General features: G+C 43.7%; 1 protein-coding gene and 1 long non-coding RNA gene across 2 annotated transcripts; one reads left to right on the top strand and one right to left on the bottom strand.

Moving 5' to 3' along the window:
• Positions 1–8,196: 8,196 nt before the first annotated feature.
• Positions 8,197–8,981, bottom strand: LOC126458232 (uncharacterized). The gene is made up of 3 exons (XR_007585602.1): positions 8,853–8,981; positions 8,584–8,694; positions 8,197–8,405 (listed from the first exon to the last, which is right to left on the bottom strand). It is a non-coding gene; the product is annotated as an uncharacterized LOC126458232 (long non-coding RNA).
• Positions 8,982–70,581: 61,600 nt separating this feature from the next.
• Positions 70,582–223,055, top strand: LOC126456504 (uncharacterized). Its single transcript, XM_050092253.1, has 12 exons — positions 70,582–70,679; positions 80,248–80,508; positions 80,623–81,697; positions 84,750–85,074; positions 164,252–164,342; positions 177,773–177,868; positions 180,897–181,043; positions 205,267–205,355; positions 205,732–205,862; positions 208,012–208,174; positions 209,490–209,559; positions 219,520–223,055. The coding sequence occupies exons 1-12, from the start codon at positions 70,582–70,584 to the stop codon at positions 220,097–220,099; spliced, it is 3,126 nt and encodes a 1,041-aa protein (XP_049948210.1). The 3' UTR covers positions 220,100–223,055.
• Positions 223,056–288,358: the final 65,303 nt, after the last annotated feature.

The following is a 288,358-nucleotide window of genomic DNA, read 5'->3' as shown; positions in this document are numbered from 1 at the left end:
TGCCGGCGTGAGACAGTTTAAAATACTATTCTTGAAATTGTGACGTTCTTAATGTTGTGAGCAACAGAGCAGCTGACCGTTACGTTGTTACAATGCAGTCTCTCTTACAGGTGCATTACTCGTGCGACAGTTAACGTTTTGGTGGGAGAAGCATTGTAAAAGAAGTGCGATGGCGTAGGGTGTAAAAAAAATCATCATTCTCTACCGTACTAAATGTTTTAAGTTTTTGGGTAAACATAGACATACGAGCGCAGTCATAATTATTCTGCTCTCGTCAGTCCTACCAAGCCTTCAGCGCAACCTCCAGAGTGTCTAATTTCCTGTTTCTCAGAGTATAGCATTTAACACAAAAACATGGTGCAGTCTGAGAACAACTCTGTGAATCTCATTACCTGCTAGCTAAACTAGGCCATTGTGTACAAGACAAAGCACAAACATTGTTATGAATAGTAAGCTTCCTTGAGATATTTGAGAGGGATATTAACTTTGAACATAATAGTAATCGATAAGCGTGCTGTAAGTACGTTTTGCGTTGACATCATGTAGTTCTTGGATCTCTTGTTTCACAGCTAAATGTACCCTTTCATATGTGAACTTTGCGTTAATCCTTTTTATTCACAGTTGTTTTGACTTGAGATGATATCAAATGCCGAAGATGGACGATAGGTGGCTGTCCAAATTGTCACTTATGTAACGAGATGCGGATCTAATGATCACTTATAAGTGGCGAAACCGCTAAAACATTCGAAGCCAATCCAGTGGTGAAAGTAAATAAAATAGTATTTTTCAAAATAGAGAGAGTGCTCCAATTTGACAATATCGTTTTTCATCGATTTGGGTACATCTGTTTACTAGTGACGGTTGGCTCAAAGAATGCACCTATTCCCCGGACAGATAAGTAAAACTGCTGGTTATGAGCTCCAACGTTCAAATGTACACAGTAACCTTTGCTTGCCATTTCGCGCAGTTGTTGTAAGAGTAAATTCATACAAAAATCGAGAATGCAACAGTGCTCGATACCATGCGTCCTGCGAGTGAAAATCTCTTTAGAAGATCACGGAGATCGGAGGAGCAGAAGTTTGGAAGCGGCGCCACGGGAGCGATGACAGCGGGTGCGGCGAGAAGCCGGCAGGGGTGCAGGCTACTAGCTGTAGGGGAGAAATATGGGGCGATAATGGAGACATGCCGCGACGGTAATGACAGGCCGGGGAGCGGCTGCGTTTTAGCGGCCAGCGTCCTTAAAGAGCGGAGCGTCCGCCACCCCACGCCGATTTTTATCGCCCCTGTCCGTCCCGGGGATTACCGAGTAGTTAATGATAGTGTAGTGGGTTTTAAAGGCAGCGTGTGTAATGTAGGGCCAGGATCGGGCACTAATGGTTTATGAGAGGATTACTCGTCGCGCAGCCGGGCTCGGGAGGGGGAGGGGTTTAGCGTAAACAGCTGGGTGCGCCGCTGTCTAGCTCGGCGCCTATTATCTGGCCCGCTGCTGCTGATGCTGATGCTGTAGCCGATTTTCGTTCGGCGCCGAGAGCGCAATTACTGGGCCACGCTATGCGCGCAGCCGCGGCCGTTTACGTAAAAAGGGCGGCCTTTGTGTTCCAGCTTGCTGTTCCACATTTTTGTCTACTTGTAATTAATTACGGGTTGCTTCTCCTCCTCCTCCTCTGTATTATGGCTGAAGTTCTTCTCATCGGCGGAAGTTCTGTTGAACTCGATCAAGTTTCTAGATGTTGAGTATCTGTTCATCTAGTACACAGTACGTCGGTGATAGTAGTGTACTTGAAATCCAGCCTGCACTTGCGCCGGCCGAAGTGGCCGTGCGGTTCTAGGCGCTACAGTCTGGAGCCGAGCGACCGCTACAGTCGCAGGTTCGAATCCTGCCTCGGGCATGGATGTGTGTGATGTCCTTAGGTTAGTTAAGTTTAAGTAGTTCTAAGTTCTAGGCGACTGATGACCTCAGAAGTTACGTCGCATAGTGCTCAGAGCCATTTGAACCTGCACTTGCAGCAGTGGGAAAAAGCGGAAACGTTTCGAGAAAATATCGTCCTATCTTGTGTGCAATAACGTCGCATACAAAATTAAATAGTTTTCATATGAAGCAGTACCATCTATCTTCCACTTGCAAAGTTTCGACTATAACAACTCCCTCTATTCAACTGTTATACGTCCCGCGTCCGGCCATCCTGATTTAGGTTTTCCGTGATTTCCCTAAATCACTCCAGGCAAATGCCGGGATGGTTCCTCTAAAAGGGCACGGCCGACATCCTTCCCTAATCCAATGAGACCGATGACCACGCTGTCTGGTCTCCTTCCCCAAACAACCAACCAACCAACCAACCAACTGTTATACGTGCAGCTCTCTTTTAAATATGGATTTTTTTATTAGTATCTGTTCTGTTCATGTGCTAGATATGCCATTGGCTGAAGGTGAAAAGTCCTCGAGCTAGTGTTGTCATACTGCCAAAGTTATGAACCTAAAAAATAATGCAGTGGTAGTTTTTTGAGTCTTATTTGTTCAAAATGCTAATGGAACCCAATTTTTGCTGTGTTCTGCACTAAAACGAAATCTATGAGGCCATATTAAACAGAACTGTCGTTATCCAAAGATAACTTTCTGAGAAAACTGAATTCAAACTTCGAAGGAACGTGGAAAAACGTATTATTAACGTAAAATAAGTCAATAACCAATTTATTACTTAGAATCTCATTTCATGCTCTTCACTTTCTTCTTTTATATTTTGCTTTATTGGGTAATTTAGACCCAACACCCCTTTTTTAATATTTACTTCAATAACCTTAAGCTTAGCATCACACAGCCAACTTATTGTTAAATAAACTGCACCAGCATTGGCAGAAATAGAAAATTCCTATTACAATATTTGCTTGACACACACACACACACACACACACACACACACACACACACACACACACACACACACACACACACACACACACACACACACAACGAGCCCTTTGTAGACAGAACATACATAGTTACAGCTTTGACCGCTATAGTGCAATAATTCTAAATTCAGATATGATAGAAACGCTTTTGTACAGTCCATTGTCTGGGACTGTTGATCTCAACAGTGTTAATCTGTAACCTCGTACAGTGTGTAATAGTGGTGGGCAGGAAATCGCGTATCTGTTAGAAATCACAGTGACTGAGAAGTCGCAATATCACAATAACAACTTTACAGAATCTAACTGCGATTTCAGTCACAGTTAGCAGTCGCAAGTAGTATTTCACATTCAAAGACATGAGCCATCTATTGCTCGAATTTAGCACTGCTTTCTGCGATTTCCGTGACAAGTCGCAACTAAGAGTCCCAAGTAGCAACTAAAAAGCGCAGTTAGCAGTGCCATCTGTTGAGCAAAGTTCATACTACGCTATTCCCTACCGAGAAACTGCGATTTCTGTGACAAATCGCAACTAAGAGTCGCAAGTAGCAACTAAAAAGCGCAGTTAACATTCTTTTCCTAGTGCCATCTGTTGACCGACATACGTACTTCGTTATGAGAGCCTTGTGCCTCACGAGATCGGTGTGCTGTGTGTGCATATGAAGGACTTATTTCATTAGTGGTACAAGTCCATTCTAACCTTCAATCCCCTCCCTCCTGCAATACCTGCAATCTCCCCCATCCCACCTACTCCCAAAAGTGTAAAGCCCGACCCCCTCCGACCACTCCTGAACTCACCGTCCCTGTCCGTCCTCTGGACGCCCCCACCCCTCCTGCCAATTCCCTTCGTCCCCCCCCCCCCACCGCTGAGGACAGCATCAGGTTCCTCACCATCGTCCTTCAGAATGTCCATCCCTTTCAGCGCCTCCACACCCTCCAACAGATCTCCCTCGCCGCCCGTTCCATTTTCCAACTCAAAATGTACGCCACCTACTCCAACAACCAGGCCCATTTCACCTTCTCCCGTCTTCACACCCTCGTCTAAAACACTGTCATGGCGCGACAGCAACGTATCCTTTTCAACAATATCTGCTCCCTTCCCGCCAACAAGAACCTCTTCCTGCACACCCTTGCCACCCACCGTGTGGATGCCTTCCTCCTCAATGAAACCTTCCTCCAACCCCACCACTCCATCCACACCTCACCCTATCTCCTCCACCGCTCCGATAATCCCCTCCCAATTGCGCGTGGCGGAGTTGCCATTGGTCACCACCGCCAGATCCCCGTTCGGCTCCAATCTCTCCTTCCTGACCCCGCCGAACACCTGATCCTTAGTCTCTTCTTCCCTGGCCTTACCATTACCTGCGCCACCAGCTATGTCCGCCCCAACGCCCCTATTCCTTTCGACTTCCTCTCCCACATCGACCGTACCTTCTCCTCCTACGTGATCGCCGCCGACCTCAGCATCCATAGTCGTTCCGCTGCCCAGTTACGGCGGTGGCATCGGTTCCTCTCCTCCCTTCAAGGCGACCTCATCCCCATCCCCCAGCACACCCGTCCCGAATCCAACTCCACTCCTGATGTTATCCTCTCCTCCCCCAACCTACTTGGCTGCATAACGGTGGGTGTCCTGGAGCCTATTGGTAGCGACCATCTCCCTGTCCTCCTCACCGTCTCAGACGGTCGTCGCCCCCGCCCCGACCCTCGTAATGACCCTCCCCTTAAGTACGTCAATGACTATTCCCGTGCCAACTGGAATGCCTACCGGGATACCCTTTCCACCCAGGTCGATAGCCACCCCTTCACCTACCACCACCCTGACGATGTCACCCATGCCGCCTCCTTTCTCCAGCAGACCTTGTCTGAGGCCGTGGAGGCCCACGTCCCTACTATCGCCGTCCACCCCCACCGTCCTACCTTACCCCCACAGGCCGTCCTCCTCCTCTGTGAATCCTGTCGTCTCTACCGTGCCTTCCTCCGCACGCGTGACCCGGACACACTACGACGCCACCGGCAACTCCAGCGACACATTCGTAATTTGCTCACGGCTAAGAAACGCCGGGACTAGCGACAGACATGCACCCGTTTAAATGCTACCCTACCAATCAACTCGTCCAAGTTCTGGTCGGCCTTCCGTCGCCTTACCGGAACTAAACCCTCCCCCTATTATCCTCTTCTCCATGATGATCACCCTTTCCCTGACACCCTTAGTAAGGCCAATCACTTTGCCTCCTACCTCTCTGGTGTATTTTCCATCCCCGATGATCCCCAGTTCGATTACTCCCTCTTCCCGGATATCCGCGATCGAACTGACACCTCTGTCCCTCCCCTCGCTCCTGGTTTCCAGTACTTGGACAACATTGCACACACGGAACTCAATGCCCCTATCACTACACAGGATCTCATTGATATACTTCGCACAAAACGCAATACCACTCCTGGTCACGATCGTGTCACCTACCGTCACCTTCGTGAAGCTCCTGTCTCTTTCCTCTCCACCCTGGCCAGGCTCTACAATGTAGTCCTGTCCAACGGTTACTACCCCGACCTGTGGAAAACCTCCTGTATCCTCATGTTCCTTAAACCTGGCAAACCGCCATCCGCCGTCTCCTCCTACCGTCCCATCAGCCTTACCTCGGTCTTCAGCAAGGTCCTGGAATCTATCCTCACGTGACGCATCCACCAGCATCTCCGCCAGCACCGTCTCCTTCCCGTTACCCAGTGTGGCTTTCGGCCGTCCTTCTCTTCCGACGACCTTCTCCTTCACCTCACTCATCTCCTTTCCGAACAGCTTAATTCCCGTCGCTCCGCTATCTTCCTCTCCCTGGACCTCGAACGTGCTTATGACCGCGTATGGCATTCCGGTCTCCTCTTCAAGCTCCAAATCTTCGCCCTTCCCATTAACTACGTCCATCTGATCGGCTCCTTTCTCTCCCGCCGTCCTTCCTATGTCACCATCCATAACACAGATTCCTACATCTTTTTCCCCTCTGCCGGTGTGCCACAAGGCTCCGTCCTCTCCCCCCTTCTGTACCTTTTGTACACGGCGGACATGCCGCCGCTGTCAGCCCCCGTCCACCTTCTCCAGTTTGCCGATGACACCGCCTTCCTTGCCCTTGCCCCCACCCTACAGCACTCCCAACACCTTCTCCAATCCCATCTTGACCGGTTCACCGCTTGGTGCAACCAGTGGTTGCTCAAGGTCAATCCCTCCAAAACCCAGGCGATCATTGTAGGCAAAACCACCCCTTCCTTCCGCCTCCTTGATTTCTATCTCACCATCTATGGCCGTCCTATCGCCCTCACTCTCACCCTTAAGTACCTTGGCGTCACCCTTGACCGTCGCCTCTCCTGGACTCCCCACCTCCGGACAATCCAAGCCAAGGCACGCTCCCGACTCAGTCTCCTCAAGCTCCTCTCCGGCCGTACAAGGGGTCTGGACCCCTCCACCATCCTCCACACCTATAAATCCCTCATCCGCCCTATCCTTTGTTATGCATGCCCATCCGGCTTGGATCTCTGCCCCCCCTACCTTTTATAAATCCCTCCAAATCCTTGAACGTCATGCTCTCCGCCTCGCCTATCGCATCCGTCTCCCCTCCCCCACACGGATCCTGTACGATCTCATCCCCTTCCCCCACCTCCTCCTTTTCCTTGGAAGTATACGGATCCTGTACACCTCCCGCAAACTCGATCCTCCTCACCCGCTCGTCTCCCCGATCCTCTCCCACCCCCGCCCGCTGCCGCGCCTGTATTCGCACGTCCCACCCGGTCTCCATCTCTCCACCCTCCTTACCCTCTCCCAAGGTGGCTTTCGCCAGCTCCCCCTTCCTGATGGTGCCCTCCTCCCCTCCATCTACCCCTCCTACCAACTTTGATCCTCCCGCCCTCCTCCTGTGCTTGCTCCTCTGGGCGCCCTTCTCTCCCTTTTCCCTCCCTCCTCCTTTTCTCCCCCCTCCTCCCCTGGGCCTCCCCTCCCCTGTCCCTCTCCTCCTGGCCCCGTCTCCTCAGCCATTGGCATCCTTTTTCTCCCCTCTCCCCCACCTCACCCCTGTTCCCCTCTTTGCAGGTCCCCGGACTCGCACATGCTAAGTGGACATTCGCGCTCCGGAGATCACCGCCATCAGTGTTTCGTGTGTGCCGTCATGTTTAGTGTTCAGTATTCACCGTCACACTCCATCGTTCACCAGTGCCATCGACATCTTCAGTGTTTGTGCCTCGTGTCAACAGTTTGTAGTGTGCATTGTCTTCGAGTGTGAACGGCTTCATGTTTTTTATGTTCATGTGTCTACTGTTTTTCTCCCGCCGTTTTGTTCCACCCCATGTGTCTTCTCTGTTTTATCATTGTAATATCTTTGGCTGAAGAGCGGCGTATTGTGCTGCTGCCAGCCTACCTGTTATACTGGTATTAAAATCACAATAAAGAAAAAAAAAAGTCAATTTTTGTTCATTTTGAGATACAGAGCGCTGAAAAATCTGCAGTTGAGATACCAGAAATATTCAAGCATATGGCTTCTTGCTAGAGATGAACCTTTATTTATGTTTGTTTGGATCATTAATTTTAGAAGCATTATAGACAGAAAAGTGGAGGTAATGGACTAGTACCACTATTGAAATAAGTCCTTCACATTATATGACGACATGCACATTCAGCATCAGTTATGGTTGGTCAAACACAGCTGTGACTCTGAAAGTGTTACATTAATAAGAAGCAACATTGCCTTTTTCTCCTGAAAATATCAAGTAATGTAACAAATGTGTTTGATTCTGCTTCCAATATGATAGTTTTGCTTAATACTCCACATGCCTACATGACTTTGCAATGTTAACACAGAGGAACTCAGACATCTGTATAAGTGTAGTGAAATGAAAACAGTATTATTAGGTCATATGAATGCCTCACTTTTGTTCAGACACAGTTCAAGACTCGGGATAAAAGTTTTACACCTGGTGTTCTACATGGCAACTTCACACACAAGAACTTTTTGCCGACGCTACCACCACCTACATAAGTAAGCTTTTCCTGTGTTACTTTCAAGTAATGCACTTAAGCTATTCCTGATTTAAATGGAAGATCTGTACTTCCCACTTTCATATCAACAGCCTCAAAATGCATATTGTAGACTTTGGGATACGTTACAGGCCAGTGTCACACCAAGATTGTCGAGAATGGGAGGGGGGAGGGCGGCATGTCACTCTCCAACTAGTGTTTACCAGTAAATAAGTGGCGGGAAATTACGGGTATAGGACGGCTTAAACATGTGGAAAATGAGATTTTGATTATTCACTCACTGTATTTAACATTTATTATTCCTTTAAAATCGCACAACAACTTCAATAAAACACAGTTTAATCACTCATCTGCACACTTATTTCACAATTATGTCACTTTTAAACTGCAAAATCTTCTAAGAGCTGTCTTGAATCTTCACGAGTGTCTCTCAACAGCCTTGATGTGGATAGATACGTACAGCAACCAGTAATCAGAGTCAGAACTGTGTCTGCAAAATCACAAGGATTATTAAACAATTTTTGCTGTCACTAATTACAAGCAATATAATTGACAGAGTAGATTGCTAAAATTTGCTGTAACGAAAGCCACTCAATGGGGTATATTTCACATTTGCAAGAACGATCTCACTGAAGTAATTAAGTCCATCGAAACACTTAGAAACTAACCTCTCGTCTGACGAAAACGGTCTAAAGACGCAGTGGCAATTTCTCCAGATCTGTTGACAATGATATTTTGAGTTATCACTTTACTGAGTGACTGAAATGTAGTTCGCGTACCTGTGAACATAACAATATGTTAGAATTCATTTTATAAACACGAACTATTACGCTACTGTATGGCTACTTACATATTAATTACATTATTAATATTTTCACAGTCGTTTCTTTAATACAAAATTAAAGCCAACGGAAGAACAAACGTAAAACATACTTACCAATGACAGGTTTGTTGAGATGCAATTTTCTGTGTGGACAGATGTAACTTTTTCATACGGTGGTAAGTCGCAGAAATCGCAGGAGTCACAGAAATCGCAGAAGTAGCAGAAGTCGCAGAAATCGCGGAATTAGCAGAAATAGCAGTGGCGGAGGGATACACGACCTAGGTTCCTTAACTGCGACTCTTAACTGCGACAAATCACAGTTAAGAATAACAGATACTGAAAAGTAGCATTCACAGAAATCACTGATATCGGAAAATCGCAGAGTAGCCCATCACTGGTGTGTAAACTTTCAGATGACAGACCTCTCCCTAGTCCTGAATCGGTAGAAGTCGGTAAACGTCGGGAGGCTTCGGTAGGCACGCAGTTTCAACTGCTGCCAACATTACATAGCTGACTGTGTTGTACATATATTCGACGGCAGTTTCATTGCAATCGGATGAATGGTTTATGAGCGCATAGTAGACAAACATACATACATTCATAGATTTTAATGTACATGACGATTTCAGTTTCGTTCACGAACAACATTTAAAGCGAGTCTTACTTCCAAGCCTTTCGTCTGCTTTCGTGTAAGCATGACGCGCAATTTGTAGTGTCAGCACTGCAACTGGTAGGCGTGTCCCCCTCCCCCCCCTGCTCCCCTCCCCTCGCCTCCTCTCCCCTCACTCCTCAGCCGTCTTACAATTAACACGCTGTACGTGACCATGTTCTGCTTGTTAACGCTCTTACGCAGCAAACGCAAATATACAGTACATTGACTGGTCCATTTAACAGACACGCCCCTGCAATTTCCGCACAGTTAGCGGATATCGAAACTAAGTTTTTACGAAATAATCGTTTGTAAGTGCAAGTATATGACCTTATGGTGTCTGTTCGTAATAATTAAATGAACGAAGAAATAGAACTAAACGCATATAATCACAGGAAATATCTGGAAGCAGGTGCAAAGAACAATGCAATGAAATTAAAACGCACTGGTCACATCATGATCAATTTAGTAATTGTTGTTAAGTTTCACGATGTGGTAAGTGGATACTGTACAAGAATACGCTTACGTAGCCACAATTCGTTACTCGTTTACTACGACCATTGACAATGAAGGGTCCACAAAAGAAAACCCCGGCACAGGAAATTGTTTGTTTGTCGCGTTTTTTTTTTTTTTTTTTTTTTTTTTTTTTTTTTTTTTTTTTTTAGTGTAGCGTCCGCGACCCGCTCTGGCCCGTCGGCGGTAAGAAGGAAAGCGGGGCATGGCGGGCAGATGTAATTATCGGGGACGTGCGCCGCGGGCTGTTTGTTCAGCGGCCTTGCGCAAGGCTGCTCCACCCCCGCGTTGTCATGGCAGCGGCAGGCGCAACATGGCCGCCCATCGCCATGGCGACCGCCCAGAGGGCTGCTGCGTCTTGCGCCACCGGCTCATCCTCTCCCTAATAAGCCCCAGCCTCTGCTAGTACTTGCCTTTCGACAAATACACTTACTATAACAACAGAATTCGAAATTGTAATAATTTCGGTATTAGTGTAGTTATTGCATTTCTGTTGCAACCCATAGGAAATTCACACAAAAGACTGGCTCCGACAATGGATTTACTACGTAGAGATTTCCATCTGTCCGATAAGCTGTAATATTAGTCCCATTTTCGGTTAGTTTTGTGCGACGTGCTGGGAGATGTAATAGGAACTTTGTGGGATTTCCAGCATTTAAAGAACTGTTTTATTCAGTGCACGAAAGTACTTGAGACACTGTACAAATTTAATTATTTAATGCATAGGGAATGATGTCGGGATCCAACACTGTCCCGGGCGGCTTTCGGAGGATTCGCGGTGTTTGCCTTTAGGTAATCAGAAACGGTAATGCGCTGTCCTAGCTGTCCGTACTAGGCAAACAGGAAGCCGTTAAATGGGGCAGGCGCCACGGCTGAGCACCTTCGGCCGGAGTAGGGTGGACACTCGCGCAGCAAGCTGGTGGGTACGTCACACGATTCCGTAGTGTGGCTTTTGTGTGGCCGCATTATGAAGTCAGGCGTTCTGTTTTTGTCATTACAGTAAATGTTATGTGTGAATTCTTAAATGAGAGTATTCACATCCCCTCGTCCTGCTGTATAATCCAAATCTAGCTTGCAAAGATAGCGGATTATGCCAAAGGGATACTAATATTTTGTACCCATGTGATTGGAACGAATGGAGATTTTTTTTTTTTTTTTTTTTTTTTGCTTTATCTTATGGGACCAAACTGCTGAGGTCATCGGTCCCTAAGCTTACACACTACTTAATCTAACTTAAACTAACTCACGCTAAGGACAACACACACCCATGCCCGAGAGAGGACTCCAGTCTCCGACGGGGGAAGCCGCGCAAACCGTGGCAGGACGCCCTAGACAGCGCGGCTAGAGATTTCTTTCTGGGGTCCGTTTATTGTAACGGAATATGCTAAAGGTGTGAGCGTGGTTTTAATCTTGGTACAGATTAGAAAAGTCAGTATCTTGGTCACATTATTTTTATTAAAATTAACTATTAGTTTTGACTTTGTCAGTTGACTAGGCGCCTACTTCGCGCTGCTAAATTTTTAGATCTGATTATGGCTGGAAAGTAGAAACCGACAATCAGTTCTAACCCTAGCAGTGCACCCACGACCTGTACACCAGGGCTACTGTGACCTTCGATTATTTGCTGGAGAAAATGCCTGAATGTAGAGTACTTTATAATGGAACTGGACCTTCATACACTAATAGCATTTTATTTCATCTCTGTCATGTCCCTTTTGAGTACATAGCATAAATGCATCCAAAATTCTAGATTAAGTGAAAACTTGTTATGGAAACTTTTCAATGATAAAACTTGAAAGTGTTCCAGATCTAAAGAATTTATTTGCGTTTAATTTGATGAAATGCACATATTACACAAAAATTTTGAGATTTTTAAAGTTATTCATGAATCTATTAATTAATTATTTCCGCACTCCTGGAATGTGGACTCATTGTTGCCAGCAATTGCCCAGCCTCTCCTATTAGGGATAACATTGTTCCGACAATGACTATTCTCGCTGTGGACTGTTATATTTTCTTTACTGCTGTGTGAAGAATCGGCAGACCATGCGTTTCGCCATTGTACATACAGGGTGTTTCAAAAATGACCGGTATATTTGAAACGGCAATAAAAACTAAACGAGCAGCGATAGAAATACACCGTTTGTTGCAATATGCTTGGGACAACAGTACATTTTCAGGCGGACAAACTTTCGAAATTACAGTAGTTACAATTTTCAACAACAGATGGCGCTGCAAGTGATGTGAAAGATGTAGAAGACAACGCAGTCTGTGGGTGCGCCATTCTGTACGTCGTCTTTCTGCTGTAAGCGTGTGCTGTTCACAACGTGCAAGTGTGCTGTAGACAACATGGTTTATTCCTTAGAACAGAGGATTTTTCTGGTGTTGGAATTCCACCGCCTAGAACACAGTGTTGTTGCAACAAGACGAAGTTTTCAACGGAGGTTTAATGTAACCAAAGGACCGAAAAGCGATACAATAAAGGATCTGTTTGAAAAATTTCAACGGACTGGGAACGTGACGGATGAACGTGCTGGAAAGGTAGGGCGACCGCGTACGGCAACCACAGAGGGCAACGCGCAGCTAGTGCAGCAGGTGATCCAACAGCGGCCTCGGCTTTCCGTTCGCCGTGTTGCAGCTGCGGTCCAAATGACGCTAACGTCCACGTATCGTCTCATGCGCCAGAGTTTACACCTCTATCCATACAAAATTCAAACGCGGCAACCCCTCAGCGCCGCTACCATTGCTGCACGAGAGACATTCGCTAACGATATAGTGCACAGGATTGATGACGGCGATATGCATGTGGGCAGCATTTGGTTTACTGACGAAGCTTATTTTTACCTGGACGGCTTCGCCCATAAACAGAAATGGCGCATATGGGGAACCGAAAAGCCCCATGTTGCAGTCCCATCGTCCCTGCATCCTCAAAAAGTACTGGTCTGGGCCGCCATTTCTTCCAAAGGAATCATTGGCCCATTTTTCAGATCCGAAACGATTATTGCATCACGCTATCAGGACATTCTTCGTGAATTTGTGGCGGTACAAACTGCCTTAGACGACACTGCGAACACCTCGTGGTTTATGCAAGATGGTGCCCGGCCACATCGCACGGCCGACGTCTTTAATTTCCTGAATGAATATTTCGATGATCGTGTGATTGCTTTGGGCTATCCGAAACATACAGGAGGCGGCATGGATTGGCCTCCCTATTCGCCAGACATGAACCCCTGTGACTTCTTTCTGTGGGGACATTTGAAAGACCAGGTGTACCGCCAGAATCCAGAAACAGTTGAAAAGCTGAAGCAGTACATCTCATCTGCATGTGAAGCCATTCCGCCAGACACGTTGTCAAAGGTTTCGGGTAATTTCATTCAGAGACTACGCCGTATTATTGCTACGCATGGTGGATACGTGGAAAATATCGTACTATAGAGGTTCCCAGACCGCAGCGCCATCTGTTGTTGACAATTGTAACTACTGTAATTTCGAAAGTTTGTCTGCCTGAAAATGTACTGTTGTCCCAAGCATTTTGCGACAAACGGTGTATTTCTATCGCTGTTCGTTTAGTTTTTATTGCCGTTTCAAATATACCGGTCATTTTTGAAACACCCTGTAACTGCTGCAAGGCATCAGTTTCAGAATCGCTTTCATTAGGGGAATCACGTACGCCATTTACGCAACTGAGCTCTTCTAACAATGCTCCCCGTTAGTAAAATGTCGATCCTAGGTGCCATTGTCATATAAATATATTTCACACTCAGACAGAACCGTAACACGATGTGTACTGTAGGGTCACAGAGACCCTTGTCCTCCTCGATAGCTGAGTGGTCAGCGTGACGGAATGCCATGCTAACGGGCCCGGGTTGGATTCCCAGCTGGGTCGGAGATTTTCTCCGCTCGGGGACTGCGTGTTGTGTTGTCTTCATAATCATCATCTCATCCCCATCGGCGCGTTACTCGCCGCAGTGGCGTCAACTAAAAAGACTTACATCAGGCGACCTGTCTACCCAACGGGAGGCCCTGCCATACGACATTTCATTTCACAGAGACCCTTCAAAAAATATTTCTGTCAAAGTAATTAAACAACAGTGTCCCACAAGTAAGAACTTGCGTCCTGTCCCAAGCCTCACGTACTGCAGAATTTACAATCATGGCAGTTGGCTCCGTATGTGCGATGGCTCATGCACAGTAACAAACATCTCCAGGGTCGGTCTGCTAGCTGACCAAGGTATTGACTTTTATAATCTAATCCGATGCAAAGATCACCGGTCTCCTCAGGAGGTAATTAACAAAGAGACTCATTTCGCGAACTTTGATTTCTCGCTAAATCGTGCAAGGAATATGTCAGGTGACAGCAGAAGGTATCAGAAATAGAGAAAAGGATTTTTCTATTGCGTCCTTTTCTTCGTTCTAACTCACAGTAATTTGTGCAGTCCCTTCCGCATTGTTGCATTGAAAAACGGCCTCCTTGTTTTGTAAAAAGGAAAAAAAACCTATTAGCCACTAGCGGTCGTACAGCGCACATGTCTAACAGTTCTCGGTACACCTTTCTCTAACCCCACAGTGAAGCAACAGTTTATGGGCCTGCGAGGGGCCGGCCGGAGTGGCCGAGCGGTTCTAGGCGCTTCAGTGTGGATCCGTGAGACCGCTACGGTCGCAGGTTCGAATCCTGCCTCGGGCATGGATGTGTGAGATGTCCTTAGGTTAGTTAGGTTTAAGAAGTTCCAAGTTCTAGGGGACTGATGACCTCAGCTGTTAAGTGCCATAGTGCTCAGAGCCATTTGAACCATTTTAGCTTGCGAGGACGCTCCGATTTTACTGAATTTTGCTGTGCAGTTCCCTCAGCGTCACCACCGCAGTCGACTGAGAGTTCGCACCACTATCAACACTGACTACACGTCCGTTATTAACCGCACTGTCATTCCCGCACCAGCCATACAGGCACTTGTGTGCTGAGATGGTTCCTGTAGAAAAGGACACAGCTGGCTTCCTTTCCCATTGTTCCCCAATCCGGTTAATCTCTAACGACCTTGCCGTTGACGAGACACTAAACCGTACTTGTTGAATCTAGGAGAGTAGCGTTTTTGAAATCTTTCTTACGCACTCTTGTTCGCTATTTTTAGACTGATGAACGTGGTTTATAGCAGACGTTGTGCTAATTTGTCAACACAGCTTCCCATTTACGAGGTAGAGTTTTTGCCATGCTAGTCTCTTCACTTGAATGTGACTTTTTAAAAAATGCGCCATGTACTTTTTTTATATGAAATAGCAGCACGGTCTGGGCTGTATTAGACTTGAGTAGCGATAGACGATGGGCTAGTGGAGGCAGCGGCGTTGTTTTGTGGTATCGAGCGCGCAGCCCGCGGACAGCGCTGCAAGGCAGAGGCGGCAGCCACGGCCCGGTAATTGTTGTGTCTGGCGCAGCTGACGGCGCGGGCGCGGCCCACCTGCCACCTGCTAGACTAGATAAACGCGCCCTCCAACGGCCTGCGCCGCCACGCCGAAAACAAACCAGCTTCCTGAGGGAGTTCACTGCTCATAAACTCCGTACGGTTCACGACATCCGATCGTTTGAATTTCTGGTAAAGTGGTAAAACATTGAGGGAGTGAAAAGATATGTTATGCCTAACCCGTGCATTCGGAGCTACATGTCCTTCCCGAATAAGTTGAAGCCTTTGCGGTTTACCATTCACAGAATCCAGGTAACCTAAACATAGACTGAGCGGTGAACGCCAAGTTTCTTATAATGTATGTTACTATGTGAATTGAAAACCATTGTGAAAGGATTGACAGTTGCTGTTAATCGTAGAAATTGTTTTGAGCGAGTGAAAGCCGATCTACGAGTAGACAACAAAATGCGCAGGAACGACACGCGTCAGCGTTGGAATGGTGCAGTAATGTCGTCCACACTTATCCCAGCCGACAGAGCGCCCCCCCCCCCCCCCCTTTTTTTCCAAACATCGCTGGTGTTAGGGTTTTGCCTACTCATACGTATTTTTATTGTGTAATTATTATAAAGCGCTGACGCATGCAACACATACAACACACGACTGCAGGCACATTTGAGCATTGAATTTATTTTGCACCTGTTAGCTGTTGTTAAGACAACTGCATAGTATCCGCAGGTTGCCAGATATCTTTCGTGTACCAACTACGCCGGCCGATGTGGCCGTGCGGTTCTAGGCGCTACAGTCTGGAGCCGGGCGACCGCTACGGTCGCAGGTTCGAATCCTGCCTCGGGCATGGATGTGTGTGATGTCCTTAGGTTAGTTAGGTTTAATTAGTTCTAAGTTCTAGGTGACTGATGGGCTCAGAAGTTAAGTCGCATAGTCCTCAGAACCATTTGAACCATTTGTACCAACTACGAGTATGTTCTCTACTTTGTCTTGCAACAGTGATGGCGGTTTCAGGCGCGCTGCACCCTTCCTACATAATTACTGAAATATCACCCCTTAGCGCAGATGTCTTGAGCACCTGCCATGATGTGCTCCCGATGTTGAGCTTTTCTGTGACAGTACAGCTCTGGCGATTAGTGAATTTTCTCAGTCTTCATGAATGCTAGCCCAGGCTTCCTTGCGAATTGAGTCAGGAGTATTGTACACTGCATAATCAAAGCTCACAAAAATATTAAGAAAATACAGATATCCGAATGTTCGAATATCGTAAGGCTATTTGTTACAGTACTTCTGTCCCACATTCGTCTCGAAAATTCGTTTCTAGACTTCCTGACGTGGCTGTAGGTTTGCGCGTTGTAGCTTCCCACAGTTGGTGCGCATGAAGTTGTCAGATTGTAGCTGGTGTTGGCCAGCAGAGTCGGTCTTGAGGCAGGCAGTTGCCTGGGTCACTGGAGGCGCCACGCGGCCTCCAGCTCGTTACGGTGACACGTGCGCCGTGGCGTCCACCGTCCTGTTAGCGTCGCCTTTTTTTTCCACTCTGCCGATTAGTTCCTGCCGTCGGCCTAAGAGATCCTTATGGCCACAGAAGGCCAGAGGGGGGAGCGCCACCCCGTTTCTTGCGCTCATCACCTAGACGAACAGCCTTGCGCGAGAACATAGGACCAAGTCTTCTGCTTTCACCGTAATTAGTGCTTTTATTGCGTAACTTGACGCAGTGCGTTGTACATTTCGTAAAAAATTGCTAATCCAGTAGTTACTTACATAATTATAGCCACACCATACATCGATCCATAGCAACGTCGCGGCAACATGTTCGCTGAGCGAGTATATAGTTAGTTTTGTGTGTTATTGTTATACCTGCAGCTAGAACCATTTCACTTAGACTGCCGGTTACAGGCATGTTCTAGGTTATTCCGTGCTTTATGGTCTGCAGCTAATTGCGTATGTTTACCCATGCGTGTTGTCTAACGTCTTCTACCCACCAAATGAGAAGTGAGTCGTTGTATAGCAGCACAAAATTGCAGAAAAAAATAGCGCTCCCATCGCCGCATCGAATGCTTTTGTTGGACTTGCTACTTGACAGTGCCAATGTCAAATATAGTACGAGCAGCCAGGATTTACAGCTGCGTACAGCAGAGGCGGGCCTATAATGTAGTCAATTTGACTGCTACCACTACGTCGGGGACATAAGCTTTGTACACCCAACATGCAAGCCGGATAACCAAACCTGTTGTTCCTTTTAACCGTGAACCCGATCTGGAGGACATCTGAAAATTATTCGCGTAAAAAAATGAACCACCAATTATTCCGTGGCTGGGAATCCGAAGTTCGAAATATCAAGCGTAAACGTCTCTGCTTTTATTGCCTTTGCTTTTAACTGTGTTTGAACACAGTACAGAATTGAAATACAGCGTCTAGGAATCACAGCTAGTCCGCCTCATGAGCTGCGCGGTCAGCACGTCGTTTGCTAACCGAAATGGCCCAGGCTCGATTGCCGGCCGGGTCGGAAATTTTCACCGCACGGGAACTGCGTATTGCGTTGTCCTCTCATTCGTATAGTCGTTACTGAAAAGAAAATAGCCTCAAATACACTGTCGTATCGTCTTTCCACTAAAGAGGTGGCTACATGGGCACGAACCGAAAGCCAATAAACTGAAATAAAACACACACACACACACACACACACAGCTCAGGGGCGGAATATATGTAAAAGTGACTGGTGCCGCAGTCTCGTCCGTTGTTTGTTGATAGCGGCGGGAGACCTCTCTCCGCGCTACAAGAAACAGCCGTTAGCTACGCATAGTGCGTGTGTTCGCTACATCTTCTCGCCTCACCCAGTGGAGCGTTGGCTTTCTGTTCTGCTCCATACAAACATAATTTTACGTCCGCAGCTCGTGGTCTTGCGGTAGCGTTCTCGCTTCCCACGCCCGGGTTCCCGGGTTTGATTCCCGGCGGGGTCAGGGATTTTCTCTGCCTCGTGATGACTGGGTGTTGTGTGATGTCCTTAGGTTAGTTAGGTTTAAGTAGTTCTAAGCTCTAGAGGACTGATGACCACAGATGTTAATTCCCATAGTGCTCAGAGCCATTTGAACCATTTTGAATCATAATTTTACGTTTACAACAATTAAGTTTTAACTACCGTAATTTCTGAAATAACTTTGACAACTGTGTCCTGATGGAATTTTTAGTTAATCAAGGCAATCAAATGTATCTCCGACTTTTAACCAAAGCACGAAGATGATTGGACGTCTCGATTTATAATCACGGTAGACACATAAATACACTTCGCTACTTTATCGGCCTACTTTAGTCGTAGTTTTTACGACTGGTTCCAGTCAGAGTCGTAGCAATATTGTAGACTTAAAAAGAACTGGTTTCAACGCACCGTATGACTGTCTCACGTAAATCAAACTATATTTCTACGAAGATTCAGCCGCCAGCTCTGAAGGGGCATATGAATTTAAAAGTTTCTGAAGGCAACATGAATTTCTTTTGAAATGAATAACAATTATTTTTTAACTCTGAAGGACTTTAACTTACAGACAAGATGTATCAATGCTGCTCAAAAATTTACGTAGCATTTTTCATTGGAAGTTACGATTAAGTTTTTCACTTACGTAGAAGTTGCTGATTCCACTTTTCGGATGAAATTACTCGTTTAGCAATCAACTAAGTGCAATGCGACCATTGTTTGCAATTAAAATAAAGTTAGCTTTGAAGGAGCAAATGTTTTATGGTTATCACACGACTGATAACGATTATCATAAAGTATAAGTTGGAAACAGGATGTGAAAAGTGTTTTGGGAGAATAAAGTACAGCTATTTTGAAAACGATTGCACCATTTGAATCAAAATTACTGACAGCAAATCTTCACAATTTTAATTTGATTACAATTACGTATATGTTCTTACCGTCTGTGCTGAAGGAGTTCTAATGCTGTAGATGTATTTTGGCAAGCAACCAAATTGCTGAATCAGCCTATTTATTTCAGACGAGGGCTATAATGGATGTAACAGAAGATCTGTGTAACGATGCATTGCGAAATGAAATCATTAGCGACGAATCAGGTGACGAAGGTGGAGAAGGGGCGTCGAACTGTATAGTGAACACGACACGGAAAGCGACGAAGGTAGGGATGACTGTGATAGATATCAGAACAATAAGAAATATTTTCTTGGTAAGGATAAGCGTACTAAATGGATGAAAGACATACCTACTCCTCGTATCAGAAGGAGGTCACGTAATATTGTGTCACATATTCCTGATGTTAGGGGAATGGCAAAGAATAAAAGGACAGATGCTGAATTATGGCGGCTGTTTTTCACGGATGAAATAATGGATGAAGCAGTGATACATACTAACCAGTGTATCGAATCCGCTAAGTCGAAATACCCTTCGTCTCAGACCTTCATTCATGAGACAGATAAAGGTGAAACTGAAGCATTTCTTTGTCTGTTGTATTTGGGTGGAATCTACAAGGTGGTAGGGTTAATTTAGAAGAACTCTGGGACAGAGATGGAACAGGATTGGAATTATTCTACTCTACAATGACCCAACAGAGGTTCAGGTTTCTGGCACAGTGTCTGAGATTTGACGACAAGTCAACGAGGTCCGAAGGGCGAAAAGAGTATAAATTGGCTCCTATACGAAATATATTTGATTTGTTTACCAAAAACTGCATAGCACACTATTCTCTTGGAGAATGTGTCACTGTAGATGAAATGCTTGTCAAATTTGGAAGGACGAAGTAGTTTTCGAATGTACATTCCTTCCAAACCTGACAAATATGGAATACAAGTATTCAGTATAGCCGATGCAAGGACAGCCTATACGTCAAATTTGGAAGTTTGTTTAGGTGAGCAGCTGATGTCAAAAGGTTGTGTAATCATTTTTACAAAACATCAAAGAACATAACGATGGATAACTGGTTTACGAGCTATGAACTGCCCGTGTCACTTCTGAAAGACCGTAAATGAACACTTTGCCGTCCGCACGTCTCGTACAAATGTATTCGCTTGGCGCCGGCAGCGCCAATTCGGATTACTTGGCTTGTCGCCGGCCGTTCTTGACGTTATCTTTAGATTGTAAATTGTTAAGTTTTACTAATCTCATCTTTAGTTCTCATACGCTGTCAACCCTCTTCCCCTACTTTCATGAAATGTTGAAGGTATACACCAAATAAATATAAAATTTGTTTGTTTCATATATTTATTTGCATTGTGTTTCGTACTTAAGTGTTTCTCTTTCATATGATACGCAGCAAAACAGTCTCCAAGATGGAACGCAACTCTACAAGACTTACACATTAAGTTTGTTCTTTTTTTGTTTCTGGAACATACATGGCAGTTTCTTCATTTTCGTTTATTCGTTTCGGAAATAAGTATTAGTTGGTGTTGGTTTATGTGACCGGAAAGTCTGTCAACCGGAACATGATGAGACGTACGCGATGTAGTAGCAACCTCCTCCAAGTTTTACTCAGAAGCAGGTACATGGTCTTTTATCCGCGAATCAGACACTTTCAATAAAAAATCGTGAATTCGGAGACCTTTGTGTTCTGTGTTGAAATATTGACATGCACGGAATGCATTAAATAATGCGCAATGATATAGGTACATGCAAATCTTTTTTTTACCGATTTATCGTTTTTATTGGTCTGCCCGATCCACTCCGTTCATGTATTTGTTGTAGTCTAATACTCTTTCAGGTTTTTTAATTGTGTAATTGGTTTTTCTACATTTTCTGTGACTGACAGTCAAAGTGGCATTATGTATTGTAGAGATCATTCTTATCGTTTTAGTTTTCGAAGTTCTCCACACTTGTGCGAGTACTTCACCTTTCCGTCGCTGACAAGCTTCAAACACATTGACTTTTGCGCGCTTTAATTTTTCAGGAAGTCGTCTATTTTGTCCTATCGTTCCACGAACTCGAATTTTATTTTCATGTAACTTCTTGCAAGTTCTGCACTGTTATAATAATTATCCATATAGAGGTGATGCCTCTTCCCATAAGAAGGTGTAAATAGTTCCATCACTGTTTTTGCTAAAGGCTGTCCAAAGCCGGAATATATCTTGAATGAGGATATGTATCCCGTATTCGAATCACACAGCATCCGAAAGAATATGCCATATTTCGTAATTTTCGACGGATTGTAAATTTTAAAATTTAACGGTCCACGCCACGGTATCATTCCTTCATCAGTTGAGATGTTTTGACTTAGATTAAAGATTTCTTTAAACTTTTTGGAAAAAATAATCGATCAAAAATTGCACTTTGTAAAGCCGGTCGGCATTATTCGGTTTATTGTTGTTGTCGTAAAAATTGAAAAATGATAATATTTGTCTGAAGCGGTTGCGGGACATCGTTTTGGGAAATATCGGTGTGTCTATCAACGGATTCGTTGACCAATAATCATCGAACCTTGTTTTTTTTACAGTTCCCATAAGGATAGCAAACTGAAACCATTTTCTAAGTTCGGGTCCCGTAAGGTCGACAAATTTGGCATTTTTTAAAATCCAGTTTCCTTCTGTTGCAATATTGACTGTAGTACTCGTTTGTTTCGTTGCTAATTTATATTCGAATAGATCGTTCCCAATATATAATTCTGCGATATCCTCGACGCTCTGTGTGTCTTTGGGAAATATGTTTGGACCCGGAGATACTTCAGATTTATTGTTGGTCCTCGACAAATCAAAACCTGACCACTGTGCACTGGCTTCTTCGTCTGATTCATGCGAATCAGTTGGCAACCGTAGCGTTCGCCGAATTCTTCTTGGACGTATTTCACTATCTTCTGACGATTCTGCTTCACTTTCATTTTTTTTATTTACAGTGTCTTCTTCCCCATCGGCCAAGCCGTCCGAAACGTCAGCAAGACGTCAGTGTATTCATCGTAAATAATCGTATCGTCTCTTTCGGTTGCCACGATGAAAGGGCACAAGTACTTATAAAACAAAAAATAACTTGTTGACGTGTGTAACTTATTGTTACCTAAACAAAACACCAACAGAATCCAAAAGATACTAAAGTGCTGTCGCCGGCCACTGCACTAAAGTGCTGTCGCCGGCCACTGCGGTGTCTGTGGTGGTGTTGGTGGTTAGTGTTTAACGTCCCGTCGACAACGAGGTCATTAGAGACGGAGCGCAAGCTCGGGTTAGGGAAGGATTGGGAAGGAAATCGGCCGTGCCCTTTCAAAGGAACCATCCCGGCATTTGCCTGAAACGATTTAGGGAAATCACGGAAAACCTAAATCAGGATGGCTGGAGACGGGATTGAACCGTCGTCCTCCCGAATGCGAGTCCAGTGTGCTAACCACTGCGCCACCTCGCTCGGTGTCTGTGGTGTCGCCGGGCGGCGTAGTGTTAATACTTTTGGGAACAATAAGGAAGAACAACGTGGAAATTCCCCCAGAATTCGCGAGCACAAGAGGTAGAAATGCTTTTACAAGTACCTTTGGCTTTCAGAAGGTGTGCACATTAGTGAGTTATGTACCCCAAAAAAAAAAAAAAAAAAAAAAAAACGGTGCCTACTTCTAATGAGTACTATGCAGCATGACAACAAAATAGATGCAACAACTGGGGAAGAAATGAAGCCGGAGATGATAACTCTGCATAATACTACTAAGGGTGAGGTAGATTTAGTAGTTCAGACGTGTGCCACCTATGATGTACCAAGAACAACTAGGAAATGGCCGTTGGCCTTATTCTTTTGCTTACTGAATGTAGCAGGCATAAATAGTCTCATCATCTTCAGAGTTAACAACCAGGGGGAGGTGACGGGGAGAGACTTGCTGAAATCGCTTGGAAAGGTTCTTGTCAGAGGCCAATTACTACACAGGGCTGGCAGTAAGTATATCAACCGACCTCTCAAAAGATCTGTCAACGGCGGTGCTATGGGTATGCAGATAGCAAAACACAATATACTTGCTACTAATGCTCTAAGTTTGTGTGTCTCAAAAAACACTTAAGTTTAATTTGTAAAGACTGCATGTAGTGGCCTGGTGTGGTGAAACGGCATATGGAAATAGTACGTTCAAAAGACACTGTGGAGACTCTCCGTTTACTTACAACCTCTTGGTACATGTTTTCTACTCATCAGCTCATACCTGAGTTTGGTTTTCGTAGCTTTCATTGTTCTACTTCGTGTGCTATGACACACGACAGTCACATTGTGTAATCATTTTTGTCCTTTACGGTATGTAAATGTTAGAATCATTGTCTAGTTTGCTTGCGTAGCAATGAAGGACAACAGTTTACTCAAACCCAAAGCAAAACGTGTTTGTTTACTTCATCTAGACAACATACGTGACTGTGAAGCCCTTTTGTGCTCCCTATCCTTAACAAATCAGACTGATACGCAGGTCGGGCCTGTGAGACCCCTCGTAGCAACTTTGGTACAAACGAACACAGTAGCAACGCAGGGTTAACAAGAGACTTTGCCTGGTGCAGTGCTATCGACCCACCTGCTACTGTCCCTACCGCTGTGCGGTGCTTGCTCTTTTCCACAGAGCGTGGTTTCGTCTCGCAGTCCCCTTACGTTCATGTTATTCTGATCCACTTGTCGCCACTATATGGCTACAAGCTTATGGCTGCTAATGCAACACTTCACGGTGGCTTCTTCTTACTTTTGCTAAAAGACTGGGTAGCGAGACTACAAGTTATACGCATCCAGGTATAATGAGAGGAGCTATGATGTAGCAAATTTGAAACTGACATCTGCCAAACCAGTTGTTCCAAACATTAGCTTGTGACGGAAGTGCGTTGGTAAAAAATGCCAGGTTGCTTCACTTATGGACATAATAATCGTTCTGACGATAATCTGCAGTGCAAAGAAGTCACATTTCGTTTGTAAGAGGACGCGTTCAAGTGATATTTTATTCTGTATACATGAATTTTGGTTGCAATATTTACTTTACTGTAGTAATTTTATTTCCGTTATTTGACTTTAGGTTTACTATTAATCCAACGCGAAAAAGCTCTCTGGGTGAAAGACGTGAAGGGGAAAGACTGAAACCGACCAAACGTAGAAAAATATACTAAAGCGCCAAAGAAAATGGTATAGGCATGTGTATTCAAATACAGAGATGTGTAAACAGGCAGAATAAGGCGCTGCGGTCGGCAACGCCTATATAACACAAGGGCCTGGCGCAGTAGTTGGATCGGTTACTGCTGCTACAATGGCAGGCTATCAAAATTTAAGTGAGTTTGAACGTGTGTCATAGTCGATGCACGATCTATGGGACACAACATCTCCGAGGTAGCTTTGAAGTAGGGATTTTCCCGTACGACCATTTCACAAATGGGTCGTATCGGGAATCGGGTAAAATATCACATTTCCGACATCACTGCGGCCGGAGAAATATCCTGCAAGAACGGGACCAACGACGGCTGAAGAGAATCGTTCGGCGTGACAGAAGTGCAACCCTTCCGCAAATTCCTGCAGATTTCAATGCTGGGCCATCAACAAGTATCAGCGTGCGAACCATTCAACGAAACATCATCGATATAGGCTTTCGGAGCCGAAGGTCCACTCGTGTACCCTTGATGATTGCGCAACACAAAGCTTTTCGTCTTGCCTGGGCCCGTCAACACCGACATTCGACTGTTGATGGCTAGAAACATGTTCCCAGGTCGGACGAGTCTCGTTCAAATTGTATCGAGTGGATGGACGTATACGGGTATGGAAACCACCTCATGAATCCATGGATCCCACATGTCGCCAGGGGACTGTTCAAGCTGGTGAAGGCTCTGTAATGGTGTGAGTCGTATGCAGTTGGAGTGATATGGGACCCCTGATACGTCTAAATACGACTGTGTCAGGTGACACGTACATAAACATCCTGCCTGACCACCTGCATCCATTCATGTTCCTTGTGCATTCCGACGGACTTTGGCGATTCCAACGCGACACGCCTCACGTCCAGAATTGCTTCAGAGAAGTTCCAGGAACAATCTTCTGAGATTAAACGCTTCCGCTGGCCACCAAACTCCCCAGACATGAACATTATTGGGCATATCTGGGATGTCTTGGTACGTGCTGTTCAGGAAGAACTCCACCCCTCGTACTCTTACGGATTTATGGACAACCCTGCGGGATTATTGGTGCCAGTTTCCTCCAGCACTACGTCAGACATTAGTCGAGTCCATGCCACGTCGTCGGCACGTCTGCTCGCGGGAGCCGTATACGATATTAGGCAGGTGTGCCAGTTTCTTTGGCTCTTCAGTGTATGTTCTCAGCATTTTTGCGAAAAAGACAGAGAGCGAACGTCAGTTTCGTTCAAAATATGGTTCAAATGGCTCTGAGCACTATGGGACTTAACTGCTGAGGTCATCAGTCCCCTAGAACTTAGAACTACCTAAACCTAACTAATGTAAGGACATCACACACATCCATGCCCGAGGCAGGATTCGAACCTGTGACCGTAGCGGTCGCGCGGTGCCAGACTGTAGCGCCTATAACCGCTCGGCCACTGCGGCCGGCTCAGTTTCGTCAGTCTGTATTAAGAAAAAGCTGGATTATGTAAGCAGCTTTTTTATATCACATACTTCCCTTGTTGCGTATTCGAAGTGTACAACAAAAAAAGAAAATTACGTCAATGAGGTTAAAATGCGTCGTATAACTGGATCAAATATCCATGTAAGATGAAAAAATCGTCGTAAAATGCCTCCCTGACACTGTGTTAACGAAATCACAGTAAAATTTACTGCTTAATACAACTGTTGTGTGTACATGAGATAGCATCAAGCAATCGTAAAAAATAATCTGTTATGGTTTTGGGGCATCTAACATGGCGGCGCCGGCTTCAAAGCCATATACAACCCAAGTGTTTGGCGCCACCTCACCTTCTTGTACCTCCTTGGTGATAAGTTGTGCTGCTAGTTGGCACAGCAAACCGCGAAACCTACTGGAGGCGATGTCCCCCTAGTCACAAGGACAAAGAGTTGATTTTTGCCCCGTCTAAGCTGCGATAAATGGAGAGGGGATACTAGCTCCGTTAATAGGAACGGGACAAGAAATGAGCAATGGTCTCATGGAAGGATCCACCCTATTACCACAGAAATCATAATAAAAAATGGACCGAAGGACATCTGAACTCGGTCTCTTACGTTGCTCATTGCCCAGCCAACAGGTAATGATTCAGGACGGTATCGTCGGTGGTGAATAGTCACATGTGTTGGAGAGGGGTCTTCGGCACGTGAGCATTCATCCCTCAGAGCCTGATGTTGGAATTTGCCAACAGATTATGTGTTATAAATGTTTTTCGTGTAGCAGCCAGTTAGACTTAAGTTTCGAAAAAAGAAAAACGATTCACCCTACCACATTCGAATTGCGTAAGATGATTTACACGAACGCTCGCTGATGACACCTAGTGCACGAGAACAGCAGATATCGGTAGTACTAAGTACACCCGGGATGTGCATGGCTTGTGCGCTTATCAGACCAACTTCTGCAAGTTGTTGGGGCTCTTTGTTCGTGGGTTAGCTGCCGGTATCTTGCGGAATCCGAATTGCGAAGTGTCGCCACTATCGTCACAGTGAAAGGTAGATATTCCTGAAATTCGTTGGACGTTTACTTCACTCTTTGTGATATTTGTTGTGTGGAATGCAGTACTTATATTAACACCAGAGACTCCTACAACAAGGGACATTTGCAGTTTTTGCGGCTAGTCTTCGAAACAAATTTTCATATTTTCATCGGCAATTATTTCCTTTCCTGAAAACATTTATTTCGAGATATTCATCGAATTTATAATATTGTTGTGTGTGCTAAGAGTAATTTGCGAAAATGTAATATTCCGTCGTTCCTTAATTGCTTCACAATTCATGGAGGTATGTTCCGTCTTTTCAACGAAGTGAAAGGCAGTTTGCTTTTCGCCATTCGCGTTTCGCCTGTTTTATTTATGAAGCATCTTCAGTGACCTGACCTACATATTTGTTTGTATATATGTAATAAATGCATTTTGTAGTAGTTACAGCTATGTTAATATGTTTCGTTTTCTCGTGTCACACTCTTTTATTTTTCATGTTAGAAACTACTTTCGCAGAACAAGTTTCGTGACGCTACATTATCGTTTATATTTCTGCGGCTGCAATAACCGCCAGATATCACAGGCTGTTTCTGTTGAGACATTCAGGAAAACACGAGATAAAAAGAGAACAAGAAACTTGGGTGTTGCCTTTCTGTGGTACAGTGTCGGGAAAGCTTAGCCACCTCCTGAAGAGACACAACATCTAATCAGTGTTCAGGTCCTCAGCAAAAATATAACACCTGTTGAGGCCTGTGAAGGACGATTTGGGGCGTAGAACGCCTGGAGTGTACAAGATACCCTGTTAGTGTGGCTGCTACTTCGGCCAAACAGTACGCACTGCGGAGCAACGCTGGACGGAACACTGAGAGGTGCTTACTCCTGTAAAATCAACCGTGGCAATCCGCGCTGTAGAAAATCGGCACCGAATTCTATTCGACGAAACATCTGCCCTTATGAAGCCAAATGAAAATATTTGTAAGGACGGCGGTTTGCAGCTCGGCACAGCCAGGACCCGGCCGTCGCGTGGCTGAAGCGGGCGCGACGGACGTGGGACGAAAACATTACCACAGTTGCGGAGCAAGTGATGTCACAGCCAGCAGCGCAGCTACGGCCATAGACCGTAGATAACAGAGACTGCGCATGACGTCGTTTTACTGAAACCAACATCTAAGTCACCTGACTCGGGGCACGAAGCCGATTATGTCATCACGCATTTATATCCACAATTTATGACAGGTTTGCTAAAGATCAAATATGCTTTTTATTAGATGCAGAGGTAAATACCTTCACATATCCTCAGAGTAGATAGTTGTTTTGTATCCTACAGAATAGGCCAAGTGACGAAAATCTCAGTTGTGTAAGTTGCAGAAGTATTTCCATAAGTTGAAAGTATGGATATTGATCCTTGGGTGTAAAACTTGGTGACTGACTAAGATTTTGAGGCGGCATATCGTTTATATCTAGCTCACTACACCAGTATAATCAACGTTTTGTGATATATTACACTTCCTATCTTAATATCGTTTCGAAATGTTTTGGATTAAGTAAAAGTCAGAAAACATACGTGCTTATTTTGTATAACTGCCTGACATTATGCACATGAACGGATTTCCTTTCTTACTGAAGCTTACTAAAGCATTTCACACATATTCTTGTGGAATCGTTAGAAAGCTAATGTTGCGTTGGAAATTATTTTGCCTTCCACTTCCGTGGAAGCGGCGCACTACAAGAAATCACAGTGAAAACAAAAAGCATTCACTAAAGAACAGTCGTTCTGTCGCTTGTTAGAAGAACTATCAATACGTTTCAACTTAACCACACGTAAAAACGATAACCACTGCTTTATCGTCAGAAATTTCGGGGAAACTAGGTTACCTGTACTACTACAAAGTATTAAAGTTCGGTGAATTGTCAAAATCAGTGCTTGTGATTTCGGCTATAAATGAGCGAAACTGTAACTGTCAGCTCCAATTCACACAGCGCTTAATGACAGGAACTAGTCTTTCTGCCCAGAGTCACGTGACTTAGATGTTCAAGCGTTAACACGGCAGAGATAAGGACATGCGCGATTTATGTTATATACGGTCTATAGCCACGGCGACACTGCGGGCATTTACCACTGGACAATGGCTGAGTAGAGTTGGGTCGAAAGGTCGTGGGACTGTAACCACCTGACGCGGCCGGAAGCCCGAAAAGATTTTATTGCTTTCCAATGTTGTTAGTTAAGGAAAACACGCACACGAAGAGTAACGCACTCACACATAACATAACATAACAAAACAAAAACACACACACAACAAATATCGAACCACACAAACAGAAACAAACAAAAGACGAAAGTTAGGACACAGTGACAGTGGCAACACTACACACCGTACACACACAAACGTTGAACACACAATGAAAAGTGCAAGTGAAGTTTTGTAATAAATGTGGGCGAGAAAACGCTGAAAACCGACCATCTTGGAGTTTGGAGACATTGTGAACACAACTGCAGGATGCAGACATGAACTAACAACATTGGAAATCGTAAATAATAACACCAAGCGATAATTTAACCTCAGAGAACTTGGGCAGCAAAAGTTGTTTCTAACGTCAAAAACAAGATGGTGGCATGAGAAAACGTATCAGCATCCGAGATGTGATCAAAAAGTAACAAGATGTTCTGTTCTCTTAAAGAATCTTTATTTAATCATCAACATTGTCCACTTCAGTGTAATCCCGCACAGGTATAATACACTTGTGCCAGCGCTTTGTCCAATTTTGGAAGCACTTCTGGAACTCACATTTCGTTGTGATGTTCACCCTTTCGTGATTCCGTTCAGTCTCCGGAATGGAAAGAAGTTGCAGGGAACCATGTCCGGCGAATACGTAGCTGGGGCAACGTAACTGTTTTGTTTTCTGCCAAATAATCACGAACAAGCACGGTTGCACTATCGTGATGCAGTTTACACAATTAGTTTTGCCGCAATTCTGGTCGTTTTCTTCGGATTGCTTCAAGCGAACGGCGTATAACTTCAGGTAGTGTTCCTTATTGATCGTACGACCACAAGGAAGGAACTCACGATGCACTATCCCATTGTAATCGAAGAAACAATAAGAAGAACCTCCACATACGATGGAACTTGTCGATTTTTTTTTCGGTCTTGGCTCTCCGGGGCCGGCCGGGGGTGGCCGAGCGGTTCTAGGCGCTACAGTCTGGAACCGCACGACCGCCACGGTCGCAGGTTCGTATCCTGCCTCGGGCATGGATGTGTGTGATGTCCCTAGGGTAGTTAGGTTTAAGTAGTTCTAAGTCTAGGGGACTGATGACCTCAGATGTCAAGTCCCATAGTGCTTAGAGCAATTTTTTGCTACGTAATGCATTTACACAAATATGTATTACAGGCCACTGAAAATGCTTGTACCTCTATGAAATTTGTTTTCCCTGAAAATGATCGCAGTAACACCAGCGGTATGCATTAAAGCTGATGACTGAAGGAGGTGTTTGCGATGAATCTGACAAGGGGTGATGTGCAGGAGTCTTTGTGGGGCGGTCAATTTGTCAAAAGTGGCAGACGCGTTGCGGCGGCCGATGGCGTGGCAGGTAGGCCGGCGGAAGCCTTAGCGGCCGGCCTGCGCGCGCCCTAATAAAATCAGGGGCTTCCCCTAGCCGCCGCTCATTTGCCGTGTGTCCTTTGTGCTGTCCTTCCCCCCCCCCCCCCCCCCCCCCCCCCAACACATATCCCACTGCAAGCGGGCCCAATTTAAGAAATCAGTGCAGCCAGTCATCAGGCGACTACCAACTCCGCACACGTTTCAGCTGCTCTGAACTACGCACTGGAAGTAAACGCATTTTGAAAAGTGAAGTTAGCGGCGAAGTGCCGAGTGTTGTGCAGAGACATTGCCCACAACTTCTACGAAAATATTAAGTTACACAATGTTTCTCTTGCACTGGAATTCGTAGATGTGCTTCCATAAAGATAGGCAGAGCTGGAAACGGGTGGACGCCTAGTAAGCATCTTTCGACAATACTTCTCAGTGAATCCCATTGCCGTATCATTTTCTCACTCAATTATTTGTATAACGAAAGCTTTCCATAAAGCGTAGTCTATCCTTCAACTAAACGGAACGAGGCCAAAGACCAGATTTATTTGATTACTGATGTTGTTCTTCAACAGTACACTAGATTTTTGTCTGCTGATGTGCATTAGTTTGCATTTAGTAACGCTTTTAAGTAGTTGACAGTCAGTGAATCATTCGCTGATCTTCCACATTTCATAATCAGCTGTAGCGTGGGTTTCACAGTTTTGTTTGCTCTAGAAAAAAGAAAAAAAAATGGCTCTGAGCACTATGTGACTTAACACCTGAGGTCATCAGTCCCCCAGAACTTAGAACTACTTAAACCTAAATAACCTAAGGACATCACACACATCCATGCCCGAGGCAGGATTCGAACCTGCGACCGTAGCGGTCACGCGGTTCCAGACTGAAGCGCGTAGAACTGCTCGGCCACACTGGCCGGCGTTTGCTCTAGAGCCGCAACAAAACGCGCTGGAGGCATAGTGGTGTAAATTCCTGATTTGCACGGCTGTGGGGCTGAACTCGAGTAAAAATACCAAACAAAATAAAAGTTACGTGAAAGTACAGTAAATCGAGGTTTTATTTGAGCGCTATGATTATTCAGCCTAGTAGTTGAGGAAAGAATGAGGTAAAGAGTTAAGCTACCGGTTTTAGCCACGGTATGACCCATTAATGTAACTGTTTGATTGTAAAATTAATTTTCTTTTTTGTTCCAATAGTCGTTGTGAGATGCGGTTGTGTTTTCTAGACCCTCTACCACACACCCTCTCATAACAGATGCAGCATAGATGAGCTTAATGTTCTGCCGAAGTTGGTGTCACAATGTCCAGATTGTAAGTAAAACCTGAGCATTGCTCCGTGATATTGACAACATACATGTAGGTTTTCCATCCCGTTACACCAAAATAGAATACTCTTATGTGATTCTTGCTCCGCCTCCTTTTTTGGAAAAACATCTCACTAGTTTGTTAACCATCAGCAGCCTTCCAAAGCAATGCTCATTATTAGATGAAATTTCTGTTTCTAAAGCCCCCGATGTGCTGAAGCTGAAGGACGATGTGAAATGCTAGTTATGTGTAGAAAAGAAGCGTGACCCGATACCGGGATAACACATTTGCATGCTCTATCGAAATTGTTGTTTCAAAATTCATAAAATGCGGTTCTGCTTTTCAGAATTTATAAACTGCGGTTCTGCCAAAGATCAGTCTGTTTCCATCTGGTGTGTTTCACTCATTACCTGATCACCTGCAACACTGAGGGAAGTGCGACAAGTGAGCGCTCCAGTAGTGTACCAGGTACCCTATCTTCGTAGAATTACACCGAGTAATGCGGCGCGACATTCACGGCGTCAAGGCTGTTTCAATTGCACAAACGCTAAATATGCCATTCACTTCATGTTATGTTTCGAGAATCTCGGCAGCAAAATCAGTATAAACAGGTTTTACTGATTAAACCGTTTACGTACTGAAACCTTTTCTGCGTAGAAGTACACTGCACCCGTATTTTTGAGAGTCGAATACGTATATGAAAGCATTCCATGTTCCTTTCTTTTTCGACTTGTGTACGTATAAAACATCAGCGAGAGTGTACTACCGCTTCCAAAGAAACTGTTATTCACAAATCCGTTTAAGGATCGCCTTATTCCAAAACGACATCTGTTTTCAGGTGTGCGTCAAGTTGTATACAAAGTAGTTTCTGCTGGCATTATCTTAGTAAGTTCTTTTACAAACATTGTTATCCAGAAACGCGTATCTTTTCCTTCAGTAAGTGTTTGCGCAAAGGAACGACGGCTTTCGGTGTTGACATTCAAGTTTTCAATTACGGGATTAGCTTTCGAAGCTTGGTTGTGCGCACCGTGAGTCATCTAGCGGCAGCCTTGCGAGCTAAGCGCACAGCGCCTGTGCTGGGCGGTCGTTGGCGGAACTAGATCGTCGGGCGAGGCAGCAACTGAACTGACGTAATCAATCATACCCGAAAGCCTTTTTGTGGCAGTGCATATGTAAATGCGATTAATTCCTACGCTCTATGAGTATCACAAGTATCAATGTACTGTGTGTGTAGAGGGTTTGGAAACAGCACCAATCCCCTGCTCAGATATGCTGTGAACACATGCAGTTTTTTCAAACCGATTGCGTAAAACTCGAAATGTACACCCTAGACAGAGTAAAATTGTAACGAAGCAACAGCAACTGTTATAATTAATTGACTCACATACAAATTTAAATAGTGGCTAATACAGGCCAACAGTTAATTGAATCGTTTGAAGCTTTGTTCGTGTTCGTGCTCCACAGTATTTATTTATGTATATATTAATGATGCAACAGTTTGTTTTTCGGTTCATGGTTATAACAAACGGCGTGAACTGCAATGTGTAGTTCTTTTTTTGCTGTCACCACTGATATAGAGCAGCTAATTAATTCTTTTCGGCGTTAATTGTCATCGTATGACTGCACGAACCAAACAAAAATGTTCACTATCCGACGTTTTCTGGCATTTGCATCAAATTTCAGACAGCGAACTGAGTGCAGCAAATCATTTTATACCCAGAATTTGTACCAGAATTATTTTGTAAACAGTTGTCTTGTAGGAAGTACGGTTGACCAGTACCTTTTCTCTTAGCTTAACGTTTCCACTGAATTTTATTGACTAATATTTAAGACTGGGTCAGTTACAGTCAATGCTTTTGATGGCTACAACATTGTGTTATTTTATTATCTTATACGTACTTTTCCGAAAAGTTTTTTTTAATTTCTGCACATCGTAGTCATCAGTATACATCCTATTCCTTGCCACTAGAACCGGTATCTTCTCCATTTCATGCTGTTCTATTTATTTTTGGATAATTTCGACATTTTATTTTCATTTCCTGTAAACAAATATGGCGATAATGAGCATCTTTGTCTTACCCATTTTCTAATGTTACCTTTACGATACTCTGTTCAAATGGTTCAAATGGCTCTGAGCCCGATGGGACTTAACTTCTGAGGTCATCAGTCCCCTAGAACTTAGAACTACGTAAACCTAACTAAGCAAAGGACATCACACACATCCATGCCCGAGGCAGGATTCGAACCTGCGACCGTAGCGGTCGCGCGGTTCCAGACTAGCGCCTAGAACCGCTTGGCCACTCCGGCCGGTCGATACTCTGTGTCGATCTGTATCCTCAGATTTTGATTTCGATAAACGTTATTTTTACTCTATGTCTTATCTTCAAAGATCTTGAACAGTTTTTTCCGGCTAATATTGTCAGATGCTTTTTCTAGACCACTAAAGGCTACGTAGTTATCATTATGTAATTCCAGTCTTCTTTCTAGCAAGTCCTTGAATAATTTGATGGCTTCTTTTGCCCGTATTTTGATATAAAGCCAAAATGACCCTTTCTTTAAGTCCTAATTCTCTTCCACATTTTATTCTTTATTATGGATTTCAGTATTTTGTTATACCTGAAATAAGGCGTACCATTCTGTAATTGGAGCAACCTGTTGCATCTTCTTTTTTTACGCATGAGTATCGTCTTGCTTTCTATAAAATCGTTTGAAAGAGACCCTTAATCATGACAACAGTTTTTAATTTTAAAAATTACGTCTTTCATTTTTTTCTCCTCAGTTTTGCCAGAGCTCAACTGCACTTGAACATGGAACTTCCTTTCGTGTAAGTGCTTTCGGTGGCGCTTTAATTCCATCTGAATAGTTGGAAGGGCATACTTCATCTGCTTGCAGTTTTTCTCTTTCTTCGATGCAATCTTCTGAAATATCTTTGGCTGTGTAAAGTACTTCAAAATTTCCCTTCTAGCTGTTGACTACTTCATCTGCATTCGGTTTTTCTGGTGATGTTGCCCTGAATTGTAATTTCAACATTTTCCAGGAGGCCATAGTTCCATTTAGTAAGTACATATTAAACATTATTTTTTAACTGTGAGTACTTGCTTAACGCCACTCGATTCAGCACTCAGCACAGACAACGGTGTTGGGTTGTGAATAGTTGGGTGAGGGTACTGTGCTGAAAATGAAATACTTTTAGTTAGTGCAATCTTCCGCGCATTCTCTATATCAATTGTGATCTGTACCACTGCTTTTTCTGTTGTTTTACAATTTTTAATGATTACGCTTGGGATACTGCAGTCTCCGTCTCATCTTGTAGATGCTCCAACCATTATCTTGTACTTCACAATTTATGTACTGTTTGCTAAATAAGAGAAATGCTTGTCAGGGGTGATGCTGTGGGTGCTGTTTTAGTCTCGGACACCACGACAGCAAATTGTGGTTTCAGTAATACGCGATTTGTAGCGTTGCTGTAAGACTGCGTGCCGAGGCTGATCAGTGGAACACATATACGGATTCGATGGAGAGGTTGCCTCAAAGTTGTTTGTAAACTTTTGAAATCCGGAGCTATGACAGTGTGGTGGTAAGATTTTAAGAACGAATGCTTGATGATGGCTACGCGGCAAGTTACTTGAATCAGTCAATTACGTCCCACTTCGGGGGCTAGGCGCACTATAGAAACATTTTTTAAATGTTTTTATTTTTTATGCACACTATCAAACAATCGCGGACCATGTTATATTACGAGAATAATAACGTAATACGATGCATAGTTTCATTAATAATGAGGGGACATACAAGTTAATTTAAAATTACTGACACCGGGTGCTATTTGGAGGAGACGACAGTGATAAGAATTGGCCTTACTCCCGTCTAAAATGGTTTACGAAATTGTGGGGAAAACAGTTCAGGATTGCAGGACTAGTTTAGCAAACCACAACGAAAACAATAGTTGTAAATTCCATTTGCTTTAGTCCTTACGTAATTTCAGCTTGGACTTGAATGCGACTTTTTGAAGCTGTAGACGACATAATTGTGTTGAGAGTCAGCGACTGTATTGAAATTTATGATAATTCCCATTTATTGTTCCGTTTCAGTTGCACATTTTTAATTAGATTACATGTTTCTATCTCTATGGATCATCTTCAGATCTAACAAGTGTTCTGACATGTGGTTTTGAGTAGACAAGACGGGTAGCTGACACAACTACTTAGATCTGAAGATGATTAAAAGTGACCGAAACCGTTAAAATAATTAAAAATCTGCAACCGAGACGGAACAGTAAATGACAATTATCTGAAACTATTAGAAGCGTTGGAAGGCCACCGTCACTGTGCCCCGCGTGGTATTTAGTCCCTGACGACTGTGGGATTGCGAATCAGTGCCTGTGTGGCATTCGAGATTCTCCTACAGGGATGTGCACGGTCTTACGTTGGTTCAGCGAATTCAGACATCAAAGAAGTTACCATGAAGGAGAAAGGCAACTCAGGCACCCGGTATCAGCCGATACCAGAGAAAACGCATTCCGTGTTCGCAGAATCATGGAAGAGCATGCCCACAGCACCTTCGCTATGCTCTTGGATTATATCAGGCGGCACCTGCACAAGCTCACGAGTGACATTCCATGTCAGGAGTCGGGCTACTCCATCGCATAACTCACCAACATTTTGCGTTCTGTTACCAGTGCTTGAATGGAATAATTGATAATGGCTTGAAAAGAGATTATAAGATGAACATTGACAAAAGTAAAGCAATGATAATGGAATGTACTCAAATTAAATCAGGCGGTGCTGAGGGAACCAGACTAGGAAAGGGAGACACTAAAAGCATTCGACGAGTTTTCTACTTGTACAGCAAAATAACTGACCATGGCAGAAGTAGAAGTGATATATATGCAGCCCGACAATAGAAAGAAAAGCGTTTTTGAAAAAGAGAATTTTTTTGACATCGATTATAACTTCCAAGAGCTCAAGCGTCTTCCGTATTATAAGTATTTGTGTGCAGCGTAGTTTTGTACGGAAGTGAAACGTGGCCTGTAAAGAGTTCACACAAGAAGAGGATAGAAGCTTTTGAAATGTGCTGCTACTGAAGACTGCTGAAGATTATTGGGTAGATCGAATAACTAATGAGAAGGTACTGAGTCGGATTGTGGAAGAAAGAAATTTATGGCACAACTTGAGTAAAAGAAGGGATCGGCTCATGCGACACATTCTGAGGCATGTTAGTTTGGTAGCGGAGGTAAGTTCAAATGGCTCTGAGCACTACGGGACTTAACTTCTGAGGCTATCAATCCCCTAGACTTAGAACTGCTTAAACGTAACTAACCTAAGGACATCACACACATCCATGCCCGAGGCAGGATTCGAACCTGCGACCGTAGCGGTCGCGCGGTTCCAGACTGTAGCGCCTAGAACTGCTCGGCCACTCTGGCCGGCGCGGAGGTTAGTGTCCGAAGGTAAGAATTGCAGAGGGACAGCAGGAGATGGGTACAGTAAGCAGCTTCAAATGAATGTAGTTTGGAGTAGTTATTCGAAGATGAGGCTTGCACGGGATAGACTAGCGAGGAGAGCTTAATACAACCTATTGTCGGACTGAAGACAACAATTACTTGAGTGGTTATAGGGGTAGGTAACAATTGATATTCGACCTCACAACTGGTGACGAGCCGTGGGTTGTTACGCTGCGTTATGTCTTTGTGAGCTTCTCGGAGAATTCTGGAGAAGCTACAGCTGCCTGGGATTTTGTTGCAGTACGGCTGTACGTTTGCTTCTGTTGGCCCAAAGCGGAGGCAACAGCTTCACAGGTCGATCACAATATGGGGAAGTATTGTAGAATAAACTACGTTCACGCTTAAAACTATCTTCAGCATTACGTTGCTGTGAATTTTCTCTTAATTATGCCCTTATACGCCCATAACATCACGCCGTCGCTACCAGCGGGCAGTGGTTAAGACACAGAAGCGTGGTGTATCGTATTCTCGTCCAGCCTTAAGCCATCAGTCTCATAAATGCAGGTGGTGAGCCGGACATGTGGCACAGTGTGGCAGTAGATTAGCTTAGATCTGGACGTTGCTACCCCGTTAGCAAAATGCGAGGCTTCCGTATGCTAAGAGGAACATTTCTTCTGCAACCCAGATTCGAATCAGCTGAAGGTGCGATCCGAAGGCGACGGGGCGTCCGTGGCAACAGAAGCTGAACGCCAGTATCCGTGCGCCTGTCGCCACAGCCGCCGCCTTGGGACCGCTCGCTTTCTCCGGCCGGTGACCCAGCTTTTTAATATTTATTGTTTACTTGCACGATGGCGCCGTAGCACCCTTTATCGGCTTTGAGACGGTACGAATTAGGGTTGCGGAGGAAATGTTCCTCACCGGAATTTGACCGTCAAGAGACGGAATAGAACTGACGCGCGTTACAGAACATGATCTTCAGGATTCTGGGTTGATCCACAGTTATTCCGTGACACTTTCGAACTTTTAAGTGACGCTCGTAAATATATGTACCACTGGTCTTAAATACTGTTTGTTAGTTTATTTACAACAGATAGTATTAATGTATTCACGATCGTTTCCATGATAAGTATGAACATAATTTTCATGTTTCTAGAGCGTTGTGCTTGAAATATCGGCGAAGAAGTGAGCAATGACATGAATATTTACACATGTCGTTCGAGTCACTCGTCTTCAGAGCTTATTTTGTGTTCAGATAGAATATGTCACCTGCATATTTTCTCTTCTGATGTAAACGACGATAAATTCAATGCACAGTTGCATTTCGTACAGTATAAAGTAAAAAACCAGTACGGGAGTCTTTTGTAAGCATATTTACAATTAATTGCCGTCCGTGTCGTACACGTAAGCAAATAGACTGGCGTGAATTCAGTTGCTCGTTGTATCGAGTTTTACGTATTATTTGCTATAAGATTCTGCTAATCATGAATTAACATTTCAGGTAGTATTGTTTTTCAGATTATCTCTAAAATGCCAAATGATGTGCTAATATAAATTATTTCCTCTGACCGTGAAGATGTAGCGTCATTACTGAAAATATACAGGACGAAACCAGTTCATGCACACATTTAAATGCAATGGGAATACTATTTACTCATTTTCAGTTGGTTTTTATAGTTAGAGGGATCATGTTGACACTAGTGAGTATTACGTTGAGGTCTACAAGAATGACTTCACGGAGATGCCGTAGTTTCGTGGCTGACGAGGTTCTGGCGGATCGAGTAATGAACCGCTGCCAAGAGGTTATAGAAAGGCGTGCAGAAGATCCAGAATTTAGAGGAGAGACTGATGCAGATGATGTGACTACTGCCTTTGCAGTGACTGATTGTAGGTTGGGTAACCGCCTAGTACATATGCGGCAGGTAGAGTGGACTGTTTTCCTGTGGCCGAAGAAGCATTTCATAAAAGCCGTGAGCCGGCCGCGGTGGCCTTGCGGTTCTAGGCGCTTCAGTCTGGAACCGCGGGGCTGCTACGGTCGCAGGTTCGAATGCTGCCTCGGGCATGGATGTATGTGATGTCCTTAGGTTAGTTACGTTTAAGTAGTTCTAAGTTCTAGGTGACTGATGACCTAAGATGTTAAGTCCCATAGTGCTCAGAGCCATAAAAGTCGTGAAATACTGCAGTAGATGCAAATGTGCATTTGTATACATAGACGGTCCTTTGCTAACTAGCTACCTCCTGGAGGGTACATATTTACTAACAGAAATTGACATTGCTTGCTGAGATTTTTCAGACTTTTTCAGCACAGATTTTGTGCTCCTGATTCACTGATGTGAATATTTACCACCCCGTAACACATGTCTGACTTAAAAATACATAATAAATTCAACAGTTTTATTGGTTATTGTTCCCAATGATTACATACTAACATTCCTTTCATTGTTACGCGGGATAAAAACATTATAACGGGTAAATGGTGTTCTTTTTATGTAAATTGAAGGGGGAGAAAAGGGAAGGAACTTATGATATCAGCTGCATCAGGAATTAATGCGGAATCAGCGGCGACGAGTGAAAATGCGTGTCCGGCCGGGACCAGAACCCGGGATCTCCTGCTTACTAGGCAGTAGGGTTAACATCTGCGCCACCCGCACACGGTGTTTGTCGCATATACGAGGACTACCTCGACACGCTGCCCGGCCACTACTATCCGCAGTCCCCGTCCATGTCCCCCAAGCTCGCTAATTTTTAGGTTCCCGCTGGAGGTCGAACGTAAATGTGCACCCGCAGTGGAGGTTGTGAATTCATTGCCCTTCGAGGAGAATAATTTATGTGTGAATACGTCGTGTCTGTTATTTCGGACCACGCATTCATATATAAGGTGTTCTTTTTGGTCCGCAGCTCGTGGTCGTGCGGTAGCGTTCTCGCTTCCCACGCCCGGGTTCGATTCCCGGCGGGGTCAGGGATTTTCTCTGCCTCGTGATGATTGGGTGTTGTGTGATGGCCTTAGGTTAGTTAGGTTTAAGTAGTTCTAAGTTCTAGGGGACTGATGACCATAGATGTTAAGTCCCATACTGCTCAGAGCCATTTGAACCATTTGTTCTTTTTGTCCGGTGGGGGGATGTTAAACTCGGTCATTGACAGGAAGCGAGTTGCGCGCCAGCAGCTGGTTCCACCCTCTGCCTTCGCCGCAAACAATACAAACATTGTGCTTCATTGCACTTGAACTCGTGAAAGATCGTCTAGCTTACGAATGTAGACTGACAGCACTACCTTCACCCATACCGAGTATTAAGTGTCGATGTGCTTGAGGAAGAAATCCCAAATCAGTGGAGCTTCACGGCAGAGTCTGTTTGTTAAGTGGCGGAAGTAATTTCTTACTGGTAACGTAAGATCAGGTCGTCAGTGCGTCGTGTAAATTGAGAGTTACTGTAGCAATTCCTCCTGCACGAGACACAAACGATTTATTTTTCTTGTACGCGCACATTTTCAGCATATAACGTGCTGTTTCAGAGTTGGTACCGTCTACCAGAACTTTCAGGAAAAAATATTATAAACCTACTGAAGACAGCACGTAATGAGTCAAAACATGTATGATTGGGAAAAGAATAAATCAGTTGTGTCTTACATGGAACGGAATTACCTACTACTTTTTCCCATTTTTCCTTGCAATCTCAGCCGGCCGAAGTGGCCGCGCGGTTCTGGCGCTGCAGTCTGGAACCACGAGACCGCTACGGTCGCAGGTTCGAATCCTGCCTCGGGCATGGATGTGTGTGACGTCCTTAGGTTAGTTAGGTTTAACTAGTTCTAAGTTCTAGGGGACTAATGACCTCAGCAGTTGAGTCCCATAGTGCTCAGAGCCATTTGAACCATTTTGAACCTTGCAAGCTCAGGACTGCGATATCCAATAAATGACTTAATGGTGGCGAATTAGGCATTCAATACTTGGCAAAGGGTAGAAACTGAGGAGAAAGAATGGCTCATTTTATCTTAAGTAAGGTGCTATTTTTTTTATCCATGCCTTTGTGTGGAAATTTGAGAGTAATGAATATGTTAAATTTTAGAAACATTTTAAAACGCAGCTGCGGAATGATTGAGCGCTTTTGTGTGTGCGTGTGTGTGTGTGTGTGTGTGTGTGGGGGGGGGGGGGGAATAAAAGGCTTGCTTGCCGCAGTAAGGTGCTCCATGTGCCTCAGAGGTACAGATACCCGTACTGTAAGTGCATTGGCAAATGAGGGTATCTGTGGAGAGGCGAAACAAACCCACGGCACCTGAAGAGGGACAGTAGCTGCAAGGATGGTATTGTTGTGCTGGTACTGCGAACGGCTGAAAGCAAGGGGAAACTGCAGCCGTTATATTTCTACGCGACGTGCTGCTGTAGTGCATGTGCATCGAATAAGTGGTCAGGTTGAAGACCACAACAGCAAATGAAACTGAAACGTAAGATGCTTGCCCAGTCGAGGGACAATCCGCCATCGTTAAATTCTGATGCCCCGTTCAGTCAGTCTAAAGTTTCCATTCGACGTAGTTTTCCGTGCTTTAGACTCGCAGCTTCTGCAGAGAAAAATCTCGGTTTGGGTGCTGGTGACGGGGAGGCGTGCGACGCCGACTGGTGGCGTGGCAGCTGCGCGCCCCCTACCCGCACACTAATGAAGGCGCGCTCGTTTTGTCTCGCGCCAGCTCATTTCCTATCGATTTGCAAGCGGCCTGCCTTATCCGCGACCCATATCTCTTTTGTGCGCCGCCTCTTTGGCAGCCGCCCGCTGCTGCCGCTGCTGCTCCCCCGGGCAATCCAATCACTTAGCAGCCCCGCGTCTGTCCTTCTGTCGTGCCCAGCGAAGCAGCCTACGCGGCGCGGCGTCACCCTTAAACACTGCCTGCGGCCGCCCGTCCCCGTCCAGGGTTGCCGGAATACCTACGATCTTCTCGTTACTTACCCATACGTTTGCGCCGTTTCTTCGTCGAGGTTGCTGATTGATCTTTCCTTTGATTTTTTTTTTTTTTTTAAATTTCCATTACTTGCACATTGCAGTCAGTCATCCGACTCCCAGTTTCATCGTTTCCGTATTATGTAGTAACATTTTAAAATAGAAACCCGTTGGAGGTGCTGTCGTCCAGTGCTTCTGAACTTCGTCCATATTTGAGTTTATCCAGTTTGTCGTTAGTATTCGTAGTCGTGCTTCGAAGAAAGTATTTTCTCAGGACGGCCAGTGAATAACTCTAAATTCAACCTGTTGAGAAGTGACGCCTGACCTGTTGTGTGTTTTTTTTTTTTTTTTTTTTTTTTTTTTTTTTTTTTTTTTTTTTTTTTTTGCTGAAATGTTTATAGGACACGTGAGTAGAGTTCGGGCTTAGAATTATCTCTTCAGGGAATTAGATTATGAAAAGGCAGGTCAATACGCGGTACGGTGGTGTTTAAAAAGTTTTATTACCTTGTTTACAATTTTTAGCTGCTAAAGCATAGTGTAGCGAGGCCTTTGGTCTCAACTTGCAGTACAGCGTCGACCACCGACAATCCAGAAAGCTGCGCTAGCCTGCAGAATAGACTTTAAATTCCACCAGGGAAAGTTTCTTCTCATCCCCCTCAGCCAGAACAGCCGTTACTTATAGCACGCTCCATAACTGTAGTACAGTCCGGTCTTTGGTCGCGACCTCCGCTACTGAACGACTGCTACAACGCTTATTGGGGGGGGGGGGGGGGGTTCTAGTGAGGCGGTAAAAATAAAACCGTCTCCATTTGTGTTGACGCAGTCACAGCGTCATGCCATTCGTCTGTAGATGTTTTTGGAAGGTGGATACAGTTATCGTCCCAGCCCCATTTGGGTGGTCGAACTGGGATTGTGTTCAGGTGCTACAAATGCCTAGAGGAAGAGGAGTTTCGATCGTAGCTGGCAAACAAGTGGTGTATTGCGTGGTGTTTCGGAGTCGTGACGGACGTACCTAAAGCCATAACAAGATGTTCAAATGGTTCTGAGCACTATGGGACTGAACATCTGTGGTCATCAGTCCCCTAGAACTTAGAACTACTTAAACCTAACTAACCTAAGGACATCACACACATCCATGCCCTAGGCAGGATTCGAACCTGCGACCGTAGCGGTCACGCGGTTTCAGACTGAAGCGCCTATAACCGCACGGCCACACCGGCCGGCGTAACAAGATGTAATATTAATGAACTTCTGTGTCGTTTCAGGTAGAGTGAAAAACATTCAGATTTCAAACGTGGATAAAACCATATTCACAGGGTAATGTGTTACGTATTTAATAATTAAAGCAAGGCTTGGTTTCTTGAAGTACTGGTATATGAAAATTACTAAAATATTTTACTGCGAATTGTTAGGTATTGTTTATTTTTTGAGCGCTTAACTTAAACTTTATGACGGAAAGAAAAGGAAAATGATGCACTTGATTGGTGAAAAATTTCTGTTGGGAGAACGTACTAACTTAGATTTAATTTATTTAATGATAAACTACTAATATATATATATATATATATATATATATATATATATATATATATATATATATAGTTTGATCGTCGGTGATCCAAGGATAAGTCAGCTGGCAAGAGCTATTAAGGTGTTTCAAGAACAGCAGCAAACCTGCACAGTGAGGGTAGAAATACGACTTGATTTTTTCCTCGAAGTGCTTCGAATTTTTGATAGACACATGGTTTGCTTGTAGTTTGTGGTCCCTGCAGTTACAGACGATTCATTTTATCGACTTATAACTGATAGGCATATGTAGTATTGTCCAATGATTTAGTAACTATGATTAATGAAGAATTCAAAAACATCCGTCGGTGAACACTGTACCAGGAATGAATTTTCATTCTGCTGCAGTGTGTGCGCGTATCTGATACTTTCCTGGCAGATTAAAACTGTGTGCCGGACTGGATCTCAAGATGTTTGTCTAGCAGTCGAGACGAGTAGCCAACGAATTGTAAATTAATGTATTATTGCGATCAAGGCTATTAAAACTTTTTAAGAAAATGTCAGATCTCTTATCTCCGGTACCTGATGATGCCAGGTCTTGCAAACATATAATATTAGTCAATCTAGTATGTATATACAACCCTGTTGTTCACATTTGTGGCGTCGAGGTCCTCTGATCTAATACCTTACATTTCTGTTTTTAGATCGGGTGAGAAACGAAGGCTACAAAGTAGTAACAAAATCAGTAGACGAATTTGTCTCCTATATTATTGCTGTTACTACAAACGAGTGCGTAGAGATCCAAAGGAGCAATGCTGTGTGTGTCAGAGACAATACTGAAATTATCCAATATGGGCGGAATTCGTCCAACAGTGTCGTGGGAATAATGATTTAACTCCTATTTACGTTTTTTGTTTATAGTCAGCGCTGCCGCGTTCGTAATGATGCCACGTAGATAACTGATGTGATATTATGAGAATCTTTTGAAGCTTAATTTCTCTGGATAAAGATGTTCAGCAATCTTTAATACATTTATGTTGATAAGACAATCGTCTCAAACTAAGAAGTAGCTGGAACTCTAGTGTTAATGTTCTAAAATGTCATTATTAATACCCTGAAATGAAACGTTTTACCTAATTTCATTGTGATAATCTAACACTGATACCGGAACGACAACAAGTAGACTATTTACCGGCAGAAGTAGACTGATTCGTATTTACCGGTCTCGGAGCGCTTGTCAAAGTGTCTGGTTTTCGGTACCTCGCTTGTTGAATGCAACAGACTGCATGTGTTCCGCCGTTTCAAAGTCGAGTAGGACAACAACCTCCGCTGAATTATGACCCGTTGTTGGGGCCTCGTTACTTGAAGTTCAGATAGCCTCATAGCACAATCAATAACGAAAGGGGCGCGCGGCGCGCACGGACCGCCTCAACTGCTCTCTACGCGGCAACACAGTGTCTGGAAGACAGCCACGTCTGTCTCGTCAAACGGTGATGCACTTGTGTTTGTCGATGGCTCATGTCTGGAATTTCCGGTACTTGCAGCGTTATAGGGTTGCGTCCCGTAATGCTTCATTCAGTTACTCGGAAGACATGGCTCCGAATAGTCAGAAGCTTTTGCAGAGCAAGGAAGCAGAGTAGAAGAGAGAGAACACCCCAGAGCAAGCTATGTCTGTCGGAAAAAGCGTCTGTCGTAAGTTCACTTAAGTTTCGAAACGATATGTAACACCACAGCATTCTTTCCTTCGGGAAAACAAATAGCGCGTGCAATAAATTCTTTATAAGCTAAATTGCGGATACAGTTTAGGTACTGCTTGCCGTTTAGGGCTTCCTTCGCTGTCTGACCAAAGTAAAGATTACAGGGCACAGAGTGAGACATTGGTTGTCGTTAGCTTAACAAAGTCGATGTACGTTGCCTTATGACGCAAGCAGCAGTTAACCGTTTTAAGAGGGAATTAATTTCTAGATCCCATAGTGATGTGATAAGTGTTGGTCTGATTCTTAAATGCATAGTGATTAAGCCAATGTCTGCAATTTTTTGTTACTATTTATAGTTTTATCAATATTTTATGTAAGACATGTATGTCACACTGTACTCTAGGTGTAATAAATATTAGCATTTTATGAGGAAAAGGAGGAGGGACTTTATAGAATGAGCAGTAATATTGTGTCAGTACGGTAGAATTATTCCAGACCTCTGTGAAATCTTTCGTAGGAAGAATGGGTATGTAGTGGCGCTTTGCAGTGGACTGCAGCTTCTACACTGCCCTTTTGTGTTCTGTGGAAGATGCTTTTCTATCGCTTGTAGCGGTACTGCGTCAGGACCTCAACTTTGTACTGGTTCGTTTTTTGTGAGAATAACTTGCAGTTCCCTTCTTTTCATCTATTTCTTCTAACTGAAAGCTTTCTTACAAGAGTAACGGAGAAAGATACTGTGTCGCATTGACCATGTTTGCTACAGTTTTAAGTTATATATGAGACTTCGTGGCCTCATACGTCACATAATAGCAACGACACGTCTAAAAAAAGTGCCTGTTTTTACTATACATTCTCGCGAGGAGGAAACAAGATACATAGTTCATAAAAACACAAACTCCGAAGAAAATAAAGACTTCGTTTCAGATAACTTCCTTTAGGCCCCAAATAGTTGGTAACTTAAGAAAGGATCGCAGCAGCACACAAAGTGGGACATTTGTGTCCACGAGCACTGGTAAACAACTATGTTGGTAGGCCACTCGTTATGACAGGATTCAGGACACCATTTACTCAACCGTGGAATCAGTCTAATTACCTGAACAGTTTTCTAGAGAAAGGTTAATTTTATTCGGATGTTAAATGGTAGCTTTTCTGTACACAGTGTAGATATTTTACAATGCAGCTATAGCACATCCCTTTCAAGGCCTTGTTATTTATTGTTGCGAATGTCTAATTAGGCCTGCCGTTATTTAGTAATGACTGCTAAGTTTAATTAATTGTACCTACAACAAGTGGGGTCGAAGTGACTTTGGACAAAGCTGTTTAACTGAGTGGTGTTACATTGTTATTCGCTTGACTATAGAAACATTTAGAAACAATTCCCCTGAAAAATTTGCATAAATTGTTACAAAATCTTTTCATTAATAACGGTTAGTCCAGAAATGCACGTGGAAAAATTGCAGTACATAAATCTTAGATTGCGAGGCTGCGTGATTTCATTGTAGTAAAAACTGTTATAAAGTCAATTACAATCGAAATATGCGTGTCAGAATAGTCACACACTTCACTTCTTCTAAAAACTTCTTCCAAAAACTTGCGAGACTGATTGTATTCCTGGCGTGAAACAACGTCAGCACTTAACTACGGTGTCAGGTTGAACTAACACTGTAAACAACCAGTCAGGAGTGACAGTGTTAACCAGTGGACATGTGTCAATGGAACAACGAACTGCACATCTCTAAATTAAATGTTCTAGGCATTCTCCAGAATGTTTTGAAGAAGAGAAAAAACCGCTATTATTTTCTATGTACGTGAATTACCTACGGACAGGGTGGGCAGCGGTTGTTTGCTAATGTTGCTGTGCTGTACAGGAAGGTGTTGCCAGACAAAATTTGCCGGCCGAAGTGGCCGTGCGGTGAAAGGCGCTGCAGTCTGGAACCGCAAGACCGCTACGGTCGCAGGTTCGAATCCTGCCTCGGGCATGGATGTTTGTGATGTCCTCAGGTTAGTTAGGTTTAACTAGTTCTAAGTTCTAGGGGACTAATGACATCAGCAGTTGAGTCCCATAGTGCTCAGAGCCATTTGAACCAGACAAAATTTGTGGTTGATGTTATTAATGACAACAAAATCTAAATGTAGAAACATGTGCGTTAATGCAGATGAATAGGAAAAACAAACCCATAGTGGTCGAGTGCAGCATTGTAGTGCCCTTCTTGCCACGGTCAAGTTGTTTTAATATCTGGGCTTAACTTTGTAAACCGATATGAAATGGAACGAGCGAGTGAGGATTGTGGTAGGGAAGGCGAATGGTCTGCTTAGGTTTATTCGGAAAATTTGGGGAAAGTGTGGTTCATCTGTAGAGGAGATGGCATATAGGACGCTAGTCGGACATACTTCTTGAGTAGTGCACCAGTGTTTGGGATCTGCACCGCGTCGGATTAAAGGAAGACATCGAAGAAATTCAGAGGCGGGCTGCTAGCTTCGAGCTACACGCAAGTATTACAAAGATGCTTCGGGAAATCAAACGGGAATCCCTGGAGGAAAGGCGACGTTGCTTTCGAGGAACACAATTGAGAAAATTTTGAGAACCATGATTTGAAGCTGACTACAAAAAGATTCTACTGATACCAACATCCATTTCGCGTAAGGCCGACAAGAATAAGATACGAGAAACTAGGATTCAAAGAGGCACACAGTCCGTAGTTTTCCCCTTGCTCTATTTTCGGGTGAACAGTAAAGGAAATGACTAGTAGTGTGGTACGTGGTACCCACAGCCGCGCACCGTAAAGTGGCTTGCGAAGTATATATGTAGATGCAAAGTCTGTCCCGCAAACCTCGACTACCGAACAAAAACAGAGACACATGAACGTCTGCCGCGACGTGATTGGAATTTCAGTTCAACGCGGAAAATTCTTTTCTGCAAAAAAATCATGTGAGGGGACTTGATTTTGTCAATACTAACCTACTACAAACCGACGAAGTTCCAAAATTCACACGAAGGCTCAATGCTTTGACGACATGGTTCACATTCAAGTTATTGTGACTCGCGTGTTGAACAACATCCCAAAGGAGGACTTTTCGATAGTATTGCACGGTTGTATGAACATTCTATTTGTTGTCCTCAAGTGGGCAGAAAACTTTGTAGAGTACCCGAAGCATTGTTTATTAATCCAGTCTCGAAAATTTTTGGACTGGCGGAGCATAAGACTATCGCGAATCGTCATCAAAGTGACGATTAATGTCTATGCAGTCAGAAGCAGTATTCTTGTCAAAAGAATTAGGAAGTAAAACACATGAATTAAACTCACTCTATTGTCATACAAATGAATTTATACTTTTAGCTGTACTGGAATGCGCAGATGTAGGTATTTTTTGATTATTGTCTCTGTAGTGCTGAAAGCGTGATGACAATGTTTATCTGTTAGCGTAACTCATAAATAATGTCCCTGAACAAGGTGCTTGGTCCGGTAACTGCGCAACATGAATCCTAGAGAGCTTTTCACACCTGTGAAAAGGAGCAACCTCTGCCCCAAGAAACTGTCGTGGGGAAGGCCAGCCTTCTGCTGCACGTCTTGCCAGTGGTCTACAACGGTGATTCCTCCTTTTTACATTAGATGTCAGTACCGGTAAGTGGTGGTGCAGGTGGTAGGTCCTAAGTGTCACAGAATAAGCTTAGACATTTGAAACATAACGCCATCATAATATTAGTCGATTTGTAATTGCATCATAAAGTTATTATCGATTGAATTTGTCAGCTTACTAGCGCAATTCTCTTTATCTTCGGGAAGTTTTCCTTTACTGCTTCAGCATGAAGAAATCTGCGACTGAGGCTCATAAAATGCTGGGTAACACCTATGATGGGACAAAGATTATTGAAAGAATCTGCAGAAAATAATTTCAACTGACCTGGCTGACACACACTTTCGATCGTATGAACAAGTGCAAAATTGGATCGATTCCTGGATCTCCTGAAAAGAACCTCAGTTCTTCCGCTGCCGGATTCGTATGCTGCCCGAAAATGGGAGGAAGTAGAGACCAGCGATGGACAATACTTTGACTCGTAATTTTTTTGTAAGTTTTTCACAATAAAGCCTCGAACTTCGAGAAAAATGAAAGCTGTAGAACTAATAGATAGGTTTCATATCTGATGACCACGCTGGCCACGAAATTAGTGTGACACCGTCGCCTTGAAGTGCGTCATCCACCGAATGAGGTGTTTTGGAACTGTCATTGCTATATACAAGATTGAATCGCCAGTGTTCGCGAAATCAGAAAGCCACAGGATCACGCCCTTATATCTGCTATCCAAAGGGATGTGTCAGGCGCCGTACTGCTCCGTGGCTAGTCAGATTCCAGCCATCCGTCGTTTATTAATATTGATGCTCATTTAACGCTGTCGTACGATCTAGGAGTAGCTAGTAGAGGTCTCATGAACGAGTGATTCTGCAAATCTTGTTTTGATGCGAGAATATTTGATAAGCGACGCAATCTGTTCTATGCTTGGAAGAAAACTGTAATTACAAAATTCTTCATTCATTGTATGCAGAATTAATATCGAATGAAGAAGAAAGATTAGGGTTTAAAGTCCCGCCGACGACGCGTTCATTAGAAACGGAACATGAGCTCGAACTGTGGGAGGAAATGGACCGTGTTCTTTCCAAAGGAACGACATTTGTCTCAAGTGATTTAGGAAAACCACGGAATACCTTGTAAGCTACCACCGCGGTTTACAATACATCTGCTGTGCTGCCGCCACGGCGGAGTTAATCTGGCAGATACGTCGCACAAGAAGTTGCTGTTTGGCTACAGCACTTATATGTGCCGTATTCTGAGCTGGCGTCGGCCTTGTTGATCCGACACAAGCATCAGTCTGTTTCTTTCTCGTTGTCTGTCGCAGATGTAGTGCTTATTGGCTGTATTAAGTCTTTACATAGGACATAAACTACTTGTGTGGATCAGGGGCAATCATCTAAAAATAAAGAAGGGATATCATTTAATATAATTTTTTGGGGGCAACCAACTGAACTATCTCCCGAACTCCCGCAATTTATAGACAGTTCATTCTCACCTACAAACTTCTTATATACTGATCTTCTAAAAACCAGGCCTGGCAAAGCGTGGCTCGTGGGCCTTTCCCCTCCAACGAATGTATCCTCCTCCAACTCGACTGTTGCGGTGTCGTTACAGCCACCACTGCCAGTTGCAGCGAAAAATTCAATCATTGTGGATCGTAAGCCTTACTCCCTATAAGCAAAGGTCAAAAGGCATAAAATGCTAAAACTTAAATTTGTACGTGGTTATTTGTCTCTCACTATTGTACTTACATTAATAACACTCGTTTTAAGTGTTTAGGTAAACTTTATTTAAATTAGTTTTGACAAATTCTGCAATATTGATTATAATTTGCGCTATAGCGAAAGGAAGTTGATGTTCCAACGAGACATCGGTCACTGCATTATGCTGACCAGATTTAATATACTTCATTGAAGAATACGTTCTTTTGCAAATGTGTGTTGACCTGAAAAAAAGATCTTTGTTTTAAGAATGAAGTCTACGAAATTTGGGTCTTGATCTTGTGACATGACTTCAAAAATTGCTGCACCTCCTTTTGTTGTGGATAGCTTTAACGGATCAATCAGTAAACTGCACACTACGTTTTGAAGATAATTTCTAAGACTAGTTTTGGCTTGTTAAAGAAAATTATGTCCGACTCTAGAGATTTAAAATCTTGAAAACGACTGTGAAACTAATTGGAGAGTTCATCAATAATGGAAGGTCAAATGTGTGCGAATTTCTAAGGGACCAAACTGCTGAGGTCATCGGTCCCTAGACTTCCACACTACTTAAACTAACTTAACTAACTTACGCTAAGAACAACACACACACACACACACACACACACACACACACACACACACACACACACACACACACCAATGCCCGAGGGAGGACTCGAACCTCTGACGGGAGTGGCCGCGCAGTCAGTGACATGGCGCCTCTAACCGCGTAACCGCGCGGCCACTCTGCGCAGCAAAAATGGAAATAAATCTTGAAAATTTCATTTCCACGTATTCTTCTTCCAATTCACAGCAACTCGGGATATGACACAAATTTTCCTTGTATAGTTGCAATTAAAGAAAAAAAAATCAGAAATATTGCTTTCCTTTCCTTATGTTTTACTTCTTTATTCAGAGACCTAAAAAATTCTTTTCTAAGCGGAAATAGAGAAAGATAGAGAGAGGGAGAGAGAAACATTTTCGTGCACTCAGCCTGTGAATTTCGGAATAAAGAAGTTGTTGTTGTGGTCTTCAGTCCTGAGACTGGTTTGATGCAGCTCTCCATGCTAATCTATCCTGTGCAAGCTCTTTCATCTCCCAGTACCTACTGCAACCTACATCCTTCTGAATCTGCTTAGTGTAACAATCTCTTGGTCTCCCTCTACGATTTTTACCTTCCACGCTGCCCTCAAATGCTAAATTTGTGATCCCTTGATGCCTCAGGACATGTCCTACCAACCGATCCCTTCTTCTAGTCAAGTTGTGCCACAAACTCCTCTTCTCCCCAATCCTATTCAATACCTCCTCATTAGTTACGTGATCTACCCACCTAATCTTCAACATTCTTCTGTAGCACCACATTTCGAAAGCTTCTCTTCTCTTGTTGTCCAAACTATTTATTGTCCATACATGGCTACACTCCATACAAATACTTTCAGGAACGACTTCCTGACATTTAAATCTATACTCGATGTTAACAAATTTCTCTTCTTCAGAAACGCTTTCCTTGCCATTGCCAGTCTACATTTCATATCCTCTCTACTTCGACCATCATCAGTTATTTTTCTCCCCAAATAGCGAAACTCATTTACTACTTTAAGTGTCTCATTTCCTAATCTAATTCCCTCAGCATCACCCGACTTAATTCGACTACATTCCATTATCCTCGTTTTGCTTTTGTTGATGTTCATCTTATACCCTCCTTTCAAGACACTGTCCATTCCGTTCAACTGCTCTTCCAAGTCCTTCGCTGTCTCTGACAGAATTACAGTGTCATTGGCGAACCTCAAAGTTTTTATTTCTTCTCCCTGGATTTGAATACCTAATCCAAATTTTTCTTTTGTTTCCTTTACTGCTTGCTCAATATACAAATTGAATAACATCGGGGAGAGGCTACAACCATGTCTCACTCCCTTCCCAACCACTGCTTCCCTTTCATGCCCCTCGACTCTTATAACTGCCATTTGGTTTCTGTACAAATTATAAATAGCCTTTCGCTCCCTGTATTTTACCCCTGCCACCTTTAGAATTTGGAAGAGAGTATCCCAGTCAGCATTGTCAAAAGCTTTCTCTAAGTCTACAAATGCTAGATACGTAGGTTTGCCTTTCCTTAATCTTTCTTTTAAGATAAGTCGTAAGGTCAGTATTGCCTCACGTGTTCCAACATTTCTGCGGAATCCAAACTGATCTTCCCCGAGGTCGGCTTCTACCAGTTTTCCCATTCGTCTGTAAATAATTCGCGTTAGTATTTTGCAGCTGTGACTTATTAAACTGATAGTTCGGTAATTTTCACATCTATCAACACCTGCTTTCTTTGGGATTGGAATTATTATATTCTTCTTGAAGTCTGAGGGTATTTCGCCTGTCTCGTACATCTTGCTCACCAGATGGTAGAGTTTTGTCATGACTGGCTCTCTCAAGGCCATCAGTAGTTCTAATGGAATGTTGTCTACTCCCGGGGCCTTTTTTCGACTCAGGTCTTTCAGTGCTCTATCAAACTCTTCACGCAGTATCGTATCTCACATTTCATCTTCATCTACATCCTCTTCCATTTCCATAATATCGTCCTCAAATACATCGCCCTTGTATAGACCCTCTATATACTCCTTCCACCTTTTTGCTTTCCCCTTTTTGCTTAGAACTGGGTTTCCATCTGAGCTCTTGATATTCATACAAGTGGTTCTCTTTTCTCCAAAGGTCTCTTTAATTTTCCTGTAGGCAGTATCTATCTTACCCCTAGTGAAATAAACCTCTACTCCTTACATTTGTCCTCTAGCCATGCCTGCTTAGCCATTTTGCACTTCCTGTCGATCTCATTTTTGAGACGTTTGTATTCCTTTTTGCCTGCTTCATTTACTGCATTTTTATATTTTCTCCTTTCATCAATTAAATTCAATATTTCTTCTGTTACCCAAGGATTTCTAATAGCCCTCGTCTTTTTACCTACTTGACCCTCTGTTGCCTTCACTACTTCATCCCTCAGAGCTACCCATTCGTCTTCTACTGTATATCTTTCCCCCATTCCTGTCAATTGTTCCCTTATGCTGTCCCTGAAACTCTGTACAACCTCTGGTTTAGTCAGTTTGTAACGCCGGAAATGCATATCCTCCTATTTCCATCTATTGTACTATTATTTTTTTTCCTTGTTTTGTTACCTCAAGATATGACATTTCTGTCTCTTTATATATTGTAATTGTTTTACTGTTTGTATATATATATTTATGCACTCATGTCGATGTATAATTGGTTTGTTTCGTAAATATTATTTGTATTTTTACGCTGGGTCTTGCCTAGGGAAAACTGCTATCGAACGATTACATCGATGGGTCGTGTGAAGAATCAAAGTGTGTAGGATCTTTGGTAGTGTTAACTCTGCCGCGTGGAGCGCGGGCAGAGAGAGTCTGGCTGGAGTAGCGAGTGGAGCAGGTGTGTTGTGTGACGCTCCCGCGAGTTGCCGCGCTTTCGGGGTTTGGCAGCATGTAATTGCCCTCGACTCGCGATGATAGTTTCTGACATGGTGTCGCGGACGGGAAGCATTAGCTGGCGCACATCAAGAGCCCGTTTCGTCTGGTGACCGTGTCGAGAAGAAGGCGCGCCAACATCCAGCTTCTGCAACAGCGACGGCCGACAATGAGTGACTGTCGCCACCTCCTCGATCGACGGCTTCAAACCTTCAATCAACCAACAAGGAAGACTAAAAGCACGTAAAGTTTCAGAACTGTATGGCAGACCTCAGCTTTTCAAATTGTTCCGTTTGCCTCGCAAAATTACAGCAACTTAGCATGAACCTTTGTTGCTCATTGTCCCAATTGCATTGCCAAGCCGGGTCCCTTCCTTTTCCGAAATGAGCCCGAGGGTCGTTGAAATTCAAACGCCAGCATCATTCGATTTCACTGCTTTAATTTCAAAGTTCAGCTGGCTACAATATTTAGATTGCACAAGCACAAATTAAGTGTGCGAGTTTTGTTACCGTATTTTACTTACCTGTGACTGCAGCTCAGCTTGGTACGTACTAAATTTTACTATTGTTAATTGTTCAGAATCATTTAATTCAAGTTCAAAGTTAATTCTCTTATTTCTAAATTGCGTAGATTCAAGTAGCTTTTGAAATGATTGTTGAGGTAGTCCAAGACTAACCTTATTTTACTGAATGTCGATGTGCTTCAGAAAGAAAGCTCACTATTAACTTCAGTCACTAAATTAACTTTCGATTTTCCAGTTTTATTAATTCTTTTGCTAAATTAAGTCAGAGTGTAGCGAAATTTATTACTTCTGACAAACTTTCAGTTTTCACACTACACGTGTCAACCTTCAGTTGCCACGCTTCTAGTGCTAATTATATGTGTAATTACCTTTCTTTTTCAGTTACTATAGTAATTGTCCTTAGGACTGGCGACCGTAATTTCCCCCAAATCTCAAATATCTAATTACCGCTAGTTAATTGTTAACGTAACGGCCGCACATTTACTTTCTTCATTAACTTTACCCCTTTTCAAAATTAATTTCCACCAGTTTCATTTGCATTTTTCCTTTCATTTAGATGTAACCCTTTCCTCCCTCTTTACCGACAGATTAACTTCGGTGACGATTGCTTTTCCCAAATTTCCATTAGGTACACGCGGTTTAATTTTTCACTGTCATTAAGGTCGATAAGTGAGGGGGAGGTTACAAGTTTATCCAGGTGCCATCTCCTTAAATTCCCACCGTTTTGCAGTTTCTTCAGTTTTAATCTACAGTTCATAACCAATAGATTGTGGTCAGAGTCCACATCTGCCCCTGGAAATGTCTTACAATTTAAAACCTGGTTCCTAAATCTCTGTCTTACCATTATATAATCTATCTGATACCTTCTAGTATCTCGAGGATTCTTCCATGTGTACAACCTTCTTTTATGATTCTTGAACCATGTGTTAGCTATGATTAAGTTATGCTGTGTGCAAAATTCTAACAGACGGCTTCCTCTTTCATTTCTTAGCCCCAATCCACATTCACCTACTATGTTTCCTTCTCTCCCTTTTCCTACTGTCGAATTCCAGTCACCCATGACTATTAAATTTTCGTCTCCCTTCACTACCTGAATAATTTCTTTTATCTCATCATACATTTCTTCAATTTCTTCGTCATCTGCAGAGCTAGTTGGCATATAACTTGTACTACTGTAGTAGGCATGGGCTTTGTGTCTATCTTGGCCACTATAATACGTTCACTATGCTGTTTGTAGTAGCTTACCCGCACTCCAATTTTTTTATTCATTATTAAACCTACTCCTGCATTACCAGTACTTGATTTTGTATTTATAACCCTGTATTCGCCTGACCAAAAGTCTTGTTCCTCCTGCCACCGAACTTCACTAATTCCCACTATATCTAACTTTAACCTATCCATTTCCCTTTTTAAATTTTCTAACCTACCTGCTCCGATCCGTAGAATGCCAGTTTTCTTTCTCCTGATAACGACGTCCTCTTGAGTAGTCCCCGCCCGGAGATCCGAATGGGGGACTATTTTACCTCCGGAATATTTTACCCAAGCGGACGCCATCATCATTTAACCATACAGTAAAGCTGCATGGCCTCGGGAAAACTTACGGCTGTAGTTTCCTCTTGCTTTCAGCCGTTCGCAGTACCACAACGGCAAGGCCGTTTTGGTTAGTGTTACAAGGCCAGATCAGTCAATCATCCAGACTGTTGCCCCTGCAACTACTGAAAAGGCTGCTGCCCCTCTTCAGGAACCACACGTTTGTCTGGCCTCTCAACAAATACCCCTCCGTTGCGGTTGCACCTACGATACGGCTATCTGTATCGTTGAGGCACGCAAGCCTCCCCGCCAACGGCAAGGTCCATGGTTCATGGGGAGAGGAATAAAGAAGTATATATATATATATATATATATATATCCGCGAAATACAGTAATAAAGAAGTATATCACTGTATTTCGCGTCAACTTCTTCCAAAAATTGTTTAAATTGTCGATGAGATGTTTGTGGAATGCCTGCGCATATCAGATTCGCAATTTTCTTTAAGTCCTTCATTGCGGACAGGCCGGCCGCGGTGGCCGTGCGGTTCTAGGCGCTCCAGTCCGGAGCCGCGCTGCTGCTACGGTCGCAGGTTCGAATCCTGCCTCGGGCATGGGTGTGTGTGATGTCCTTAGGTTAGTTAGGTTTAAGTAGTTCTAAGTTCTAGGGGACTGATGACCACAGCAGTTGAGTCCCATATTGCTCAGAGCCGTTTGAACCATTGCGGACACGTTTTGAAACTTTTCCCACGTATCGATTCCTGATGAGTAATGCTATTAAAAGTCAAACAGTTTTCTTAATTGAGCTGCGAAGCTCAAATTGAAATGGTTCAAATGGCTCTGAGCACTATGGGACTCAACATGTGAGAACTTAGAGCTACTCAAACCTAACTAACCTAAGGACATCACACACAGCCATGCCCGAGGCAGGATTCGACCCTGCGACTGTAGCAGTCGCGCGGTTCTGGATTGAAGCGCCTAGAACCGGTCGGCCAGCGCGGCCGGCCAGCCACGAAGCCATTTTTGCTACCGATCATAGCGTGTGCACCATCAGCAGTAATTACAGAAAATTTTTTTAAACCATCAGTTATAATAAACACACGTTTTAACTGCATTAAAAATATCCAAACGTGTTGTTCGGAGCAACGGATCTAAAGCGAGAAACTGTTCATGTACAGAAAAGTCGACCATTATTGCACGAATAAAAATTAGTAGTTGGCTAAGATCTTTTGCATCAGTCTTCTCGTCCACATACAAAGAATAACAACGCCAGTTTGCAATTAATTTGTTTACGCTAGCGGCATCACCATAACCAATTGCTTGTGCTATTTTTATTGCACATTCTTTGAAGAGTTCACGCTACTGAACCATTTCTAACATCTTGCTAATTTTAAGTATACTTCGTACGATGCAGTTAAACTCTTTTCTTTAAAATCTGATGTTTCGGGTAACTCTCATCTCTCTCTCTTTCTTTTTTAACTTAACCACTAAAGCACATTGTTCGTCATTGAGTAACGGCCGTGTGTTGCTTCAGGGAGTTAAGAGAAATGTCGAGCAAGACTACTACCTTTGGTTTGACTTTGACATTTACTACGTATTAAGAATTGGGGTTTTGTTGGAGATTGTGTACAAAAAAAGTACTTAGTCCCTCACTCCTCACTGAAAACATGGTTTTCGGTATTTTCACTTTTTAACAGTCTTCAGAATAGTAATAGAAAATTAGCCGCAATAATAAACAAAATGAGATCCTGAACAGTAGTGCAACATCAAGGAGAGTAAATCTGAATAAAATAACGAGAGCAAGCGGACTAACAGAAAAGCGATGCCTCTTCGAAATCGGACAGCGAGTAAAGGTGCGAGAGTCTATGCGTTGAGGAAATAGTCAAAGAGACGGTGATAAACAACCGAACCATTGGCTGCGGGGAGCCCGTTGAAGGAGGAAGCGCCCACTGGAAGGGAATGGCCACGCTTTCGATAAAAATGGTTCTGAGCACGATGGGACTTAACTTCTGAGGTCATCAGTCCCCTAGAACTTAGAACTACTTAAACCTAACTAACCTAAGGACATCACACACATCCGTGCCCGAGGCAGGATTCGAACCTGCGACCACAGCGGTCGCGCGGTTCCAGACTGTAGCGCCTAGAACCGTTCGCGGCGGCCACGCTTTGCCAGGCCTCTAATAAACATACCGAATCACACGAGGCACAGTCCCAACGTGGCCCGAGCGTCGACTGGAACCTAAACAAAACAGAACGAAACATTTTTATTTTATTTCTTTATTTTCTTAGTTTTGGTTTCACGGCCACACAAGGAACCATAGTTTATACATATCAGTAACAACTGTTAGTTTTCAGTATTATCTATGTACAAATTTAAATCCTTTTATGGCAAAAGAGATATATTTTTTTAAAAATTGGTATGTATACTTTATGGTTTTTAATGTACAAAATTTAAATTAATGTCTGTTACAACAAAAGGTGTATTAGTTTCAGCTAAACAGTCTGTGCACGTGCTCTTCACTTCAAGTGTCCGATTTGTGGCCTGGCTAACTGGGATCCGTCGTCCAGACAGTGCAGTTCTTGGTTTCCGCTCCGCGCCCTCGGAGTGGCCGCGCTCTCGCACGCAGTGATCCCGTGCTGCCGGTCTCCTCCTCCTCCCCACCGCACTCGCAGGACCTAGATTTTGATTCTGACGCGGCTGATCGTATGGACATTCCCAATTCCTTGACAGCTGTGTGGATGAGTTTATACACCCTAACGCCCGCTTTTCCCAAAGCATTGGGGGGCCTTTGTATTCCACAGCACTCAGTAGGTTTAGTGTCCGATGTGTCCTGTCTGTCTTTTCGAGACTTCTCAATATTATGTGGTTCATGTCTTCGCGCGCTTCCTCCTTCAACGGACGCACAGAATGGAGACAAGCTGCCATTGTAGCTGTTGCAAACCAATCCTTGGATTGACCACTACAGAAGAAGGCATGTCTTCTTCATCTTCTCCACAAGTACAAGGAGGGTGGTCGATCGGTCCAGGCGAATTGTTTTTTAAAATGATCACGAATCAATTTCATCCGTGCAATGTATCTATAAAATCCTCTATCCCACGAATGACACGCAGCATGGCCCAATTAGACCGGAGCGTCAACTGGTACCGCAGCGTGCAAAATTCAAGTGCTATACGTTCCGAAGACCCGAAGACTTAGTGGCGGGTTCGCTTTCTTCCGAATTGTCAAAACGTCGGCAATCGTGTTACGAAATATCAGTATATTTGCAATTAGAATTAGTGACGACATAGCACGAATGTTAAAGACATTTATCCGCCGGTCGTTGTATGCAACCATTGGTTACTAAAATATTTGGCGTCGCAACGGTGTGCAGTTCCCGTCGCTGGTTTTCAACTGCAGCACTGCTCGCGTACCGTGCTGAGAACTTTTTTAGAGTACACATCGAAAACTAACTTGACATTGATTAAAATGATCAAATTAAGTAAAACAACCCCCGCGTTATGATGGGAACGGTCATATCCTAAATGTAGGTGACCAGAAGGGGAACCGAACTTTTAATTCCTCCTGAATACGCGTCCCCTGTCTTAATCACTGCGCCCCCTCGGCTGGTCAGATAGAACGATCGTAAGCAGTAACACACCCGTAGATTTTCTCTTCGCCGTCTCTTCCGTAAACCACGAATACGACTGTCGCAATGTCGTCTCATTCTGTTTATTCGGTAGCCTGCTGAGAGAGAGTTACGACAAATAAGAGTCACGTTTTCCTTTAGGATATGTAAAGTCGATGTTGTGCGACATTAGTTGTAGAGCTGAGGCAATATTTCCTCAAATGCTTGGGTAATTGAATTTGGCCGTGTCACGGCGTATTTCGGTACAGCAGTTGAGGTGGTTTCCTGAAAGCGGCGACAGCTCTGAGCGCTCGCAGCCGGTGGAGACGCGGGCTGGCGGGTCATGTGATTGCACGTACGCGCGCCTCTCAGTAATTGGCGATCTCATTCGATTATGCGCGTCCCGGCCTGGCGCGGCGTGCGCGGGAATTCGTTAGGCCGCGCCGCCGGCCCTCCTTTGCCGATCTGGCCTCGTTAAGCCGTCGCTCTGCTCTGCTCTTTTAGCCCGCCTTACCCGCGCAGGGGCCTTTTCGAGGGTCCTTTGTTTTGGACCGTCGTGCGGAGTGTCTGCATGGAGATTGTGTGTGGTGACTGGCGTTTCCTCCGCGGAAAACGTTGTTCAGCGCCTCGGCACAGCATTTGCTGCATTGTTCTAATGTGTTACGAATCACAGTGATCGTCATAAAGGAAGGCAGTTCGTTCGTTGGTACTGCTATCAGCTGGTGACTACTGAGTATTGTTTTGAGGGTTTCCTTTTCGAGGGTCTCCTTTTCGAATCGTGGCTGCCACAGATGACGAATGACTCAGTGAAATCGTTCGTAAAGGACGATACACTGACACATAATTACAACAATCTTTTACATTTAACTACCGCACCGGAAAGAATAACTTCAACACATCATGAATCAAAAAAGTTTCGGGACTGGGTTAATAAAAAATAGATAAAAATTAAGATGATGGTTTTAATATTTCAAGTGTGCTACATAGTTCATCCCACCTCCTGTCTTGTCACAGTGCCACTCCATACCCCCTTTGGCATAACGCACAGAACCAATGCAACCGTGTGAAAAGTACTTCTTTAGAGAGTTGTTTAACACGAGCATCACATTGGCGTGAATGTCGCTTAGATCAGCAAAGCGTTGAAACTTTGTCAGTTTCTTCACGTTATCTTTGTAGTAGGTTCGTGTTGATAACACCAATTCTCGTCACCCGCGATGAATTTTTCCAGAAAATAATTGTCAGTGTTCTGTAATTCAGCGAAGTCACAAGTGCCCAAGCGTCATTGTTTTAGTTCGGAAGTCTAGGTGTACGGGACCAACTTCGCAGACTCTTTTCTCTTCCTCAAAACGTTCAGGGGAGACTCTCGAACGCTTGATTTATAGATGCTATTCTACTGCAATTTGTGACGCATCAGTGTTGACACATTACGTCCGCACGTCGACTACTTAACAATGCCTTCTCACAACTGACTGGTTGAACGCACGTATGCTGTTTATAGTTGTTAGTTCGAGCTGCCGCTGTAGTTATGGTGTTCACGGCACTTTAGGCGCCACGAAATAAATCAGCCTCGCAAGTTTTTGGGCGGACGGTGTGTATCGTTTTTGTATAAGTGTGTGAACGACATATATTTTTTGTATATTGAGAAATGTAGTTTGTCTGCGTCATGTATTTTCATGATGTTAGTTACTGAATTTGTAGGAGAAGTCGATGAGCGGCTTTTGTATCGGTAAACGACTGCTATTGCAAAAACCATGAAAACAATCTCAAATACTGCGGACATGTTTATGTCAGAACCTACGGTTAGTATCACCTTCTGAAATGAACCTCTGCTTTGCGATTGTAGGCCTATAGTGGCCGTCTCAGGGCATAAATTTTGTGTGGAAAAGCTAGTGGAAAGTGATGGGAGACTCGAAAAGACCTAAAATATTATAAGTAAATTGTCACAGATGTGCGTATTGAGATACGTTGTATATTTGTGGGACGTTACTGAGCTCTGTCGCTGCTGACATTGTGAGATATTTATCGACTAGCTTCTACATTGTCGTGTGATGGTAGGTCGAGTGAGAACATATGTAATAGGAAAGAAAAGAATGAGAAGAAAGGGGGGGGGGGGGTAGAGAGAGAGAGAGACCGACCATTTGCGCCTATTGTGTATGTCGCCCGTAGTGCACAGCTGTAAAGCACGTGGCACATACCACAGGGGTTATGGCATTGCTAGTGTTTCAGTCGTGATTCATCAGCTGGCTGGTTACGTTTACCAAACTTAGCGCTTCATTTCAAAGAAGTATCACGTACCGAATTTAGTTTTGATCGTCACTGTAACACTTTGGTGTCGCAGCGAGTGAATGAACGTAAGAACACTACAGGCAGTATTTGCAGAAACTGTACGACGGTATTGTGACCTAAGAGGACAGACGAATATTATTGTTTTGTTGCATTCCCGATCTACTGGTATTAACCGTTTCAAGTTGAATAAAGAGATAGTATGGCATTATTGGCCGGAAGAATCCCTCTGTGGTGGTTCGGCCGCCTGGTGCAAGTCTTTCTATTTGATGCCACTTCGACGACGTTATCGTCGATGAAGATGAGATGAAATGATTAAAACAAAAGCACCCAGTCCCCGAGCGAACAAAACCTTGGATTCGGCCGGAAATGGAAACCAGAAACCAGTGATCTAGACGCAGCGACGCTGTCCACTAGACCATGAGCTGCGAGCTGTGAAGCGGTTAAAATACGTCACCGTCGTCCAGCTGATATGATGGACCTTTCTTTACTCCTAGATGAGCGGGCACAAGTCGTTCACATATCTCGTCGTTGATCCGTATAATTAGCCACAAATATTAAGTTAGCTTCCGTTTATCGCCACATGCAGATGCACTTCTAATTTCCCACAAATCGCGGTACGGTCATCTTGACTTAAGATTACAGATGATTTCCTGATACATACTACGTGGAGTCAATGTTATTCTCAAGAAGATCACGGTCATCCTATAATGAATGTAGTAAGCTATGGCTCCAAACGGTACATCGACTTGGTTTTCTTTCGAAGATTACCTACATGACGGAGCGAAACAGTGGCCCAGATGCTGTGCGATAGGTTCATATTACTAATAGCGGAAAATTGCTCCTATCTGAGCACAAAAAAGGCGAATATGTTCCTCTTTAAAAGACTCTTGACAGAAAAGTGGGGAATCAGCTGCCTGAATCCTCATTCCGCGTGCCTAACAAAAAATTTGGCACAACATATCAGCGCTCTTTTAACGCAGGAGACTGTAAATCCTTTTACGCAGTCTCTCTTTGTAGTGAAGACTTCATACTCAGCATCCCCCTCTCAGTGCCGCTGTCGATGTACGTCTCTCCACCACTGTCTCCTCTTACCCTCGTCTGTCTCTCACACTGTCTCTGTCTTCATCCCTTTTTTCTCGTTCTTTCTTACCACTGTCTCTTTTTCTGCCATTTTCATTGCCTGTCTGCCCCACTGCCGTTATCTTTGGGCCATTCTTCGTCCCTCTCCTTGCCACTGTCTCTGCCATTGCCAATGTCTCTTTCTTTCTCACTTAAAGTCTGCTGTCTTTCTCTTCAACCACCGCTGTTTCCTATCCTCACATGTTCTTTTGGAGGGTTCGCTCGGGGTTTTGATCCGTAGATCGGGAATCTTTAACACGTGGGTAATCTCTTTCACTGCCACTTTTCCTCTCCCACCACCATTGTCTCCTCTCTTTCTTTCCTACTGGCTCTCTCTCCTCTCTTTTCCATGGTGACTGTCTCTCTAGTACTTCTTTCAACACAAAATGCGCGAGTATGTCCGCATGCCAAAATTTTTGGTGAGAAAGGCGGAATGAGGATTGAGTAGCTGGTTCCCCTCTTCTCTGTCAGAGTCTTTTAAGGAGGAACATATTCGCCATTTCTGTGCTCCGAAAGGAGCCTTTCTCCGCTGGTTCCCTTCTTTTCCTTGCTGTAGAAGGGTGTGCTGCAAAATGTTAAACGAATTCTGTAGGTCAGTAGAGCTTTGACAGTTTGTTTATACGCTCTTTGACACATTTATATTCTTTGATACGTATAAATAGCAAATAAGTCTGTATAATGTAACATGAAGACAGAATAGGAGTTCTTTTCGTCCAAATGGGAACACAGAATGGGAGTTCTTTTCGTCCAAATGGGAATCTCCGTTCGTTTCGTCCAAATACAAAAAACTAAGTCCGACGTTAGATTCAAAAAGATTTTAAAATCACCGCTTGAGTGACAAAAATGAGATGTTTTAAAGCAGTACCACAAATGTGTGGTGTAAAGTGCCACATCCGAAGATAGATGCTTCCTCCAGTTTAAAGTCAGTGCAGAACTTACATTCAATGCAAGTTCATTTTACACTTCTTCGCATAAAAATGCGTAACATTTTTAAGTTACACTGACATATACCAAAAAATACGGTTTTTGATTGCAAGTACAACGAATTTTGTGTGATAGAATAATAAGTGTTTGTGAGTTGCTTACGTTGCCAGGTGTCACCATCAGTGTCATCAGGTTCAAGACAGCCCGTATAGGCGTGAAATGCCATTGATCAGAGACAGCGCGTTATGAAGTTTTATTGGTGAAAAGGTGCTGACTAAAACATTGTTTGATGGCCTCAGAACCCTTACGTGTGTTCACTACTTGAGTTAAAACTACATTTACGCCTCAGACCAGAGATTATGTGCATATTTTATGTGACAGATAATGATATAGAAAAAAACTTTGAAGGTGCTCCGACATCATCATCTTAAGAATATATGGTAAAAATGTCGACGATCTGCCGTCAATAGAAGGTATAGTAAGTAGCCAACCCCACAGTTAGCACTTTTGGTAGTCAAAAATCATGGTTTTTCGGGGTTTTCTCAGAAACTGCCCATGAACAAATGGTGCTTTCATGCGCCGCCGAAGGCCCACCCAAGAACACACCTAATGTGGAAGAACCAACAGCTTTGCTCAATTTGCGTGGACTGGAGGAAACCTGTAATGTTTAAATTTTGACCTGTACTGTAAGATAGCTGCAGTATGGCCGTAGTCCCGATAGGTGTATGAATGGTCGCTAGGCCAATGGCTGTTCCAAACACTTGACCATTTGTCTTTTTGGTCGACAGAACCCGAGATATGACTGCCCTGAAAAATCGCACTTTCGGGCGCGGCTTTTTGGAAGATATTGGTACCGTGCACTGTCGTGCATGGACCTATTGACTCTTGACAGTCCCACCTGTTAACATGCTTTACTCAGAGTACTTCCCTATTGAAAGGTCTAAGGCTTTTTGAGTAGAACTTGAGAAATAGTAGTTTAGTTCGTGTACTTCACGCTTTCTGTTCCACCTGAAACGTTTCCTTTCTTTTTTAATGTACATCTTGTTTGCAATTTAGTATATTTGTTTGTGAATTATTTTGAACACGCATCAGTATAGTGCTATGACGCCTGATCTTGTTGTGAATTATTCTTGGTACATTACGGCAGAAAATTATTGTACATATTCAAGGCGGAATATTGAAATTTGCCAGAATATCAGTGACTGTGAGTGCGAGAATGCCTTTTTATCAGTTTAACAGTTGGACTTGCTGAATTTAAAGGTACGACACTGTACTTTAATCTACATTCATAAACTTTATATAATTTAATTTTTGTCTAATGAAAACTTTGCCTATACTCATATTTCATGACCCGAGTAAGAAAGTGAGGTGTATAATCTCTTCTAACAGAACAGCTACTCAGAATGAGTACAACAACACATTACTCGATCCCGATACATCTTGCATAACGATAATATTCGTAAAATTACATAGATTTTGTCTCACACGAAGGCGCATCCGCAATCTTTTTTTTTTCCCACACAACATCGACAATTGGAAACAAATGATAAAGTATTCACCTTTTCAAAAGTCGAGTAACCTCAAGAGCAGATTCGTTACATTTCGAATTATCATCACTACTGCTTGGAAGAAAATGTACCTTCGTAGTGAAGCCACAAAACACGAAGGAAATACTATCGTGTAACCTACTGGCTGGATTTATCCACCTACCACCAATGGTGTTAAATGTCTACTAATATTAAATGGGAACGTGAAGGTACACCATTGGAAACGTGATTTGCTTATGAAGGAAAAATAAAAATTTGGACCTGCTAAAAATTACTTCTTTGTGTCACTAATCTCCGCTGCTCGTTGTACCTGTTGTATTGTATTTCAGGCAGCAATTCATCAAACACAAAGCTTTTTGAATGACGTTTTGATGTCCAAAGGTGAGAAGAATGAAAATGTTCCTACGAAGATGACCGTTCGTTTAGTAATATAGCTTTAAGAATATGTGTATGGAAAAGATGCGCGAGGAGACGCTGAATGAAATTGCATATACACTGAGGTGACAGCGATATGCACATATGCAACTTATGCACATATGCAACATATGCACATATGCAACACTACAGGAAATAACCGTAGAAATCAATGTGGGCTGTACGACGAAAGGATGGGACAGTGCGTCGCAATTTGATGCTAATGGTCTATGGCAGCAGACGACTGACGCACATATACAGATGTCGCTAGTATTGCGTATACAAGGTATAAAAGGGCATTGCATTGGCGGAACTTTCATTTGTACTGAGATGATTGATGTGTAACGGTGATTATGGCCACACCAGGTGAATTAACAGACTCTGGACGCGGAATGGTGGCTGAAACTAAACACTGGGACAGTCCATTTTTGAAATCATTCAGTATTCCGAGATCCACATTATAAAGAGTACGCCGAGAATTTCAGGCGCTAACTCTCCCAAAGAACAACGCACTGGCCGAGGACCTTCATTTAACGACCGAGAGCAGCGGCATTTGCGTAGAGTTGTCAGTGCTAACAGACAAGCAACACTACAGGAAATAACCGTAGAAATCAATGTGGGCTGTACGACGAAAGGATGGGACAGTGCGTCGCAATTTGACGCTAATGGTCTATGGCAGCAGACGACTGACGCCTTTGCTAACAGCACATCACCACCTGCAGTGCGTCCCCTGGTCTCGTGGCCATATCGGTTGGGCCCTAGACGACTGGAAAACCGTTGCCTGGTCAGATGAGTCCCGATTTCGTTTAGTAAGAATTGATGTAGGGTTCGAGTGTGGCCCAGACCCCACTAAGTCACGGACCCAAGTTGACAACAAGGCACTGTGCAAGCTGATGGTGGCTCCATAATGGTGTGGGTTGTGTGTACGTGGAATGGACTGGGTCCTCTGGTTATGTTCGGCTGCTTGGAGGCCATTTGACCCAAACAACGATGGAATTCTTGTGGATGACAATGCGCCATTTTTGCAGATGACAATGCGCCATTTTACCGAGCCACAGTTACTGTTCGCGATTGGATCGAAGAACATTCTGGACAGTTAGAGCGAATGATCTGGCCATCCAGATGGCCCGACACGAATCCAATCGAACATTTATGGGTTATAATCGAGAGGTCACTCCGTGTACTATATCCTGCAGAGGCGACACTTTTTCAATTACGGACGGCCGTAGAAGTGGCATGGTTCAATATTTCTGCGTGGGACTTCGAACAAGATGTTTATTTTTGTCACCTCAGTGTAGTTCATAAAGGAAGTTTTATCATGTATGGAATCAACTTCGAACTGCAAAGGAAGAAGATGCCATCTCCACACCAGGGTGCATGCAGTGTCTTCCCTTGTCTGTGATTTCAGTTTTTATCTCCTCCCAAAATCGGCGTAACGCTTCCTTCGATAACGCCACAGCTTTCCCATACTCCTTAAAACTACTCGTGACTACCTCCCTTCTTCCTTGTTATTAGTTAACAAGAGCATTCCTGATTTGGACGAGAGACCCTTTCTACGTTATGCACCGGTCCGTCCTAGGTAGCGTGTGCCACCAGGGAGTAATGTGTTACGTACATGTTGACCATTGTGGGAGCTCCATTCCGCATCTGTGCGCCCTGCAGTCGTAAGCGCAATCGAAGCGCCACGTCTGGTGAGAGGGCGGGTGCCGACTGCAGCAAGCGGCAGGTGGTGGGTGTGGCCAGACCGCTGCAGAACGCTCTCTCTCTCTCTCTCTCTCTCTCTCATACAACATTCTATAGGAAGCTTTATCTGTCTGGATACGAAAGCGGACTGTAAAAATATGATATATGATTTGTTGTGAAATATGGAAGCAGTAAGAAAGCCGATATCATTGCTAAGATGTACATTTCCTTTTTGCAGCTCCACTAATCTCGTGCTGGTATGACTGGTAGCAATAGTCTGTTATGTTTATAAACTGGTACACACTATGGTGCTCGTGTAATTCGTCTTTTAGGGGCCTGAATTGTCGAATCCCGATTCGTAATCATATTTTCCCCTCTCCTCTGTATGCCAATACCGCCGACATTTCTGAACCAGTCTATGGACATGCACCTCGTCCGCTCCCAAATATACACAAATTTGAACGATAAAATGAAAAGGCGTATCCTTACAGAACCTAGATATGTATGAGATTAGAGCACTGCAAAAGTGCCATGACGGAGGGAGGAGTTAAGTATCCTGCAGGCGTTAAGCAGGAGACTGTCTTTTATCCGAAGGAATATCGAATGGAGCGCCATTATTCCGGAATCATATCTGTACGAGTCGAGGAGCAATGCAGAGTTGGCACGTTGCTCTACGGGAAACATGGTATTGGGGGCGATTTTCCATTAGCCTCTTATCGTTCTTGGCTCATAATGATTTTACAATATATGTATTGTCGATGTGGACAGAATTATAAAGAGAGGGAGAAGTAAATATGGTACTGGAACAACCATACTGTGCCAAAAAGCACTGGTGTTGCCCACCGATATGTTCCGTCTTTGGTGTGGTCGTTGTGTGATACCTCCACTTAGTCAACTTCTGTGACGAGCTTCGGCAAATGACCTAATAGATGAGACTGCCACATTTTCAAATCTGAACGCCCACCATGATTATCATGAAGATTGTTTTTAACCGTCTAAATTCAAACAAGCTTACGTCGTGTCTACGGGGCTATGCAGAACAAGCAGCACATATGTAGACCAGGTAACAGAATGGTATGCAGGTTAAAATCGTGCGTCAGATGCTCTCTACTTGCGCCCTGTTTTCCATGTTCAGTATATCCATGTGAGAACATGCACCCATTGAGTTATCCTCTTAAGATTCGTCTCATATAGTGTGTCATTTTGCAGCTTGCCAGAGAAGACAGAGCAGGGACGTTCAGATACAGCTTGAAATAAAGTGACTGTTACTCTGTTATTCCCTATTCCTACAAGGCAGAAGGTAGAGCCGTTGATTTTTTTCCAAATGTGTGATTGCGGCTGGAAGTTCACTAAAATACGTCTTAATACGCACTAAATTACTCTGGAGACTTTTCTTACTTCAACCACTAACCGCATTAGGAATACTTGCTGATGTGTTTTTGTCTGTCACGTCCAGCATCTTCTTCATATCTTCTAAATGAACACTGTGATTATAGAGCTGCTTCAGTTCATCTTCTCCACCTGGTGACGATTGGCTCTAGGGGTCAACAAGTATCCTGCATCGTATCAATAAAAAATTTCCCTCTTGATGGCGCCTTCACGACCATTTTCTTCGCAGAGGAAATTAAATAAGACATTTACTCATACTTTGGAAAATTCACTCTAATTTCCTCTTTCTTCGCAGAGGTAATTAGGCATTTACTTTGGAAAATTCGCCCTAATTTCCTCTGCCACCCGCTGAAGAGCATGTGCTTAAGTCCATATGAGCTGCCATTTGATAAAAAGCCTACCACACTTTAGCAGCTTTAATCGTGTATGATCACCAAATGTTTTTCCTCATTCTCTTTTGCAGGCAACAAAACACGTAAATGCATCACGAACAATCCTAGCAGTCGTTGAATGGTTTGTATCTTCCAGTACCATGGAGGCAATGAGATGTGGGTGTTCCTGGTTTAGATTCTATCATTTTCCCCGCGACGACGTTGGCAATGAATCTCTTTAGTCCGTCTTAATTCAGATGGTTGCGGGACTTCGGCTGCTTGTATACAATGTTGAATCAAACATCTTCAGCCGTTTAAATTTCCAGTTGTTATTTTATTTGAGCAACCAGTTTCAGCGCTACATTACGCCATCTTCAAAGCCCCTTCACCGACGTGTTGGAAGAATCCTACCTTTGGTCCAGTCAAAATACGGGCCAGCATTCAGTGACTGGCATCCGTAGATTTCTTCTTAACACAACGATCCCTTCGACCTTCACTTGCCGACTGTTGAGGATCTGCTGAAGTGTAGGTAGTAGACAAAAAATTGAAACGTTTGTTGATAGACTCAGTGGAAGGAATTTTACTGGTCAAGTACAAATTCAAGGGTGTGAAGAATTTTATAGCTATGTTCTTCAAAATAACAATTCAGTTATTTCCTAAGTAGTAAATCCTGTTGAAAAAGGAAACACCACTGGGAAAGAATGAAAATCACATGAGGGTAATTGCATTGTGTTATACAATTAAATACCGTTGTTTAATGTTACAGCAGATTTTCAGTGTGTTATTTACCGCTCATTCTATAGTAAATTATCATGCCTTTTTTTAAGAAATACGCTTCTTTTTGTGAAACACTGTCCTACTTTTGATAATTTTGGAAGTGGTAACGCCGAATGCACTGCTACGCTTACATAATATGAGAACGGGTCGCAAGGCTGGTTTTACCCGCGAAGAAACGGGCTCTTCGTGTTCGTAGCAGTGAACGTGACGAGTCGTCGAGCTTAGCCAAGACTGATACGTTACGAACCTCCACATGTACCTGGTTTGGTAAAAACGATTCAGTGTGTGAACGCGTCTTTCACAGTTTCCTTTTTTCCTCAAAGTGAATCGACGTCCGTCTGTCTTTGCGCAACGAGGTATTAATGGCTCGCGCCTGAGCGGAGCCGTTCTGCCGGCTCAGAATGGCCGCCTTATCTGCTGGGACGGCGCGCTTTGGCGGGTTCTCATCAGGACGCGTTGCTGCGCCCTTTGTGCCCCCGCGCACGCCGCCGGCCGAGCGGTAAATGCACTCTACACAGATACTTCTGCGCCGGGAAAGGTTTTTCGTTCAGATCAGCCATCGCAGATTTTGCCCCCGTCTCGGGTGAGTAATTTGTGGGTCATGAGTTCTTTAATGAGCGAGCTAGCCTTTAACGAACAGACGGCGCGATTAGCGGGCGTCCTTGGCCGCAGGAGACAAAGCCCGCGGTAATTAGGAGCTCTAACGTACAGCACGCACACGCATAGGCCGCGCGCCGCTTTTTGCGTCCGACGCTGGGAGGGGGCTCCCAACGATCCCGTGTCGGCTGTCAGTCTGAGTCAAGTACCGTGTCGCAGTTTCACGCTCGTCTGCGACACTCATTGACAGCTGGGCGCCTCTCAGGTACGAGCTTTTATAGCCCGTGCTGCCTTCCCTGGAACTTTGCAAAATAACGGACAACCTTCTCCTAATGGGTAATAGTCTTTCCCGTGGAAGACCGTGGCATACATTTTGTGAGTTAACGAACACTTTGCTCTCATTTAAGTATATGGCCGAAAGAGTCAGCCTTCAGGGATTGTGAAACGAATCCTGTCATCCAGGACCGCGTGCTACAAAGGGCGCAGATTCACCACGAGATGGGGAAACTCACAGGCGTCTATTGTCTGTGGAGGCCTAAGCGCTGTAGTGTGCAGGTGAGAGACGAGAACCAACGTCATAGGGAAACCCAGGGAACCAGAGCACTGTTAAATATGACGGACTTACGATCGGCCATGAAGGGAAACATTTATGAAACCTATTTAGTTCTGTAGTAATTCAGGGAATCTAGCCACAGTAATTTTAATTTGCTATCCTCCATAAATTTTCATGGTGATCCCAATAAAACTTGAATATTGATCATATCTATAATAGTTTAGGATTTACTGTTAGAATGAAATTAAGAAGTTTTGTAACAAAGACCTGAATGCTAAAATCTGAACGCTTTGGTCGATCTTAACGATCGACATATCATATAGAAGCGCATCATTAAAATGACAAACGTTGTAAATATCAACTCTGTAACTTCATTTGTTTAAAAGATATAGTAAATTTAAATTATCAGTATTTACAGTTAAGCAGCAGATCATAATTTCCTCCACACAAAACACATTGAACGATGACAGCATGACACCCTATTGAATCATTAGGTAATAGAATATTTGTTGTAAAGTTTAGTGCATAATAGTTACTTTGTTCTTTATTTATTTATCAGAAAGCACGTTGGTGCAAGGCTACTAGCTGTGGCATTCAAAGCTAAGAAGAAAATTGTATTGGTTTTATGTAAAAGAATTTAACGTTTATTATGTAATGGATATTATTGTTAATTTATTTATAACGTGACAGTGGTCAAGCTTTGATTATTTAAATATGTTAAAATGTGAAATAATGTAGAATAAGCTGTAGCCAATCAGATGGACGGCTTCAGGAAAGGGAACTTCCCTACTCAGTTCAGCAAGGATATTCGGCGCGCGGGAGTCGCGGCCGGGGTCAAGCAGAGGGAGTGCCGGTGCAGACGCGAAAGCGGACAGTTCGGCTGGAGACACCAAAGTTCGGATTGAGACGCGAAAGCGGACAGTCAATCTTTATGCAGCTAGGAAGTGAAACGACTTAGAAAATTTCGCGTTGTGTGGTATCGCGGGACTTTGTCTCTTAGCGGTGAGCAGCCGCCGCCTGGTGTGAACTTTTCGCGAAGATAACGAGGTGGAATATTAGACTTGTATTTCGCGATGAGATTGTGATTGATAGAACTGTGTCAAGTAGATATGCGCTCGAGTGTAACACTAACTCTAAATGCGACCACTTTCGCTATTAGTTTGCTTTCTGAATAAACATTATTCCAGCCAAATCGCAACTGCGTGGCCTACATCATCTATGGGTCGTTAATCTCGTTGTTCCCGATATTATTATTACTGTTATTATATGTTATATTAACTTTGTATTTCGCAAACTTGCCACGTTTCTCACCTTAATGAGAGGTGGTAACTACCTTTTTTAATCCATGTTTCTAAAATGAAGTGTGTATTTATACACCTGCCCTCAGCAAAAGACAAAATATTTTCCTGGTGTTGGTTACTCAGAACTTTTCGACTCGTATGTACCCTTCTCTGTGGGCACCGATTTCTTTTTCTGTGAAGATATCGTACGATTAGAGTAGCAACAGACATTAGTTGCTGGTCAAAAGTAGTATATATGCCACAAGTTTTGGTTTTTCAATTTTTCTTACCGTAATGCACCTCATCTGCGACTTAACGTAAAGGTTATAAGGTGCTGAAAGCGTTGCATTTGTATCGTAAACTTCTGTCTGTCTTGGTGTGTGTGTGTGTGTGTGTGTGTGTGTGTGTGTGTGTGTGTGTGAGAGAGAGAGAGAGAGAGAGAGAGAGAGAGAGAGAGAGAGAATCACACTTTAAAAATACAGAAATAATTTTACCAGCTGTTAGGCCTGTTCACATCAAAATGTCATAGACCTATTTTATGTTTTCAAGCAGAGTAACTTTATTCCTCAAAGTCTGACACCTCCTTAATAATAACCTAACCTGGTGGTTGCAATACCATTTCAAACACACCTAGCACCCTCCCTCCCCCCCCCCCCCCCCTCCCTCTTCCTCACGCCCCACCAACAAATTGAAAACGCTCGACTTCCAGGTCATTCTCCACATTTTCCTGTAATCTGAGCGTCGTAAAATCATTTCTGAGACGTATGGAAGGGCGGTCCAACAGCGTCCAGCACAAATGCCGAAAGCTTACTATGGAAAACGGCACTTTCAGTCGAACTTCTGGTGCTTAGATCTTATTGACACTTAAAAAAACTGTATGAAAAACAAGCTTACAGACTTCAGTTTCGTCGGGAAATGGTACAGTATCGTGCCGTCCTACTGCGTCTGTCGATTTTTAATGTCTGAGCCGTTGGGACTGTCTTTTCACTATACAGAGCGCTGTTTGCTGAATGGTCCATAGTATTTGATAGCGGGTTGAACCTGTGTCTTCATATAGTGAGAAAAAATATCGCTTGTATTGTTCATAGCCCACTGGGTGCTGTGCTGTGGGATAACATTTCTATTTTTCTTGTGAGACATTCGGCTACCACTTTCAGTACTCTTCATAAGCTGCGACTAAGCGCATAGTCATTATTCACGATTTTCTTCACTGCTGACAGGTGTCGTCAGAGCGCGTATCATCTTAAGTAAATGAAGTCCTTCGGTGATCTCATTGCCAGTTAGTGCACCCTTTCAAGCCACTTGCAACGCACAGCTCTTCAGACGTTTGCCACTTTCACTGGCTAGAAATTGCACTACATTTAGCTACTACGCCGTGAGAACTGATTCAAACACGATTTTCGGACGCCGCATTTGCTATGTTCCTGATGATGTAGGTTGTTCTACCTCGGATGGTACTTCTAACAGTCTTTAATCTTAGTTAGAAAGTTTCTGAACCATGTAGGAAAACGGCATGCATTAAGTGGCCAGCAGAGTCGTTAATGACAGCGCAGTTTTCGCGCGTCGCCATTAGGACTGATGTGGTACCCTTCCGGAACTCAGCTAGTTAATGCCATTCACTACTGAAACTATCTTGCAGAGATTTCAGTTACTAACTGTAACCTATTGCTCTCCGTAGAATTTATTCGCACATCTCTCCACATCGTCATTCCTCATAAGTTGTATGCGAACTAAATGTCGAAATTATTGTTCTCGCACTATTGGCCAAAATTCTTAATGTGAGCTACATCATTCCAGTTTAATTAGGTTCCTGGTTTCACTTCATCCCGTAAAGGCCACAACAAGAATAATCTTCAGAACGGTAACTGGAACAAGGTCTTAATCCCACCCAGCTCCGAGATGTTCTCACTACAGCGGAACAATTGCTTCTTCTTAAATGTTTAGCGATGCTGCTAACAGGAATTAAGATTTCTTCCTTTTTCTGTCGAGAACAGTGTGGCAAGCTACCTTTGTTGTCGGTGTTTTTACACATTATACTGCAGGGCTTCCCAACCTGTGGTCCGCGGACCCCTTAGGGGTCCGCCGGCTCTTTCTAGGGGGTCCACGGTCGCCCTTCACCAAATCGTGTCAAATAATGAGTAAAAGTATTGAATAAAAATGTGAAAATCAAATTCATCACTTTTTTTTTCTTGTGAAAAACATGTGTACTTTTACTTCAGGTCGTATCTCCAAGCAGTCTTTGCGGTTCCTAAGTGAGAACGTACACACAGTTTCGTGCCGGAGAATGCGGCTTCTCTGATGGACTGTTTAGCAACAATACGGGGGTCGTTTGTGCGTCGGCTCACGGCGCTAGATGCGCTGAAACCTTTTACGCATGCGCGGAGCGAGCTTTGTCGACCAATCACAGCGCTCGCTGGCACGTATGCGGCCCCAGCCATCATTAAATGTTAAACTTGCCTTGTCAGTGCACTACTTGTTTCATAAGTCGATTTTTGACCAGTTTATTACTTCTAACATGGACCGGTGGCTGAAGTCAGGATCATTGAAGAAGGCTGCAGTTTCTCCATCGCCTTCACAACAAGGGAAGTTTCCAGTTGAAATGAATGAGGAGGGAGGACGATCAAAGGAAGACTTCACATACATTTGAACATTTTTCTTCGGATTTCACGAACACCATCCCCCCCCCCCCCCCCCCCCCCCCCACACACACACACACGACTGTTACGAAATATGCATGCTCCTTACATAACAGTAGCTAAATAGTGGAAGTGAACAGACCATAAGCGACAGCTTGTCAACAGCGAACAGTTTGGACGTGACGTTGATTGTTCTTGGAGGAAGACAGGTCCATCGTATGAAATTTCAGTTACCAAGTAATTTTAATCAGGCTATAGTGTGTTGAATAAAGGGAGTAAATCCACTAGTAAGTGTCTGGATACAGTGAGAATTCCAATTGGATCGTTAATTTCAGGTTGTTTTCATTCATCTCTAAACCAAAGACTATTGATACTTCGGGGGGAAGGGGGTGGGGTCATTGGGAACATGGCACCTGCATTAAGAAGCTTTCAGTTCCTATGGGTTTCGCTCTGAAATTTGAAGTTACTGTGCTCTTGACTGACTAGGGGTCCGCCATGGATTATCGACTGAAGAAGGGGTCCGTCAGCTGAAAAGGTTGGGAAGCCCTGCATTATATTAAAGGAATATACAGTAGCACGTTATATGTCGTCGAAATGTATACTGTACCATTGAAATACTTGTTAGAAAATATTTCACACGATTCTCAGATTATTTGCAACGCAAGAGAAGGTGTACTGGTAGTAAGAAAGCGATGCAGCTTGAGAAAAGATCTTTCTTGATAGCCAAGGAGCATTTAGTTTCAAAAAAATGCTGTCGTTAGGAGGGCGCAAGTTTCTATTATTCCATTAGATCTAGACTCTGTATACTTCTATCAGTTCGTGTGTGTGTGTGTGTGTGTGTGTGTGTGTGTGTGTGTGTGAATACAGCATAACTCTGTACCTAGTTTATCGACTTGACAAAGAATGTTGTATAATAAACATTGGAGTGGTTTCACGCTGCTTTTGATTTTATTTGCTTTAATAACTATTATACTTAACTGTTCTGATTCGAATGGGTTATGTATTTATTAGGTGTTGTAGGCCTCAGAGAACCATTCCGAAGTATTTACTTTCGACGCAGTGTCTGTGAAACAAAGATTTGTTTGAACTTCCCAGACAGATCGTAAATGAGTCAGTGACCATGAACATTATGTTCCCGACAATGACGAAGCATTAGAGACTGAGCAGAAAATCGGATGTGGTACGGTACAGGAGTGCTGATAACCTCGCGGTTGCGCGCCCGCGAATTCCTTCCACGGTTGATGCAAGACATTCACCTGAAGCGATTTTAGTGAAATTACAGAAAACTTAAAGCTAAACGACCGGTCGCCGGATTTCCCTTTTTTTCCCGAATGCTCCCGATGTGTACCGACAAAGTCAGCCATCGGTACCTCAGATTCGCACTTCAGAAAGTCACAGCTGCTTGTCCACATTGAAATCCTTTGCGTAGAGCTTGGAAAAGTGACAAAGAAACTGCCGACATCAAATGAGTAACATATAGTTTTGCAGCTGGACAGTCTTTTACAGGTTACTTGCAGGAAAACTTTGGTTCCGTATAGAAGTGCCTCACTTTGTTTTATTTTAACAGAAAAATAGTTTCAGTGCAAACTTTCTAAGATAGAAAGCAAAGGCAAATAAATGCGGCACCTGACACAAACCAGCTTAACAGCTTATCCATCCAAGCTGCTCACAAATGTAACACACAGAAGAATGGGAAAGAAAATGGACGATCTGTTTGACTTTAGGAAAGATAAACACACCAGATAGAATGTTTGGACGCTGCACTTAATAATGGAGGACTCGACCAAAATAAGACACTTGATAAGGATATATAGACTTACAAAATGAGTTAGACAACATAAAATGGTGCAGCATGTTTGAAATCCTCAGTGGAATATGTGTAAACTACAGGGGAAGGCGGATAAAATACGTATAACATACACAATAACCAAGAGGGGACAGTAGATGTTGTTGTCTGCTGTGAAAGTAAAGAAAAATTACAGGGCTTCTTGATAGAATGGAGTCTTCCGAGCGCAGAATATGGTTTGAGACGCAGAATACGGTTTGAGACTAGAACAAAGAAAGAAGAAAGTGATGAGGAATAAGTGGAATCAGAATCGTGATCGAAGTTGGGGAGCGCATAGTAGACGAAGTGAAGGAGTTCTCTATCTTGGAAGCAAAATAACGCATGACTGACGAAGCAGAGTAGCACAGGCACTGAGGTCATTACTCGTTAAAAGAAGTATACTAGCTTTAATTGAGGAAGAAGATCCTGAAAATTTTCGTCTGTAGCACAACATTCTACTAAATTGAGTTATGGGCTGTGTGAACATTGGAAAATAAGAGAATTGAAGAGTTTATGATGTGGTGTCACAGAAAGATGCTGGAACTGAAGTGTAGAGATACCATAAGAAATGAAGAATCGGTGGGGAAAGGGTTGAGTCGAAAATAACTACTGGAGAGGGAGGGGGGGGGGGAGAGAGAGAGAGAGAGAGAGAGAGAGAGAGAGAGAGAGAGAGTAATAGGAAGTTTGTTTAGGCATCAGGGAATAACTTCCATGTTAGTTGAGGGGAGCCGTGGAGGGTACGGGAAGACAGAGCTTGCAGTCCATCCAATAAATAATAATCGAGGAAGTTGGGTATTGTGATACTGTTCGATGAAGAGGTTGGCGTAGTAGAGGAAGTCATGGGGAGAAAGGGGACATAAAACCAATCAGGAAATTGATGGGCAAAGGAAAAGTGTGTCACAACGGGAATTACAAGCACTCTTCTGCGAAGGCGAGTCCAGTATCTCAACCAGGGTGTCATGTAGCTCTGTCAGTGTTCGTCGAATTATACTTCGAGAAAAAAGTACTTAATGCATTCGTGTGCCCACCTTATTGTGATGCTGCAACTATAAAAATGTAAACAAATGTGGGGAGTGTAACATTCAAAACGTAGTTTTATCGCAGTCGAACGGCGAATACAAACTCTAAGAGAGCTTTTGGATACAAAAGTGTTTTAAGAATAATTTTCTGTCATTGATGGAGAAATCGGACACCATCGCATAAATGTCTCTTCCCATTTTGAAGACGACAACACCGTATAATATCGTTATTAGCTTGCAGTTTCGAGGAGCTGGAGCACATATATCAGGGAGGTTAAGAAAAATAAACGATGGATAAATTGTTACTGTCAAATGTGTTGGTACCGTCGAGCACATACGGCCGAGCTGCAGATGTGGACCTATCGCCCCAAACTAGCGCTACGGTCGCAGGTTCGAATCCTGCCTCGGACATGGATGTGTGTGATGTCCTTAGGTTAGTTAGGTTTAAGTAGTTCTAAGTTCTAGGGGACTGATGACCACAGATGTTAAGTCCCATAGTGCTCAGAGCCATTTTTGAACCCAAACTAGCGCCGGAGGCGTACCCGAATTTGGCAGTGGAAGGATACGTGGACATGTGTGGGCATACGTAGAGAAGGAGAGCGCAATAAATGGACGGTTGCATCCCGTCCACATTAGTTTCTGTGCGTTTTCAGAAGTTTTGTAGAGTAAGAGCCCTGTTCAGTCGAAGTGGTAGTAGTTTTAATGAATGTTGTAATTTCTATAGTGATGGCTTCTGATTAGGTAATTAAGAGTTGGTGATTCGTAGTAGTAGAGACCCACCTCACTATATATTTATATATGTGTATGTGAGGGGAAAAGTAAGGGAATTTTATAATTTCAAAAATAATCACTATATCTATTAATACATTTATCCCCCTGTGAGATAAACACGGCCAATGCCTTAATGCAAAAATGTTTGCTGTTGCCTGCGGAACCATACTTCGGGCACATCTCTTCGTCCGAAGCTAATGGGCGAGCCCACATATTGCCACTACGCTGCAGACGTTCCACTGGAAAGCCCTTGCACATTCTCTGTAGAGTTTCGATTTCACCCCACGCTGTTTCCACATTCTTGGCGTCCTGAAAAAAAGACATTCGTGGCCATCGATTTGCTTCGGACAAAGAGGTGCTCGTCTGGTACAATCATGGTTCCGTAGGGAACCACATACCTTTTCCCGTGAAGGCACTGACTGCATTGTTTCACAGGTCGATAAATGTATTAACTGTTATGGCGATTACTTTTGATAAAATAGCTTACTCACTTTGTTCATATCAGTCTCTCTTTTTTTTTTTCTTCATTTGACTGCCAGTTATAGGGTTGAGAGTAACCACCGCATTAAGATCAGTAAAGAATTAGTGTTAGTGTTAAACGTCCCATTTGTGGCTCGCAGTTAATGGACGCTCTGTTGGAACGCCACACTGCTAGTCAGTTTTTTGTGGTGCCCAGCACAGGCTACCGCGTCAGACAAAATAAAAGTCGCGCGCTGTTCGCCTTATCGGCCGCGCGCTGTCCCGATGCGCCGATTTATTCCCGCCGCGGTCGCCTACGCGGGTCAGTTTTTCTCGCGAGGCGCCGCTGTCGCCGGCGGGCCGCATCTGGCGGGCTTCCTGGCGGCGGCCGGCGCCGCCACCGCCACAGCCGCCGCCGCCAGCGCCGCCCCCCACCCGCGCCTCCCTCCGCCACCGCTGCCGCAGCCAGCCCTCTCGCTCCCACTTCAAACACGCGACGCCGCTATCTGTCTCTCTCTGGCGCGGCGCGGCGGCACAGGGGCTTTCTCTTTGTGCCGTGCCGCATCGGTTACATCAAAGGCCTTTACGCGCACACACACAGAGGCGCGCTGGCGCGGCGCCGCGCACACAGGCGCAGCGCTCACACACACGCCGGCGGTACATAAAACCCGAGGCACACATACAGAGGCGCGCCGCCGCTTTGATCCGGCCCGACTTCTCTTTTCGCTTTGTACGTCTGTGCATTGCGCCCCGGCCCCGGCACGGCCCGGGCGCGCCGGCTGCCTGGCTGGCTGGCGGGTTTTAGTAGTATGCAGAGAGAGCGAGCTCAGTTGTGGAGCGGCCGCTGCGCTCGCCGGTCGCTGCTGCCGCTGCAGCCGCTGCCGCCGCCATGGCGGACGCCGACAAGCCGCGAGTGTCGCCCGCTAGCGCTGCTGCCGCCGACGCCGCGCCGGGCCACGACGTGGGCGAGGCGGACGTGGAGCGCGCGCTTTTCCGCTGGCTGGAACGCTACCGCAGGCGGCACGCCGCGGCCGCGGGCTCTGCCCCGGTGGGCGTGGCCGAGCTGCGCCGCAAGGCGCTCGCCCTGGCTCGCCGCCTGGGCGCTCCGACTGCGCTCGCCGCACAGCTCACGCGCGCCTGGGTGCGCCGCTGGCAGGCCCGCTACGGCGTCGCCGATGCCGACGCAGAGCCGGAGCCCGAGCCCGAACCCGAATCGGAGCAGCACCCCCAGCCGGAGCCACAGCTAGGGACCGAACCCGATCCCGATCTCGACCGCGATCTGGAGGGTGCTACCAGCGCTAGCTCGCCCCCGTCCTTTCCCGATACCGATGCGGCCTCCAATATCGTCGACCGGGACGCGTGTGTCCGGCCGCCACCTCCGCCGCTCCTGTTGGACTACACCGACGAACAGGTGTACGTGGCAGTCGCGCTGGAAATGCGAGTGGGCTCCCTGCCCGACCGAGCTCTCTGGACGTCGGGAGCGGCGGGAGACCGCGTGTGGGTTCTGGGGGCCTCTGATCGCACGGGACGCCATCGGACGCGGTTGCTGGTGATCGGGCGCCACTGGCGGCCGCCCTGCCTCGCGCACGTCAACATGCTCAGCCAGCCCGTCGTCTACGCCGGCGGCGGCTCGGGGGTCCTCACGCCGGACCTGTTCGCGTGGTGGTTCCGGCGAGAGTTCTGCCCCGCCGCCTCGGCCGTCCACGGCGCGAGGGGCGCCGTCCTGGTTCCGGGCAGCGCCGTGGCCGCACTCGTGCGCGCCTCGGGCGAGCTGAGCTCGGACGACGGCAGCGTCCGCCTGCTGGCGCCTGGCGGCCCGGCCGTCGACACGGCCGCCGTATCCGTGGAGCTGCGCGCGCGCTACGCCCAGTCGCTGCTCTACTGCATGACGGCGGATGCCGGCGACGCCGAGGCGGCCGAGCACTGGCTGCGCCGCTGGACGCTGCTCGACGCGTTCCCGCTGCTGCACCGCGCCTGGCTGTCCGTGCGCGGCGACGCCTTCCAGCGCTGCTGGATGGCGGCCGGCGCCGCACCTCCGGAGCCCGACCGCCTGCTGCTGCTGGAGCTGCAGTGGGCGGCGCACGACCGAGGACTCGAGGTCGCCGACGCGGACCTCGCCGCCTGGGCTCGAGCCGAGGACCTGGACGCTGAAGACCGCGAGCCCGAGCCGGCCGTCAAGGCGGAGCCGCCGGATGATGCCGAGGACGCAGGAGGGAACTTGCGGTCCGCCCCTGCGACTGCGGCGGCGCCAGCCTCGGCCCCGACGGCGGCCGAGGCGGCGAGCGCGCTGACCACGGCGCTGCGCTGGATGGAGAGCCAGCCGCTGGAGCCGGCCAGCCTGCTGCTCGTCAGGGACGTGCTGCTCGTCGCCCGCCAGGCACGTTGTGCGCATGCGCGGACGCGCCGCCGCGCCGGTCGTCGGCCGGGACCATTCACGGCCCGCGCCGCGCCCACTGCGCCCCCGCGCTCGATACTCGGAGGGCGCTGCTCATTCAGGGCAACTAGCCGTTACTTAGCTGCGCCCTACGAGCTCTTTGTCGGGTTTGAGTTGTCGGTGCCTGCGGAAAAAAGGTCGGTGCACCTGCCGGATACAGACGGTTTGCTGTTTCGAAATGGGAAATTCCGCAGCATGTGCGCCGCAACTCCCGCTAACAGTTGCCGTGCTAGGAAGCCGAGAGCCCTGTGAAATCCTCTATTTTCACTTGCTCGTGTCTGTAAACAAGTTGTCCATCAGCGAAATCGCACTTGTGCCCTTATATTACCAACTGCTACAAGTCAAATCTTCTGACACACATGTCATACATAATTGTTCCCTCTGCTTGTTTTAAGCAGTTTGTGTCTTCAGCTGAAGACTTCCCGTAGATTTAGGTAGTGAACAGATCCTACAAATTATTCCTGTATCTTAAATGTTGCGTTCTATTTTCTCCGTTCTTATTTTTCTTTGCGGTATACTATATATGTATAAATATTTGGGCTTTGCATATTACCGCCACCTATTGGGTTCTTGAGACTTTCGCAAGATTTAGATGCAATATGTTCACTTTCGGTATGTTCCCGCATTGTTTGACAATATATTTTCGTGTTATTCGTTCATATCCAGTAAAAGGGTTCCGCTCCTTTTACAATAAAACAAAACACTTAGCCTTTCATGATTTCAAACAGTGTGTGCACTACATCTAATATTCATTTGTTTCTTTGTGTACTGCAGTCAGCGGAGTGGTTATTTACAGGCATTCTGGGGCTGTAGTTTTCTGTCAAATGAGACTGATTGTGTATATATCTATCGAAGCAGCGTTTCCGACATTTGAGATAAGCTTTCCTTTCGGGCAACGAATATTTCAATATAATAAAATAAGTCGATACTTTAGTTTTTGAACTGATTGCGCCTGCCACCTTTGAAGCACCTACTGTGAAACATTAGAATACAGAGATATAATATCTTACAGATGTGCGATTGATGCCTTACTCGATTTATTTTCATAATTCGCAACAAATCTACAGCTTTTCTCAAGTCCTAATTCATATAAGTTCTGTCATGTAAGTTCAGTACACCGTGTCTAACCTGCATTAGGAAAAGTGTTCCCAGTTAGACTGTGCGTTTCTTTTTGGGTGACCACAATTCCAAACTGCACTATTTCAACATCTCCATACATGTATACAATGCAGAATCCATTTCCTGGTTGTTGTGGAGGATCTGGAGTCTGTCTGCTTCATTATTTACAATCAAACTGAAACCAGTTTTTCAGCTTTGTGCGTGACATCATGTGAAGTTGCTATCAAACGAATTGCGTGTCGCTATTTAAATTTTAATTATTTGATTTATTAATATATATGACGTGCATAAAGCAGCGATCATACAAAGTGGGAGTCATAAACGTCATATTTCTCTATTTTTTCTGGATTTTCATGCTTAACTTACAGTTAAAAAACTGAACGTATATACTGGCTACAAAGTTGATTTGAATGTGCGTGTTTTTTTTAATTACATTGTGGAAGTTACACCTACAGAAATTTAGGCAACTACAGCATACGCAGATATAACAAAGAAAGAAAAAAATGGTACTTGAAGTACAGTATATCGTTACTAATTTGAATAAGATACGAGAAAGGAAGGAAAACAGAATAATAGTGTAGAAGAGACCTTGCCCTTCCTTACTCATTTCGCCGTTGGTGGAGTGGAGTGGAGTGGAAGTCTCCTGTTCCTCTCAATGGGACCTTGCCAACCGCCTTTTCGTTCGTAAGTTAATCCCAGTCTTTTGTCTTACGACTTTTCGAAGTTGTGAGTATTGTTCTTCTAAGCTCTAACGTACTTAGGCGTAGTATTTATTTTAAGATGTAAATATTGAACCGCAATCTGAAAATGTCGTGATCCTACAAAATTTGAGACATTAGTTACAATTTGGCTTCGGCATTAACACACATTTGAAACGTGTTTGAAGCGAGCCCTAAGATCCAACGCCACAACTAACTACAGTGAAGTATTAAAGATACATAGATTCGAACAAACTGATCTGATAGAGAACGTCACAGATTCAGGTTACCTGCCCCGCCGGTTGTGAGACTGCCGTAGCAGGACATTAGGTCACCTCGCACGTCGGCAGATAGCTTTTCTTGTTAGAGTAGTGACTTCTCGACATCTAATTCTAGAAAGCAAGTACTGAAAGCGATATACCCAGTCACAATTAATGGATTCCCGCATGTCATGTATCGCATATAGTTAGACTCGTGAAATTTCGTAATACCTACATCCACATGCAGACTCCTAAGAGCACCGGACAGTGTACGGCAAGAGGATAGTGTGGAAAGCTGATTGACATTTCTTTCTGTTCAACTCAAAACAGTAGGCAGGGAAGGCTTGTATGCCTCTGTATGAGCTAAGCTGTTTTCCCATTAACTTGTTTACACAAGTTGGGCGAGTAGATTCTTGACCGAACAAGGTGACAAAGTGTTGGAAAGGAAGGACAGTGGTAGAAATTGTTAGACGGCTACGGAGATTTAGCATTTGCTTTATTTCGCTAATCACTTGTCGGTACGGTTCTTTTGAAAGGGGACGGTCGACTTCCTTCCCCATCCTCATTCATTCCGATTCTGAGGACCTCGTCGCCGACGGAACGCTAAAAACCGACCGAGCTAATAACTGTCTGTCACTAAACTTTAGTAGCGTTACGAGAAAAGATCGCAAACGAGTACCACTCGGGACTGGACAGTAGAAGCGTTCTGTACGCGGTCTTCTTTGTAGATACATTACATTATGGCAGAATTGTGCCGTCGCCTTGTAGTCTGCCACTTAATCGTCACTAGAAGTAGCCTTATTGCTCTTATAGATGTTCAGTCAACGCGAGTGAGCGAAGTAGCACAGCGTCAATAAGTTTGAGAAGGAATGTAATGTTTTTGGTTTGGTAACGAGAACCTGTTTGCTTGTGTTGCAGGCGAGCAAGATGGGCCTGGCGCCGACGCACCCGGGCGCCACGCTGCCCTTCTTCTGCCATAACGGGGAGCACCTGACGCAGCCGCCCCCGGCCCACATGGGCATCCCGCCGTACCAGCTGGACGGGAAGGGGGCGGGCGCCATGGGTGAGTACTGGCGGGGGCTCGGGCTGGGCTTGGGGCTGGGACTCCGCGGGAGCGCCGCGGGGGCGCCGCCCGCCGCCTCCACCGCCGCCCCCGCCGCCCCCGCGCCAGCGCCCGCGCCCGCTCCCGCGCAGCTCAGTCCCGGCGACTGGAAGAAGCTGGCGCCGCTCTTGGCCGCATCAGGTTAGCCCGCGCAGGCTCACCGCCGGCCGGCCGAGCACCGGGCTCGCCTACCTGCCGCCGCCGCCGCCACCGCCGCCCGCTCCTGCCAGCCTCTCTCTCTCTCTCTCTCTCTCTCTCTCTCTCTCTCCTGCCATCTTATTTTCCACGACCTTTTCCTGGTAACACTACTGTTGTACCAGATGGACAGAAATTTCCACATTTATCAGTTATACCCTCTGTTGTAGTCATTGGATGTCTTATCAGCATTATCGAACAGTAAAATGTTTGGCCACAGAAACTCGTCTTTCCTTTTCATTTCAGAAAGATAGTGAGACTTTGGTACCAACATGGGTCTCCAACTTCCTTCGTAATCCGACGCTGTTGCGTAGCCCAACGAGGTTACGACCCCAGCGTTGTGACATCGATTCGCAACAACATTTTTGTTTCATTTGGTTCTCCCAGTCTGTTTATTTCTTGCCTCTGTGAGTTCCTCTAGTCATGAGACGACTGAGCTGTTAAGTCCGTCGTCATAATTACATATCGGAACTGACCAGTTTCGCCCAAACTGTTTGTGACCTGCTCGGGCCCCTGTCACGCAGCCTACACGGGCGCAGGCAGGAGCGGCGGCAGGCGGCGGCGCCAGCGGGCGGGGGTGCCCGGCCCGTGTTGCACAGACCACGCCACACGCTCACTCTACACAGGACACGGCGCCCTGGCACTGTCTCACTCACGCACACACCGACGCCTTCACTCGATGACCGTGCGTCTGCGCTCAGTTTGTCTATAGTGGCTCTATAAGCGAAATGATGGAAATTTGTTCGAATGCCCTCTTCTTATTTGTAACCTACGGTTATTATAATGACGATACGAGACCATCCATTTTTAATTCTGATCCTCCTCAAACATTTTTTTTTTACATAGCAGTGCTGTAGTCTTTTTTAAAAGACAGCGATTTTAATACTAATCTGACATACTTGTTTTTGGCCAACCGAGAAACGGTACAAATACCGAGTGAAATGGCGGTTTCATCTGCGATAGAAGCTTCTTTTCTTTGGGTGTTAACGTACTTGCGTTTTACCATAGCGCAAATCATTCTTGATTTGAAACGATAAAGGTACAGCAGTAACAGAAAATTCATACCAGTAAGCCTGGAAGTGGTATAGATGCATGAACGTCCATTGTCAGTGAAATCAAAGTACACTGACGTGCCAAAGAAACTGATACAGGCATGCTTATTCAAATACAGGGATATCTAAACAGGCAGAATACGGCGCTGCGGTCGCCAGCGCCTATATAAGATAACAAGTGTCTGGCTACAATGGCAGGTTATCAAGATTTAATTGAGTCTGAACGTCGTGTTATAGTCGGCGCACGAGCGATGGGACACAGCATCTCCGAGGTAACGATGAAGTGGGGATTTTCCCGTACGAGCATTTCACGAGTGTACCGTGAATATCAGTAAAACATCAAATTTCCGATGTCGCTGTGGTCCAAAAAGTTCCTGCAAGAACGGGACCAACGACGACTGAAGAGAATCGTTCAACCTGACAGAAGTGCAGCCCTTCCGCAAATTGCTGCAGATTTCAATGCTGTGCCATAACCAAGCGTCAGCATGCGAACCATTCAACGGAACATCATCGATATGAGCTTTGGGAGCCGAAGGCACACTCATGTACCCTTGATGACTGCAAGACACAAAGCTTTACGCCTCGTCTGGGCACGTCAACACCGACATTGGACTGCTGATGACTGGAAACGTGTTGCCTGGCCAGACGAGTCGCGTTTCAAATAGTATCGAGCAGATGGACGTGTACGGGTATGGAGACAACTTTATGAATCCATGCACCCTGCATGTCAGCAGCGGACTGTTCAAGCTGGTGGAGGCTGGGTAATTCCAGCAGGACAATGCGACACCCCACACGTCCAGAATTGCCTCAGAGAGGCTCCAGGAACACACTTCCGCTGGCCACCAAACTCCCCAGACATTAACATTATTGAGCATATCTGGGATGCCCTGCAACGCGCTGTTCAGAAAAGACCTTCACCCCCTCGTACTCCTATGGATTTATGGACAGTCATGCAGGATTCATGGTGTCAGTTCTCTCCAGCATTACTTCAGACATAATCGAGGCCATGCCACGTCGTGTTGCGGCACTTCTGCACGCTCGCGGGGCCTCTACACGATATTAGGCAGGATACCAGTTTCTTTGGCTCTTCAGTGTAATTGAGTAATTGCATTTATGGGGCAGATTCTTTTGGTGACCAGTGATTAACGCGTAAACTAAACTTCCCAAGGCAGAATCAGTCGTCAGAGACTTCGATTCTGTACACTGGGCATTGTGGACATCCAAAACCATCATTGACATAACAACGCAGATTCCAGACTAAATATCATTGTCTTCAATGTAGGAGAATCGCAGTTCCATTGTCTGACCACTTCGGAGCTCGGAATATAACATCTACGCGGAAGGCACAAAAAAGATGAAAAATTTGTAAAAACTGTTTAATGGCGAGCGAAGAGACAAGTGCTAATCTCAAGAGACATGAATGTGCCTTGTGCTAAAAGGCAACTGGCGTTGATCCCCTATCACAGACACACACGGACACGAGCACAAGCAAGCAACACGTAGTAATTGGGGTTGGTGGTGGTGGTGGTGACGCGAGCTGCAAGCGGTGGTGCGGTGGGGGCGGTGCACAGTAGTTAGTTTCACAGTAGATGCCATAGCTCTGTGTTGCCTGTGCCGCAGCGTGCTGCCTTCTCTTTCAGGTGTCGGCGTGCCCAGAGGCCTACAGCTTAAACTTTGTGCTTAATCTGCATGTACTCTTCTTTTTCAGATTCTACACGTGTGGAATGTTAAGGTTTTACCATTTGTATTTATAGATATCCAATTATTTTCGCTTAAATCATTAGGCTATTGACACATTGTTTCCTGAACCATCGTACGTTTGTACCAGTGCCTCTCATAGAATATCTTCGTTGATACATAATTCAACGGTGGGGCTGTAGAAATCAGTTCCATACGGTAACCTGAGCGGTACGTTAATCTTTTGTTATCTAAACGCAAAATGCGCTGTTCCAGGAGGTATCTAAAAAGGTACTTTACAATTGCATTATATTACTGTACCATAACAGAGTATCGTATACAAACGGCTTGAGAGTTGTGTGTTCATTAACTCCTCTTTTATGTCAGTATGTGATCCTTTACTGCATTTACGTTTCCAGCTCCAACTACACTCACCACAAGGTGTCTGCAATGGCGGTTGGTGTTTGACAAACAACTGACCTTACATCTAATGACGTAGGAGGCCTATCCGGTGTTGTGGCAATATTTTGACCAACGCATTTCCACAGCCGTCTTGTGGTGCTCCACCTTGTCCTGAAACCACAGACAGTTGCTGTTCAGCCAATTGTGGTGTGTTGGCTTCAGTATGTAAGGATGATTGATAAAATCATAATTTTTTTCTGAAACAAAGAATGGACCAGCAACGCCTTGAGACTATGAGGAGTGTTATATTTGTTTACTGTGCTGGACCCGAGAAAAATTTCGCAAAGTGCCACGGTGGTTAGGAAATCACAATTGTCATTGAATCGCTCAGTCACTTTCACAGTTAATTATCATCGTAAATTGTGGCATGTCATCGTGCTTCAGTTCTTGCAACAACTGCATTCGAAATGGTTACAACTATGTTGAATTTCCAGGGTGCACGTTCGTCATACGAACTTGGAGAAAGTCAGTCCGTTAAGACACTCGCCTGCTGAACGCCGGAAAGCCATCCATATGCGCTGTGTATGAGCTTCACTTGCTTGGAATGATACTCCACTTACTCACTACTTGCCTGCGTGGATCTGCTGCACCATCGCCGTATTTTATTTATTTATATTTTTCCTGTGGCATACCCATAACATATATGTGCGTTCTCTTCCACCTGAATCTCAATTTGGCTATCCTGATATCGTGTGAGGGACTAAATCCAAATTACTGAGCACTTGTAGTTTTTGAGTAGTGTTCTGGTTTACCGTGTTATCAGCTGCATTGCGTGGAGATGCCGTTTATTACATTTATTACTTTCAATTTCGGAAGAAAATGATTGTGTTTTAGATCACCTCAAAAACGATCTGACGATAAAAATGTTATCGCCAGGCGAAGACCTCCATTACTAGAAGCAACGGCGGTTGTGTAAATTACCGCGCTTGTAGCATTAGGAACTCGCGCCTACCGCGCTTGTAGCATTAGGAACTCGCGCCTAGGCGTCTTAAAATGAGCAACGTACAAACGATAAGGAGGTGTCTCCCGCATTATGTAAATTGTTTGAAACGTCGCTCGTTTAGTTCAACAAACAGACCATAGATTGGCGATGTATTAACTGAACTATCTTAACGGTAACCCGTGGTGTTCTCCACACAAAAACTTGCTGAAGTTTAACGTTAGTCTGAAGCGTTGAGTATAAAAACAGAGACTAATTCCGGAAAACTAATTATGTTTCACGACAAATCCAGCAATTAACGGAAAGGAACAGCTCTTGCCCTCCTCCTACAAATGAAGCATTGCACACATGGTCGTAAGTGGAAACTGCGGAAACTGGGCCTTACACGCCTTTACCTCTCAGGTACAGATTTATATTGACGATGTCCTTGAGTTCGTGCGAATATTCCCTTAGAAGGACCGATCAGTATCCACAAATGCTGTAGTGAGAGATTCGGAATTTGCCAGACCCTTTACATGTTATGATATAGGCAATCTTCGTCCGTTAAAGCTCATAGTTGTTCTTGTGGTCTCTAGTCCGAAGACTGGTTCGATGCACCTCTCCACATTACTCTGTCCTCCGGGTAACTACTAGAACCTAAATCATTCTGAATCTGCTTAACTGTATTCATCTCTTGGTCTCCCTCTACGATTTCTCTCTCTCTCCCCCCCCCCCCCCCCCCCAATTCTTCCCTCCAGTACTAAATTGGTGATCTCTTGATGTCTCAGAATGTGTCCTACCAACCGATCCCTTCTTTTATTCAAGTTGTGCCATAGATTCCTCTTCTCCCCAATTATATTCAGTACCTCCTCATTAGTTACGTGAGCTACCCAGCTAATCTTCAGAATTCTTCTGTACCTCCACATTTCAAAAGCTTCTATTCTCTTCTTGTCTAAACTCGTTATCATCCATGTATCACTTCCATACATGGCTACAATACAGACAAATACCTTCGGAAGAGAAAAAAAATTGGAAATTTGTGGTGAGGTGTTATGGGATCAAACTATTGAGGTGTCGGTCCCTAAGCTTACACACTACTTAATCTAACTTACGCTAAAGACGGCACACACACCCATGCCCGAGGAAGGACTCGAACTTCCTACGGAGAGAGCGGCGCGGACCGCGAAAAGACGCCTGATACCGTGCGGCTACCCCCCCCCCCCCCCCAAACCACGGCTTCGGAAGAGACCCCTGGCACTTAAAACTATAACCGATGTTAACAAATTTCTCCGCTTCAGAAACGCTTTTCTTGCCATTGGGAATCTACATTTTGTCCTCTTCCTCGGCCATCATCAGCTATTTTACTGTCCAAATAGCAAAACTACTCTACTACTTTTAGGCTCTTGGTTCCTTATCTAATTCCCGCAGCATCACTTGATTTAATTCGACTACATTCCATTCATTATCCTTGTTTTGGTTCTGTTGATGTTCATCTTATCTCTTTCTCTCAAAACGCTGTCCATTCCGCTCAACTGCTTTTCCAAGCCCTCCGCTGTCGCAGACAGAACTACAGTGTCATCGACAAACCTTGAAGATTTTCTTTTACCTGAACTTGACTCCAAATTTTTCTTTGGTTTCCTTACTGCTTGTTTAATGTACAGATTGAATAAGATCGGGGATAGGCTATAACTTTTTCCACCCCCTTTTCAGTTACTGCTTCCTTTTGATGCCTCTCGACTCTTATAATTGCGATCTGCTTTTTGTACAAGTTGTAAGCAGCCTTTCGCTCCCATATTTTACCTCTGCTTCCTTCAGAATTCAGTATTCTAGTCAACACTGTCAAAAGCTTCCTCCAAGTCTACAAACGTCGTAAACGTAGGTTTCCCCTTCCTCAACCTATCCTCTAAGAGAAGTCGTAGGATCAAAATTGCCTCGCGCGTTCCTACATTTCTCCGGAATCCAAACTGATTTTCTACGAGGTCGGCTTCTGCAAGTTTTTCCATTCTTATTGTGTAAAGAATTCGTGTTAGTATTTTGCAACAATGACTTATTAAACTGATAATTTGGTAATATTCAGACCTTTCAACACCTGCTTTCTTTAGAATTGGAATTATCACATCCTCTTTTCCGCCTGTCTCACATCTCAATGGTTTTGTCATGCCTGGCTCTCCCAATATTTATCAGTAGTTCTGACGGACGTAGGTCTTTCAGTGTTCTGTCAGATTTTTCTCGCGTTTGTCTCCCGTCTTATCTTGATGTACGTCCTCCTCCCTTTCTGTAATATTGTCTTCAACTTCATGTCTCTTGTACACACTAGCTCTTGATGTTCATACACCTGCTTCTCTTTTGTCCAAAGGCCTCTTTAATCTATCTGTATTTCTGCTAGTGAAATATGATCCAAAATCCTTACATTCTTCCTCTAGTCATGCTCCTTGCTTAGCCTTTTGCACTTACAGCCAATCGCATTTATTAGACGTTTCTATTCTCTTTCGCCTGCTTCAATTGCTGCATTTCTATATTTTGTCCTTTCTTCAATTAAAGCTCCTTAGCGTGCAAAAAAGGTGAAAGAATCTAGATCGAAGTATAGCCGGATACGTACCTAGAGGAGGTGGCATGACATGGCGGCCACTAACGTCTTACGAATAAACAGGTGCAAAATGTGTTATCTTTTCGCAGTGAAGTTTCGTGTTTGGCAAGTGTTAATCTTCCGTCGGCAGCAGGGGTAGTCCATGAGCCGATTCGGATTGCTGTTAACATCCTGGAATAGGAGACTGTAGTTCTCGGTGTGTGATATCTCGCTAATTTCAGAATCATTTTGTGAAAAGTAAAGGATATCCCGTAAAGAAAGCAACTTTTGCAGTACCCTCAATTTCTGTTGTAGTGAGTTAGTGGCACTGAACGTTGCACGATTTTTTTTTTCTTTTTCTTTTTAACAGAACGCCCCAGTGTGTTGCCATAGTGGAATATGGTGGATGTTACGCGGAGACTCTTCGTAAATTCAAGGAAATGTTTAGTCAACGTACTGCATCAGATAAGTCGACTGTGGTGAGACTGAGTGCTAAATTTGAGAAAACTGGTTCAGTTGTGACGTTAAACCGCGAGGTGATCCTCCTGTTCTCGTTCTGCGGAAAACATCGCCATCGTGAGTGATAACATTGCTGTTAAGTCCTGTGAAATCTATTCGCCGATGTTCACAATAGTTGGATATTCCCAAAATAAGCATGCAACGAATTCTGAAGGAAGATCGGCACATTTTTGGCCTGTAACACCCACCTGAAGCGAGAACTGAAGCCAAACGATTACGAAAAGCCGCGAGCATTTGCCCGTTGGATGCTTGCGAAACAAAGAACAGACAGCAGTGTCATCAAGAAAATAATGTGCACTGACGAGACCATAGGTGTCGGTAGTCTGGGTACAGGCTTTTTAGCCATTACAGAATTCTCACATATTTCTGCCAATGATTATCTCTGACGCTGCGGAACTCAACGGAAAATATTGTGACTTTAGCAGTCACTGTACAGTCTGAAATGGTGTCCTCAATCTTTTCCGTGTCTCTTACTCATACAGCCCTTATCGACCTGCTGATTACCTAGTGCGCGGATTCCGACGCCAATTTCCTATACGACGTAAACATGGCAGTTGAATACGCACCCGTCATCCAATTCCCACACGGATGCCATCTACATCTACGTGGATACTCTGCAAATCACACTCAAGTGCCTCGCAGTGAATTTATCGAACCACCTCCACCATAATTCTCTATTATTCCACTCTCGAACAGCGCGGAAAAAAAAAAAAAAAACGAACACCTATATCTTTCCGTGCGGGCTCTGATTTCCCTTATTTTGTTGTGATCGTTTCTCGCTATGTAGGTAGGCCTCAAAAAAATATTTTCGCACTCGGAGGAGAAGGTTGGTAATCGAAATTTCGTGAGAAGTTTCCGTCGCAACAAAAAACACCTTTGTTTTAATGATGTCCGCCCCGAAACCTGTATCACTCTATCCGCTATTTCTCAACAATACAAAACGTGCTACTCTTCTTTGAACTTCCTATATGTATTCCGTTAATCCCGTCTGGTAAGGATCTCGCACCTCGGAACAGTACTCCGAGAGAGAACGGACAAGAATAGTGTAAGCTGTCAATTACACCGGTCAATTTGAGGGTAGTTTTGGGAGATTTCCCACATCATCCAGTCAAATGCTGGTACCGGGTCAAACGTTTCCCAATCACCCCAAAAAATGTAGCTTTCAAACACATTTGATTCAACAACAGTTACGCCAGTCAACATCGAAAGTAAAAGCATAAAAGTAATGCAATAAAACCATTAACGTCATTAGATGTGAAGTTTCGTAACCAAACAAAATCTTATAGATGTCATAAATGTTGAGTAAGTGATTTTTTAAGTTCATTCCTTGTTTCTACTCTTTTTAGAACAGTGAAGTGGCATTTTTGTTGATTATTCCTAATGATATCTAACACGATTTTCTCAATCGTTCTGAATATTTGTATTTCAAATTTTTAATTTTAGATTCATCCTAACGTTATTGGAACATAATAGATTTTTGTGAATATTTTCTATCTATATTTCGTAACTCATTGATTACCTGGTATTAAACATAATGATATCATTTCAGATTGTTGAATAAATAGGTAGCGTCCATATTCACGTTAATAATATCAAAAGATTGAGATACTATTAAAATATCCGTATCTTCCAGGTATCAAAGTAATCTACATTAAAAGCCCTAACAAGAAACCCCTTGAGTGCGAGGTCGTAAGTTCAATCTTTAGTAAGGCCAATTGAAGGTTTTGTATTAACAATTACGATAGGAAAACTATTAGCTGATAATGACTCATCATGTGCTTTGGGAGGGCAATGAATATCCAGGAGGTGCATAGATCAACATTCCTAGGTGATGTATGTATTACACTTCACAAAATGGACATCGTCGACACTCAAGAAATGTTCAAAACAAACCATTAACTTGCACCAGGAACACCGTTTGAAAAATTGCGCGCCACAGTGATGAAAAAGGTTCGTGCCATCAGGATCGAAGACGAACTCATTGGGAGTTACAAACCATGCAGGACGATCAGCTAGGTAAATAGTCTTAAAGAATGCATATAAAATAATATTGGTGTAACGGGGTGATGGGAGCTGGTGGTACGTGATTGCACACAACCGAATGCAAAACAGTCTGTCGTGGAGCTTATCGTGAAACTGGCTATCCTTGAAGGCGTAGCTGCAGATTGTCCTATAATATGTTATAGAGGCACTGAAAAAACAAACATCCAGCGGCCGAATTTGTCCAGTGATTCCAGGTGGTGTGAATTGCAATGTTACAAACTTTTCAGGAGGTATAGTTGGCACTAAAGGAGTATAATTTTTAAACGCAGACAAGTAATGAAGCAAGAGAAAGTTATTTTGACCAGCTGTTTGTTAAATGCAGTGCTCACACAACAGTTGTAGTTCTCTTACGCCCATTTTTCCACTTTTGCTTGCCGTGACGTAAATATTCCCTAATGCCCTTACAAGATGACGCAGACGAGAAAGAATAGTAGGAGCAGAGCACCTCCAACTTCTCGCAGCACAATAAATAACTTTTCAGCCAATTTACCATCAAGATTAACAGTCGGCATAATTGTGTGTGAGTGCGTTAAGGCACTGGTGTTAGCTGACCGTGTTACAACTCTCTTGGTACCTCTAATTTCCAGGGTTCCTTTCATATGCTTTCATGCGCTTTGTTTGAAATTTCGTTACTTTACGACTTCCAGTTCTGTAGCACTATTCGAAGTTATGCAACCATCCACTGCTTCCCTTGAAATCACTGTAATCTATGTCGCGCACAACTTGATGCGATATGTATAACGTAGTAGGACACTATCATGCACGTCCTGTAAAATGTATGGAGCATCCTTGAAACGCGCAAACATCAGTTTTTGTAACAAGTGCCCCCTGTCCTCCGTTGAGTATCAGTAGTTTTTTTTGTGCACTGGACGATCATATTACTGCTGACTTATCCACTTATCCAAAATCTCTCTGCCCCCCCCCCTCTCTCTCTCTCTCTCTCTCTCTCTCTCTCTCTCTCTCTCTCTCTTTTAGTTCCCATTACTTGGACAACTGTTGTCCTTCACTACGTTTTACTGAACACGGGAATTGTGGCTCACTTTCCGACAAGAATGATGGACTACATGGCTCGGCACATGTTTCAGTATCACTTTTACTTGTTAAGCATGTATATTCATTATTGTACACCTCATGCACATTATCCGCACAGTCTAGCCCATACGACGCCACACATTCCAGTGACCCATCTTGCTGAAACGCTAATATTTTGTTCTGCCACTTCTTTCTGACTCTGCAATGTTTGCTATGTTCATCGTTGGTATTGCTCTGGTTTTTATCAACACCACCAGCACTGTAGCGAGTTCCTCGTCATCTAAGCAGTTGAACTACGCTCCATAGCCACATGCTGTGCTCACCATTGTATACCTCCAGTACCGTCCCCTGTCGCTGTTAGCAGTCAATATTGTGGTTGCGTGGTAGACAATTGTGGGGCGTCGAATGCCTTCAACATAATTGGCCCTTTGTGACCTCGCACTCAAGGGTTTCCTTGCAAGTGGATGTATATCAGTCGTTTGAGATACATTTAGTTTTGTGCATTTCCTGTCCAATTAGTGCTTGGGGTGCGACCCTTTTTTAGACTCAGCGAATCAGTTATATCTAAAATACCAATTTTAGAATCTTGGGTAAAATTTCTGCCAATGGGCGAGGCTCACTTTCTGTTGACTGGCTTCTTTAACAAGGAAAATTGGAGAAGTTGGGTCACAGAAAACCGTCGAGTAATTGTGGGTAAGTTGTTACGTCCTCGACAGTGACAGCAAAGTGTGACGTTTGGGCTGGGGGAGTAACTGTGCCATGCTTTTTCAAAGATGGTGCCGGAAATGCAGTGGACAACAAATTCTAACGCAATATGTTGCGAGAGTTTTTATGGTCTGAAGTAGACCGTGTGAATGTTGAAGAGGTTTTGTTTCAACAACATGCTACAACTTTCCGAATCGATTCAACCCAGTATATCGTTCCAAATAGATTCCAGTTGCCGGCCGCTGTGGCCGAGCGGTTCTAGGCGTCTCAGTCCGGAACCGCGCTGCTGCTACGGTCGTAGGTTCGATTTCTGCCTCGGGGCACGGATGTGTGTGAAGTCCTTAGGTTAGTTAGGTTTAAGTAGTTATAAGTCTAGGGGACTGATGACCTCAGAAGTTAAGTCCCATAGTGCTTAGAGCCATTTGAACCATTTTTCGCTTCCAGTTCACTCTGCACGAGAGTTGTTTCTTTCAAATGCTTCAACACGTTTGCAAAGAAGCTTTTACGTTTTCTAAGAGTGATTTCTTTGTGTCGCAGATGTGGCCCCATTTTTAAAGGTCACGCCATGTAAAATAACGAAAAACATTTAGGAAATATTGGTAACAAAATGCATTTTGATTTTGTTTTGTTTCTTTCTCACTAACATAAATGGAAGTAATGTTTCCGTCAGCTGGAATACCATCCTTTCAAATGTATGACATTTGGTTTCATTCATCATTAATCATGGAAAGGTCCATTATTTCGCTATTCGTATGTATTATTAAGAGCTGTCCGAAACACGGATTCCCATTCCGTTATCAGCATCTGTCTTCGCATAATTATCGCTTTTCACGGTCACATAGTTTCCAGCCGAAAATGAACGTGGGCTGGTACCACAGGCCAGCCGAAATTCATCCGCTTTCCGCTGATGAGTTGTCGGCGGTGCCATCGGGGACGGAGCAGGCGTCGGGGAACAAATTGAATTCCGGGACTGTGATGACACAGCCGGGGGATCAATTAATAACCTGCGATTGGCATAATGACATTTCATGCGGCGAGGGCCAAGGGAAGGGAAATGGCAGAGGAACGGTTAACCAGCGGAGCGAGCCGCAGTCGTTTGCCCGCGTCGGCCTAATGTAACGGGCAACGGCGCCGTCACAAACGTTAGAACGCCGCGCCACCAGAGCACAAACGTCGGGTCACGTCGGAGGAAGGTCCGCTCAAATTCCATTATTTCAGGTGGTCGGCCGGCGGCCCACGGAGGCGGGCATCGCGTGAAATTACGATATGCGCACGGTAGGCCGGTCAAAGCGCGTCGTTTATACGTTTAAACGCTGTTAATAACTTCGTTTGAACGTAAATAAAATGACTTGCCGCGTGTGCGAAATGCGTGCCGGTGCACCGGCTCTCCATTACTCGCCGGCGAGCGCCGCCGCTTGCCGGGCAGAGAGTATTTGTCCAGATTTGGCACACGCGGATGCGATTGTAATTCCGGAGGCTGCGAATTAAAAGTGGCCCGCGCCCGCGCGACGCGCCGCTGCGTCACAGCCAGGCGCGCAATATCGGCGCGTTTTGTGCGCCGATCCCATCTGTGATGCGCTGATTGCCGGCCTCACACCACGCCGGCGCGGGCCCACTTCATTTCTCTGGCGAGGCGTCCGCCCCGGAAAAAATCGTCCGTTTGCCGCTACTGCAGCTGCCGCCGCCGCCGTATCGAGTGTTAATACGCGGGCCGCCGAGTGGCGCGTAATTTTCCGCCACTTCGCAGCCGGTCAATCGCTTTAATGATGCTCTCACACGTTCTTCGCGGTCTGCACTGTGTGTCCGCGCTGCTGGCAAATTAGCGCGCCTCTGCGTTCAAAGCGTTATTGTTTACGGCTGGTGGTGGCGCGTGCCCGCCGATTTGCCGCGGCTTTGCGAGGACGTGCGGAAATAAACGCTAATTAAACATACTGGTCGCTGCGGCTGCACTTTCGGACCGACCTGCACTAAAAGACCGGACGCGCGCTGTGCAGTCGCCGGATGCGACCTTTAACACGAAGAGTGTCTGATGAGCGTGTGATAGGGATCGGTACTGTTTGCAGCTGTAGGGGTCGGTACTGTTTGCAGCTGTGGAACGGAGAATTGACGGGAATATTGGCGCGAATCCAAAAAGCATTGTAGAAACTTTGCCGAAAGGCAGCCAACCCGAAGAGTAATCATGTGTATCGTAATTCGTCTAAGTAGAACAGAAAGTTCGCTATCATTTTCATACAATTCCGGTGGCTAATTGCGACGTGATGAAAGCTGGCGCCAATTCTTGGGGTCGAAATGACATGGAAGTAATGCGCACGTTCTGATGTGGGAACAGAAGCGTCTTTCTGGCCAAAGTGTACTGCTGTAATTATCAGGATGTGTTGCACTCTGCGAAGGGTATGACTTTCTTGATGGTTTTTCAAGAGTCTTTCATATATTACGTGGTTTTAAAAATTTAATAATTAAATAAAAAATGCATCGAAATAAAAAAATTCCTTTTTATTTTCATATACATATAGTATCATTTAAGTGCGGAAAATTATATCTGGCGTATGTCCACCTCCACTGTCTCGGCAGGCAGTTACTCGGTCTATGAAATTCGTGATGACCCTTTCACAGATATCTCTGTTGATGTCGTTGATGACACGTTGACTTTCTTCCATAAGTTGGAGAAATGTTTGTGGTTTGTTCTTGTACTTCTTGGACTTCACATAACCCATTTGAAAGAAGTCACATGGAGTAAGCTCACAAGATCTTGGAGGCCATTCCAAGTCGCCACGAAGTGAGATCACGGACTGAGGAAATTTTTCCTGGAGAAGGGTTACTTTCTCGGGGGATGTCCCGCTGAAACCACACATTGACTTTAACCCACTTCGCCCGGAGCAGGCCAAAAGTTCTGTCTGACCATTTCACGATAACGCTCGCCGTTAACTGTTATTGCATTATCGTCGACATCTTCAAAAAAGAAGGGGCCGATCACACCACCTGCCCATAATCCACACAAAGTTATGGTTCGCCGCGAATGCATTTGGATCACCTTAGGGTTTTCTTGAACCGAAATACGGTAGTTTTGTCAGTTAACGAACCCAGACACATGAAAATGTGCCTCGTAACTGAAGATTATTCTTTTTGCGAAATTGTTGTTCTCATCTTGTTTTGTGAGAATCCACTCGGCGGAATATCTCCATTTCAGATGATCTTAGGATTTACGACATTACGTCAACTGAATCTTGTTAAGTGCATGTAAAGATTATTTTTCAGAATTATTTCCAAAGAGTCTGTTTAAATTCCCAGTTGTTGGGAACGATGTTGAGGAACTTCTGAGGCCTCACAGCCACACTATCCTGCACCATTGAGCAGCGTTTTGTTCTGTACGAACCGTTCTGTTTAGTCCGGGCAATTTTGTGGTTGCAAGGGACCCGGTTCCTCGAATTTCTTTACAAACTGCAGAACCGTTGATGTTGTAGGAGCATTATTACGTCCTTAGATCCCGCGAAGTCTACGAACAGTCTCTGCATACCACTCTCCGGTTCTGTAGAGAGTTTTGGCAATGGTAATACGTTCCTCCACTGTGAACTGCTCCATGGCAACTGAGATCCTCAAGTACACAAAGAATGACTGATCAAGTAATCGGAATGACAATCAATGTTAAAAGTAATAAATACAGTGCTGCTGTCGTATACGTCGCTTTGTTGATCAATAAGCTAATAACTACGTTGCAGTGAGAAGTAATACTTCACGTCATAATATTTGATCATTCACCCGTTCTGTCTCGGCTTATTGTTGTGTCGCAATATATATACCTATCAGAACCGATCATTTTGAAATGTACAGTCGAAGCGATGTAAACAAAAAATGCTGAATCCATACTTTTAAAACGCTCATAAAAGTTTTAAAATAACGTGTTAAGAACTCTAAATTTTAAACACAACACCTGGTGGAAGGTCAAACTACCGGAAGCTCTTTTTTGTACAAATCAAGCGCTGTTTATACAGATTGATTATAATTAAAACTTTCAAACCGCTGTAGAAGTAACACCACTTGTCAGAATGACATCAAATTGCAATGGAATATTATCGGAGAAAGGGAAAAACTTATGGCGGAAGAAAAATAAATAGTTACAAAATGTAACAATAGATGGCTCTGTAAGCATCATAATTTGGTAGTGGTCGACTACAAATGACAAGTGAATCACACAACGATGCCTAACGTGTACGTTTGACGTTAAATAAACTGTACTACTCAGTGTGCATGGGTGTACAGGTGTGATAACTGTTAGTTACGTAAGCCTATCCACTATGGCAAGGTCGTATCACATCGGATGGGAAAAATCGGTTTTTAGTTGTCCTGAGGCCAAAAACCGTATAAAAAGCATCAATCAAAATCAAATTGAATTATTAATTTCCATGTAATTGGCACAAAACTTGTTTTATGCAACAAACAACAAATCGAGAAACAGCATGTTCCACTACTGATCGAATCCGGGATCACGTTCAGAATTTGTTGCGCAACGCGTGCCTTCAATACAGCTAAGTTTGCAGTCAGAACACTGGGCACATCTTTCAGATAGCCCCACAGCCAGAAGTCACTCGGATTACGATCAGGTGATCGGGACGACCAGGCTGTAGGGAAATGGCGGCTGATGGTTCTAGCATTTCCGAAATGGCGCTTCAGCAGCTGCTTAACTGAATTTACAATGTGCGGAGGTGCGCGATCTTGCGTAAAAATGATCCCATCCGCAAATCCACGCTGTGGGAGAGTAGGAATGACGTGGTTGCGCAAAAGGCACTCATAGTGCTGACCAATGACGGTACAGGTAACAGGACCGGAAGCACCTGTCATTCGAAAAAATATGGCCCTATGATAAATGATGCTGTAAAGCCGCACCACACAGTGACCTTTTCAGGATGAAGTGGTACTGGCTGATTTTCGTATGGATTTTCCGTTGCCCATATTCGACAATTTTGTATATTGACATATCCTGTCAGTTGGAAGTGTGGTTTGTCTGTCCATAAAATCTTCCACGGCCAATCCACTTCCATGCGAGCAAGAAATTCTAAAACAAAGGTCTCTCTTGCTGGCAGGTAAACAGGAAGCAACTCGCGCACACGGGTAATTTTGGATGGATAGCAAAGAAGGATGTTTCGTACGCACCGTGCTCAAGGATATTTCCAATGTTCGGGCAATTCTCCGTGCTCTACACGTTTGCACACCACCACTCGTCTCCTCGTGCATTACTGTGGCGCCGGCCGGAGTGGCCGAGCGGTTCTAGGCGCTACAGTCTGGTACCGCGCGACCGCTACGGTCGCAGGTTGGAATCCTGCCTCGGGCATGGATGTGTGTGATGTCCTTAGGTTAGTTAGGTTTAAGTAGCTCTAAGTTCTAGGGGACTGATGACCTCAGATGTTAAGTCCCATAGTGCTCAGAGCCATTTGAACCATTACTGTGGCCACTACTTCCACTGACGTCGAATCAATTCGTTTCCTCTATCTACAAGGTTGCTCACCAAAAGAACCCGTCTTTTCGAATTTCCGAATCATTTTCTCCAGACCGACAGCAGTCATCGGACCAATGCCTTTTTTCAGACCCTTCAGTGTCCGGAACTTCTGCAGAGCGACGTGTGCACAGTCATCATTCTTGTAATACAGCTTTACAAGCAGAGCCCGATCCTGCATTGAGACAGTCATAGAGAACGTCAAAGACGCGGAAGGAGGAATAGCCGGGTACCCGGCGTGTTTCTGCCAACCCAGTGGGTCATGCGCATGACGGAAGTTTTCATTTACGTATTCTGACACATACAGCGCCGTCTTTTGATCAATGTTCACATTATTTTTTTCTTCTATTATACGTTTTCCCCCTTTTCCGATAGTATTCCGTTACTATTTGACGTCATTCTGACCAGTGGTGTTATTTCTACAGCGTTTTGGAAGTTGAACTTTAATTATAATCACCCTGTGTATTAATAGAAACAATTAACCACGACTTCGTGCCTGTTCCTCAATAATTTTTAGTATTTTTTTAATGCCCTCAGCTGTTACATTCAGACGGCGAGGCTGACATTTAAATCTTTCACATGCCGGCGAAAGCTGGAGAGATAAGTTCAGAGCTTTCTCTGTTTGATCGAGGCTAAACTCTGCCCGAGGCTCGCATGAAATTGTTATGGGCATATGGAATGCGTCGGTATTCATTGAAATTCGGTGACACAGGGCATTAGTGTTTCTTTCCTATTTTGAATTTCAGAAAAATGTTCGACAGTGGTGACACGAATACACGTTTCGCATGGCGCAGTTGAAATGAGTCGAGCAACCACGTCCGCGCCGTGGTTGCACCGTTTACACATTGTACACGCACGTGCCGAAGTATCTCCTGATGCAGTGTGTTGTCGGTGCGGCCATTACTTATTTTTAATTATTATTTCGCCCTTTTCTGCATCAAAACAGAGAACATCGGCATTTTATTCTTCTTGCAGTTGTAAGTGTAATTAGTCTGTCAGTTCACAAAGTGTCCTTGCTGCCGCAAATTGTGACATGGCTTTAAATAAATATGCAGCTGACAGTTCCGATGGACGTCGTTAGATTACCAGACCTGAATAGCTTAGAACTGCTGTTTTTCTTGGTTCACGGGAAAATCGCACGACTCAGGTGTCTCGAAAGGTGTCTAATTCAATTTGCACAACTGCAGGTAGATATCGTTCACATCTGACTCCAGAAATTTATGCTCCAATATCGTTTTTGACGTTATTGTTGTTGTTTTCAGTCTGAAGACAGGGGTGATGCAGTTGTCCACCTCATATACACTGAACAAGTCTCTTCCTCTCTGCATAAATACTGCAACTGTTTGAACGTGCATACTGTGGTCAAGCTTTCGTCTCGCGTTACAGTTTTTACCCGCACTCCCCCTCCACCACCAAATTAACAATTCCTTGATGTCTCAGGATGCGCCCTACCTACCAGTCTCTTCTTTTAATTTAATTCTGTCATAAACCTCGTTTCTATTCCATTCTTCTTCATCTGTTCCTCGACCACACATCTGATCTTAACATCCTTTTGCAGCACCGCATTTCATAAACTTATCTTCTTGTCGTGTGTGTACCGTTCTGTTCCTCACGTTTCACTTCCGTATAAGGCCACACTTAGGGTAAATGCGGCCACTTTCCAGGTAAGAGAGCATAATATGTGCTGAAATTAACTTTTTACGACGATCTGGTCGCACATTCGCGATTGGCGACCACCGTAGTAGCGCGCATGCATCAAGGTTGCTTTACGGATTAGCTGCTGCTGACACTGCGTAGTCGTAGTGAATATGAACAGTAGCCCTCAGAGATACATCGGTCAACGCTGGTTTGCGTGGAAAGTAGACTTCAAGAAGATTTAGGAAACACTGATACTTCGTTCAGCTAATAAATGTTAATGTGAACAAGTGCGACGCAAAATAAACTTCGTGGCAGTTTAGAACTGTGTGCAGCTCTAGGACTACAACTTGAAGCTTCGCTTTTCTCGGGCGGAGTTATTACCGACTGAGCCATACAGACGCGATTCACTATGCGCCTCCACAGATTCAATTCAGTCAGTGCCTCGTTGCGCCAAATAGTTACGCGTCCATCACTGTAGAGTGACACATTCATTGTAGAAATGCGACATTGTACACAGAAATGTACAGAACACTCTCAGTTCGTTTGAGCATAGCGTCAGCGAAAAACAAACCAGAATGAGCGGCTTTGGACAAAGGCCTCGGAGTGGATGCTGAAACCGATATGAACTGCAAAGACCATAGAAACTTTACTGTGAGGAGGACGTGTGCCACACTGATTGATTCGGCCAGTTGTGGAGAGAAAGTACACTGTGCAACACAAAGGGTTGCTTTTCCGAAACCCCATAATTGTCTCCCATTGTGATGCGGAATTTCATAATATTGCTCAAAGCTGCCTACCATCTTCGTCTGTAATGGTGAAAAAGGCCTTGCGCCCTGCCATATCGCGCTCGGGTTGCCGACGCTTCAAACAGCAGGGTGTCGACACGTGCGAAAATAAGGTCAGAACTCGGAAATTCGTGTAATGTGTAAGGTGAGGTAATGATGTCACCTTGGCACCAGATTTCACTGCAATCCTGTCCATCGTCACCATTGACGTTTTACACAATGGGAAGGTTGTCACACCCTCTTTTTCCACATTTCACTCTTCTCTTGACGCCTCTGCGATGGAGGTTAGGACCGCGACGCCGAGCGTCGAAATCACTCGGTTTTCTTATGAGTAGCTGAGTAAAATACTTCATGTACGCTGCCGCTCAGTATCGCTACAAAAAAGACCTCAGGGGGTGGCATAAAAATCGTCAATGAAAACACCCCTTCCTATGGGTCACTGGTTCCCACACATTTTGCGGTCCGTTGAGCGGTGGGCAACAGGACGACGTTTGTCACAATCTTTGACACCGCTGACATCCGCCCCCGACGGTTCAATCCTTCTCTAGGAACAATGTGAGCTTGGAACCCCCATTGAGCGTGGTCGCACTCCCCTGCAGTGTGGCGCGATTGCAATTTTTGTCCTGGAATACACGATGGAACCACTAGGGACCGATGAAATCCTCTCGACGAAATTTGAACACATACGAAGTGGCAGAGGATGCTTATACTTTGTTAACCCTCCTATAGCGTGATCGCGCGGGGGGGGGGGGGGGGGCACTGACATGCGTTAGTAATATGGTAAAGGGTCCCTCCCAATGGGGCATCACCCTGGGCGCCACCTGCGCACCTTAGCTGGGCACTTTAAAAATTTTCCAGTACAGAGGCAGCCAGTCACTGATTACTAGACATTCTTTTCGACACCGATTAGATTTCGCATGTGGCTAGCAGGCGCTAGTCAGCGACGTACTGCCACTCAGGTCATGGATGTCGAAATGGATGTCTCCGTACAGGTATCTTTCTAAAGTGGTCAACAAAGGTGCACTGGTGGCACCGAGAGTGTAACCGGAGGTCTCTGAGGAACCCTTTCCCGTTTTATTTACGCGTGTGTCAATGTTGCACCCTGTTGTAAATACACCACAGGAGGGATGTAAGGACGTAAACACCCTTTGTACTGCTTCGAGTCACGTTCAGATCGCGTCGAATGGTTTTGAACGGTCCCTGTTGGTTTCAACCTCTATACCGGAGCAAAAATTGCAGCCGCACTAAACTCCTAAGATGTTCGATCACGTTTAGTGTGATGGCAGCCTCACCGTGTCCTTACAGAAGGGGTGGAAGCGTTTGCGGGTTGTCGCGGTGTCAAAGATCGTCAAGAAAGTCCTCCTGTTGCTCGTCGCACTGCGAACTGTCGTTTCGACCGCAAAATGTGTGGGAATCAACACTCAAAGGGCAGAGTTGTTTCATTGACGCCCTGATGCCATCCACTGGGGCCTTTTCGTGTCGATTCTGAGCGGCAATATGTCTGAAACGTTTTCCTCGGCCACCCATAAGGAAACCCCGTGGTTTCAACGCTGGGCGTTGTCGTTCTGACCTCCATTGCAGAGGCATCCAAAGATGGCTTGAAGTGTGAGTAAGAGGGATTGTGACGACCTTCTCATCGTGTGACTCGTCCACCGTGGCGTTGGGCAGCATTACGGTGAAATTTTCTGATAAAGTGACATCGGTAACCAACCTGATGCCGGGACCACACCGGCCCACCGCGCGAAACCGAGGAAAGAGGTGTGGACGCCAGACCGCGTCGCTCTGCGCAACAACAAAGTCCGTACATCAGAAGAAATGGTGCGTTCGTGAGCGCTGTATTTGGACAGCGTTCCTCGCTTTCCATTTCAGTGAAGCGCGCGCGCTTACACTAGAACATTGCTGCGTACGTACGAACACTCTCCTCCATTCTGTGCTGTTCTACGCTGCTGTACGTCACGCGGCCCGTGCGGCGTGACCACGGCTTTGGACCTCACGTGGACTTCTGAGCTGTGGCCTTTTTCCGCACGTGTCGACACCTTACTGTTCGAAGCCCGAGGGTGTCGTCGCAGGGCGCCACGCAGTGGCACCATTACAGAGGGAGGTTGTGGGCATCATTGAACCAAATTTCGAACTTACGCCCTGCAACGGGAGATGATTACTGAAGATTCGAAAAAGTGGCCCTTTAATTGTTTTGCTCGTAGTAGTAATTTTGCTCGTAGTAGTAATCTTCATTAATAGAATGAGAACAACAATAATTATATAATTATACTTCTGACAGGTCGAATCCATTTAGCTGAAAATTTTAAGTTTTCCGCCATTTGCCCTTTACGTGACCCCTCCCCCCTCCCCTCACACACACACACACACACACACACACACACACACACACACACACACACACACACACACACACCAAAACTTAAAAGAGACCGCAGAGCACAACGTAAGGATGCAGAGGAATTGTACATGCGGGTTCCCTGGATTGTGTTATATGATGCCGAAAACACAGTAACATTCACCTAAAACTCTCCTGCTTCCCTGCAGACTGGAAAAGTAACAAAGCATCTCTATCCCCATACATGACAGTAATCATTCCGGATCACAAAACTACTTCTAAATTTCTCAACAAAGTCACATACACCGTATCCTTGATATAAAGAAATTGTAGCACTTGTGTTGCTCACATTTAGATGTACTGGTCAGAGTAAGAGATTTTTCAGCGAAGGTCAGAGTTCAAAACCGACAGAACCAACTTAAACAGTGGCCTCTTATGGACTAAATTTCTTCGTCTACGTAATGTACGTAAACCTCACCCCAAAGCAAGAGGACTGTAATGGTACCACCATATTTCAGAGGAGCAGTACGTTGTCAAGAAGCTGTAACACGAGCTGGATGAAATGTGACGTAGTTCCTGGAAAATAAAATAATAAAAAGATCCAGATGGTATTAAACAATGATGTTCTCCGCTATTGGAAGTAATATATTAAGGCTTTAGATTTGGCGAAAACCTTCAAGTGCAGTTTTAGGAGGCATGGAGGAAAGTTATCAACTTTTACAGTTTTATCTCTTACTACTACGACGAGAACTGCCTATCCACTCACACCTTAGGCCCTGAAAGAAATCATCTACCTTGTGTTATTTCTTGATCTGAAGCCAAAAACATACAAAATATATGCTGAAGCTGATACAAATACTGTAGCTCACATACTAACCACAGTAGCCAACCGTAGGTTGGCTATGTAAAAAACGCTAACGACTGTATCAGGTGTGGAAATCACGCTTCACAATATTCGTCCAAGACGAACAAGTAAAATTTCTCAGCGATTATGAGAGAGCCAATTCAGTCCTTTACACAAAAAATTTTCAAGTGTCTGTCGTCCCAGAGGAGAAGAGAAAGAACCAGGCATGTCTCCAGTAAATCTGTAACAGTAGATGGTTCAATTCATGGATTCCAGCATCTAAGTAGAGCTGATCCTAAACTGCACTTCAAAATTATCGCAGCCAACTTCATCATGGCCTACTGTCCTGTCATGCGAAACTAGGGAATGATGAATGGTGAGACACCAGGAAAAATATCCTGCATATCAAGTTTTTCCTATGTGGAAACAGCACCAGAACTTCATCAATAAGTATATGTCTAAACGGTAAATGTCTGACTATGAATGTTGAAATGTTGTACATTTCTACTTAGAGAATTTATAATCAGTTAACTCTTATAGACATTAACGTCTCCATCTAATAGTGATAGCTTCATCAGAAGAAAGGTATCAGTCTACACAGACTTTTCAGTTTTTTGCGCTTTATTTCTACCGGCGAAGCAAGGTGTAAGAAGCAGACTTGCATGGATGAAGAGAATATTCCTCGCCAAAAGAAATCTCAAGTCTACTGGCATCAAACACATGCATTAATTTGACAAAGAAATTTATGAGAATTTACTCCCTGAGAAGAGCCTTGTGTGGAAGTCAACATAGGCTAAGGGAAAGTGATGTGAGAGCTATTCATAAGTTAGCCTGTGATTAGATATTTAAAAAAGAAAAAGATATATAACAAATTTTATATGCAATCTGTACTTACGCGTTAACGTTACATTAGCGTGTAGTTGTCACGCAAATTCTGAATAACTTGTTTATCTCTTCACCAAAGAATGTTGTCACCTGGTAGCTGAGCCTGTTGTTGACAGCATCCTTGAACTCTTCGTTGGTCGTGAAGTGCTGATTAGCCAGCCAGGCCTTCGTCTTGCGCAAGAGTTGAAAGTCACTTGATACCAAGTCCAGGCTTTTGGGAGATGTTGAAAACTGTTGCAGCTGAAAAGTCTTCGTTCGATTCGAAGTATGGGGCCGAACATCGTCGCGAACGAGAATGACTCCTTCGGTAATCATCCCACGAAGTAATTTTTTATGTATTTATTGACCTTCGGATTTTCGTAAGTCTCGCAGTGAACCTTTGATGCCACAGTGAACTTACCCTTTCCTTTCATGAAATATTTTGTCAACATTCGTCTGCGATCTCAAAAAACAGTACCCATCATTTTGCAGTTTGGCAGCACCTGCTTGAGCTTTTTGAGGTTATTGGGAAAATGACTGTGCATCCACTGTATGGACTGGTCCTCAGTTTCAGAGTTCACATCCTGTTCTCATGACTAGTCCCCAGTCACGATTCCTTTCAGAAGTCCCCACGCCGTCTTCATGGTAGTGCTGATGGAATGTCAAGGCGACGCACTCGCAGCTCGACTCGCTGCGGCTCACTTCGTTACCGTCGCTCGCCTACGCCACTAGCCGCAAGATATGGCTGGACACAAGGGAAGCAAGCTGGCAGCCGCGCTGTAGCTACTCATCGACGCGATGGGGAGCAACCGCGACCGCAAACGACAGCCGAAGCGTACACAGAAGAAGGTGCAGTGCTACAAGTGCCAGCAAATGGGGCACGCTGCGAGCGTTAGCAAGAACGCTGTCGCGAGCTTGAGCGCACGGCACTCGAAATTACCCTAAGCCACGAGGGGTGGCCTGTATATGGGCGAACTTCGGCGTCTCACACGCCGCAAACTCACGTAGCTGCGGCTACCTCAAAGAGTTCCGCCGCGACATGCCCTGCGGCGGTGTCTGGCGCCAAGACGCCCCCCCCCCTCTCCCCTCAGCCCCCACTCTGGCGAGGGGTACGAGCCGCGCGGCCTCGAAGCCGTCACTGGTGACGCCATGGCCGGCTTCCAAACCGCCTTTGCAGCCGAAAGGGCTGCACTCAAGGATGAGCTCGCAGGTGTCCATCGCCAGCTCCAGCAGCCGCGCGAGGAGCCCGGTGGGGGTGGATGCCGCCACGCAGACGACCATTGGCTCGCCCCCTGCAGAAATGCAGGAGGTGTTGCACCTGGAGATGGACGTCGAGACGCCTGCTCTGCATCCCGCTGTGGAGACAGACACAAGAGCCGAGGAAGAGACACCGACCGCTTCCTCCCACGACGAGGAAGAGGCATCAGAGGAGGAAGAGCTGCCCCTGTGCCTGCCGCTCTCAGATGAGCGCAGTGTGCAGCTCTTCCTCAAGAAGACTGCGGCGTCCATAAGGGATGGGTCGCACCCACACCGGGACAACCCATGTCCTTTCACGCCACCGGACAAACCCCAAGCCTCCCCTTTCCTACCACCCGTGTGACCTTCGCCACACCCGTGGCCTGTTGCACGCGGTGGTGTCTCGGAAGGAGCTGCGCCTGATTAACGCTCACCCTGCCTTCACCCCCCACGACTGGGAGCATGTCCACCAAGTCGCGGAGAAGTGGCGCTCTGACAGAAGACAGCGTGCCACTGAAGACCTCGCAGCCGTAAGCTACTTCCAAATCCACAGATGTAGCCCGATGACGATTCCCACGAGAGGCTATCACTACCACCAGAGAGGGCAACGGAGGAACAGCAGCTACGCAGCTTAGCCTCCTTCGACACCAGACTCGATGGACAGTGCGTGAACTAAAGAGACCGTGAGAATGTCAAGGCGGAACCCATTCTTCCAGATTTGTAAACATCGATTAGACATTTTGATACGCATCGTGCACAAACCTTATGCTGTCTTAACGTCTGTGATAATGTTATGGCAGGAGACTCAATAACAACGTGCATTTCATTCGCGTGCTGCTTAAACACTGACAAACGTAACAGCGGCTGAGTCTCCAACCACGTAAGCGTCACGAAGCTAAAAGCGCTTTTTTACTTTTAATAGTCAGTTGGAGGTCTATTTATGAATAGCCGTCGTAGCATCGAAGCATTTGGAAATACTGATAAGAAAGACTTGGCACGTCGCCTTAAAACTGATGAGTTTCTGGAGAAGTAACCAAATCTAGTTGTTCTCTCCACGTGAAAAACCCCTTATAAAACACATTGAAAGTCACTGACACGTTGTAATGAAATGGGCCTCCAGTCAATCAGAACTACTGATACAAATTTAACAAATGAACGCTCGCCAGATTCAGCGTTAATCCAGCAGTAAATCATCAGTGAAATACGCCTCAGTAAGCCGCAGCCAAGAGTTTAGGGCCCGCCCGGCGCTAACTTTTCGTCAGTTGCGAGGCACCACACGCAGGGACGATTAATCGTAAATACCGCACTTCGTCACGGACCACCGCACTCCAAACCACTTGGGAGCTTAAACGTCGCTTCAGCACTGAGGCATATCAACACCAGGCGGCGTACCGAGCAAGACAGACCCCAACCTTGCAGCCTTAATCTGATTCCTGGGAGGAGGACGTCAGTATCGGCTTCTTCTGGACGTGCCATACACTTTCATTTGGTTCAAATACATCTTCGTTGCCTTATCTCAGTGATTTTCACCTACAAAGTGACTGGCGTAAGGAGCTTCAAAATTTTTGTAGGAACCCACGAAACGCGGCGAAATCTTTTCTCCAGTTTTACTCTGGGTACGGAAATTTTTAACAGAAACCAGATCCCCAACCTTGAATGAGGCAAAGCAAGGCGCCTTCCCCGTCTTTATCTCCCAGCGTCTTACGTAAGGCATCGGGGAGTAAACTTATGTTAACGAAAGGGAGCAGTATGCAGAAACTATTGGGGGAAGAAAGAGAGTGCAATATTTATATAAGATAATCGAGGACGTTGACGTTGCATATTCCTAGATTTCCGAAAAGTGTTTGACTGCAGACTGTCATCGATGGTACGAGCATACAAACTGGGTTCCCAGGTATGTTAGTGGCTTGAAGACTTCTTGACTAACAAAACCCAATAAGTTGCCCTCGACGACGAGTGTTCATCACTGAAAGACTATCGGCAGGAGTGCCCCAGGGAAGGGTGGTAGGGCCGCTATTTTTCTCTGTGTACATTAATGATCGGACGGAGAGGGTGATCAGCAATCTGCAGCTGTTTGCTGATGCTGTTGTGTACCGGCAAGTGTCGTCGTTGAGTGACTGTAGGAGGATACAAGATGACTAAGACGAAATTTCTAGTTGAATTGTTAAATGGTAGCCAGCTGTAATGTAGAAAAACGTAAGTTAAAGCAGACGAATAGAAAATGTTCGAATACAGTGTTAGCACTGTGCTGCTTGACATAGTCACGTAGATAGGCGGGACGTTCCAAAGCGATGTGAAATGAAACGAGCATGTAAGAGTTGTAGAAGGAAAGATGAGTGATCGATTTCGGTTTATCGGGACAATTTTAGGAAAGTGTTGTTCATCTGTAAAGGAGACCGCGTGCAGAACACTAGCGCGACCAGTTCTTGAGTGCTACTCGAGTGTTTGGGATCCCCACGTGGTTGGTTTAAAGGAAGACATCGAGACAATTCAGAGGCGGGCTGCTAGACGTATATGTATTGTAAGATGAAGAAGTTGGCACAGGAATGGAAGTCGTGGCGGGTCTCAACAACCTCGTCGGGAAACTGGTGACAGAAGTTGGCGACTGACCCCATCGTCTTTGCCAGGTGGTGCATGCGATGCGCTCGGACGCACTGGGTGTTGTATCTGAAGCCCGACTGGTTGCAGAGCGTGCAGCGAATGCGAATATAAGTATTGCACGACTGGATCAATTGGGAAAATTTTTTATAGAAGAATGGCTGAATTCAAGCTCTATATTCTGTCAGTCATCTAGGGAATGTTTCAGAATATCTAGGGAAATTGAATACCACTTTAGTTATTCAGTTATCGGTATCATCAGTAATAGACAGTTATATCTCTGTACACTAAATGTAACCGAGAGGGCGGATCACACCGTTATTTAGCAAATAAATAAAAATCTATTTTGCGTTTGTGCGGTCAACTCACAAGACAGCGGTGCGCGCACATTGCGGACGACAGTCCAGCGGAAAACTGCAGCGGCGCGAGCCAGAGCGAACCGTCCTCCGGATGTAAGTGACGCGGCCGGACGAGCAGCCAGCAACAGCAGAAGACGCGCTGGCGGCTAATCTTGCCGACGACAGCGCCATTACGCAACATGGCCGCTAATTTCCAGGACGCGCGCCGGCGCGCCCAGCTCCGGAAATTAAGGATTAATTATGTATGCGGCGGCAGCGCGCCTTGACAGCCGCAATTAGCCCCCGGGCTAGGCGGCGATTTCCGGACCGCGGCTTAGCGCCGCCGCCTCCAGACTGGCGCCTTTTCTTGCCGTCTGCGCCTGCGTCTGCGTCTGGCAGATGGCCAACTCTGTTGTCTGCCCTCTGTGGCGGGGAACTGTCCGGAGAGGACTTTTTCTTTGGGTGCTCGACCGGCAGTGAGGTGCCGGCTCCTGTGAATAATTACGATTCCCATTTATCAAAAACAGCACAAGTACAGCACACTGCTAACACGTTTTCAAAACAGTCGGGTAACCTGATCTCGAAAATGAGGAAAGTAACGGCAGCTGGTCATATCACGAATTCCTGCTGAGCGTGGTAGGGCACTGGATATCACACTAGTTTTATAATCGCGAGGAACAGAGTTCAAATTTCCGCTCGGCCATCCAGATAAAGATTTCACCAAATCGATTAGGGCGAATGGCGGAATGGTTCCTTTGGAAAGGAGGCGGCTCGTTTGTTTCCTTGTCATAGCCCTATAAGAGCCAGAGTCAGTTTCCGCCGGCCACTGTGGATGAGCGGTTCTAGGCGCTTCAGTCCGGAACCCTGCGGCTGGTACGGTCGCAGGTTCGAATCCTGCCTCGGGCATGGATGTGTGTGATGTCCTTGGGTTGGTTAGGTTTAAGTACTTCTAAGTCTAGGGGACTGATGACCTCAGATGTTAAGTTCCATAGTACTCAGAGCCATTTTCTCTACAGTTCTTCTGTAGTTAATGTAAATCGATTCCGAATGATTCACTTAAACAAAAAAACCGATTACTCCAGCGTTGTCGTTCGAACCCCAGTTACTAGCCCATTTCTGGCATCCACATCGTTAGATTGTGAAACCGAATGAATTAGCGTACGATTGGTGTAAAGAAAGGAATTATTTCTTTTCATTTCAATGCCCTCTTATATGCTATGTAATTTAGTTGTTGACCAAAATTTGTGAAGCAGAATTTCTCCTTCATTAGATTCGCATTCGGGAGGAATGAGATTGAAAGCTCCACTGGCTGTCCAGATTTAAGTTTTCCGTTGTTTCCCAAAATCCAATATTGCGGTTGTCGATATTGTTCTTTGACAAAGCGACGATCCATTTCATACCTCATACTCGTCTGCTCCGCGCTTGTGCTCTGTACTTAATTATATCGTCGTTGACGGGAGTTAAAACCCAATATTCTTTGTGTTGTTACCAGTACTACTCGACTTGTCATGTGGCACACTGTCGGTAAAGTATTGCTCGGATCGTCTTCGTAATTATATCTACCGAGACGATTCCGCCGAAGTGTTACAAGGAATGCGCAAAAAACAGTAATAAAACACCTTTTGATTTCGTCCATCTTGAATAACAAACGAGTATAGAATTGACATATTAGTCGTCTGCTCAAGTAGTTCATTTAAATTGCAAATCGCAATTGGGAAGAAATGTATACCTACAAGTGTAAGCTCGGTTATCAAAGTGTCGGTGCAGCGTCAGAATAAAGACGGCGGTTGCGACGTGTGTCCAGCCGGCGGAATAAGCGGCGGCAGGTGCGCGCCGCCAGTTTTGTCGTCGCGCCGGGATAATAAGCCGTAAACTGTGGGCCGCGATCGGGACAAGCCGCGGGAACCTGTTGCTCGTCCCAATTCATTAGCATGGGAATCCGGTAGTCGGGACGCCGCCGTAACTCGGCGCTCATTAGCGGCTGCGGGCTGGGCAGGCTCCGCAATAACTCAGCGTCGCCGGCGATGTTTGGACGTCGCGCCGCCTCGCCACGATTTACTGCGGCTGCTCGGCCGAGTCTGCGGTCTCTTCCTCACACACTCTCCCTTTTGTTAGGCTCAGTCTCTCTGCGCTCCAGGTTACTCTCTACAATTATAGTGCGCAGTGCGCAGCGGAGAGAATTCTCGCTAGCACTACCTTTTTGCCCCCTTCCCTTTTCTGTTCGACAATGGTACGTGGGAAGAACTCTATTTCGACGTTTTTCGTCGTGGTCGTTTCGCGAGACGTGTGCGGAAGGAAGTAATATACTGCCCGACTTTTCTTGGAGCTCTCGCAGTTTCAACAATTAACTTCTCCGTGATACAAGTTCGACGCCGGCCGCGGTGGCCGAGGCGCTTCAGTCCGGAACCGCGCGACTGCTACGGTCGCAGGTTCGAATCCTGCCTCGGGCATGGATGTGTGTAATGTCCTTAGGTTAGTTAGGTTTAAGTAGTACTAAGTTCTAGGGGACTGATGACCTCAGATGTTAAGTCCCATAGTGCTCATAGCCTTTTTTTTTTTTTTTTGAAATGTTATTTCCCTGTGCTCACTTCATCGTTATTATTTCTTCAAACGACTAATTTTTCTATTCTTTCTTGCATCATGTTTAACTCTTTACATCTGTTAAATTTTTAATTTTCTGCAAAAAAAAAAAAAATTAGTCAGTTCAAGCGGTAAATTCTTCAGTCTGCCTCAATTTATATATTCCTTTGACAGACAGCTTTGCTATTAAAAAAAATTAAAAAAAGAAAATGAAAGATTCCACGTGAGACTGAAGGTCTTAATGTTTCGTCCTTCAGCGAGGACCTTGTGCCCAGCACGTCAGTTTCCCATCTACTAATGTCTTAATGTCTGTTCTGGAAACGGTTACTGCTGCATCTTAAAGCGAACCTCCGGTGACACAAAAGAGGCTGGTATTGTATCATTTCGTGGCGAGGGTCATCGAACAGGTGTTGTGTCGTTACCTATCTGTTTTGTGGGGTAGTGTTGACAGCTAGCTGTTACTTGTTTAGTCTACTGGGAAAGACGATAATGCATAATGGAGGCGCCAGTGTAACGACATTTCATGATTCGAGATTCGGTCAATCCTTTTAGAAGGAATACTCTGTGCAAGTGTACTTTTTTACCGTGCTGGAGAGGGTGGCATTATAGGATAGCAACAAAAGCTGCTAACACATAACTCGATTAGAGAGAAAAAGAATGGAAGCTGACTACTCGGTACTGAAATGTAGGAAAGGGCCCAGGGTGGCATATGCCGAGGACCTGGTGAGAAAGGAATTCTCCTACTGTGGGAAAGTGGGCCAGTGTGAAGCTCTTCACTTCTACCGGAAGGTTGCTTAAGAGTTTGTTTCCAAGAGTAATCGTAACTATCAGTGCGATTCATTGCCGGTCGACGCTAGGCCCCGTCTGAACCAACCGCCGCTTCGAACAAAAAAGCCGACGCCTGGGAGATGCCTCAAAGCCGGTCGACGCCACATGCTGACAGTGAAATGCAGTGGAGTACGTACGAAAACGTCTGCCTGCCTTTGACCTGTTTGTAGCAAAGTAATAACTAAGATCCAGGAAAGTGGCCCTGGGATGATTATTAATACAGTGTACCTATTATTGTTTTGTTTATAATCTCAGTGTGTTATAAAAATACATGAATTATTTCAGAGTGATAACTGCTGTCTATTTATGATTCAAAACAGAAACGTTTGTGAAAATAAAAGCATTTATACTGTTCTTTAATTGTATTCCGTTTATTCTGTATCAATTGCAAATGGCGCAGTCAAGTGCAGTTTTTATAGTTAATGAGCGTACGAGTAATTAATACAGATTACCACCTCAAAGTGTAATGAATCAGTCACTACATAAATTAGCTTGTCAAAGCGCTTTACCGAAAGCAGCAGTTCAGTATATATCTACGAAAGCAGTGGCGGTGCTCTTTAAGGCGAACTTTATGGTGCCCCAATATAAAAAATGGTTCAAATGGCTCTGAGCACTATGGGACTCAACTGCTGAGGTCATTAGTCCCCTAGAACTTAGAACTAGTTAAACCTAACTAACCTAAGGACATCACAAACATCCATGCCCGAGGCAGGATTCGAACCTGCGACCGTAGCGGTCTTGCGGTTCCAGACTGCAGCGCCTTTAACCGCACGGCCACTTCAGCCGGCTGCCCCAATATAACCACGAATAATCTATGAAATATATCGGATAGTTTTAGTTTACCTAAAACTATCCGCGATGTACGCTGATTATCACTGCGCTTCTTCTAGTCTTCAAACCACTTTTGAGCAGCCTTCGTGAAGGAAAGATCGTTGGTGGTGGTCAGTGACGTCTCTGTTGCGAAGACGTCTTTGCCATTGTGGTAACAATCCAGTAGTGGGAATGTTGCCCTTTCGTGAAACAGAACGTGATAGAAAACAGCAAAAGCCGCACGGAGGGCCGAGCGGTGGTGGCGAAAACCGCAGCTCTCGCTGTCGGGCCGCGAGCTCGGTCTCGGCGCCAGCACGATGACCCTCGACGAGCGAAAGCGCGCGCTGCCGATGCTCGAATGTCCTCGTTCGTTGTACTCGTACAGCGGGCCGTATAACACGCGGGTAATGAATGGGCATTGGGAACGCACAGAAATGAGGGGAAAAAAATGTGACCGCGGCGGCGGCGGCGGCGCTGTTCCCTTCACGGCGGAGCTTCTCGTTTAATTAGAGCGTGGTGTGCGCGCCCGTGGCCGGCACACTTGGCGCGGCGCGTCGCGTCGCGGGCCGCGTTAATTAGGGCTCGCGCCCGCTAATGAACTGGCGTTAGCCTCTTGAGGGGCGGCGCCCGGCGATCGCGACGCCGCTGCCGCCACCGCTCCTCGGCGCTCCAATTAAATTTCGGCGCCTCGTTGCGCCGCGGCCGCTGCTGCTGCCGGCCACTCGACGACCCTCCCTCCCTCCCATCCTCGCGTCGTCCTCCCCCACCGCCTCGTGACGTCACCCCTCCCCTCCCCTCCCGTAATTAGTAATAATCCGCGCAATTAGGCGCCGCGTCGCCGGCCTGACCGCTCGTCCCCGTCGGCGCTCGCGATCATTAATATTTTTTTTTTTTCGCCGTCCGTGTCGCGCCTTAATTCGCGCCGCCACCACCGCGGAATTAATTAGCGATTCTCGGAGGAGCGCGAAAGGGCGCACTCTGTCGCCACTGCGATGCTCCGGGCTACTGGGGCGCGAGCACTGCCGCCGCCGGCAGCAGCTGCCGCACCTGTCCTTCGCCTGCCGACCCCTCGAGTGGCCGGGCCGCATTGTGCCGCTGCTTCCGTGCAGCTTTTTCCGTATTCGCGCTCGGAATCGTATCGGGGGAATTGCCACTCCTAATCGCCTCACTTCTCCCTCGAGGAATATCTTTTCTCTGTCGCTACTGAGTTAGTACTAATCGGATCAGAAAGCCTCGCAGCCAGACGAAAATTAGCTTCATTTGTACCATTCAGTGGGCATTTTCAAGAGTTTAAAGTGTCGTCCTCGTAGCAGACAGTAATCGTTTCGAAAGTTAAAAATAACGCTTTGAGGCACTATTTATTTCTCCGTAGTCTTGGCTTGCACAGACTTTTCACTACCGTGTTGGGTAATACTGAGAAGCAGAAATTCACTGCGCTTCAGTACGTGGCCGCGCTCCTGGAATTTACTATGTCCAACGCGAACACACCCAGTGTAACAGAGACTAACTGAAGCACTTCGAACGTCTCTGTAGATAGGGTATACACACATCAAAAAAAGTTTTACATCACCTCGGTTCCGAGAGTTCCAGGACCTGTACAGAAAATTGGAATAGAGGTCAACATAAACATCATTTCCGCCCTTTTTATTGCTCATCGTAACCCCACATTGCATCTTGTACCACCATACAGCGAGACCTTCAGAGGTGGTGGTCCAGATACCTGTACTCACCGTTTCCTCTAATACTCTGTAGCACGTTCTCTTGCACGGATCCATGTCTGTATTCGTCGTGGCATATTATCCACAAGTTCATCAAGGCACTGTTGGTCCAGTGTGTCCCACTCCACAACGGCGATTCCGCGTAGATGCCTCAGAGCGTTTGTGGATGACGTCGTCCATAAACAGTCCTTTTCAATCTATCCCAGGCATGTACGATAGGGTTCATGTCTGGAGAATACCCTGGCCACTCTAGTCGAGCGATGTCGTTATCCTGAAGGAAGTCATTCACAAGATGGGGGCGCGAACTGTCGTCCATGAAGACGAATGCCTCGCCAATATGTTGCCGATATGGTTGCACTACCGGTCGGAGGATGGCATTCACTTATCGCACAGCCGTTACGGCGCCTTCCATGACCACCACCGGCGTACGTCGGTCCCACATAATGCCACCACAAAATAGCAGGGAACCTCCACTTTGCTGCGCTCGCTGGACAGTGTGTTTAAGGCGTTCAGCCTGACCTGGTTGCCTCCAAACACGTCTCCGACGATTGTCTGGTTGAAGGCATATGCGACACTCATCGATGAAGAGAACGTGATGCCAATCCTGAGCGGTCCATTCGGCATGTTGTTGGACCCATCTGTACCGCGCTGCATGGTGTCGTGGTTGCAAAGATGGGCTTCGCCATGGACGTCGGGAGGGAAGTTGCGTATTATGCAGCCTATTGCGCACAGTTTGAGTCATAACACAACGTCCTGTGGCTGCACGAAAAGCATCATTCAACATGGTGGCGTTGCTGTCAGGGTTCCTCCGCGCCGTAATCCGTAGGTAGCGGTCATTCACTGCAGTAGTAGCCCTTGGGCGGCCTGAGCAAGGCATGTTATCGACAGTTCATGTCTCGCTGTATCTCCTCCATGTCCGCACAACATCGCTTTGATTCACTCCGAAACGCCGGGACACTTCCCTTGTTGAGAGCCCTTCCTGGCCCAACTTAACACTGCGGACGCGATCGAACCGTGGTATTGACCGTCTAGACATCGTTGAACTACGGACAACACGAGCCGTGTACCTGCTTCCTGGTGGAATGAATGGAACTGACCCCCCTCCGTCTAATAGGCGCTGCTCATGCATGGTTGGTTACGTCTTTGGGCGGGTTTAGTGACATCTCTGAACAGTCAAAGGGAATGTGTCTGTGATACAATATCCACAGTCAACGTCTGTCTTCAGGAGTTCTGGGAACGGGGTTGATGCAAAACTTTTTTTGATGTGTGTATATGCAGCTTCGAGGCGCACAATGAGCGTTCCCAGAAAGCTTAGGTGTCCGCTAACGGTGCGAGTCAGAGTTCCCGGCTGCGTCCAGTGACAGTTTTAAACTTGTTAGTCCTAAGCTGAATACAACTTTCTCATCCGTAGCTACTTCAAAATGTTTTTTCTTGTATTACGGAGCAATAGTGAGTGGCTCTCTATCGAAGGCTACAGTGGCAGGTTCTTGTATGTTTACCAGTTTTTCAATTTGGTAGACCAATCCTCCCGCAGTCTCAAGTTACATCGTATCCTTTTGTGAGGGACTACATGTTTTTCTCAGGCGTATTGAACCCCGTGCGACCACATCATTACCATTTCACTTGTTGGGTGAACGATATTGAGAAATAGTTATGTCGACTCTTGGTCTGCAAAAACTTTAAAGTGCTTCGAAGGTCGCTTTTGAGAAGTATTCTGATTAAGGGGCTGCCATTTTAACATCTGTGGCTCGCGGAGTAGCTTTGCGTCGCAGCGTTCAACTTTGCGTTGCGCGAGATCACTCTTTCCATCTGCCTTCGGAATTATCATCGACACTCCTGTAAAGAACACGGTGGCTTACTGACTGTGTGCAGTCTCATAATGTGCTATTCAGGAAATGAAATTGAATTTGTATCTCCTGTAGACGTAATTTTCTTGAAACCATTCGCTTCTGATAATCCGTCCTCAGTGTCACAGTAACTGGCTGTGTTTGGATACCCTGCTCACCAAATCTGCCAAGTCATTCGTGTAGCAGGTGCTTGGGTAGCTTATTAAGGACACCGTTCTCAAGTTCACTCTAGATTGTGAACGAATTACGGCATATGATTAACAGTTTCCCTGCAAGGCGACCCAGTCAGACGTAAGACTGTAGGTTTGGTATTTGTCGATAGAACTTGGGATTGCCCGAGCCTTTTCCTGTCTTTCCTTATTAGCCGCTGGATTGTCACTTGCCAATGTGGATGAATCAGTATCTCGGCTATTCATTCATCACGCATTTCATCAACAATATTGAAATCACAGCCCAGTATTTAAGAAAAAGGATAAAAAATACGCCGACTGAGAAAACGGTATTTGGACGATCCATATTTGACACTAAGATTACTCGAGCTATGCATGTGAGATACTACTTACAATACCATCTTCTTTGAACAAAATATTGTGTTTGTTGTGGACAGCATCATGAGTCGAGTCGCTGTTCTGTTTGTCGCCTAATACGATATCAGCCCCACTTTCTCTCTCTCTCGTTTGTAGCTCGTGGTCTAGTGGCGAGCGTTGCTGCCTATGGATGGTGGGGTCCCGGGTTCGATTCCCGGCCGGGTTGGGGATTTTTCTCTGCCCTGGGACTGGATGTTTGTGTTATCCTCATCATTTCATCATCATCATCATATGTACCAGTGGCTAGATTGGGTTAGGTAAAAAACTGGACTGTGTAAAAGTGGGACTTTGTACGGGCGCTGGTGACCGCGCAGTTGAGCGCCCCATAGATCAAACATCATGATCATCATCATTTCTGTCTCTCTCTCGTCCTTTTCAACGGACTCTCCATGGGTCCCTGTGTTCGTTTCTGGCAGGTGTATCCTAATGATATTTATACACGCAGTAAAACCGGCAGGAGAGTTTTCTCTGTTCAACAAGGCATTGCAGCTGAGGCAAATGTGGTTGCTCCCCAATTACTGTTAAAACAGATTCCCCCATCTTTATTAAAGGAAAACACTTGTCTCTGGCAATAAAAATCGCAGATAAATTTATTAAGAACACAGACCCATGAACGGAACGCTACGGCGACTTGGGCAACGCAGTGTTACAGTTAGAGCCGAACAAGTGTGATGGTGAGGCACTGGGATCGCCTTTGAGAAGGCGGCCTTCAAAACCCAATTCGGCCATACAGATTTAGGTTATTCATGGTTTTCGTGAAGCGAGTTGCGGCATTGGACCTGGGGGGGGGGGGGGGGGGGAGTACAGATCTCCGTTGTGTCATCCAGAAGTTGGTTTTCGGTGCTTCCGTTAAACAGAGATGGCTCCTGTGAAAGGAACACGGAAAATTTCAGTGTCTTCTTTGTGTTATCCGGTCTCGTAGCCCGTCGCAAATGATCTCCTCATCGATGGGACGAGAAACAGAACTTCCTTCTTTTTCGTCATTCGACGATGAATTTCTAGGACGAAATTAACCTAGTTGCAGTACACCCACGAACTGCAGTAGTTTTGCCGAAGTCGACGAGATAATGGAAGAAGCAAAATAGAGAGCCGATGACAGTAACGTCGGTACTGTGCGGTCGAAACAGCCTTTCGGAGAACCTGTGTTGCGAGGTCAGTAGGCTTAGTTGAGGGGTCATCGGCCCAGACGTGCGGCGTGCCATCGGCTGTGGGACAGGTAGCGGGCGTCGGGTGTCGAGTGCCGAGCCGCCCGCCGTCCCAGCTAGTTACCGGCTCAGCACAAAAGAGCGCGCGGGTCGTTATTGCCGGCGCGGGATTGCGAATTTGGCTGTGAGCTAAGGCAGCGGCACGCGCTGTACACGGCACAAAACGCCACATTGTTCCCGCCGCCAGTAGCCGCGACGGGCCGCTTTTCTCTTTCTCTCTCTCCCCACTACTATTTTCTTTCATGTTTTAATCTCAAGGAGAACACTAAACGGTTGTCGCCGGCTCGGTTACCTGTGACAATGGCGGACGCGTATAGGGCCCGCCGCCATTGTGCGAGCACCGCGCTTTTTAAATGTGATCTGCCCATTGTGCGCGTGTTCGCCGTGTCAAAATAGCGACGCGCGGAATCTTTCAATTTCACCGTTGTTAAAAGGGGAGAGAGGGAGGGGGAATAATACAAAAAAAAAAACAAGAAAGGCGAGTGCCGTGGAGGAGGGCCGGGAGGGGGAGGAGGGCGTTGGCGGCGAGAGTGGGTGGGACGAAGAGAGGGGCAGAGAGATAAGAGGAAAGCGACAGAGACAAAACCGTGAGCGCGCGCCGGCGCTTTTTTTCCTCTCTTTTTTTAAAGCTAGGCCGAGGAGAGGGCCGCTCGTGTATTGTATATGTATTAAAAAATGCTGCAACGTGCCGTGCCGTCTCTGGCAGCGCCCGCGGTTTTGCAGAAAGTAATTAGTAGAAGGCCGTGGGCTCTCGATCAATTATCGCAGGCAGCAGCAGCGGCTGCCGGTAGATTACGTCCCGCGGGCAGCTTCGCGCACAAAAAGGAGCGCAGCCAGGCGGGCCGGCAGGCAGCTATGTCGTTAATATTTTACAGCGGCCGCGAAATTACGAGTACAGCGCTGCTGGCCGCGGGCGCACGCGCGCCACGGCACCACAATTGCGAGGATAATTTAGCCGCGTTTTGCCGCTCCGTGTTTGCGAATTAATGACAAGTCTTGTAGCTCAGACGACAAGGGGGGGGGGCCTCTTTTTTTATGTGTGTATATATATATATATATATATATATATATATATATATATATATATATATATATACACAGTGTATATACGGTATACAGACCTTCCGCTGGCGACGCCGGCCGCCTCGTGTCGCGTCTCGGAGGAGAAAGGCCCGCTCGGCGGAGTGTTGTAGCAGTTTGCGGCAGCGGCGCCCGCGTTCGCCGGCCAACTGCTTTGTTTGTGTTCGCCGCGCAGAAAGGCAGAGCCGAGAGGACGGGCGCTCCCCGCGGGTCATCCCGCCATCCACCCGCCCCCTCGTCCCATCCAGTCTCCTTTTTCCCAGTTTTTTTTTCTTTTTTAGTCTTCCCAACTACGAGACACGGCTTCAGACCGAAAGTTTAAATTGCGAATGCTCCTTAAATTTTTCTCTGTTCGGTGTGTGTCGTTTAGAGAAGCACGGAATGTGCAAATAACACTTCCCACCGCAGCATGTAAAGTCTCCTTCATTAAGAGTTTTCGTCGCAGACAATTATTCTCTTTTTCTTTGAGGCTGGGTAACCCACAAGTCTTATTTTTCAGATTATGAGTCAGGTCGGCAATGTTTCATGTTTTGTGGTCTTATTTTTCCCTTTCCGGTGGTGTTGACGCAACCTTTAGAAATTTCGTGAATCTATTTTAATTTTCCAGTCATAAAAGCAGCGCCTCGTAACCTAACTACAGTATGCGAATTAGTTCGCAGCCAAGTATCCGACCTTTGGGAAGTTGGAACAGGATCAGCGTTGGTCAGGTCTAATCCTACGCAGAAAACACACACACACACACACACACACACACACACACACACACACACACACACACACGCTTGCGTATGTTTTAGCACGTACGCTCACTTTCTTTCTCTATGTCTCAGGTGACACATTATTCCTTGGTATTGTCTGCAGATAATCTGAGTTGTTGGTTTTCGGAGTTGAGCTTAAACTATGCCTCTTATGTACTACAACCCTCAAAGACATTCAATAAGAAAGGTAAAATATAAAGCAGTTATCGATCCTCAGATTGACCAGTGTGTAATATTCAGTGCATTTGTTACTCCAGTGGTAATATCGTGGTTGTTCGTGACTTACCGATCACTGATGTATAGGGCGTAATACTTACTTGCAATTTCGCGGTTGCATACCACAGCTAAAAATTTAAAAAAAGAATCAGTTTCCAAGAAATTTCGCCAAAACGTTGGCTTCATTTTAAATTAAAAGAAGCATCCTGCTTCCTCTTCGAGACCAAAAAGATCTACATTATGCAACTGCAGTTCTCGACCAATGTACCCTGGCCCATCGTCAGGTGGGGCGAAAAAAACCGTACCAGTGTCTTCCCTAAACAACCATACCAGACCCCAGACTGTGTCCTCTCCGACAAAAAAGTTGAAAAAGACAATGTCCGCAGCCGAAGCACGCCAAATCGGCTACGTGGTTGGGTGATGTTAAAACAACATATGGTACACCCCACTCGCCAGGATTTGCTGTGGCGACAGCACACAAAATGGCCCTTAGAAAACCTGTAAGTATTCGTGCTGATACTTCTCTTGTGACTTTCGTCAGTTACCATTTTCATTCATTCACGGCAATCACAACAGAAATAATAATACTCACTCCTTCCAGAAATATCCACTTCTTAACGTTTTCGGTTGAGTTGTACCACAAATACCGCTACGTGACATTGCACTGCTCGGTAGCTCCAACCGTCAGGCTCGCATAGCAGCGGTCTTGGGATAAGCAAGGTACGTCTAACTGCAGTGCTCGGCCGTGTGCAGTGCTGTACGAGGCGTGGTCTGTTTGTAGCGCCTTCTCAAGCACGGGACGTTACTGAAATATGAGAAATTGTTAGTATGGATTATTTTATGCAACTAGATTTTCAGACGTCTGAAAACCGCGACTACCCAGATCAAATACGTAAACTTGGATTGCATGTCCGAACATCCGATCCATAAAAGCGTACGCCAACTATGGACTGTATGGAGTAAGAAAACGTTCTGCGCCTTGTTGGCGTGCGATGAACTCTTTAAGATTTTTCAGGAATATGTAAGTGTTTTGCTTATGCCTACATGAGCTTCAGTGAGACCATATCTCTAGAGAATAGTGTTTCTTGTCTCGGTGTTCTATCCATATCATGATGGACTGGTCCACGCAGAAATCTGACGTAAAGCGAACTGAAAATTTATAAACATACGAAAGATCAAAAGTTTCACATCGATAGTTGCACTGGATAAGCTCTCTGCGAAAAACTAGACACCTGCTGTCCAGATGTGGAGGCTGTCAGAGAGTGAACTAAACTTAACTTACACGACATGTGAGCAACCTCCGCCTGAAGACTCTATTGCGTTTCTTGATATTCTTGGTCTCACTGTACACTTGGTATCTGAATAGGATTGCCACTACAGCAAGAGCCAGCACAGATGTCGCCAGCTCCCAGTGTAGAATGAGTTAGTTTCCGTGAGACACGACGCAGCTGATAGCAGTATAGTTGCAGAGAACTTGTGAGAGCAGGTGGTGCCGGTGCCACCGGGCTGAGACACACAAAGCGCTAGGACAGCCAGCTGCCTAGTGAGCGGGCCCGCGCTACCCGCTTAATTATGTAATGTGCAAACACTGCCGCCTCTCTTCCCAAGCTTTGCATTCCGCCGCTTTTTTCCTCGCTCCTTTTTCAATGCGAATCCCGCATTTTATTTCAATTTCAGCTCGGCGGCAGTGTAAACACGCATTTCCCTCTAGATAATTTGGCTCGTATATTCATTTACTTGTTACTGCGGCACGCCATTCCACTTCCCCCGCCTCGCCCTGCTGCAGTCCTCGCCGCATTTTTTATCAGCCTATGGTGCTGCTTCTTGCGGGCGCCAGCGCAGAACCGCTTGTCTGCTGAAGTGACGTGCACGTAAAACAATTTCAACGGGAATTATCTTTTTACGGGGCGCAGCTCTGCTCCCGGTGACGACTGCTAATTTTTTCGTTTTTGCTGGGTGCAGGAGGTGGTGAAGGGTTGCGGTGCGCACTCCGGGTTGCGTTGCAGGTCGCGTGCCACTCGAGGAAATAAACCAGCGATTTTCCACGAGGCGAGCGCTGTGCGCCTCCGCTGGGCCGGAAAGGAATCGGCCGCCCCACACCGAGTTAGCCACTGCCTCCTGACACGGTCGCCATTTCCGGACGCTCGTCGCAGCCATCACTGACTGCAGTTGTAAATCTTTAAGCTCACCTCGTTCAAATTAACTAACCTTTCAGTCAGTAACAAATACTTTGGTTCTTCGTGTAGAGCTGGCCGTTGTGGCCGAGCGGTTCTAGGCGCTTCCGTCCGGAACCGCGCTGCTGCTGCGGTCGCAGGTTCGAATCCTGCCTCGGGCATGGATGTGTGTGATGTCCTTAGGTTAGTCAGGTTTAAGTAGTTCTAAGTCTAGGGGACTGATCACCCCTGATGTTAAGTCCCATAGTGCTTAGAGCCATTTGCACCATTCTTCGTGTAGTGTAATGCATTACAAGAATCGCAGTCACTTTACATTAGTGAATGATGTTTCGTAAGAGCAGAGCTTACAGTGCGAGAGGCAAACGGGGAGTAGCTGTCATGTTTAGAGATGGTGAAGGCTGAATTTTAATACTGATCGGTACAGAGCCATGTCTTCGATGGAATAATTGTTTGTTAACGTACTAAATGTTCCTAAATGCGTGAAAGAAGTAGAGGAGATAGGACCGTACTGTTCCCTTGAGGAAGCGGTCATTAGAGACGGAGTAAAAGCTCGAATTGGAGCTGGATATCTAAGATGGCCTTGGTTAAGGATCCAGTATTCGCCTTGATTCAGGAACACCACACAAAACTTAAACGCGAATGAGCGGACGGGAACTGAACCCCGTTTTTTTCCGAATACAAGACCAGTATTCTTCGACCGACAGTCTAGGAACAGTTGCAACTTGTAATACGGTGGAGCTTTCGATTTGACTAAATTCCATATACTATACGATACCAGTTTTTTGGAGGACACGTTCGAGTTGCTTTATGAATGAAGACTTGTTAAGAATGTTTGGTAATGCAGCAGAAAACTTAGCATTAGTTAGCTCATAGCTCGAGTTCCATACAGTTTTTGTTTCATGATGAAGCAGCGCAATAACTTACATGTAGCGATGATTTTTTGAAATGAAGACCCGCTTAGTAATTTGGTAAGTTACTTGACAGGCGTATTGAAGTGCAACTAAGGCGAAGAATTTTTTCTTTTGTGTTTACGGAAAGCATACTTCTAGCCTGCTGTTGCATATTGGTATAGACAAATGGTTCAAATGGCTCTAAGCAGTAAGGGACTTAACATCTGAGGTCATCATTCCCCTAGACTTAGAGCTATATAAACTTAACTAACCTGAGGATATCACACACATCCATGCCCGAGGCAGGATTCGAACCTGCGACCGTAGCAGCAGCGCGGTTCCGGACTGAAGCGCCTAGAACCGCTCAGCCATAAATATAGAGACAACTCAAGAGCATTTGAACGAAAAAGCTATGGGCCTGGAAGAGAGGCTAGGGGTTGGGGAATGAGATGTACCTATGGATTATAGCATCTTATGCTAGGAAAATAGGTAGTTAAAATGACAGGTTAGGACTTGTGGAGAGCATAACAGAGGACATGAAGCCCAAAATAATAATGAAAGGAAGATTATAGAACAGCCGAAGAAAGGGTGGACCAAGAGCGAGATGGATTAACAATATACCTTATCAAATTGGTGGCCCAATGGTGGAGAAGAAAAGCACAAAAGTATGGGCGCAGATTACTGAGGATCCCAAGGTGCCCAACGAAAATAATAAGTAACTTGTAATTTACAGCCAGCCGTTCTCACAGACTGAGTGTTCATTTTCCATGCGACCTAATGGGAAAGAAAACAGTGGAGTTACCTTCAGATGAAGCGACTTTAAAATCGCCGTCCAGCTATCCTGCTTTAGGTTTCCCGTGTTTTCCCGTTGACACTTCATGCAAATGCCAATTTGGTTCCGTAACAAGAATCAGCTAATTCTTTCTCCCATGCGTGTCTCAACTGGCCTAATACTGTATTTAATGATGCACAGAAGTATTTTTCTCTTGACTTTCTCTCTTCGATTCTTTCCGGAACGTTAAACCCAGTTTGTTCCTTCCTGCTTCCGAAAACGAAGCATTATTGTTCTGTAACTGCTTGGGTGAAAAGAGGTGTTAGTTAAAATGAAGTGATTCGGGCTTATTTAAGGGTTAACTTCACATTGACTGTATTCTCATCGCCAATTTATGGCTTCGATCGATCATTTGTTAGTGACTATCACGGGCCGGTCTAGCCTTGCCAGTTCTGCAACAGCACACCCTAAATATATTCTGAATAGTAAAGAGAATTTCGTTATTTGACCGTTCTCACTGTGTTCGTATGTAGGGAGGATAGTCGGGTGGACGGCGGTTCAGCCGGCCTATGTGACCGAGCGGCTCTAGGCGCTTCAGTCCGGAACCGCGCGACTGCTACGGTCGCAGGTTCGAATCCTGCCTCTGGCATGGATGTGTGTGATGTGCTTAGGTTAGTTAGATTTAAGTAGTTCTAAGTTCTAGGGGACTGATGACCTCCGATGTTAAGTCCCATAAGTCCCATAGTGTTCAGAGCCATTTGAACCATTTTTGAACGGCAGTTTAAAAGCCTGGTCGATAATCGTGATTTCGTTTTTCCTAGGTTTTCCTAAATGGATTAAGGTGAATGCCAAAATGATTCTTTTAAAAACAGTTTGGTCAGTTTCCTTCCTCATCACTCCCCAGTTAGAGCTTCAGCTCCGTCTGTAATGACATCGACGTCGAAGGAACTCGTAATCTTCCTTTCTTCTTTCCTTTCGTATGTCGAGGTTCATTTTGAGGTCGCAGTGAATGGCCGGAAAGAAATGCTGACCGGTCGTTACAGCGCGCCAGAGTGGCTACACTCGCATGGCGCTGCCAAATTCGAGTCAAGTGCGTGTGCACGAGTTGGGGACTGGGAACGGGGCTGTTCGCGACCAGCTTCTCGCGAGAGCTTTCCGAGGGAAAAAATGGAATAGAAGAGGAACTGTGGAGAGGCTGAGAGAAGGCCGCGCCGTCGCACCGGCCGAGTTGTCGAGGAGGGAAGCAGAGCGGAACTGTGGCTGGCGGCCGGCTCTCTTCATCGTCTTGCGCACCAGCATTGAGGGCCAGCGCGTGTATATAAGGGCGGCCCCACAATGCCACTTGTGGAACCGGCTAGGCCAGGGCCAAGGAAGTGAAGTGGAGCGAGCAGAGTTTAATTGGGGAGGGCAGGCGGCGGCCGCCGCGACGTCGACGGCGACGACGACCGCAGCGGCAGTGTCAGCGGCGAAGCCCGGTTAGCGCAATGCTCCGGCGCTCCAAAAATGCTGGCGGACACGCTTGGCCGCGGAAATCTTTTGGCCGGGAGGAAGGAAGCGGGTGAGGCCGCGGAGAAAGAGAGGACGAGAGAGAGGCCGAGGAGCGAGCCGGCGGAGGCAGCGGCAGGAAAGGGCGCCGGCCCTCGCGGAAGGGCGCCTAATTGAACCCGAATGCGGCGCATCACATTCGCTGGAAGCGGCCCGGAAGGAGCCCGCCGCCCAAGAGATGAGCAGCGCGGACCTCACGCTAATGGGCGGGCCGCCGACAATACGCGCAGCCGAGCACGCCGGCGCGGCTGACTTGTCAATCCCGGCCCCCTACTCCGGCCAATGAATATCGTATCGGCGGAGCAGCAGGACGCATGTTATCGGAAGAGTGAGTGGGCGCGCGCCGTATTACGCTGCCGCTGCCGGCGCAATATCTCCCCCTGCGATCTGCCCTGCCCATCTGATACCGTACCGTACCTATCGCTCTGTAGTCGCTCTAAATATAACGGCGCTCGCTCGGCTGCGTGGCCACAAATCCGCCTCACGGCCGACTTTAAATTGTAAATATTGCAGTGGAGAACCCACCGGCAGAAGCACGTCGCCGATCGAGAGTTGAGATTCCACAAAATCCGTGTACCGGACTTCATTGATTAATAACTTTCCGACTGGCCATTCCCACCCGCTTCAGCTAAATAGTTCCCTGCACTCGAGGAGTCATCGAATTTACTGTATACTTGTATGTAACAAACGCAGGTCTAGTAGAAACGCTTTCCAAGAATTTTCGAGAAATATGAGGTCAATATTTTACGAGTCTGTCGAATACCTTACGAGAAAGCCAGCCGTCGAGCAGCGGCGGTGGCGCAACCGACTAACGCGGCGAGCCACGAATTGTGTTACATCTTTTCTCCTGATCCTTCTCCAAACACTAGTATCGGTACAACGAATCGTGTTTCTTCGGACAGGAACATTAATAATAATGACAACATTGTGGTAATCTGGGGAGGTATAATCGAGGTATTATAAGGTAACGTGGTGAACGTTTATACGAGTATCGCAGTGAAATCATATATCACTCTACATGCTTCGAATAATGAACACCGTACTTATGACACGCGCATGGATGTGTCGATAAATAAACGGTAATTTCGTCACGATCGTCACGATCACGTTGGTTATACCACACCACGAGTATACTACAGTGATTGTCGTTGTTAGTATCGTGGAACATTGCGGAAAAAACTACGACGAGAAACGAACGCGCAGTACACTACGGATAGACATCTAGTCTGCCACCTTATTCGGTTGCTCTGTCGCCGCTTTTCGGAGGCTGGCTGGCTTTCTCGTGTGGTGTTCGTCAGGCTTCTGAGCCTCGATTTCGCAGAAGCGCTTCGGAATCGCAGAATCGCATTGTACTAGAGCAGCATGCGTTGCATTTAAATATGTCCTACAGTCGTACGAAAGATGAGCAACTCTGCGACCCATTGCGTGCATGCTTCGCTTGTCAGTGTATCACTACACCCAGCGTCATCAATTACTAGTGTCCGCCTCCGGTAGCTGAGTGCAGTCTGCCTTCGCTGGTGCTACGGCACGGACATCTGTTTACGTCCCTGCCGGGGAAGTTCGCGCTCGCGCAGTTGTTTACCACATCGGCGTACTCGCGCGTTTAGAAGACTCGATATAGAATGGCACATGCATACCGAAAGTCGACTCTCAAGATTAGTTTTTCGAATGAATATGCGAGACCGAAAGCCTACGAAATCGAAAGGTTCCTACGAGACGAAATTTTGCTTGACTACAACGAACTTATTGGAATACACGTCTCCATAGTGAGCAGTGTCATTTACGTCAAACTGATTAACGTTGCAGTATGTGACAGAATCATCCGAGATACTAAACATGGACTCAAATTTCGTCACTCAGATGGACATGTTGGAGAAGTAACTATTGATCACGCAGGACTGAGCTTACGAAACACACGTATTTTCGAACTTCCCTTCGAGGTTCCGTCTGACTTGGTCATTGACGCCCTACGCCCATATGGAAGAGTGCTCAGCCACGTTAAGGAAAAATGATCCAACTTCACGACTTACCCCGTTCTCAGTGGGGTGCGTCAAATCAGAATAGAACTGACACAACATGTACCCTCGTACTTGTTCATCGGCGGATGTAGAGCTATAGTCATCTACGATGGACAACCCAAAACATAGAGGGCCACGTCCGTTCCGAATGTATGCAGCGGAGGATAGTGCAAGTTCCAAACGGCGAACCCGTGCCTCCGTCCACGTTGACGCCGCTGACAGTAACGTATGCGGACGCGTTTCGAACAGATCACATCCCAAAGACTGACCAGCTACAGAATCCTGACAGTTTACGGCAACCGACTGCAGCAGAGGCCGCCTCCAGTGACGAAACGACGCACACCTCTGCCGCTCCGGCGCCGACGACGCACTTAACCGAGCGGAAAGGATCGGTAGGAGGTATGGAAATTGATCCTGCTGTTGTGCCGACAGCTGCTTTCGTCCCTGAGCACCGGGAGTCACTTCCACACTCGGATACAGAGGCGCACACGCGCAAACAACGATCGCCGAAACGCCACAAGAAACGACGGCTAGCCCCGTCGGATAACTGCTTACTGCAGTCCACGTCAGACGGGCTTGGGTGTGACGTCAGTACAGTGCATTCGGATGCGCAACGGGAGGATCTACCTCCCACGCAGCAGTACGACGCGAATGATGCTAGACAGGGGTTGAATACAGACACACCGGACGGAAAGCCGACGGAAGGAGTCCCTCCACCCATTGGAGCAACGTCACCGCCTGCGGTCAGCCAGGCTGGAGAAACACGACGGGAGCGGGACCTCCAGCACAGGAACTGGGCCGACGAATCCGATACTGAGCCACAGACCGACGACGCACCCGCAATGGCGAGTGCTGCGTCCACCGGATGTTAACCACGCAGAAGATGCAGACTGCCGCACAGACTGCATGTCGCCGAGCAGCAGCACACAAATAACGTAAGCGTTCATGTGCTCTTTACGCACTGAGGAGGCATATCGAACAGGCTCTATTAATATTAATACGATCCGAACGCCTGTCAAATTGCAATTATTACGAGACATGTTGCATGCTTCAGACGTCGACATCGTGCTTCTGCAGGAAGTATGTGTTGAGAGCTTCCCCGACCTCTATGAGTACGATACATACATTACACCTACTACCGACGGCGGCAGCGGAACAGCGATACTTCTACGTAGCGGCATAGTAGCCAAGGACGTGGTGTACCTGCAGTCACCGCGAGGACTGGCGCTCACAGTGCTGGAACAAACAAAGTTTGTGACTGTATTGAGGATTTAGTGATAGAGAAGACGCAAAATTCTATCTTGAATGGAGAGTCATTCACAGAAGTAGAAATAAACTCAGGCGTGGCCAAGGTAAGTTTGCTGGGATCCTTTTTGTTACTGCTAACATTTACGCACCATCGGGATCCGATTTTACGCAGAGGAGATTGCAACACTATTCTTAGGTCGATATGAACATGTCTTATTTGGAGGCGACTTCAACTGCGTGCTCGCACCAAGAGATCAACACCCACGTTATACTTCATGCCCGGAGCTGCGGCAACTCATACAGGACAGGGATCTTATTGATACATGGGAGACGATACATGGCGACAGACGTGGATATACCTACATCACGAGTCACTCTGCAAGTCGTCTCGATCGCCTTTACGTAACACGTCGTCTCGTACCTGCGATCCTCGATGCGGAATTGTGGCCTGTCGCCTTTTCAGATCACATAGCATATATATGCACGGTCTCCCTGAGTCGTCAACAAGTGTGGAGGAGTCGCAGTGTTTGGAAACTCAATACAGCACACCTCAGGGAACCTGAGTGCAGACGCTTAATCGAAGACACTTGGATCATGTGTGAACGACGCCTCCCGACATATCCGACGACGTTGCAGTGGTGGGTGGAATGCGTTAAGCCTGCATTGCGCCGAGCGTTAATTGCATACGGAAGAGAGCAGATGATGTGGAGGCGACACACGACGGAATTTTATTTCACGATGCTCCGCGAACTTTCTGTACAAGCACCTTCACAGGAGCGTCGTGCCGGTATAAAACGAGCACAGGCCCAAATAATTTCCATAACCCGCCGCCGTCTGGAGGGTGTCGCAATCCGTGCAAGGGCCTTTGAACGAGTCCGTGGAGAATCACCGTCGATGTATCACGTTATCAGAGAAAAACAACGTAGCCGCAGAACCTTAATACAGACGGTCGTACTGCCAGATGGTCGCCGTATGACAACGCACAAAGACATTGCCAACGCTTTTGTGGAACACTACGGTCATCTCTATGAAGAAGCGCAACACGATCAGGCAGCCTTTTTATGAGGTCCGACGAACGCTCTCCGCGTGTCTCGACGAGACGGCCAACCGGGAGTTAACAAGTGAAGACGTAATGGAAGCGATTGATAAGGGAGCGTCGCACAAATCGCCGGGGCCCGACGGGTTTCCGTTAGAGTTTTATCGTACATTTAAAGATCTCATGACTCCACGATGGACTGCCATGTACTGCGAATTGATGTCTCCCAATGTGCCTCTTCCACCCTCCTTCGTGGAAGGAATGATCATGCCCATCCACAAACCATCCGGCGGCACAGGGATACAGGCCTACCGGCCACTGACCCTTCTTAATTGCGACTACAAGATCTACACCAGGATACTTGCAGCACGCTTTAAACGCGTAATCCGCCAAGTGATATCACTCGACCAAACCCAGCTAGGAGGAGATAGCAATATACAAACGGCACTCAGCGACTACCGCGATGTTATCGCACTGGCATCAACATGTCGTCTCCGGGGTGCATTGGTATCGATAGACTTCGATCGCGCATTTGACAGGCTGAGCCATGCTTATCTCACGGAAGTGATGACGCAAATGAAGTTTCCGGAAAGTTTTGTCACCGTCGTCATGCGACTACTCCACGGAGCCGCATCCAAAGTGCTCATCAATGGACGCTTAGTGGGGCCCATCATCATCTCATGTTCGGTCAGACAAGGGTGCCCGCTGTCAACGATATTGTATGCCATCGCTTTCGAGCCGCTGCTCTGCGGGCTCCGCAATCGACTCCAAGGAATGACCATAAGGCACAACGGCAAGTTTATATGCAGAACATACGCGGATGACATAGTGTTTTTAGCACGGTCAGGCGACGAGTCAAGAGCGGCCCTGCATTGGATTAATTTGTATTGTATGGCTACGGGAAGTCGCCTGAACATGGCAAAGTCGGGAGCGATGAACATCGGGAGAGGACTCCCGACAGGAAGTGTAGCACCATTACAGCCGATCAACACGATGAAATGCCTAGGAATTCTCTTCACTACAGACGTTCGACGCACGGCGGCACTGAGCTACAGACATCTTCTGCAAACAATTCGTGCGAGTGTCCGTAGTCACAGGTTAAGGGCACTGGATATGATACAACGGGTCACCTTTGCCAACACTTATCTAGCTTCTCGCGTCCCCCACCTGGCACAAGTTCTTCCTATGCCGGTGGTGTTGGCCCGCCGAATCCTGGCGGCACTAGGATATTTTGTGAGCACAGGTCTGCTTTTTAAGGTCGGATACGAAACCCTCACCCTTCCTCGTAGTCGTGGAGGTCTTGGACTAGTCCACGTACGCGACCGAGCAGTGGCTATTTATGTAACCACAATGATAAAGATGTGGACACGACACCAGTCAAGTCTGACGGGCACCTTGATAGACGAACTCGCTTCACCTTCACGTTCGGCTCCGATAGCGGTGTCTCACATCTCTCCATCGCTAGCCCATATGCGAACCTTTTTTGTGGAACACAGTTTTTTACATATGGAACTACCGACTACCAGGACGGCAACGGCACGTGATATATATAACATCTTGACTCGACGACGGCCGAATAATGCCGTAGAGCGCCGCCAACCAACAGTTACGTGGTCAGTGGTCTGGCGTACAGTGCACCACCCACACATTGATACGGGAACGCGCGCAGTGTGGTATCAGGTGGTAAATGGGAAATACGTGACTCGTTCCAGGTTGCATACAATTCATATGGCGGACGAGCCAGTGTGTCCGCAGTGCCATGTTATAGATACAGAGGAGCATCGCCTGATATGCGGACCTTCGGCGGACGTATGGTGTTTGGTCAAAAAAATTATCGCCTTCCTCCTTCGGGTGGGGCCGCAAACAATAGAACCACGCATACTACTTCTCCCAGATAGGACATATTATCCCCGAACAAAGACAAACGCGGTGACTTGGATTCGAGGTTTAACTGTGCGTTATCTTTTCCGAGACGGCAGTAAGAATGTGCTCGACTTTTGGGCCATACTACAAGTACATCACTCACAGCTTATGAGACATCCGAGATATCGAACATATTACGCTAATTTTTTAGGGAGTGCCTCGCTTGATCCCCCACCCAGTTGGGGTGTCCCGGGTAGGAGAATGTAATTCTTACCTATAAGTATTAGAACAAGAAAGGACCAGGACAGTGGAGAGGATCCACCACCACACGTGAAGACGTACCCGACACCAATGCGAGGTATAAAGGGATTAGCGAGGTACGCGCCCAATGCGGAACGTGGTCCGTTATTGTTTTGTACTGACAGAAACAGGATATTTTTTCATTATTATGTAAAAAGAAAGTCAATTTATTTACGTTTCCCAGAAATGTTTTATTTTATACACGTCATCGTCTTACATATTTTAAAAAATGCAAGGAGCAGTTTATGTTTGTTATTATTACACCATTATGTAAGAAAAGTCTACTTATTTACGTTTCCCAGAAATATTTTACTTTATAAAGGTCATCGTCTATATATATATATATATATATATATATATATATATATATATGTTAAAAGCGGTTTATGTTTGTTATTGTTACACGATTATGTAAACAAAAAAAATTGTCGGCAGAGCACTTGCCCGCAAAAAAAAGAAAGTGGTCAGCGCGACGGAATTAAAAAAAAGTGTATGGCTGCTAAAAAATTAAAAAAAATTGGATACAGCGTCTGCCACGAAAGCAGGAGATCCCGGGTTCGAGTCCCGGTCGGGGCACACATTAAAAAAAAAAAAAGTGGTCAGCGCGACAGACTGTCAATCCTAAGGGCCCGGGTTCGATTCCCGACTGGGTCGGAGATTTTCTCCGCCCAGGGACTGGGTGTTGTGTTGTCCTAATCATCATCATTTCATCCCCATCGACGCGCAAGTCGCCGAAGTGGCGTCAAATCAAAAGACTTGCACCAGGTAAGCGGTCTACGCGACGGGAGGCCCTCGTCACATGCCATTATTATTATTATCAATTACTAGTTGCATATGTTCCACTCTCTCTCTCTCTCTCTCTCTTTTTATGCACAGTTTTTATCCTCTGCGGCTCCCTCTGGTACCACGGATTTTACATCTTGGTGTCTTAACCGTATACGCTCTTATCCTGTACTAGTCGGTGTATTCCACAAACTCTTGTCCTCGTTGATTCCGCGACCAGTATCCGAATGTCGTATCAGTCCATTTCGTCTTCAGCATCCTTCTGTAACACCACATTTCAAAAGTTTCGATTTTCTTCTTTCTCGATTCAGTACTATGATTTTTGATCCAAAGATGTTTCCTGTTTTTTCGTCGAATATGAAAACCACGGCATAATTCGCGTTTTGCTTTAGTAAAAAGTGGCATGTATTTCAGTTAAAGCAGAGATGAGGTCAAGTTACTGCACAGTCCCTTCCAGTCAAAAAAATGGTTCAAATTGCTCTGAGCACTATGCGACTTAACTTCTGAGGTCATCAGTCGCCTAGAACTTAGAACTAATTAAACATAACTAACCTAAGGACATCACACACATCCATGCCCGAGGCAGGATTCGAACCTGCGACCGTAGCGGTCGCTCGGCTCCAGACTGTAGCGCCTAGAACCGCACGGCCACTCCGACCGGCCCCCTTCCAGTCATTCATTGCAGTGACAGTAAGTAAAGAATAAGTAAATTCCATAAAGGGTCCAAGGAAGTTAACTGGCTAAACGCGTGTTGTGGCTAAACGTGTCCTTCGCAGACTCCGGCCACACTTCGAGGGGGTAGTCGGCACCATTAGCTCCATGTCTGTTCTGCTGTGCGCACGTAGTTGTAGCCGTTAAGTTCCCTACTTGCAAAATAGTCACATGAACGAAAACAAAGTTGCGTACACTTACCCTTGTTTCTCTTCTTCTAGCGTATGGCACGATATGACACCCTTACCAGGTAGGATTGACAGACGACTTCGCAAAAGTCAACGAAGGGCAGTTCGTTTTGTTTTATCGCGAAGTAGGTAAGAGTGTGTCGTATGTCACCTAATCTGATTTAAATGGGAATGTTATAGTGGATGGTTTCGCTTAATCCACATTGTTTTCTAAGGTAGAGTCGAGAGTATACACGGTACCTTGTTTCCATTTCTCAGGACTCTAAGATAACTATGTCTTTTTGTTAAAATAAACATTGTAGTTCTATCAGTGATGCAGTACTTTTATTCATGCCGCCCTCCTTACTGGCATCGTTTGAGGGATGTCTCGTGGCAGAGCTAGTTTATGTGTCTGTCTGTTTCACAGCAGTTTTATTCTCCAGGAAGCAACATTACGTCCCGTCGACAGCGAGGTCATTAGAGACGGAGTTCAAGCTCGGATTACGAAAGGACGAGGAAGGAAGTCGGCTGTGCCCTTTTCGAAGGATCCGTCGCAGCATTTGCCTGGGTCGATTTAGGGAAATTACGGAAAACGAGCTAGCCGGACGGGGATTTCAACTGTCGTCCTTCAGAATGCGAGTCCGGTGTGCTGACCACTGCGTCATCTCGTCAGTAGGCTACCGGTGTTCTGCCTCGACCCTGTACGCAAGGCATCGCTACCTTTCAGACCATTAACACTTAACGTTTTCTATTTCCATAATTGCTATACTTTCAAAACCCACTGCCCAGTATTCTGCAGTGAACCAGATCTGCTTGCTGACGGCCAGAGCAGTGCAATGTGTGCTGTTTATTGAAAGTTGGTAAAAAATTATTACAAGAGAAATGCAGTAATTAATTATCCAATTTCCAAGTGACGACCTGCTAGTTGCTATCATCTAATAGAACACACAGCGTCCTGAACAGTAAAACAGCAAAGTGGACAGAAATACAAACAGAACGCTGAACGATACAAGTAATTTAATAAGATCTTATTTATTCTAATGCTGATGTGACTTCTATGTGGATTTAGGTAAACACAGAACTTTAAGATACCTCGAGATGCAGGAGAAGCTAAGCTTTTTCCCTTAAAGAGACAACACTAGAATTCTGTACTTGAAATTTTTCATTTGAAAATTCGAAGTAATTTGTTCGTAAGAAGAAAGGCGTGTTGTTGGTGATGAATTGCCTAACTGATTCAACCCTTTTTCTCAACAACGTTGGCAGTATCTCCACTTATCTTCGAATGATGATAGTGCTTTTGTAGATGATTAAGCAAATAAAGGCAAGGAAATTATGAATCTCAGTTGTGGCACATAGCCTGTTTCCATCGAATAACAAGAGTCAGCATCCGTCGGTCGCATCAGCATTTAAAACTTTTTATGCATGCTAAAGAGTTAAAGAGGTAATATATTCTGAGGACAGAATTAGTGATCAACTGTTAAACTCTGCTACATCTAATAAACACGAAGGCATCTGAAGTGGAACCAACGTACGAAATGCATTACTTGAGTGGAAAAATGAGTGGTTGAAATTTATTGGAAACCATCTCTGAAAATGTAGTACAGTTGCAAGAGAGAGCGCGTGCGAGACCAGTGAGACAAAGTGAGTAACACTCGATTGTTCTTTACTGCCACCAGTTTGGATAATAAGCGTAGATGTGTAAGACAGGTTCAATCAGTTCCAAAGTGTCACTGGGGGTGTGGTATTTGGGAGATCCGAGGAATGCGCCGTTTTTTGTTTTTGTTTTTTTCGTTTTTTTCGTCAAATACTGTTGAGTGAGAGGTGAGCATTAAAAGATAGATATTCCGTAGCTTATGTCGCGCTAGGATCATAAGAAAATGATAGAGACATACAGGCGCAGAGTAGTAAGAGAACCGTACTACATTTTCCCCCGCTCCATTGAGAGGGGGTCGAACAAGTCCCGCCATTTATTCTGCTAGGGAATTCGGCATTCAGATATACACTCCAGTGTGCTGAGAATGCCAGTTTCAGGCGCTCCTTCTCACCAAGAACAATGCATTGGCCGACGGCCTCCATTTAACAACCGAAAGCAGCAGCGTTTGCGTAGTGTTGTCAGTGCTAGCAGACAAGCAACACTGCGTGAAATAACCGCACAAATGAGTTTGGGATGTACAACGAACGTATCCTTTAAGACAGTACTGCGAAATTGGGCCGTATGGGCTATGGCAGCAGACGACTGACGCCAGTGCTTTTGTTAACAGCACGACATCGCCTGCGGCGCCTCTCCTGGACTCGTGACCATATCGGTTGGTCCTAGACGCTGGCAAACCGTGGCCTTGTCAGATGAGTGCATGTCCTGCACCGCCAACAGTTTCGCAGTTATGGACGGCTATAGAAGGGACTTTCAACGACTTCTTGAGTCCATACCACGTCAAGCTGTTGCATTACGCCGTATGAAATGAAGTCCGACAAATTAGGATGTATGCCATGACATTTGTTAGCTCAGTGTATAAGAGCACTCAGGTAAGACTCTTGTGGAAGTGGGCAATGGGAAATAGCTAGGTCGGTAGAAATCGAATACCGTTGAGCGGTACTGATTCCTTTTGGGGCACTATTGACTTCAGCTAGTAGGGGATTGTTTCAGGCTCTGGTAGACATACAGATTCAGCCATAATTAACTCTGCGTGTCACTCCCGTTTTCGCAGACGCAGTCGCACTACTAGCAAAAGTTGGCAGCGGTGATGAATCAGTCAGTACCGGTCCATGAATTTCTATCGATTCATTTAGTTTCATTAACAACGCCGTCGAGAGTTGTCTTAGAGTGCTGCAGTACCTTGCTAGCCAATAAGAAAGGGAGAGAGATAGAGAGGGGGGGGGGGGGGAGTGAGTGAGTTTTGGAGGTGTGAGGTGGAGAGAACGAAGCTTGAAATCGTCGCAGTCTGATCACGGATGGGGAAAGTTCAGCGAAATTTCAATAAACGAATTATTTCGCAGTGACGAGAAAAATGGTTGAATTTTCCGAAGCGTTACCTATTTCCGGCGTGTCCTGTGAGGTACGGGCGGGTGCCCGGAGGCTGCGAGCGCAGCGCAGTGCAGTGTAGTGCGGACGCGAGTCCCCGGCTGCCCTTTCCCGCGTACACACACGCAGAGACGCGACGTGCCGTAATGAGCGCGTGTGAAACGAAGGTGTCGATGCGGGCGCGGGCTATCTGTTAATTGCCGGGCGTGCTTGGCGGGCGTCCGTGTGGCCGCGACTCTTTTGATCAGGGCGGAGACGGCCGGACGCGCCGCCAGCACCTGATGAGGCCAATCAGGGCACAAAGCGGCGCGTAACGAGCCGGCGGGGCGGCAGGGCGGCGGGCACGCGCCGCCCACCGCCGCCTCTCCGCGCCTGTCTCGGCCTCCGCCCCTGCCCTGCCCTGCCCCGCCTCAGGACGTGCCGTACCTCAGGTGGGTCGCCGCCCATGCTGCTGGCGACCTGCATCCTCAAGTCGTCACCCAAAGCCTTTGGACTCTGTGTTTACCTCGCACGTAAACCCACGACACTCCGGAGGGTTCCTTTCCTCCGTGTGGTCGCGAAGGATGCGTCCGCGGCCGCGATCCACTTCCTGCAGGCTAGATGCGTCACCAGTGAGTTCGCTCCGCGACGTGCTATGCCGCCGTGGGTGGCGGGCGTTAATCGATGCTCCCGGATTAATTTCATACAATCCTGTGCTTGTGCTGTGCCTTCTTCGAGGTAACGGCCACTTGCTGCCAGCTAGGGCCTGTTCTTAAATAACCCCAACACCAGGCGGAGTTAAATCCTACTCTGCCGGTATTCTGATATGTTCGCTTACTACGTTGAAATATTGCAGATTTGCAGGGCCCTGAGAGGGAAGCTTAACCAGTTACTCGCATTCCACATAATTTTGAACTGTGTAGTGCTCTGATTTTGTACCCACAAAATTCTATGTGGCCGATCACTGAATCAGAACATAGAAGAGGGTGTGCCATCTCCACTCTCTCACCTCACCCTCTTTCATGGAAGGAAAGTATGTAAGTAAGTGTTCGTAGATACAAGAATAAAAACCTCCCTAACACTTCGGTTTCCTGGAACAACACAGCTTATTCACTCTCATTCAACCTCGACGAACCCATTCTTTGCGACTGTAGCCATTCTCAGATGGTTACCAACGTTTTGTGCTTTCAGAGGCCTGCCGATACACACTTCCTCCTAACACTCAGACCTCGAATCCACCACTAGAACCGCCGATTCGCTTTCATCGCTTCTCCACGTCCCGTCAGATGCCCAAGGAAAGCTCCACAACGAACGTCTACCGAAATCTCTGCTCGACTTGCCTGTATCTTCTTCTTCTGAATGGCGCTAAGGAAAAGTTAAATATTTTTGCTTTTCAGCCAATGCGCGCCCCAGACTCAGTTTCACTGACATTTGTATACGTCGCAGTCATTCTCATTGGAAGTTCCTCGTCTTTCACAATAGCAACCCATTGTAGGGTTAACAGTCCCATTGGTCATTAGAAAAAGAACCTCATCACGCTTAGGGTTTGGAAACATAAGGAAGCGTCCCATTCACATGTTACCGAAAAAACGTGGTCTATAAACCAAGCTGATGTCCATGCTCGTTTACACGGAAATTCCTCTCCAGACTGGCTGTCTTTCGTATCGCCCGTAAATTACGCGTACTCCCATAAGGCTAGCTACAACTAGTCGTCTGAGGAACTTAGACGATTGCGCGTGATATTTCTGCTCGTAATATACTTACCGTCTGTGATTCATGTTGCACATTTTTTGGTAAATGATCGCGCTGCAAAAGGTTAATATAGCTACCCCAAGTTTTTTGATAGTGAAAGTGAACATTGCAGCCAATCATTATGTAGCAACAACAAGTGGAATATGCTGTGAACGTGGAAATTAAACCGTGCAACCTAGACAGTGTGTCTGCTTTAAAAGCTTTCTTCTGAATTCAGCTTCGCTTTAATGTCTCTCTTTCCCAACCACTCCAATACACAACTTCCCAGCCTCTCCATGCTAGTGTGAAACAGTTGTGATGCCACAAAGATCGTGGGTAGAACTTAGTAGCGTTTTTGGTTTGCATGTTCGTATTCCGGTTGCTGTGGATTTACTTATCGATTGTTACTTTTTATTTGTAGTACACATTTGAGTTTACATATTATCATTTTGGCATTTGGAGATAATAAGTGGAGCTGTGGTTACTAGAAAATTGGGTGCCAAGCGGAGAAATCGGAAATTCTTCTGTCTGAGATGAGTAGAGGGGAGACAACAACGGAGGCAGCCAGAAACATTTGCGCCCTGTATGGGGATAATACGATTGGACAGAGAACGGCACGAAAGTGGTTTTCTCGCTTTGAGGAGGACTGTTTTGACATTAGTGGACTCTCCACGCTGAGAAAGACCTTCGGGGTTTGATGATCGTTTCAACACATTACTCCACAATGATGCACGTAAGTGTACTCGAGGACTTGGAAATGTGATGAACTACGATGATTCCAAAGTTGTGCGACATTTGCGAGCAGTGGGGAAGGTTCTAAAATCGAGTGTATGGGTACTGCATGTGGTCTAAGTCAGAAACACAAAAATCAGCGAGTGGACATACGTATATCTTTGCTTGTTCGTCATCAGTTGGCTCGTGAATAACACCGACCATTCCTGCCCTGTGTCGTTGCTGATGACAATAAATGGTGTCTTCACGCTAACATAAAGAAAGGAATGGAAAGGTTGAGTCCAAACAAAGCAGAAACACCCCGTATAAAGACCTGCGCGCATCCACGAACGGCAATGTCGTGCATCTTGTGGAACAGCGGCGGTTTTGTGTACTACGAATTGTTTTATCGTCAACAACTGAGACGTCTTGCTGACCCAGTCCAAGAAAACTACCAGGAAAACAGCTTGAAGTAATGCTATCCCACGATAACACCCACCCCCCATTCTGCTAGACTGACGGAAAACACTATACAGGAGTTGTGTTGGGAAGTCCTTCCGTACCCACCTTATTCACCTGATTTGCGCTCTCAGATTTTCAGCTTTTCCACCGTCTATCGAACAACCTTCAAGGAATTTCCATTCCAGATGAAAATACGCTTCGAACATGGCTCTTCGAGTTCTTCGTCTCAAAACCATGTGACATCTGCAGGCGCGCAATCGAAAAGTTAGCGTAGCGTTGGCAGACTGTTGTAAATAGTGAAGATAATACATTATTGATTGCTAAAGTCTCCGTTATGTGTTGTGTTTGTTAAACGTCTGGAAATACGCTACGAACTCATGCATCACCCACCATACAAAAATGACCAAATGGTAAATACGTTATATAATGTCAGCATAGTCAGCCAATCTGAAGGAAATAAGAGACATAAGTTATCGATAACTGTCCAAAATTTATCCCAAATGTTCATGCCTAGTACCGCATTATTTTGAATCGGCTCTGTGACTTCATCCAGAGACGTCGCAGTGGATAAGATATCCTGATGAAGATGAATTCCCGCAATCACATGAGACGAAGGCACGTTTCATCTACAAGATGACAGGAAATTCCTTCTCATATAGTTTCCCCGTACCAGTTCGGCCTCGACATTAATGACGTCACTATAAGGCGGAGATAAATCCTAAACTGCTGGTATTCTGAAATGTTCGCCTACCACGTTGAAATATTGTAGATTTGCTTACTAGAAAAGAGGCTAAACTATTAAAAAAAAAAAAAAAGTTGTGATGCCAGCGGGTAGCTGCCAGTCTACAGGAACAAAGAAGTATTCGAAATTCGTTTGTCCCGTGGGTAGTGTGACAGAGGAGACAATGAGGGAGGGGTGCACTCAGCAGGCTGCCCTGTGCCGCTCGGTCCCCTGGTTAATTCCATTTTTTCCCCGGGCAGCGCAGCCTTAACACGGCGCTGCCGTGATTGGCTAATGCGGCCCGCCATGGCAGGGGGAGGGGTAGGGGGAGGTGGAGCGGGTGCTCGCGTGAAAGCGCGGCTCTTCACTGCAAACCGAATTATCGCCACACCTGCTATTATGACCCTGTCGATACCGGCCAACCTTCTCATTTTTGCGAGCGCCGCCGCTACTATAGCGCGTGGTCTCCTTTGCACGTCAGCGTAACGTAAAGAGATGACACGTGACACTGCTCCAGATCAGAGTATTGGTCAGTTTATGGAGCGTGTTGGCCTACCCATAGTAGTACCCCAGCCCCAACGATACAATTCGCGTGACAATTCATTACGGCATAAGTGCCTCGTAGCTGTCCTCCAGCATCCACCGGACTCGGGTCTGCCTTCTGAACACTACTTCTTATTCTTTTATGTTTCTCTCGTGACGCAAGAGATTCCCGACGCACACGTTTCTAGCCATCGATAGACGTGCTCCTGTTGATACCAAAAGATGTCTTCACTACCAGGTTCCACAAGTTTGATAAAGTTTGACGCAAATGGGTTATGGCCATGGAGTGTATGTTTCATGAATGAAGACATTTTGTTCGAATCTGAAATGTTCTTGGTCTCACGACACGAAGAATTCCGTCAGAAACTACTGTGTAGACAAACCGCCACAGATCACGTATTATTTGGTTTATTACTCGTACTAGTTCCAGTCTACAGTGGAGAGCATCTTCGCATCTGCAGATATTCATCGCCGTCGTGGCAGCAAGTTAAGAGTTCAGAGCTGCGCTCAGCACGATTGTCAGAAGATGTTTACATTAATTTTGCTACTACGTGACCATGTAATCCGGTCCGGCAGAGTTTACCATTGGTGTGTGCTGCGTCAGACGGTTAATGAACTCTCATCAGTGGCCGTGCGGTTCTAGGCGCTTCAGTTTGGAACCGCGTGACCACTACGGTCGCAGGTTCTAATCCTGCCTCGGGCATGGATGTGTGTGATGTCCTTAGGTTAGTTAGGTTTAAGTAGTTCTAAGTTCTAGGGGACTGATGACCACAGATGTTCAGTCCCATAGTGCTCAGAGCCATTTGAACCATTTGAAAAAGTATCCCAATGTTGGACTGATGGGACTACGAAGAAAACATCGACGGTCGTCGAGGTTCTGGTGGATCTGCCCTGATCACATGAAGGAAGAAATGCTATATTGTGCACCAAGAACATCGGAACCCTTCAGATCTTTACTCGCCATCCGGGCACAAGTAGTGGACACACTACAACAGACGGTCCCATCTCGCGGCATTGATCTGAGTTGGGCTATTGAATCCCTATCCGATGAATATGCTGCAATTAACACCACAAGACAGACCTTTGAAGTGGTGCTGCACTTAGGAATTATTTGCCGCATGATTTTCAGAAATGAATCTCGGTTCTGAACTACCAAGTATGACGGCCATCGTCTGCGAGTAAGGCGACACGCAGCTAGAGGGCATATTCTTCCAATGTTTTGGTGAGGAACACCTAACGTCATGGTATGGATGGCCGTCGCGTATGACTTCACGCGTATGAATCAGGAAGTACATCACAGATATGCTTCATCCTTACACATGTCATGTGTATCGTGACTCACTATCCTGATACCATCTTTCAACAGGACAACTCTCGTTCTCACGACACGTTTGTCTATGAACTGCCTCTGTGATGTTGATGTACCATCTTAACCAGCAAAAGACTCAAGTCTGCCCCCAACAGAACTTGTACAGGACTAGCTCGTGTGTGAACTTTATCCTAGTGTCAATATCTAGGATATCGAGGACCAGTTACAGCAGCTGTACTTCAGTTTACTTCAAGAAAGTACACAACCGCTGTATGACGCCCTTCACAGTCAGGTCAGTACGTGCGTTCAGGCCCAACGATGTGTAACATCGTAGTGGCGAAGAACCAGCGGAGTTCCCCAACTGTCAGTTTCAGTGTCTGTGTAAATATACAGCGTTTATCAAAAAGAACCATCCGATTTTTTAAAAAAATCGTAACGCTTATGTTGTTTGAGATAGGTGCGAGAACAACGTACTGCTGGAAAGAGCTGACTCTCGAGTTTGGAATCGGGACAACAGAAAACGTTTTGTGTTCTACGTTTTGCGCCATGCGGGTCAGTAGTTGTTCAGCGTGACTTTCGTGCTAGGTATGGTGTGGATTCTCCTACAGCACAGAGCGTAAACGATGGCATGAACAATTCCGAGAAACAGGTTGTTTGTGTGAACGCAAATCGCTGGGCCGTCCCCGCGTTGCTGACACAGACGTCGAACGCCTCCCCCAGTTCCACAAGGACTCCATAGAATCAGTTTGCCGTGCAGTTCGACAGCTCAGCATGCTCCCGATGTCCGTCTGGCGTGTGTTGCATCGCCGTTTTCACATGAAACCATAGGAAGTTCAGCTACTGCAAGCTCTTCGTGAAGGTGACATACAGCAACGCGTGGAGTTCCGTAATTTCGTTCTTGGCAAGATGGAGGATGACAGTTTTCTTCCGCGCTTAGTATTTAGTGACGAGGCAACATTCCATTTAAACGGAAATGTGAACCGTCGTAATGTGAGAACATAGGGTGCAGAACAACCACATGATTGTACAACATGAGAAGGATTCTCCAAAATTTAAAGTGTTTTGTGCAGTTTCACGGGAAAAGGTGTGTGGTCCATTTTTCTTTGCCGAGAGCACTGTTGCAGGAAGCACATATCTCGATATGCTTGAGAACTTTCTTTTTCCCACAGTTGGCGACTGATTCGAACGACTTCATTTACGAACAGGATGGGGCGCCGCCGCACTGGCATCTGGAAGTGCGTTAATTTTAAATCAGAGGATTGCTGAACGATGGATCGTTCGTACTGGACCAAATGATTCAGCCTTACGTTACTGGCCTCCACGGTCACCTGACTGTATGTGATTATTTCTTGTGGGGGTTTGTAAAAGACTCTGTTTGTTTATGTGCCTCCGTTACCAACAACAATGAATGAACTAAAACATCACATAACAGCAGCTGTGGAAGCTGTAACTCAAGACATGCCCACTGCAGTGCTGGAACAGTTTGAATACCGCATTGACATACGCCGTACATGGCATATTGAACACCTTTAAGAAGGTATGGAAAAATAACTTTTCGAGTTTGCCATTCATCAAAAAACAAAATTCATTGTTTATGTTTATTAGTTTCAGAAATATAGACGTGCCATATCGACTGATTCTTTTTGATACTTTCTGTATTTTAGAACTCGTAACGAAACCGCAATGCGCTGAGTGTGATTTCACTTCCACGTCTCCTTCGAGGTGCTTAACGTTGTTTTTGGCGTTGAGTGTGTAAGATATTGGAGAGATGTCCCCATCCTTTACTCTGCGATATTTGTCGGAGACAGAGATGGGGGCCCAGCAGTGCAGTAACCGGATGCTGCACGGGAGGGCAGCCGGTGCTCAGGTGACGCGTAGGGTACGGAAGGGAAGGGAAGGGACGGCCAGGCTAGGGTAGGGAAGGCGGTGGCGCGGCGCTTCATTGGGGATGCAGATTGCAGCGGCCCTTTGAGCCCGCATTGTTAGAGCAGCTGTCCACGTGACGCTGGACCGGCCGCGGCCGGCTACCGGGAGTGTAACGATCCGCCGCCGCCGCTGCTCCCGGGGAATGCAGCGGCCGGTCGATTCTAAGGCCGCGGCCGGCGGCTCTCCCTGCGTAATGACCGCCTCTCCCGATACGTGCGGGGCTTCCTTTCTTTGTCCACTGCGAGGTCTGCAGGGGGCGGGTATTAGCTCGATTGCACACCAGTAGGGAATGAATTGGTCGTGGCAGTCGCTAGGGAAGCAGTATGAAATCTGTATGGGGCTAACGTGCGGAGATTTAAATACGGAGAGTTTCCACCGCGAGCTCGATATCTTATCTGCTGCGACCCACAGTTGGATTGAAATTTGCTTATTTAGTCCACTAGAGCGTGGAGTGTGAACGGTTCGATTGCCACCGAAGCCGAGATACGGAGCGACCAAGAAATAAATAAATAAAATAAAATGCTCTATTTTCTTTACTCGAGAAATATTAGCAACTATTTCCAACCAAGAACTTTCGGCCTCGTTTTGTCTCCAGCACTCTCGACGCTCCGTAAATTTCCCCTTCCAAACCATTCGGCTAGGGCAGCGTTGGTAGCGGCAGACATGACACGAAACGCGATATCTTACGCCGCAGGAACCCACCATGTTACTGATTTCTGTCATTTACATTTGAGCTTTGTTTGGTTTCCATAAATAGCGTTACTCAGATGACGAAGGCTTTCGTTCCACATCCTTCCCAATCCGAACGTCCCCATTGACTACGTCGTTGACGGGACGTTGTATCCCAGTCGCGCTTTACGAAGCTAAATTTTCTTAATTTTGGACTTTCTCCTTGCAAACGTGACTATTTTACCGCCTCGGCGCCCCACGTTATGTTTGGTGAGGTCATACTCATTTGTCAGCCAGAAGACGCTGAATTGTGGTGAGCCATCAGCCCCTTTCCCTCGTTGGTTAACGGCACCGCAACTTGTCTTGTTACGTGGTAGTTGTAAGTGACGTCTCTAAAATGTGCCTCTTCAGTATTTATGTCTTCGTAACAGAAAATACTTCAATATCTTCTCAGTCAGTGCTCGCTATCGCATTTGATTGTATGTCATCAAAATCAGCAAGTACGGTTTTTAAGATACTTGTATACGATGCGCAAGTTACACAGTATCGACTGTCCGAGGTGGCAAGTTCTCCATTTCATTCGTTCGTTTAACGCTGTGCGGCCGCCGAAAGCGTAAAGAAAGCACTCGAAGTTACTGTAAAAATAGTTATTCCGTCACTTTGCGACGCCCTTCACCGGATCGACACTTAATAAAATATTCTTATGGCGCTGCTTCCTAGATCTACCTCTGACGCGTGCTGGTTTGCTAAACCTCTTTCGAGAGTCGAGTTTAAGTACTTTTGCGATAGAATCCGGGCTGTTTGCCCACGCAGATTCCGTCGCAGTCAGCCTCTTCGTTTAGTTTGTTTTATAAACTAGATATAACTTGCAGAATGTATTTTTTTACTTCGTAGCAACGTGTGCCCTGTTTTAAGACTTCCTAGCATATTTCCGGAACGGCAGTGTAACCCGGAACTTGGTTGTCAGTTCTAATGTCCAATGAGCACGACTCGCCGTTAATTCTCCAGCACCCTAACTTTACAGAAGCTCTCCTGCATTCTTCGCAGGATTTGCACTCCTGGAAGAAATAATATGTGGGTGGGGAAGAAAGGATATCGCGAGAGAGTGGCTTAAACACACTCCACTATCTCGCTTGCATAGGTGTCAGCTGTTTTCTGCTGTCCAGCCGAAACAAACGCGGCAAATGGGCGTGATGGCACCAATTTCTTGGAGGTATCTGAAGGAGTGAAAGTTTCCTGTTGTGACAGAAGCCTAACATGACTAGTGGCAGTTAACTGTCGTATTAACTGCATGCCTAATAATAAGAAGGAATGAAGGACACCACAGCATAAATTTTGGCAGAACTTGGGTTGTGTTCCTCTCCGCCCAACCGAGAAGTGTGACGTAGTCAAAATGCCATGTGGCACTGAGCTCCAGAAATCCCAAAACGCCGCAGAATTCCGGTTCTAAATTGCAAGTCCTCTTCCGTAGTCTGCCACATTCAGCCGCAGATAATTAGATTTTCTAAGTACGACACAGCGCCGCCTTCTTTACAAAACCGCGCTGTCGACAGGTAGAAAGGGCTGCAAAATAAGGATGAGTCCTTCAACGTGCCATTATTTCCGAGCTGCGTAGCGGCAACTGGCAAACAAAAAGAATCGCAGAGTAGTTAGTCCAGGGCGAAGGTACTGGGCGGTGGTCTTTTGCAGATTAACTGCTGACGCCGCGGTACAGCCCAAATGTGCCGAGTCCATTCTGCATCTCCAACCCTTCCATCCTTTTCTTGTCCCTTTCTTTCTCTTTTTTTCTCTCCCTTTTTTTTATGAAAAACGAGAATCGCGCGCGTCTCAATGGGTGACCTCGATTTACGTCCGCTGCGTGGAGGCGCATTCTCTTTTAAGGCCGCTTCGCCAGGACATTATTACTCGGCAGCAGGCGGGGCAGCCACGCGGACGCGTGCCGACACTACAGGCGGCTGCTGCTGCGGCGGCGTTTGATTACATTTCTTTTTCTGCGCCGTCCGCGCGCCTGCACGGTAATTAAAATGAGGCGGGATGCGACGGCGACGGCCGCTCGAGGAGCCGAGGTGCGGCGGCGACAACTGGAGTCCTTTCAGGCGCGCTGCTCCTTTTTAATTCTCCGCGCAGCTAGCAGGCGGCGGGCGGCTGTGAATGGCCGCGGCCGGTATTTTTAGCCGGCTCCGCGAGGGGCTCTGATTAGTTGGCCGCGCCGGTGTGAATGTGCCCCCGCCGCCGCCTGCGCCTTTCTCTGCCCAGCTGCCCGAGCGAGCGAGGGAGCTGTCGCGCTGGACTCGCATTCGGGAGGACGGAGGTTCAGATACTCGCGCGGCCGTCCAAATCTGTGTTTTCCCATATTTTCCCAAACAGAACTTGTGCTCCGTATTAAAGCCCTTTCGTGAGACATTTTGCCAACGTCCAGAGCCTCCAGACAAGTAGACGACATTTACTTCCGTTGAGCCCCTTGACAACACTGTCACGATTCTGAAGAATGCTGCCGACTGAACGTGTGGAAGCACGGTGAACAAGGCACGATACTGAAAGACAAAAATGGTTCAAATGGCTCTGAGCACTATGGGACTCAACTGCTGAGGTCATTAGTCCCCTAGAACTTAGAACTAGTTAAACCTAACTAACCTAAGGACATCACAAACATCCATGCCCGAGGCAGGATTCGAACCTGCGACCGTAGCGGTCTTGCGGTTCCAGACTGCAGCACCTTTAACCGCACGGCCACTTCGGCCGGCTACTGAAAGACAAACCAAGTTGTTCTACATATATACCCATCGGAGTCAAGAAGCGGAAAATAAACGTTTTATTAGTGCGTCATAGTAAAAAAAATCAACATTTTGCAGAAAGATCGCTTTCAACAAACGTCTGCTACAACAGTGTCCAGTTCTACAGCTAGCTGCTCCATTGCAAGTCGTACCTCACGACCTTAAACCCTCATCTCCCTTAATTCCTTCTTCTGAAGTAAATACCGTGTTATACTCAGTAATTGGAACTTTGTTGATGATGATACCTGTTCGCAGCAATACACTTCCATAGAATTTTGCATGCAGACTGCTTGTACAATGTGCCTTTTCAGAAAAACTGCCCTTCTAAGCCTCAGTGCCGATAGTTACATCTTTCTCCGGATTACAATAAAGTTGTCCTTGTCCGTCGGTGGCTGATTTCACACCTTATTTTGTCATACGTTTAGGCTACTCATCGTACCACGCCTGCCCTACGCTCCGCCGACTATGGAAGTATAGGGTGTCCTAAGACGAATGGCCAGTAGTCGGGAATATGACAAGAACGAACATTCGAAGCAAAAAACTTCATATCAGCGTAAGCCCTGTGGCGAATGGTTTCCGAGATAGAACACCTTTAATCAATATTCTTATTTATAGTGTTGTTCAGTACAATGTCAGGTATACAATGTGTAACAGTTAGTAAACATTATAACATGCTTTCTACAAAGTATCAGTTGAAAATTAAGCATTTTTAACACTTTCACTCTTAAGCATTATCGTATACATCTTATTGCAGCTGTTTTACCGTTCACAAAAAATGTCCGAAAATCCCATCGTCAACTTCAATAAATTTGTTCACTCTTGGGAGAACATTGTTGCCTCTGAACGTTCCCTAATAAGGGCAGCGGCGTTCATGATGCGACCAAGCAATTCATCTCGCGTATTCACCTTTCATTAGCACACCTCAGTCTGGTATAAGGCCTGGCGATCTTGGTGGCGAGTTAATTCTACTGCCTAGACCAATCCAGCAGTTAGGGTAAGTGCGGTTGAGATGTTCACTTACACGTCTGTTAAAATCTGGAGGGCCTTCGTCGTGCTCTAAGTACAATGCTTTCTGCATGACCAAAGGAACGTCCTCAAGGTGTTCAACAAACGATTTTTCCAAAAACGCAAGTGATGTTGACCCGTCATTCGCACCAAACATTGATTGAAAACCGAATTTTGAAAATGGTTTCTGCCGTAGCATGTGGATTTCCTACGACATCGAAGATTGTTGGATGTGTTGTTGATTCCATTCCGTATAAATGTAGCTTCATCAGTGAATAGTATTACTGGAAGCAAACGACGATTGTTATTTAACCAGTAACAGAATTTCAAGTCCTGTGGCATTGTTGCCAATGTGAAGATTGTGGACACGCTGTATGTGAAATGGGTACAAGATTTCAGCATGTGTTCATGGGACGTTGATACGTGCAGAAAATCGTTGTGTACTAGTAGTACACTGCACCATTTCAACGATGTTTCGTTGTTCCTGTACAGCTTGCTAAACTACACATTCAGAAGTAACATGGGAACTTCCACTTTTTTTTCGAACAGGAATTCGAGCTGTCGGAAAGGACCTGTGGTATTCTTTGACAACAACAGGGGCAGTGCCATCATAGAAACTGTAAACATGTCACAGACAGCCAAGAATTCGCCACTTGAGCAGCGCTGTAGCGCGCATGCCTTACGGGGACCACACCCTGCCTATCTAACCCATGTTAATTAAGGCAAGTATTTGACCTATTGCCGGCCAGAGTGGCCGAGCGGTTCTAGGCGCTACATTCTGGACCTGCGACCACCACGGTCGCAGGTTCGAATCCTGCCTAGGGCATGGATGTGTGTGATGTCCTTAGGTTAGTTAGATTTAAGTAGTTCTAAGTTCTAGGGGACTGATGACCTCAGAAGTTAAGTCCCATAGTGCTCAGAGCCATTTGAGCCATTTGACCTGTTTCTGAAAAAAACTATTTGGTGCAGGACCTTAATATTTTTACTGTATGTTACACTATGCTAATAGTCAACTGTACTAAAATCTACTGCATCCATTTTATAGTTTTTAAGAAATACTTGTTTAAATTTATTAACAAAAAATATTAAGTTTTTTCTGCAGAAAATATTTTTTTGTGAACTTCCTAATGGGGAATATTAATGAGTGTAGTACCAGAGGTGGCTTTTTATGTTATGCAGAGTCTCTGAAAATTTCATTCATTTATAATAGTTTCTGATATAATGGGGCATATGTACTGAAAATTTTAGTTTGCAGGAAATTGACTTTAAAGAAAAAACTTTTGGAATTTGTTACTTACAGTTAATTAAAACTGTCCTGCTGCATATGATGGCCCTTCTTTGGCCTCTAGCAGCTCTTCCAGCTTATTTTTCACCTATCTGGATGTTTGTCTTGCTTTCTTGGCCATATTAGATGCAGACCTGTCTGCATCGGCTATCATTTTACCGCATTGTTGCAGCCCGGTGATCATATTTTCACCAGGATTAATTCCCAGCTTTTTCAGTACCCACCACTTCCCAATATTACCACAATTGAATGTAATAACAGCATCATGAACTCCTAGTTTCATTGTATGCATGCCTACAAATACAGTTTTAGGAAGGCGGTTCCAAATTATGCTGTTGAAACATTCATTTTGGTTCTGTGTCTGCTCATCCAGACATTTCCTTAGAAGGTCAGGATGAGCCAAGTCTCTCAAAACAGGTGTAATTGCTGTAATAACAGGAGCAGGAAGAGAATGCTGGTGAGAATAAGATTCTCATGTTGCCTGAGCCCTATTGTATTTGCACCACGAATTTTCTCCTGCTGGACACAATCCATGACATGGCTTATCATCACTAGAGGTCTTATGGAAGAATATGGCCCAAACATCTCTCTTCATTGCCTCCAGATTTTTTTTATTTCTCCTAATTGCCTGCCCTTAGTATACCTGCAAGTTTTCTATTTCAGTTAAACAGGGTAACACTGTTGACGCCACGATTCTGCCGAACTGACAAGGGAACCTCCCCATCGCACCCCTCTCAGATTTAGTTATAAGTTGACCCAGTGGATAGGCCTTGATAAACTGAACACAGATCAATCGAGAAAACAGGAAGAAATTGTGTGGAACTATGAAAAAAATAAGCAAAATATACAAACTGAGTAGTCCATGTGCATGATATGCAACATCAATGAGGACGTGTGCTCAGGAGCGTCGTGCTCCCGTGGTTAACGTAAGGAGCTGCGGAACGAGAGGTCCTTGGTTCAAGTCTTTCCTCGAGTGAAAAATCTAATTTCTTTATTTTCGCAAAATTATGATCTGTCCGTTCGTTCATTGACGTCTCTGTTCACTGTAATAAGTTTAGTGTCTGTTTTTTGCGACGCACCGCAAAACCGTGCGATTAGTAGACGAAAGGACCTGTCTCTCCAATGGGAACCGAAAACATTTGATCGCAAGGTCATAGGTCAACCGATTCCTCCACAGGAAAACACGTCTGATATATTCTATACGACACTGGTGACGGCATGTGCGTCACATGACAGGAATATGTTGTCGACCCACCTAACTTGTACACTTGGCGAATGGGTAAAAAATTCTTCTGCCTTGCCCGATTTAGGTTTTCTTGTGGATGTGATAATCACTCCCAAAAAAGTGATGAAAACATAAGTGTTTGTCACATAAAGTGCAACAAATGAATGCAACAGTTTCACAGTCGCACAGTTTTCCCTGTGCTCTGTCAAAACATATGTTTTTAACGTTTTCATACAACGTCCCCATACTACGGCGCAGTTACCTCGCATCGGACGGACAGATAATAATTGTCTGAAAATAAAAAATTAAACTTTTAACTCGAGGGAGACTTGAACCCAGGACCTCTTGTTCCGCAGCTCCTCACGCTAACCAGGGGACCACGACGCTCCTGGTCTTGCATGCTCCTTGATGCTGCCTATCTTGCACATGGACTACTCAGTTTGCATATTTTGCTTATTTTTTTCATAGTTCCACGCAACTTCTCCCTGTTTTCTCGATTGATCTGTGTTCAGTTTTTCAAGGCCTATCCACTGTGCCAACTTATAACTAAATCTGAGGGGGGTGCGATGGGGAGGTTCCCTTGTGAGGAATCTCTTGCCGACCGAAAAATGCCGCATCGCAGTATCAGATGAAATGTCGCGTTGTACCGAGTACTTCCGAGAAGTACCGAACGAAGCACGTACGCAGCCCACATCTCGTGCTCGCGTGCAGTTTGGCATGTCGTTGCTGACCGTGACATACACCATATCTGCATAGGCCATTCATTATTAGCGTAGGTATGTGGCACTTAGCGAGCGCATATAGAAACACTGTTAACTGGTACTTCTCTCTGACACGCTCAGTCGCACTACTTCGCTCACAACACATCATGGAGATCTGCACATTCAGCGGGCTAGTTTAGTGGTAGAAAGACCTTCCGAAGAAAGAGGTCAAAAGTAGCGAGGTAGGTTGGGCTGGAATAAAAAGTCAGAAGGGTGGGTAACACATATGTGCACGTCAGTAGCCCAGAATTAAATGTACATTAAATGTGTCTTATGTCCATATGGTGTTACTTGCTTGAAATGAGTGTTTATGTATATCCCTGAATATTGTCCATTCCCTCTGGGACACCCTGTATAAGAGACTAAATAGTGATAGAAAATTAGAACAGAACAGTCTGAACAGACTATTGGACAGGTTGGTCAGAGCATCCTGTATAAAAGAATAAATAAAGGAATGTTTGAATAGTGAAAGAAAATTAGGTCTGAAGAAACTATTGGACAGGTTGGTGAGATAAGTTTTGAAGCAGTTTGATAGGAAAGGCTAGAGAAGACACTAATTAGAAAGTGGGCAAGCTGTATTGAGAGTAGTGGGTGTAGAACTGCAGCAGATTTCCAGACACGAAGATGTTCGTGCAGTTAGAAAGAAAAGAGGAACAGAGTCAAATTTGTGGGAAACTAAAGTTCCTTGGAATATTGAAACTTCCTGTATTGCATAAATAGCTGGGTACTACCTTTAGAAAGACACTAACGTCTCAAATACGAGCTGTTCAGAAACAAGAGTCGAGTCTTTCGTGATTTTTTGCGGGATCGTAAAACAGTTTTCTGGTGAATGCACAATACTTCTTTCATAGAGCAGGGCAGAAATGAACGTGGTTTCTTTCGTTTACCGGATCGGGTCTGCCTCTGTGGAGCAGTTTACACGTAGCGAACAAGTTACTTAACTTTCCGCCGGCCGCTGTGACCGAGCAGTTCTAGGCGCTTCAGTCTGGAACCGCGCGACCGCTACGGTCGCAGGTTCGAATCCTGCCTCGGGTATGGATGTGTGTGATGTCCTTAGGTTAGTTAGGTTTAAGTAGTTCTAAGTCTATGGGACTGATGACCTCAGATGTTAAGTCCCATAGTGCTCAGAGCCAGTTAACTTTCCTTCTTCCGCACATGAGTGCTGCTCAAGCATACACAACGGATATGTATGAAAAGAAAGCGTGCCGCTAGCGCTTGTATGGTGGACGAATAATATTTGAGAAACAGAGACAAGAAGGGGAAGGGGTGTTATGGTAGCACCGATTTGCTGCCAAACTCAGCTTTTCCGATATTGTTCACGGAACTCTGGAAGATAATTCTTTTTATAGTTCGACATTACTGTGGCGTCCACCAATTTACGCCAGTGACGCGCCCCTAACTTGTCGAGTTGACTACAGTTTAGTGCTTGGGGCGCCTCACCAGTACGTTCATTTCACGGCGTGTAACTGGAGCTAAGTACATTGCAGCCGTACTTCTGGAGCTGTGTGTTCTCACGACTTCATGTTGCTGCGTTCTCTCTCTTTGTGCTCCGCAGTTGCACGTCGGCCACTTGTCGTTGCCAGCGCGGGGCGCCAGTCTTTTGGTGGAAGCCGGCGGGTTTAAAATATTCGTCAGTGTGCGAGAGGGCGGCCAGCCGCCGAGTGATTAGGAGCGGGCGGAGACGGGCTCGTTAAGCCGGAAGAATGCCGGCTCAGCTGGCCTATCGATCAGCCATTGTCACCACGGCGAACGACCGCGGCCACGTGACCGTCACATTATTACACGGCGCGGCGCATTGAGTGCCTCGCGGGGGACACACTTGAGGCCTTGCAGCCGGCAGCAGGCGCTGCCCCCCTGTGCGTGCGCGCGTGCGTGCTCGTGTGTGTGTGTGTGTGTGTGTGTGTGTGTGTGTGTGCGTGTGCGTGCGTGCGGCGGCGGCGGTCGCTGCGGCCGCATTAATAATCCAGGCGGCGCGCCTCCTAATGATGCGGTGGACTCGTGTTTGTTCTGCAACTGTGTGGCTGGCCGCTGGCGCTGTGTGCGGCCTCCGCCCTGCCGCCGCACCGTCACAGACACGCGCTGCGCGCCGGGGACAAGGCAGCGCCAGCGCCGATCTGTGCCCTCGCCGCATTTCCCAGAGTGTTGGCGGCTGATATGCACATCGCTGCGCTGTGTTGCGCCGTTGTGTTCCAGGTGGGACTGGTTTCCAATCACTTTCGTTCGAGGAGTTTTAATCGCGGTGAATGGTGGCGTTTCGCGCTAAACCCGAGTTTCACCGTCCTGTCTTACAGACACGTTTGACTCCACATATTCGTATTTAATCTGGAAACTATAAGTTTTTGTTGGAACTGCGAATTACCTACACCGTGACCAGTTACTAGATTTCAGCACAATTAATCGCGACGCGTTTTAGGACATTTTGATTGACCATCGGGTGACACTGTTGGGGAAACTATCACTCGGCGGTGGAGTAACGCATTATTCGCAAAGCGCCATAAATATGAACATTAAGATCTAGTGACTTGCTGCGAAGTCTATCCTTATTTGTAGTTTCACTCGTGTGGAAACGTTATATCTGACGACTCCGAGCTGACTTTCAACAGTATTATGTTGTGTAGGTACTCCAGTCAGTCTTGCTACTTAGTTCCTTATCCCATTATCACAAGCAGGACATTGTAGTAAGTCATCGATTCTCTACAGTTACTCATTTGATACATCGTTTGATGCAAGGGAAAGAAACTGTCCAAGCTATTTCCAGAAAAGCACCCCTGCGACGCTTTGATGTATTCACATACTACACTGATTTTTGTGCACGTTGCTCGTATCGCTCCCCCGACTTAGTTATTGGAAGTCCGTAGTAGCAGTCGTCACAAAATACGGCTTGCTTCATTCTTATGCCTTGTTCTCTCCACCTCCACTTCATCACGTAGCAGAGCCAATAAAAAAGGATGATTTCCGCAGAATAATCTATCTTGAAGCAGACAGTTTAACGTGATGTTTCGCTCTCAGTTCCTAATGGTTCAAATGGTTCAAATGGCTCTGAGCACTATGGGACTTAACATCTGTGGTCATCAGTCCCCTAGAACTTAGAACTACTTAAACCTAACCAACCTAAGGACATCACACACATCCATGCCCGAGGCAGGATTCGAACCTGCGACCGTAGCAGTCGCGCGGTTCCGGACTGCGCGCCTAGAACCGCTAGACCACCGCGGCCGGCTCTCAGTTCCTAATACCTTCTCGTTTACCCTCTGTGCATGTGTAGGAGTGCTAATAATGTGATTCCACAGTAGGCTCGGTTTCTTTGTTACTGAACCATTAAGCTCCCATTTGTAGCGCCGATCGATTGCATTCGTCGTTAGATCTACAATAATTAAATGCGTCTCTATTCTCAAAAGTTCCTAAGATAAGCTCTTACATGTGTCCGCGGTTTTACCGCTAATTTTCGTAAGTAATCCTGTAACACATATGAACTTATAATTCATTGTTTGATTCCGTTGTCCGTTTATGGCTGGTTGGTTGATTTCGAGGTGGGGACCAAACAGCGAGATCACCGGTCCCGTCGGATTAGGGAAGGATGGGGAAGGAAATCGGCCGTGCCCTTTCAAAGGAACCATCCCGGGATTTGCCTGAAGCGATTTGAGGAAATCACGGAAAACATTAACCAGGATGGCCGGACGCTGGTTTGAACCGTCGTCCTTCCGGATGCGTTTCCAGTGTGCTAACCACTGCGCCACCTCGCTCAATAGCCCATGTATAAGTTGCGTGTCTCACATAAAGGCACTCAGGCGGTTTTGGATGCAACATGGAATATAAACGTTATATCTGTGCATTGGTTCTACGTTATGCTAATCTTTTCTTTCGTGGTGAGAGGCTTTGTGTGTCTGTCCAGTTTCGCTAAGAAAAAATGATATAGTTGAGATTTTGAACGTTTGATATAGCAGAACAGCCTATAGTTTTTTTAGCATGACCAGCACCCGTTCTCTCGCAAAAAGGGACTACTGTTGGATATCTGCTGAAAAACAATTTGTACACTTTTACCGCCCTTGTTACGGATAATTTCATTACATGCAGAAATGTTATATGATTTTTTTAATGTGAACTCCGATTACTGTGGAATAGTATTGAACAATATACGCTCATATATAGCCAGTACAATTGTCGGGATAATGGTGTACTCTGCTAAAAACGTATTTTAAAGGTTCATTCGCGTTAACATAGAATTTCTAAACTTGACCCGATTTTTCAATCTCGTTTGGAGCCTCATTACGCGTGCAGTTAGTTACGGCGCAGCAAATGCATTTCATTTGCACACCGTGTGTATGTGTAGCGCCCGGCGCTTTACTGAAATGAAAAAACCGTCGCAGTGATTTTCCGCGATGTACACATGGGTTCGGGCATGCCTCTGGTGAGCAAATGGTCGAAAATGGCTCTGAGCACTATGGGACAAACATCTATGGTCATCAGTCCCCTAGAACTTAGAACTACTTAAACCTAACTAACCTAAGGACATCACACAACACCCAGTCATTACGAGGCAGAGAAAATCCCCGACCCCGAAATTCCGCAAATGGTCGGTCAGTGGTGTTATGTCTGCAGCCATTACAGTTCACTGTCCCTTCCAATCTGTTCCGTCTGCCGACGAAGTTCGGGTAATGAGGAGGGTGGGTGTGTCTTTGGCTGCATATGCGTGCTTTATTCAGAGTGCGCCCTCTTCACCGGCAGAGCACTCCAGCCGGAATTCCCCGCTGTGAATCACCACGTGGCCCTGCCTCCCTTCCGCAGCCCCGCCCGGTTTCACGGTGATTAAATTTATATACTGGCAGGCGGCAGGGACGGCGTCCAAATGATCGCGTCTCAGACGTGAATACTCTCAAGCAAGAGCCGGTTGGCCGAAATAGGCTCTCCAGTATCGCGTACTTTTGTTACCGTGTATCAGCGGAAGAGTTTACTCTGTACCACCTCTTCTTCTCCTGCTGCCACGCAGAATGTTTTAATATATTCCGATTAATAATTTTGTTTCAGTACTTGCAATAATACCATTGTTCATGCGTTAATTACAAGGGGAACCTAGTGCAGCCTTTAAAAGCAAAGCCGTCCTCACCGTCAAGGTCAGTTTGAATATCGCAGTACTTATTAACCCTGAGTGCATAGGATGCCATGAGTTCTTCCCTTACTTTCGCCTGCGAGACGGATATTCAAGCAGTACAACGTGGCCTGGTTACGGGCCAGGACAAAGTTTGAACGACATGGCATAAAACGCCAAACCTTATATTGGTTTCAACGTACGGATCATCACAATGTTCGCCTGAAGAGACGTAATAGCCTGCCTCACTGCATGTATCGCAGCGCTCCACTCTCTACAGCGAAGTAAAAAGTCGAAGTCATATGGCAGGCACAATGCTTTGCGATGCCGGCTTGACAACACAGCGGAAGCCGTCAGTGCCAGGTTCCCACTGGTATATTACTGGCGGTAGCATTGCCATTAGCCAACTAATTTAAATAATTCTGTAGGAGAACCACAAGAAAACATCTACATCGTGACTACCCCACCGCGATTTAAAATCGTATACGCCCCCCCCCCCCCTCCTTCCCCTAATGTGTTTCCGGTCTCTCACAAGGGAACCTCCCCATCGCACCCCCCTCAGATTTAGTTATAAGTTGGCACAGTGGATAGGCCTTGATAAACTGAACACAGATCAATTGAGAAAACAGGAAGAAGTTGTGTGGAACTGTGAAAAAATAAGCAAAATATACAAACTGAGTAGTTCATGGCAAGATAGGCAACATCAAGGACACAGGAAACGCAGGAGCGCCGTGGTCTCGTGGTAACGTGACTAGCTGCGGAACGAAAGGTCCTTCGTTCAAATCTTCCATCGAGTGAAAAGTTTAATTTTTTATTTTCAGTTTATGTGACAAACTCTTATGTTTTCATCACTTTTTGGGAGTGATTATCACATTCACAAGTAAACCTAAATCGGGCAAGGTAGAAGAATCTTTTTACCCATTCGCCAAGTGTACAAGTTAGGTGGGTCGACAACATATTCCTGTCATGTGACGCACATCCCGTCACCAGTGTCGTATAGAATATATCAGATGTGTTTTCCTGTGGAGGAATCGGTTGACCTATGACCTTGCGATCAAATCTTGTCGGTTCCCATTGGAGAGGCACGTCCTTTCGTCTACTAATCGCACGGTTTTGCGATGCGGTCGCAAAACACAGACACTAAACTTATTACAGTGAACAGAGACGTCAATGAACGAACGGACAGATAATAACTATGCAAAAATAAAGAAAGTAAAATTTTCACTCGAGGGAAGACTTGAACCAAGGACCTCTCCTTCTGCAGCTGCTCACGCTACCACGAGACCACGGCAGTGTCCATGATGTTGCCTATGTCGCCCATGAACTACTCAGTTTGTATATTTTGCTTATTTTTTCACAGTTACACACAACTTCTTCCTGTTTTCTCAATTCATCTGTGTTCAGTTTATCAAGGCCTATCCACTGTGCCAACTTATAACTAAATCTGAGGGGGGTGCGATGGGGAGGTTCCCTTGTCAGTAGCTACTGCGCCTCCTCGCTCTGTTAACGTAACAATTTGTCATATTGCAAGATGGTTTTACAAAACATGGTGTGCAGAACAGTATAAATATTAGTTTGATTCTAGATGCAGATTAGGTCGAGCGATAATGTTGCCTACAAAGTTATACCACCTTGCGATAGGAATTTCGTAGTCTGGGTTAGTTTGTTGCTTAACTCAACGGCTGTACAGTTTTTTATGATGAAGTGTAATGATCATTTCTGCATGTACGAATAGCATTTGGTGGCATACTGCGTTATGTCTCATTTCTGGGACTGCATTTGGACATTTATTTGCGCCACTGTCTACGACAAGGTCGGTTCTGGGAGAAGTAGACCTTCGGCTTAGAGCTGAGGACGAGGCTTTCCATAATCCTCCTAAATGGATGGTGTTCAGAGCCGACTGGGTTGATTTTAAAGGCAAGTACTTTTCACACTATGGCCGATGTTTCCAACAACTGTTCCAGGAAAAGTAATTAAAGTCCTGCCATAAGGCAGCACTGTAAGCAGAAGCAGGAAATGGCCAATGTGAATGCTTACGTTCTGTTCCTGATTCTCACTGGCTGAAAGGCCTACGTGTTAAATAATTTGATGGTGGGGTTTGGAGCTCGCGAAATCGAGCAGTCGGCCTGCAGCACTCGTGGAGTTGAGGTGGGATATCGTGAGCCCTCAAACGGATTTTGTGGTCTGAAGTGTTAACATTTCGGAAGTGTGGAGTTGGTGATCTTTCCTGACCAACGAAGTTACTTTTTGGGCCAGAAAACTTACAAACCTTTCGGAAGTGCGTTCCCTTGCGCGGGCGTGGAATTCTGTTTGGGCACTTTCTTGTTTTTCTCGGCGAGTTTTGCGAATTAGTGAGTGGGCTTCTTCGGTGAAAAGAGAGGCCGCAGAGTAGAGCGTGGTGCCATTAGCTAGCTGGAGGCGGTGACGGAATTGGCTAGGTTTAATTCGTGCCAGTGAATTTCATTGTCTGTCTAACGGCTTCCAGAAAAAAAAAGTTTTACTGTATTTCATGTAATTATTGACCGAATTGAAATATTTAAAATGCTGTCATAACCTACTCATTAAAATGTGTAATCTCGTGTTAAACGCTTAACATAGTAAGACCAGTATTACAGTTAGGAACTGAGTGCATCTCTCGATGCATCGTAACACAAGGCGTGCAAATTATCCAGACTATATTAATTCAATATTTGAGAATGAGAGCACTTCGTGACTTCGAACAAACTTTACACATAAATTCAAACTTTTACGAAACTTTCTCTCGCTGACCCACGTCCCCCCCCACCCCCTCCCCATCCCTCCAAAAAAACTGTTTTTACTGATTGCGTTCGCAACACATTTTGCTGATACTACTCACATGTACCACTGAGTGAAACTGCAAAATTGTACGATGCGTAGTTCAGGAGACATGACGTCACAAACATTGAGAGGCGTGGAAAACTAGCGTTTGCTTAAAACGGAGCGCAAATTATGCAGTATAAATTCATCCAGTGTTTCATAATGAGAGCACTTTAAACATAATCGCAAGCCTTCTCTAAACTTTTCCTTGCTTACTTGCCTAGCGTCAAATATTCAACACATTAACTCATTTGCAAAGTAATCAGCCGTTTGTAGTGTTTTATACGTGCCGCTCCATTATTTAAAAGAATCAGGGGTGGCTGTAGGGGGGGAGGATATTGCTTCATACTGATTTGAGGTATGTAGCAATGAGAGAATTTATGTGGGTCCGCCAATAAACATTTCCAATTAAATCCTTCGAACAGTACGTCCAGATATTTCGTTTCGTACGCCGCAGGTGATCAAGACTGAGTGGATTGTGGCCGCGGCCGCGAGGGTGATTTCGTGCGACGCTACGGGGGCCCCTGGTTCTTCCGGAAATTGAAAGGCCCAGGCCCGCAAGTCCACACGCGTCGTTCAAATTTTTCGCTAGAACCACATCTCACGTTTGAAGAGCGCTCGGACGTTGTTATTAAGACGTAGCAATATAGTTGTTGTGTTTAAGAAAGATGGCAGACTGCGAGCAGCGAGAAGACTTCTCCTAGAGCTTTGCCTTGTTATGTACGTGTTCTGGAGTTGCTGCAGCAAATGTTGGGGACGCTTCGTAGCCGTGGCGGCGGCGGTGAGCGGCAGTCTGCTGATGGCTGATGCTGACCCAGCGCGTGTGCTGTGTTTTGTTGCAGGCCTGACGCGGCCGCCCATGTACCCGTTCTCCACCGGCCAGTACCCCTACCCCATGCTCAGCCCGGAAATGTCGCAGGTTGCAGCCTCATGGTGAGTAACAAAAGAGAACGCTACGCCAAGACTCATGGAGAAATGCGAGATATTGTCCATAACAAAGTGAGAGAACCGAATAATATCCCCCTTTTTTGTACGTATTACAAGTGTTCCCTTATATGTGTCGCCCTCCCCCCCCCCCTCCTCTACTGATTCTGCAGATATCAAATCGACCAATAAACATGTTCTTCCCACGTTCGGCGCAGTATGTCCTTATCAGTCTATTCAAGAGCACTCTTGATGCGAGCCGACAGTTCTGGTAGGTTTTTTGGTTGGGGAGGCGTAAACACTGAATCTTTCACATGATGTCAAACAAAGAATGTCGCTTGAGGTTAGATCGGCAGAGCGTGTAGGTCATAACATGACTTACTGATCATCAACCCCACGACGACCTATCCATCGGTTTTCAGTTCTCTATTTAAGAATTCACGAACATCATCGTGCAAGTGGGGTAGAAGCTCACACCATCGGTCTCCAGTTATGGCATACGTCAGTTTTCAATCGCGTCCAGATATACGTGTCCTGTAACAGTCTCTTCGTAGAAGAGAAAGGGACACTAAACTTTAAACTGTCATATTGCGCAGAACATCTCAACTTTTGTAGAGTCTCGAATGTGCTGCACGATGTCGGAGGAATTCTCTTCTCTCAGATTTGCACATTGTGCCTTTACAGTGGGCCATTGACAAAAAATATGTTACTTCATCACAGAAAATGAGTTTATCGCAAAACTCATCTCCTTTACACAAGCTGTTGCAACCGTGCCGAAAATTCAAAGCGTCTGATTCCATCACTGGGAGTCAGTGCTTGTAGCAATTGCAAGCAGTAATACCTCAGTTCGGTTGTGGCATGTTCAGCTCTCTGCTTGCTCTGTTCGTCAACTTCTGCTGGCTACGTGCGAAAGTCACCCGCAGCCGGTCAACCGTTTCTTCACTCACTGCAAGCCGACCCATTGATTTCCCCTTGCAGAGGCATGCTGAAGCTTTAAACTGCGCTTGCCATCGCCGAACGGAGTTGGCAGTTGGTGGATCATCGTTAAAATTCGTTCTTGACTATCGTCACACTATTACGGCAGACTGATGTAAATGCATTACAAGCACAACATACACTTTCTCAGCGCTTGCTGCCGCCATTCGAAGACAATCGTGCGACCAATATGTTCCCACCATCGCACTGTATATCTTATGTTCCCACCATCGTACTGTATATCTTGTGTAGGGGTCATGAGAACAACATGAGAGAGATTAGGGCAAATAAGGAGGCGTACAGACAGTCACATTTTCCGGAAAGAAAATACGGAATATTGGTGCGATGCACATCCGTCGTGCTCTGTTCCGTGGCTCGCTTATTATGCAGGGTCTCAAGTAGTATATTTTTAGGTTTGTCAGTACGTCCAAGTATGTGTGGCAGGAACAAGCCATTAATGCTTATTTTCCGCTGGACAGTAGGTCAAGTGTTCGAAGTGTGGACCCAAAACGGTTAGTCTATACTGACAGGCGTAGTCCACATGGTGCAGTTACGACCGTACAGAAAACATTGGGTCGTAAACTTCCTGACGTGTTTGCGGGAAGACTGTTCGACACAGAGAAAAGCAACCAACACACTGACGTTTGTTTGTGTTGAGGTACCACATTTATATGTAGATGTAGATGGAACGAGAAAAAAAGGTGTAGGGCGTTGTGCAAGCAGTTTTACATGTCTTATGTGCCAGATATTTTACGACGTTAGCCAAACGTAATTGTTTCTATATTTACATAAGCAGAGAGGACACTGTAATAAATGTGTACGGTATGTGGAAAGTCAGTTGGACTTTCAGCAGCTGGCCTGTTGCCAGTGCATGTTCCAGGGCTAAACCCTATGTGATAATGTAATGATGTGTTGCTTCTTTGTCTTATTTTTGTTGTAAAGTTGTTGAGCGACGTATTGAAAGTAGGCGAAGCCTTTTTTTTACTTCTGAAACGGTAGCTGCTAGTGGATAACTTAGGATGGAAAACCACCTCTCTTCGTCTTACATTTCCCCACCCTTATAGTCGAACAGCGCATCGTTTTCTTGTGTTCCCTTCTCCTCTTTAATTTTCATTTGTTTTCGTGTTTCCCACCTGCTGAACGCTTTATAGCTATCTCGTGAGAATCGCAGATCGAATACAGCCTTGCCGGACCAGCTTTTGTCCTCACATTGCGAACATTTGACGTAGTATTTCGTCTCTTAAGTTGATGTGACCGTCGCCGAAACGGAAGGGGTCGCACAGAGCATGTGGATGGAACAAATGTCTCAAGGTTTTGCTGTATGTATTCTTAAAAAAAATAATAATAAGTATTGTGCTACTCTTCAAACCGGAACCGGGTGGGGGTGTTAGGATAGAGCTTGAAGATCAGACGTAATTGGCATACGAACAATTGGGACAAGAACTGCGAAATGAGTAGGGCGGGCCTTGAGCGTTATGGATGTAAGGAAATATGAAAATCGGGGCTCGGGATAGAGTTGCAAATATTTTAAAGTTACCCATCTTTACCACAGGTCAGCTCGTTGGATGGAAAAAGGGCTTCAGTGATTTTCACTTGGCTTTATTGCGCAGTTTTCTTGCAGCACGGCTTCATGTAAGCGGTGAATAGCGATTTGTTCTCTGGCTCAACTATGAAACTCGACTTACGTACAGTTTATGGAGGTTGAATGGAAAGCACTTGAAACGCCATCAGATGATGCATACTTTACTTTTATTTGCTAGGGATATGTAGCTAGGATCTGCGCAGCGTGTGTGTATTTAGTTGGTGATTGAAAAGTCCCAGATCTGCTAGTTTAGAGATTCGAGAAGCAGTTTCCATATCATCTCTTCAATATATTTTAGCTCTCTAGGCATCTCGTATGCAATCTTAGCGCACTTAATAAAAGTGAAACGTACATTGAATGAATTGAAAGGATTGTATGGAAAAATTAGCCGGGATGTTCGGCCGCGTGGTGAAAGTCTTGCTATTGACGCCACTGCGGCAAGTTGCGCGTCTTTGTGACGAAAACACCCAGTCCCCAAGCCAAGGTAGTCTCAGACTTGGCTGTGAATGAGACCACGGACACCACGATGTAGAGGCAGCGCGCTATCTAGTAGACCACGAGCTGCGGACAGTCCGTACCGTTACCCTGAAACAGTTTCACAGAATCCATCCGAAGATGAAGTCATGGTATTTTCTAATCACTTATGGGCGCGGATACTCTTCATAAGAGGGAAGTTGGACATATGTTATAGCCGCTGTTTGAGAAGTTCGTAAGCTTTTTTAATTATTGTATAAGATAGTGAAAGAAACAATGGGGCTTCGGGCATCACTGCAGTGGCCGCCGGGAGCAAGTATAGAAACCGTTTACGAGGCTTGATTTCTGAACCTGAAGAGCGGTGGTGACAAAAAGTTTGGGCTGAATACATCCTGTTTTACCGTGCAGGGAAGAAGCAATAGCTCAGCCGTGCTGAGCGTATTTCAAGGCTCAGGTGTTAGGGTCTATTCACAGGAATGCTCCTCATAATGTTTTGTTTCTGTAATACCTGCGCCAAAGGAAATCATACGACAGCTAAAGTACTTTTCCTGGCTGGAAAATTGCTTGAAACTAGGAGTAGTGGTGGGCTCTGAAGCAGTACGGGCAGCACTAGACTCCGACTCGTTCTGTACTGCTTCAGTTGGAGTAGACTTTCTAGCTCTCGAGATCATTCCGCGTCCCTCCTACATTAACTACAACAAAGGCTTTCCAGAAGGATGCTCTCAAATGTGATTCGGGCTAATCGCTGTCATCTCATTTTAAGGGAGGACGTCTTCCGTAGGTCTTCCCCGTTCTGTTCCCACCCCCCGGAGAATTAAATGAGGTTTAAGAGCGGAGAGGGGAGCCTGCGGGTTGGTTGCGCGCATCCCGCCTTATTAGGTAGGCATCGGCTTTAGCACGGTTAACTGCGGGCACAGGCCCATGACGGAAGCTGCGTAATTGTGACGGGAAATGGCCGGGAAACGGCGCCGCAGCGGGTCCCATCGGAACGCCGTCAAATTGCGCGGCCCGCCATTGTGACGCAAGCTCCAGGCCTGGCCTGTAGGTAGGTCGCGCCACCTCGCCACTTAGCTGCCGCGGCCCACGTGCCAACAGCCAGCCTGCTGGCCACCCCAGCCACACCGTGACAAGCCGCAAGCAGAAGGCGCGTACGCCCTACGTGCTCCTCCTTTTACAATGTTTTGAGCGAAGGGGGCTCACTTCCTATAAGTACAGACACAACGACTAATTTAGAGGAGCCAGACTGGCCAGCTGGAAGTAATCGAAGCACTGTGTCCAGAAAGACAAGTTGGTGTTGAGAGGGATGTAAGGCAGCAGACAAGGTTCCAACTTATCACCAGTGTTATTCCATCATAGGCCAAAGAAGCAATGGAGGACGTACAAGAAAATGTTCGGAAGAGGGGTGAAAGTGCAAGGGGAACAAACGGATGCGGATCCTGAAAACCGCCAACTACCTTCTTTCTGGCATTCGAAAATAGCAAAGGAATGGGCAGCACGCTTTGCACGTAATATGGTGTAAGAATGGACGTAGCAGAGACGAAAGTGATTAGTAACAGCGGAAAAGGGGAATAACGGGAAAGTAGTGGAAGAAGTGAAAGAATTGGAATGGGGAATAAATTCCTAAAAATGCAGCTCCGCATTGTATAAAAGATTGTTTCATACATGATAATTGCAGTCTGTCGCTATAATATGGAAACATGGAGGACTGCAAATAAGGAAAGAACTGCAATCATTTGAAAACTATTGCTATCAGAGAATGTTAGAAATTAAGTGGTCAGGTAAAGTAGGAATTGCTACAGCAGCCAGCAGAAATAGAACATGTTCAGGAAGGAGCAATGGTAGCGGCAGACAGAGACTATAATGCGTAAAACAGATTACAGAGTAACAGTTACATAAGCCCCAAAACGTTAGCATAAAGTAGCTAAAGATGGAGAACAGCTTTGGTCTCTGAAGTGTCGTATATGTAGAAACCATGAAGGTACCTAACAACAGAATACGAATCATATAAATGATCATTCTTCCAACAGCAAGTAAAACGCAAAGTACCCTTTGCCATGCACTTCACCATGATTTGCAGAGTGCACTTGTAAATAGGAGTGAACTCGTATGTCCTCCTCACTTACTAATACCAAGGCTGTGGTATCATTTAAAACACACTTTCTCCCAACGGTACTCTGTGGAGTGGAAGTAATTCGCAATCAGAGAGGACCTGAGTAGTTAAAATTATATCTATAGTATATTGTTCAATGTACTACAGTTCAATATACACACATCAAAAAAAGTTTTGCATCACCTCAGTTCCGAAGAGTTCCAGAACCTGTACAGAAAATTGGAACAGAGATCAACATAAAAAACATCACAATGAAATGAATACCCTTAACTGCATACAGGCGTTGATATAAGTCAACGGGGACAGTTGAAAATGTGTGCCATGACCGGGACTCGAACTCGGGATCGCCTGCTTACATGGCAGACGGTCTGTCCATCTTTTTTATTTTTATTTTGTTATTTTTCCAGCCAGGAATTTATTTATTTTTGTAAATTACCGATCTATGCTTCAGACCACCAATTTTTTGAGATAGTACTTTTATTAAATGAATAAGAAAGGTCCATGACCTTTTAGAAAACGAGTGAAAAAAATTTGAAAGCAAGTGGATGTGAACCTTTTACCTTTCTCTTCGTAGTTCACAGCGCTGTTTCTTTGTTTTGTTGTTGTTTTCATTATTATTATTATTATTATTAGGAAAGAGGCGTCTTTCAGTTACGACAAGCAAAATTAGAGTTTACATCCTAGTTAATGATAGATGATAGAGAAAGAAAAATGTAAGCAAATCCTGCACGTCATTCCATGTGTATGGCCCATCTGCGTACAGATTCCATGTTCCAAGTTGATAAACATTTCGCAGCGTGTGGAACTCCATGACGGCGGTCATCCTCTGCCCGGTACTCCCCAACTGTGAGGGGGGTTATCGAAGACACTGCGCAAATAGTTCGCAAATAGTTCTCGGTATCGGGGTGTACGCTCAAGTGTGCTATGACTGTCGTGGAGAAATTGCCAGTAATCAAGTACCATCTTCTCATCATTTCGAAAGAGGCAGTATATGGACATGCCTTTAAACCATGTGAGCGCGTGAGTCTTCGCAGGCGGGAAATAAGTATCCTCCGGACAAAGGAGGAGCCTTGGCTCGATTATGCGAGGCACGATACGTAGGTAGCAGGCGAGGATCTTCTGCACTAGCAGCCATACCTCTAACGCCGATCCACATGTTAATTGGTGTTCGTCAGTATCCACGAGGTGGCAATGTGGGCAAAGGGGGAATCTGTTATCCCAATAGCATGCAGCCTTTGTCTGTTGCAACTTTCCCATTCACAACCTGGTACCAAGTGGCTCGTACCCGCGTGGGGAGGAACGGCTTCTGGACCGCTCTCCACACTGCAGGCCATAGGGTCGTCGGGCTTTTCCTCTCAATCACATTGCGAGGGGTGGACCTTAGCAGCAAACTGTAAATGTCTCTCACCTTGGGAGTGCGATTGTTGGGAAGGTCTGGGTGCACGTAACTATACTCACGAATAAATGCCGAGAGAGTGAGGGAGTAATGTGCGCAATCGTGACAGGTGGCAGAAGAGACGCCGGCAGCAATTCCTCTAACAGATGTCCCGTAAGGGAAGCATCTTGATGGGTCCACAATTTCATCATTGTGCACAAGTATAACGCTGTAGCTCTCGTTCGGAGTCCCAGTCCGCCATCACGCGGAGGGAGGGAGAGTGTTTCGTAGCGGACTTTGAATAGGAGTCCGGCGGTAAGGTAATATACAAACGCTGCGTGCAGTCTGTGTGCCATCGCTGCAGATATTGGTAGAACCTGAGCCATGTGGATCATCTTAGTCGCCCCGTGAAGGTTGAGGTATTCCACACGGTGTAGGAGGTCCATCCGTCGAAGTAGGTTCCGGCGAACTTCCGTGCGTATCGCCTGGCGTAATCGTTTATAGTTCATGGCAGCTGTTCAGCGCACACTCTGTTTAAATGTTATGCCCAAGAACTCGATCATGTTGACTAGTGGGAGTGGGGCTAAAGCGCCCTCCTGTAGACCTCTCCCAACAGGCATCGCTGACGACTTGGCCACATTCATGAGGCTGCCCGCTGCCAACCCGTATCGATTGATCCATTGAATCACCGAGCATACCTCATCACCAGATCGTACAAGTAAAGAGGAGGTCATCAGCATATATCCTGCAGTGAAAGGTGTGATCCCTCAATGACATGCCCAAGAGCCTGTTTTTCAACCCTTGGACAAGTGGTTCGCGTGCGATAGCGTAAAGGATCATGGAGAGTGGGCATCCTTGGCGAACTGACCGTTGGATCGGCAAGGGACCCGCAATCCTTCCATTCACCAGTACACGGGATGTAGCTCTGCGGAAAAGGCGCTGAAAGACGTCGAGAAAGTCAGGCGGGAAGCCCATGCGGGCCATAACTGACAGAAGGAACGTGTGGTGAACTCTGTCGAAGGCGTAGTCGAAATCAATGGAGATTAGAGCAGCTCGAAGGCGACAGGACGTGGCGATGACTATTAAATCCCTGCATTCGCTGGTTGCCGTTTGCACGTTGGTCACTGCGCCGTGTGTCGTTTGCTCCACGGATAGGAGTAGGGGCAGAACCTTCTTTATGCGGCGGGCAAGTAGTGGGGCGAAGATTTTATAGTCAGAGTTTAGCATTGTAATTGGCCTGTAGTCCTCGACCTTCCGACCTCTGGAAGGCTTGTGTATCGGTATGAGGAGACCTTCCACGAATCCAGGTGGCACGTGGGAACCAGGGGTCATCAGTTCTTGGTACATGGTGATCCATCGGGCATCATTAGATCGCGGAAAGTTCGATAAAACTCGAGCGGCAGTCCGTCTGGCCCGGGCGTCTTGTTGAGTGCTCCCTTGTTAAGCGCGTCCTCGATGTCGTCCTCTGTAAGTCCAGCTAAGCGACGCCGCTGCTGCCTTGCCGAGGGTGTGCGACACGTGCTGCTGTATCTCGTAATCATCCGCTTCCTCTGTGTTCACCTCTTCGTAAAACCAGTGATAAGTGATCTGCAAAGGCTTCCGCAACCGCCGCCTGAGTCATTACGACCCTACCATCCGGAAAAATGAGGTCCATGATCAGCTGCTGTCGGCGTCGGCGGCTGTCGAGCACGATGTGATGCATAGACGGGTTTTTTCCTCCCGCTCGGTCTTGACGTCGCGACCACACGACGACCCCCTCCAAGCCTAATAGACAATATTTTATCTTTAATTCGGCGGCTTTCCATTTGTCGATCTGGTGACGGTGGTTGGATGGCGAGTTCGCGGAGCATTGTGTAATAAAAGTCCAATGTGTGATGATGCCACACTGCGATATCTTTTCCATATTGTGTTAGCACACGCCGAAACGTTTTGCACATTCCATCCACTATGCTATAGTCGAAGGATATCGGGGAAGATGACGTTCGCAATCCATCCATGTGCTGGCGATAATCTGACGGCATTCAGCGTCTTTAAGGTGTGCCACATTCAGCTTTCAGGGTCCACGGCTGCGCCATATCCGCTGCTGCTGTAGAGTGACCGTGGATATGAAAGCGCTATGATAGGAGAAGGCAAGCGGCCAAAGTTCGGCGTCCAACACTACCGGCGCTAGAGCTCGCGAGACACAAATGCGGTCTAGGCGACTGGCTGAGTGACTAATAAGGTATGTGGGTCCGGGACGGTCACCATGCATTTTCTCCCAAGTGTCGGTGAGAAGCAGATCTCGAACCATTAGCCGAAGTTCTTGACAAGTCGAGAAATGTGGGACTTGGTCTTTGGGGTGGAGCACACAATTAAAGTCGCCGCCGACGATATATTGTTCGAAGCGACTAATAAAGATGGGGGCGATATCCTCCGAGTAGAATTGCAATCGCTCGCGGCGTTGTTCAGTTCCTGATAGTGTAAATGTTAATATTGATGATGCGCGAGCCCAGCGCTGTCATCGCCAGACCCCTGCCTGACGGAAGGTAAGTCACTTCGTCGATGACAATTCCGTCGTGCACTAGTATTGCCGTATCGCTGCCATTTCGGTCCGCCGGTGGCACATGTCACATAACCGTAGAAGAAGGGGAGGGCCGCTAATACACTTCTTGCAACAGGGCAATGTCAACATTCGGAGAACGAAGCATCTCACGCAGCAACTGGATCAAAAAATGGTTCAAATGGCTCTGAGCAGTATGGGACTTGACATCTGAGGTCATCAGTTCCCTAGAACTTAGAACTACATAAACCTAACAAACCTAAGGACATCACACACATCCATGCCCGAGGCAGGATTCGAACCTGCGACCGTAGCAGTCCCGTGGTTCCAGACTGAAGCGCGTAGAACCGCTCGGCCACCGCGGCCGGTGCAACTGGATCTTCACTGCCGTTCTGATCGTATTGAGGTTAATCGTGGCGTTACGATACGCTTGTTGCCGAACCGCAGGTGCTAAGTTATCCATTGAAATTGGAATTGTCTATGGAGCTTCCGATTGTATTGGCACCTCCGAATTCCCCCAAAACTCACCTGCAGTCGTTTCTAGAGAGCCAGTGCCAATGGCTTCGGCCCTGTTGGCGCAACTAGCATGGTGCCGTCGTCGTCGTTGTCATCCGCCCACGCCAGGGAACTCAGAGCAAGATCAGCTTCCCTAGCTTTCTCAGGACACGGCATGGGTGTTTGCACTCCAGAAGGTGGTGGGCAGCATCTGTCCTGCATATCGGCATCCGATTGCGCCACTGTGGATATGTGTCCTCAGTTCCGTTCGGTGTTGCCACACTGCAGCAAATGGCGGCCGCCTCAGTGGTAGCGTCGTCATTGAAGGTGGAGTCGTCGTCCTCTGGAGGCTGTGTCGCATCCGGTTCGGAAGTTGCTCTACGCCTCCGCTTCCGTCGCTTCGGAGAGCGTTGCTTCCTGGTTTGTCCTTCTGTGTCAGACGATGGCAACGACTCACGACGTTCCGGCACAAAGGCCGCCGTAGTCACCAAGGAGCGAGTCTACTGCCATGCTATCGTCATGTATCGCGTCATCCGTTGACGGGGCACGCCGTTGGAGTTCAATCCGTATCTTATAGAACGGATGTGTCGTCTTCGCCCTGTATTGGAGAATGGAGCTGCGACCTAACAGTGGATATCGGCTGTCGTGGTGAAGTGGTATCGGTCGTGAGGGCTGCTGCGTAAGTCACAGGAATCAGCGTTGGCTGCGATGGCGGGTTCGTGTCAGCCGGCGGCAGTTGAGTGATTCGACGTTGGATACATTCGGATCTGGGGTGTCCCTCCTTCCCACAACCAGACCTAGTCTTCGGTTGCCCGTCGTAGATGACGATGGCACGGCAACCATCAATATTTAGATATGAAGGTACATGTCTTTTAAGTTCTATTCGGACCTGGCGGACTCCGTTCAGTACAGGATATGTCTGGAATTGTGTCCATTTTTCCGCAATATGACTATGCATCGTGCCGTAGGGGCACAGCGCTGCCATAACGTCCTCCTCCGGTAGTTCTAATGGAAGTTCGAAAAGGCTGATCGTGCGAAGTCCCATGCCAGAATAATCGACATGCACAGTCCCCACATTGCCATCAGCACGGCGGAAACGGAGGCCCTGTTTCGTCTCCCGAAGGATCCGTTCACATGTTGCGTCGTTGATGATCTTGACATATAGGATGCTACTCACAATGGACAAGTGAATGCCAAGAACGTCGGTCGCTGGGATTTTTACCTCTTCTCTTAGAAATCGTTCGACTTCAAGTGCTTTAGGCCGTGCAAATTCACTGCGGAACCTAAATTTGAGCGTCGATTTTCTGTATTGGTGCGCCATGGTGATCTATATGCTGAGTACGGCACGCGCGAAACGATGTAAACAACACGAGCGCTCGCCCCGCGGCAGCAACCCCACGTCCTCACCGCAGCACTGCCAAAGGCCAACTGATCCATCTGAGCCACCGAGGACACAGAGGATAGGCCAACTGATCCATCTGAGCCACCGAGGACACAGAGGATAGTCCAACTGCAGGGACTTATCTCTGGCACGCCTCCCGTGAGACCTACACTCGCAACTTATTGTCCCGCACTATATTCATAGTGCCCCTGTCCATCATACTCATTACTCGCGGCTTTACCGCCGAGTTCCGTAAGAGTGCGGGCACTGTTTGTGCATCTGCACAGAAGAAGATGGTTATATATATAGATAGTATCTGTTCTTTCGGACATGTCCAAAAGAATATAATTTTTTGTACTTCTCGATCTTTAACGCCAATGAACTAAATCAGCCACTGCCTACAGATACGCGTTCCACAAACCGCATACATTGCGTGGTAGCAGCAGGCAATGTTGCTTTTGCGATATTCCTCGCGGGATAAACATGTTTTTAGATGCTAGTCTCGTTTATTTGGAAACTTTTCGCAAAGTTTCTTGGGAATGTAGAGAGGGAAGGGAACTTACTGCATCTTCTGGACATAGTGTGCTTACTGCTTCCCAAAAATAGTCAGACACTCTGTAAGTTGTCTTTGGATAAACGTTTGCAAATTTAGCGAAGAAGGGGAGAACATTGGGATTCGTCAGCTGATTATTAACTCTTGTTGTTGGGCTAAAAATGATTTGCCTATCGTCTTTTTCATGACTACTGGACTAGAAGCAGCAAGTTAAATGGCGACTGAATCAGGGATACTGCGAAGGTATTTACGTTAATGTCGTAACTGGCTAATATATTTTTTTTAAAGCGTATTCCGTGGTGGGAACCATTTTTACTTACGGACAAAATAATGCGTCAATACATATTTTATTTTTTAAAAGTGTAAAATAATAATTATAGGCTGTGTATGGCACGTTCGTTCAAGCGGTTGTAACAACGCTGTTGAGCTACAAAATGTGGGTACGAAAATGTGTCTTCCTTAGCTCAAGTACATGAGAGTTGGCTTTTCATGTTAGCCGCTAGAGCTGAATATATTTTTAGATAAACTTGCAAAACAAATTGTAAACGGAATTGAAGAATTATAAAGAAAGAGTGTCAATGATAATGGAATAGAGATATGCGTTCAACGTCGATTTGTGCCGCATTTCATAGTGAGTTGTGTGAAAGTGGAACCGGATACATCTTGTAAAACTGAAACGATCAGAAATGAGACCCTTCTTGAAGCAAGGCTGAAATGGTTTGGTTGTCTCAAAAGAATATCGCAATAACGAATAGCTAGATGGCGAATTGAGAAAGAACTTGAACGCGATGGATTGATCAGAGAAAATAATAATGTAGCCGGACGAGATTACGATATTCAGACTATCGTGGAAGAAGACATCAACCTGCATAGACATATGTGGAGAGCTCTCATTCATCGCGTTCAGGAAACTTAGAGCTGGTTCAAAAAGACGATGTTGATTCAGAATTAAATCTGGACGAGAAAGTAGCATTTTGTTAATGGTCTACGAAAGGAACCGCATCTTTCCGTATGCCACGGAACATGGCATGCAGGCACATGAACGCTCGGTACGTTGTTGTTGTCTGCACTCATCACGGACGTTTCATTTGTGTGTAGTCGCGACAGATCCATATTATTTGTGAATGTTGTTTTAGCACAGCTTTGTCAATCGAAACATAACTTTCTCGTTTCTGCCCTTTCACTGAGGTGGTGAATGATGGCGAAGATTATCGGCTGGTGCTCCTTGCCGCGCGCACGTGAATGGTACCTCGTAAGAATGTTCCCTAGTGTCGCTCGAGTGTGCGGGGCCAGCAGAAGCGGCGGAGGGTCAGCGGGTGTCGGGGTAAACACGAGGGCCGCGCCTTCCGCGCCATTACGCGCTGACCGCCCCGTATCGCCACGCCGGCCGCCGTCCCCCCCCCCCCTCCGCCTCCCCCGTCCGCCCCCGCACCGCACCACTCCCAATCGGCTTACGCGGATCATCCATCCGCCCCTACCCCCTCACGGCTGAGGGCCGTCTCCACTTCCCGTTACTGCTCCTCTCGGGCGACTTTTTTTTCGCTCTCTACCCACTCTTTTTTTTTTTTTTACCCACCCTGTCGTATTTCAGTGAATCAGGGGGAGGCAGGACGAAAATGGAATTGAGAACGGCGATGATTGTGGCAGGTTGGCAAACTGCGGGGTTCCGGTTTTAATCAAGGGGAAAGGCGCTCACGTGGCTCGCCCTGCCTGATTCTCCTTACAGTGGCTGTTGGTATTGCGTTCTCCCCCGTAAGGCGGAAAATCCGACGCGATCCTTTTAAGAATTGTGCCGCTCCTCGTGCGCTGCTGGGCGGGCGCGCCCGAGGCCGCTGTCGCTGTCCCGAGACGGCGGGGGCGGCGCGCGGGATTATTTTTAATTTGGCCGCTGTCGCGCCACACTGACGTCGTTTGGAACTCCCTCTGACGCTCACACTTTTGTTTTATGTCGACAGGCACACGCCGAGCATGTACCCGATCTCAACGGCGGGCGCGGGATTCCGAAGTCCCTACCCGACGTCTCTACCCATCACTAGTACAAGTTTATCTAGGTAAGTACTGGCGACCGGCTGCTGAGCTTGCGCCCACTTCTCCGATCGTGTTCTGAAGCGCCTGATCAGATCAACATTGTTAGTGTGTTCTCTGTGTCAGTATGTGCAAAATAGATGTGTCACTGTTGGGGCCGTGTTCAGTAGCCCAGTAATTTCATGCATTTAGTAACAAGTTGGAATAAAGTTGAGATATTCGTCTTTTGTTTATACACCGCTTAATTTCACTTCGATGCTTCGCACGCTTAATAAACATGTATAATTAAAATTCAGACACATAATCATTAGTCGTAGCTGCAGAATTAAGATGAGAAGTTCTGGGAAAGTTTTTTTCTTCTAAAAATTTACCTCTCTTTTATTCCTAAATTTTTTCGCCGTAACCGGGAAATAAGAATGCCAGTGAAAGGCAGATTTACAAACTAGAAACAAGTCACTGGATAACAACGCGAAACCTCTGTATGTGACCGTCCGTAAACATCTTAGCGTCTTCCGAAAGTGATGGGACGAATATTAGTGAGGCAAACAGAATAACTGATAAAATATGTCAACAAGTAAGTCGCACATCTGGCGTCCCAAGGTGCATCGAGCCAGAGCGCTGTCAAACTGACGGGTGGTGGCTCCTGCCAACATTTTACATCCCTAACAGCTATCCGTCAGGTTGTTACATTACAAAGACTGTTTTTCTATCTTATTGTGCAATACCTATCAACCAACATACATGGAATATCTTACCATTTCAGTGCGTGGAATAGTAAACTGTAAATTGAAACAAAGCACTTTAATTTATGTTGAAAGTAATCACGGGTGTCAGTAATACTCTTTTAGTAAGCGTTATAAAGCTGCCAGATATCATCAGTGAATGCATCTTTTGGAAACGACCAGAAGTACATACATGATGCTTTTCAGGATGTCCCTCGAAATGTATGCAGAAAATTGTACAGTTCAGTTTTGGTGGGTGCCTGCCCTACTCCATGGAGAATTGGTGGAACCAGCATCCATCCCCTGCAATGGAAGTTTACGAACGTCGGGCGTGTGTTGTTTGGTGTAAACGAGTCGTTGATAAGTGTGTTCTACACGGGATAAGAATCAAATGGCGGATACGGTATTCAGCGCCTACCTTAGTGCTGCAGCGCCCGTGCTTAGAAATGGCGCTTAAATGGAGCAAAAAACGCGCCGCGTAGGTACTGCTCTATTCACAGAAAATTTTAGTTACAATTGAGTGGGCATATTGAGAAACCTCACATGCCCATGACAAAACTGAGTTAGCTGTGATTTTGCACTTTGAAACATACAGGCCGATCATGTACAAAAGATAAAGGCTTTCTCAAAACTAAGTTGTCATTAGTGTTCTAAACGAAGAGAATAATCGATATGTGCCCGTGAGTGACAAGAAAATGCGGGAGGTAAGGCGACTTCTATCATTCTAGCAAAGAAGAAATCATCCATAACTTCTCTACTGACATAAACAATTGGCTACCATGTGTTAAAGAATGAACAGTATGTGGAATATAATTCCAAAGAGAATTGAGAATTGGCATATTTTGTGTGATTTTTGTCCGTATTAGTAATAAAGTACGAGTTAAGTAATGCTTGTTCATTACAAAATATAGAGGAAGCCCATATGTTCACTTATTAAATTTTAATTTGACGTCAAGAAAACGTATCACAATTGCCTTCCCTGTACATTAATTTTAACGAAAAATGAAAATAAAATGGGAGTTTCGGCATAATTTTAAGGCCTGTTTTTTTAATCTCATGAAAAGTTCAGTTTTTGTAACGTATGGGGTTTCTCAATATTCCTATTCAGTTATTGAGTGTGTTGGAAGAAGACGTTTTTCGTGTCATTTGTAGGGGTTGTGGTTCAGTGCGTTGTACTAGATTTCGACGTCTGTTAGAATTTAGAAGCTGCTCGATGTGAACTCTTAACCTTTTAAGCTTCCGTCGATGTATAAACAGTTGGAACAGGTGACAGGAAAGCGGCGGATGTTTCGACAAGTAATTGAAGGGTCCTGCGGAGGAAGGAATTAACCACTAATTTCGCAAGGATTAGTGTGATCACTTATCTCTACGTGCACCACATGCTGGCAACAAGTAGTTTTATTTCTACCGCCAGGAAGAATTGTCTAATATACAAGGTGACAATTATTGAACTATATGAAATAAAATCGTCATAACTTCTGAACGGTTTGCGTTAGGACGTTCAAATTGCACTGTTGACCGCGGGGGCATGATGAGAATTAGTATGCGCATTTACGGTTTGGTTTTGCAAGTTTAGCAACGGAGCCCACCTTCATTTGAATGGGTTCAACAATAAGCAAAATTGACGCATTCATGGGATTGAGAATAGGCATTTCGCTATCGAGGGGTCCCTGTGACTGTGTGGTAGGCAATGGCCAGTCACGGTATAATCGGTACTATATTCCTGACTACCGAACGGTACGTGAAGGTTTTGGAAGATGATTTCATCCTCATTATCCAAAATGACCCTGATTTCGACAAGATGTGATTCACGCAAGACGGAACCCGACCCCATCGAAGCATGAGATTGTTTGATGTCCTGGAGGAGCACTCTGGGGACGACATTCTGGCTCTGGTGTACCCAGAGACCACTGTCATGGACCCCGATTGGCCTCCATATTCTTCGGATCTGAACATATGCGACTCCTTTGTGTGGGGCTAATTGGAAGGACAAGGCGTACAGAAATAACCCCAAAACCATTGCTGAGCTGAAACCAGCCATTCAGGAGGTCTTTGAAAGTATCTTTGTTCCAGTATTTCAGCAAAATTTCGCTATTCCTCTGCGCAACATCATCGCCAATGATGGCAGGCACATCGAACACGTCATAACCTAAATCCGAATATCTGTAGTGACGTTTACATGTTGAACGCCGTAGTCTGTAATTAATTTATGTTTGTTTTGTGTAGTTCAGTAGTTGTCACCCTGTGTAAGCGTTTTTGTCTTGCTGCACTATGTTGTTGTCTCTGAACTACACCAGTGTGTCTGTACAGTGGGCTTGTCTCTGTGTTGCAGCGACTTCTACAGGTTCTCGCCGACGGGCCTGCTGCCGGCGCACCCCGGCCTCAGCCCCCACTCGCACCCGCACTCGCTCGCGTCGCACCCCGCCATCGTCACGCCGGGGCCCAAGCAGGAGCTCGCCGCCGCCGACCACAACCACCGGTGCGTACCACACAACCGCATTCCTGTCTCTGGCAATCACGCGAAACTACACACAAAATAGAATATACGAGGGTCGTTCAATAAGTAATGGCCCACATGTTTTTAAAAAGCCATTACTGTACATGGACAAACGTCCTTGTTGGTGCTGCACATTTGATGTTTGTTCTGCGCGCCTGTGAAGTTTCGAACCGTTCTGTCAGATGGCAGTTCAGCGACAAAATGGCGTCTACAAACGACTCAAGTTACAGCAGCGTGTTATTGAATTCTTGTGTGCAGAAAAAGAAACCGTGATGAACATCCATAGACGTTTGTGTGCAGTGTACGGCGATGCTGCAGTTTATAGGAGTACAGTTGGTCGATGGGTAAACAAAGTTACAGCCTCAGGAAATGCAGAAACAGAGCTCCACTATCAGCCAGTATCGGGACGTCCCGGCACAGCCACTGCTCCAGACATGCTGAATCGTGCGAATGCCATTTTTCGTACCGACCGGCGCATCACAACTCGACAATTGGCTCTATAGCTGTCGGTCAGCATAGGAAGTGCGACTGCAGTGGTCGAGACTCTTGGATATTCAAAGAGGTGCTCACGATGGGTTCCACAGCGGACCACAAGATTCAAAGAAAGGCCATTTCTCTGAATTGTTGGAGCGTTTTGACACCGACGGAGAGGCCTTTCTGCCACGGATCGTTACGGGGGACGAAAGCTGGGTGCACCATTTTGCACCGGAAACATAAAGGCAGTCCCTGGAGTAGCATCATCCTCATTCACCACAAAAGAAGAAATTCGAGACAACCCCCTCTGCCGGAAAAGTCATGGTGACAGTCTTCTGGAATTGTCATGGCGTCGTTCTCGTGGATGTGATGCCGAGAGGGTGAACCATCAATTCAGAGGCATACGCGAAGACTCCGAATAAACTCAATAACCGTTTCCGACGTGTTCGACCGGACAAGAATCCAGCAGAAATCTTGCTCCAACACGATAATGCGCGCTCACACACAAGTCTGAGAACCCGGGAACACATCGCCAAATTGGGTTGGACATCGTTGCGTCATCCACCGTACAGTCCAGACCTGCCACCCTCGGACTTACATTTCTTTGGATCGCTTAAAGATACTGTACGGGGAACACACTTTGACGTTGACGAGAGTATCAGTTATGCCGTGAAAGCATGGCTACGCCTACAAGGACAAGAGCTTTTACCAGCAGGGAATATCTGCTCTTCCATAACGTTGGCATACGGTCATAGAACGTGATGGAGACTACGTAGAAAAATAGGACATGGACAAGACATGTTGACGTATATTGTCACCAGATTCTGACTCTTAACAATAAACATCGTTCTGAGAAAAAAATATGTGGGCCATTTCTTGTTGAACGACCCGTGTAAAACTTTTATATTTCGTTTCTTTATACTGCGGTACTGGTCGGAATATAAGCCGCAGCTAAATACAAGTTGCGCCATTAGTTTTGACACAGACACGTGTATGTACAACAGCTTTTCATACTACGGTCATCTTTGTCATGTAATATAGATAACTTACACAGAAATTCCAGCCTTCGCTGTATACTTCACTACCGTTATTTTCGCCACTCTGCGCCCAAAATACCGTACGTTGTTTTCCCTTCCATCCAGAACATTCGACAACAGCACTTCTTGGTCCGTACTTTTTTGAAAGCTTCTCGATTACATGTACTGTTAAGGATGAAAGCAAACCCGAGAGATGACGAAACAAAACGACATAGCAGCGCACGATTGGTTTATCGTGGTCTGCCGACCAGCGACAAAGGCAGTACGTTGCACGCTGGAGCCGACTCTGGAGATGAGCGACCTGCATAGCGCGAACAGGCAGCCAGCTACTGTGCGACACCTGCAATGTCTCGAACAAAAGGTTCAGAACACGCCCGGGCCAGCATTTCCTGCTTTTGCTGCTAATTACTGCCAACACAATGAATAATTCGTCCGGACCTCGCTCCACGTTTCAATCGAATTCCGTGTATCTTTGTTTTCCGTCATTGCACTGCCTTCGCAGCTAAAGGATATGATGCTTATACTCTTCTCGCTTTCGTCTCTGCGAGGCTAGACAATCTTTAATAAAATTAATTAACGCGGAATTACTAGAAACTGAAGAGAGAAGCAATAAAGGCTTTGAAAGGATTTTCCTTGTCTCTGTTCGGTTCCTCCGCGTGCTCGCTAATTTACGCACTCGTGATGTCGGGGAGAGGGGGGGGGGGGGGGGCTCTGGCCGTGGACAGGGCTCGGGTATACGGGCCTGTCTGTGTGAGTGCAACTACTCGACTTTTTGCACCTGCTTACTGCTCAGTGTGACGGAGCAGTAGCGGTATTACGAGATTGGCAGGGGCATCCCTGCTGCATCTAACATCTCTGTAAAAGCGCCACGAAGATAAACGTAATTTAAACGAGAACAGTTGCAAGGCTGACAACCTTCTTCCCGTGACGAAATTTACGAAACCGCTATTTAAACACACTGTGTATCATCTGTACTGACTGCGTCGTATGTTTCGCGCGAGAATCACGCGGAAAAAGTGAGAATGATTAACTTGAAGGAATTTGTTTCTTCCTTGCTCCTATGCGAATGGAATAGGAAGTGGCGTAACGCACTGTTCAGTGATTCGCACAGTTGGCTTTGTTTCTCGAAATTGAAACCAAGGGTTGGCGCACGAAAAACCGGTCCCGAGCACAGACTGGTCGCCAGTTACGCACGATATGTTGCCTGCTACGAGCAGACACTGCAATAGGTAGATACATATGTAATAATTAGACAATAAGGGAATAACAGATAAGCTAATGCAAGCGTCTATATTTACTGAATCGATGACAACTGGCGGGCGACAGTGAGCAATCTAGTTCTCGGGGCCTGTTTTTCGTGCGCCACCATCTGTAAGCTCATTACGGCAAATGCCATTTCTGACGATTGGTCGATCTTGAATTTCTGAATCAATTGTCAGATATTGCTCTGCTTGCTCGGTATCGGACGGAAGTCGGGTTTATCCCTACGAAGTATCTAGACGAACTCGGGAGGCGCCCTTAAGAGTTCGAATCACGAGGAATCTGAGCGAAAATTTTAAGATTCTTTTCGAATGCCGTCCTTACCCGAAGCAGCATTAGAGTCTCTCCTCTTCTGTACCTGAAACACATTCAGCTGAGATGTCGGTATGTAGAACACTGTGGAGGTAGATGCACGTCGCTGACAAAAGCGGCGAGGGAAGCGCTTTGCCTCGTGCGCGAGCCTTTCCGCTTCGTTTTGACAAATTATTTTGCCGAGTAGATCCGTTGCTGGCAGGTCGCGGTGCTTTACGCACGCAGCCACGCCTCCGGTGCCGCCCTCCATTCTCCACGCTGCGACGCCTCCTTTGGCGCCTAGTTCGGCGAACCCGTCCTTTTATTCCGCAAGCGGAGGCTCGCGCGCTCTTGCGTGCTCACAGGCTGTAACGCCGCCGGAATGATTTCCTAAGAGCGGGGCGCCTCGAAATAACAGCCGCTGACAATCCGCATTAGATTCCGCGCCACCCAGTTGCCCCCTTTCATTTCACGCCCTGCTCGGCGGTTTGGTGAGTGAATACATCCGCTCCTTCTTTCGACGACGGGAGTAAACGCTTTTCTCCGAGTGTTCGTCCTTTTGTTTCGGATGTTTTCCATCGCTCTTACCTTTTTCTATCTCTGCCTTCGCGGTTAGCTGAGAAGTACACTTTGTTTTTCCACAGAAGTAGTACTCGGGCGTTTCATATTCATAGTTACGGATCTGATACTGTGTGGAGATTATATTGTTCAGCGAATTGATTGTGTGTGTGTGTGTGTGTGTGTGTGTGTGTGTGTGTGTGTGTGTGCTACTCAAATTAGAAATTGTGCCAGTATTGACTTTATACAAAATGGTCATAAACAGTATCGTAACACCCCGGAAAATTGTCAGGTGTAGCTATCTAAATTTGTCGAGTAATACTGTGTAAGTGGTGTCAGTTTACATAGTAAGTTACGTGGCGTGGTACTGGAAGTAATCTTGCTGAAACCAAAGCGTTAGACTTGTGCTACCCCACGTAGACCTGAGTGTAGCGGGAACAAACTCTGGTCGCGTGACTAGGCACAGCCACCTTTGTGTTCTCAAAGTGGTGCGCGCTTGCCGCCTCACAGTGAAAGCACGAAAAATGCATTTGCGGACAGTGGCGTCGGCGTGCTGTGGGCGTCGACAGTTTTATAGATGATGGGGAGTAGTGGAGTGACGGTACTGAAGGGAAAGAATGACGGAACGTGCTACAGAAAATGTTGGAAATGAGTAAGTTGATGTACGAGCAAATTACGGCAGCAAGGACGCAATCCAGAGTGGTGTGGGCTTCAACAGTCTGGTACGATGTGAATACATATGTTATTATGCACCATTTTCTGAAATGTTATGAACAGTACAAAGAAATGACAGCTTTGCGAAAACTCCACAGCTTTTGTTGCGCAAAATCGGACTTAAGGGTTACCTAAGTAACCAACAAAAAATATTCTGTCTGCGGAATTTGGTTTTAAAAGGTGCCACAATGCGAGACAGCGTAGCTGTAACAAAAAGGCATTCTATCTGTGTGCTTTTTATGTAAAAACGAAGTATTAGAATTAGAGCGACATGTTTTATTCAGACGAAATGTGCAGTCGTAGAAATTACATAGCGAATGTACTGAGGCTATTGCCAGGCGCCGTACAGCAACTCGACGTGGCATGAACATGACAAGACGTTGGAAGTCCTAGGCAGAACTACTGAGCCATGCTGCCTCTATATATCCGTCCATAGTTGCGAAAGTGCTGCCGGTGCGGGATTTTGTGCTCGAACTGACCTCTCAGTTATGTCCTATAAATGTTCCTTTGGATTCACGTCGGGCGATCTAGGTGGCCAAACCATTCGCTCGTTTCGTCCAGAATATTCTTCAAACCAATAGCAAACAACTGTGGCCCGGTGACACGACACATTGTCATCCATAAAAATTCCATCGTTGTTTGGGAACATGATGTCCACGAATGGCCGCAAATGGTGTCCAACGAGGCGAACGTAACCATTCCCAGTCAGAGATCGATTCAGTTGGACCAGAGGACCCAGTCCATTCCATATACGTAACGCACGTCATTATCGAGCCAGCACCAGCTTGCACACTACTTTGTTGGCAACCTGTGTCCGTGGCTTCGTGGAGTCGGCTTCGCACTGGAACCCTACTGTCAGCTCTTACCAATTGACATCAATACTCATCTGACTAGGCCACGGTTTTCCAGTCGTCTAGGGTCCAGCCGATATGCTCACGAGTCCAGGAGAGGCGCTGCAGGCGATGTCGTGCTTTTAACAAAGGCAGTCGTGTCGGTCGACTGCTCCCGTTGCCCATAAATGCCAAATTTCGGCGCACTGTCCCGTACTTTCTCCGTACATCCCACATTGATTTCTACAGTTATTTGACGCATTGTTGCTCGTGTGTTAGCACCGACAACTTTTCGCAAACGCCGCTGCCTCGGTCGTTAAATGAAGGCCGCCGGCCACTGCGTTTTTCTTGGGGAGAGGTAGCGCCTGAAATTTGGTATTCTCGCGACACTCTTGACACTGTGGATCTGGAACATAGAAATCCCTAACGATTTTCGAAATGCAATGCCTCATGCAGCTAGCTCCAACTACCATTCCGCGTTAGGAGTCTGTTAATTCCCGTCGTGCGACTATAATCACGTGGGGAATCTTTTTCAGGTGAATCACCCGAGTACAAATGACAGCTCCGCCAATGCACTGCTCTTTTATACCTTGTGTTTGCGATAGTACCGCCACCTATCTGTGTGCTTACCATTATCCCATGACTTCTGTTGCTTCACAGTAAATTTTACGAAGATTGTGAGGAGTATTGTCAATGGCAAATTTTAATTATCGCGTTTTGCGAGTTACTGGCGTATTGTCATTTAGCTTGTGACGGCGCTCCTCCTGTAAGACAAATGGTTCAAATGGCTCCGAGCACTATGGGACTTAACATCTGTGGTCATCAGTCCCCTAGAACTTTGAACTACTTAAACCTAACTAACCTAAGGACATCACACACACCCATGCCCGAGGCAGGATTCGAACCTGCGACCGTAGCAGTCCCGCGGTTCCGGACTGCGCGCCTAGAACCACCAGACCACCGCGGCCGGCTCCTCCTGTAAGATTTCCATCTCGTGTCCCCTTCTCGTAAGCGTAAACAGGAGGGGCCGGGTAGTACTTCTTTGCTTTGAAGAATGTACTTACTAAAGTCATCTGAGCTATAGACGTGTAACCGTTTTGCGTCCGCTAATTTGTGTTTAAACCTGCTGGAAGAGCGCCATGTTCGAACGAGAGTTCGTTGGCTTGCAACTTGTTGTTACGAACAGAGTTTAAACCAAAACGACGTCATCCGTACGCAGATGTTACCCTAAGGTAGACTGTGGCGGTACGTAGCGACATTTTGATACAACGGGGCGGCCGTCATGGCGAACGCCACCCCCGCCTGGGCCGGCCACATTTTTATGCGAGGGGGCGGCCGGCAGCGACGCCGACGCCGACGCCGCGCGGCGCCACGCAGACAGAGACGGAGCGCGCCGGCTGTGATTGGCCGATGGCGGATCCCGTTGCCATGGCTACGCGAGGGGCCGGACCAGCCAAGGAAAGGGGTCCAGCCGGGCTGCGCGCGATCTGTTTGCCGCTCGAGTCGGACGCTTTGTCGATAACGTGGCCGACGCCGCTGCCCCCCGAACGGCGTTGTCTGGCAGCGTCGCAGACACCGGCGAATATTTACAAGTCTTGTTACGTTCCCTAAACATTGCGCAAACTGCTTCTTGTGCATACTTCAGTCACAAGCTGCAACAGATTCTTGTAAGTTTGAAAAGCAGGATTTAAATGCTGGCCCGACCATCCCGTGTTTATCTTCCATGATTTTTTAAACTGCACTGCAGGTTTTGACAGCTGCAGTTAGGAAGGTAGATTGCATCTTTGTCAATTTTCTATAGACGTTCAACACTGTACCCATTGCCGGAAAATTATCAAGATTCGATTGTACAGAGCCGGCCCTGTGTGGCCGAGCGGTTCTAGGCGCTACAACCTGGAACCGCGCGACCGCTACGGTCGCAGGTTGGAATCCTGCCTCGGGCATGGATGTGTGTGATGTCCTTAGGTTAGTTAGGTTTAAATAGTTCTAAGTTCTAGGGGGCTGATGACCTCAGAAGTTAAGTCCCATAGTGCTCAGAGTCATTTGAACCATTTGATCGTACAGAGTATCTTCACGCGTTGTAGTGGACGGCAGAAGTTGAAGAGAAACGAAACGGGTTGTGGCTCGAGGAAACCTAATAGCCCTGTAATGTCCTCAGTAAATATGAATGATTTTTCAGGCACGATCAGCAGTACCACAAGATTGTTGGCCGACGATATCGTTATCTAAGGATGGTATCATTGTTGGACGATCGTAAAGAAATACAGAAAGACTTGGCCAAAGTTTCAACTTGGTTTAATGAATAGATGTCATTTTTTGATATGGAAAAAGGCAAGGGAATTCCCGTCACAAATAGAGATAACCAGATAGTGTTTGATTACAAAACATTGGTGAACATCTGATCACCTCACACTGTATAAATATTCAGGCGCAATACTATGAGGTGTTCGAAAATTTGACACATTATCAGAATCAGTATTCAGGAAACCGATTTGGATGGAAGGATTCTAGGAAGGTGTTGTGCATCTGTAAAGGAGAAATCGCACACAAGAACCTATTGCGACTAATTTAAGAATTTTGACGCTAGTGCGACCAATTCTAAGAGTTTCAATTCCAGCGTGTGGAGTCCTTGCTAAATAAGCACGAGAGCAGAAATCGGAAAAAAATTAGAGTTTAGTTGCTAGGATCGTTGCAGTTAAAAATAGCAGGGAAGGTGCTCAGGGAATTTCAGGGGGATATTGGAAGGAAGTGGATGTTCTTCTCGCGGAATCCTGTTCCATAAATTTAGAGAATCACTGCTGATTTAGACAAGATATCTGTATGGTGGGTAAAATGACAGTTGACTATAACAGTGAAAAATATGATGTCATTGACGTGGGTAATAGAGTCCGCTGAATTTCGGTTACACGATAAATCACACAAATCTGACTGCCGTAAATTCAACTAAATATGTGGGACTTATAATTATTGGGAATTACAATTACGAATAACTTTAAAATAGAACGAACTCATAGATATTGTTGTGGAGGAAGCAAACCAAAGACTGCGATTTATTGGCGAACACTCAGGAAACACAACAGGTGTTCTAAAGAGACTGCCTGCACACTGCGCCTCTCCTTTCTCTGCCAGAGTGCTATGTCTAGTATGTGATCTGGGCATCAGATGGGATTGACGGAGGATATCGAAAATGTTCGAAGAAGGGTAGCTCGTTTGTATTATGAGGAAATAGGCCGAGTGAGCGTTAAGGATGTGGTATGCGAACTGGGGAGGCAATCATTAAAATAAAGGCATATTTGTTGCGGCAGGATCGTATCAAGAAATTTAAATCACCAATATTCTCCTCAGAGTGTGAAAGCATTTTGTTGGCGCCCACCTACATAGGGCGAGTTTTCTGAGTGGTCTGATGCGGCCCGCCACGAATTCCTCTCCTATACGAACCCTTTTACCTCAGATTAGCAATTCCAACCTACGTCCTCATTATTTCCTGCATGTACATGTATCCCAGTCTCTGTATTCCAGTAAAGGTTTTACCCTCTACATGGAAGTTATTCCCTGAGGTCTTAACAGATGCCCTCTCACCCTGCCCCTTCTTATTGTCAGTGTTTTCTGTATATTCAATTCCTCGTCGATTCAGCACAGAACCTCCTCAGTCCTTACCTTATTAGTAATGAAATAATAGAAATCAGAGTTCGCACGGAAAGAATTAAGCGTTCGTTTTTTCCGCGCGTTGTTCGAGTGTGGAACGGTAGAGAAATAGCTGGAAGATGGTTCGATGAATCCTGTGCCAGGTACTTAATTGTGAGTTGCAGAGGAATCGTGTAGATGTAGAAGAAAGACTGTGGGACCAATCAGCTGCCACTGTAGTATTACGTAGAACTTAATTAATAATCCGGAAACTACCGTACGGTGCTTGGCGGACAGTACCGTGTACCACTATTACTGATTTCCTTTCATGTTCCACTCGCAAATAGAGCGAAGGAAAAACGAGTGTCTAAAAGTCTCCGTAGGAGCGCTATTTTCTTCCATCTTCATGACCCGTACAGCGAAGTGTACGCCGGCGGCAGTAGAATCATTCTGCAGTCGGCCTCAAATGCCGGTGCCTTGGGAAAAGAGCACATCTTCCGTCCAGGGATTCTCATTTGAGTTCACAAAGCATCTGAGTAATACATGGAGCTGATCGAAACCGCTGGTAAGAAGTCTAGCTGAACGCCACTGAATCGATTCGATGTCTCCCTTTAATCCGACCTGATGAGGATGCCAGATAGTCGGACAGTACTCTAGAATGTAGGACTATTATCCCAACTTCCTGTGGCCCGTTTGCTGATTCATTACGGGGTTTTAAACGTCCGGACATGGCGCTACTGTGTCGGTTCCCCGTGCGTTGTCTGCTGATGCTGGAACGCCTGGCGGCTGGAACCGGTGAGCGGGCGGGAGCGGCGCACCTGTGGAGACGGCGCGGCTTGGCGCGGCGCGGGCGGTCGCGTGTCTCGTGCGCTGCCGGCGGCCCGCCCGCCCCTCTTGCACCAAACCTTCCGCTTTTGTCCTCCGGCCAGCCCGCCTTATCTATTATTCGGTCTGCGCCGGCAAGTCTCCCTCCACGTTGACACTCATTATTCAATAATCACAGATTCCTTTTTAAAAAAAGAAGTTTCGTTCCGCCCGGGACGATACTTTAATTAGCAGCGTCGTCGTTCCATTATTGAGCAGCGGCGCGTCGTGCCTCTCTTCCTCCCTGATGGCCGCGTTGCGTGCGCCCTCGTGTCGCTTCCCGCGTGCCGTATTTAAAACTGGCCACGCCGCTGCTAGTGCACGGTGCCACTGGGAAGCGAAGCGTCACTGACGTCACTTAACTGGTGTATCACAACTTCTCATTTCGTAAGTCTGTAACTGCTACACTGCTGCCCATTAAAATCGCAACACCGGGGAGCACAAAATTTTACTTATTGTGCTTACGCAGTAAATTTATGATTGAAACTTCCTGGCAGATTAAAACTGTGTGCCCGACCGAGACTCGAACTCGGGACCTTTGCCTTTCGCGGGCAAGTGCTCCACCAACTGAGCTACCGAAGCACGACTCACGCCCGATACTCACAGCTTTACTTCTGCCAGTATCTCGTCTCCCACCTTCCAAACTTTACAGAAGCTCTCCTGCGAACCTTGCAGAACTAGCACTCCTAAAAGAAAGGATATTGCGGAGACATGGCTTAGCACAGCCTGGGGGATGTTTCCAGAATGAGATTTTCACTCTGCAGCGGAGTGTGCGCTGATATGAAACTTCCTGGCAGATTAAAACTGTGTGCCCGACCGAGACTCGAACTCGGGACCTTTGCCTTTCGCGGGCAAGTGCTCCACCAACTGAGCTACCGAAGCACGACTCACGCCCGGTACTCACAGCTTTACTTCTGCCAGTATCTCGTCTCCCACCTTCCATCCCCCAGGCTGTGGCTAAGCCATGTCTCCGCAATATCCTTTCTTTCATGAGTGCTAGTTCTGCAAGGTTCGCAGGAGAGCTTCTGTAAAGTTTGGAAGGTGGGAGACGAGATACTGGCAGAAGTAAAGCTGTGAGTACCGGGCGTGAGTCGTGCTTCGGTAGCTCAGTTGGTGGAGCACTTGCCCGCGAAAGGCAAAGGTCCCGAGTTCGAGACTCGGTCGGGCACACAGTTTTAATCTGCCAGGAAGTTTCATATCAGCGCACACTCCGCTGCAGAGTGAAAATCTCATTCTGGAAATTTATGATTCCTTGATGTACGGGATACAAAATTTAGAACGCAGAGCTGCGACCCCTGCTAGCAGCAATTGTTCTGACCCGACTGGGCATCGAGCCGAAGTGGATAGCCTGGGGCAGGTCTACGTCATTCCACGCAGCTTCAACTGTATGCGAAAGTTCACCAGTCGGAGTGGTTGGCGAGTGCTTCTGTGCTGTAGTTGGAGTTATATAGCGGTCGAGTTTAGGCTTGTTTTGGACATCAACGTCACGCATTCTCCGGCAGTCAAAGAGCATTCAGTAGTGTTTCCAGCGTTATGTTGTGAATGTCGCAACCAGTGCGAGCATTAAACGTCATCGTAACGAGTTATTTAGTGAATTTTTATTCCATTTGTTGCGGCTGATGGTAGTAGTAAGCGACAAATTCTTCACAAACAAACGAGATACATAATTTGCGGTGTACACGGTTTCTTCAAGCGTAGAGCGAGTGTATGCATTTAGCGCAACTGTCGCGTGGAACCGGCAACAATCCAACACCCGTCCGTATCTCGAGCTCCGGGAACAATTTCCTGATCTGAGGTACGTGATGTGACTGTGCGACCCTGCACGTCTGTCCTCTCGGGCGTTGGTTACGTGGGGTCGTTTAGATCACGCATGGAGTTGGAGGATGGTCCTCCTGGAACCACCTGATCCATATTCACAGGACTGCCGTGGGGACAACAATACCGTGGAACGGCTAACCAGAGTGTGGATACTCCAGGGCTGTGCCGCGTCGAATTCGGACACCTGGTAGACGTTACGCTTATTACACGAGGCGTAACAGGACCCCCCGACAAACAGCCAACATTCAGTGCGACTGCTGAGTAACAAACCGGCTGCAAAATTTTTCCCTGTATACAGAATGTAGATAGCGTTACTGTTAGGTGCCTTGTGTGCTGCTAATAATTTCCACATGCAAGCTTGCAGTACACTTAATGGCAGTTCGCCGTTTATTCCATGCCACCTTCATTGCAATTTTAATCGGCAGCAGTGTATTTGACAGCCTACATACTTCTCAAAGCTCTACACGATACCATTGCCTTTGATGTTTCACTTCGAGGCACTTTCCCTTTGTCTCCTGCAGCAGTCGCCAACTGGAAACCCATATTTTGGGCTAGGTGTGGACCTATCCCAACCCTCCGACACTTGATTTCATTCATAGGGCATTTTGAGAGCCGAAGGTGAGACCTGACATTTGACACAGTCTGGCATGATATTTCACCAGAACTGAAATTCGGATAAAGTGCCAACAAAATCGGTGTAACCAATCAGGGATCGAGCTCTCCAACAGCTTGGACTATTAATACGAACCTTAACCGATGGTGTGGGAAACCATGAATTTGTCACAGGGATGACATATGAGGTAACTGAGACTGAGAAATACTGAGATAACATTTCAGCCCAGAAAAGACCATCAGGGGACAAACGACGTGACAGTTCTACTTGTTGCCCACAGTGATAGATTGGCGCCATTAAAAACATACTCCCTATTACGGGAGGAGATAAAAATGACGCATTTCGTCAACTATGACGAAAGGAAGACTACTTGCCCGCACTAAACGATCGCCAACACAAGGAATTCGTGATCCGAGCCTTTGAAGAAAGATTTGATAATAGCTTTGCTGTCTTTCAAAGACCGATACTTAATCAAAATTTCAGTTATAATTTGATTTCCAATTGGAACAAATCTCTCCTGCCTCGTCTGTACCTGCATACTAAATGCGTGTAAACAGTTGATCTTTAACCTTGCTGCACTGTGATGTGTGTGTGAGCGTGCAATGAAAATTGGTTTCTTGTGCCTGTTGCTGTCGATATATGCAGGTTAGCTGGCGAGTTGTTGATCGAAATCGTAGCGACGTATTGGGTATAATAATGAAGCGCACGTAAATTTGATTTATTTGTCTATTTCGTATCGGAGTCATCGTAATAAACCAATATACCTATTAAGTTTCAAAAGTGCACTATGACTGTAAGTTGACACATGTAACTGAAATTCCTGCTCGTTTACTTCGGAACCAATAAGCTGAGTTAATGCCGCTTTCATTTCTAATTTATTAATCCTGGGTTTCTTGTGACTTGTCCAAGTCTGTGGAACCTAATTCTAGTTTTATTTCAGCATCGCTCAGAAAAGTACACGATTAACTCGCCGGATATCACATTTTCATCAAATGTCATTTCCGTTTGGGGAGAGCTATATCTAACACGAAGCAATTCCAGAGTTTAAATCACAATTTTCCCATGTTATAGTCAATTTTTGAAAGATAACAGGTGTACCCAAAGTGTATAAGTCGATGTCGATGTTTTGCGTTATCACTGGAATTCTCGCAAAATTGGGTTGCACAGTTTTCGTTGGAAACGCTTTGGACGCACGAAATAGCGAACTAGCCCTTTACTTCCCAGACTGTGCTGACATCGTTGAACTTCTTCAGCGTGTTCCGCGGAGATTTATCCTCGTCTGCCTTTCGAAGTAAGTAAGGCAGCACGGAGAGGGAAGTTAGGCGAATGAGTGTAGAGAGGTGAAGCCGTGTCCCGGGAAACCCGAGTAGGAAATGTGGAAAGTGACGGCGGAAGAACCGCGGTCGGTGGCGGAGTGCGTGGCGCGGGGTTCGGAAGCGCAGAATGGGCCGGAGCAGACGAGACGCGACGGGACGGGTCCAGGCCGGGATCGATACGGGCGCGATCTGGCTGCGTCTGCGGCCGGCCGCTGCCCGCCGCCTCAGCCTCAGCGCCAGAAACCGGACGTACAAGCAGTGTGTGCTGTGCCGTGTGATGGATATCATTTGAGATGTTGCTGAAAATGCCCTCCGTTTACATTAAATGCGCAACTGGCACCTGCGTGCTGATCTACACTCGTGCTCGTAAGTTAAGGATAATGCTGATACATGGTGAAACAACGCTCTGGTGGGCAGTTTGCGGGTTTAAATCACCTCGGGGTATGGCCATGCGTTGCATTTGACCTTCGGTCGTCGCACGGTGGCTCTGGCAGCAGTCCACATGCGCAGATGTGTGTTGGTGCATGTCAGAGTACGGTGCAGCAAGTTAAGTGTGCAGACGTTTCCAGACGTGCTAATGGTGACTGTGTGTTGAAAATGGCTCAAAGAACACATATTGATGACGTTATGACCTGTAGAGTACTAGGGCGACTGGAGGCTGGTCAAACACAGCAGGTCGTAGCACGGGCCCTCCGTATGCCACAAAGTGTGATCTCAAGATTATGGCAACGATTCCAGCAGACAGGAAACGTGACCAGGCGCTACAGTACGCAACGTCCACAGTGTACAACACCAAAAAACTGGTTCAAATGGCTCTGGGCACTTTGGGACTTAACATCTGAGGTCGTCAGTCCCCTAGAACTTAGAACTACTTAAACCTAACTAAACTAAGGACATCACACACATCCATGCCCGAGGCAGGATTCGAACCTGCAACCATAGCGGTCGCGCGGTTCCAGACTGAAGCGCCTAGAACCGCCCGGCCACACCGGCCGGCGTACAACACCACAAGAAGACCGATATCTCACCATCAGTGCCCGCAGACGGCCACGGTGTACTGCAGGTAGCCTTGCTCGCGACCTTACCGCAGCCACTGTAACAGTTGTCTCCAGACACAGTCTATGGACGACTGAACATGCATGGTTTATTCGCCCACAGACCTGCAAGGTTCATTCTACTGACCCCTGGTCACAGGAGAGCCCGTAAATAACACAGTACATGGTCATTGGAACAGTGGTCCCAGGTTATGTTCACGGACGAGTCCAGATATAGTCTGAACAGTGATTCAAGCCGGGTTTACATCTGGCGTGAACCGGGAACCAGATACCAACCTCTTTATGTCCTCCTGTATGGAGGTCGTGGTTTGATGGAGTGGGGTGGGATTATGATTGGTGCACGTACACCCCTGCATGTCTTTGACAGAGGAACTTTAACACAGGTGTATCGGGACGTCATTTTGCACCAGTATGTCCACCTTTTCAGGGGTGCAGTGGGTCCCACCTTCCTCCTGATGGATGAAACAGAAGATATCAGGCGAATGGAGTGGCCTGCCTCTTCCCCAGACCTAAACCCCATCGAGCACGTCTGGGATACTCTCGGTCGACGTATTGCTGTGTACGTCTTGAAACCCCTACGACACTTCAGGAGCTCCGACAGGCATTGGTGCAAGAATGGGAGGCGATACCCCAGCAGCTGCTCGACCACCTGATCCAGAGTATGCTAACCCGTTGTGCGGCCTGTGTACGTGTGCATGGTGATCATATCCCATATTGATGTCGGGGTACATGCGCAGGAAACGGTGGCGTTTTGTATCACATGTGTTTCGGGAAGGTTTTCTCAATTTAACACCAATACCGTCGACTTACAGATCTGTGTTGTGTGTGTTCCCTATGTGCCTATGCTATTAGCGCCAGTTGTGTGGCACCACATTCTGCAATTATCCTTAATTTATGAGCATGAGTGTACATTATTAAACGGCTAAAGCAGTCACCCAATCCCAGTTGCAGTAACGACAATTTGATTTTCAGTACCGACACCATATGATTGTTGAGCAAATTTAAAAAACTGTCGTAAGAGTATAATCTTTTTTGTATTACACTATCAGCTGCGGTTCTGTAGCTTCACCCGTAAAGGCTTTACGTGCTTACTGTGTAATGTTTAATACTTTAACTGATTTGGAAAGGAATCAGATATGAGAAGCTATTTTATACACAGGTGCTGTGTTCTTTAAACAGTCGAGGGGGGGGGGGGGGGGGAGTTACACGTGATAGTCTAACACGCTCAAAACAATAATGGCAGGAGTTGACTAACAGGCAGTCAGTGCTTCGGGAGTGCCTATCGATGTCTATTGTACACCAAACACTTCGTGCCCCCCCCCTCCCCCCCCTCCCACAGAAAAATCCTTGGGGGGGGGGGCACCAACATCTCTGAGACAAGTGTTGAAACTGCCATATGATTAATATTATCTCTGAACAACACCACCGTCAAAAGTTTCGTGGGCCTCTAGCAGAGAAACGGTGCACCTGTGACATTTTCTCACATAAAAATTACTTATTTTTATCTGCTCTAAGCACACTTAAATTATTATGCGAATTTTTTTTACACCCTCTATATAACATTTAAAGACAAAGTGTTATAAAATTTATTTCCCTAATGTAAGCACTAATGAAGGCTTCGCGCCTTGGTTTTTGATCGATTGTCTGAGTAATATAATCTACATTGGTCAAGACATTAAAGCTACCAGGCCATCATTTAATATTTTAATCATCCAAGTATCACTGTCACGGTTATATAACGAAAGTCAATAACTCGGAATATAGATGTACATAAATTACATAAATATGCTTTTTGAGGATAGGACAGCTGGTTTCATAAATTTTTTGGACATCTACGTACTTAGGCTGCGTACTTACTGATACTCCGAGTGACCACGTGTGTTTACTGAGTACTCAGGGCAGCGTAACTACTGTTCCAGAATTTTACCATCGCTCGAAATAGGGACAAGCAGCAGTTAACCGCCACTGCAGGCGTTGTCTGGGAATTCGTCATAAATTACTACGACTCACGTCAAAAAGTAAAATGTAACGTGTAATGCATTTAACAAGTTCACATTTCTGGATAGAACAGAATGTTCCGACGCTCTCCATAGTTCTGTTGTGCGTAGTAAAACATCGCGACACTTCGGTCAGTCAGTGGCGGAAGCCTGAAATATTACGCTGCGACATTCGGTAAAGGCTGAACTCTAAATTGGTGAAAGTGACACAAAAGAGTGTCGTAAAACACCGCTAAGTGAGCAAGATTTCCACCAACGTCATTTCAGACGAATAGCTGTCAGACTTTGGAGTCTCCTGGCTGTCCGGTTGTTCAGTACAGTGGCCTACGTCGTTTAGTGCGAGGGTGCAACAGCATCGATTTTCATTGTTGACTTGGCAAAGCAAATAATTTCTGTCGGTAATATTGTGAGCCAAGATCGTTAATAGTACAAAGCAGTTAATAGCGGAAGGTAACGTATAATAAAACTCTTGTGCCAATTTGTAAATTCTGTTTTAATATAATAGAATTACGCTGAATGTATTCTTCAAACGTTCGAAAATATACACATATGTCACTCATTTATTATTTCCAGTGCTTCAGAAATGCTGCACAATCAGCCGCATATAATCGTTAACAGTATTATTATATTGAGTTGAAAACTAATTAATTTTTCCCTGAAGATTTGACAGGGCATCTGCAGGTCTCCTGATAGCACGGGGTCCGCACCAAGTGCTACGTGGATAAATCGCTTCTGACTGCAGCGCTCGTGAAAGGAGGTCTCCAGTGAATGAACCCAGTATGCGGGACAAATATCTACTACGAATGTCTCAAGGAAAATTTCTTTGTACAATTGCCAATCCCAAGTACTTTACCATTTTAAAAAATCGGCTTGAATCAGTGGACCCCGTCAGCCTCCAGAGGCGTTTCTTCACGCTCTGCCGCCGGGTTTACGCAGTCTCTCTCTCTCTCTCTCGTCTCCTGCACATACACACACACACACACACACACACACACACACACACACACAGAGGAGTCTTTTATCCAGACGAAACAGCCATTTGAGGTTAGCCTGGTAATCTGTTAAATCACAAGGGGTAAAGCCAGGGTTATGGAGAGCCTCTCAAGGATTCTGAAATCAGTTGGGTTTAATATGGGCTGTAACGATCCCAGCAGCGTATCTCTCAATAATGAGGTTCGAAAATTCCGAGCTCCAGTGTCCTTGAGTGCAATATGGTAGCCACACAGGCTAAAACTTCCTTAGTTTTATGTGGCTGTTTACAGGGCTGCGAAATACAGTTGTAGACAGTCCCAAGGACCCTTTCTTGGCTGTTGTTCAACCCAGCGGTCTTCCTCCACTAGTCTCCCCTACCGCAGCAGCTTCATCTTCGAGCGATGGAGGACGGCGGCCCGACAGGAAACCCTAGACGAGGCTGAAAAGTGACCGTCTAAACTAGCTGCTTATGGGACGTTATCAGACACTACTTCACTTCGTGTCACTGCTACACAGAAACAGGTCCGCAAAAGTGCTGGCTTTCCTTCGTCCCACACCTTGATGTACACTCTTTAACATCTGCACGAAAACCTATAGGCAGAGCAAAGGATAACTAAAACCATCTCATTCTGAACACACTGGCCAAGTGTCTACATTATACACAGAGGTGACAGAAGTCGTGGGATATCGTTTCGGACCTCCTTTTGCCCGGCATAGTGCAGCAACTCGACGGTGACATAGACTCAACAAGACGTTGGAAGTCACCTGAAGAAATATTGAGCCATGCTGCCCCTATAGCTGTCCAAAATTGCGCAAGTGTTGCTCTAGCAGGATGTTGTGCACCAACTGACCTCTCGACTAGGTTACGTAAATGTTCGATAGGATTCATGTCGGATGATCTGGGTGGCCAAATCATTCGCTCGAATTGTTAAGAATATTCTTCAAACCATTCCCGAACAATAGTGGTCCAGTGATGCGCATTGTCATCCATAAAAAATCCATCGTTGTTTGAGAACACGAAGTTTATGAATGGTTGCAGATAGTGTCCGAGTAGCCGAACATAACTATTTAGTCAGTGACCGGTTCAGCTGACTAAGCATTCCACGTAAACACAGCCCCCACCATTAAGGAGGCACCACCAGCTTGCACAGTGCCGTGTTCACTAGCATCGGGGGTCTGCATCACTCTCGAATGCTATCCTCAGCCTTTACCTACTGAAAACTTTTTTCTAGTCGTCTAGGGTCCAACCGACATAGTCATGAGAACAGGTGAGGCGCTGCAGGCGATGTCGAGCACTCGCGTCGGTCGTATGCTGGCATAGACCATTAAAGCCAAATTTCGCCGCACTATTCTACCGGATACGTACGTCGTACGTCTCACATTGATTTCTGCGATTATTTCACCCAGTGTTGCTTATCTGTTAGCACTGACAACTCTGGCACTGCTCCCAGTGAAGATCGCCGACCACTGCGTTGTCCGTGCTATTCTCGGCACACTCTTGATGACACCGTGGATCTCGTAATATTTGATTCCCTACCGATTTTAGAAGTGGAGTATCCCATGCATCTAGCCCCAACTACCATTCAAAGCCTTGAGGCCATTATCACGTCGGAAACCTTTTCACATGAATCACCTGAGTACAAACGAGAGTTTCGCCCATGCACTGCCTTTTTTATACCTTGTGTACACGAATACTACCACCATCTGTATGTATGCTTATCGCTATTCCAAGACTTTTGTCACCTCAGAATATGATCGAATTCGAAAGTGCTTGACGGGTTCTCAAAAATTTCAGTTTATTTCATTCTTGTGATACAGTGTTTAATTTTGTCTTCGTCTCGGGGATTACCATACTGCTTACAGTCCACATTTATCATATTAATACTCTGTATTTGTATAACGCCTCGTACCATCATTGCCTTGAGATGCAGATCTTCGGTTTAATTCATGCAGTAACAAAAAATTGCATCTTGTTGACAAATTTACGAATGAATACGTATCTGTAGTGATTTCCCGGAAGTATAATTCCTCCAAGTTTATTTCGGTAACTTGCCGCCCCTTTACGTTTAGAAATTAAGTTTACTGCTACTCAAGAAATTATTTTATGTATCACTAGTACATTTTTCATGAGCAAACATTATTCTTTGCAAAAAACTAAAATATTCTGTCATTTTATTGTAAGATCAAAAAAAGGGACAACTCCAACAAAAAAATGGTTCAAATGGCTCTGAGCACTATGGGACTTAACATCTGTGGTCATCAGTCCCCTAGAACTTGGAACTACTTAAACCTAACTAACCTATGGACATCACACACAACTTCAACATTATTGCGTTCTTGTTACACTTAAGAAGTAGGAAATTCCTACTTTGTGTTGCAATTTTCAGTTTGTTCCGTGCAACTTTTTCAAGTCGTTGGGCATTTGTGTGTTAAGATCATTTTTCGAGTGCTTATTTCAGTGTAAATGAGCGGCAGCGGTACAGTTCATTGTGGGCCTCTGCTCAACAGGATGAGGAAGGTCGTAAAATAAACAAAGGATAGTGGTTTTTCCCCTACTCCACAATTCCCCGGTTACATTCGAAATATATAAATAGTTTCTGCAACTTAGGAGAGTCGAGTCAACTGAACGACTTATCTATAAACATTAGTAAGAGACAAATAGTTTTGAGAAATTACCGCGTAAAGATTTAGTAAAATACAGGGTGTACATAAAGTCCGGGATCACTTTCAATTATTTATTGCACAAGAACTAAACATATAAACATTGTACAGATGTCACACATATTGCATTTTGAAGAGAAACTCTGAAAAGGTGTTTTTTACAAACATTCTATAGGCGAACCAAGAGTGTCCTGGCAGACGTCGAATTCTTTCCTTACCCGTCCCAGCATGGCATCGTCAACTGTGGCAGTAGCTTCCCGTATTCTCTCCCGGACCTCTGCTTCATCACGTGGTGGAGGCGGTACATACACCAGATCTTAAAATGTGTCCCCACAGAAAAAAAGTGACACGGAGTGAGATCTGGTGATCGGAGAGCGCACTTCATGAAACAGCTGTCCCCTTCTGTAGCACGGCCGATCCACCAACGCGGCAGCTCCGTGTTCAGGTATCCACGAACTTCACGATGAAAATGGAGTTGAGCCCCATCCTGCTGAAAGATGAACGGAGAGCCTTATAGTGTGAAAAGTGGCTTCATCACTAAAAACTAAGCGATCAACAATGCCATCCCCATCCAATTGTTGCAACTGCGAACAAAACTCAAAACGCTTGCCTTTGTCGTCGTCACTGAGCTTGTGCGCTAGCTCCAATTTGAATGGTTTCATACACAGCTTCTGTCGCAGGACTTTCCACACTGTCATTGGACCCATTTCGAGTTCACGGTATGCATGGCGCACCGATTTATTTGGACTTCTTAAAAGAATGCCTCTCGTTTGCGCTCCACGTTCACTTCACTTACACTGGGACGTCCGCATCTTTTGCCTGGCACAAGCAACCCGCCGTAACGAATTTGTTGTGCCAGTGGTAAATGGCCTTCCTTGTTGGTGGCTTCTTACTATACTTTGTTGTAAACATCCGTTGAACAGCTGTAACACACTTGTTTTTGTCGAACTCCAACACACAGAAAGCTCGCTCCGCACCTGACCTCGCCGTGTTGTGATTAGCGCGGAGTATCGGCATATTACCAAAGTACGCTGTGGCGGTAAACATGAAAAAAATCTTTCACGGTTACTCATCAAAATGACATATGTATGATATATGTACAATATTTGGTTCTTGTGCAATAAATAATTGAAAGAGTTACCGGACTTTATGTACATCCTGTATAAGAGGCAATGTGATTTTTTAAAAATTGAGATAAGTCGTTGTTTTCAAATGTATCTACGGTAACGAGATATTTTTAAAACGGTTAATTCTCCTCAAAATTTTGTTTGCCAAAAGTCGTCAGTGGGTATAGTTGGTATTGTTGTTTTGGGGGAAGAGACCAAACAGCGAGGTCATCGGTCTCATTGGATTAGGGAAGGATTCGTGCAAATCGTCCTTGTGAAGGTTTCTGCTGGCACGAAGACCGCACGCTTTACTACTGCTGATTTTTTTAACTCATACCACAGTTTACATGCACACCCAATGATAAAAGTTCCCGTCAGCAAGATCTGAAATTAAAGAGATAGAGTTTATATCGCTCGGTTTGTCGCGGATCTATCAATTGATAGAAATTAAGCTCACCGCTAACCATAAACGTAGTTATTGCATGTTTTTTTTCAATAAAGGAAAAAAATGCAGTAACTATGTTTATCGTTGATTGCCCCACACCATTGCTTACGGCCAAGGTCTTAAATTGTAAGAGTCGAGTCAAGACTGAATTCCTAACAACTCGATAAATTTATAAGCCGGGTACGACACATATTCCTTTCAAATACGCACAGAAGTTTTGTACAGATCTGCGTTGGCCGGCGGAAGCATCCAGGTTTTTAAATTGATGAATTATTTGTTTCTGTTTGGTGCAGAGCGTGCAACATCACATGTTTACAATGGTTTTTTATGGTATCGTACGCTTGCTTATTCGCACTAGCAAATCGTCAGTTACACACATTGGAATGAATGAATGAACAATCCCTTCCAGCAAGTTTAATGTTCAATCACTGAAGGGATGATGGTGCCGGCGAATTACGCTTGAGCTGTCTGAGTGTGGTTTATTTAGAAAATTACCAGAGTTTTCGTGCGTTAAATATTCATAATCACGTACGTGATTGTATTTCAGATGTTCAATAAGAACTTGGCAAATTGGTACCGGCAGAGACATCTACTTCCAGCTCATGATACTAACGCACGCAGTTGATGAAGTGTGCGGCAGATGGAAGCATTAAGCAGCTGACGCCCTTTGTGCGCCGGCGCACACGGCTTAATCGATAACACAGCGCTGATTTTTTCCCTTCGTTAATTAAACTTGTTTCGTGCCGCTGAATTGCTGCTTCCTTCAGCCAATAAACGTATGGTTTATTCGTGAAATTATTTTTGTTGCCTGTTATTGGTAGTGTGTGTCGTTCTCGATGTAGTTCTCGATAATGTACATTAAAGGAAATAAAAATACGCGTAGCAGTTATTGACCAGACACTAATGTTCTCATCCGATTGTTAATGTAGTCGATTTAACGCCAGTCGACTACGATGCCGTATTTACTGGATTGTGACACTCCGGATTGTACACCGTTCATTGCATTCAAGGAGTATTTGTTACGAATGGAAACGAGAACTGCTATGCATAATACTGATAATTTCATACGTTTACAGGCCTCTTGTGAAGTAACAACAGACCGTCGATTCAAGTTTATTATCGATAAATCGAGATGATAGCATTAATTGTAATCGGGAAGGCGTCGCGACGCTGTGGTTTCGTTGTTCGTGCTATGTTAAATGCGTTACTCGCAAATTTTAAACCGCGTTGTGCATATGGTGCAACGACACAGTAATCAGAATGATGATTTATAAATAAACAAGCTTTTGTCACACCCCTCATTTTAAATCTACCAATGATGTGTGTACAGTGTAATAGGTATATACGACAGTGGAAACAAAAATTGCTTTCAACGCGCGCTCAGTGTTTTTAACATCTGCGGCAGTGAAAGTGTCGTCCTTCATCTTCATGAAAAATGCACGTTTTCCATAACTGATAACGGAAACGACAATAGGCCTACCATCGACAGAAATTTGTTAAGAATAATGTTATTTTAGCATGCAGCTAAGTAAAATCCATACGATGGATACAGATTCTTGGTGCGAGCCTCTCAATCTCGTCAAAAAGAAGACCAAACCAGTGGCAATTGTTGCGCCTTCGTCTGTCATTGACAAGAGTGTAGACAAACTCAGGTTTGCGGAATCTTTTAATTCGAACATCAAGACAGGTGAAAATAAAAGCTTTGAGCAACTGTTTTCCGTTAACGACGAAGAAATAAAAAGGCAAGGTATCGAAAACGATGATCAATTGCGAGAGGCAAATTTCAAAAAACAATTTCCTCCTCTTAACGCGTTTAGAAATTTTGCTGTGGGTAACGATGGGAGCAACAGCCAGAAACACTCATACGATAGTTTATTGTTTAAACACACGCAGAATAAAGATATTATTGGCACAGAAGCAACTGGGAATGCTGACAAAGGACACTATAGTGACGAGCCCAATAAAAGTGAGAAAGACGATGTCTCTAGTGTATCAACAGATGACAAACAGTTTGTTCCTAAAACATTTTCAGACCCTTCTAATTTGTATTCCGTGATTCATGACCTAGCTGCTAGTGACAACAAATTTCTCTCCGCTTTGTACATGAGCAGGCTCATTGCAAGTGCAGCTCCATCTTTTCCTACACTTCCAGTTCCACTTAGTTATCATGCCCCGAATTATTTTACAGCCCCAAATTATGAGATGCCAGTTTCACCTATGACAGAACCAAGCAATGCAACTTCGAATATGCTTCTTAGTAACTTCCTGTCTTTTGCAGATGTTCGTTCTCAGTTGTGGCAAATGCCCCCTAATTGGCAGGATATTTCAAAGATATGCCCACCTGCTTCTCCAAATGTAGTACCAAGCACTCCCCCAGTAGAAACACAAACCACTCTCTGTAACACACCTGAAGTTCCTCCTTCATCACCCATTGCCAATTTACCTAGATCCCCTAGTAAAAAGTCAAGAACAAGCAAAAAAGGGTAATTTTGTGTGGTAAATTTATTTATTTTTCTGTAATGATTCTGTTTGTTATTTAATATTTTTGTAAAACTCAATTTTCGTTATAGGTCAACTGCACTGGATCAGAAAAACTCCACCTCTTCGACAACCGAGGGCACAAAAGCACAGGATTCAGCACAGACAAGCAACAACCAGGGTACGTTTCTCTTGCATGTTAATCACCTTTAGTTAGAAATTTGCAACTGTTTATAAAAATAATTTCCTTCTGTCAAGACTTATTTGTGATGTTAAAAAGTGAGGAAGTGAAAAGGTAATGTTCATTTGTAATGATTCAGTAAGAGTTCCTCTCTACGGACATCATAAACATTTCATGAATATATGCTTGTAGCGTACCTATGCTTGTAGTTTAAGGGGAAAAGATGACATGTTTCATTATAATACATTATCTTTGATTTTAGGTTAAGACCTTTAGACTTCTAATAAGCTTTACATGGGAAAGATGGGGTTCTTTTTCTCAATGCCCCGTTGGCGATACCCTTGCTGAGCTTTTTCTTTGTATTATTTGTTGACAGATAAGAAGAAGCCACACATTAAAAAACCCCTGAATGCTTTCATGCTGTACATGAAGGAGATGAGAGCAAAGGTTGTTGCTGAATGTACTCTGAAAGAAAGTGCTGCCATTAACCAAATTCTTGGTCGAAGGGTAAGTTATTTGCAAAATTTTGTGTATATATATATATATGACATGTATGTCTCCTTGTATTGCATGTAATGCTAAATTAGTATCCTTATAAAATATGTTGTGTGGGATTTTAGACAAAGAAGTACATACTCGTGACTGGAAGAAAATGATAGGCACTGCGTGTTGCTTCATTCCATATTTTGTTGAAGTGTTTATGGTTTTGAAATTGAGAATTATCTTGGGTTTGTGTAATTTTACTGAAGCAGGAACAACTGTACCTTTTCATGATTATTTACTACCAATACTACAGGAAATACAGAATTGTTTTTTCTGTTGTAATGAAATCACAGACTGCTCAGTTTTGCCATTACTAGCTGTAATAGAGATTATGGATAAAGCATACAATTTTCCAAAAATATGATTGCAGCAATTTTAGATCTACGAATTATAAATGATTTACCACCCATACAATAAGAATTCTGCTTCGTTGTCCAACTTTGTCTTGTGTGACTAAAAACTATTTACATATTTTCAGTGATTGCCCTTTGTGTAGTTAACATGAATGATTTTGTGGTTACTACATTAAATTTACTTCTTTTTTTATCATTATTGATGCATAACTTGTTCTCTATGGAATGTATATTCAGATCCATATCAGATGGGAAATTTAAGAAAAAAAGTAAATGCATCAGCTAATGAACTTCAGAGGAACTGATTACCCTCTGATTTCCACTTCACATTTATCAATTCTCAAACAGTGCCACCAGGCTGTTTTCAGAGTTTTGGTGAAATATCATCAAACAAATATTTAGCAGTTGAGCTGGAACATTCTACATCAGTTTTAGTGCTTTGAGTTTTGTTGTGCTACTATGTCTGCTTACAGCAGCACTGAGCATTAATTGAGAAGACCAAGTGTGTGCTGCTACAGCATCGATGATGTGTACTATTAACACCTTGTAGTCATTTGCAGTACTATTAAACATGTAGGAAAGATTGTTTGTACATTATGCGCAATAAAGAAGTCAGAAGAGAAAGTTCCTGACCTTGTTAAGTAGGTTCTGTGAATGAATTGCTGATTTAGATAAAAAGATTTAAAATGACTGTAATTCACACCTGCACTTTTGCATCAGGAAGTGGTCTCTAACAAATAATAATGAAATGCTTTGTAACAGCACTGAGGGCACTAGTGTAGTTTCGTTCCTGTATTCTTGCCTGAAGAGACAGCTGAAGTAGATTTTTATTTCCCTTTCTGAACAACTGGAATAGTGTACCAAGCATTATTCTTCTGTCTATAATGTGTACACACCCTATACCACATTCAGGTTGGAAACAGGCTACACTGCCACTTACCAGTTCTTGACATTATTCTAACTTACAGCTCAGATGATGAATGCCTTGGATTTGTGCAAAACAGTTTTAGAGACTGCTAGTCTCTATCAAAAGCACACAGGGAATTGTTAAGTGAAAGTAGTGATGGAAATATGGTTATCATGGACTCAGTGTACTGTGGTTAATTCCCCCAGTATCTGGAGTGATACGTACATTTTGGTTCTAAAGTTGGGTCTGAGATTACAGTTATATAGAATATAGTTATTATGTTATGTGATACCTCAATAGTTGTGCAGTGTTCTTTTTGTGTAAACTACCATAAAATTTATAAGTTGCTTAACAGTTATGAAGCAGATCATAGTAGAAAAACACTGCAATGGGGAGAAAGAGAGTGAGAGTCTGTGTGTGTACTTTTTTGGTAAATTGACTACAGTATGTCAAGTCTTGAAAACAGATCAATGCATATTGTATTTTACTATTATTCTGAATCAGTAACATGTACATTTGTTTCCTTACTTTACTCATACTCTTCAGATGTTTAATGATCTTAAATTATTGTAGAAATGTATATATGAATTATAAACCTCCAGGTACAATTTCCAGATTTAAATTTAAAAAAAGTTAGTTAATCATAATGTGACTGACTGGGTTGGAAATTATAACCAGGAAATAAAATTTTGGTACGAGGATGTTACAGTAAACACTATGTCAAAGCAAATCCCAGAAATTATAGGTTTGATGAGTTTCCTCACTTTTGTGATTTCAAAAATGAAAGGCACAGATAGTTACTACAAAGCAGTGAGACATAGGCTGATGGTTATTTGTGGCCTGTTGGTTGTAGTGGCACTCATTATCACGCGAAGAGCAAGCAAAATACTATGAGAAGGCGCGGCAGGAACGCCAGCTTCACATGCAGCTTTATCCCGGCTGGAGTGCCAGGGATAATTACGGATACGGCGCAAAGAAGAAGAAGAGAAAGAAAGAACGCTCCGCTGACCCAGGAGGTACCCTTTCCAGTAGTGCTAGAGCAGCAGTACAACAGGGTAGTGTGCGCGTGCCCGTGCCCTGAGCCTCCTCTTAACAGGATAGACATTCTGGCCCTGTAAATAGTTCCCTGCCCATGACATAGGAAAGTGTAATTACTACTGAATTATTTTTGCAGAGCAGAATAGGTTAAAATAGAAAGAAACAGTGATGTCTAACACTCAGTTCTGGAAGTGATTGCCTTGTGTCTCAGGAAAATATTCATATTGGAAATTTATATGCTGGGCTGTTCGTCTAATACAGCGTTGAAATGGAAGTTAGGAATCCCACAAAATTAAAAGAGAGAAGGAAGCCGTTTCAGTGCTAGGTTGTTTTGTGTTTGTAATTGCTTGTTTTGCTTCTCCCTTAGTGGCACGCGTTAGGGAGGGAGGAACAAGCCAAGTATTATGAACTGGCCCGCCGAGAGCGGCAGTTGCACATGCAGCTCTACCCCGATTGGTCGTCTCGTGCTAACTCTTCCCGTGGCAAGAAGAGGAAACGCAAACAAGAGACAAATGACGGAGGTACTTGCGGAAACCCACCTCAGAGTTCCATTTGACTTTAACGTGAATGCTGCATTTGAATTGCAATAGAGTCTAGCAATTGAAATTGATTGCTGGTGCAGGAAACTGGGGAAAGAGATAGGATATAGGATTTTGAGGGAAATATCCTGTATCCTGTCCTTTCACCGTATCTCATCAGTAGAAGCAAAAAAATTGCTAGATACAATTACTTATGTAGCATCAAGCTAAGTGCAAGTGGAATGGAGTTTTCATTTTTGAAGTTTGTTGCATGTAGATTTCTATATTTTTTTCTGTAAGTTATTGGGGGCTCTGAATAAGTTTCAGGTTTTATCATATTCTTTTTTTGAGAAGGCATTTAATTTTTTCGTGGATCGATGGCCACTTATGTGTAGGATGTTCATTTTTGCAGGAACCTATTCTGCTTTTCAAAAATATCTCAGTGTAATGTTTTATTGGCACATGTACTTTCCCTTTTACTAATCCTGTAATTCCAAGCATTTTTTTCTTTATCCCATAATCCTTTCTGCGCACATTGCTTTGTTTTTATTTTTGAATGCTTTGTTATAAATTGCTCCTGATGATATTCTGCCAGTTAAATGCTGCATGTTTTTGAATTGCAAGTGGCACTAGAAATTTTAATTTATTTTCAACTTGAATTTTGGCTTCTGCATGTTATGCTGCACGCTTCTAATAATTGTGCATGGTCAATTTGTTTTTGTTTTTTCTTTCTTTAATGTATCAGTAATCTGATAATGTGTAATGTTTTTTGTAGGTAACAGCATGAAAAAATGCCGTGCCCGATATGGTCTGGATCAGCAGAATCAGTGGTGTAAACCTTGCAGGTAAAAACAGTTTTCTTAAACAACTAGAATGTGTGAATTTATGCAAGTGTATGTTTGTATCCTATTTGTGTGCGTGTGTGTGTATTTTACTCTTTTTATTGTTTCTACTTTCTTATTTATGCCTACTTGTTGACTTACCTCTTTTTACTAATTCCAGTTTCAAGAAAATTGGGTTGTTGTATTTGTAACACTTAGCAGAACTAATTGCTCTTGTATGTTGATCATTATTTTTTTAATCCTGTATGATCTACACAGACTCGACAGAGGGGTTGTCTTGGACTGTAGTTTGTGGTAGCTGTTCATTAATGAGATCTGCAGTTGTAAATTTTTGTTACTTGGTAATCTCAGAATATTGAGAAAATTCCATTGGTCACATATATATGTGTACACTGTTATCTGTGATGAACAAGTTGCTGGAATTGTGATTAACAGTTTCTTACCTGTGTTTTGCACATTGGAGACGAAACTTTCACTGTATTTCCACTTTTTGGAGCTGATGTTTAGTGATACTCCATTTCTCATAAAAAAGTTGTCAGGTCAAGAACCCTGAACATTACAAATCATTGTCTGGGATCTTATTCAGAGACATTTCCATATGTAGAGAAGTTAAATTTTGAACCTAAAACAGGAATACAATACAAGAGTTTCTTAAATACTGAAGTAACCTTCATTATTAATTGGTGCAGGCATTAAGACTGAAATAAAACCACAGTGATTTTTTGATGACCAACATTTCTTTGGATTAGATTTTGCTGCCTATAACAATCACCTGGTCATTTTGATCCCTCTTACAAGCATATCACATTAATCCATAATAACTAATGTTTTCAATATCTGTGTGATGACAAACTGCTACTAGTACCTGAATAGTTGAGGTATTGAGCTTTTACTTGTTTTAGGGTTCAGTTGTCTCAAACTCCGTATACACTTGTTGCATTTTTTAAATTGTAATGCATCTTAGCTTACAGAACTATTCCTGTTTCTGAGATTATTATCTCTGGTGAGGGTTCCTACCTTATGCCACATGGGAGTTTATCTTTGACTTGTCGTAGACGTGTTAAGATAAATTCAGATTGTAATATTCACTTATGGGTGAAGGCTAGTGGTTCATCCTCTTTGGAAGATTGTCGCATTGTGGGTGACTGTACTCTGTATAACCATTGAAGCAGTTCTCAAAAAAAGGCTGTATTCAAACCTTCACTTGCATACTGAAGTTTGCCGCATCACATTCAGTTTGTACTTGAAGAGTTATATTGTGTTACAGAGCACTGTTTGGTAGTGTGTCTATTATGTAGTACCACCTGAATAAGTAGTTTGTGTGAACAGGGCCAGTCCGGTTGCTGAACACACAAGGCAGTATTGTATGCTTTCATCAATGTTTTGTCTCATTTGTACATGCTGTAACTCTCTCTTTGGACATACTAGGCATTCAAAAATGAAAATTCGTGTCCATATCTGTTCCAGAATGTTGTGCAATACTGCATGTTAAAACTAAGCATACTATGGTGTATGCAGCATTACTTTTATCTCCTGCGATACACATTCGTGAGATTATATTGTGGGAATAAGCCTAAGGCTCCCGAGTGCCTAGGTCTTCATTTATCCAACTGTTGTAGAAGGTTGCTGACATATTATCAGTTACATGTAACTGAATGTTACAATGGAAAAAATAATTTGTCTGCAGTGACTTTTTTATGTTGAAGGACTATTGGTTTGACATATCATGTAGGGTGCAGTGTAGAGTTGTGTTATTTTCTTGAGAATAATGTGGAAAGAATTGTGTGATGTATCATATTAATTATTTACATCAGTTTACAACACAGCTTGTGCACAAATGATTGCACTGGAGGAACTAGTCATTATTATTTGACTTTGGAGATAACATAGTTGCAGATATTTTGAAGGAATGTTTTGTCATCCATTTCATGGTTTCTTCTGATACATTTATTGTAACATTGTTACTTTATTTTATCATTGAAATAAGTAATATTCTTGTGAACTCATTAGGTAGTTGTGTATCTCTTCTGTACTAATTTTTATTGCTTGTTTCTGCTTCTTAATGTTGCAGTGCACAGATGTAAAACCAGCTAATTTTTTTCTTGACTCTCATACATTGGATTTGCTAGTGCAAAATATTCTGTCGTCCCAATGTGTAGTCCTCCTTAGGGAAGTGACATATTGACTGTGCTGATCATAACCGATTATAGTGCAACTAGGGCATTGATCTGCACTGTAGAATGTGTGTTAAAACACACATTATCCTCACTTTTGAAATAAAGACTTCCTTCATCTTATTGGGCAGCTACCTGTCCCATTTTTGCTACTCGGTGGCTTTAATGTGCATCATGCCCTTTGGGATTCTCCCAGGACCTGCCGGAGAGGTGCCCTCTTGGCTGACCTTAACCAACTCATCCTCTTCTGCCTTAACACTGGGGCACCCACTTTCCTTTCTGACTCCTCGCACAGCTATTCCCATTTGGACCTATCCTTTTGCACTGCCCAGCTTGCCCATTGTCTTGAGTGGTCTGTTCTTTCTGACACCTACTCGAGCGACCACTTACCGTGCGCTCTCCGTCTGCTGATTCCTACCCCATCCACATGCACTCCCAAATGGCAGTTTCCTAAAGCTGATCGGCAGCTATACTACTCCCTGGCGACCTTCGCAGAACACGATTTCCTCAGTTGTGATGACCAGGTAAACTACCTCACCAACGTTATCCTTATTGCTGCAGAATGTTCCATTCCTTGCACTTCCTGTTTACCACATCGTGGTGGACTGAGGCATGCCACGACGCAATTCGCACATGGAGACGTGCTCTCCGCATTTTAAACCATCACCCTATGCTGGAAAACTGCATTCGTTATAAACAGATGCGTGCAAAGTGTTGTTGAGTTCTTCGGGATAGCAAAAGAGCTAGTTGGATTTCGTTCACTAGTTCTTTCAAAAGTTCCGCACCTTCCACTGTCGTGTGGGCTAACCTCCGATGGCTCTCTGGAACCAAGATCCATTCCCCCATTTCCAGCCTGACAGTAGGTGCTGATGTCATCGTGGATCCTGTTGCAATCGCCAACACCTTGGGCCACCGTTTTGCAGAAGTTTCGAGCTCTTCCCATGATCACCCTGCCTTCATCCATTGGAAACGAGTGGAGGCGGCTCGGTTGATACCCTTCTCTTCTCCGAATCTTGAGTGCTACAATGCTGCCTTCACTATGAGGGAGCTAGATCATGCTCTCAGTTCAGCCCGGTCCTCTGCCCCAGGGCCAGATGCTATCAATATTCAGATGTTGTAGCACCTCTGTCTTGTGGGAAAGCACTTACTGCTTAACACATACAACTGCATCTGGGCTGAGGGCACATTTCCTGGACACTGGCGTGAAGCCACTGTCATACCCGTACCTAAGTCCGGTAAGGACAAAAACCTTCCTTATAGCTACCGCCTCATCTCTGTTACCAGCTGCATTTGCAAGGTGATAGAACGTATGAGTCATGCCCAGCTGGTGTGGTGGCTCGAGTTTCACCATTTACTTATGAATGCACAGTGTGGATTTCAAGCGTGGCGTTCTACAGTTGACCATCTCGTTACTTTGTCTACCCATGTCATGAATGGTTTTTTGCGGAAATTCCAGACCTTTATTCAGGAAAATGGTGTGCCTCAGGGTTCCGTCCCGAGGGTCATCCTCTTTGCTATCGCCATTAACCCTATAATGGCGTGTCTTCCGTCGGGTGTCTCTGGCTCCTTTTTTGTCAATGATTTTGCCATCTATTGCAATTCTCCACGAACCTGTCTCACTGAGTGGCGTCTTCAGCGCTATCTTGCTCAACTTCACTCCTGGAGCATTGCCAATGGCTTTCGCTTTTCCACTGACAAAACCACCTGTATGAATTTCTGTCAGTGCAAATGGTTTCTCCCACCATCTCTACATCTTGGGCCTGTTGCCCTTCTGTTCGTTGACACTACGAAATTCCTGGGGCTCATGATCGATAGGAAATACTCTTGGTCATCCCGTGTCTCTTATCTGGCAGCCCGCTGTATGCAGTCCTTTAATGTCCTGTGTGTTCTCAATCCCCAATGGTACTCCTTGGGGTGCTGACCGAACCAAGCCTCCTTCGTTTGTACTGATCCCTTGTCCATTCGAAACTTGACTATGAGTGCTTTGTTCATGTGTCTGCATGCCCATCTCTTTTACGCCGTCTCAACACTATCCATCATCATGGCATCCGTTTGGCCATGGGCGCCTTTTACACCAGCCCAGTTGAGAGTCTGCACGCCGAAGCTGCTGAACTACCACTATACTACCGCTGTGACTTTCTCCTCAGCAGGTATGCATGCTGTTTGTGTGACATGCGTGGCCACCCCTTCTATGCCTCCTTCTTTGATGATTCCTTAGATCGTCAGTATGGGGCTCGTCCCTCTTCTCAGTTACCTTCTGGAGTCTGCTTTCACCACTTGCTACGGCGGCTTAACGTCATGCTACCTGCAACTTTCCCAGTGGGTGTGAACCCTTCACCACCTTGGCTTCGTGAAGTGACCGATGTTAATTTAGGCCTTCATTCACTTGCTAAGGACACTACTCCAGCCTCGGTCTATCGTTTTCAGTTTCATGACCTTCGCATGGAACTTAGCGACAGTACACTGATGGCTCTCGGACTGAGTGTGTGTGCCTTCGTCATTGGCACCTATGTCTTTCGATATTGGCTTCCGGCACACTCCTCAGTATTTAAAGCCGAGCTTTTCGCATTGTGTCAGGCCATGGAGTACATCCGGGGACACAGCCTTCCCAATTGGGTCCTTTGCTCAGACAAACTCTGCGCCCTCCAAAGTCTCTGTGCACTGTACACTGCTCATCCCTTAGTGCAGCGAGTCCAGGATAACTGTCACTTGCTCACTCGTGGTGGAGCCAATGTCATGTTTCTGTGGGTCCCTGGGCATGACGGTCTGCCAGGAAACGAGGCTGCTGTCGCTGCTGCCAAGGCTGCAGTCCTTGTACCTCAGCCCACGAGTACCTCTATTCCCTCCAATGATCTCTGCATTGCTGTCTGTCAGGAGGTGGTGTCCCTTTGGCATCACCAATGGGCCTCCCTTCATGGGAATAGGCTTCGGCTTATTAAGCCTCTCCCGGCATCTTGGACGACCTCCTCTCAGCCCTCTCGGGAGGAGCTATTTTAACTCGGCTGCGTATTGGGCACTGCCTTTTTAGCCATCATCATTTGCTCAGTAGCGCTGCCCCACCACTTTGTATGCATTGCGCCTAAATTTTAACTGTCCACCACTTCCTGCTGGAATGCCTTTTTTTTTTACCAATTTACATTCCAGCTGGGGTTGCCATCTGCTTTATCAACCGTTTTAGCGAATGATGCACGGGCTGTCGACCGCATTTTACTATCTGCCAAAGCAATATGGTGAAGACCATTTAATTTTTAGTTTTGGACCTCCATTTTTGTATGGTGTTTTTTTTTTAGCCCATTTTCCATGTGCCTTTTTTAGCTGTCATTCTGTCCATTGGGACTGACATTCAGTCATTTCCCTCGCCTCTGTGTTTGTGTTCTATAGTTTTGACTTGGGTGCGTATGACCCCAGTTGTTTTTTGTAGCCTAAAACAAAATGAAACAAAACAAACTTTTGAAACAACTGAGTGTTTATAACCTATATTGTGCGATGAAACAGACTGCAGTTAATTGTGTTGTACATAAATTTTTTCTGTGTGTCTTGTAAATTTGTATTCTCAGTTTTCTTATCTGTGTAATACCACTCAGTGAACCAAAATATAGTAATAGTTTCACAAAAATGTAACAGAATGCTTGCAATCACTTGGCATTAACACACAGTGTGTACAGTTTTACATGATTTATGTTATTCAAATGGAGTCTCTGTAGATTATGTCAATGATCTGCTTAACGTCTTTATCCGTTTATGAATTTGGTGAAAATTGCATTGGAACAGTTCTATTATTTGTGAAATAGTTACAGCATACACACTATTGTAAATAGAAGTGTTGAAAAATGAGACAGTAGTAATTCAGTAACTACCTGTGGTAGAAAATATTGCTGTTACACGCTGAATGTATATAGGTTGTCTTCTTGACCTCTTCCAGTCATTACATAAGGAAGATACAACATTTTTCTCAATATTTGTAACTGTATGTAAAATTTGAAACGTATGTTATTGAGAAACAGTACACAGTCTTCCTATAAAACATTAAGAATGTGACATGCTTTGTTCTGTTTGTTTATTAGCTGCTGACACACACACACACACACACACACACACACACACACACACACACACACACACACACACAAATACTAACAACACATCACAAAGATTAAATAGCAAAGGCCAACAAGTGCAGATTACTATTAGTTAATGGTACAGACGAAGACGTATGTACAGGGCAAGGAGCAAATGAATACTTAAAAATAAGATTCATTGCAGTATTTGTTTTAAAGAGATACTAGAAAATGTCTTGTGATATGTGTAGAAATATGCTAATTTATTCGCTCACGCTATTTGATACATTGATTTTTATGCTTCTATGTACTGTGGTAACAGTTAGAAAAATTTAAGTACTGTGTTTTTGCAATAGTGATTTTCAAAGATGATTGTAAATATTAAATGCAAATTTATTTTAAGTAGAGTTTTTTTAGACTTTGCAGTTTGAAACTATGTTTAGAAATGGAAGCTGTGAAATAGAATGATCAGTCCAACTATTTTTTTTTCAGTGGCTGTATTGAGGCAGTTGATTTTTAATGGTTTTCTGTTGTTGTTACTGTTTGTTGGATTGTAGGATCAATTGCATTTTACTAAATGCAGTTTTATTACAGACTACAGTATATTTTAAACAGCTTTCTTATTTTGTCAAGAGACGGATATAATACCATGGCTGTAGGTCTCAAAGGGCTGAACGTTAACATCTGTGCCACATGAAAATTTTCAGAGGAAGCCCAGAATTTGAATGAAAGTAGCATATTGTACATACAAATTGATGAGAACAAACTTGGTTTTCATCAATTGCTTCTGTAAAATTTGTAAATAAGGTCAACTGCATTTTAAGTTCTGTATAGCTACATATTTTTTTATTTTATTTTATTCTGTTTACTGTGTTTTTTTTCCTTCCTTTACATTTTGTTAACTTTACTTTAGTGCTTGTTTTTATTTTATTTGCATGTGATCACAGTTCAGAGTATAGACAACATGTTGCGTTCTTTTAACTGCGGGAGTAATTAAAGAATGCAAGATGTTGACTGTGAGAGAAAAATTGTGTGCCAGAAGGGGGGTTCTTACTGTGAAGGGTCTCACATTCTCAATCAGTATGAAAAGATAGTCACGTCTGTGAGAAGACACGTTATTTTTGAATTCATCCTTGTTTACGTGTGTGCTACTTCAGATATAATAATTAGTTTTTATGCTTCATAAAATATTTATTTGTTCCAAAAATAAATCATAATTGTTCTGTTAGTCCTAGTCAGTAGTAACACTTCACAGAGTATAGATGTTGAAAATGAAAAGAACGTAGATTGTCTGAAATGAAATAGCAGTTCAGTAATTGGAGGGGGACGGATTAATGCTGATTTATTTATTCACTGGTAGATAGATTTAGGTTAAATCTTCTGTAATGGGTTAAACTGTGTTTGCTGCTTCCTTTCAACCAAGTGGGAATATATATATTTTCGGAGCATACAGTTTCCAAATTTTGTGGTTGTGTGTTAGACTTAACGTCCAGCAAGTCTTCTTGGTTCAGTTAGTTATAAAGTCACTAGGGCAAAAGCAAAAGAATGCTCAACTTCACCTAGTAGATTATGAGTATTTTTTCTGGTCACATCCAGGGATCCTTTTCTTCCTTAAAAAATTCAGAAAATGTGTCTTCCCACAAAGAAAAAAAAAAGAGAAGTTTTTCTTTGTTTTTGTTTTTTCTAGCAATTTTATTTTAATGTATCAAAATTTGAAATACAGTGAGAACCTTATTAAAAACATTTCCTGGTTTGAGATAGACCACAGTTAAACATTAAAGGGGCATGGTTTACAATGTCACCTCTCAGTTGTCTGTTTAAAATTTTTCTTTTTTCAGTTATGTTTCTGTTAAATGTCATATACTTTCTCTGCTACTGTTTTTGTATCATTACAGATTCATTTCCAGCTGCAGGAAATGTGACTTAAATATATCTTAACCTAGTAATGAAATTATGCTGTAGTATGTGCATTATATCAGCATCTTTGTCGACACATTTTCTGAAGTATGTATTGCCCTTTAACTTTCTGACTTTTGTCTCAGATAATTAAGAGGCATTGTAATTGGATTTACAAAACTCATGGAGAAGACTCGTGTAATAACACAGAGCTTCACTGGCTGACACACTAAAGGTTTTGTCGTGCTCCATGGTTTTTGTAAGCTCGTGAATAGAACAGAATATTGTGAAGTTTCTTTTAATGTTTATGCATTTACTTTTTTTTTACTATTTCCTAATTCTGTAAGCCTGTTAAGACTATTGTGATGAGTGCCCCTTTAATGCTGACTGGTGTTTCTATCTTGTGCTGCTGGCTGCAGTCCGGATGGGCCGAGCCACGGGAACCCCCCAGGGCACCCCCCCGGCCCCCCTGCAGGGCTGGGGGTCCATGCTAGCATTATCCATCATGGTAACACTACCACTAGCAATGCTGCCTCCCCGCAAGAACCCACATATGTTAATCTCTAGTCGATCATGAGCCCGAGGCCATCTGTGAGTCATTTACCATCTTCCGTGCTTTTTTTCCTACGAGGCATGTTGCAGTGTGCTGTGTTGTGCTTTTTTTAATCATTACTTGTTTGTGTTACCGTAGATAATTATAGTTTTTTTAATTTTGTTATTAATTCTTGAATGTGCATAAGAAGCCATTATTTAACCATTTCTGATATTAACTTTAAATTTTTATGTGGTTTTACATGTCTGTATCTTTAATATTATTATGACAAATTGCACTGTTGTCGGCAACAATAGATATATACACACAACATTTGTCTTCTTTTATTTTATTGATTTGAAAGCATTTTATAATTTAGAAAGATGACATAATCTGCAATCATATATAAATGTGCTTCATCAGCAGTGATGGGGCAACCACACCTCCACCCTCCTTCCCCTCCTATCAATACGGTATTTAATTTGGTATTTGTTTGGCACTTTTCCTATTTATCTTTTTCTGTATCAACTTTTTAGTTTCCATATTTTTCAGACTCCGTCCCAGAACTTGCCCATACATAGTGCTCACAATTTCAGGTCTTCTTTCTTTAACGTACATACGGCTATATCAGTATCCTGTCAGATGGCTAATTGTCAACTCTGATTCATTAGGACTGAATCATGCATGTCACTGCACATTTCCAAATTGCTGTAACTGTTCCATTTAAGTTTCTATGGATGGCATGGTTGTTTACTTAATTGGCTTCCAGCATACATTTTATTGTTTGCTTTCTGTGTTTTAATTTGTTTCACATTTTCTGATAAATTTTTAACAAAATTTTGTTTTTGTAGTATTTAACTATTAGAGTATTCCAGGAGTTTTTTTTCCTGATATCACATTTTATCTGAAAACTGTGAAAAGTGTGTGTTATACTGTTTACATAAAGCATGTGTGTAGCTGAGTGTTAGTATCTTCAAAAGAATGAATGCATGTATAACAGACAAATGTGGTTTACATATTTAATGAAGTAGCATGTTGTGATATTCAATTTATGTGCAGGTCCAGACACTGTTTCAAGTAGAGGTAGATATGCAAGCAGGAACTGCAGCAAACTATAACTCTCAATTATTGATAAAAGTAAATAAGTTATCCAAATGCTTTTGATGAAACTGTTTGTGCATCTCATTTGACTCTTATAGTGTCTTACTTGCACAGTCTGTTACTAGCCCGTAAGTGGAATACATATTTTAAAATTGCGTTTTTATTCTTTTTCATAAATTACCATCAAAATTTGACATTACAGGCGCAAGAAAAAATGCATCCGCTACATGGAATCTGGTGAGAGTGCAGACGGCAATCAGTCGGAGGATAATCTCGGTAGCTGCGGGAGTGCGGGCGAAGCGCACACCCCACCTGATGACGATGCAGACGGTGACGGAGAGAGCTTGCCCCACTCACTGTCGAGCCCCGGCGGCCTGAGTGGGCTCTCCAGCCTGACATCGCCGTCGATGATCCTGCCCAGCCCTGGCACGAGCTTGGCGAGCCCCTCGGTGAGCCTGGCCAGCCCCTGTGTCAGCCTCCAGAGCCCCCTCACCCCCCACGATCCGTCGGGGTCCTCCGCCTATGAGTGCAAACCTCCGGTCACGAACAGTGTGCCCCTGCCCCTGCCACCCCCGTCACTCCACCACCACCACCATCCGCCGCACCAGCACCACCCGCCGCCGGGTCCTCAGCCGCACCGGAATCCTGTCGGGACCAATCCTCGGGACGTTAATAATCCGCTGAGTGTGAATCAACTGACAGGTCAGTGCATCAAGAGCGAAGGTGGCGGAACTGGGCAGGACTCTTCGTCTGCGTCGAGGCCCGTCATCAGTGTCACGTAGCGGTGGCCGACCTCTGACCCCTCGTGAGTGGTCAGATCGACTGTGCGGGGCCCGGGGACCGGTTCTGTGTGCGTTTAATGTGTCGGTGGTTTTCAGGCTCTATGTGGATGATTTAATTGTGGACAGAAGTGAAATACTCAGGACTACGTGGAAAGAAGATTATGCATTACAAAACTGCATTTGAAAATGTATTTCGGATGTTTGTGTATTAGTTTTGTTTTGGCCAAAACACTGTCACAATTTTTTTTATTGAAGAATATGTTCCTTTGTGCCAGATAAGCTTATTTTTAAACTGCAGGTGCATTTCCTGTGAATGTCTAATGACCGTGCCGTAGATATTTTTACCCGTCGTCTCCTCTGCCCTTCTGTGTATTTTTCTGTGTGGTGAAAATTGTTTCTCACTGTCAGTTTTATCAGTAAAAGATACTGTTTTGTTCCCCTGACAGGTTTACAGGAAGAATGCATTAGCACAATTTCAGAATAGTTAACCTAGATCTGAATCATACTAGTACTTTAAACAGCTAGTTTGTCAATAACTTTTCACAAAGAGGTCGAATATCTAGTATACAGTACAGTAGCTACTCATTTCTGCAGCACGTTCAATCCACACTTGATAAATACTACACAAATATATGAGTCTGCATTGAAATTATGTAACAAATGGTTTCACATTATGAGTCAGATCAGCAGTGAAATCTCTGTGGTTACCCATTTGATCTCTCTCTCCTCCCCCCTCCCCTCCCCTTCTGTGGTTTTGACTTTGAGAGGCAGGGGTTCAAACTTATACTCGTTCACAAGCGCTCCAGTTCCCACTTCAAATATATGATACATTTTCCATCTGTTCCCGTAATAAACTGATGATTATGGTGTAAGTATATACTGCCACTAAGTGTTGGGTGGTTTTACAGTCCATTTATTACACCAGTTCTGAAATACATCAGTGCTTCTAAATTTGTCAATGCTATACCAAAGTGTGAATCTTAGATAAATCTAGTCTATTTTGCTACACTGTACAGGAAGGAAAAAAATCTTAACACTGTGGCAGTGGAAAAATATGGGCATTTGTTCCCAGAACCAGAACTGTGGTAGGCCATACTTTGATTTTGTCAGTAATATATACCTACAGAATGTAAACTTGTTTTATCGAGATAGATTTGACATGTGGAAGTTTAACATTTAGTTTGCATGACGTATTTGTAGTATTACTTTGAGCATATTTACAGAACTGTGTAAATCATATATTTTTCACAACTAAGTAATGACCCCTGCCTGATCAGAATACCTTCAGCACTCCTTGCTTGATTCATTTATGTGCCGATACCAGGAACAAGTGACTGGTCAACTGTAAATGCTTTTTCTTGTCTAGAGCATTTGCTGTTTACCAAAAATTTCACTTAAGATTGCTCATAACTAGTATTTTAGATATTACATTTTTTTAAAAGCCATATTGTGTTTTATAGAAGTCTCCTTAAAGTTTTATGCCATGGAGATATTATGTGCCATTTCCTGAAACTGATTTTTCCTAAAAAGTGATTTATGTTATTAGTATTGTTACTTTTTATATGTGGTGTATTATGTATTTAAAAATGTGACACGAAACTGTTTGTTCGACACTACAGGATGCCTGTATGACTGAGAATTGAGTGAGGAACAGCTCCCTCTTGTATGTCTTGTCATTGTCTGACATTCTTAGAAGCTCTACAACAGGGTCACAACACAGCTTCACAGTGTTATTACATACTGTTAGTTGAAAAGAAATATGCATTCTCTAAGATACTGATTCATGAGAAAAGCCTACAGTGACAAAATGCTAAATTATATATGCATGGTCATTAAGATTAACTTGTGATATAAGAATAATCTCTCTTCTGTTAAATAGGCAATTCAGGATCTTCTGATAAATTATTTAAGCACATCCTTTTTATTCCATCTGGTACTGTAAATAAAATGGTTGGAATAGGAGGACATGCATATCTTCCTATAAGCTGGGCGAGTGCAATGGAAATTGAAGATGTGGTTTTGATGTTTTGTTAATTTGTCAGCTGAAGGTGTTAAATACAAATAAAAATTGTGGAAACAGTCACAGAATATCAGAAAGCAGCAGTTTAATAGTAAATGTGATATATATTTGTTGTATTGGCTTTGCAGTCAGTGTATTGTATCCATGATTCATTTCATTTTTATTCAGATAAAAAATTATTCTCTCTTGTGTGAAATCCATTAAATATGGAGATTCAGTACATAATTTAATGTACAAATTATGAAAGTTTTTGAATTCGTTTGAAAAATTTATTCTACAGTTATTCACATTTTTAACTGTGTTCAATTTTGTTATTTGTTGTTATGTACTGGTGTTCCTACAACAGCATCACTTCCCTGTTCTCTTATTGTAGATTGGCTGTAATTTAAGATGTTAAAGTTTATGTAACAGTAATAGAGAATGATTTCATATATTTATGTGCAAAAAATAATTAAAGAGAGATCCTGACTTGTATGCCATTGATTTGTGGCATTATGTACAGATGTTGTTTTATAAAAGAAAGATTTTTTGTAATATGAAAATGTGAAGATATTGTGTATGTAGTCTGTTAAAGAATGAGGATTTTTAAACCTTGTAATAAATGTAATCATCATTTACCTTCTACAAATGTGTATCAAGGGCATGATATACAGGATTGAGAAATACAATATTAACAAAATGGCAAAATTTATCAGCAATTTCGTTTTAATTTAAAGGACCGATATTTTTTCTTGTACTCTTGTAGGTGATCTAAACGTGCCAGACTCTTGTTTCCTTGTGAATAGTAAGTGTATAATGTAAAGCATTGAAAATGCGTGGATGTTAAAATGCAGTTACATTATCACCTTGTAATGTAACTCAAGTATTTAGAGGTAGCTAAATAATGTTTGTATAGTAGCTATACCTCAGTTTCCAATATTTGTTGTAAGTAAAGAACCGTCATTTATTACAGCCGTTTGATCACTCATTCTTCCCTAACCTGGCGATTCCCGCACTACAATGAAATGTGCCCAGAGCATTTGTTATGATGAGGAACTCTGTACATCTGTTCCACAAGAGTTACGAAAAATAGCCATGCAGCCAGTTGATATAATAATTGTCAATATTCCATAACAATTAGCAGACACCACACATTTTGGCCAGTCATAGAAAAGATAGGAGACCGGAAATAAAAAGTAAAGGATTAAACAAAAAAGAGGAAAGATGGTCTCATCTCCAGCTGATTGACATGTGGTACATCGTCATATGTAAACACACAATTGGCTACCATATTATTGAACTTTCTGTGCACTGCGATGACAGTTACTGCAACGACTTGACCCATTAAGGAACAAGCATTAAATAGATAAATTGTTTTTGAAAATAATGTTTATTTGATCTAATTGTACACTAATATAGACATAAATATAAAAAAGGGAAATATACAGGTCCTAATTAAAGTACAGCAAAATGTTGCGTTTACGCAACTTTGGGACTATGAGTCTTATTTCATTCTCTTATGAAATGTTTGAAAACAGTTTGAATGGAAATGCACATTACTTTTTTTTGCATTACCCTACATTTTCTTCTTCCTTTGTTTTCCTCCTCTATTATGTGGCCTACATCATCATCAGCATATTTCTTTCAGAAGAGAGCATTTGGAAGGATGTTTGTGAGTGCAGTTTCTCCGTTTCCTTCATTCTCGGATGCAGTATCGTCTGATTTCATTAGGGTCATGCATAAGTATGATCGAAATTCAAGTTGACATATTTTCTTCCTTTGCAAGACTGTACAATTTCCATGAATTCACAGTTACACTGTCACTCAAGTTGGTGAAGAGAGGCCACCAACATTTCTTGCCTCTTATTCGAATGCTGTAATTGGCAATAACATTATCGTGTAAATCATATGAACCCATATGTTCATTGTACTGAGCTATTATCTGGGTTGGAACAGAGAAATACTTTTCTTTCAGACTGTTCCTTTTTTTTGCATTTGTTAAAGGCTAGATGGTGCCGTTGTTGGTATCTACTGTCACAGTGGAATTGTCAGTCCGCTTAACCATCATGGTTAATCATCATGACTTCAGCTTTATCATCGAAGAGAAAGTCAAACACACCCTTGCCTTTTTTCTTCATGCTTGAGGTGGATTCCAAAGGGCACTTTGCAATGCAGTTCTCCCAATTAGTGCCAGTGGCAAAAAATCCCTTTTGTTTTAAAATACAAAATAAAGAATAAGAGGAAAAGAAATTACCAAAATATATATAATGACAATACGGGTCTTCAACAACTGAAAGCAAATTCAAATTACTTGTTTACCAAAAGAAAATTCAGATGTTTCACATCCTGCCATCTTCCCACCATAATGAATTAATTTGTACAAGTAGCAATTTGAACTCCATAAACACCCACAGTTTGAAGCCAAATCTGACAGGTTTTCCCTTGATGAACATCTTGCAGGAATGTCTCCCAAAATAAGGGACCATTTCCTCTTCCTAAACAAGAAAATCTTCATCAATGTCTTCTTCATATGTGATCTGATCAACATCTGGAGGAATGTATGTCCAATCGATGCTGTCTGCAACCTCAAGTTGTTCATCTTCATTCAATATAGCCATAACTTCCGCAGTAGATAGGGGTTTTGTGTAATAATCAGACATTCCTAAACAAGCAGAAATCCCTGTATGTACTGTCTGCATTCATTTACAGCAGAGCTGTGGTAAATTACGATTCAGTTCGTAGTACGCAAAAGTAAATAAAATGCAAAAATTCAATAAAACTGACTTACTGGTAGCGAACTTTTGATCAGAGTTATTGTTCCAATCTGTTAACACACTTAAACTGCAACCAAACTGCATGAATACCTTTCAAAGGCTAACAGTAATCAACTGTTCGGTTGACAATGGAATACCGATATATTATGGTAGAATGAAGCAGCCGTGTTTCACAAATACACTCGGCAGTCCCAAAGTTACGAAAAAGCAACATTATTGTAAATAGCAAAACAATAGTTTGAATTCTAACCGATGTCTATAAATAGTAATGTAGTATGATAACAGAAGTTTGAAAGAAGTTCACTGTATAAAATTCATTTGAAAATCATCCCCTACTAATTAGGAAAGAAAATGGAAACTTTCGTAATGAAATACACAAATTTATGTGGGAGTTGAAAATTCATAGTGGTCAACTTTACAGTCAGTGATCTAATTAAAATGCTTAAACATGTTTTTTCTGATGTTCTCTTAATGTTTTAATAAGGAAATTCGAAATCTGTGCAACTCATTTTATATAAAAATAATTACGAATGAAATGTTGCGTTAGCACAATTTTGGGCCTTAATGGGTTAAGTATCTGTGCCAATGTAGTACTTCACATGAATATGTCACACAAGCAATAGACAGGGAAGGCTTTGGCAATCACAGGGTGGGAGGAGACTGGTTGTTTAGGCTTTATCTGTCTCGATGATTGAGCATTCAGAATGTGAAGCAGAAAGTCTTTGAACAGAAAAGCACTACTGAAGTATACATAAATATTGTAAAAAGCAGCAGAAATACAGTTATTAATTCATTCAGTTAATTACATGTCCATATTTGCGTGTGCAAAAAAGAAAGAAAAAAAAGACTGCTATTGCTGACACATTTGAATCTGAAATGTTCGTCATAAACACTAGTCCAGTAGTTTGCAGGTTTAGAAAAATATCTGAGTGGATGTGTGATGTAATAGCCCAGTCTGTTAAAACAATTGCTCTTGGGCTGCTTTTCAGACTTTGCAATGGCATATTGTGAATGTAGAGAAGGTTCTTTAAAAGTTCTTACTTACATTTTTAACTCTTAATCTATTTTGCATAAACACATTACTGGCTCGCATACTTATATATTTTTCTCAGCTTTGATGCCTGTACATTACAAGAAAGTAAATTTCAGAGCAACAAAAATTTTGAAACTTATACGTAAAAGATTATGAGAGTAACGTGTGGATTTGTAGATGACATGGACTGGAACTGTAAATATAGAATGAGGACAGATTGTTATACTGATGGAGATAACATTCATTAATTTACATTTTTCTGGAAAGACAAACTTGTAAAAGTGGAATTAAAAGAAAAGGGGGGGGGGAGCTTACTATATAAAAGAGAACAGTGAACCAAGTGGTGGTATACAATGACTGCTGTTGCTGGAGGAGCAGCTTAAAACCACCGATTTATACATCACAGATGTTTTTAATAAAAGTTGGAGACCAATAGTTCCTTTTAATAGTATTATAAATTGAGGGAGTCCAAGAGCGGTAATGTGGTCAGTGATGAGAAAATAAATTTTTTATAACTTTTTCCTAAAAGTGTAACCATATTTTCACATATAGTATTCATGTTATAAGTAAATTTGTTATAAAATCTTACCACCCCTCCCCCATTGACAGCCTAGCAGAATGACTCAACTGATGCAACAAACAGAGTTAGCAGACCAGAATACATATATTGCAGATGTGATTCTTGCAATAATTGTATGACATTTAGGTCACATTCTTTTATATCATTAATTTTCTAAAGGCATTTTGTTCTCGTTCCCCAGAGTTTAATGTTGCAATCAGTTTCATTCTTCCAAGTACTGCACTGTTTTGATTTCTTTATTGTTTTCTTTTTTATATATTGTTGCTCTTATGGTTCTCTCTCCTTTGACTGATTTAACTGTGTGTAGTTTCTTCTAAAATTTATGGCAGTGGGAGGTATAAAATCAAAACTTCCTGAAAGGGATTATATTTTGGTAATTTGATTGCATTCAGTTTTATTCTTCGTTCGAGTTATGGGAACCAGTTAACTTGTGTTCCCATTGTTACCTCAACTTTATGGCCGGTGTCTACAAAATGAATAACCTCAGCAAATAATTTTTTGTAAAGCAAATTAAAACGTTATTTCCCTTCCAGTGAAACTCATACCACCTTCTGTATTTCTGTCAACTGTGAAACAATGTACTTGCCAATAAGACCTAGAAAGAAAATTAAATCACTACTTATCATCCACTACAATTGTTTTTAACCATATCATGTCTCTGCTAGAAACTTGATAAATTCATAACAGTTCTTGCTGTTGACTAGTGTGCCTAGGAAAACAGTGTTAAAGTAACTTAGCAACACCCTTACCAAATTTCTCTGAACTTTGGCCTTTCACAGACATAAACACCAAATCAACATTGTTCTTATTTGCGTGTACCGTGCATGAAATATGTTCACACTAGAATCTGCTTCAAACATTCGATCACCCACGTGCCATGTGATTGTGCTTTACTCCCTGGTTACCTGCAATGTGTCACGGATAAATTGTATTTGGTGGGACTGTTCGTAGGTCATACTTATGAGGATTCATTGGACTCAAATTGCACTGGTATGAAAATTGTTTCAGTGTTTGCAGACATAACTAAAAATGTGTAAAATTTCAGTTTACTTGAAACATTAATTACTAGATGGACCTGTATTAAAACAGAAATTAATGTATATTATTTAACATTTTTGACCAGAAATACAGCTTTTTAAATAATTTACAAGTAAATAAATAGAACAAACCTAGGATACAATTTTCAAATTTTTTGTGACATTGCCAGTACTCTTTCCTAAGTCTATCTGGATGAAAACAAAACCACAATCTTTACAGGTTGATGTATATTGTATGTTCAGGCTTTATTCAGTAATATATAACTCCACTTCTTAATTAAATAGACTGTATAAACCTATTAAGATGTTTACACTCATATTTGGTAACATGAACACAGATTGACTAAAATGCATATCATTACTGTTGCAATTAATAAATGCCTCCTTGGTAACTTTAGTACTGCTTCTTTTGTTCACTTCTTTTGCAAGTCCAGAGAAAGGGCGTCAGAGATATCGGAGGATAAACATATACGGGAATAAAAAGTCAGCATAAACTTTACAAACATAAATTTACTTTATTTTGAAAGAGAAAATTGTACTTCACTTGTTCCATGCAAAATGGAGTACACAGAAGAAACACTGGAGACTGCAACAATGAAACGGAAAATTGGACTACTTCAGTAGCCTCCTGAAAATAACAGAAAACAAAGGAGTATGCAATGTAACATTACATGTTTAAAAATTGTTGAACAAAGCAGTAAGCAATATAACAGTTCCATGTTTAATTTTTCCTATCTGTTCTTGTACTGACTACATTTATCTACCTATTCACACATAGAATATTTCATCACTGTCTTCAGAGAAGACCTCAGTTCGCTTGTACGTAAGTTCCCCAATCATACTGTAATCATTAGTGGAGACATTAATCATTAAACATTAATTGGGAAAATTTTAATTTTGTTAATGTTTGGTGTGATAAGACGTCCTATGAAACTACTAAAAGTCTTCTCGGAAAACTACCTAGAACAGATTGTTAAGAACCCCACTCATGATGGAAATATATTTGACCTGAGGGCAACAAATAGATCTGACCTCTTTGAGGATGTCTACATCAAAACTAGTATCAGTGACGATGACACAGTTGTGGCAACAATGATTACCAAAGTACAAGGGACAGCTAAAACAAGCAGAAAGATATATATCTTCAGTAAACTACATTAAAAAAAAATCAGTAATTTCTTATCTCAGTGAGGAACTTGAAACATTCAGCACAGCGGGTCGGGAGCATGTAGAGGAACTCGGGCTCACGTGTAAAAGAATAGTTGACAAAGCACTGGATGGATATGTACCCAGTAGAACAGTTCATAATGGGAGGGAACCTCCATGGCATACAGTCACTGTAAAGAACTTCCCAAAGAAACAGAGACTGCTCCATAATAGATGTAAAACAAAGCGTAGGGCCGTAGATAGAGAGATGTTGAATGAAATGTGTTTGGCTGTCAAGATAGCAATGTATGATGCCTTAAATACTGTCAAATGATCTTTCACAAAAACCAAAGAAATTCTGGTCATGCCAAAGGTACTGTCCAGTCCCTAATTAAGGAGACAGGAACTGAAAATGAAGGTAGCAAAGGAAAATCTGAAATGCCTAACTCCATTTTCAAATGTTACTTTACAAAGGAAAACCTAGGAGCATTGCCCCAGTTTAATCCTCATACCACCGAAAAGATGAATGAAATAAGTATTAGCGTCTGTGGTGTTGAGAAACAGCTGAAATCATTAAAATCGAATAAAGCTCCAGGGCCCGATGGAATCCCTGTCACATTCTATCCTGAATTTGCGGCTGAGTTAGCCCCTCTTCTCACTATAATTTATTGTGAATCCCTTGAACAAAAAACCATGCCCTGTTCTTGGAAAAAGGCACAGGTCACACCCATCTACAAGAAGGCTAGTGTCTCAGATATCTTTGACATCTTAGAACATATTCTGAGCTCAATGAGGTATATTGAACAGAATGACCTCCTCAGTGCCAACCAGCATGGTTTTTGAAAACATCGATCATGGGAAACCCAACTCGCACTTTTCTCACATGAAATACGGAAAGCTTTGGATCCAAGGCAACCAGATAGATGCAGTGTTTCTCGATTCCCAAAAGGCATTTGACTCAGTACCGCACCTACACTTATTATTAAAAGTACTACCATATGGGTATCAACCAAAATTTGTGACTGAATTGAGGACTTTTTGGTAGGGAGGACACAGCATATATATCGGATGTAGAGTCACTGTCAGATGTAGAAGTAACTTCAGGTGTGCCCCAAGGAAGTGCGTTGGGACCCTGCTGATCATGTTGCATATTAATGACTTTGCAGACAACATTAATAGTAAAATCAGACTTTTTGCAGATGATGTAGTTATCTATAATGAAGTACTCTGAAAGAAGCTACATAAATATTCAGTCAGATCTTGACAAGATTTCAACATGGTTGCTCTAAATGTTCAAAAATGTAAAATTGTGCTTCACAAAATGAAAATGTAGTATACTATAATATCAACGAGTAAGTGTTGGAATTAGCTAACTCATACAAATACCTGAGTGTAACACTCTGCAGGGACATGACATGGAGTGATCACATAGGACCAGTCATGGGTAAAGCAGCTGGTAGACTTCTGTTTATTGGTAGAATACTGGAGAAGTACAATCAAGTACTAAAGAGATTGCTTAAAAATCCCCCATGCGACCCATCCTAGACTATTGCTTAAGTGTGTGGGCCCCTTCCAGATAGGACTAACGTGATATTAAAGATACGCTGAGAAGGGCAGCACGAATGGTAACTGGTTTGTTTAATCCAGGGGAGAATGCCACAGAGAGAATGAAGGAACTGAAATGGCAGACTCTTGAAGACAGGCATAAACTAACCCGACAAAGTCTATTAAGAAAGTTTCAAGAACCGGCTCGCACACACATGAATCATGAGGATAAGATTAGAATAATTACTGCACACATAGAGGCATTCAAACAATCATGCACTCTGTACATGAATGGAACAGAAAGAAACCCTAATAAATGGTACAATGGGATGTACCCTCTGCCATGCACCTCATGGTGGTTTGCAGAGTATAGATGTAGATGTAGATTCAGTGTCTTTTCAACAAACTATTTTTGATGTGTGGTTGCAGTGCAAGAAATATGTCTGAAGAAACTGCTGAATGTGCGAAATAAAAGACAGCAAATCTAACATATCCTAGTTTTCGCATCCGTCCCGTGTGTCACTGCTTGCCTTTTTCTGGTAGCTGATGTGCTGGTCTTCCTTCACCTTTCTTTGCCAAATTAATTTCATGGAACTGTATGTCAGGATTGGGGCTTTTTTTGTATTTTAGTGAATGTGCACATTCCTTTCTGTACCTCACCCACTGAATTCTAACCAATTCACTTTGTGACCATCTACGGTTTTGTTCTGGTGCACAATGGCTGCTTCAAATTTCTTTAAGGATAAAAAGTAAGTATGCATCATGTGCAGTATTTTAAACGGATTTTTTTTCTTTGATTCTTTCACAATGGTTATCCAGTCATGTGGCAAATAAATAATGGTTGCTTCTCTAGTCTTTGCTTCTATCAAGCCAAACTTGGCATCATTTGTTATGTACAAATGCCCTCACACAACAGATTTGTGGTCTGCTTTCTGTTTCCATACCAGGTTCTTGTAATAGTTTCTTCAGTGCAAGTGCCAGAGTTATGTTCTGATTTTGTCCTGCACACTGTCAGAATACAAAATCACAAACTTGCAATGTTTTGCATGTTCCTTGAGATGATTAATTAGGCATGCTGAAAGGTCTGGATCCTCTTTCCCCCCTTTGGTTTCTTCCCACATGTTCACAAAACCATTCATTTTATTAAATGAATGTATTCCATAGTTGTATACATAGAGATTCCTCTTGTAGTATGCTACTGATGTAGACACTTTTGAATATGGGCATGCCTTCTGTAGATCAACAGTCAGTACGTACAAGTCATTTGAAATATTTGCTGCATCTGATTATCTGATTTCAAATTCTCCCTAGCCTGAGCAGCTTTTCTTAAGTGCTCATTTCTTTCCTGCATCACGGACAGCAATGTAGCTTCATTATGTTCCTCTGAGATCTTTGTGTTAATTTCATCACAGAAACTGCACATCCTTTGATGATGTAGTAATGGAGATTTAATTTTGTTGAAATGAATTAGTAATAGGATTTCTCTTTTCCTGGTGTCTTATGTTCTTTATCACATTTCTGGATGTACATACTGTACATTTTGGTAATAGACAAATCTGGGTCTAAGTTTCTTCTTTCAGGATTTTTGTTTTGTGTGTAATGGCTCTGATCAAAAACTGCTCAAATGTCTGGCTTTGATATACTATGATACAAACCTGATGCTTTGGTTTTACCACCTCTAGGAAATAATAAATGACACTGATTCCTGATTTCCAGAACAATTTTGTAGCTATCTCCTTTGTACTCTGAATGGGAGCACTGTTCCCCGAAGATAAATATTTTGTTGTGAATAGTCACCTTGGTTCCAGAAAGAACCAAACAATTTCCTAGATCACTATTCTGTTATTATTGCAGAGCATTTTAATCAACATGTGCAGATTCCTTTGGTAACCAATTGACCTTCCTGGTTGTACATTCTTGTCCAGTACTTTGGAGAGTTTTCCTTTTTTTGGTCTTCCAGGTCTCCTCAGTTCATGTATGTTTTCTTCCTCTCTGCTTCAATGGTGACTGACTATTCTCCACAATTCCCTCTCACCGCTACAGCAAATAATATAATAAAAATAGCTATTACAAATACAAAAAGTAAAATTCGAGACATGTAAGTGTATTTACTGCATTAGCAGTTTCAAAACAGGTTACGTTGTTGTTAAACCACGTATACAAATAGTGTAAGTGATGAAAACGGGACCAATGTTTCACAGTACATTTTGAATTACATTAGCTTATCTTCATTTCCTTCTGAACAGTCATCTCTGTCCACAGTAATGATTATCTGGTGTAATGGAACTACAAAACTTCAGAAAACAGCGTGCAGTGTGGACTTGGTTCACTTGCCATCTGGAACGATAAACAGCAGTTTCAATTGCCAAGTAAAGTGCTGCCTTCTGGCACCACACAGCTCAACTAGGGACTTCATTCACTAGTCTGTGGAAAAGATTGCATGTAGCAAATTGTACTACACCTGTGTTCTCAACACACAATTTTGTGGACTTACACCACTTGTACTTTCATCATCTCATGTTATGTTAACTTCCATATTATCCACCATTCCCTTTACACTTGTAAGTCGTGATCCTACCCCTTCTTGTAAAGTATCTTCTGCCAACACTTCTTTTGTTTGGTGATGCAGTGATAATATTTCAAATAACATGCATTCCTCTGCATGCTCTCCATTTGCTCATCTAAAATTTCATTACATGTATGTTTACACTTTTAACCCTCCAACTCCGTTCTTCCTAATGTTAACATCGTCCTTTGTTTTCTTGTTTCATCAATACCTAGTTCATTAACCTGTTGTCATTTGCCTCGTAATGTTCTTCCCACATCTACTCCTTGCACCATCTTGGCCACCTTATCCCGTTGTTCCACATACTTCCTCATATCATCAACAGCAAGATTAGCATCTACGCTGTTAAATTTAACTCTCTGATATGCACCTTTGTAACTCATACCTATCTTTTCACATTACATTACATCACATCAAAATACATTAATTTGGTGTTTTTTCAACCAGTCTAGTCCCAATCTGCCGGTATCTTTTTCATTCCATTAAATTTTGTGTATCGGGCATAAGACATATACTGAGTCATTTAACAAAATTAACATTTTCTCTTTCACTTGCCCTTCAACAACAGGCCAGGACTGAACTTCATTCTCTCTCTCTCTCTTTCTTCGAACAATATATCCCTAGACAACTCTCCTCCTGTCATTGTATAAAGTCCCAGATTGATAAACTGGCTCTTTCCTATCACAATTTTCAGGATTATTTGCTTCAGTAGTGACAATAATTTGATTCTGAATTACTGGCTCGACAGCATTTGTTGTCCTTCCATATTTGCATACTGCTCTTGGTTTTATCCAAGAGCATCTATGTCCCTCATATCTATCTCCTCTCTCATTTTTCATATTTTGAACTCATTTACATTGACTGATAAAATTTGGAGTTGGATTATTCGACAATAATTCACTTCAGGAAAACCAATCACTCAACCATCTGTTTTCCATCTTTCCATATTACCTTTATTTGTATTCCACTTATTTCATACCCTGCCTCAGAATAATTTAAGTAATCAAGCTCATCTAGGAATTCCTATAGCACCAGACCATTCTTCCGTATTATGTCTATTAGTTTTTCTTTAGATGCCCTTGATATCTGGCTAATTAATGTTCCAATTAAACAATGGAAAATCCAGGATGGAATGTAACAATATTATGAGAAGGAAAGTTGCTACTCAACATGTAGTGGAGATGCTGAGTTGCAGATAGTCACAACAAAAAGACTCTCACAATTATAGCTTTCGGCCATTAAGGCCTTCGTCAACAATAGACACACAGACACACGTATGCAAAAGCACACACACTCACGCAAATGCAATTCACACACACAACTGCAGTCTCAGGCAGCTGAAACAATACTGCGTGCAGCAGCACCAGTGCATGATGGGAGTGGCAGCTGGGTGGGGGTAAGGAGGAGGCTGGGGAGGGGAGGGGGAGGGATAGTATGGTGGGGATGGTGGACAGTGAAGTGCTGTACGTTAGACGGAGGGCAGGGGGGAGTTGTGAAGTAGAGGGGGGGGGGGGAGGGGGAAGGGAAGTAGCGGATCAGGAGAGAAATAAAAAGACTGGGTGTGGTGGAGGAATGACGGCTTTGTAGTGCTGGAATGGGAACAGGGAAGGGGCTCGATGGATGAGGACAGTCACTAATGAAGGCCACGAGGATTATGGGAACGTAGGATGCATTGCAGGGAAAGTTCCCACCTGCACAGTTCAGAAAAGCTGGCGTTAGTGGGAAGGATCCATATGGTGTGAAACAGTCATTGAAATGAAGATTATCATGTTTGGCAGCGTATTCAGCAACAGGGTGATCCACTTGTTTCTTGGCCACAGTTTGTTGGTGGCCATTCATGTGGACAGACAGCTTGTTGGTTGTCATGCCTACATGGAATGCAGCACAATGGTTGCAGCTTAGCTTATAGACCACATGACTAGTTTGACAGGGAGCCCTGCCTTTGATGGGACAGGTGACATTACTGACTGGACTGGAGTAGGTGGTGGTGGGAGTATGTATGGGACAGGTCTTGCATCTAGGTCTATTACATGCGTATGAGCCATGAGTAAGGGATTGGGAGCAGAGATTGTGTAAGGATGGATGATTATATTGTGTAGGTTCTGTGGATGGCGGAATACCACTGTGGGAGGGGTGGGAAGGATGGTGGGCAGGGCATTCCTCATTTCAGGGCACGACAAGTGCTAGTCGAATCCTTGGCAGTGAATGTAATTCAGTTGCATCAGTCCTGGGTGATATTGAGTTACAAGGAGAATGCTCCTCTTTGGCTGGATGGTGGGACTTTGGGAGGTAGTGGGAGACTGGAAAGATAAGGCATGGGAGATTTGTTTTTGTACAAGGTTGGGAGGATAATTACGCTCAGTGAAGGCTTCAGTGAGACCCTCGGTATATTTTGAGAGGTACTGCTCGTCACTGCAGATGCAGGAACCATGGGTGGCTAGGCTGTATGGAAGGGACTTCTTGCTATGGAATGGGTAGCAGCTGTTGTAATGGAGATATTGCTGGTGGTTAGTAGGTTTGATATGGACGGAGGTACTGATGTAGCCATCTTTGAGGTGGAGGTCAACATCTAGGAAGGTGGCTTGTTGGTTTGAGTAGGACCAGGTGAAGCAAATGGGGAAGAAGTTGTTGAGGTTCTGGAGGAATGTGGATAGGGTGCCCTCACCTTCAATCCAGGTAGCAAAGATGTCATCAGTGCATCTTAACCAGGTGAGGGGTTTAGGATTCTGGGTTTTTAGGAAAGATTCCTATAGATGGCCCATGAACAGGTTGGCATAGGATGGTGCCATGCTGGTGCCCATAGCCGTACCCCGGATTTGTTTGTAGGTAATGCCTTCAAAGGAGAAGTAATTGTGGGTGAGGCGACTAGGAAGGAGGTTGTTGGTTTGGAATCTGTCGGGCGTTGTGAAAGATATGTTTCAATTAAGTGTGATTCATCAATTATTTCATCCACATATTTGGCTCAATTCATATGCCACTCTACAAAATTCCTGTACCCACTCCATGATTTATTATAAACCCCAGGTCTTAATATTTTAAATCTACACCAATAATCCACAAGCCACCAGATGGTGTGTGGTGGAGGGTATTTCTGGGACAACTAATGGATCCCACTTTTCCTGTACCATTCGTGAATGGCACGTGGGAAGATGGTAAGAGTCCCATATAGATGAAAAATACTCAAGAATCAGTTGAACAAGTGCCTTGAATGCGACTAAATTTCATCATATGCACCTCAGACTCTCATATGCTATTCCTACTATTTATTTTATATGTCATTCCACTTAAGGTCACTGTGGATAGATACTTTATGGCACTTCCCGTTTTAAGAAATTTGTCATCAACAGTGTAACTGTAAAGTAGTGGATTTCTTTTCCAGTGTATGTGCAATACATTACATTTATTTACATTCAGGGTCACCTATTAGTCCCTGCACCTTTTGTCAAACCTCTGTGGCTGCTTGTGCATGTGTTACTGTTTTCTGGCATTGCTACCTTCTTACAGATGGCTGCATCATCTGCAAACAGCCACCCAGAGCTTCCAGCATATTCTACTAGATCATCTATATACACTGTAAACTGTAACAGCCCTGTCACACTTCCCAGCGGTCCTCCTGAAATTACTTTTTATGTCTGTCAATTTTATTCTGTTAAGAGTGACATGTTGAGTTCTACCTGCAAAGAAGTCTTGAATCTAGTCGAAAATTTGGTCCGATACTCAGTAAACTCGTCTTTTTTTCACTAAGTGGGGAACACACATCAACCTGAATGCCGATATCTACAGCACTGTGCACCTCATGGAGGAACAGAGTTAGCTTAGTTTCTCAAGATCTATGTTTGCAGAATCCATGTTGATTTTTACAGACGAGAGTTTTGTTCGCCAAAATTGACATAATACATGAGCACAATGCATGTTCCACATTCTACAGCAAATTGATGTCAATGATACACACCTATAATTAATGTGCATTTGTTCTATGCCCCTTCCCTTCTTGAAAATGCAAATGACCTATGCTTTTTTTCCATTTGCTAGGTACCCTTCTTTGCTCCAGCGACCTACAATAAACTGTTGCTGGAAGGAGAGCCAGTTACTTTGCACAATCTCTGTAGAGATCTCATTTGGCCCTGGCACCATTCCACTACAAAAGGATTATTATTGTTTCTCTGTTCCGCGATGAGTTATTTCAATACCTGCCATTTCAAATTTGTACAGTGATTGACAGGAGGGATCATGTTATGATCTTCCAAGGTGAAACAGTTTCCGAAGATCAAATTCAGTATGTCGGCCTTCTCTCTGTCATTTTCCATTTTGATGCCGCTACGGTCACTGAGTGCCTGAGAAGATGATTTCAAACTGGTTACTGATTTTATGTAGGACCGTAACCCCTTAGGGGTTGAAGAAATTTTACTTTCAAAGTCACTGAACACTTCTCTCATTGCTCTCCTTATGCTCATTCTTGCTTTGTTCAGCTTTTGTTTGTCAGCTAGGTTTTGACTTCTCTTGAATCTGTGATGAAGCTCTCTTTGCTTATGTAGCAGTTTTCTAACATGGCTATTAAATCTAGTGGGTCTCTCCCACCCCTTAACACTTGCTCAAAGCATACTCATGTAAAGCATATTGAGTGATGTTTTGGATTTTTTTCCATTTGTGCTTGACTTCTACATCCCTAGCACTGAATATTTGATGTTGACTACTCAGATATTCTACAGTTTGTGTCCTGTCACTCTTGGTGAGCAAAAATATTTTCCTATGTTTCTTAACATTCCCTGTAATATGTGTAGTCATAGATGCTATCATAACCTTACAATTACTGATACCCTCTATGTTAACTGCTTCAGGAAGTCCAGCAGTACTCCAAAAGAGGACGGACAAACATAGTGCAGTAGATCTGTTGCATCTTCTAAGTGTTCTGCCAATAAATTGCAGTATTTGGTTTGCCTTCTCCATAACATTTTCTATGTATTATTTCCAATTTAAGGTGTTTGTAATTGTAATTCCTAGGTATTTAGTTGAATTTACAGCCTTTAAATTTGACTGATTTATCACATACCCAAAGTTTTAACGGATTCCTTTTAGCACTCATGGATGACCTCGCATTTTTCATCATTTAGAGTCAACTGTCAATTTTCACTCCATACAGATATCTTTTCTAAATCTTTTGCAATTTGATCTGATGACTTTACTAGGTGATAAATGACAGAGTCATGTGCAGACAATCTAAGCTAAGACTGCTGCTCAGAGTGACTCCTAAATTATTTATATGGATAAGGAGCAGCAGAAGGACTGTAACACTACCTTGGGGAGAGCCAGAAATTACTTCTGTTTCACTTGATGACTTTCTGTCAACAACACAATCAGGAAACTTGTATGCTTTCTAAAGCACTCTACCACTACAGCTCCTGATGCAGGTGGTCTATAAAAGCATCTGATTACCATTTTTGTTCCACCTTTGATGTTTAACTCCACCCAGATAATTCACACTCAGAATCTGTGATAACCTTGCTAGATATTATCGAATACTTTATTGCAGTAAGTATGCTGCCACCATTGGCAACTAACCTATGCTTACGATAAATATTCCAATCTGAATTTAGGATTTCATTGCTAGTTCACTTCTAGTTTCAAACAACTGTCTGTTCCTAATACTGTGTGGGCATCATAATCTTCAATAAGTGATACTAATTCTGGGACTTTACCATGGCTGCTCCTGCAGTTCATCAATATCAAATTAAGTTTTCAAACAATGGAAAATACAGAACAGAATGTAACAATATTAAGAAAAGGAAGTTGCCACTCACCATTTAGCAGAGATGCTGAGTCGCAGATAGGCACAACAAAAAGGCTGTCACAAATAAAGCTTTCGGACCGTACGGCCTTCATCAAAAATAGATGACAGAATGACTGACACACACACACACACACACACACACACACACACACACACATGCCTGAGACTGCAGTCATGTGTATGTGAGTTGTATTTTGTGTGTGTGTGTATGTGTGTGTGTGTGTGTGTGTGTGTGTGTGTGTGTGTATTTTTTAACGAAGGCCGTACTGGCGGAATGCTTTGTTTGTGACAGTCTTTTTGTTGTGCCTTTCTGCGACTCAGCATCTCTGCTATATGGTGAGTGGCAACTTTCCTTTTCATTGTATTAAGTTTTTTTAGTTTCAGTCTGCGGGGACAAACATTCTCTGAGAATAATGTGGCTAATGTATCTTTGATTTCAGTGGGCAATTCATCTTTAATCCCCTGTGATTCCTCTAACTCAAAAAGGGCCATCTGGAAGTCACACATATTCTGCTATCCTAGTAGCCACTTCTTGCATGTAGTGCATGCCTGACCTATTAAGGGAACCCTACAATTCTCCATCCACTAACAGTCATCGAGAAGTTCGCATCCGATTCCATCGCAGAATCATCAGAGCCTCTGCTTTAGATCTTCCACTCCATGCCAAACAAGAGAACCATGATCAGCGTTGGGTACAATGCTACAAATAGTGAGTGTAGCCTGCATCCCAGGTGGAATGCTAGCTGTCTTTGCCAAATCAGCCATCTACCTGCAGGAACTAAGGATGGCCTCAGAACCCAAGCACCAGGTTACACCCAGTGCACTCAACAGCCACTGGCAGAGGTGCCTCCTCTCTTGGACATAGCCTTAGACTTTTGCGGATCCCTGATGACCGGAATTGTGCTTTGTACTCCCTCTCAAAATGTTCATACAACTGAAATCCATCCACATTTAATAATACCCCTTGCAAAGTGCTACCTTCAAAATGATTAATTACTAACTCCACTTCCCCTCTACAAGACCTGGAAGTAGGTGAAGTACATACGAAACTTTTTAAAAACAAAAGTGGGTGAGTCTTACCTAGATAGTCAAAGGTAGGAAATTTCTGGGTGAGCCATTTGCCCATTTTAAGGTGAAACACCTGACACTAAATCCAACTTTTACTTGAAATCACAAGTTCTGGGTTAGGAATACCTACACACCACCACTGACTGACACCAATATCCTTTCCAGGATTGTTAAGTTTACCCATTAATCTACTTTCATATTCCTGACTGCAATATGGTGGTGGGGTCTTTTTTTTCACATCAGGCACAACTTACCACTCGTGACACTGACATTGTCCACAAACAAATCACACACTCTCATCTTTTGAACTACTCAAGTTTGCACTCCAGGAGTAGCTTTATCTACCTTCTGATCTAAGGACTCTAAAATGGGCTTAAACTTTCTTTTTTAAATATTTCTGATACCTTTTGTAATTTTTCAATTTCACACACTCCTCCTGTTCATTAATTATGTGACTGAAGCCTTCAGTGTTACCACTTTATAATTTACTGTCACAGAATTATTGATAAAGGTTCCCACTCATCACATCTTCTGAAAATGTTTAAAAAATTCTCACATCTCATCTTGCCTTTCCGTTTCTGTCCTTTGCCTCTCTTCTTGCCTTTCCTTTTCTCTCTCCTGTCTCACTTCTTGTCTTTCCTTTTCTATCTTGTGCATTTGTTCTTTGCCCCACTTAGCCAAAAAACCATGAATATTTTATAGCTCACCCATTTTGATATACAGGGTAGGGCAGCTAAGTCATAACACCCCTTTTATCTCCCCAACCGTAATAGATACAAAGATGCCATTTGGACAGTGAATTGCAGGGACAGTGGCTACTTGAATACATCACATTTCATGTTAGTGCTATTTTTTATTACAGAGATATGAGGACATCTTTGGTTTTTTTAAATGGAACCCTATGTTAAATTTTAGCGTAACATGATGGGCTTAAAAAGACAGTTTCGAATATGTGTATACCATAATATTTAGACGAATGGTTATTGAGACACAGATATGTTCTTGTACCATGTTCATCCTTCAAAGTGGCTTTGTCCAATGTGACCTTTCCTGTTGTGTAGAGTACATGGTAAATGTCACAAGTCTGTCCTTACACAAACATGCCCATTAACCCGACAATAGTAATACATACTGCAATATTTTGCACAAAAATTAACTGATGATGTTGCGCAAATATTATTCAGTTATTTGACAACTGTGATGCCAAAATAGTAAACAACATACAGTATTAAAATGCTACAAGATGTTAATACATTTTAAGTAACAGAAATACAAATGTAAATGAGGAGGCCCTTATTGGTCACAATTATTTTGTACATATTTGTTTTTTATTTGAAAATATTTACTATTGATCACAATATGAAGCAAATACACACAAAGATGCAAAATACTTACTGTACGTGATACAAAACTTTACTGAAGCATGTGCTCAAAGTGCTTCCCCTCTGCTGCAATGCACATTTGTAGCCACCGTTCGAATGATTTGTGAATGGCTGCGAGGGTGTCAGTGAGATATCAGTGCATGCTTCCATGATATGTTGCTTCATATCGTCTGGTGTAGTTGGTATTTGAGCATACACTATAAGTTTGATTGCTCCCCACAGAAAAAAAATCAAGAGGGGTCAAATCAGGAGACTGGGCTGGCCAGTTCACTTCAGCATGTCATCCTACCCAACAATCCGGGAACTTTACATTTAACAGCTCTGTAGCCACACAGGAAGAGTGAGCAGGACAGCCATCATGTTGGAACCACATGCACTGACACGTAGTTAGTGGTACCTCTCCCAGCAAAATGGGCAGAACATTTCGCAGGAACTGTGCATTGCCATTTAGTATACCTGGAATGACGAACGGCCCCACAACGACATTTCCGATGATGCCACACCACACTCCACCATTGCTGATGCTGTACCTGTCGAAGCCAATGAGGGTTCTCTTCTATTGACCAGTAATGCGTATTATGCAAATTCACATTACTGTTGTTGGTGAAAGTCGCTTCATCAGTAAAAAGCTCCTGTTGAAAAAACGTTGGATCATCTTGTAGGCACTGCAGAGCAAACTGGCAAAATTCCTGGCGCCATTTGAAATCCACACCGGAGAGTGATTGATGTAATGAGAGGTGAAATGGGTGAAATCTATGCCCGTGCAATACGTGTAGAACACTTCTCTTACTTATACCACATTCCGAGGCGATACATCATGACGAAACAGTAGGGGCGTTATGCGCCAATGCTAGAACGCTCTCTTCATGTACGTAGCCAGTTGCAGTTTTCTGCCTTGTCCTCTGTATGGCTTTCCATGATCCCGATTCAAGTAGTTTCTTGCAAATATGTGCAAGAAGTTGGCGCGGAGGATGCTCATGATCAGGATACAGCTCTCCCATATAGCTTTATTGCTCTAACACCATTTCTTCTGCTTTCACCATACATTAGAAGCATATCCAACTTTTTGTTGGTGTATATGTCTGCTCAAAGAAACTGTGACGGAAATGTGATGTCTCATTACCCCAGCAGCACATTTATACCCTTCTCTCCAGCTATCTTGTGTGTCACCTTGCGGCGTTATCGAGAAGCAGGAAAACAACGCCTTCCTTGTTAAGTTCCTCAGTGGTCAACAGGAAAGATCGCATTGGACAACGCAGCTTCAAAGGACGAACACAATACGAGAGCATATCTGCGTCTCAAAAACTATTCGCCTAAATATTATGATATACACATATTTGAAACCGTCTTTTTAAGCTCACCATGTTACGCTAAAACTTAACATAGGGTTCCATTTAAAAAAACCAAAGATGGCCTCATATCACTGTAATAAAAAAATAGCAAAAAATTGAAATGTGATGTATTCAAGTAGCCCCTGTCCCTGCAATTCACTGTCAGAACGGCATCTTTGTATCTATTACGGTTGGGGAGATACAAGGGGTGTTATGACTTAGCTGCCTCACCCTGTATATATTAGTTTCACAGTGAGGAAGAGATGGCTAAAATTTTATGGACATTTAAAAAGAATGGAAGAAACACAGCTTACAAAGAAAATTTTTAATTATGTTAGTAAGCCGAAAAAACTGTAGGATGGATAGAAGCAGTAAAGAAAGATGCCAACAGAATAGGTGTTACAGAAGAAATAATAAGTGACAAGGATCACTTCAGGCTACTGATAGAAAGGTCAAACTAACAATAATTGCTTCTGCTGCATTTCCTCCCATGTGTATGTGGTAACTTGGCTGTAACACCACGAGTAGGGAACACTACATGGCAGATCTGTCAATGTGATGTGGTCTGAGTTACCTTTGATTGTTTTTCTTCCAATATGGTTGCCTTTTAGCTTTGTTCTTGTGGTACAGCTGCTCCGTACCACAGCTGTACATGAGCTTATTCCTCTTGTCTTCATATCTAGGCAGGGTGATGCTGTAAGAAAGTGTCTCAACACTTCCAACTACTGAATGATGAACATGTCTTCAACAATAATCTTTGGTATTGTTCTAACTATTTGCATCAGTTGTGAAGACAGGTCCAAATATCAGTAAATCATAAACTCAAACACATCAATCAACACGTCCGACCAGATCAAACTCAACTTAAAGATCTACAGTTTACAATCTTCATTTATGTTGAGCGTTTATATTGTACTATGTCCGTTTTCTCTGAGGTGTTCATGACTCCTTCAAGGGGCGTCACGAAGGCATAAACACCCATGTCCATCTAGTGCTACTGTGCTCAGCACTTCGTGCCTTCCCTCTAGTGCATTACGTCACTGCATACACACCATCTGCACAGATCCCACATCATGTTGCCCACAGTGGATTGTTCCCACTACATAAAATGTTTGTAATAGACACAGCTATCTTTCACCTGTGTGAGCATACTCAGTGGAACGTAGAGCATTCTCACGAATAACCCATGTTACACTAAACTTCCTGCATGGTTAAATATATTGAACTCTTACTTCTACTCTGAAAGATATTGTTATATTTAGCAATAACTGTAATGGACAGAACACAAGTGCCTAACTATTAGACACTTTTCTCTTCCACAGGCATCGTGGAACAACTATACTTCTGTTGCTGAGAAAACAAATCATAAATAAACAATAACAAATGGAAAGGTTTGTCCCAGAACAATGGCAAACAGCTGTGGGAGAAGCCAGTTGTCAGGACATACTTTTACGTCACATACGTAGGCCCAACATAATATTTTTTCTTTCTTTTTTCATTTCTCCAGCATATTTTATGATGTAATGGGAATTAGCTGAGGATGATCCTAAAACATTATAAATAAGATTATAAACTTATTATTTTTTCTCTGGTATGTAAATGTGTGGGCAAGAATAGCAAAAGATACTTTTATTAGACAATGGAGGCATGCTCTGTGAGCAGGCAAGGAGGTAATAATAATTTCACCAACTGCGACATGGTCGCATATACAAACATTGATCCCATACTGTCAAATGTTTTTTTCAGTCTTTGATCACAATATGAATTCTTTAGATCTATATGACGATGTTATGCTGATTTTTATGTTTTGACGATGCCATTATGGCCTTATCACTTTAGGACATGGTGTAAAAAAGATCTGAGGATGGTCATTAAGGACTGAAACCGGACATCATCTAAAGAATTCATATTGTGATCAAAGACTGAAATAAAAAACATTTGTAATAATAATTGCCAGCAGAGAGCTGCCGCTGAACCAGAGAGAATTAGTCATAGAAGTGGAATTTTTGATTTTAATCAGAAAAAAAGGTGGGATCATGGAATTTATGTTAGTTTGTTCTAGAAAAAAAATGGACTTTAGAAATGTAAGTGTGTAAGAGTTGTGTTTTGTTGTACTTTTAGGTAGATAGAAAAGACTGAAAACATTGTATGCGGACAGAAAGATACCAACTGCATGGTAATGTTAAAACTTATAAATGTCCAGCATGTAGCCATATTTACAATTTAATTTGCAATGTGAATGTAAATTAACTCGTTCCACATCATTATGATTTATTATGAAAATTATCTGTGGAACATGAAACTATTTTTTTAACAGCTGCGTAAGATGTGAAAATTGTATCCTAGTTTTATTTTACTTACTTAAAAGTTAAAAGTAAAGTTTGTGGTGTTCAACTCATGAATGGGAATCTGACTTGACAGCCGGTACAGAGTCAGCACTAGGATGGGACAGGTGGTCAGTCACCTTTTACTCCCAGGAAAGATCTCCAGCACTCAATTAGACAACAGGTCGAATGGATCTGGGGCTGTTCTGGAGGGGCTGGAATGAAGATAATCCTAACCCCTAACCAGGATTGAATCCAGGACTCCAGAGCTGGAGTCCGGTACACTACTTGTTAGATCACCATGGCCACCTTTTATTTACTTACATGTGAATAATTTAAAAAGCTTTTTTTAGTCAGTAATAAATATTAAATGATATACATTAATTTTTGTTTTAATACAGGTCCACCTAGTAATCAATGTATCATGTAAACTGAAATTTTATACAGCTTTTTACTACATCTAGAAACACTGAAACAATTTTCATACCAATGCACTTTGAGTCTGATAAATATCATTAGTATGAACTATTAAGTCTCAGGAAATGTGATGTCCCTTTGATGCAGTACAGATGGGATGTGAAGAACATGCAATCACATTTCACCTTCATAATCAAATGTTTGAATCAGATTCTAGTGCTTTCATGATTTCATACATCTTATGTGCAAATAGGGACAGTGTTGATTTGGTGTTTACATATAACTCTGAGAAGCCTTTGGTTGATTTGGGAGAGGGTCATCATTCCCATCAGATTAGGGGATGGCGAGGGAAGGAAGCCGTGCCTTTTCAAAGGAACTGTCCCCACACTTACCTGAAGTGATTTAGGGAAATCACGGAAAAGCTAAGTCAAGGTGGCCAGACATGGGTTTGAACCGTCATCCTCCCAAATGCGAGTCCAGTGTGCTAACCACTGCACCACCTCACTTGGTGCCAGAGATCAGAGAAACTTGAGAGAAATTCGGTAAGTGTGTGACCACGTTATTTTACACTGTTTTCTCTAGGTGTGATGGACAGATGCACTAGTTAACAGCTGTAACTGTTACGGATTTTTCATGTTTTTGGCAAAGATGTGATAAAATTTGTAACTCTGACACGACTCTTTATTGGATTTTTTCCCATAAAATGCTCCAGAGGGACTCCAATCCACACGATGTCAAAGTTAGCGTAAGGAGGGTTATGCGTGAAGTGTTCAGTGAATTCGAAAGCAAAATTCTATGTACTGACTTGACAGAAAATCCTAGGAAGTTCTGGTCTTACGTTAAATCAGTAAGTGGATCGAAACAGCATATCCAGACACTCTGAGATGATAATGGCATTGAAACAGAGGATGACACGCGTAAATCTGAAATATTAAACACCTTTTTCCAAAGCTGTTTCACAGAGGAAGACCGCACTGCAGTTCCTTCTCTAAATCCTCGCACGAACGAAAAAATGGCTGACATTGAAATAAGTGTCCAAGGAATAGAAAAGCAACTGGAATCACTCAACAGAGGAAAGTCCACTGGACCTGACGGGATACCAATTCGATTCTACACAGAGTACGCGAAAGAACTTGCCCCCCTTCTAACAGCCGTGTATCGCAAGTCTCTACAGGAACGTAAGGTTACAAATGATTGGAAAAGAGCACAGGTAGTTCCAGTTTTTGAGAACGGTCGTAGAGCAGATGCTCAAAACTATAGGCCTATATCTCTGACATCGATCTGTTGCAGAATTTTAGAACATGTTTTTTGCTCGCATATCATATCGTTTCTGGAAACCCAGAATCTACTCTGTAGGAATCAACATTAATTCTGAAAACAGCGATCGTGTGAGACCCAACTCGCTTTATTTGTTCATGAGACCTAGAAAATATTGGATACAGGCTTCCAGGTAGATGCCATTTTGCTTGACTTCTGGAAGGCGTTCGATACAGTTCCGCACTGTCGCCTGATAAACAAAGTAAGAGCCTACAGAATATCATACCAGCTGACAAGGGAACCTCCCCATTGCACCCCCCTCAGATATAGATATAAGTTGGCACACTGGATAGGCCTTGAAAAACTGAACACAGATCAATCGAGAAAACAGGAAGAAGTTGTGTGCAACTATGAAAAAATAAGCAAAATATACAAACTGAGTAGTCCATGCGTAAGATATGCAACATCAAAGTTTAAATGAGCTCAGGGGTGCCGTGGCCCGTGGTTAGTGTGATCAGCTGCGGAGCGAGAGATCCTCGGTTCAATTCTTACCTCCGTTGAATATTTTAATTTCTTTATTTTCGCAAAGTTATGATCTGTCCGTTCATTCATTAACGTCTCTGTTCACTGTAATAAGTTTAGTGTCTGTGTTTTGTGACCGCACCGGTAAACCGTGCGATTAGTAGACGAAAGGACATGCCTCTCCAATGGGAACCGAAAACATTTGATCGCAAGGTCATAGGTCAACCGATTCCTCGACAGGAAAACGCGTCTGATATATTCTATACGACACTGGTGACAGCATGTGCGTCACACAACAGGAATATGTTGTCGACCCACCTAACTTGTACACTTGGTGAATGGGTAAAAAGATTCTTCTACCTTATCCAATTTCGGTTTTCTTGTGGATGTGATAATCTTTCCCAAAAAAGTGATGAAAACATAAGAGTTTGCACATAAACTGAAAAAAATTTAAACTATTCGCTGGAGGGAAGACTTGAACCAAGGACCTCTTGCTCCGCAGCTGCTCACGCTAACCACGGGACCACAGCGCTCCTGAGCTAAGATCAGCCTTGATGTTGCATATCTTGCACATGGACAACTCAGTTTGTATATTTTGCTTAATTTTTTGTAGTTCCACACAACTTCTTCCTGTTTTCTCGATTGATCTGTGTTCAGTTTTTCAAGGCCTATCCAGTGTGCCAACTTATATCTATATCTGAGGGGGGTGCGATGGGGAGGTTCCTTTGTGAGTAGCTGGATTGAAGAGTTTCTAGCAAACAGAACACAGCATGTTGTTCTCAATGAAGAGACGTCTACAGACGTTAAAGTAACTTCTGGCGTGCGACAGGGGAGTGTTATGGGACCATTGCTTTTCACAATATATATAAATGACCTAGTAGATAGTGTCGGAAGTTCCATGCGGCTTTTTGTGGATGATGCTGTAGTATACAGAGAAGTTGCAGCATTAGAAAATTGCAGTGAAATGCAGGAAGATCTACAGCAGATAGGCACTTGGTGCAGGGAGTGGCAACTGGCCCTTAGCATAGACAAATGTAATGTATAGAGAATACTTAGAAATAAGGATCCTTTATTGTATGATTATATGATAGCGGAACAAACACTGGTAGCAGTTACTTCTGTAAAATATCTGGGAGTATGCGTACGGAACGATTTGAAGTGGAATGACCATGCAAAATTAATTGTTAGTAAGGTGGGTGCCAGGTTGAGATTCATTGGGAGAGTCCTTAGAAAATGTAGTCCATGAACAAAGGAGGTGGCTTACAAAACACCTGTTCGACCTATACTTGAGTATTGCTCATCAGTGTGGGATCTGTACCAGATCGGGTTGACAGAGGAGATAGAGAAGATCCAAAGAAGAGCGGCGCGTTTCATCACAGAGTTATTTGGTAAGCGTGATAGCGTTACGGAGATGATTAGCAAACTCAAGTGGCAGACTCTGCAAGAGAGTCGCTCTGCATCGCGGTGTAGCTTGCTGTCCCGGTTTCGAGAGGGTGCGTTTCTGGATGAGGTATCGAATATATTGCTTCCCCCTACTTATACCTCCTGAGGAGATCACGAATGTAAAATTAGAGAGATTCGAGTGTGCATGGAGGCTTTCTGGCAGTCGATCTTCCCACCATATGCGACAGGAACAGGAAAGGGAGGCAATGACAGTGGCACGTAAAGTGCCCTCCGCCACACACCCCTCCGCCACACACCACTGGGTGGTTTGCGGAGTATAAATGTAGATGTAGAATCTTTAATCTTGTATGTGGTTGAAATATAATAAAATAACGTTTCAGCTTGCTCACTTTACTAATATATAGATGTTAAATTGACTTTTCATTTAGGTATGTCGAGCTAACTCTGATACCATCCAAACTGTTCAACTTCCAGCTGAGCTGAACAGTTGTTCAAGCCACAGACTTTCTGGTGTTGCACAGATAGAGAATACAACTGGGAAGGACTGTTGTCATTGGAAGTAACTGGGGCAGGGCAATTACTGCTTAGGATCTGGATTTGGCAAAGGGAAAAAATAAACAAATATCAACATTTTCTTTGACTGCAGTGGCATGTGTAGAGACAAGTCAAGTACAAGTTTGATATATTTTTGGCTCTAACTTTTGTAACTAACTTGACTGAGTAAAAGGTAATGACTGTAGAAGTAGATAAGTGTTTTCACTGTGACTGTAAAGTTAGTATAACACCGTGTTCCATTTGGTAGTTCATATTTAGTGATTTGTGAGTATAAAATTTCCTTAATTACTGTAATTTGTGACTTGTGATGAGCAGTTAGTGACCTTACATACACACTAAAATTATATATAGAACTATCTGCAAAAAATACCTTACTAAACACAATGGTTGGCGGCAGAAGAGTCTATAATAGATCACAATATAACTGTGAATCATCTTCAAAATTTTTCAGAGCATTAGCTTTCACTTACCTCATGGCTATGGTTTTGTTAAGATATATCTCTGCTTGAACAGTGTTCTGACAAGAATTTCCAGTCTGTCACAAGCTGTACATACATTCCTCTACACATGTCTCAGGTTTCCTGAACCTAAAACAGAAAAGACGTAAAAATACACACCTACAAAAGGATTACAGCTATATTTCTAGTTGCATAAAATGTTGAAATTTCTAGGAAGAAACTTTAGCATCAGATGTCTTGCAACAGGACAATGGTTCATACACTCAGGGCAACTGTCAGGTTATCTCTTGGAGAAATGTCAAAATTTGAAATCCTTATTTCCTTCTCTACTTTATTAATTCTCTTGGTAGATTTGTCTAGAGGGAAGCAAAAAATTTATTTTCGAATTCTGTTTTCCTTAGGCAAACATTTGTTCTCTTGCACATACACACTGTCTTCTAAAATTTTTTCCTGTATTTTCTTGTCCGGGACCGTAGCTCTCCGTTTTATGTTCATTAGCCTTCTGTACAACCTTTAGCTACCATTGGATGATGGATCTGCAACAAGAGAAGACATTGCTGTTAATATGAGGACAGTGTTATATTGTTGGATTAGTTTTTGTCCCTCTTTCTTCCACATTATACTATTTTTAAGCTTATTTGTTGCTAAGGTTGGTGACTGTGTGCAACTGTAAGACAGTGTGACATTACTATTGTTTGTACCTAACACCTTTCGAAACAGTATGAGTTGAGCCAAATATCACTAATAATGTTTTACTTTTTGGTCAATTTGATATTACTTATCTAGGTACTTAAATTTATTTGCTGTCAGAGTCTGAAAATTTATGGAAAGCTTTAATTAATGTCTAACTAACATTCAACTTAGTCTCCCTCAGAATATCTAGGAATTCAAAGTCATAATAATGCCTTCTTTGAGCTAAAATATACTAGTGTTGTACACAAGTCACCTGAACAAGTTTTAATTTATAGGTTAACTTTAGAAGACTTACCAATAAAGCAGTAACCTTCGTTGCCTCAGCATGTGGTCATGTGTGTGTGCGAGTTGTGCTTGTGTGAATGTATGTGTGTTTTCTACTTTTGAAGAAGGCTTTTTAGCCAAAAGCTTAAACCTATAGCAGTCTTTCTGTTGTCCCTGTCTGTGACTCAACGACTCCTGTAAATTTTGTGAAGTGATCTATCCTTTTCATAATGTTATTGTTAACCTTCACCTGAATCATTTGTATGACCCTTTATTAACTCTTACCACATATTCCACCTTTCGAATTAAGGACAGGAAAACAACTGCATAATACCATGTTCCAGCAGGATCACTACTGTACAGAGCATGTTGCAATAGCAGATGCCGTCCCCCCTTAAAAAAAATTGCAAACTTCATGTTTTTGATATTAGATCTCAACATCTGAAAACTGTTTTTATGGCCACAAAATTTCTGCAATACTTAACCACATGTTACTGTATTTCTTCCTTTGTTTTTCTCATTGCCTCAGCTGTAAACTGGAGGTGAAATTTCAAGCATTGGTTGTTGACACGTGGCTATCTTTGCACAAGTACCTAGGAGCCATCAAGGTGCACAACTGATTTAAATCCTAAGAAATGTGTGGCTGCTTGACAACCTTAATCAGAAATTTGATGCAGTGAACTAAAAGAAAGAATTTCTGCCAAGAAATGCTAATAGAAAAGGACACAATAGCTTGAAAGAATTAGCATATAAAAAGAAACTCCCAAAGGAGATTATGCTTAAGCCTCTACAAAGCTAAATACAAACTGGTAAAGGAAAAGGAGTTTACAAGCTATCTATGCAGAGAAATGCAGGTCAGCAGTCAAAGACATTAAGAAAACTCCCAGAAAAATAATCACTCTGAAGAACTATAAAGCATGGAAATAAAACAGGACAGTAGACAACAGGAGAGGATGCTGTATTGGCCCAGATGAAACACCAACAAAATTCAGGAAAGCATCTGGATACCAACTGACTGAACTGCTCAATAACTTCTTAAAGGCAGTACTTGGGAGCATCAACCAATATGTATTCGGATGGAAAGAAAATGCATGGGAAGGCCATATGAGGGTAGAGTGAACAGTGAACGTCATACCACAAAAATAAAAACTGTGAAAAGACAGTGAAAGAAAGATTCTGGCAATAAATGGAGATCACAGGCATAAAGTATAACCTCACGCTAGAAAGATCAACAGTGGCTGTTGTGCTCTATCTAAGACAACTACTTGTAAAATTTTGAGAGAAGCCCTAATAATGAAAAGTAAGTTTTTAGGTTTATGTAAAAGTAAAGAAAGATACATAAATATACCAAAGCATAAGAAATGGCAGATTGTATGGAAAAATCAAGTCTGAAATAAGTATTCAACATTACTGCAGGGGGGAAAACAAGCATTAAAACTAACTAGCCAGTTTGAAATCACTGCTGGGCTGTCAAGCACAAAACTCTTGTTTTCTTAGACATAGCTGAGGTTTTCCTGTGTTAGTTATATGAATGAATCAATGCACAGAGAAAAAGAAGTTTTTGAAGTCCCTGAGTACAAAGAGTGAAAAACTTTGGAGAGGAAGTGCAGAGAGATGATAGCTGTCTTAGATCTGTGGTCAAAGGTTTGCTGAAATAGTCCAAGTAATGGAACTCAGTTCAGATGAATAAGTCAGAAAGATGTGCCAGCATCTCTATGTATAAATGAATGAACAGTAAGTTTAAGAAAAGGATCATAACAATGAGTGAAATAATAATATTATTGCCAAAGATTCATTTTTATTTATCTATTAATGGCCATATGCATTGCTGTGCAAGGTTGACAGTTAACTATCTTTCAAATACTACATTTCTTAAATACTTTTTTTTGCTAGAAATAATATTAAATAAATAAACTTCATAAGTTTCCTGCTAGATAACATTTTGTAAGCCTCACAATATTTCTTTGAAGCATTTGTTTGACATCTTCATATAGTTACTGCAACTACTTGAAGATGTCTAACAGTTGCTTCAAAGAAATATGGTGGGAATTAAATAGTGTTATCTAGCAGTAAATTCTTCAAGTCTATTTGCAAAACAATCGCCAGGAAAATCTGAAAAATCTGTATTTGATAATATTGTATCACTGAGAGGATTTTACAGATGTAGCATCAAAAGTTGCTGTGTAATCTTACAGATAATTTGAATTTATCCTTGTCCATTATTTTATGTACCTTGCTAATGCACTCCACAGTTTGATTCACGGATGTTGTATGCCTTTTCGAATTGTTTGCTGAGCATGTACCTCATTTGTTTGTCTTGTGTAGTAGCTGCGTAGAGACGGAGCACACAGGAGTCTTGCTGGTCACAGTAATGAGACCCCTGAAAGCAAAGGTGTATACCATTACTTCTTAAAAAGTAAGTATGACATGTTCAACAAAGATACATACTGCTAAAATTAAGAATCAGTTTTTTTAAAAAACAGAAGACTAATAACTGCTTTTGGCATTTAATGAAGCTACCTTATGAACATTCATCACAAAATATGACTACGAGCAACTAAGGTCACTTCCACTAACACAATCAGTCATGTGTCATTTCTCATATTTTATCATCGCTAGAATCAGATGTGTGCCCTTCATAAGAAGCTATTTTGACGACACCAGAATTACTCCTCAGGCTGTTGCACCCTTCTGCAGGGACTTCCCACTCATACACAGCAACTGACTGAAATTAAGAATCTCCACGATTAGCTTCTGACATACAGGCACCTTATGATAGTGTGCTCTATGAAATGTCTTTTAATTTTAGTCCACATCATTATCCGTTGTTCAGGTTGCAGTTAGAGGTAAAAGAGTTTTAAAAAGTACGGGGAGTCATCTTTCTCACGCTATCATTACAGCAGAAGTCTCTCTTTTCAAGCTATTAAATCATCCTCACTTTCATCTCATATTGTGAAGTGGTTTTTCAACCTGCCTGTTACAGAATGACTACTTGGAACTGACAAGAAGATTCAGGGACACAATTTCTTTGAACCATTTCTCAAAAGTGGGGAACTGATCTGCTAAACATAAACACTTAGGCTACATTTTGCCCAGAAGTTGAATTGGGCGTACCTGACAAATCTCTTCATTGCTGTGACACTTACAGTTTCCAGTTTTTGGGAGATGTTTCCCTATGGTGTACCACTTAAGACATCATATTTTTGCCTCAGGTTTAATCCTCCCTATCTAGAGAAAGCCTGAATAATTGATTCCCTATTATGAATTAGAATAGATTTCTACTTACCCTATTAAGGGGGTACTGAGTGGCAGACAGGAACATTTAAAAGCACGCTGTTGAAAGATATCAGCTTTCAAACAATCCTTCATCAGATAAGAAACAAACACTGACACATTCATACATGCACAACTCGCACACACATGGCCATGTTTCTTTCTGCTTCTCAATGCCACCTCTATGTGGCGAATCAAAATCTATTTTAAATCATATTGTTATTCCAGTTTGGTTTTTTGATTGTTTGCTTCACCAATATGTTACACATAACAGTTAAACTGGACAACCAGTGCACAATGTGTGGCAGTACCAATAATAAAATTTACATTTCTCTCAGACCTTGCTCCAGGCAACCCTGATTTCCATGCATTTTTTAGGAAGCTATTACCCAGTCTTCAGTCATGTGTTGAAGTGTCAGACACTTCCCAAACTGGTCACAGTCATCTGGATTGCGTCTTTCTTGTGACACTCCTGTGAAGGTTATTTAATTCAGTGTTGCCAATACTTCTTCTCCCTAGAGAAAGAAAAATTAGATAAATCAGAAAGTTTGACTGCCTTCTGCACTGAAACACTATTTTGAAATAAGATAAAAATGTAACAGCAGTTGTTATAAAATGTACCCATGCTTCTACAGAAAATGTTTTCTTGACTTGTACTGATTCAGAATTAGCAGTCTATAACTAACTAGGAGAGAGTACACACGTAATAGGCAATTCTTAATACTGCTATACAGCATGAAGGTAGGCATAAAAGTTTTCTTGACACTTCGGGCTTCTTTCAAATAATACAGTTATAGATAGCAAAGCACTATCTAAAAAAAGCCACACAAATATTCTGTCAGACCTTGATGAGATTTCAAAATGGTGCTAAGAACTGAAATTTGCTTTTTCAGAAGTGTAACAAAACTGGGTATTTCACTAAATGTGGAACTGTTGTATCTTTTGACTACAGTACCAATGATTCACAATTGGAATCAGTCAACTCATACAAATACCCGAGTTTAACAACTTGTGGGGGACATGATGTGGAATGATCCATAGGCTCAGTCACAGGTAAGGCAGATGGCAGATTTCAGTTTATTGCTAGGAACTAGGAAAAAGCAGTATCTACAAGTGAGACTGTTTACAAAATGCTTGTATGTTCCATCTTAGGATGCTGCTCCAGTGTGTGACCAGTACCAAATAGCACAAAGACAAGATACTGCATGTGCACAAAGAAGTGTAGTATGAGAAGAGCATAATGGAAATGCTGAAAGAACTGAAATGGTAGATACCTGAAGGTAGATGTCAACTATGTGGCAAAAGCCTACTTAGTAAGTTTTTAAGAAGTAGAACTGACTGAGTAATCTAGGAATATACTACATACATATAACTCACATAGGGGTTCCAAGACCAGATTACAGTAATCACAGCAGGCACAAAAGCATTTACAATATTATTCTTCCCATGATCTATATGTGAATGGCAAGGGAAGAAACCCAATTATGTGGTACATTGGTAAGTAGTATGTGCCAAGCACTCCGCAGTGGTTTGGAGAGTATGGTTCACAACCTACAGGTGATCGGCAGCTACAGACAGAGGTATGTATGTGAGAGTTGTGTTTGCTGGAATGTGTGTGTGTGTTTTCTAATTCAGAAGGAGGTTTAGGGCTGAGAGCTTACTTATTTAGTGGTCGTTTTGTTATGCCTCCTGTGACTCAACGTGTCCCATAAAAAGTGAGTAGGAAATTTATCTTTCTCATAATATTATGTAATTGGATAGGTAAAAAATACACTCACTAAGTGGCAGCAGGAGAAAACACACAGAAAAGAATGTTATACTTACGCAAGCTTTTGGAGACAAGGTTCCCTGAACTGTGGTACTGGGTGACCTTTCTGAAATCTACCACTTCTCCTAAACTACTCCACTCCTTTCCCTTCACCTCTTCCTTCCCCTTCAACCCTCCTGCCGAAAGAAAGAACAACTCGCTCCGAAAGCTTGCATAAGTATAACCTTCTTTTACGTGTGTATTCTCCTGCCACTGACGGTGAGTAGATTTTTATCTATCCAATTACATTATTTGGTAAATTTTGTTTTTCATAATATTGTCATTAATAAAGGAAATAGTTAGATTGTACAGATTTGCATATAAACATAAATGAGTTTAAGTTAAAATTTTAGGTCTTCTTTTCCACAATCAAAAAATTCCTTAATGGCGTACAAAGTCTTCTTTCTAAGCCAATTTGGCAGAAAATTTCTGCATGTTTTTAATGAAATAGTGTTTGCTTCTGGCGGCAGTGAATGGAACAGCTTTACTCAAAGGTATGTATAGCTGTTGTGTTTTGCTTAGTCTTGTAAAGGATTGGTCAATCTTTTCTTTGACACATATTGTGACAGTGAAACTATTGCCTTAATTTGTAGCTCTCTTGGATTTCTTTTGTGTAAACTAGGTAACTAAGTATAAATATTGATGGGACTATCACGAGACTAAGTTTCTTGGAAAGCAACCTACAAGATAAGATTTGGAAACACCTGCTACATATCGGGTAGCCTTTTTCAGCCACACGAAAGCTCTTCTTGCCCCAATGGAGCTTCCCCAAAGCAATATGCAGTATGTTATGTGGCTATGAAAAAATGCATAATACGAGTTGAGCATTATGTTTGCACTCAAAGTTCAAGTAACAGGTATATTACTCTCGATAATTTTGTGCATAGATAAATCTGTGTAGAGATTCTAGGTTAATTTGAAATCCAAGGTTACACCTAGAAGTTTAACGGGCATATAATCATTGTTGGTATTGCATAAACTAAAAATTACATTTTCAGTTTTATTGTGATTTGCTGTTAGTTCATAATCTATAAACCAAATACTAGAAATTCTTAGTTCACTTTGCTTTGTTCCTTTAGATCCTCTATGTCATTTCCAGTTGCAAGGAAAGTGATACCAACAGCATACAGAACAGATTTACATGGCACGGTACTAAGGTCATTAAAATAGATAACAAACAATAGGGATCCCAGTACAGAACCTTGAGGCATGTCTCTTGAAATGTCTGGGAATCCAAAGCTCCTAAGTGTACCTTCCTCATTATCAAGATACAATTCTATAAGAGTGAGTTCTGTATCTTGGATGCCATAGAACTTCAGTTTATCTATTAGAATATGATGAAACATGGTCAAATGCCTTACTCAGGTCAGTCAGCAGGACATCAACAGATGATTTTGATTCAAAGTCACTGAGTATTGTTGAAACAACATTTTCAACAGCTTTCATTGTAGACGAGTTTACCTGAAGCCTACAGAGTGGTTGTCCCTGTTCCATAGCAGGTGAAATGTTTGCAAATTTGTTCTACATTATCAAAAGGACTGGTATGAGAAATAGGACAATAGTTATCAATACAATGATTTGTCTCCTATTTTATGTAGACAGCCAACTACAGTTATCTTTAAGAAGGCTGGAAAACAGCAACTCACAAAAATCCAGTTTATTAGTATACAAAGTAGTTGTAGTAAAAGGTCTGCAATTTTTTAATAATAGAATTTGACAGACCATACAAGTCTTGTGATTTTGAGCTGCTGAATTTTGCTACAACTGCTGCAACACCAGTGACAGCAATTTGTGTCTACTTGAATGTAGATGGTAAAGGTTTGTTGTGCAATATGATTGACTTTGGTTTTTGATATGTTTATTAACATCTGATTTATAATTGACATTTTGTTGAGATGGATACCCTTCGTTACAAGAATTAATAAAAAAAAGTTATTCATTTCACTGTGTGTGGTATCAGTAGTATCACAAGTGAACCCAGTTCTGAGTTAAACTCTTCCAGCAGCCTTGCATTCATATCGTGATTGCTGAATATAATTATCATTTGCCATTCATTTCTGTTTTATAATTTCTAATCTGTTCAACTTCTTCGGTTAAAAGTACTGAAGTCTATCTTCTTTGCACCTCTTTGATCAGTTATAGGGACTGATGACCTGTGTTCTTAATTTTTTGAGGTCTGGTGTGAATAATTGATGTAAACTTCTATGGTAACTTTTGATTGGTTTCCTCCTAGTATCTTTTAATACTTCTGGAGAGCACTTGTAAAACATATCAGTAACAAGATTGACAAAGCTGTCAAAAGCTTCATCAACATTTGTAAATTGAGACAATAGCTATTCTAATGTATCTAGATTGTTTACATTGCTATGTGGGATACTTTGTCTCCAGTTTTAACCATATCCTTTCATAATCTGATGGATACATAATATTAAAAAGCCCTATTGCATACATATTTCTTTCTATGAGTAATTGTATATATAAAAACAATTAACTCACATTGCTGAGTAGCTTTTTTACCTATTCTATTACTTATATCTTCAAAAAATGATTATTTTTGTTGATATATTTCTTTCTTTTTTGTTTGTTATAACACTGTCCAGACATGATAACTGTCTTGTTGTTTGCACAAAACATAGTTTTACAATCATCTGCATGAAAAATGAGCAACCAGAGGACTCATTTAATTAAAATATTCCTAGCAGACTACATCTAACACAGCAAAGTACTGATGCCTTGCACCCAAAATATGGTATTGTTTCTTATTCATTGGTTTTATATCAGCATTACTCAGTTTGTAGAACACATATAAATTATATATATGTCTAGGTAAGATCACAGTTGTATGAATATGAAGATGGTATCTGTTCTTTTGGACATGTCCGAAAGAACAGATACCATCTTCATATAGTTAAGGCTGACTGGCCATTGATCTTCTTGGGTGCGGATGCACATGCATTGTCTGAACTCTTACGGGACTCAGTAAGATTGTCTGCCACAAGTAATGAATGTAATGGGCAGGGGCACTATGAATGTAGTGTGAGGACATTAAATCCCTGCAATGCACTATCCTCTGGGCCCTCGGTGGCTCAGATGGATAGAGCATCTGCCATGTAAGCAGGAGATCCCAGGTTCGAGTCCCAGTCAGGGCACACATTTTCAACTGTCCCCATTGATGTATATCAACACTTGTCGGCAGCTTAGGGTCTTGATTTAATTATCATTTCATTCATTGTAGGAATAGTCAGTTTCTGTTCTGTAGCTAATAATAATATTGGACATTCTTTAGAGTGCTGCACAACACTACTCAAATTATTGTTAGCAGTATTTTCAATAGCATATCTCAGACTAGAGCATTGGTATTGCTGTGGACTGTTTGATGCAACAAAATGAAAATTACGTCAGATGTAGTTGGGAGCTTGACGAAACAAATGTTTTTATTTTTTCACTGTGTGCTCTGACAAAAAGTTAGTGAGAGGTAGAAACTGGACACTGCAGGGTTCTTGAGTACTGTGACTGTTGAAGACCAGAGGTCATACATCAAAATCGAAACTTTACACGGCAAAAACCCAATGGAAATCCACAGTGTGTTAAGTGAAGTTGTGGTGAGTTTACAGTGGACAGTAATACAGTTTCACGTTGGGTTAATCATTTTCGTGGCAGTCGTATGAGCACAGACGATAATCCAAGACCCAGAAGGCCAAAAGCGCTAACAGATGAACGAAGTGTAAAACTTATGCAGGTGCTCTTGAAGAAGATTGCAGTGTGATTTGTGAGGAACTCTCTGAATTCGCAGGAATTCCCTCAACACCAGTATTCTGTACTCTGACAAATTATTTGAAAAAGAGGAAAATTTCTGAGAGATGGGACCCACACTGTTTGATTGCTGAGGAGTAGCAGAAACACCTGGACATTGCAACCTTGCTCAAACAATGATTTGACTCTGCAGGTCAAGGATTCTTGTGTCGAATTGTCCATATTGATGAAACATAGGTTAGAGACTTTGAACTGGAGTTGAAATCACAGTCCAATGACTGGAGAGCTTCAGATTCTCCACATTCAAAAAAAAATTCTAACGTGTTCAATCGAAGCTCAAGCAAATAATGAGTTTTGCTTATGATCACCAAGGAACCATCATGATAGATTGGGTTCCATGTGAAACGAGTGTCACAGCAGTGTATTATTGTAACTTCATGCAAAACCTGCACAGAAAACTGCACAAAACCCGATCGCAGTTACTCAGGGCTGGGCCACTCATCCTCCACAACAATACTCGCCCACATATCGGCAATGTTATAGCCCAAAAACTGCGCTAATATGAATGGGAAGTGTTGCCGCATCCTCCCTACAGCCCGAAAATGAGTTCACCAGACTTCAACTTGTTCCTGAAGTTGAAAAAAACTATGCGTGGACATCGGTACCTAAGCCATTTGACAGATGAGCAGAAGTGGTGTTCTGGATGGAATAATAGAGCTTCTGAGATGTTGGGATTCTGTCATAAGGAAGCAGGGAGACTATATTGAAGGACTGTAGAGAGATATTGAAAAATAAATAAATAAATAAAAATAAACATGTAAGTAAAGAAAATTAGTGTATACTATTTATGAAATGTCCATCGTACATTATATACATCACGTGTCTAAAAACTTCTGATGCAGATTTTATTCATCTGTACTGATACTCTGCAAATCACACTTAAGTGCCTGGCAGGGGGTTCATCGGACCACCTTCACAATAATTCTCTATTATTCCAATATTGAATAGCATGCGGAAAAAATCTTTTCATGCGAGCTCTGATTTCCCTTATTTTATTATGACAATCATTTCTCCCTTTGTACGAGGGTTACTCCAAAAGAAATGTACACTATTTTTGTAAAAATACAGTTTTCATTCTACTTGTGTGAAAGTTTTACAGTGCGTAGATACATCCTTCCCGCTTGTTTTCAAACTTAGTTCAACATGTTCCCGTGAGTGGCGCCATCACAGCATGTCCTCAAGATGACTGCTACACTTCACTTACGTCAGAAACAACATGCTGTCATAGAATTTCTGTGCTGTGAAAATGAGACAGTGGGAAACATCCACAAGAGATTGAAAAAGGTGTATGGAGATGCTGCTGTCGATCACAGTACAGTCAGTCAGTGGGCAATCAGATTACGTGGTGAAAGCGGGCACGGCAATATTGAGGAGTGTCCTCGCAGCGGCAGGCCTCGTACTGCACACACGCCAGACAATGTGCAGAGAGTTAACAAATTGGTGACTCTTGACAGACGCAACACAGTGAACAAATTGTCACGATACGATGGGATATGGGAAGGAAGTGTTTGCAGAATACCGAAAATGTTGGCGTTAAAAAAGGTTTGTGCCAGGTGGGTTCCCAGGATGTTGACAGTGGCTCACAAAGAAACAAGAAAAACGGTAGGCAGCGAACTTTTGGAACAGTACGAGAATAGTGGAGATGAATTTCTTGGAAGAATTGTGTCAGGTGATGAAACATGGCTCCATCATTTTTCACCAGAGACGAAGAGTCAATCAATGGAGTGGCATCATGCAAATTCAACCTAGAAAAAAAAATTCAAAACCACACCTTCTGCTGGAAAAGTTATGGCTATGGTGATTTTCAATTCCGAAGGACTCTTGCTTGTGGACATCATGCCAAGTGTAACCATCATAAATTCTGATGCATATGTGACGACACTGAAGAAACTTCAAGCTCAACTGAGTCGTGTTCGACCAAATCGGCAAAAGCAGAATGTTTTGCTGTTGTACGACAATGCACGGCCACATGTCAGTCAAAAAAACCATGGAAGTGATACAAAACTCAGATGGACAACATTGAAAGACTCGCCTTACAGTCCTGACCTGACTCCACGTGACTATCATCTCTTTAGAAAACTGAAAGACTATCTTCGTGGAACAAGGTTTGAAGATGATGACTCCCTTGTGCATGCAGCCAAACAAGGGCTCCAACAGGTTGGTCCAGAATTTTACTGTGTGGGTATACAGGCGTTGGTTCCAAGATGGCGTAAGGCAGTTGAGGGGGATGGAAATTATGTGGAGAAATGAAAATATTGTTCCTAAAGCATGTATCTACACATTGTAACACTTTCAAACATGCAGAATAAAAAATGGATTAAAAAAAAAAAAAAAAGAAAATAGTGTGCGTTTATTTTGGAGTGACCCTCGTAGATTGGTGTCAACAAAATATTTTTGCATTCAGAGGAGAAAATTGGTGATCGAAATTTCATGAGAAGATTCTGCCACAACGAAAAACGCCTTTGTTTTAATGTGTCCACCTGAAATCCTTTATCGTGTCAGTGACATTCTCTCCCCTATTTTGTGACAATACAAAATGTGCTGCTCTTCAGACTTTCTCAATGTTCTCTTTTAATCCTATATGGCAAGAATCCCGGACTGTGCAGCAATACTCCAAAAGAGGACAGACAAGCATAGCTCAGGCAGTCTCTTTAGTAGCTCTGTTACATTTTCTAAGTGTTCTGCCAATAAAACACAATCTTTGGTTTGCCTTCCCCACAACATTTTCTGTGTGTTCTTTCCAATTTAAGTTGTTCGCAACTGTAATTCCTAGGCATTTAGTTGAATTTAGGGCCTTTAGGTATGGCTGATTTATCATGTATCCGAAATTTAACAGATTCCTTTTAGCACTCATGGATGACCTCATATTTTTCATTATTTAGGATCAATTGCCAATTTTTGCACCATACAGATACCTTTTCTAAATCGTTTTGCAATTTTTTTTAATCTTCTGATGACTTTAGTAGACCATAAATGACAGCACCATCTGCAAAACACCTAAGATGGCTCCTCAAATTGTCTCTTAAACTGTTTATATAATAACGAACAGCAGAGGGCCTACAAGACTACCTTGAGGAATGCCAGAAATCACTTCTGTTTTATTCAATGCCCTTCCATCATTACTTTGTGGACCACTAAACAAAGATCTGAAGAAAAGACTTTCCAAATGTTACATCTGGAGCGTTGCACTATATGGTGCGGAGACCTGGACATTGAGGAAGGAAGATGAAAGAAGACTGGAGGCACTAGAGATGTGGATATGGAGAAGAATGGAAAAAGTTAAATGGGAAGACCAAGTAAGGAATGAAGAAGTATTAAGAAGAGTTGGAGACAAAAGAAACATGCTAAAAATCATCAGAAAGAGAAAACGGAACTGGATTGGACATTGTTTGAGGAGGGACTGTTTATTGAAGGAAGGAATAGAAGGAATGGTGGAGGGAAAAGGGGGAAGAGGAAAAAGAAGACATCAAATGCTAGAATATATCAAAGGCGACAAATATTCGGAAATGAACAGACTGGCTATGGACAGACAAAAGTGGAAGTGGCTTAACCCATGACAAGACCTGCCGTAAAGCAGAATACCATACTACTACTACTGAATTGAGTCACATATTTGAGACAATATTCCCTTAGCATGCAATTTCACTACAAGCTGCTTTTGTTGTACAGTGTCAAAAGCCTCCTGGGTGGGTGGGAACACGGAATCAGTTTGAAATCCTTTGTTGCTACCACTCAACACTTCGTGTGGGTGACGAACTAGTTGTGTTTTGCAACAACGATGTTTTCTAAATCCCTGTCAACTGTGTGTCAGTAGTCCGTACTCTTAGAGGTAATTCATAATGTTTGAACACAATATATGTTCCACATTCCTGTTGTATATCAATGTTAATGATATGGGCGTGTAATTCAGAGGATTACTCCTAGTACCTTTCTTAAATATTGGTGTGACCTGAGCAACTTTCCAGTCTTTGAGTACGGATTTTCGTCAAGCGAACAGTTGTATATGATTGTTAAGTATGGAGCTGTTTCATCAGCATACTCTGAAAGGAAAGGAACTTAATTGGTATACAGTCTGTACCGGACGACATGCTTTTATTAAGTTGCTCCACTACTCCGAAGATATTTACTTCTAAGTTACCCATGTTGGCAGATGTTCTTGATTTGAATTCCGGAATATTTACTTCGTCTTCTTTGGTGATGGAATTTTGGAAGGTTGTGTTTAATAACTCTATTTTGCCAGCACTGGCGTCAACAGTATTTCCATGGCTATCGCACAGAGAAGGCACCAATTGCGTCTTGCCGCTAGCATACTTTACATACAACCAGAATCTCTTTAGATTTTCTGTCAGGTTTTGAGACAAAGTTTTGTTGTGGAAACTATGATATAAGCATCTCACACTGAAGTCCATGCTAAATTTTGAGCTTCTGTAAAAGATCACCAATCTTGGTTATTTTGTGTTATTCATGGCTTATAAGCGAAGTCAGCACACTAACTAAGTTGCTGCTTGAACTAATGACTGTAAACAACAGATGTGCGTTCGACTATTCAGTCATGAGCAAGCAGTGTTGTGTAATGGACATGCTGGTGTAGTGTGTCAATGTACTTGTGTCACAAATCGCAATGGAGTGACTTTTCTAAATCAAGTGTTCAAGACATTGCGCAGAAAGTTTTCAAGAAGAGAAAAGTGTTGGGTCTTGCCCACTCGTCTCTTATAGGGTGCCTAAGGGATGCTGCATCCTTGGAATGCTATACAATTCAAGCAAGTTAACATTAGTAGTTTTATTTCTATGAAGCAGATTGACAATACTTAACTTTAATGTACAAAGGGGTCGCAAGCGATGGGCGACATGCAACGTAAATCTGAGTCCCTGCAAGTTTGACACACAGAGGTGAACGTGACCTGAAGGTTTACGGAGCAAAACCAGTGGACTTGCCCAATGACTAGTTGATATGGGTGCAATAACTCCGCTATCTGGCAATTCTTGAAGTCCAGTGGCAACTTTGTCCCTTAACGCAGTGGGAAGAGTTCCGGCCTGGCAAAATTTTGGCTGAGCATTGTCGCTCAGCGTAATATGTGCAACAAAATTGTTAGCTGTGCCTAAACCTTCAGAAAAGAGTTCTGGGAATTCTTTTAGCAAGCTAGCTACACTGTCTTTTGCATTGAATGCAGAAACTGAAAACACATTGTCCTGGATGTTAAAGCCAAACAAATCAAAAGAATGAACACCAAATGTGTTCTCACACTCGCATGATTGTAGCACTGTAAAAGTCACTGTTCGCGTATGTAATGTAGTGCTACAAAGATGAAAATTAATATTACGACGATGTCAAACCTTATTTTCATGATTTAAAGAAGTATTCATGATATTAAAAATGTAATTATGATTTTATTATTTTCATTTTTGTGCTCAGTGTATCAAAGACTTTCTAGTGCACGGAATAACTTAGCATTGTTTTTACTACAAAACTATATATGATTGTTAAGGGTTAAGCATGTAATAATTCGATGTAAGACAGTTTGTTGAGTCTGAATTTTGTTCTCGTACTGGTCGGTAGAGAAGGAAAAGTTCCTTAATCGATGTGAAGGTATAAAGGCTGTAAAAAGGAGAGAGAGAGAAGGTAAATACAAGTTATTAAAAACAAATATCTCCCAAGTGTAACGTCTTGTCATTTCCTATAACTAAAAATTGCAAGGTCTAATCTGAGCCTGTCCTGAATAACAGCGAAGAACATTTATGTTATCATATATTTTCTTCGTTTGATCACGGTTGTGATTTGCATGTTTCTTTTTGTTACGCGACGTGTTATGAATATTTTCATTATCCGTACAAAAGTGCACAGAGCTTTAATCGAACCTGCGTCTTTCGGAAATGATAACTTTTAATCAGTACAATTACGCGAATACCGTCTAAATCACAACCGTGATCACAAAAGTGTTTCCTGGACCAAATAATTCTTATAAAATGTGTATTTTACGAAGCGAGCAGCATTGCACTATCGCTGACTCGCAACAATCGAAAGAGTAAAATCAATGCTTAAATAAAATTGCCACCTTTTAATAATTATTATTATCCCATTAAATAAATATATAGCAATTCAGTGGCTATCCAATCAATAAACAGAGGGGGCAATTCAGTGGCAACCTATTAACAGGACTAGCTTATATGTGTGTGCTAATGTGTGTTTTTTCTATTTGTTTCATGCTGTAACGAGCGGAAATCTACGACGACCCTAGGCATGATATTTTTGCTGTACCATTCCATCCCAGTGGCAGCAGAAAGAAGCACTGAATAAGGTAGGCACAACATCTTCTTCAACCTGGTGCTGTATCTTACTTTTAAAAAAAATTACATTTTGTGAGTGTGTCCTCTTAGGAAGCTATAAGAGTCAATTATATTTAAATAACTGCGAGAAGGATAAGTGAAGTACAGCATCAAGTGTTTTCAGTAGAGGTTAACTGAACGAGATTGGAACTGAATTTTAATCAAACGAAAGTGAACATTTATAGTATTGATTCCAATCTGGTGCAGTGTAGTAATTATTTTATGTTTTGTGTGACGGAATAATTGATGTGTTGCGTGTGACGTTTTTCCCGATTAGACTTGCACCCAAACATTTGCAAACATGGTGAAAACAGTGCGACGTGTAAGAAAAGCTACAAAGCAGGAAGTAACTGTAGAACATTCAGAGGAGGAAGGAATAACTAGTGATGTAGAAATTGATAATATTTTTTCAGATCAGACAGAGGATATAGAACAGGACACTAATATTAAAGTCAGTGATCCATCTGCTGTAGAACACTCAGGCAGAATACAGATGGTAGTTCAAGTGCATACTGAAGCAGAACCAAACAAAACACCAGTTACAGTCGATTTACCACCGGTAGAGCCAACTAAAACAGTAATGGATCCATTTTCTCTCTTAATGATGAAAATGGAACAAATGTTTAAAATACAGGAACAATCACAAATACAGCGTGATCAAGAAACTGCTAAATAGCTTGCAACTGAGATTAATAATAATTTAGATAAACGTATTAGCAGAGTAGATGAGCGGATTAGGACCTTGGACGAACGCATCAGTCAATTAGACGAGCGTATGCAGTTAAGCTTTTCACAGTTCTCAAAAGAGATAGATCAAAAGCTTGAAAACTGGTTAAAAGAACACGATTGCCAGCTGCGACAGCAAATAGATGCCCAGTTGTATGCTATACAGAACAACATTTCAAGTATGCAACAAACATACCATGACTTACCACAGAATGTAAAGCAAGTAACCCAGGATGTGGACAAATTACAACACACACACACTTCTTTGGAAGCAGAAATACACAACATGTTGTTATCAATGGAGAGACGTCTACAGACGTTAAAGTAACCTCTGGCGTGCCACAGGGGAGTGTTATGGGACCATTGCTTTTCACAATATATATAAATGACTTAGTAGATAGTGTCGGAAGTTCCATGCGGCTTTTCGCGGATGATGCTGTAGTATACAGAGAAGTTGCTGCATTAGAAAATTGTAGCGAAATACAGGAAGATCTGCAGCGGATAGGCACTTGGTGCAGGGAGTGGCAACTGACCCTTAACATAGACAAATGTAATGTATTGCGAATACATAGAAAGAAGGATCCTTTATTGTATGATTATATGATAGCGGAACAAACACTGGTAGCAGTTACTTCTGTAAAATATCTGGGAGTATGCGTACGGAACGATTTGAAGTGGAATGATCATATAAAACTAATTGTTGGTAAGGCGGGTACCAGGTTGAGATTCATTGGGAGAGTGCTTAGAAAATGTAGTCCATCAACAAAGGAGGTGGCTTACAAAACACTCGTTCAACCTATACTTGAGTATTGCTCATCAGTGTGGGATCCGTACCAGGTCGGGTTGACGGAGGAGATAGAGAAGATCCAAAGAAGAGCGGCGCGTTTCGTCACTGGGTTATTTGGTAACCGTGATAGCGTTACGGAGATGTTTAATAAACTCAAGTGGCAGACTCTGCAAGAGAGGCGCTCTGCATCGCGGTGTAGCTTGCTCGCCAGGTTTCGAGAGGGTGCGTTTCTGGATGAGGTATCGAATATATTGCTTCCCCCTACTTATACTTCCCGAGGAGATCACGAATGTAAAATTAGAGAGATTAGAGCGCGCACGGAGGCTTTCAGACAGTCGTTCTTCCCGCGAACCATACGCGACTGGAACAGGAAAGGGAGGTAATGACAGTGGCACGTAAAGTGCCCTCCGCCACACACCGTTGGGTGGCTTGCGGAGTATCAATGTAGATGTAGATGTAGATGAACATAAGTACACGTATAGAAAACCTTATGGTTGATAATCAAAACGTAATAGAACAAAATGCAAAGAACAAGAATAACGCGTTGTGACCACATTCAACACATGGCTAAATGACAAAGACAAACAAATTAGTACTGTTATACAGAAGGAGCTACCTGTGATGTTACAACGAGCAGGAACACAACTGATACATGAAAACAACACAAAGATTCATGAACTCCAGACTGAATTACAAAATGTGCAGAAAGTGCTTAATGAAACACATCTCATAACAGTTCACCGGAGTGTGTTAGTATCACAGAAACACACCCCGATCATTATGAAACGCCTTTAACTGAAAGTAGGGGCAGACAGGCAATAATTTCAATCCAACACGTGGGGTAAGATCCGTTTATCAGGGCCATACACAATCATTGGTGACTCAGGATGCTTTAGTGAAGAATTCACAGTTTCAGAAGTTTACCAATGATAAGAATGGACCCCATCCAACTGTGTTTATCAAAGGGATCCGCGGAATAATGCCAAAAAGTTGGAACGAAAGGGAGAAAATTGTCTTTACCATTACCCATATTCAAGGTGAGCCAGCGTTGATCGCGACACAGAAAGCTGAACAATGCAGCTCCTTTGATGAATTTGAACAAGCTTTTCTATACAAGTATTGGTCGCGTGGGGTACAAGAAGGATTAAGAAAAGAAGTTTATAGTCCTGAGCCATTTAATAGAAAAGGCGGTACTTTGCGGAAATGTTTTGAAAAGTATCTGGACAAAGTGAAATATTTATCCACACCAATTCCTGAGTGTGATGTTTTAAAGATATTAAAGGAGAAGTTACCGCGTGAACTAAAGGAGAAATTGTTTCACATTCCTGAAGATAACGTGGAACATTTTCTATCTGTACTGGACTCTTTAGATTTGGTTATCGAAGAGGACAGACACCATTATGGGAATAATTCGTCGAATAATGGTAATGGTAATGACAATGGGCGAAACCACAAGAACAATAGTAATAGAAATACATACTATGGGAATCAAAATCATTGGAATAGTCCGAATTATTCAGGATGGCAGAACCACAATATGAACAGAAATGGACAGTACGGTAATGCACCGAATCACAATTATCATCCACAGAACAATAGTGGACAAAACAATAACAGAAACTTTTCAAAGAAACGGAATCGAGATTTTAGAGCTAACGCCAATTACAATAACGGTAATTTTTCAAATAATCAGCAAAACATGCAACCACCACATAACTGGTCAACACAGAATTATGCACAACAGCAAAGGCAGCAGCCTAGGCCACCGCAATATCACAACAACAATCATGTACAACCCCCGTACAATACAAATATGTCAAATAACATGCGGCAGCATATGAAAGCACAGACATAGCAACCACCGAATCAAAATATCAAGATCATTGAGGTAAGTGAACCGCAACCATCAACCAGTGCCAGTCAGTCAAACTAGATGCGATGACATTCTGCTCCCGTGTGTCAGTCGCAGGGTGTCTAGGGGGCACTTGCATGAATGATGTTAGTAATAATGAGCAACCAAGTGTGCAGACAACCAGCTGTAGTAACAATGAGAATGTGTGTCGCATACAATCAGCAGCGATCGGGTCGAACGATGCGAAAAATGCAGTGTGTAGGAATAATTCTGTTGTTGTTGCTCAGAAACGTAGTTCAACTATGCAGATGTTAAGATATAATGATGGAGTCGATATACGAGAGGAATTATGTCAAGATTTTCGGAAGAAGTGTAATTTGTTTGAACGGGAAGTTGTACAAGCAGCTATAGTTTGCGATATTTATGGTATTCAAACTACGGTGATTTTAGATACTGGAGCATCTGTTTCTGTGCTGAATGAATCGTTCTTTCTTCACTTAAAGAAGATTAGAAAGATTCCGGTTTTTCCAGTCACTAATTGTCGAGTTACAGGAGCCATTAGTCAGAAAGCCCAACTAGTTCAGGAACAGACACAGATTTGTATTAATTTTGGAACGGGAGCCAAAGATTGCACCTTCCTTATTGTAAAGAATTTAGCCGTGAACTGTCTCCTCGGATTAGGTATTTTGCGAGAGACGGAAACTATAATCGATCTCGCAAAGGGTGAATGCAGCATGTGTTTCGGTGACACGAGAGTCAGGTTAGACTTGGTAAAGACCAAAGAATTGCATGGCAAATATTGTCAAATTTTAAAGATAGAACCGATTCGCGCACATTTATGGCGGCTTCAAGATGGTTTCAATTGCAGTACATTCCAGGTCATGGAAGATGTGAAGAACGAGGGGAGGATATCCACCTCTCTGAAATAGTAGAAAAAGTACAACAATCCTCTGGTCTTGACCGTCTGCAAAAAAAGCAATTATTAGACACACTTACTAATTATCGTAAAGTATTTTTGAAAAAACCTGGACTAATTAAAGGTTATGTGTACGACATGCACGTGTTTCCCCATGAAATTTACTGTCATCAAACGTACTCAATACCCAGCGCGAAAAGGGAAGCAGTAACAAAAGAAATTGGACCATTTGTGATCTTAGGTACACCACATAAAAATAGTTATTTCTTAGTCCATCCCAACTCAAATAGACAGAAAGGACTATACAATCACAAAGACTTGAAAGGATATGTATCTTAAGTACAGTAGATGACCTTTTACGTGTGTCGTAATGAGGTGAAGTCAAACATCAAAGACTCAAGTACTGTGCGAGTAGGCTAAGTGACAATTATTAATTAATGGACTAGTGTATAAGTATTTCATGGACACACTGCGATGTGACGTGTGGGAGAATAGGGACATACAACATTGGAAGCATCAGTACTGCTTGGAGGAAGAGACTCTCAGAATACCAATTAGTTGTAAGAAAATTTCAGCTCCAGTTCGACGGAGAAGAGGACGCCGAGCTGCAGCAAGGAGAAGAAGAATTGCTTCAAAATGATTCCACCCTAAGACACTTAATCAAACATAATACAAACTTGTTGAGATTTAGTAAACTTTCAGGGACTTAAGAAACTACGAACAGTGAACAGAACTGCATATTTCACACAACAGTAGGATATAGTGACTTTAGAAAATAAACGTTTCATTTTGTTGATTGTTAACTATTTTGAACTCACTAGGGTGAGCAGGTTATGTCCTTTCTTTTTTTTTTTTCTTTCAGACTGTGTACAGGATACACTTACAACATGTAAAGTTTATGCGAGTTACGTATAGGTTTAACAAATTTTCCACCGTAAGTTAGTGCTCGGACTTGCATGAGCTATAAACCAGGTCAAACAAGATTTTGTCCATGACTGAACAGATCATTACACAGACAAACATATACAGACTTGTGTTTATCACTGCACAATTCTTTGTAAGTCCAGGAGCACCTTTTAGAGAAAATATATGACTTACGATTTGCTTTTATATTGTAAATGACTACAATTGTGTACCTCATTTGATATGTACACTCATTCAGTTATTTATCATTATGTAACTAGACTGTGTAAAGACATTCTTATGGGTAGCACAAGGACTTTACCTTGTCAGACTTCATAACTGTGATCAAGTGACTATGTGGTGGAGTGAACAAGTCACAGATGACCTATGAACAAAGACTTCCTGTGAACATTATCCTCTACGCGTACGAACTTTATTTCACTGGCGAAAGAGTGGAATTTAACACAAAAGTGGACGCTCAATGAGTGCGTTGTGTTACCATGATTTCGTTTTCAAATTTTGTGCTACGAGTAATGCCAAATATTCAGAGTGTTATTGGGACCACATGCGTGGACGTAACATTCCAGGCAAACTAAAACTCAAGAGCACGTGTTTTTATTGATCAGTCAGCAACAGTGGTGAGTCGTAACAGCGTTGGGAACTGCTACTGACTATATCATTAAACCCGTTGCAGAACTGTATCAATGTTGGAACGGAATTACATTAACCTTTAATTGCAGATAGTCAGTTAAGTCAGTTACATCGGAAGGATGAATGGACTTGCATCATCATAAAGAAACTCACAAACAGTCGAACACCTAAAAAAAAACCACATTTTTCTTGTTGAGTGAAAGAGTGCGTGAAATATGATGTAATTTAGATGTTAATTTGAGGAACTGATACTGCTGTTTGAATTTCATGTGACTGTATGCTGAGCACACGTGTCGGTGAGCGCAGCATACTGCAGCGACATAATCCGTCATCCCTTGCCGCACCCTGCCACGTCATCGCAGACTTACCTGATGGGGCGAGACATCGGTGTTGCAGTACACCAAGTCGCCAGCCGTTGTCACCAGCAGCACTATCATGAAATTGTACCATTATTAAATGTCATACAAAGTGAATATTCAAATGTTGAAAATTAAAAAAAAGAGAGTATGGAAAATGTGCTCGCTCCGCCGTGTTTTTTTTCCGGGGTTTTTCCCATTGGCCTTTGCCTGAATGGGGGAGCGTAACTCAAAATCCCTGAGACTTAAAAGCAAACAAAGCACATGCTTCCAAGTGAAAGAACACAGTGAACTTTAAACAGAACAGACAAGGAAAATAAGCCTGCTTGGATGTCCAGTCAAACAAGTGTGACTGTACATCCAAAGTGAGCAATGTAGTGCTACAACGATGAAAATTAATATTACGACGATGTCAAACCTTATTTTCATGATTTAAAGAAGTATTCATGATATTAAAATAGTAATTATAATTTTATTATTTTCATTTTTGTGCTCAGTGTATCAAAGACTTTCTAGTGCACGGAATAACTTAGCATTGTTTGTACTACAAAACTATATATGATTGTTAAGGGTTAAGCATGTAATAATTCGATGTAAGACAGTTTGTTGAGTCTGAATTTTGTTCTCGTACTGGTCGGTAGAGAAGGAAAAGTTCCTTAATCGATGTGAAGGTATAAAGGCTGTAAAAAGGAGAGAGAGAGAAGGTAAATACAAGTTATTAAAAACAAATATCTCCCAAGTGTAACGTCTTGTCATTTCCTATAACTAAAAATTGCAAGGTCTAATCTGAGCCTGTCCTGAATAACAGCGAAGAACATTTATGTTATCATATATTTTCTTCGTTTGATCACGGTTGTGATTTGCATGTTTCTTTTTGTTACGCGACGTGTTATGAATATTTTCATTATCCGTACAAAAGTGCACAGAGCTTTAATCGAACCTGCGTCTTTCGGAAATGATAACTTTTAATCAGTACAATTACGCAAATACCGTCTAAATCGCAACCGTGATCGCAAAAGTGTTTCCTGGACCAAATAATTCTTATAAAATGTGTATTTTACAAAACGAGCAGCATTGCACTATCGCTGACTCGCAACAATCGAAAGAATAAATTTAATGCTTAAATAAAATTGCCACCTTTTAATACTTATTATTATCCCATTAAATAAATAAATAGCAATTCAGTGGCTATCCATTCAATAAACAGAGGGGGCAATTCAGTAAGCAAGACATGGCAGGAAAAGAACATGTTCCCAGAAAGGGAATGTCTTGTCCATTAGTTTTAGTCAGGCATGGGGAGCCTAACAGTTCATATATGTGACGATTTAGCAGTGTGACAGAGCCACCCGTGTCCAATGAAATTTCCCACATTTCCCACAAAGAAATAAATGAACAAAAAGTTAGTTTGACTGGTATATCACTGAAGAAACTGCACGCTTGCTAGTTTTGCAAATGCCAATTGCAGACTTTGAATATACCGCATTAATGACATGGGGCTTGCGACTAAAATTTTGTGAGTGGGCTGAGAATTCTTATGTTCCTTCTGTTGCAAACATACTGATTGAACATGTCCTTTCTTGCCACAAGTGTAACGCTGAGCTTATTGGGAGGGGCAGCCTTGGCGTTTGTGCCGTGAATCTGTGTAGCGAACTGCTTACGTGGCGTGCAGCGTTGTTTACTCTGCGAGGCTAGTGCAAGCCACCGATGCAGAATGGGGCGATCGCAAGCAAGGGACTCAACCTGACAAACAACTGGCTGCTCAAATGTATGAGCTGACAAGGCACCGGAATCATACTGATCGTTTATTTGCACAACCTGCTGAAATGATGGATCAGACTGTTTCAAAATCTGTTATCTGAGTTTGGCATCAGGTACACTGTACATGATCGCATCACGCAACGTAATATCTGAATATAAAGTACCGCAAGCACATTTGAATTTGCATTTCCTTGTCACACCTGTAAATCTGTTAACCACTCGCGGTAAGTTTGTTCTGACCATTTTTTGCAATTGAAGAATTGATTTCTAGCTGCTATCACATTCACTTGTTATGCATAATAGTTTGTTAGTGAGTCTACACTGCGTCATAAGTTCACTCAGAGTGGTACTAGGAAAAAGTTTTTGAATTAATCTGAACACTGCACTTCCTACGGTGGAGAATAGATATGGAAGTTTCACAGTACCTGGGATATTGTAAACTAGCATACGGGCATCAAACTGGTGCAGCCACTCGAGCCATTCCTCGTCTCGTTCACCAAACTGTCGAAAAGGTTGTATAGCAGCTGTAGTAGGCGGTGCTTGTTCTGTCGGCTGTGCAGCGTTGGCTAATTGCTGCTGCACCGTATTGAGCAGTGAAGATATTTGCTGCGTCTGAAGCTGAAACATCTGCATTATCTGTGTGGCATCTAACGCTTGCAGCTATGGCACTTGAGCAGCAGGCAGGACAGGTGGGGGGGGCATACTGGAAGAAACAAATGCAACAAAAAGACAAAAATATGTACAAAGAGAATTCTGCAACACCCACCTGAAGACACTGATTAGCAAAAACGAGAAGAAACGGTTAAAGCAAATAAGCGTCCCATGCAAAGAAAAGACAAGAGGGATCTACAGCGCCAGCACAATATAAACGAAACATTTGTGGCCGTCGGGCACTGGGTTCAGAGGATTCTCATCGCCAGTTGTTGGGTGTTGCAAACCCGTCTCATATAGGGTGCCTACGGGATGCTGCGTTCTCGAACAACACTAGTAGTTTTATTTCTATAAAGCAGAGTGACAGTACTTAACTTATATGTAGAAAGGTGTCGCAAGCGATGAGTGACATGCAACGTAAATTCGAGTCCTTGCTATATGCAATGTTCCTGCAAGTTTGACACACAGTTTGTGGATCACTTCTAACTGTTCTTGTACCACTCTCTGCTAGGCTGTGCTAATACTCTGCGACCACTGTCCACTAATGTCCAGCCGAGGCTGGCAGAAGGGGTGCTTATATTCACTTCGGCTAGATGCCACTCCTATCATGGTGACGTCCTGGTCAGCGCACTATTGGCCGACATTGTTGCACCACCTTCTATGGTCTTGCTTTCTTCTTCTTCTTCTTCTTCTTCTTCTTCTTCATTCCAGTGCTTGTGGTTACACCAGAACACAAAGTGTGTGCAAACGTTTGTAACGTACATCATGACACCTGAACGAAACACTGATGGGTAGACCCCTGCTGTGACTTCGTTGAAATGCAAAACACAGACAGTTCTTTTCCGGAGAACTATAAACACATTTACATACAACACAAAAGATACACACCTCAAGCCCCCTCATAATGTTATCTGACAAACAATTAGAAACTGTAAACAGCACTAAATTTATCAGAATATGGACCAAGAAAACCTAAAATGGGACAAACATGTAAGCTTCATCAATAAGAAATTAAAGTACCACATGCTATTGCATGAAAATTTAATTCTTACTGGCAGCATTACACAACAACACATGACACAACATATTACACATGGGTGGAATCACCGAAAAGATACGGCATAATTTTTTGGGGCAACTCACCTGCCAGCAGAAGTTGCTTTATTGCCCAAAAAAGAATTATAAGGACCATAGGAAATGTAACTACTAGAAGCTCATGCAGGCCACTACTTAAGAACCTACAAATTCTTCCACTACCTTGCTCATACATTTTGGAAGTTACATGTTTCATTAAGAAAATAACGGACACTGAAGACCAACTAGTGTAAACAAATGAAACACTTCATAAGTACATTACACGACAGAAAATGGAACTGCAAAGTGAATATGCAAAAACAAAACTTAGACAAGATGGAGCCCCTACTAGCAGGGAAAAAACTTTACAACAAGGTACCAAACCACAATATAAGACAAAAAATTTAAGGAATTTTAAAATCACTCTTAAAACATATCTTTTAAATAAGATGTATTATAGTGTTAATGACTATATACAACCTTAAACTATATAGAAGCTAGTGAACCTTGCGGGCTTTCAAATATAATGATGAAGTGAGGTGGTGGCCCTCAACTATGTACCCTCAGACTCAAAGTTGAATTATTATAAGTTTTGGCTGGTTTCGTTGTCTAGGGTCTGGGATACATAGTTGCTGCTTCACAAGCCAAATACTGCTGAGTCTACAGTATACAATATGAATATACACATGAATCAAATGGTCGAAGGTTCCTATCACTTGGCAATCGCGAATGTAACGTAGAAATTTATAAATAAAGATTGCAATAAATAAAATCTGCAGGTACTATCTTAACGACTTTAAATGATGAGTATGATAGTAGAAGTAATTTTGAGAATATGGCATATTTCTGCAAAACACTTATTGGTGTCGACGGTCCAGCAATAAAATAAAATAAAGTTGAATAACAGGGAAACAATAGATTCCTACTGCACGTAATTAGTTATGAACAACCACATAGCTAACTAGATATTCACTTCTAAATGCACACTACGTCTTCACTGTAGGAGCCACGGAAATCTCACAAGTGCCCAAGTCGGCACTCCAAAATATTTCTATCTGCCGCAACCACGCGCAAACCACTCCACATTCTCCAAGTCTCTGCCGCAACCGTGCATCCATCGCGCCGTCACGTCCAGCTCTCCCTGTGTCCTGTCCTGTACTGTGTCTCGCGCCCACTGTTCTGAACTGCCTTGTGTCCTCCCCGGAAAACGACCGTCCTTCCCCACTTCCATACAGTTTCTCCACGTGTCCTTTTTGGAACGATCGCTATGACTGGCTAGAGCGCTCCCGCCCTGTCTCCAAGCCAACGCATACTCACGAACATATTGAAACACGAAACTTCCCGGCAGATTAAAACTGTGTGCCGGACCGAGACTCGAACTCGGGGCCTTTGCCTTTCGCGGGCAAGTACTCTACCGACTGAGCTACCCAAGCACGATTCACGCCCCCATCCTCACAGCTTTAATTCCGCCAGTACCTCGTCTCCTACCTTCCAAACTTCACAGAAGCTCTCCTGCGAACCTTCTGTGAAGTTTGGAAGGTAGGAGACGAGGTACTGGCAGAATTAAAGCTGTGAGGACGGGGCGTGAGTTGTGCTTGGGTAGCTCAGTCGGTAGAGCACTTGCCCGCGAAAGGCAAAGGTCCTAAGTTCGAGTCTCGGTCCGGCACACAGTTTTAATCTACCAGGAAGTTTCATATCAGTGCACACTCCGCTGTAGAGTGAAAGTTTCATTCTATATTGAAACACATTCAAAATACTGGAATTACATTTAACTAACTTGAAATTAATGGATGGACCATAAACACGCTCTAACACACATTATTAAATACATAAACATATTAAATAGACATATATCAAAGGAATAGCAAGCAAAAGTAGGCCAGTAGCATAATGTCTGTGTGCTTTCTAGAACACGGTAAATATTTGCCCAATTTCTTAACGAATAGTATATATCCGACATAAGCAAAGACACAGACGAATAAATATATTTATAAGCATGCTGGTACCGTTTTTATTGTGTAACTGTGGAGTACTTATGGCCTGATGCGATCGATAGTAATCGGCCACTTTGATCTCCAATAACTCATGTACTATTCAAGTTACATGCCTGTAATTTTTACCAATTAAGATTTACACTAATAGCTTTCTAAAGAGATGGCAATCGACAAAATTGGATGAACTGTTTAGATTTTGGAAATTCGTTGCTGGGTGTTACTTGTATAATTTACAGTCAGATACTAAACTTAAACTAATAAAGGTACTGAATATCTGAGTACACCATCAGAATCGTCTTGTAAATAATAGTAATGTACATGTTTCTTTTAGAGGTATTACATACGTACATAGGAAAAGCATTGACATGTTACGATAAAAGTTATTACCAATAACAGTAAACACTAGCGCGGCCACTGTAAGCGTTGGCAAAGATGTATTATGCTACGCTGGAAGTCAAATGACAAATGATGGAAACTCCATTCGATTTTTTGTCAATTTATTAGATAGACTCTGTCTTTAATTCTCATGGGGAGAAGACGTATTCTTGTGAGAAGTGTGTAATGTACATTGTGTAGTCTGAATAATAATTCTTACAAATCTTAAAAAATCTAGCTTTGGCAAAAAACAAGAAAAATTTTTAGGACATATCTTATCAGAACAGGGCATATTACCAGACCCAAAGAAACTAGATGCCATACGTAACTGCCCACCCCAAAGGAACAAAAAACAATTGAAAGAAGCATATCTAGGAATAACCTCCTTTTTCCAAAAATTTATACCACAACAACTTATGAATAGCGATGCCTTACTTAACCTATTGAGAAAGAATAAACCTTGGCTATGGGATGAGAGATGCCAGGAGGACTTTACCAAAATTAAAAATGCATTAATATCAACAAACATTTTGAGTCATCCTGACATGTTTAAGGACTTTTGTTTAAGCACGGGGGCCTCGTCCCAGGGGCTGGGGGCATGTTTGTTCCAGATACAAGAAGAAGAAGAAGGAAAAACAGTACCCAAAGTCACCAGCTTTGCCAGCAGAACTTTATCAGAGGCAAAAAGATCATATTCCATATCAGAACTGGAAGTTTAGCAGTAATTTGGGCATTTAAGAAATTCGAGTATTTTCTTTGGGGTAAAAACATTAAAGTCTATTGTGACCCCCAATTGTTATCTTTTCTCTTAACATGTAAGCTGTTAGACCGAGGACTAGTGAGGTGGTGTTTGTACATGCAGGAATTCAATTTTGAAATAATATACATAAAAGGCAGTCAGAATATTATCTTAGATGCACTATCCAGATTGCCGCAGGGACTAGACGAGTTAAGTGAACTGTCTGACCACGATTCAGAAATCCAAACATTATTGATGCAAAGTAATACACAAAAATCAGACTACAAAAATTTTGTAAACAGATGGGAATGATACAACATCAAGACAATAGGTGGAAAAAGGTAATACAAAATCTTAACCAGAATACAAACCATAAAGTAGGTAAATGGTATCAGGTGTTTTGTTTCACCGGAAGCACGAAAGTTCTAACCATTGGTGTGTATGCCTTCCAGAGGAATATATCGACGAATTTATCAAACATCCACATGAAGTATGAGGACACTACAGAGAAACAAAGTGTACAGACAAGATTTCCAAACTTTGTTACTTTCCTAATTTATGACGACATGTTTCACAAATATTAAGAAAGTGTGCTATTTGCCAAAGAACAAAACAATCTAATGTGTCAAAGTTTACAGAACTACACCCCATACTGACCAAAGCTCCACTGGAAATGGTTTCTCTGGATGTTGCAGGGCCACAGCCCAGAGCAAAAGGAGGCGTCAAATACATAATAGCTCTTTATGAGAGTTTCAAAAAATAACATCAAACTTTATGCTATCAAAACCACTACAGCCAGTAGCACCATAAGGAGCATTGAAGAGGATTACTTACGAAGAGTAGGGAAACCCAAAGTAACATTAACAGACAACGCAGTCTATTTCGTAGGAAGAAAATGGAAACAATTCATGAATACACAGGGTGTTAAACACATCTTGGTAAGTTTTTTCTACCCAGAAGCAAGTCTCGTGGAGAGGGTGTTTAAAGAATTCAATAGATTTATAAGGACATACGCTCATAATAAGCCTTCATGATGGATTGAATACGTGACTCCATTTATGCAAATAGCAAACAATCTCCCCCCATTCTTCCGCAGGTTTCACTCCTAATGAACTGATGTTCAACACAAAGCAAACTGGCGAATGGGAATCACCCATGCCAAAATTACCTATTAGAGAGTTAACTTTACAGGATAAAATCAAACAAGCGATAATTATGCTAGAGAATAGAGCAGATTATGGAAAGAGAATATACAACAAAAAGTTAAAACAAGTTACACACTTTTTTTGAAGGGCAACGAGTCGTCTTGAGAACACATCCCAAATTGACAAAGATCGGTAAGTTGAATAAAAAATGGCAATTACTATACTCAGGGCCATATACTATTGCAAAAATACCTTATCCTGGAATTTATAGGTTGGTATATGAAAGAACAGGGAGAGAAAAAGGTCTCCACCCTCACAAAGACTTAAAACCTTTTCACGAGTAGTGACCCAATATCACAGCAGTTCTCTTGTCAGAAAATATAAGGTGTTACAAAAAGGTACGGCCAAACTTTTAGGAAACATTCCTCACACACAAAGAAAGAAAATATGTTATGTGGACATGTGTCCGGAAACGCTTACTTTCCATGTTAGAGCTCATTTTATTACTTCTCTTCAAATCACATTAATCATGGAATGGAAACACACAGCAACAGAGCGTACCACCGTGACTTCAAACACTTTGTTACAGGAAATGTTCAAAATGCCCTCTGTTAGCGAGGATACATGCATCCACCCTCCGTCGCATGGAATCCCTGATGCAGCCCTGGAGAATGGCGTATTGTATCACAGCCGTCCACAATACGAGCACGAAGAGTCTCTACATTTGGTACCGGGGTTGCATAGACAAGAGCTTTCAAATGCCCGCATAAATGAAAGTCAAGAGGGTTGAGGTCAGGAGAGTTTGGAGGCCATGGAATTGGTCCGCCTCTACCAATCCATCGGTCACCGAATCTGTTGTTGAGAAGCGTACGAACACTACGACTGAAATGTGCAGGAGCTCCATCGTGCATGAACCACATGTTGTATCGTACTTGTAAAGGCACATGTTCTAGCAGCACAGGTAGAGTACCCCGTGTGAAATCATGATAACGTGCTCCATTGAGCGTAGGTGAAAGAACATGGGGGCCAATCAAGACATCACCAACAATGCCTGCCCAAACGTTCACAGAAAATCTGTGTTGATGACGTGATTGCACAATTGCGTGCGGATTCTCATCAGCCCACACATGTTGATTGTGAAAATTTACAATTTGATCACGTTGGAATGAAGCCTCATCCGTAAAGAGAACATTTGCACTGAAATGAGGATTGAGACATTGTTGGACGAACCATTTGCAGAAGTGTACCCGTGGAGGCCAATCAGCTGCTGATAGTGCCTGCACACACTGTACATGGTACGGAAACAACTGGTTCTCCCGTAGCACTCTCCATACAGTGACGTGGTCAACGTTACCTTGTCAGCAGCAACTTGTCTGACGCTGACATTAGGGTTATCGTCAACTGCACAAAGAATTGCCTTGTACATTGCAGGTCTCCTCGTCGTTCTAGGTCTTCCCCAGTCGCGAGTCATAGGCTGGAATGTTCCGTGCTCCCTAAGACGCTGATCAATTGCTTCTAACGTCTGCCTGTCGGGACATCTTCGTTCTGGAAATCTGTCTCGATAGAAATGAACCGCGCCACGGCTATTGTCCCGTGCTAATCCATACATCAAATGGGCATCTGCCAACTCCGCATTTGTAAACATTGCACTGACTGCAAAACCACGTTCGTGATGAACACTAACCTGTTGATGCTACGTGCTGATGTGCTTGATGCTAGTACTGTAGAGCAATGAGTTGCATGTCAACACAAGCACCGAAGTCAACATTACCTTCCTTCAATTGGGCCAACTGGCGGTGAATCGAGGAAGTACGGTACATACTGACGAAACTAAAATGAGCTCCAACATGGAAATTAAGCATTTCCGGACACACGTCCGCATAACATCTTTTCTTTATTTGTGTGTGAGGAATGTTTCCTGAAGGTTTGGCCGTACCTTTTTGTAACACTCTGTATATTTATAACTAGTGTCATAGTTTTATATGTAAAACAATTTATTATGTGCATTTTTGAATGAAATTGTATAGACTTAAGTAATTTTCTTATTTTGTAAGCAAAGACAAACATTTGAAAAGAAGGAAGTGTAAAAACACAGCTTCACACTAAGTGAAATGCAAACTGGAGCAGCGTATGACCCAGCTGTGCGCGCTCAACAATGCATGATTACGTCAGTACTAGGGAAGAGATGTTGACCTTGCGCAAGCACAACAGGCTAACTCGCGGTGTAACCAAATAGAAATGTGAAGCTGGACAAGTATCAAACTCAATTTCAAAATAAGTAATAACATGTAACAACTTTATTTACTATCAGGGAACGAAAGAATATAATATTGTAGCAGCATGCAAAGTTGCGTCAATACTGGGATATATACATTGTAACTAGAATTATAAGAAATCATTACAACGAAACATACAGTAAGTGTTAGCTAACATAAGATAAGATACCGTAGGAGATGTCAAAGTAACTTTCTTTGCAGGGTAAATGAATAAAAAGAATAAAAATACAAGTGAATACATATATAAACAAATAAGAATTAAATATGAAAAAGTCTGCGAACGAATGTGATGACCGAGTATGTGAGTGGCCTATGAGCTATGAAGCATAATTAGTTTTTAAGTCAGTAATAAACTTTTCTTTTATATATTGCAACGACCAGTGCACTGACATGGCGCAGAAGAAGAGATTTACGACGGGTGTTACAGGTACCAAATGAAAAAACGGGCCACACCTCAAAGAAATGATTTAGTTATTAGTATGTCTATGTGTATATCTTGGTCATCAAGTACAGGAAGAATAAGAATATAAATCTTAGCAGTGTGACTACAAAACATTTACCCGTAGCTACTGACTATGAAGCGCACATAAACATGGAGGCATGTGATCTCAAATAAAACTAATCAATTCATATTGTGTGACATGTGAATATAAACAACAGCATTTCCATGTAATTGTAAAGAGGTAAGCATGACGTAATGCAAAAACTTCTGCGTTATGAACACAAAACTACACATAAATAAATACAAGCAACACCATGGTATATAGTACATGGGTAAATCGTTAATATGTTTCGTTTCCATGAAAAATGAGTTTCCTGATAAGTGATTTAAGAAGAACAGCATTTCCTCAGTAATACATAAACCAGTAGAATAATAATTCCTTATTCCATCCCCAATGCAGGGGTGGCGCCAAAGCACAGTTAAGCCAGCAACGCGTAATGTGGAATCCTGATGTAAATGTTTTTCTCTATTTCTCCCTAGGAAAATATTAAACTCTCATGACTGGAATATAAGATGTGGATGCATTAAATGCATATGTAGTAACACAATGTAATGAAATTTAAATAAGTTATTTGTATTTATGTACAAAGGATTTTTTTTTTTTTTTTGAGTTAACAAACTATAGAAACCAGTAACTGTAATTGAAGAAGGAATTTTGTAATGTTTTATTATTTAAGAATTCTCTATGTTTGATACAAATAATGGGTGGAATGTCAGCCTTAGATGTAAGCCACTGTAATATGTAAAAGATGAACTTGAAAAACTAACAAAAAAGGAAAAAAACCCCTCAAAGACTAAAATAATTCTCAAGACAAAGTGTACGGCGAAACATATAGTGGTATCCAAATACGTGTGCAATAGTGCTATGAATCAATTTTGGTAATGTTATGCTATGCAACATCTGATATATTAATCAGCAAACTACAGTTGTGCAAGTATCACTTACCTTGACGTCGGGTGTTGATGTGCAGTATTCACCCCACTGAAAATATGGATACAACGGAAAAGATTTCTTCCTGGGCCGTATTAAAGGTGAATTATCTGCCACAGCATTGGTTCTTGAAGAGTAAACGCACATGCACTGCACTCGCCATGGGTAACCATGCCACAGCAAATTATTCAACAAATAGTACGGCACTCGGTGTGAAAATAACACTAAAAGTGCGAGTGGAAGCGCGAACGACCGTATACAGTAATACATGGAGCATTAACGGCTGTTGCACAGCCAACAAATATATTTTGTGTGCATGCCCACAGAGACTGACAATGTTGCCAAAAGGACAAGTAGCTGCTCTCGCAGCGCTCTCATGTAAATACTTACTGAATTATCATTCTGCATGTATGTTATGTATTTCCTGTAAGATAATGTCTAAGCAAGACAAGCTGACATCTCCAACTCAATATAAAAAGAAAAATACGCCAACAAATAAAGGTCATTGTACCCCTTTCAGCAAAATTTAAATTTAAGCTGTACGAGTGTACATAAAACACTGTGCGTCTCCATTGCATGTCACCACACAGTGTGGGGGCAATTGTATAGGTACATAGGGAAAAGGCCTGACGCACACTACAAAAAAGTTATTACCAATGACAATAAACACTAGTGTGGCCACTGTAAGCGTCGGAAAAGATGCTATGCTGGAAGGCGAATGACAAATGATGGAAACTCCATTCAATTTTTTGTCAATTTATTAGTAGGCTCTGTCTTTAGTTCTTGTGGGGAGAAGATGTATTCTTGTGAGAAGTGAGTAATGTACATTGTGTTGTCTGAATAATAATTCTTACGGAAGTATGAAGTGTGAGAGTTCCTTTTTAGTGCAAAACCACGAAAGTTTTCTCTTCTTCTGCGCATTATGCTAATGTCATGTCACTATAGCTGCCTGCATCTGAAGAGGAAGTCCAATTAAAATCAGTATTGTACTCACAATCTTTAATGAGAACTGATTATGGCGGAAGAAGCATATAACCAAACTGCGTAAATCTCAACAGCATAGAGAATACAGGAATTGATGTAAGTTAAAAGTGAAAGACAATTCATTTGCTGCAAAATTCATAAAAATCAAATGTGTCAATAGTATAATTAATTTGTTTAATTACCATCAACACAGTGTCACCACTGAATTCCCAGCCACGCAGCTGGACCAAACGCTGGGGCTACCCCTCAAGCTCAGCTAACGTTTGGCACCATGTGGTTGCTGCTGGGCCACGGCCCGCCGAGAGGCCCCCAAGCGGACACACCTGCTCCAAACTTAGAATATTTCCAGGGCGCCACAACTCGCCCATTACCTCACAACCTAGCTGCTTTCTAAAATCTGGATGAGTCCCTGTAGACTACTCCAATCAGTAACATGATCAGTGTTAGTGTATGTCATATAGGTTGTAAATATTTTCTAATCTTTAAATTTATGTCATCTGTACAAATGCAAATACTGTAAACTGTAGTCATGAAGATGGCACAAAATGTGTAATTATTATTCTGCTTTTTTTAAATTAATAAGAGTAATTGTTGTTAATTCCTAAGAAAAGTGTCATGATTTAATGTAAATTTGTTTAAAAAAAGGGTAAGCTATGATCAACACAATGATGTAGCAATCCTCTTGCTTTTTAACTAGAAAACTGATGTAAGTTCTTGAGAAGAGCATGAAGACAGTAATCTGTACGTACACATATTTCTTACAGTTGTATGTATGTAAACTTATTTATATTGTAGCAGATATACAATTCATAATCATCACATAAATTCATGTTGTCTCATCATCTCGCAAAAATTGACTCGTCCAGTATCAATTTGTAACTATGCACAAAAATGATGAAACGTACCAATAAAACAAACAATCAATTAATCATGTGACAAGTCTTGGTGTTACCATTCAGTCTTTCCACGAAACAACAAAGAGCTGAAATTCACATTAAGGTTCAATGCTTTCATGATGTAACCGTCACTTAAGTCAATGTATCAACAAAAATAAATTTTTGAAAATAAACAGAGGGTTCGAATCCCACTCCGGCACAAAATTTCATTGTCGTCATTCCATTCTACAGCTGATGGTTGTCATTATTCGCAAGAGCGAATACGTTTAATGTATTATAATTAAAGTTACAGTTTCAGAATGCTGTAGAAAGAGAACCACTGTCAGAATGATGTCAAGTTAGAACAGCATATTATTGACACATGGGGAAACGTCATGGGGGGGGGACTGAAAATTTCACCAATAGAACACGACTGTTTCTACAAAGGATTGTATGCTGCTGGTAAAGCTCTTTTCAAGACAGGTGTGTGTTCCAGTAGCCCTGCATAAGTGTCAGACACTCTAGGGTTTGTGTCCGATGTCTGCTAAGGATGTGGACAAAATGATTACAAAATTCACAAAAACAAGTTCTTTTGAAGTGCAGTGCGGAACAGGGAGGAAAGCAGTTGAACCGATATCTGTTGAAAGTGTGGCCACAGCACTGCAGAAAGGGTCAAGCAGTGGCGTGATAACATGCAGTGCACAGAGAATTGCCTGAATGTTAGGCATACGTGTGAGCACACTGCATAAAATCCTATGAAACGTCCTGAATTATTATCCTACATCATCATCCATGTTCCCGAGTTGCTTCCTGCTGACCTGCCAGCAAAACAAACATTTGTTCTGGAATTTCTTTCTTGCATGGAAGTGGACAATGAGTGACCGTGGAAGTAGGATTGTTCCCTGCAGAAAGTTAAACTGAATATTCACGTGTTTGGGATCTTACTCATGCACTCCACCAAGTAATTATGACTGTTTTATATGCATTTTGACACTATATTTTCTCTTTTCTAAGCAACTCTTCACAATGTATGTAAATGATCCGAAATCTTGAGAGGACCAACATGAATTCTACCCATTTTCAATACTGCCACACTCCCTCTCAACACACACTTGAGAGGCATTGTGTGGAGGAATGGAATGTCCTACCACAAGAACTAATTACAAACCTTGTGATCAGCATGTGAGAATGTTGCAGATCATGCACTGCCCCCTGTGTTGATCACAGCCCGTATTAAAAAAACATGTCTCACCTTTGTAAACTCCAGGGGAACATCACAAATTGCATTAAATGTATTCACAATTGCGAATAATGACAACCATCAGCTGTAGAATGAAATGACAACAATGAAAATTTGTGCTGAACCGGGACTCGAACCCAGATTTCCCCCTTATCATCAGTGGGGGAAATTCGGGTACGAGTTCCAGTCCAACACAAACTTTCATTGTTGCCATGCCATTCTACAGCTAATGGTTCTCATTATTCGCAATTGCGAATGCATTTAATGTATTCGATAACGGCTGTAGTCGCTACAGTGCCTGTTCCTTTGGACATGCATGCATATCCAACAGAACTTTGCATTGTAATCAGAATAACACAGGCACTGCAATATCGTATCACAAATTGTGGTGACACTCCAACAGTTCTTTCTATGTATGGTCCAAGTTTCATCAAGTTATATTACTTGGCGAAAGTTACTTTTGTCCTTAAGTTTTGCATGCCACTATACATTGGTTCTGACCAATTATTGCTGCTGGCCATTAAAGCTGTAAACTATGAAGGCAATATGCAACAAACCTGGCAATGGCGAGAAATGCCGTACTGGCTTGGATATGCAAATGATTAGCATTTTAGCACGGCTAGACAAAGTGAGGAGAAGTAACACAATCAACATGCTACACGTAAGGAAATATTACACAGTGAGTTTCTCATTCATAAGTCACATCTGAGTTATTTATTTGTGAGAGGGTCATGTTATTCCTCAAGTAAGAAGGAAAAAAGGCTATCAGTACATGTCTAAAATTTTTGTTTGTTTCCTTTTATTTGGCTACCAGAATTTGTACTCTGTTTCTCTATATGTTTCAGAATTTGACAGCGGGAGGATTGTGAACTACTGAGACTGTGATTATTGTACCACGATGTTGCACGCTCAAGTTGCTCGGGAGCCCTTGCTCGGGATCCCACGACTGTTACACAAATATGGAATTGATTGTGTCAGGAGGGCCATACACAATCCCCTGCAGGATCTGAATTGTTCAGAGTGTACCGCTCCTTAGAGGAGAGGCATACTGTTCACTTGCCTGCGTAGGATCGTACAATGTATCTCGAGTTAGGAAATAGATTTGTATGCAGATAGATGGACTGTCGGTACGGTGACCACAGTTGCGACTTCTCTTGATGCAGCAGTAGAGGAGACATGCCGACAATGGATTTCCCAGTGATGACACTGGACACAGGAGTGAGTGGTATCACACTGATTTGCCAGGTGAGCCCCCATTCTGCATACAGTTTGCAATGGAAGTCCCAATGTGTGGCGCATTCAAGGAGAAAGAATGTCACCAGATTGTATTCGGTCATACGTCCCCAACACCTGGTGTGCCATCAAATACAGAACACAATCCCCTAGTTCATACAGCTATTAATTTGGACAGAAGGCATTGCATATCTGCGAGGTCTCCATGACATTATCTTTCGAGAAGATAAAACAAGACTGCGTGTCGCCTGGGCTGTCCTGAGTTTGACTTGTCCTGGAAAGCACATTCTCCAAATCTCTCACCTCCTGAAAACCCCCACTAACTTAATCAAGTATTCTTCCGTACTTTCCCCACGCACTGAGGACCTTGCCGAGGTGGGGTGGCTTGCGTGCCCCAGTGATACAGATAGCTGTACCATAGATGCGACCACACTGAAGGGGTAAATGTGGATAGGCCAGAAAACCACGTGTTTCCTGAAGAGGGGCAGCAGCCCTTCCAGTAGTTACAGGAGCAGCAGTCTGGATGATCGAATGGTCTGGCACAGTAACACGGCCATGCTGTGCTGGTACTGCAAATGGCTGAAAGCAAGGGGAAATTACAGCTGTTACTTTGGGAGGCATGCAGCTCTACCGCATGGTTAACACTTTCGCTGCGGCATCGGTGCAGATGCGCAACTCTCCAGTGCGGCCCGGCAACTTGCAAGTGCGGCGGCAGTGCAGGCCGGTAACACTCAGAAACGGCAAGCACCACTCGGAGCTGAGGCTCCAAAGCACACCTGAGCTACAGGCTGTCAACACCTTGTAAGATCTGTAGGAGCATGTTCTATACTGACTTAATGATGACATCTTAGATGCATTACTTCAAATAAGCTTCGACTGTATTGTGGTCATGTTTTAAAGTCTGTTTGCTGTCTGACACCTGTAGGGGTTA

This window comes from Schistocerca serialis, chromosome 2 (assembly GCF_023864345.2).
Source record: "Schistocerca serialis cubense isolate TAMUIC-IGC-003099 chromosome 2, iqSchSeri2.2, whole genome shotgun sequence".
NCBI lineage: Eukaryota > Metazoa > Arthropoda > Insecta > Orthoptera > Acrididae > Schistocerca > Schistocerca serialis.
The sequence above is the reverse complement of the archived record's forward strand: the minus strand, read 5'-3'. Positions and strand labels throughout refer to the sequence as shown.

Excerpts from the sequence above, each read along its gene's own strand:
- LOC126456504 (XM_050092253.1), top strand. The coding sequence starts at position 70,582 with ATGGCCGCCTTATCTGCTGGGACGGCGCGCTTTGGCGGGTTCTCATCA. Across the intron at positions 205,356-205,731 it reads ACAGACAAGCAACAACCAGG|ATAAGAAGAAGCCACACATT; the intron begins GTACGTTTCTCT and ends ATTTGTTGACAG. Across the intron at positions 209,560-219,519 it reads CAGTGGTGTAAACCTTGCAG|GCGCAAGAAAAAATGCATCC; the intron begins GTAAAAACAGTT and ends TTGACATTACAG.